The sequence below is a fragment of the Somniosus microcephalus genome, chromosome 19, assembly GCF_052327205.1.
Source record: "Somniosus microcephalus isolate GS21.2 chromosome 19, FLI_Smic_1.0, whole genome shotgun sequence".
Lineage (NCBI taxonomy): Eukaryota > Metazoa > Chordata > Chondrichthyes > Squaliformes > Somniosidae > Somniosus > Somniosus microcephalus.
In genome coordinates, this window is record NC_141005.1 from 77,280,904 (window position 1) to 77,566,077 (window position 285,174).

At 48.8% G+C, this 285,174-nt stretch overlaps 3 protein-coding genes, 1 non-coding gene and 1 pseudogene across 6 annotated transcripts in view; 3 read left to right on the top strand and 2 right to left on the bottom strand.

Moving 5' to 3' along the window:
* Positions 1 to 12,730, top strand: part of LOC147104929 (solute carrier family 9 member D1-like) — a 23,323-nt gene extending 10,593 nt beyond the window's left edge. For both annotated transcript variants that reach the window (XM_085962071.1, XM_085962069.1), the window contains exons 2-5: positions 52 to 202; positions 2,962 to 3,041; positions 11,672 to 11,821; positions 11,949 to 12,730. In XM_085962071.1, coding sequence (XP_085818197.1) covers positions 61 to 202; positions 2,962 to 3,041; positions 11,672 to 11,821; positions 11,949 to 12,062 — 486 coding nt within the window. In that variant the 5' untranslated portion in view covers positions 52 to 60 and the 3' untranslated portion in view covers positions 12,063 to 12,730. The remainder of the gene's footprint in view (positions 1 to 51; positions 203 to 2,961; positions 3,042 to 11,671; positions 11,822 to 11,948) is intronic.
* Positions 12,731 to 15,628: 2,898 nt separating this feature from the next.
* LOC147104930 (guanine nucleotide exchange factor DBS-like) lies at positions 15,629 to 241,883 on the bottom strand. Of its 2 annotated transcripts, XR_015072374.1 has the most exons (16): positions 241,778 to 241,866; positions 214,184 to 214,298; positions 188,521 to 188,611; positions 186,113 to 186,232; positions 174,715 to 174,831; positions 163,648 to 163,797; positions 162,888 to 163,012; positions 158,276 to 158,390; positions 125,745 to 125,864; positions 124,384 to 124,575; positions 122,048 to 122,239; positions 115,969 to 116,134; positions 113,041 to 113,123; positions 109,608 to 109,684; positions 49,934 to 50,702; positions 15,629 to 16,105 (listed from the first exon to the last, which is right to left on the bottom strand). XR_015072374.1 is itself a non-coding variant. In XM_085962067.1 (15 exons), exons 1-15 carry the CDS (start codon positions 241,848 to 241,850, stop codon positions 16,099 to 16,101), a joined length of 1,743 nt encoding a protein of 580 aa, XP_085818193.1. In that variant the 5' UTR covers positions 241,851 to 241,883; the 3' UTR covers positions 15,902 to 16,098. The 2 variants fall into 2 exon arrangements, 1 of the variants encoding a protein (XP_085818193.1); XM_085962067.1 differs by lacking the exon at positions 49,934 to 50,702 and having other exon boundaries at positions 15,902 to 16,105; positions 241,778 to 241,883.
* On the top strand, positions 102,657 to 102,729 carry trnar-ccg (transfer RNA arginine (anticodon CCG)). The gene has a single exon. It is a non-coding gene; the product is annotated as a tRNA-Arg (tRNA).
* Positions 154,158 to 157,051, bottom strand: LOC147104932 (uncharacterized). Its single transcript, XM_085962068.1, has 2 exons — positions 155,624 to 157,051; positions 154,158 to 155,464 (listed from the first exon to the last, which is right to left on the bottom strand). Exons 1-2 carry the CDS (start codon positions 155,778 to 155,780, stop codon positions 154,380 to 154,382), a joined length of 1,242 nt encoding a protein of 413 aa, XP_085818194.1. The 5' UTR covers positions 155,781 to 157,051; the 3' UTR covers positions 154,158 to 154,379.
* Positions 241,884 to 276,560: 34,677 nt separating the features above from the next.
* Positions 276,561 to 276,648, top strand: LOC147104933 (small nucleolar RNA U3; annotated as a pseudogene).
* Positions 276,649 to 285,174: the final 8,526 nt, after the last annotated feature.

The window sequence follows — 285,174 nt, forward strand, 5'->3', positions numbered from 1 at the left end:
GACCTTTTGACAGAAAGTTCACCGTTTTTTAATTTTATTATTTTTCTGCAGGCAACTGAGATGCTAGATGTGTCCATGGAGCTGGGTTGTTTCATGGCCGGAGCATTAATTTCATCACAAGGTCACATTGCTGCAGATGAAGTGATGTTGTGTATGGAACCTATACGGGATTTTCTAGCCATCATTTTCTTCGCGTCTATTGGTAATTAAAAGTTTTACGGTGTTAGGGAGTGGATGGTTCTTATAAGTTTATAAGTTATTCCTCAAGATAATAGGGTTCAAAAATATTTATTGGCAATCATAGAAATTTAAGCCTACAATGATAAATATTAACAATAATTACACATGTACCTAAAAGCACACTTACGGCAATACAGCTTCAAGCTCAAGCTTGTCGGTTGGCCAAGCCTTAACGAATCCCTCCAGTAAGGTTGCCCCCCGCCACAGTACCGAAACAGCTCTCATCAAAGTCACAAATGACGCCCTTTGTGACTGTGACAAAGGTAAACTGTCCCTCCTCATCCTGCAGCCTTTGACGCGGTTGACCACTCCATCCTTCTCCAATGTCTCTCCACCGTCGTCCAGCTGGGTGGGACTGCACTCGCCTGGTTCCATTCTTATCTCTCTAATCGTAACCAGAGAATCACCTGCAACGGCTTCTCTTCCTGCTCCCGCATCGTTACCTCTGGTGTCCCCCAAGAATCTAACCTTGGCCCCTCCTATTTCTCATCCACATGTTGCCCCTTGGTGACATCATCCGAAAACACAGCATCAGTTTTCACATGTACGCTGATGACACCCAGCTCTACCTCACTACCACTTCTCTTGACCCCTCCACGGTCTCCAAATTGTCAGACTGTCCGACATCCAGTTCTGGATGAGCAGAAATTTTCTCCAATTAAATATTGGGAAGACCGAAGCCATTGTTTTCGGTCCCCGCCACAAACTCCGTTCCCGAGCCACCGACTCCATCCCTCTCCCTAGCCTCTGTCTGAAGCTGAACCACACTGTTTGCAACCTTGGTGTCATATTTGACCCTGAAATAAACTTCTGACCACATATCTGTGCCATAAGAAAGACCGCCTACTTCCACCTCCACAACGTTGCCTGTCTCCGCCCTTGATTCATCTCATCTGCTGCTGAAACCCTCATCCATGCCTTTGTTACCTCTAGACTTGACTATTCCAATGCACTCCTGGCTGGCCTCCCACGTTCCACCCTACGTAAACTTGAGGTCATCCAAAACTCGGCTACCCGTGTCCTAACCTGCACCAGGTCCCGTTCACCCATCACTCCTGTGCTCGCTGACCTACTTTGGCTCCCGGTTAAGCAGTGCCTTGATTTCAAAATTCTCATCCTTGTTTTCAAATCCCTCCAAGGCCTCGCCCCTCCCTATCTCTGTAATTTGCTCCAGCCCCTCAACCCCCCACCCCCCCAGATATCTGCGCTTCTCTAATTCTGCCCTCTTGAGCATCCCTAATTATAATCGCTCAACCATTGGTGGCCGTGCCTTCAGCTGCCGAGGCCCTAAGCTCTGGAATTCCCTCCCTAAACCTCTCCGCCTCGCCACCTCTCTTTCCTCCTTTAAGACGCTCCTTAAAACCTACCTCTTTGACCGCTTTAATTTCTCCTTATGTGGCTCGGTGTCAAATTTTGTTTTATAACACTCCTGAGAAGTGCCTTGGGACGTTTTACTACGTTGAAGGCTCTACAAGTTGTTGTTGTAAAGTGCTTTGTCCTTTAATGTCGATCTTTTTGAGTCCTATTGTGCCTGCACCCATCCAGGCAAGGGCTGAGCGTTCCGTCACACTCCTGATACGAGCCTTGCAAATGTTGGAGAGACTTTGCAGCGTACCCAGACTCTGCCTTGTTCTCATCACCATGCTGTTGCTGTGGCTCCAGTGAAGATTCTGGTCACTGACCGCCCCAAAATGTTGCGGGTGGTGACTTAGCAATTGTGCTGCTATTGAAGATTTGTACATTGAGCAGGACATCCTCACTTTTGAACTCCAACTCCCTCGAGATAGAGGTCAACATTCTATTCGTCTTTTTGATTACTTTTTCTACTTGTGCACGAGCTTTTAATGATTTGTGAACAATGATTTATAACGTGAATTATAACACTCGGTGAGGGTCATGAGCAACGTTCCCTTTAAGCTGCACAGTTGAGCAGGGAACCCACGCAGCCGATTAAAGGGGCTGTGCGGCGCCAAAAAAATTAAAGGGAACATTGTTCATGAACTATAATACTCGGTGAGGGCCATGATATATAGCGATCAGTGAGTGTCGTGAGGTATAACTTCCGGAGAAGTATGTCGCTCGGTGCGAGCGGCGAGGTAGGTCGCTTGGTGCGAGCGGCGAGGTAGGTCGCTCGGTGCGAGCGGCGAGGTAGGTCGCTCGGTGCGAGGTAGGGCGCTCGGTGCGAGCGGCGAGGTAGGGCGCTTGGTAAGGTAACAGTAGTGAAGGACATCGCAATTATTTCTCTCATAGCTGTAAACTTAGAGGCAAATGAGCCTCAGTTGATATCAGTAATATGTGAACTATGTTTGATAAAGATAACTGCTAAGTACAGGAAACTTTGTTATATCCGGCACCGACGGGACCGAGCTGTTGCCGATCTATCAAACCTGCCGGACATACCAGCGTTAATGTTGAAGCATACGGAGGTTTTCATCTCCGTATCTGACAACAAACACTGTTGCTTAGCAACAGCTTCTAAACAGTCGGCCCGTACCTTGGAAGCGTCTCTGTAGCTTAGCAACAGCTTCAGAGAGACTTTCCAGAGACTGACTGTTGGAAAAAAAAAGCCACAAGAAGAAAAAAAAACTAACAAAACGGCTCCTGATTTCTGCCGGTAGATCGAGGTTTCCGGACATACAACCTCCGGTTAAACCAAAGTCTCCTGTACCTGCTTATTTTAAGGGATGGCACATACAGTTATTGTTCCTCTGCCCTTCACAGGTCTTCATGTCTTCCCAACATTTGTGCTTTATGAACTGACTGTCCTAATGTGCCTTACACTGGCAGTGGTGGTGTCCAAGGTAATGTATTTAACGTCAGTCTTGAGGGAAGGGTTTTTAGATCTGAAATGTTGACTGAATTACTTCTGTTTCTCCACAGAGGCTGAATGACCTGCTGAGTATTTCCAGCTCCTTATGTTTTAGATTTCAGACTTCCAGCATCTGCAGTATTTATCTTTTTTTCTATTTGTTTTTGGGATGTGGGTGACAAGGCAGGCCACATTTGTTGCTATCTCTCATTGCCCTGAGAGGATGCAGTTGGGCCTTTGCCCACAATGGTGTAAGGGAGGAAACTCCAGGATTCTGACCCAGCAATGATGGAATGTCTGGGTGGTGAGTGATGGAGGGGAACTTGGAGGTGATGGTGTTCCAACACATTGCTGCTCTTGTCCTTCCTTCTCAGTGACGGAGATTGTGGCACAGGGGGGTACTATTGAAGTAACTCTGGGGAGTTGCTGCAGTGCATCCTCTAGATTGTGTATGCTGCAGCCATAGTGGATATTGAGTCCAGTGGCAGGGGCACCAATTAATTCAGATAAAATGTAATCACTTGCCCATATTCTATAACACTGCCAAATATAGCTCATTGGACTAAAAGGCCATGAAGCCATTTGATAAGGCCAGTATCACAGCTATAATACAATAGCAAAATACTGCGGAGGCTGGAAATCTGAAATAACAGCAGAAAATGCTGGAAACACTCTGTGGTAAACCACTGTTATAGTTATCACTGTATATTGTTCTCACTGTTCTCACTGTCACATCACTACACGAGGTCGCCTCTTGTCGCACTGTTATACCTGGGCTGACCACCTCCGACTCCGCCCATTACCTGCCCAGGTATAAAGGTAGCTGACTGGCTAGTATTCCTCCCTGTTGGATCGGATCACCCACGAGGGTGGGCTCTGTTATTTAGCCAATAAAAACCTTCAGTTACGTTCTTAACTCGTCGCCTTTTATTGGACTAATTGATAGGCATATCAATTTTATTGACTAAATTTTAAAGATGTCTGATAATGAACAGCAACAGCAAGGAGCTCACCCAGCAGCACAGCAACAGCAGCCTCCAGACAACGGGCCACACCAGCCGGCTTGGCTGCAAGCCTTGAAACCACCATACCTGGATCTAAACCCACAGGCACCAAACTCAGCCAACGACTTCAAACACTGGCTGGACTGCTTCGAATCGTACCTGGAGGAAGCCGTCGTCCCTCAGAGATCCAAACTAAGAGTCCTGAAAGCCCAAGCGAGCCCGAGAGTATATACACTCATCCAGGACATGACTACGTACGACGACGCCATCAACCTACTGAAACAGCAGTACCGGAGCCCGGTAAACTACATGTACACTAGGCATCTCTTAAGATCTCGCCAGCAACAGCCAGGAGAATCGATAGCTGAATTTTCACGAGCGCTGAGACAACTCGGCATGAACTGTGACTTTAAAGCGGTGACGGCTACTGCGAACATGGAAGACAATGTCCGCGACGCCTTGGTGAGAGGCCTACGTTCCGACTACACACGGCAAAGACTGCTTGAAGCTAAGGACATAGACCTGGACAAGGCCGAAGCCCTCGCCCTCACCCTAGAGGCCACCCAGCAAGACCAGGAAGCGTTTGCCAGGTACTATTCGCGACCCTGGGACTCGGGCCCGACCCCCACCCCACCACCCTTCACAGCGCTGCCCCCGGGACCTACCTCAGCGTCTGCATCACGGATCCGACCGGGCCCGCTAGCCCCGGTACCGGCCCCGACATCAGGCAACCCCGATCGGGCCGCTGGCTGCTTCTTTTGCGGCCAGAAGCATCCGAGGTCGCGCTGCCCAGCCAAAAACTCGACCTGCAAAACCTGCCTCAAGAAAGGCCACTTCTCCAAGGCCTGCAGAAGCAAATCCTCAGAAGCCAGCAGTGCCTCATGCGAACCCTGGGGGCGGCCATCTTTGTGCGGGGCAGCCGAAGCCTGCAGAGCCTCATGGGAAAACCAGGGGCGGCCATCTTTGTGCGGGGCAGCCGAAGCCTGCAGAGCCTCATGGGAAAACCAGGGGCGGCCATCTTTGTGCGGGGCAGCCGAAGCCTGCAGAGCCTCATGGGAACAGCAGGGGCGGCCATCTTTGTGCGGGGCAAACGATTTAAACAGAGCCTCATGTGAACTACGGGGGCCGCCATCTTCGCCGCCATCTTGTCATGACAACGACGCGCTCATCTACACCCTAGCTTCCGTGACCCTGGATCAAGCCCGCCCGCACCACCTGGCCAGCTCAATGATGGACATCAAAGTCAACGGCCACGCCACGACCTGCCTGTTCGACAGCGGAAGCACGGAGAGCTTCATCCACCCAGACACGGTGAGCCACTACTCCCTCCCCGTCCTGCCAACGCGCAGCCGCATCTCGATGGCATCGAGGTCGCACGCCACAGACATCAGCGGCTACTGTGTCGTGACATTGTCGGTTAAAGGGACAGAGTATAAAAATTTTAAACTCCTCGTACTCCCCCAGCTGTGCGCTGCCGTCATACTAGGGCTGGACTTCCAATCCCACCTCCAAAGTGTAACCCTAGCATACGGTGGACCCCTCCCCCCACTCACAGTCGACAACCAGCGAAAGTTAAACCGCCCACCGCGTAACACCTGCAGCCTATCCACCCTCAAGGTACCGCCACCTTCCCTGTTCGCTAACCTCACCCCCGACTGCAAACCTGTCGCTACTAAGAGCAGGCGGTACAGCGCTGGGGACAGAGCCTTCATTAGCTCTGAGGTGCAGCGACTCCTGAAAGAGGGCATTATTGAGGGGAGCAGCAGCCCCTGGCGTGCCCAGGTGGTGGTAGTCAAGACCGGCGACAAAAATCGCCTGGTTATCGACTACAGCCAGACCATAAACAGATACACCCAGCTGGACGCATACCCCCTCCCCCGCATATCGGACATGGTCAATGAGATTGCACAATACCGCGTATTCTCGACCATCGACCTCAAGTCGGCCTACCACCAACTCCCCATCAGCCCGGAGGACAGCCAGTACACCGCCTTCGAGGCGAATGGCCGCCTCTACCAATTCCTTAGGGTCCCCTTTGGTGTCACCAACGGGGTCTCGGTTTTCCAACGGGAGATGGACCGGATGGTTGACCAGAACGGACTACAGGCCACTTTCCCCTATCTCGATAACGTCACCATCTGCGGCCGCAACCGACAGGACCATGACGTGAATCTGGAGAAATTCCTCCGTACGGCCCAACGGCTGAACCTCACCTACAATAAGGAGAAATGCGTGTTTAACACAGCGCGCCTTGCCATCCTTGGCTGTGTAGTAGAGAACGGAGTCATCGGCCCCGACCCCGAAAGAATGCGCCCCCTCATGGAGCTACCCCTCCCCCACTGTCCAAAAGCACTTAGGAGAACCCTGGGGCTTTTCGCCTACTATGCCCAATGGGTACCCAATTATGCGGACAAAGCCAGACCCCTCCTGAAAACCACATCCTTCCCCCTCACGGAAGAGGCGTGCGCGGCCTTCTCCCTCATTAAGGGAGACATAGCCAAGGCCACAATGCACGCAGTGGATGAGTCAATCCCCTTCCAAGTGGAGAGCGATGCATCCGACTTCGCCCTAGCCGCTACCCTTAACCAGGAGGGTAGGCCGGTAGCCTTCTTCTCAAGGACCCTACAGGGCCCCGAGACCCGACACTCGTCGGTCGAGAAGGAAGCCCAGGCAATTGTGGAGGCAGTACGGCGCTGGAGGCACTACTTGGCAGGCAAACGATTTACCCTCCTCACCGACCAACGCTCGGTTGCCTTCATGTTTAATAACAAGCTGAGGGGCAAGATCAAGAACGACAAAATCTTGAGGTGGAGAATCGAGCTTTCCACCTATGATTATGAGATCTTGTACCGGCCCGGTAAACTGAACGACCCCCCTGATGCTCTTTCACGCATTACATGCGCCAGCGCGCAAAGTGATAGACTTCAGACCCTCCACAATGACCTCTGCCACCCCGGAGTCACCAGACTCTACCATTTCATTAAGGCCCGCAACCTGCCATCCTCCATCGAGGAGGTCAGGACCATGACCAGGAACTGCCAGATCTGTGCTGAGTGCAAACCGCACTTCTATAAGCCGGACAGAGCAAGCCTGATCAAGGCCACCCGCCCCTTCGAGCGTCTGAGCATCGACTTCAAGGGGCCCCTACCGTCATCCGACCGTAATGTGTACTTCCTCAACATCGTTGATGAGTACTCCCGTTTCCCCTTTGCCTTCCCCTGCCCAGACATGACCAGTAACACGGTCATTAAATGCCTGAACAAACTCTTCGCCTTGTTCGGGTTCCCGAACTATATACATAGTGACCGGGGCGCCTCCTTCATGAGCGAGGAACTCCGTCAGTTCCTATTGGAGAGGGGTATTGCAGCAAGCAGGACCACCAGCTACAACCCCCGAGGGAACGGCCAGGTGGAAAGAGAGAACGCGACGGTATGGAAGGCCACCCTCTTAGCCTTAAAGTCTAAGGGCCTCCCAACCTCCCGCTGGCAAGAGGTCCTCCCGATTGCGCTGCACTCCATCCGGTCACTACTTTGCACTGCCATTAACACCACCCCCCATGCTCGAATGTTTGTCTTCCCCAGGAAGTCGACTACGGGAACCACCCTACCAACCTGGCTGACCTCTCCGGGACCCGTCTTGCTGCGAAAGCACGTGAGGGCCCATAAAACGGACCCCCTGGTCGAGAAGGTGAACCTCCTGCACGCCAACCCCCAGTACGCCTATGTGGCTTACCCAGACGGACGGGAGGACACTGTCTCCTTACGAGACCTCGCACCCTCACCCCCCCCTCCCAACCCCCCGAGTCCAGCCGAGGTAGACGGCATGCCGGAACCCCACGAGCCTTTGCCGACTACGCAGACACCAGCTTTAACACCGGATAATGTAACACCGCCGCTGCGACGATCGGAGAGGCTAACGAAGCCTCCGGACAGACTGACATACCAGAGCTGGTAATACACTTCACCCCGCCGGACTCTAATCTAAACAAGGGGTGAATGTGGTAAACCACTGTTATAGTTATCACTGTATATTGTTCTCACTGTTCTCACTGTCACATCACTACACGAGGTCGCCTCTTGTCGCACTGTTATACCTGGGCTGACCACCTCCGACTCCGCCCATTACCTGCCCAGGTATAAAGGTAGCTGACTGGCTAGTATTCCTCCCTGTTGGATCGGATCACCCACGAGGGTGGGCTCTGTTATTTAGCCAATAAAAACCTTCAGTTACGTTCTTAACTCGTCGCCTTTTATTGGACTAATTGATAGGCATATCACACTCAGCAGGTCAGGCAGCATCGAGGAGAGAGAAACAGTGTCAACGTTTCAGGTCGATGACCCTTCGCAGTTCTGACGAAGGGTTTGACCCGAAACATTGACTCTGTTTCTCTCTCCTCGATGCTGCCTGACCTGCTGAGTGTTTCCAGCACTTTCTGTTCTTATTACAGGTATAATAACTTGGTTAAAAGGATGGAAGTATTAGCAACACTGAATTTCACAGCATCTTGGTTTCAGTTATTTGATGCGTGTGACCAGCCATGTGATACTAAACCATACAGACCAGCAGGTGCCCTGTCCAGTTTCTGGGCTGTGCTGTGATAGCTCAGCTCGGGGTGAGGAAGGTGATGTCAGTGCTGGTTGAGGATGAGATCAGGTTTGGCTGTGGCTTGCTCCCCAAAAGTCAAAGAGCCCTCTGGCACCTGCTGTCGAAAGTGTTACAGGGTGGCTGGCCACTTGGCAACAGTACTGGAGGGCTAGCATTGCCTGCGAAATCGTGTCGCCACAGCTTCAGGTGAAAATACAAAACTGGAGGGGGTGGGAAAAAAGTCATTGATAACATTAATTTTGTTGACCACTGCAAAACTTGACCCTCTAAGGAACAGTTCTTGCACTGGGAGATGGAACCCAGTCAGGTATAGCACGGACAGGTGTAAAACAAGAGTTCCCCTACGCTGCCCAATGACTGCTTCAATCTCAACCTTAGAAGTGGGCCCTCCTATGTACGAGTGTGGCATTATTTCCGTTTCCCACACTATGCCCGAGTAACATTGTCAGTCACTGCCAGATTAATGGTAATTCTGTTCTGTAGGCCATGCCTCAGAAGAACTGAGAATGCACAAACTCATTTCAAGTGGGCCCCTGACAGCCAACAGTCTGGGCTGGATTTGAACACCACTCTGGAGATGAAAGCTGGAGTCTGGCCCACTGTACCACCCAGTTCCCCACCAGTGTTCTGCTACAACAAAAAATGCAGATACAGTTGAATCCGTGTGTGGGGGCCGCCTCTTGTCGGGATCGCTGTGTACGTGCCTGCAGAAATAAAATCCAATAAGGAGCGTGTAGAATGGGAGGCCGGGGCTGTGAGAGCATTGAAAGAGCCACGGTAACAAAAGCATGGATGAGACTTTCAGCAGCTGATGGACTGATGCAGTTAAGACACTGACACCATTTTCCACCTCGCCTGCCTGATGGAATCATAGAACAGTGCAGCTCAGAAGGAGGCCATTCGGCCCATTGAGTCTGCGCTGGCTCTTCCGAAGAGCAGTCCCGTTAGTCCCATTCCCCCGCTGTTTTCCCACATCCATGCAATTGTTTTATCCTTCAAGTCTTTATCCAATTCCCTTTTGAAGGCTACTATTGAATCTGTATCCACCGCCCTATCAGGCAGTGCATTCCAAATCCTAAACACTCGTTGCGTAAAAAAGTTTTTCCTGATGTTGCCTCTGGTTCTTTTGCCAATCACTGCCTCAGCCCATCATCTGCCGAAATCCTCCAGCTTTGACTCTATCAACCCTTCAGCCATTGGAAACCGTTTCTCCTTATTTACTCTATCTAAACCCTTCATGATTTGAAACATCTCTATAAAATCTCCTCTGCTGTAAAGAGAACAACCTCAGCTTCTTCAGTCTATCCACGTAACTGTAATCCCTCACCCCGGAACCATTCTAGTGAATCTCTTTTGTACCCTCTCTTAAGCATTCACGTCCTTCCTAAAGTGTGGTGCCCAGAATTGGACGCATTTCTCCAGCTGGAGCTGAACTGGTGTTTTATACAGGTTTAGCATCACTTCCTGGCTTTTGTACTCTGCCTCTATTTATAAAGCCCAGGATCCCGTGTGCTTTGTTAACCTGTCCTGCCACCTTCAAAGATTTGTACACAGAGAGCAGGTCTCTCTGTTATTGCCCCTTTAAAATTGTACCATTTAGCTTAGCTTGCTGCGAATTCCTGCTCCCACCCACCAAACAAGTCGCCAGGTGGTCATTGTTAGCATAAGTTTAAAGGGATAGAAACATAGAAGATAGGAGCAGGAGTAGGCCATTTGGCCCCTCGAGCCTGCTCCGCCATTCAATGAGATCATGGCTGATCATCCAAATTCAGTGCCCTGTCCCTGCCTTCTCTCCATATCCCTTGATCCCTTTAGCCTTAAGAATTATATCTAACTCCTTCTTGAATATATTCTGTGGTAGAGAATTCCACAGGTTCACCACTCTCTGGGTGAAGAAATTCCTCCTCATCTCAGTCCTAAATGGCTTACCCCTTATCTTTAGACTGTGACCCCTGGTTCTGGACTCCCCCGCCATCGGGAACATCCTTCCTGCATCTAGTCTGTCTAGTCCTGTTAGAATTTTATAAGTTTCAATGAGATCCCCTCTCATTCTTCTAAAGTCCAACGAATATAATCCTAATCGACCCAATCTCTCCTCATACGTCATTCCTGCCATCCCAGGTATCAGTCTGGTGAATCTTCGCTGCACTCCCTCCATGGCAAGAACATCCTTCCTCATAAGGCGACCAAAACTGCACACAATACTCAAGGTGTGGTCTCACCAAGGCCCTGTACAACTGCAGCAAGACATCCCTGCTCCTGTACTCGAATCCTCTCGCTATGAAGGCCAACATACCATTTGCCGCCTTAACCGCCTGCTGCAGCTGCATGCTTACCTTCAGCGACTGGTGCACAAGGACACCCAGGTCTCGTTGCACTTCCCCTTCTCCCAATCTATTGCCGTTCAGATAATAATCTGCCTTCCTGTTTTTGCCACCAAAGTGGATAACCTCGCATTTATCCACATTATACTGCATCTGCCCAATCACCCAATCCTCAGCACCCACCAGGGAAAGTTGGATGGAAGCTTAACGCACATTTTTGTAGCAGCCACTTGTGGGTTTTGAGTCTTAAAGGATTCCAAATGTTATGTACTTGCTGCCATAAGTTCTACAACATGTTTGCCAGCTGTTTTTGTTTTCGCTCCCGATGCTTCTGCCCTTCCCCTTTAAGCTGCTGCTGCAGGACCTTCCCATTCGACCAACTCACCTGATTTCCCGCCTCCAGATTGGTGAGTTGCCTGTTGGGGGTGCGTTTCACATTATAGTGAGGACACGGGACCAAAATGGAATGGGATCCCAAGCTGACTCCTCAGGCTGCCAACCCATGCGCTCCACTTGCCCGATTTACTTAAAACACCACAATTTCCCCCAGCACTCGCTGATAATGTAGGATTATAGGTTACGGAAATGTCTGCGTGATGCAGTGAAATAACCACAAGAGAGACAATTGTCAAGAAATGTGCAGTGAGTGGTAATGTTAAAACATTTTAATTTATTTTTTGCTCTTCTAGTTCATCTTAGCGGTACTTGTCCTCTCCCTGATTCTCCCAAGGAACAGCAAGTACATCAGATGGATAGTTTCTGCTGGTTTAGCGCAAGTCAGTGAGTTTTCCTTTGTTCTGAGTAGTCGGGCTCGTAAGTCCGGGATCATCTCTCGAGAGGTAAGGTACTTCGTAATTGCTCAGCATCAGTTTAAATATTACAACTTGATGTGTTCAGCATAGTATTTATACTGCGTTGTGCTACAAAATGTAAAATAATGTTGGTTCATTTCTTCTGTCTCTGCAGGTGTACCTTCTCATCCTTAGTGTAACTACCTTAAGCCTCTTACTTGCCCCAGCATTGTGGAGAGCAGCAATTCTGAAATGTGTACCTAAACCGGACAAGCGATTAAACACATGACAAGATGGACAAGATGGTTTTCCAGTCACCTTGTTTAAATTTCGGAGGCCAATGTAGATTAAGAGCCTGTTCCCTACTCTTCTTCAGCTTAAAGGATCACTCTTGCAATAAGCCATACCAACTGGCGTGCACAGTTCCATTTTCCCGACTTCTCCCTAATAGTCTGGCTCCATTTTGTTTTTAACCCATGCCTTCAACTGAGAACTGGATTTGGAAGGGGAATGGTCATTTCTTTAAATCCATTGCTAAAACACTTTATCCGTACTGGTTCATATCTCTGACATTCAAAAGAAGAAATGTGCTTGGAGCAAAATGAGCATCAAATGTGCTGAACTTCTTCAAGCTGGATATTCTCGGGATTAGCAATTAAGGGATGAAATAAGATTTATTTTTGATGAGATTATGATGATTTTTAGGTATCGGTGATGTTTCCATTGGGAGATGGCAGAGCTCTGCATCAAATCAGCTGTACATTCCAGACTGGCGCTCGCACAGACGGGCCACATTGTTGATTTCTGAACCATGGAATGGTCCAGCACATTTAGGGTCGATTTATTTTGAATGCTGCAGAGTTTTCAGTATCCTGGTAGAAAGGGGGTAGGTATTACTATAAATCCCGGCCCAGTTTTATACCTGGTCACATTTTCTGATGCTACTTCCTCCAGTTGCCAAATATATTTAAAAGAGGTAATGACATGGCGACAGCATACATCCCATGGTTCCTCTTTGCTGCCTCATTGATGCTGGATGTTAATTGCATCCGTATAATAAAGGCAAAGATGAATTCAAAGTTGCCACAGTTACTGTAAAATCCCGAGCCCTGAACCCATTTCATAATTTTATTTTTCACTGTTGGGAACTGCGTCACCATCGTGCCTTCTGCTGTGGGGCTCTCATTTTTGTCCCTAAAGAATGCCACTGTATCTGTGCTTTGGAGGAAGAGAAGGAGAATTGGAGAAATGACAGGCTGGCCAGGCATCGCATGCCAAACTCCCCCCGCCCCACCTCAACTCCAGAATATACAGACCAAGGCGCTCCTTAAACATTCACCCCCTCCACCACCGGCGTACCGTGGCTGCAGTGTGTACCATCTACAAGATGCACTGCAGCAATTCACCAAGGCTTCTTCAGCAGCACCTCCCAAACCCGTGACCTCTACCACCTAGAAGGACAAGGGCAGCAGGCGCATGGGAACACCACCACCTCCAGGTTCCCCTCCAAGTCACACACCATCCTGACTTAGAAGTATATCGCCGATCCTTCATCGTCGCTGGGTCAAAATCCTGGAACTCCCTAACAGCACTGTGGGAGCATCTTCACCACACGGACTGCAGCGGTTCAAGAAGGCAGCTCACCACCACCTTCTCAAGGGCAATAAATGCTGGCATTGCCACCGACGCCCACATCCCATAAGCAAATAAAAGAAAAAGCTGTCCCAGGAGCACTGGTTGCTGAGACTGCGCTACTCAAGGGAAGTGATTAATGAGTTATGCTCCATGCTACAACCTGAACTCTGACAGTGTGAAGGTCATCATTGTCGTACACTTTACGGAACAGGGTCATTCCAGGCTGCCACCAGGGATATCAGTAATATTAGTCAATCAGCTGAAAACAGGGACATCAAGCAAGCGACAGAGGCACTGTTTGTTCAAGTAAGCCAGTTCATCACCTTCCGATGTACAACTGGCAACTTCACCAGGCACATGCAATTCCATGCACTAGCCAACTTCACCAAAGTACCAGGGCTCAGAGATTGCACCCTCGTGGTTATATGCGCTCCTTTCATAATCCTATTACTTATATCAACAGTAAAGGATTGCAGTGTCGGGCTTGTTTGTGACCAGCACCATACCATGTAAATAAAAGTTCACATTCCTGGGAGCTGCTGGGATATGTCCATTTTAAGGCAGTCCATTGTGTTTGCACACTTTCACCAGAAAGGCAGGTGTGAGATCAAGGCTACTCACTACAGCAAGAGACATAATGCCAACCTGGTTCCTGCATTTCTGCAGGAGCCTCTTGGGACTGAGGTGCCCCTCATTCCATGGCAGCCAAGACCTGACGTGGACTTGCTGCAGCCTGCATCTGTTCTCTGCCTAGCAGCTTACCAATACCTCCTTTCTGCCCCATGCACAGGAATTTGAGTGAGCTTACGGAGTGACCCACATCTTGAGAGACAGAAGCATCATGTCAGCACATTCCTGACATGGCCCTGCAGCTGGGCATTGATCGTCTGGGTTCCGAAGCCTTCACTTAAGAGCTGTTATCTCCGGACTCTCCAGCCAATAATGTCTGTGTCCTCATCTTCCATCCCTGCTCTTCTGGGCCACGTGCTCTGCTCACCTGTGTGCTTCCTCTCTCTCTGCCCCAGTGCCTCTGGATGGATGTCTGCCTCACCAGCAGCTTCAGTACTTTCACTTGATAGGGACTGAGAGGGAGATCATAATGGGGATGAAGATAGAGGCTTGAAACGAGCAATTACAGACCATTCAGTCCCTCGAGCCTGTTCTGCCATTCCTGTGCTCGCTGACCTACATTGGCTCCCAGTCCAGCAACACATCAATTTTAAAATTCTCAACCTTGTGTTCAAATCCCTCCATGACCTCACCCCTCCATATCTCTGTAACCTCCTCCAGTCCTACATCCCGCCGAGATCTCTGCGCTCCTCTAATTCTGGCCTCCTGCACATCGCCAGTTACCTTCGCCACTGCATTGGTGGCCATGCTTTCAGCTGCCTAGGCCCTAAGCTCTGGAATTCTTCCCTAATCCACTCTGCCTCGCTACCTCTCTCCTTTAGGTCGCTCCTTAAAACCTACCTCTTTGACCTAGCTTTTGGTCACCTGTCCTAATACCTTTGTGTCTGATAAAGCCCTTGTAAAGTGCCTTGGGATGTTTTACTACGTTAAAGGTGCGAGATAAATTCAAGCTGTTAATTAGATGATGGCTGAGCTCTAAACTCCATTCCTTGATTCCATAGAAATGGACACTATCAAGGTCGCTTTGCAACTTTCTGCTCCCATCTACACTACTTATTGTGCGCACCTAACTTGGTGTTGTCAGCAAACTTGGATATATGGCTCTCTATTCCTTCATCTGTCATTTATAAATATTGTGAAAAGCTGAGGCCCCAATATAGATCCCTGGAGGCAGGGGGTGGGGGCAGCCACTAGTCCATCTTGCAAATTGAAGTACACATCAAATTATCCCTGCTCTGTGTCTCCTACCTCCTAACCCATTCCCAACCCAGACCGTGGGAGGCTTTTTGTGGGTCCCATGTGTGAAAGGCTGTGCATGAAGGAGCCCTTCTTGGAAAGTGTGGCTGACTGTTATCTTGGCTGTCCTGGTACGCCTTTTAAATCTTTTAAATTTCTTGTGGCACAATTGTCGTGTGAGGGGTGGGGTTTTGGAGGGGGGCTGGGTGGTGGCGGTTGACCGTTGTGGAGGTGTAACTTCCGATCTGGTCATCCCCATCCATCACACCTGGGCACCTACCTTCGACTAGTTTCTCCTTCCTGTTCCAAACAGCGCCGCACCCCCCCCCCCCAATCCAAATTTGGGCAGCAGCACCACTTAATGATTCCTTAAATGTAGATGGACTGCACCCTGCAGGAAACCTCTCGCCCACTGCAAAGATTCTCAGTGCTGGTGCTTGGTAGATGTATTGCATGTTCAAGTGGTGTTTTAGACGGTGAGGCAGGTTACATGCCCTCGGGCCTTTTGTAGACAAGATAAAGGGTAGTAGAATAGTTCAATGGGGCACCGCATCACAGTCATTTGTAACTACTAAAAGACAGTATTGTAATAGCATTTTAACATTCTTTCTGACTCTGAAGGCCACACTTGCTACCATTTAAAATGCAGCACACAACATAACATTGAAAGGAGAACACTTACTTGATTTCACATCTGCTTCAGTCACTCCATTCAGGTTAAATTATTTCAGTGCCGCCTTCTGTTGTCAGGACGCTGAGACCTTGTGGTTGAAAGCCACTGTTCTTTCATGCTTTGTTCTTTCTCATGTCATGGAAACATCTCCTCACCTCCTACAAATTAACACAGCATCAGTGTCCTACACTTAGTTTTGGGCATGGGGAGGGAAGGGGCCAGAGCCAATTGCACTTTAGCATCTTTGAATTAGGCTTTTTCCTGGTATTTGGTTCAGGGCTATGGCTCACTCAATCAGCACCTCTGGGTTGTGCTTGCTGACCAGCTCATTTCTAGTAGTGCCAAGGCACTAATTTTCTGCTGAAGCTCCATTATTTGGTTCATAAACCACACAGGAGCAGCATCACAGCGCTGCTCGGACCAAACTGCAGCATTCCCATTTCTTGATAAATGCTGAAACACTTCCTCCATTAAAGCACCCAGAAAATCAATCCTAAAATGGCAACAGCCATTTCTGCAAATTGATATCCTTTAGATACATTTTTTTAAAGTTTCAGTTCAGAACTATTAAGAGCTGAGCCATGCCATTTCTCAATTATAACCACCAGTTCTTAATACTGCACTGAATTTGAAGTTATTTGCCAGGAATTTCCTCGGTTCTGCTGATTGGTTGCTGAAACTTTGGCGGAAATCCTTGATGCGCTGCGTAAATGGGGTATCCGTTGAAGCTACAGTGGCCGATTGGGAGAACCCTGAGGAAATTCCCAGCAATGATGGTGTGTATTTTCATTATGACATAACCTGCTGACTATCAATTTAGAGCATTGTGGAACTTTTGTGAATATGGAAATGAGATGCAGTCTGCAACATCAGTTTCATCCTCCACTTGAGACACTTCTGCATCACAGTAATATTTTTCAAACGTTGGCTATCAGTGTGATTTGTACTAAGTTCCTTTAAGAGTTCATGAATTAAACTGAAGGCAAGAAATTACCATTCAGATTTAAGTCAACCATTTACATCCTGACCTCGTCCTCCCCCTGCCTGGGTTCATGACCTCCCCCCAACAAGTTCCTGTCCCACTCCCTCCTCTCTCTCCCCTGTCCCCTATATCTCTGCCTCCTCCCAGTCTCTCTGACCCTCTCCCTCTTCCCCTTTCCCTCCCCCCTCCGATTCCTTCACTCTCAGAAGGCTGCGAAAATGTTCGTGTGGATAATCGCAGCAATATCCTAGGCAACAGCCCTGGAGGCTCCTTTACTATAGTCATTGATTTTCAAAAGATAACCCAAATGCCCTAGTAGCAGACTCGGGCTCGAGCAGCAATGGCAGCAGCTCCAGGCTCGGCAACGTGGTTCGGCCCCACTTCCGGCTTCTTCGTATATCGTACTGTACACGGGCGACCGGATCGAGTGCACCGGTGCAAAGAGTCAAAAAAATGCTGTGCAAATAATCACTAAATAAAATTATCGCTTGGCCATTTAGGAGTGAAATCAATTAAAAGTGACAAAGGAAAAGGGGTATCAAGGGATATGGAGCAACAAAGGTAAATGGATTTGAGGTACAGATCAGTCACAATCTTTTTTTTTATTAGAGATCAACATTTTTTGCTTGGAGTGCACCTTTGTTTATTGAGTTCATCACTTTTTACTCGGAGTGCAATACTTGTCATTGAGATTTCATCCCCTTTTCCTTTGGCTGTATCACTTTTAATTCACATTTCATCTCTCTTAAGAGTGCATCCCTTTGAGAGTTTGTGAGAATTCAACATTTTTTTTAAATGGGAGTGGCCGCCATCTCTTAGCAACGAGTGAGCAGAGAAGGTTCAAAGCTGTCAAATACAGGAAAATTAGGTCACTTCTTTTGTAACAGGGTGATAGAATTGGAGAGCAGATTGCCAGCAGGAGTAGCAGAACAGAAAACCAGGGTTGGCTTTTCTTCAAAAATACTGGATAAATTCCTTTTAGGGAAGTTCCAAGATCACAGTAAGGAAACTGGTGGGAGTTTGGAAGAGTAACCTGGATGGACCAGTGATCGCATCCTGCCCAAAATATTACTGTATTACTGAAATTAAAACTATCTCGCCATGTCATTGTGTTAGTAAATCGTCTGTCTGTCTGTAGGTCACAGCCACCCGAGAGACTGCCTGTGCCGTTGCTGCAACCTTTCTAATACAGATGCCACTTTGATGCCTACATTTGCTTTGCACTGGTGCGAACAATCAAGGGATTTAGACCACGCTCAACTATCGATACAGGAAAAGCAAATCGGAATGTTTTCTTCATAGTGAGGGACTAGGAACTGGAAGAGCAGAGGGATTTGGGTGTCCAGGTACACATCACTAAAAGCTAGTACACAGGTACAAAATGTAATCAAAAAGGCTTCTAGAATGTTGACCTCTATCTTGAGGGGGTTAGAATTCTAAAGTGACAGTGATGCTTCAGTTGTACCTTTGGTCAGACCCCATCTGGAGAACTGCGTTCCGTTTTGGGCACCAAACCGCAGGAAAAATATTTTGGCCTTGGAGGGGGTTCATAGATACATAGATACATAGAAGATAGGAGCAGGAGTAGGCCATTCGGCCCTTCGTGCCTGCTCCGCCATTTAATGAGATCATGGCTGATCCTTTAATTCAGTATCCCGTCCCCGCCTTCTCTCCGTAACCCTTAACCCCTTTTGCCCGTAGAAATATATCTAATTCCCTCTTAAATATATTTAATGAGCTGGCGTACACTGCCCTCTGTGGCAATGAGTTCCACAGGTTCACCACTCTCTGAGTGAAGAAATTCCCCCTCATCTCTGTCCTAAATGGTTTAGCCCTTATCCTTAAATTATGTCCTCTAGTTCTGTTCTCACCCGCCAAGGGAAACATTCCTTCTGCATCCAGTCTGTCTAGACCTGTCAGAATTTTATACACTTCTATGAGGTCCCCTCTCAATCTTCTAAACTCCAGTGTGTACATCCCTAAACTACATAGTCTCTCCTCATAGGTCATTCCCGCCATTCCTGGTATCAGCCTGGTGAATCGCCGCTGCACCCCCTCCATGGCAAGAACATCCTTCCTCAGATGAGGCGACCAAAACTGTACACAGTACTCGAGGTGTGGTCTCACCAGTGCCCTGTATAGCTGCAGCAAGGTATCCCTGTTCCTGTATTCTAACCCTTTTGCTATGAAGGCCAGCATACCGTTTGCCTTCTTGACCGCCTGTTGCACCTGCATGCTCGCCTTCAGTGACTGGTGTACAAGAACACCCAGGTCTCTCTGTACTTCCCCCTCTCCCAATCTATTGCCATTTAAATAATAATTTGCCCTCCCGTTCCTGCACCCAAGGTGGATAACTTCGCACTTGTCCACATTATAGTGCATCTGCCATTTATCCGCCCAATCGCCCAGTCTGTCCAAATCGCTCTGGAGCTTCCTGGTCTCTTCCTCTGAGCCCACCCCACCTCCTAGTTTAGTGTCGTCTGCAAATTTGGAAATGCTGCATCCGACTCCCTGATCCAGGTCATTAATGTAAATTGTGAACAGCTGGGGGCCCAGGACAGATCCCTGTGGTACCCCACTTGTTACTGCCTGCCATTCAGAAAATGAGCCGTTTATTCCAACTCTCTGTTTTCTATCTGACAGCCAGTTCCCTATCCACGCCAACACTTTCCCCTTTATCCCATGAGCCTCAATTTTCCATGCTAATCTTTTATGTGGGACCTTATCGAAGGCCTTTTGGAAGTCCAGGTACACCACATCTACTGGCTCTCCCCCATCTATTCTACCAGTTACTCCCTCAAAAAATTCGGCGCAGCATCACCAGAATAATAGCCGGGTTTACAGGATTAAATTATGAGGGCAGGTTGCATAAACTTGATTTGTATTTCCTTGAGTATAGAAGGTTGAGGGGTGAGCTAATCAAGATGTTTAAAAGGATTCGATAGGGTAGATACAGAGAAACAATTTCCTCTGTAGGAGAATCCAGAACAGAGTGGACTTTTTCTTTTATCTTTCCTCCCCTCTGCTTAAGTTGCTGAGTCCTGGATCCCAGGGAAGCTGGCTGCACTCTGGGGAGCACGATGTCTCCTGCAGTCCTGGGTGGGGAATCCACTGCATTCTTGGGAAGGAGGAAATGTCCACTGCACTCCCGGGATGGGGAAGCCCGCAGCACTACGATATCATTCTTCATCAGTGAGGCTGGACAGCTAGCAACTGTGATAGTGCGATGCATCAGTGCTGAGCTGAAACCAACACCCAGACAGTGCACTGGTCAGTCAGCAGTAGGAGCCTTGGCTGGTTTTCCAGGCTGCAGGTCAATGAAACCCCATGGACCGTCATAGTTGGCAGGATTCAAACCTGGGGACGCTGGCATTCGTGGCTCCCTCCTAACATGGCCCCTCATTACCATCATTTCAGACTCCAGCTGTTGTATAATATGGAGGTGGTTTCCCCTGCTGTCCTCTTAGGACATTTCAAACACAGCAGGAAATTTCCTCTGGTCAGTATCTTTAGTGAAATCTTTCAGAATTATTTTATAATTTTGCTATGTACCATGAACAACCATTCATTCCTCCTTGTGCAAAGGCCTACCTCCAGCTTCTCAAGGACAAGTAGGGGATGCGCAATCCATGCTGGCCTTGTCAGCGATGCCCACATCCCAAGAATAAATTTATAAAGGGGACCTTGCTGTATTTTACTGCTGTGTTTCCAACAACAGTCAGTGTATTTCAAAAATAATTAGTTGGCTGTGAAGTGCTTAGGCATATCCTGAGATTCTGAAAGGCGCTTTGTAAATGCAAATTCTTTCATCGAATGATACAGCACAGAAGGAGGCCATTCGGCCCATCGTGCATGTGCCAGCTCTTTGGTAGAATTTTCCAACTAGTCTCACTCCCCCACTCTGCCCCCACAGCCCCGCAAATATTTTCCCTTCAAGTATTTATCCAATTCCCTTTTTAAAGTTACTATTGAATCTGCTTCCACCACCCTTTCAGGCAGCGCGTTCCAGATCACAACAGCTCGCTGTGTATATAAAGAAGTGTTTCCCCAGGTCGCGTCTGGTTCTTTTGCCAATCGCCTTAAATCTGTGTCCTCTGGTTACCGATCGCTCTGCCACTGGAAACAGGCAGGTTCCTTATTTACACTCAAAATTATTCTGAACACCTCTATCAAATCTCCTCTTAACCTTCTCTGCTCTAAGAGAACAACCCCAGCTTCTCCAGTCCCTCTACATAACTGAAGTCCCTCATCCCTGGTATCATTCTAGTAAATCTCTGCTCCCTCTCCAAGGTTTTGACATCCTTCCTAAAGTGTGGTGCCCAGAATTGAACACAATACTCCAGCTGAGGCCTAACCTGTGTTTTATAAATGTTCAGTATAACTTCCTTGCTTTTATACTCAATTCCTCTATTAATAAAGCCAAGGATCCCAAATGCATTTTTCTCAACTTGTCCGGCCACCTTCAATGTTTTGTGTATGTACACCCCCAGGTCTCTCTCTTCCTGCACCCCCTTTCAAATTGTACCATTTAGTTTATATTGTCTGTTCTCATTCTTCCTACCACTGATCAAAAAGAGCAATGGTCCCAATACCGACCCCTGGGGAAACACCACTGTACACTTCCCTCCAGTCTGAAAAACAACCGTTCACCACTACTCTCTGTTTCCTGCCCCTCAGCCAATTTTATATCCACACTGTCACTTCATTTAATCCTTTAATCTTTAATGTTGCTAACGAGTCTATTATGTGGTACTTTGCCATATGCCTTTTGAAAGTCCATATACACAACATCAACCGCATTGCCCTCATCAACCCTCTCCATTACTTCATCAAAGAACTCAATCAAGTTAGTCAAACATGATTTGCTGACTTTCATTTATTAGCCCGGACTTTTCAAATGTCAATTAATTTTGTCCCGGATTATTATCTCTGAAAGCATTCGCTCCACCGATGCTAAGCTGACGGGCCTGTCGTTGCCAGGTTTATCCCTCTCCCATTTCTGCCTTTATTTGCCAAAGAAGTGTCTTCTCTCCCTTTTAAATTGTTGCGAGTGCCTCTATGGCTGCCTTAAGCAGTGTTTATTCCAAACTCTCCCAACCCATTGAAGACATTTTCCTGAATTCACTTTAAAACAGCTTAGCTCAAAGGCTAAAGCCCTGTCCTGTGTGTTCTGGAATCCACTTACACAGGGAACGGTGATTAACGATTACATAGGATTACATCGGATATACAGCACAGAAACGGCCATTTGGCCCATCCTGTCCACGCTGGTGTTTATGCTCCTCTCAATCCTCCTTTCCTCATCTAACACTATCAACATAACCCTCTATTCCCTTCTCCCTCATATGCTTATTGAGCCTCCCTTTAAATACATCTATACTATTCGCATTGACCACTCCCTGTGGTAGCGAGTTCCACATTCTCACCACTCTCTGGGTAAAGAAGTTTTTTCTCAATTCCCTGTGTGATTTCTTGGTGACTATCTTATATTGATGGCCTCTAATTTTGCTCTTCCCCACAAGTGGAAACACTCTCTCTTGTGTCTACTCTATCAAAACCTTTCATAATTTTAGAGACCTCTATTAGGTCATCCCTCAGCCTTCTCTTTTCAGAAGAAAAGAGACCCAGCCTGTTCACCCTTTCCTGATAGGTATATCCTCGCATTTCAGGTATCATCCTTATAAATCTTTTTCGCACTCTCTCCAGTGTCTCTATATCCATTTTATAATATGGTGACCACAATTGTACGCAGTACTCCAAGTGTGGTTGGATACAAGTTTTGCATAACTTCCCTACTTTTCAATTCTATCCCTCTAGAAATAAACCCTAGTCCTTGGTTTGCTTGTTGTATGGCCTTAACCAGCATCGCTACTTTTAGTGATTTGTGTATTTGTACTCCGAGATCCCTTTGCTCTTCCACCCCATTTAGATTCTTATTTCCCAAGTAATATGTGACCTCCTTATTTTTCTTACCAAAATGTAATACCTCACATTTATCTATCTACCCTGTCAATTCCCGTCTGATACTACGGGATTGCGCCATCACATTACAGTTGGGGGGGGAGAGGGGAGAAGGGCCGACACTGTGGATATCCAGGAAAGAAGCTGGCATTAAGGGCCTTCACATTAAAATGGGGAAGAAGGGAATGGACACCGTGGGACTTGAAAAATTAGAGTGGGGTTGGTGAGAGGTGCTTCTGACACTGCGGCAATCCAGAGGAAATTAGAAGATCACATTAGAGTTTGGGAGGGTAAGGATAGCCGACATTACATTAGAGTTTGGGAGGGTGAGGATAGCCGCCATTACATTAGAGTCGGAATGCGGGAAATGAAAAACACAAGATATTGATGCCAGTCATCATCAAAAACAGCGTTATGTGACTTTCACATCATGAAGGTAAAAGCATTCGATGCCGCAGTGCACAAGATGGGTATCGAGAAGTCTATGTGAATGAAGCTTGATTATTGTTAGTCTACGTACTGTATCTGTCCACTACCTACCCTGGATGAGATGAGCTAACCTCAGCACACAGCAAATATTGAGCCTCGCAACTTCCTAGTCTGTGCAGCTCAGTACCCCAGCACACTGCCCATGTGCCTGCTGAGTGTGTCATTTAGTAGGGCAGGTAGTATTTGAACATAGAATTTTCCAGCTTAGAGGAAGAGTGTGCTATGTATTTGGCCACTGAAGGGGAGTTGAGGATGACGTGAATCGTCCATGTATTGTAATTGGGTGTCTACATTTCAAAGTAGCGCCTGTGCCTGGGGTGTTGGGTAAACTGAAGACAGGAGTTAAAGGGGCAGTGTTTGCCTGGAACGTGCCGGTGCCATTGTTCCCGGAGTGTTGGGATGGCGCACAGCTTGGTAGAAGCAAAGCATTGGTCTGTGCCACTGGGAAACAAGTGACAGAGTGAGAAGGGTCTCGCACATTAGCAATTGGTTCAGTTGATTGAAACATAGAAGATAGGAGCAGGAGTAGGCCATTCGGCCCCTCGAGCCTGCTCCGCCATTTAATGAGATCATGGCTGATCATCCAAACTCAGTACCCTGTCCCCGCCTTCTCCCCATATCCCTTGATCCCTTTAGCCATAAGAAATATATCTAACTCCTTCTTGAATATATTTAATGAATTGGCCTCAACTGCCTTCTGTGGTAGAGAATTCCACAGGTTCACCACTCTCTGGGTGAAGAAATTCCTCCTCATCTCAGTCCTAAATGGCTTACCCCTTATCCTTAGACTGTGACCCCTGGTTCTGGACTCCCCGCCATCGGGAACATCCTTCCTGCATCTAGTCTGTCTAGTCCTGTTAGAATTTTTTATAAGTTTCAATGAGATCCCCTCTCATTCTTCTAAACTCTAGCGAATATAAGCCTAATCGACCCAATCTCTCTTCATATGTCATTCCTGCCGTCCCGGGTATCAGTCTGGTGAATCTTCGCTGCACTCCCTCCATGGCAAGAACATCCTTCCTCAGATAAGGCGACCAAAACTGCACACAATACTCAAGGTGTGGTCTCACCAAGGCCCTGTACAACTGCAGCAAGACATACTTGTTCCTGTACTCGAATCCTCTCGCTATGAAGGCCAACATACCATTTGCCTTCTTAACCGCCTGCTGCACCTGCATGCTTACCTTCAGCAACTGGTGCACAAGGACACCCAGGTCTCGTTGCACTTCCTCTTTTCCCAATCTATTGCTGTTCAGATAGTAATCTGCCTTCCTGTTTTTGCCACCAAAGTGGATAACCTCGCATTTATCCACATTATACTGCATCTGCCCAATCACCTAACCTGTCCAAATCATACTGGAGTTTCTCTGCATCCTCCTCACAGCACGCACGCGCACCCAGCTTTGCAAACTTGGAGATATTACATCTAGTTCCGTCGTCTAGATCATTAATATATATTGTGAATAGCTGGGGTCCTAGCACCGATCCCTGCGGTACCCCACTGGTCACTGCCTGCCACTTGGAAAAAAAGCCGTTTATTCCAACTCTTTGCTTCCTGTCTGCCAAACAGTTCTTTATCCAAGTCAGTACCTTGCCCCCAATCCCTTGTGCTTTAACTTTACACGCTAATCTCTTATGCGGGACCTTATCGAAAACCTTCTGAAAGTCCAAATACACCACATCCACTGGTTCTCCCTCATCTATTCTAGCAGTTACATCCTCAAAAAATTCCAGTACATTATTCAAGCATGATTTACCTTTTGTAAATCCATATTGACTTTGTCCGATCCTGTCACTGTTTTCCAAGTGCTCTGCTATTACATCTTTTATAATGGACTCTAGAATTTTCCCCACTACCGATGTCAGGCTTACCGGTCTATAATTCCCCATTTTCTTTCTACCACCTTTTTAAAATAGTGGGGTTACATTAGCTACGCTCCAATCCATGGGAACTGCCCGAGTCTATAGAATCCAATGTCATCATCCAATGTCATGTCTACCTGTTCTATCTCTCTCTGATAAATACTGAAGCAAAATAATTATTTCCTATTTCTGCCATCTCTCTGTTGTTACCTGTGGTATTATCCTGTCTATCCCTTAATGGCCCTATTCCCATCCCTGTCCTATTACTGGACTCACTCGGGGTCCGTGATTGGCTCGGAGCCCATGCAGTTGCATGGTCCTAAAGCCGCTGCTGCTAACCTTCCTGCACTGAACCCTGAGGGTGCATTTTCCGTTCTGGACGGCCAGTGGCAGTGGAGGGCACGAAACAAACTGGGACCGTGAGATGGCCAGCCTGGCAGGATCTGGCATGCGATGAGTTTCATTTCAATTTCCTGACACACTACCTTTTCCCTCGCCTGTCTCTTCTTCATATCTACTCTAAGTCTCTCTCTTCCTCACTCAAAGCTCATCCCACTGGCCTTGTCCGTGCTCCCCCCTCACCAAGTTCTGAAGACCCCACTCACCCCCTCCCCCACTCTCCACACCCCCTCCCCCACTCTCCACACCCCTCCCCCACTCTCCGCATCCCCTCCCCCACTCTCCGCACCCCCTCCCCCACTCTCCGCAACCCCTCCCCCACTCTCCGCACCCCTTCCCCCACTCTCCGCATCCCCTCCCCCACTCTCCGCATCCCCTCCCCCACTCTCCGCATCCCCTCCCCCACTCTCCGCACCCCTTCCCCCACTCTCCGCACCCCCTCCCCCACTCTCCGCACCCCCTCCCCCACTCTCCGCACCCCCTCCCCCACTCTCCACATCCCCTCCCCCACTCTCCACATCCCCTCCCCCACTCTCCACATCCCCTCCCCCACTCTCCACATCCCCTCCCCCACTCTCCACATCCCCTCCCCCACTCTCCACATCCCCTCCCCCACTCTCCACATCCCCTCCCCCACTCTCCACATCCCCTCCCCCACTCTCCACATCCCCTCCCCCACTCTCCACATCCCCTCCCCCACTCTCCACATCCCCTCCCCCACTCTCCACATCCCCTCCCCCACTCTCCACATCCCCTCCCCCACTCTCCACACCCCCTCCCCCACTCTCCACATCCCCTCCCCCACTCTCCACAACCCCTCCCCCACTCACCCCCTCCCCCACACCCCCACTCTCCACATCCCCTCCCCCACTCTCCACATCCCCTCCCCCACTCTCCACACCCCCTCCCCCACTCTCCGCATCCCCTCCCCCACTCTCCACAACCCCTCCCCCACTCTCCACAACCCCTCCCCCACTCTCCGCATCCCCTCCCCCACTCTCCGCACCCCCTCCCCCACATCCACTCCCCACATCCCCTCCCCCACTCTCCACACCCCCTCCCCCACTCTCCACATCCCCTCCCCCACTCTCCGCAACCCCTCCCCCACTCTCCGCATCCCCTCCCCCACTCTCCGCACCCCCTCCCCCACTCCCCACATCCCCTCCCCCACTCCCCACATCCCCTCCCCCACTCCCCACATCCCCTCCCCCACATCACAACCCCTCCCCCACTCCCCACATCCCCTCCCCCACTCCGCACATCCCCTTCCCCACTCATCACCAAGCTCATTAACCCACTCACCACCACAACCTCTGGCGGCCAATCCGATCACATCAGTTTCCTGCTGGGAGAGTGAGGTTAAAATGACCCTCTTTTCCCGTATGAGATAACCTGCCAGTAAGGAGGTGCATCCCTTTAAATTTGGGCTGCAGCCAACTTCCTGCATTCCACAGTTCACCAGCTACTGTCACAAACCCCAAACAATGTCCGGATTTTATGGTAATTATTGAAATGAGCTGACATGCTGACTGTGGCCAATCAGCTTCATGTCCCCTTTAGCCAGCTTTACACTAACAGCTCACCATTCCCTCCTCCACTTCATCAGTTTCACTAAATGGGCCATTCCAGAGTCCAGGATATGGGGAAATGAATCAACATTTACATAGAATTTACAGCATAGAATCAGGCCATTCAGCCCATCAGTTCTGTGCTGGTGTTTATGCCCCACATGATGACGTTAATGGAGAGTGAGATCGGGCGGGTGTGAAACCAACATTGCACCAAATCCCGTCAGTTTCCCAAAGGGCGGCTTAGATTAAAATTGCCCCAAGTGTATCTTAGGTTTGTGCTGAACCCCAGCCAGCCTCAAACAGCTTGCAGTCCTTGTATGGACACTCAACCTCGGGCCTGCATCACCCTCCACATTGTGACTGAGGAGGTTATGTCACGTGACATCACAGTGAACACCATGGCAACACAGAGGGAAGTGGGTTCCACCAGTAGCTGAAGTGCAGATGCTGAAAAGCTCTCGACAAATAAGGGGCACGTTTGTTTAATCCTTACCAAAGTCTTCAGAATCTGTGCACATCAAAATCGTTTGTTAACATAACTCAGTTTTAAACTCATCAGGAACTGTGGTGCTTAAAATCATTTGTTTCCAGAATATAGTTCATAAATTGATCTGAATCTGTTGTGATCAATAATTGTTTGTTTACTGATTTATTTTCTTAAATTAATCAAATTTTAACCGAAGAGATCATTCTTCCTCACAACATCAGGAAAAAGTCATCGAGGAGACAAAGAGTGACTTCAGACTGTGAGTAAACGAAAGAAGGAATTCTTAGTTGAAAATTACTCCAAGAATTAAAATAGTTTAACAGTGAGATTTCCCTTCAGATTGAACAGGAATAGTCACAGCAATTAAAACAAGGACAGGGAGATGGGCCTGAAGAGCCAGGAATGCCTCCCTACTGCCTCGTTTCCATGGGAACACAAGCAGGCCCAGGTCCGGCCCTTTGGGGAAGGCCCAGATAATCCTGGAGTGATGTAAATGGGTCATTGGCCCAGTGTTCATCGCCTCCCCTCTTACTGCCTATCATTAGCAGCCGGGGAGAATCGGCCCCTTAATCTCCATGTCCCAGAAGGCATCTATAAGACATTGTTGAAAGAAACCAGAGAGGAGGTGTACAGGGCGGCGGGGACAGTAATGGAAGGTTCCTAGAAAATGAGCCCTAATTAACGGAATATCCATTGGAATTCAGGCTAGAAGGGGGAACGAGGGAAGGAATTGGATTAAAAACTCGGAACCAAAGAGCATTTATGAGAGGTGTGGCGGATGGATTTTGGGAGACACCAGGCCCTGGTGAGGCCTCACACATACCAGTGTGACAAAGCTCTGGGGTCGGGCATGCAGGGAGGTTGGGAGGCAGCGTGGGTGGAGGGACAAGTGGGGGTTAGTAAGTGCACGGCTTCCGTGTGTCGATGGGTGGGCAAATAGGTGGGGCAGAAAGCAATTCTGCACAGGCAGGCGAGCATGTTGGCAAGCACTTGGGATGGGTGAGCAACGGGTTAGGAAGCACTTTGTGGAAATCTGGAGCTCTCGTGCACAAAATCTGTTGCTGGGTGTCGATAGAAAATTTCAAAACTGAGATTGATCGATTTTTGTTAGGCAAGGTTAGTAAGGCTTAGGGAACCAAAGAGAGTTGATCAAGTTGAGAAACAGGTCAGCCCTGATCTAATTGAATGGTGGAACAGGCTCAAGGGGCTGAATGGTCTACTCCTGTTCCCATGCTCCTTCCTAATACATAATGTAAAAATAGTTGACTAAATGATCAGGATCAGCCATTCCCGTTTGGTAACTGTCCTGTTACTGGATCCACTCGGGGTCCATGATTGGCTCGGAGCCCCATCCAATTGCATGGTCCTAAAGCCACTGCTGCCTAAATTTCCTGCACAAAACCTGAAGGTCCATTTTCTGTTCTGGACGGCCAGCGGCAGTGGAGGGCTCTCAACCTCGGGCCTGCATCACCCTCCACATTGTGACTGAGGAGGTTATGTCACGTGACATCACAGTGAAAACCATGGCAACACAGGGAAGTGGGTTTCACCAGTAGCTGAAGTGCAGATGCTGAAAAGCTCTCGACAAGTAAGGGGCAAGTTTGTTTAATCCTTACCAAAGTCTTCAGAATCTGTGCAAATCTAAATCGTTAGTTAACGCAACTCAGTTTTTAAACTCATCAGGAACTGTGGTGCTGAAAACCATTTGTTTCCAGAATTCAGTTCGTAAATTGATCCGAATCTGTTGTGATCAAAATTTGTTTGTTTACAGAATTCATTTCTTAAATTAATCACATTCTAACCGAGGAGATAATTCTTCCTCAGAATATCAGGCAAAGGTCATCGAGGAGACAAAGAGTGACTTCAGACTGTGAGTAAACGAAAGAAGGAATCCTTAGTTGAGAATTATCCCAAGAATTGAAATGCCTTAACAGTGAGATTTCCCTTCAGATTGAACAGGAATAGTCACAGCAATTAAAACAATGCTGTGATTCTCTGCACTAATGGCCCAGAACTTGGTGTCGGGGGCTTGCCGCGCGTGCAAGCCCCCGATGTGCGCTCACCCTGCGCGCCGACATCTGAAACCTGGCCCGCAGTGGATTTCCTGTCACAGGCCCGGTTCAGATGTCAGCGCGCTGTGCTAACCTGACCCAGCGGCGTAGTTAGTGCGATGTGCCGGCTGGGATCAGGTGAGCACTGTTCAGCCAATCAGGGGAGGGGAAACTTCATTCATAAGTTTGAGAGTAAGAACTGTCAAACTCATGAAAAGTACTGCACCCCAAAACACTACTTAAACTTTAAATAAAATTTTAAAAAACATCCCAATCAGTAAATTAAGTATAAATAAGTTTAAAAAAATAATTTAAACAATAATTTTTTTTTTGAAAAAAATAATTTTTTAATAAAAAGGGTCTAAAACTAAACTTACCTTATTGTAGATTCTTTAAAATAATAAATCTGTGGAAAAAAAATTTCTAAATTGCACTAAAACACCACTTACCTGTAAAAATAAATACTTACGTATTCTTTTTACAAGCGTAAAGACCGGAGGCCTTTAGACATGCGCAAATCCCCCAAAACAGAGGAAATCCAAGACGCCGCGCTGCCCCCTACATCGGAGGGGAGAGAGAGGAGGGGAGAGGGAATCGGAGGGGGGGAGAGAGGAGGGGAGAGGGAATCGGAGGGGAGAGAGAGGGGGAGAGAGAGGAGGGGAGAGAGGGAATCGGAGGGGAGAGAGAGGAGGGGAGAGGGAATCGGAGGGGGGGAGAGAGGGGGAGAGAGGAGGGGAGAGAGGGAATCGGAGGGGAGAGAGAGGAGGGGAGAGGGAATCGGAAGGGGGGGAGAGAGGGAATCGGAGGGGAGAGAGGAGGGGAGAGGGAATCGGAGGAGGGGAGAGGGAATCGGAGGGGGGAGAGAGGGAATCGGAGGGGGGGGGAGAGGGAATCGGAGGGGAGAGAGAGGAGGGGAGAGGGAATCGGAGGGGGGGAGAGAGAGAGGGGGAAAGGGAATCGGGGGGGGAAAGGGAATCGGAGGGGGGGAGAGAGGGAATCGGAGGGGGGGGGGAGAGAGGGGAATCGGAGGGGGGGAGAGGGGGAATCGGAGGGGGGGGGAGAGGAGGAATCGGAGGGGGGAGAGAGGGGAGGGGGGGAGAGAGGGGAGGGGGAGAGAGGAGAAGGGGGGAGAGAGGAGAAGGGGAGAGAGGGAATCGGAGGGGGGAGGAGAGGAGGGGAGAGAGGGAGGGAATCAGGGGGAGAGAGGAGAGGAGGGGAGAGGGAGGGAATCAGAGGGGGGAGAGAGAATCGGAGAGGGAGAGAGAAGGGGGAAGGGGAGAGAGGAGGGGAGAGAGAAGGGGGAGAGAGGAGGGGAGAGGCAATCGGAGGGGGGGAGAGAGGGGATCGGTGCGAGAATAGAGGAGGAGGAGATCGGTGAGGGGAGAGGTAATTGGAGGGGGAGAGAGGGGTGATTGGGAGGGGAGAGAGAGGTGTTGGAGGTGGAGAGATGGAGGAAGATTGGGTCAGGAACTCGGGGGTGGGTGGGAGAGGAGGTCAGGAACACGGGGGTGGGTGGGAGAGGAGGTCAGGAACACGGGGGGTAAAGAGCATTGGCGAGCACAGTGGGGGTGGGGGAAGAACGTGAATCCAGGTCTAAAGGAGTGGGGGAGTGAGAGCGAGAACGTGATCCAGATGGTAAGACGGATCACGTTCTCCCAACCCCACCCCCTTTACACCCGCACCACATTCTCCCTCTCCTCCCTCTAGACCTGGTTGATGTCTCGGAAAGTTCGGTGCGTGTGTGGAAAGTGTCCGCATTGGACTGGACGAAATCTGGAAGCCATGACAGTGTCACGATTCACTTCATACCCAATAAACCTGTTAACAAACCGTGACCCACACACAATGTCACAGAATCACAGAATCCCCACAGTGCAGATAGAGGCCATTTCGGCCCATCGAGCCTGCACCGACACATATCCCACCCTATCCCCGTAACCCCACGTATTTAATCCCCTAACACTAAGGGTCAATTTATCATAGCCAAATCAACCTAACCCGCACATCTTTGGACTGTGGGAGGAAACCGGAGCACCTGGAGAAAACCCACGCAAACACGGGGAGAATGTGCAAACTCCACACAGACAGTCGCCCGAGGCCAGATTTGAACCCGGGTCCCTGGCACTGTGAGGCAACAGTGCTAACCACTATGCCACCGTGCCCATCTATGGGGGTGGGGGATTGGTGGAACAGGCTCAAGGGGCCTACTCCTGTTCCTATGCTCCTTCATTTATTCACATAATTTAAATATAGTTGACTAAATGATCAGGATCAGCCATTCCCATTTCCTAACTGTCCTATTACTGGATCCACTTGGGGTCCGTGATTGGCTCGGAGCCCCATCCAATTGCATGGTCCTAAAGCTGCTGCTGCCTAAATTTCCTGCACTAAACCTCAGGGTCCATTTTCTGTTCTGGACGGCCAGTGGCAATGGAGGGCACGAGGCAAATCGGAGCCGGGAGAGATGGCCAGTCCGACAGGATTGGGCATGGGATGAGTTTGATTTCAATTTCCTGACAAACGACCTTTTTCCTCGCCTGCCTCTTCTGCGTCTCTGCTCTCAGTCTCTCTCTTCCTTACTCAAAGCTCATCCCACTGGCCTTCATCGAGTTTTCACCGCTCACTCACAACCACAACCACTTATCTACTCAGCACAACCCGTTCCCCACTCACCAGCAACTTCATTCCCCACTCACCATCGATCTCTGCAGGCCAATGGGTGGCGAGTAGGTGGGGCGGAAAGGAACCCTGCTCAGACAGGCGGGCAAGCTGGTGGCGAGCACGAGGGATGGGTGAGCAACGGGGCAGGAAGCCCTGACACGGGTGGGGAGGCCAGGAAGCTCTTGAAGTAAGGGTGTAGAAACACTCAGGATGGCGGGGCTGGTTGGGCAACTCATCGAACGATAGAATCACACAACACAGAAGGAGGCCATTTGGCCCATCGTGCCTGTGCTGGCTCGTTGAAAGAGCTCTCCAATTAATCCCACTCCCCGCTCTTTCCTCAGAGCCCTGCAAAATTTCCCCTTCAAGTGTTTTTCCAATATCCTTTTGAAATTTATTATCGAACCTGCTTCCACCGACCTTTCAGGCAGTGTATTCCACATCACAACTCGCTGTATAAAAAATATTTCCTCATGTGGCCTCTGGTTCTTTTGCCAATGACCTTAAATCTGTGACTCTGGTTCCCGACCCTTTAGTCACTGGAAGCAGTTTCTCCTTATTTACTCTGTCAAAACCCTTCAAGATTGTGAACACCTCGATCAGATCTGCTCTTAACCTTCTCTGCACTAAGGAGAACAACCCCAGTTTCTCTAGTCTCTCCAAGTAACTGAAGTCTTTCATCCCCGGTACCATTCTGGTAAAACTCCTCTGTGGGATTCGGCAGGATATCTGTGGCATTGCACCAGACGGCTAGAAACCTGCCACACAGGAGTGCTGACAGTGGCCTCAGGGCAAAACTCAAGCCCCAGGCTTATGGCAAAACATAGGCCTCATGGCAGAACTTTTCTGGGAAAATTGGAATATATTTAGCAGATGTTTAATGTTTTTACATGTTTGTCGTGTTATAAATTGTGCTGTTTACCTGGGAGCAGCTGATTAGTTTCTGTGTAGAATTGATTATTGTTATTCTGATTGAAAAGCAATGAAGCACTTGAATTGTGATTTGTTTAAACTTTCTGAATATGATATTAGAGTGAGTGAAGTGTGAGCGTGACACAGACAGTGTGATTCCTGACACGTGACACTGGAGGCCCTGGGGAGTGCTTGGAGGCCCTGGGGAGTATCTGAAGGCGCTGGGGAGGGGCTGGAGGCGCTGGGGAGTGTTTGGAGGCCCTGGGGAGGGGCTGGAGGGTCTGGGGTGGGTCTGGAGGCGCTGGGGTGGGTCTGGAGGCGCTGGGGAGACTCTGAAAACTCCCAGGGTTGGAAGCAGGGAGATAAGGTCCTAGCCTCCAGCAGCACTAGCAGGGCTGTCTAATTTCAGGAGAAATGGGGATCCTGGAGCACAGGGAGTGTGTTTTAGCTCAGGATCACAGGGGGATGCAGGAGATCCAAGTTCTTAACTCTTTATACTAGATGATTTTGGTCTTGAATTTGGGATGCATGGCCCATGTTTTTCAGGCACTACATGGCCTCCTAAGTCCCCAAAATTTTGGGCAGGAAGCATGCGCACAATTCTGTCCACTATATTGGCTGTAGGTGTCAGACCAGGCCACCTTACCTCAATTTCCTCTGGGTACATCAATGGAGCACCAGAAAAACTGGTGGGCTGGGGCCTAGATTGCACTCATGTTGGAGAATCTGCAATCACATGCCACTCCCGTATTCTCAGACACACCACATTCCCCATCACTCACTACCTCCAATCTCACACACCACTCCCGTACTCTGAGACACACCACATTCCCTATCACTCACCATCTCCGATCTCACACACCACTCCCGTACTCTGAGACACACCACATTCCCCATCACTCACCATCTCCAATCTCACACACCACTCCCGTACTCTGAGACACACCACATTCCTCATCACTCACCATCTCCAATCTCACACACCACTCCCGTACTCTGAGACACACCACATTCCCCATCACTCACCATCTCCAATCTCACACCCACACAAATTCAATCTCACTTCATTCAGAAACTACTTGCTGTACGACATCAACACCTTCAATCACAGCACCCCACCTCCACCATTACCCCACCTCACCCAACATGTCATCTCATGAGAGGTCCACCACGACACAGAAAGAAACCTTGGGTCTCGCACACGTCCGTCACACACCAGACTCCACACTTTGTAATCGATACAAAACATTGATAGAAAAGAAAGCCAATCATCAGCACAGAGAAGGTGAACCCAGAATATTTCACTGAGTCCTGTCATGCCAAGTGAAGAAAAGGAGACCTCATTAAAATGAATGAAAAGTGCATTTCTAGCTCAAAGGGTGATCAACATTTGGAATGATCCACCAGGTAAGGGGATGAATTCAGGATATTGGAGGAGTTCACCATACAGCTGGTTGCTAGGCTGGGGAAGCTGGTTTTCTGGAGCTAAAGTCAATGCGTCAAATGATATTTTCTTCTATCTTTATACCCCTGCTATAGTGATATTACAAATTGCAGACAAATCCACCGAGACCCCAAGAATGGCGCAAGAACCAGGTAGAAAAATTCACGCTTTCTTGAAGGCTCTGTTAAAGAGACTGGTCGATGATGATGACAACACTCGACGAGAAATATCCCAGACGATATATAGACTGGGCCAGCAGTGGCCAGAATATGTCCTCCTCACTTGCCGTCGCTACCTCTGGCAACGTGTCTGGCTCCCAGATGAACAGAGCACAATCATTCTGAACACCATGGAGATGATCGTCCAAGACAAAGTCAGCTTCATTCAACACCATGTGGCTGACTCTCTCATCGTTATGGCTTCCCTCAGAGCGACCACGCTGATTGAGGCACATAAGCTAAGCCAGGAAGCTGCATGTAACCTCCTGGTTACCATTGGCTTAGGATTTTTACAAAAAGTGCTGGCAGTTACACTGGAAGGTATGAAGACAGGGTATCCATGCCATGTTTACATGGTCAAAACACTGATAAAGCTGTCATCAGCCCATGTCAATGAGATGGTACCTTTAATAAAGCCCGTCCTGGAGATTATGATTCCAGTACTGAAGAAGGTCAGGCTAGACTACCATAAATCAGTGTTTGCCACAGCACTGGGCGCGTTTAGCAAGAACATCTTACTCTACGTGGATGATGTAGAGAAGCGCCCACAGACAACAGTGACTAAAGAATCCTTCGCCAATGAGATGAACATTGCTTATGATTTTCTTTTTAATAAGTGGCTTGAGAAGGAGGAGTCTCCATTAAATATCATAATAGTGGAAGCTCTGGGCTACTCCACCACCTTGATGCCCAAAGACCGCCTAGAGGTAGAACTGCCAAGGTTAATTCCTGGAATCCTGGATCTGTACAAATTTCAATCCCAACACCTTGCTATCACCCGTAGTCTGTGTCAGATTGTAGCTACTGCTGTCAATATGGGAAGCAAAAGTCTGAGAACACAGATGGAGGGTCTGCTGAGCAACTTACAGGAACAGTTTTGTATTCCAGTGGATTGCGATAACCGGCTCGCTGCAGAGAATCGTAATCAGATCCTTGGCTGCTACACTGCTCTGGCCCAAGCTCATGCTGACTCACTGATGGAATTCCTTCTCCCCCAGTTGGAGACCAACAATCCACAAACTAGACTGGGAACACTAAGTGTCCTCAAGCACCTCATCAGGGCTGTCCCTTCACAGCTGGAAAGGAGGAAGGCCCAAATTGTGGCTGGTTTGAAACTAACGCTTCTAGACAACAACAACAATGTCAAGAAGCTGATTGTGGAGACAATTGGTGCCATGGCTCACGAAGGTTACCTAGATCTAGAGGGAGGAAGAATAATGGTGGAGTTTATCCTGAAACAGTATGTTCTCTCCACAGACTCAGGGAACCAAATCCCACTGGATAATGATGGAGATCAGGTTACCCATGAAGATTTGAGTCCAATGTGTGAGGTCATGATGTTGACTCTGACAGCTCTGGAGAGTATGGAGGATGTACTCTGGCCATTCCTACTAAACTTCATGACTTCACCTCAATACACCAAAGGGCTAACAATGGTCTCCCAGTGTTTAACACGACTTGCAAAGAAGAAGCTGCAAGTGGGAGATGAGAAGTATTTCCTCCTTTATAAACAAATTGCAAATCTCCCGAAACCTCAGGCACTGCTGACACGGCTTCTGATTCTAGCTTGTTGTCCCTATGAGGGAGAAGGCCGCGGTGCTGCTGCACTGAGGCTACTACAGGCCGTGAGCCTGAATATTCACACAGCAATAGTGAAGATGTGGGAGGAGGAGATTCCATTGTTAGTTAATAACTTGGTGGAGAGTTCCGAGAAGACCCTGCCCCAGCAAGAATGGGAGGAGAAACTGATCCTGCTTTTGTCCGAAACTCTGAAAACAATTGAGGACGAGCAGTGGACATGCCAGTTGATCGATGAAATAAACCAACAGATCACAATCTCCCACAGCTATCCACAACAGAAGGGGTTTCTATATAAATGTCTTGGGATGGTGCTACATCACTCAGGCAGCACGGACATACAGAAAGAGATTGAACAAATGCTACAGATTGCTCAGCACAGGGAGACCGTTGAGAGAGAGGGTGTAGCTGTTGGAATTGGTTTCTATTCTATCACTAACTTTGAAGCCACCTTCAGCAGCCTCGTGGATTATAATAACTTAAACCTCCTGAAGAAGTCCAGAACTTTCCTCCGTGTCCGTAAGGATGAGTCTGATCTTGAGGCGGATGATGCTAAGAGCACATTGGTTCTTAGTTATGGGTATCTGGCAATCAATGCTCCACCAGACCTTTGTTTATCGCGAATAGAGAACCACATTCTGCCAGTGTTAAGTGACCAACTCAGCCAGCTTGGACAGGGGGTAAAGTCGGGATCCATGGACTTGACTCTGACCTTGAGCCTGATAAAGACCGTGACTCTGATAGCCAGAGCAGTGCAGTCCAGCAGTCGGACATTCCCCTTGAATTTCAGCAGGAAAAGTGAGCTACTGAAGTACATGCAACAACTTATCGAGGCTGAGCCCACAGAGCTGCTGCAGACTCCGATTCGGCAGTTGGCAATGAATGCCTGCCTTCATCTTGTCCAACTGAACCCACGGTTAAATGAAGCTGATAACTGCCAGTTAATTCAAAGCTGCTTGAGGAGTATTTTCAGTTTGGTTCCTGTGGACCCCAACCAGGCCCAGGACGGGACACCTGCTAACCCAGGAGGAGGAGAGACTCTTTACACGGAAAGTATGGCTGCTCTATACAGTCTCCTCAAAGAGGTTTTGCTTCAGAACCTGTCCCCTGAGGGTCTCCAGACCATACACAAATATTTGGAGAAGTGGATGATATCACCGAGGGGTCACGAAAGAGAGCGAGCAGTAGACGTGACCTCGAAGCTGCTGACATTCTACTGGCAGGAGCGTGATGTTGATAATATAATGGCACCGATTGACTTGGGGGCTGTAGTTGGTCAGCTGCTGCCACGATGTGTTGACCCCTTGCTCCCCATACGGCAGAGGGCAATGGACAGTTTGTACATCCTACTGAAGATCCAGGCGTGTTATGAAGGTGTGAATCTCGATGAGCAAATTGAGCAGGAACAGGTTCTGCAAAGAATTGGCCAGCGATTGGCGAGCACAGACACCACAGTCCTCTTTCAAGGATGCTCCGAGCTCGCAGATCTCATTTCCCAGCACTTGCCCCGGGACCAGCTGGCCAACCTGCTCTTTATGCTCTTCAAAGGGCTGGTTGACCACCACCCCAGCTGTTCCAATACAGCTGCTATTATAATGAAAGCTGTTGTTAAGAGACGTGGCCCTGAGCTGGAGGATCAGCTCCCAGAGACCCTCGAGGCGCTGCACCTCCAAATGCTGGCAATCAGACAGAAGGAAGTGACACTGACTGTGATAGAAACCTTCACTCTCCTCACTTCCCAGCACCTGCCAGCTGTTGTGCGTTGTCTCCTCAGGTTCCCCGTGGACGAGCGCACCATCGCCATCTGGCGCTCAGTAGCAAAGAAGACCCAACTGGCTTTTTCATCATTCAAACAACTGATGCAATACATGAACAGATCAGTGCCATTGAATGAAAGGAGCCATTCAGAGACCGAGGATGAGAGCCCTGATGCTCTGGCTGTTTTAAGCGCTCTGTACGAGATGGTCTCAGAGCCAGAGTCTGCCGAGGTTGTTAACGCCTTATATTCTGAGTTATTCGCTGCTCTATTAAATCATCTCAGTTCCTGTATCCACGTGAATTTGCCTTTTGACTTCATTCCTTGCTGTGAATTGGAGCTGTCAGAACATCGATCAGCAACACCAATGTGCAAAAGCCGAGAGCTTTGCCTGTCGTCAGTGAAGACTCTCAGGGCCTTGCTGAATCGAGCGCACAATGAAGTGGTTGTAGATTCCGTCCAGGAGAAGGGAGGCTGGGATTTGATGTTGGACCCACACACCTACCACAAGGGGATCGCTCTGCTCTCTCGAGCGATGAGCTTATTCAATGAGCACCAGCTGGTTGGGATTGTGCTGGATCTTGCCCCTGTCCTGTCAACTACACAGGAGGGTCAGAAAGCCACAGTGGCTGCCTTCTTTGCTGAACTTTTAAAATGTTCATTGACCTCCCACGCGCGGCTCACTAACATCCTGGTGAATAGTTTGCTCACGGGTCTACTTGATTCGACTCTGGCTGTCAGGCTGCTCTGTGTTCGAGGCCTGGGGAATATTCCGATTGGAGTACCTGGAGTGATGGAGAGACACGCTTCAGACCTGTTGGCTGCAATGAGCAACATACTGCAGAGCAAGGAGTACCATGAGGAGGAATTCATGATTGAAGTGACATCAACTCTCTCAAAGCTCTTGGACCAGCTGAGTGTCAATGCTATCAGACCCTTTTGTATTGATATCGCAAAAGGAATTCGATGTTGCTTTGAGTTCAATTCTGCTCAGGTTCGTGCTGCCGCATTTACTGTGTTTGGCACTTTGGCCACATGTGGACATGAACATTCAAGGGCTTCCTTTATGGACGAGATCCACCTGAACCTGGTCAGTTTGTTGCTACACCTGGATGAAGAGAGTGAGGAGGTCCAGAGGGCCTGTCTTTTAACACTGTGCTCAGTCGCCCCATATATCGGCTCACAGAGGGTTTGTGGAATAATTCAGGAGCATTCACGGGAAGGCAGCCTGAAGTATGAGGAATTTTTGAATGTCCTTTCCTTGCAACTCATCAAAGATTTCCCCAGGAGGATCAACTCGTATGAAAAGTGCTGCAGGTCCTTCCTACACATGGGGCCTCGTCTCCGCGGGGATGCGGTCTTCTTATCAGTCGTCCTTTCTCAGATTCCACCGGAGCCGGCCCGGAGGAGGACATGGATCGAGAAACTCTGCTGTTTAAGGATCCAGCGTGGACGATCCAACTCAACTCGACAGACTCACCGATCCTTCTCCACCTGTTTCAGACTGTGCTGAGAGATTCTTGTTGTAAATATGTTTATTCATAATTTGTAAATATGTTTATTCTTAATTTTACCTCTATTATGAAATAAATAACAATCCTGTTCTGACCAATGGAGTTCCCAGTGGATGGATTCGATGCTAGACGTGTGACCGGGCAGGACCTCCTGCATCAGCTACCATTGCATTCATTCTCATTTGTTTATTGTGCTCGGGCCCCCATTAGGAGGTGTTGAAGGAGGGGAAGTAAGAAATTGTAATCTGCTGCTGCATTTAAAGAGCTGCAGCAACATAAAAGGGTCGGCCCCAAAATTGAAAAAGGGTCCTTCTAGATGCAATGGATGGGAATAAGCTTCATCACAGGTAATTAATTACCGGTGAGTTAACCAGTAATGCACAGGAGGGGCTGCCAAACTATTCGCACCCCTTTCCTTCACTTCCAGCATCACCTTCCCTCGTAACCTTCCATGACTGAATACACTGCAAGTCTCCCATGATTTGTACCATTAATCTTAGCCCATTAACAGCTTGCTTGCTGCCAGCTACCTAAGAACAAACATAAGAACATAAGAAATAGGAGCAGGAGTAGGCCAATCGGCCCCTCGAGCCTGCTCCGCCATTCAATAAGATCATGGCTGATCTGATCCTAACTGCCAATCCACTATCACAGAACCATCTCCTGAATCTAACAGAATTAGACACACGAAATAGGAGCAGGATCAGGCTACACGGCCCCTGGGCCCGCTCCGCTACCCACAGGGCCATGACCGATCCGAACCTAGACTCATGTCCAAATTCCTGCCCGCTCCCCGTAACCCTTAATTCCTTTTACTTCTAGGAAACTGTCTATTTCTGTTTTAAATTTATGTAATGATGTAGCTTCTACAGTTTTTTGGGGCAGCATATTCCATGGACCAACCACCCTCTGAGTGAAGTAGTTCCTCCTCATCTCAGTTTTGAAAGAGCAGCCCCTTATTCTAAGACTATGCCCCCTAGTTCTAGTTTCACCCATCATCTGGAACATCTTCCCTGCATCCACCCGATCCAACCCCTTCACAATCTTATATGTTTCAATAAGATCGCCTCTCATTCTTCTGAACTCCAATGAGTAGAGTCCCAATCTACTCAACCTCTCCTCATATGTCCATCCCCTCATCCCCGGGATTAACCGAGTGAACCTTCTTTGTACTGACTCGAGAGCAAGTATGTCCTTTCTTAAGTATGGACACCAAAACTGTACGCAGTATTCCAGGTGCGGTCTCACCAATACCTTGTACAACTGAAGCAATACCTCCCTATTTTTATATTCTATCCCCCTAGCAATGAAAGCCAACATTCCATTGGCCTTCTTAATCACTTGCTGCACCTGCATACTAACCTTTTGAGTTTCGTGCACCAGGACCCCCAGATCCCTTTGTACTTCAGTACTTTCCAGTTTCTTGCCATTAAGATAATAACTTGCTCTATGATTTTTCCTGCCAAAGTGCATAACCTCACACTTTCCAGTATTGTATTCCATCTGCCAAATCTCTGCCCACTTACTTAGCCTGTCGATGTCCCCTCGAAGGTTTTTTATGTCCTCCTCACTCACTACTTTCCCTCCCATCTTAGTATCATCTGCAAACTTTGATATGTTACACTCGGTCCCCTCCTCCAAATCGTTAATATAGATTGTAAAGAGTTGGGGACCCAGCACTGACCCCTGCGGAACACCACTAGTTACTGATTGCCAGTCTGAGAATGAACCATTTATCCCAACTCTCTGCCTTCTGTTAGATAGCCAATCCTCTATCCATGCCAGAATATTACCCCCAATCCCGTGATTTTTTATCTTAAGCAATAATCTTTTGTGTGGCACCTTGTCAAATGCCTTTTGGAAGTCTAAATACACTACGTCCACTGGTTCCCCTTTATCCACCCTATATGTTACTTCCTCAAAGAACTCCAGCAAATTTGTCAAACATGACTTCCCCGTCATAAAACCATGCTGACTTTGTCCTATTAAATTATGATTATCCAAATGTCCTGTTCCTGTCTCCTTAATAATGGACTCCAAAATTTTACCTACCACAGATGTTACCTGTGAGAAAATGTCATGGCAGCCAGCTACATATCAGACTAGTTTACTTTCTTGTACCAGAAAGTCACTTTTAATGAAAGGCAGGGGAATTTCTCTAAGTGCTTCTGAGAAAGAAGCCCTCACAATTCTGGGCAGGCCAATAACAGAGGCAGTGGGAGATGTGCAACTGAGAGAACAGGTTGGTTCACATCCTCCTCCCTCTTATACTCATGCAGCGTACATTAGAGGGTCAGCAGATCCCAGGCTCTCCCCCCCCAGGCAGAATGATGAGCAGTTTAACTGCCATAAAATCCCTGCCTCCATCATTGCCCGCTGTGTGGATACGCACCATATTCCATTGGAAGGTGGATGTGCAGAATTTGAGGTTGCTCCTCCCACAGCCCAGTCCTGGAAGACAACCGAGCCCTGGATACATGAACCTGAGCTCAAACCCAGCTCTGTGCACCAGACGGACTCGTCAAATGCTCGAGTCTGTTCCTAACGGAGAGGTTCTGGCAGATGAATCTGACTCCCCCATAGATGGTCCACCCTCCCTACCCATAATTGCTTCACCTTTAGACTACAAATCCACACCAGCACAGATCAACCCTTAATCTTTTATACTCAAGGGAATACCAACCTAGTCTCATATAATCATAGAAACTTAGAAGGAGGCCATTCTGCCCATCATGTCTGTGCTAGCTGAAAAAGAGCTATTCAGCCTAATCCCACTTTCCAGCTCTTGGTCCATAGCCCTGCAGGTTACGGCACTTCAAGTGCATATCCAAGTACTTTTTAAATGCGTTCAGGGTTTCTGCTTCTACCACCCTTTCAGGCAGTGAGTTCCAGACCCCCGCCACCCTCTGGGTGGAAAAAGTTCTCCTCAACTCCCCTCTAATCCCTCTACCAATTACTTTAAATCTCTGCCCCCTGGTTATTGACCCTTCTGCTAAGGGAAATAGGTCCTTCCTATCCACTCTATCTAGGCCTCTCATAATTTTATACACCTCAATTAAATCTCCTCTCAGCCTCCTCTGTTCCAAAGAAAACAACCACAGCCTCTCCAATCTTTCCTCGTAGCTAAAATTCTCCAGTCCTGGCAACATCCTCGTAAATCTCCTCTGTACCCTCTCTAGTGCAATCACATCTTTCCTGTAATGTGGTGACCAGAACTGCACGCAGTATTCTAGCTGAGGCCTAACTAGTGTTTTATACAGTTCAAGCATAACCTCCCTGCTCTTATATTCTATGCCTCGGCTAATAAAGGCAAGTATCCCGTATGCTTTCTTAACCATCTTATCACCTGTCCCGCTACCTTCAGGGATCTGTGGACATGCACTCCAATGTCCCTCTACACTTCTCACTGTCCTACCATTTATAGTTTATTCCCTTGCCTTGTTAGCCCTCCCCAAATGCATGACCTCACTTCTCCGGATTGAATACCATTTGCCACTTTTCTGCCCACCTGACCAGTTCATTGATATCTTCCTGCAAGTCTACAGCATTCTTCCTCACTACCAACCACACGGCCAATTTTTGTATCATCTGCAAACTTCTTAATCACGCCCCCGACATTGAAGTCTAAATCATTGCTAGATACTGTGGCGGAGCCACCAAAGGACTCAGAGCGGTTGTACATAATTCCTGCCTCAGCACTCGATATTCAGTCTGGGAGGCATGGCCTCTCCCTCGAGGCAGCTAATGGCGGGGCCATTCGTACCTTTGGCAAACGGTGGGTCCAGGTGTGCTTCGGCGGGCAACGGTTTCAATGGGAATTCATCACAGCCAAGGTTGCGTAAGCCATCCTCGGCGCGGATATCTTATGCACCAACAGCCTCTTGGTGGATGTAAGAAATCGTCAATTGGTTAACGAGGCCACCTTCCACTCCACCCCTTGCTTCTGCAGTTCCGCAACATCGCACACTGTCTCCTGCGCGTTGTCCTCGCCGGACGAGTTCACTCGCCTATTAGGTGAATTCCCGGAGCTGACCAAGCCCACTTTCTCCTCCTCGGCCACTAAGCATGGTGTCGAACACCACATTACTATGACTGGCTCTCCAGTTTACGCACAAGCTCGGCGCCTGGAACCCGGCAAGCTCGCGGCTGCGAAGGCAGAGTTTGCCACGATGGAACGGCTGGGGATTATTCGCCAGTCAAATAGTCCCTGGTCCTCGCCTCTCCACATCGTCCTGAAGGCCGGCGGCGGATGGCGGCCATGTGGGGACTACTGACGCCTTAATGACGCCACTACTCCCGATTGGTACCCGATCCCGCATATTCAGGATTTCTCCGCCCATTTGGCGGGAAACTCAGTCTTCTCCAAGGTCGACCTCGTCCGTGGCTACCACCAAGTTCCCGTACACCCGCAGGACGTCCAGAAAACTGCAGTCATCACTCCCTTGGGACTGTTCGAGTTTCTACGGATGCCATTTGGGCTCAAGAACGCTGCACACGCTTTTCAGCGACTAATGGACTCGGTCCTGCGGGATCTTAAGTTTTTATTTGTCTGCCTCGACGACATCCTGATAGCCAGCTCTACCAAAGAGGAACACGTCTCCCATCTACGCACCCTCTTTCAGCGCCTCGGCCAACATGGCCTCATAATCAACCCGGCCAAGTGTCAGTTCGGCCTATAGCAGATTGACTTCTTGGGCGCAATTCTGCTGCAATCAAAGGTCGAAGCAATTACGGCATTCCCAAGGCCGCAGTCCACCAAGGCTCTTCAAGAATTCCTGGGCATGGTGAATTTCTACCACCGCTTTGTACCGAAGGCAGCACGACTCATGCAGCCCCTTTACGAGGCCCTCAAAGGCAAGGCTGGAAAGGATACTATAGCCTGGACGGTCAAAATGGACAACGCTTTCGACAACACAAAAACCGCTCTAGCCAATGCAACTATGTTGGCGCACCCTCTGCCAGGTGCCACCATCGCTCTTACCACTGACGCTTCCGACTATGCCATAAGCGCCGTACAGGAACAGTGGGTCAACGGGACGTGGCAACCACTGGCGTTTTTCAGCCGCCAACTCCGGCGCAATGAACGCAAATACAGCACTTTCGACCGGGAGTTGCTGGCGCTGTTCCTGGCTATCCGCCATTTCTGTTTTTTGTTAGAAGGACGTCCCTTCACTGCGTTTGTAGATCACAAACCACTGACCTTCGCCATGGCCAACACCGCCGAACCGTGGTCGACTCGACAGCAGCGACAGCTAACTTTCATTTCAGAATTCACGACAGACATCCAACACGTAGCTGGCAAGGACAACTTGGTAGCTGATTGCCTTTCTCGTGCGACCGTACGGGCGGTCCAGCTGGGCATCGATTATGCCCTCATGACCACCGATCAGGCATCCGACCCTGAAACACAGGCGTATCGCACCGACACCTCTAGCCTCCAACCGGCCGATGTGCAGTTCCACGCAGCAGGCACCTCGTTACTCTGCGATGTCTCCATGGGAGATCCCTGCCCGATCGTTCCAGTTGCCTGGCGCTGCAAAGTTTTTGACGCCATACATGGGCTTTCCCATCCTGGCGTGAAGGCATCTCAAAAATTAATGTCGGCTATGTTCGTCTGGAGAGGAATGCGTAAGGATATCCGCGACTGGGCTAACACCTGCGTCGTCTGTCAAAAGTCTAAGGTGCAACGTCACGTCAAGGCCCCATTGGCTACGTTCGCAGTACCAGAACGTCGATTCGACCATGTCAACGTGGACCTCGTCGGGCCACTTCCACCGTCACAGGGGTTCACACACATCCTCATCATGGTCGATCGTGCTACTAGATGGCCAGAGGCAGTTCCTTTGGTGTCTACTATGTCCGCTGATGTCGCCAGAGCATTCCTCTCCTCGTGGGTCGCATGTTTTGGCGTTCCGGCGGACATTTCTTCAGACCGCGTTCCACAGTTCTCTTCCGAGCTCTGGAACACTGTGGCCCAGGGTCTCGGCACCAAGCTTCACCGCACCATGGCTTATCACCCGCAAGCAAACGGTTTGTGCGAACGTTTCCACAGATCGTTAAAGGCATCGCTGAGGGCCAGCCTCCAAGGTGCCGGATGGGTGGATAAGCTTCCGTGGGTCATGTTGGGTCTTCGCACGGCATCCAAGGAGGACCTGCAATCGTCCGCCACCCAAGGAGGACCTGCAATCGTCCGCCACGGAGCTTGTGTACGGCCAGCCACTCCGCGTACTGGGAGATTTCCTGCCGCTTCCAACTGAGCCGTGGTCCGCAGCTGACCAACTCAGCAACCACCGGGAAACAGCCAAGGATTTTGCGCCTATCCCAACTTCGCATCACGGCCTTCCATCTTCACACATACCAGCGGAGCTAAAGAATGCTGAATTTGTATTCATTCGTCATGATGCCCATAGGGATCCGCTCAAGGCCCCTTACACAGGCCCTTTCCGCGTACTGGAGACAGGCGACAAGAGTTTCTCCGTAGACATCGGTGGTAAACCTGACCACATATCCATTGACCGTCTCAAACCGGCACACCTGGACATCGACCGGCCAGTAGAGACCGCACAGCCACCACGACGTGGTCGACCTCCCGCTGCATCCACGCCAGACCCAAGGCTTCCAGCCCACCAGCTGTTCAACAACGTCCACTCCAAGAATACAGGAGTCGCTCTGACAGGCTTGTCAGACCTCCTAGTCGATTGACTTTTACTGTTAAAGACAATTCTGGGGGGGCGCATGTGGCAGAGCCACCAGGGGACTCTGATCTAATGTACATAATTATCTTTAACAAATTATTAGCTACAGAATGAATCTGTATCTTTGTTCATATTATTGCATGTACATAGCGTGGTCCCTTTAAGAATGAGACCAAATGCGATGACATCATCACGTTGATCACGTGATCCTCCAGCAGCGGGAAAACGTGATGACGTCAGGCTGGGGAGCCGCCCTAGCCAGTCCTCGTGGAGCCAGCAAAGAGTACAGACCTGTAATTTAGTTCTCCTGTGTTTTCGTGTTAAACTCTGTTGAATAGCATTAAACATCGTTTGTTTGATAGACTGACTCGACCTCAGTCCTTTAGTTAGGAATCTAGCCATTCCTACAACCGCCCTATTCTTCCTACCGAAATATAATACCTCACAGAATATGCCAATTCTGCGAATTTATGAATGTCCCTGTAATTTGTTGCAGTCCTCCTCAGTATTGACTATCCCCCCAATTTGTTATCATCCGCAAATTTAGAAATGGTGTTTTTGATTCCAAAGTCTAAATCGTTAATATAAATTGTGAACAGCAGTGGTCCCAGCACTGATCCTTGTGGAACACCACTACCCACCTGCCACTGTGAATAGCTACCCTTTACCTCTACTGTCTGCCTTCTGTGTTGAAGCCAGCTAGCTATCCATTCTGCTACTTGTCCCCTGACTCCATTATTATTGTCTCCTCTCTCTGCTACCTCTTCAAAGAATTCAATGAGGTTGGTCAAGCAAGACTTTCCCTTTTGACTATTCATTATTATATTTTTGGTTTCTAGATGTTCTTCTATTTTCTCCTTTAGTAGGGATTCCATTATTTCTCCTACCACCAATGTTAAGCTGACTGGTCTATAATTCCCTGGACATGCTCTATTTCCCTTCGTAAATATTGGTACTACATTAGCTATCCGCCAGTCCTCTGGCACTACACCTTTTTCTAACAAATTATTAAATATGTGTAGTAATGCCTCTGCTATCTTTTCCCTAGATTCTTTTAAAATGCGTGGATGCAGTCCATCCGGACCAGGGGTTTTATCCTCTTTGAGTTTGATTAGTTTATTTAATATATCCCCTCTTTTTATTTTAAATGCGCTTATCTCATTACTAATCTCATCATCCAATGTCATGTCCACCTGTTCTATCTCCTTGGTAAATACTGAAGCAAAATAATGATTTAATATTTCTGCCATCTCTCTATCTATCCCCCTAATTATAGCGTCCCCTATCACCACCACATTTCTAGTCTGCTCTTCCCCCTTGGACAGCCTTCTGAGCCACAGTGCCTTGGTCTCCAGTGTGGCTGTCCTCCCTGCAGTCTTTCTCCTTGTCCTCACTGGCAGCGAGTACATCGTACCTGTTGGACAGGACCAGTGTCTGCGGGACCTCCTTCTCAATCTCTCCCATGTCCCCACTACCCGGCTCCCTAACACCCTCCCCTTCCTGAAACTGTGCTTTCCTCTGGGATGTTGACTGTATTCTGGATAAAACTGTTCAGATACTCCTCCTCCTCCCTTATGTGTCAGAGTGTCTCCAACTCGCTCTCCAGCTCAATGACTCTGAGCCGGAGAGATTCGAGACGGAGACATCTCCTGCAGACGTGTTCGCTTGGGACAGTCTCGCTGTCCACAAACTCCCACAGACTGCAGTCCAGACACACAACCTGCTCTGCCATATCTTAGTCTAGCCTTATTTTATTTATTTAATTAGTTAAAGTCTTTATTCAACGACTATTTATAGTTATATTAATTAGTTTAATTAGTTAAGCTATAAATTTAATACAGTACTTTGTAGTTTCCCGCACTGAGTTTAAACCATTGTCCTCGGTTAGAGAGAAGAGAGAAAAATAAACCTTGATACTCCCCAACCAATCACCTACCTGCTGTCCTATGATGTCACTCCTTGTTTTGGAAATCATCGAAGGTTCGGCCGCCGCTGATCCGCCTCCGATTAGGACCGCGCTGCCCGGTCTCACGCTGTTTAAATACCGCCGCTGATACCGCCCCCGATTAGGAGCGCGCTGCCCAGTCTCCCACTGTTTAAATACCGCCGCTGATACCGTCTCCAATTAGGTCCGCGCTGCCCGGTCTCCCGCTGATACCGCCCCCGATTAGGACGGCGCTGCCCGGTCTCCCGCTGTTTAAATACCGCCGCTGATACCGCCCCCGATTAGGAGCGCGCTGCCCAGTCTCCCACTGTTTAAATACCGCCGCTGATGATACCGCCTCCGATTAGGACCGCGCTGCCTGGTCTCCCGCTGTTTAAATACCGCCGCTGATACCGCCTCCAATTAGGTCCGCGCTGCCCGGTCTCCCGCTGATACCGCCCCCGATTAGGACGGCGCTGCCCGGTCTCCCGCTGTTTTAAGTACCACCGCTGATTCCGCCTCAACTCCAGTGCTAACCATGTCACGCTCAGTCTCGCGGATGCACTGTAGTGACAGCAACCATTGCTCGAGCTCCTCCAGCTGACGACACTTCCTGCACCTGCAGTTGTCCAGGACACGAGAAGCATCCTGGACTTCCCACGTGGCGCAGGATGAGCATTCGATGGGACTGAGGGGCCGTGCCATGTCTCTATGCAACCAGTTCTAATAATTTAACCCTTTTAGCTCCATATCATTCTGGTGACTCTGCGCTGCTCCCCCTCCGAGGCCAATACATCGTTCCTGAGATGTGGTGCCAGAACTGGATGCAGTTCTCCAGATGTGGTCTGGCCAGCGCTCTGCACAGCTGGAATGTAACTCCCACCCCTTTGTATTCCAGCCCTTTCAGATAAGGGCCAACATTCCATTAGCCTTTGAAATTATTGTTTAGTATTGGGTTCCTAAGTCTGCCAAAGAGAGTTCACTTGCTTCTGAAATTCCATCAACAGGCATGACATATTTTGTAGGTACTTTGACCCCAAATAGACCCCAGTTATTTCTCCTCTGAGGAGGATATCAATTAGTTGATTGTTCGATGTCTGATGGGCCTGGGATTGACCACAGTGTGAACAAACATTACAGTGCATCTATCGGCGGTCCCACTACTGCACACACTCCCACCGTAAACCTGGATCTTCCACTGCTTCATATCTTTATCCAATTAACCAGCAGTGAGTGCAAAAGACAAGGCTGAAGCATTTGCAACCATCTTTGGCCAGAAGTGCCGAGTGGATGATCCATCTCGGCCTCCTCCTGAGGACCCACCATCATAGAAGTCAGTCTACAGCCAATGTGATTCACTCTACGTGATGTCAAGGAATATCTGAGCACACTGGATACAGCAAAGGCTGTGACCCCCACAACATCCCGGCTACAGTGCTGTAGACTTGTCATCAAAGTGCTATCAAGCAGCACGTACTCACCAATAACCTGCTCACCCACACTCAGTTTGGGTTCCGCCAGGACCACTTGGCTCCGGACCTCATTACAGTCTTGGTCCAAACATGGGTAAAAGAGCTGAATTCCAGAGGTAAGGTGAGTGCCCTTGACAACAGCATTTGATCAAGTGTGGCATCAAGGAGCCCTAGTAAAATTAAATTCAATGGGAGTCAGGGGGAAAACTCTCCACTGGCTGGCGTCATACCCAGCACAAAGGAAGGTGGTTGTGGTTGTTGAAGGTCAATCATCACAGCCCCAGGACATCGCTGCAGGAGTTCCTCAGGGCAGTGTCCTAGGCCCAACCATCTTCAGCTGCTTCATCAATGACCTTCCCTCCATCATAAGGTCAGAAGTGGGGATGTTCGCTGATGATTGCACAGTGTTCTGTTCCATTCTAAGCATCCACTTTAAACAGTCCATCATAATACAAATATAACAACAACAGCCACTTGCAACACCACCGAGACATGTGATGCGATTCTGAACATTGAATACAAAGACTCGGCCCTTCAGGGATCTGGTAAGTCGTTACTATGGTTTCATTCAGTCCACAGTTCATGGGCTCCCTGTCCCCAGTATATATAGTCCCAGTAGTGACTGGTCCAGCTATGTGTTGGTTCCTCTCTGAACTCCATCTCCATCGATCATGACGTTGCATGCTTGAGTCGTTGGCTGTGGACCCGCCCCCAGGTCGGATATCAGTCGGAGCAGTCGATACCGTCCAATCTCCATTTCCAGTTTCAGTTCTGTAAACTAAGCATATTGTGTGTTAGTTATCAGTTTCACTTCTGACTGACTTAAGCTGGTTGATGTGGTCCCATTTAGTTACCTTTACCAAGACACCGGATTAGGTAAACGGCTGGACTGGCTTTATCTACGATAGGAAAAGGTCCTTTTCATTTTGGTTCAAATCGATGTTCTTTCTTACTGTAATTTAGTGCCATCCCAAGTCACCAGCCTCATATTCTGATGGCTTGACATTTTTGTCACAATGCTGCTTAGTCTGCTGTTTAGATTTTCCAATGTGTTTAGCCAGAAATTGATTGGTCTCATTGACAGACTCGACCATCTGAATTAACCATTTAATTCCTACTGCCCCCAACAGCAATGTAGGGGGGCATCCTTTACCTGGTTTACGGTAGCTTACCTGGTCAGGCAGCCTTTTCCACTGCACTGTGACCAATTCCAATCAGCGGTTTCGAATCGCTAAACCCCTCCTTCCAGTTCTGACTAGAGGAACTTATAATTAATGATATATAAAAACGGACAAATGGTCTGGATGCAAGAAAGTCAAATTTTATTAAAACTAAGAAACTACACCACACGATCAAAGTAATCACGGTTAAAAATTGCTTAAATAGGGGAGGAAAAATGGACACAACGAGGGAAATCGACTAAAATACAATTCTAACGAAATCCCCACTTTACTCCCACCCCTAAGCCTATCCTAAGTTGCCTTGTGGAAGGCCAGAAACATATATGCTCACCACTGCAATGCTAGCTCCGTGCCCTGCGATCTTGGATCTTCACTGCCCAGAAGTGAAAAACACCCCAGTGTTTTAAAAGTAAACTGCTGGTGTTTTACTTCTTCAGACAGACTCCACGCTGTAGAGGGCACACGGAGGCAGGCCAGAGAGAGAGAGATGCCTCTGAGAATCCATCTCTTACACCCCAATTTTGGGGCCGAAATGTTCCCGCCCAGATCCAGAAGTTTCTGGGCTAAAACAAAAGGGATCCAACTGTCCCCATTGTCCAGTAATGGGTGATTCAAACCCATTCATTTTTAAAGTGTTCCCTTCCTCAGTCCAAATGTCTCTTCTGTGCTGAGTTCATTGTGTGTGATGGGCTATTGAACCATTTCCGTTCATCCTGATGGGTTTTGAATGGGGCTGTATATCACTATGTAAGCAGCCTGGGAGGCTATAGTAAACAGAAGCCATTGTCCTGTGGTCACTGAAACCGCAGCCTAAGTGGTTTAATCCCTTGTGTACACAAAGTAGCAGTTTCTGTAAACAAACATCGATTGTCTCTGCAGGGAGGGGAAACTCCCCTTTTGATTGACAGAATTTGACTGCCATTGCTTCACAGACACAGAAAGCTGCTTCCAGGTCCTTTGTCCTCGGCCACGCAGTCTGACGGCCATTTTATCCCCGGGCAATTTACCAAACCCGAGTACAATTTTTTAATAAAATGTACTGTCTTAATGTGTGCGTTTTTTTTACAAAGTTCTTTGATTCCGGTGTTGTCCAAGTGCTGCCTAGCTTAATGCAGACTTCTTGCGGTTCTGGGTATGTTTTAAAACATTGTCCAACCCAGAGACAATTTAAATCACGCAAAGTCTTCGTCCACGATGTGGATTAATATTTCCCGATCTTTGGGGCTGAGGGGATTTTGCGAACCCCTACAGCAAGGAGTTGCCGTGGGCACCAACCAGTGTCCTGGTTTGCCCATCAGTCTTCCCGTCATTGCCGGGTATGGTGAGATACCTGTGGTGGCACGTGGGGTGGATCTACTGAACTCCAACAACATCTGGGCATTAAGCACACGTTGCATACTTCACATCACCCACAGCCCTCGGGTGGAGGAGAAAGGAGACATCGAACCCTGAAAACTGGGTTCAAGACATTTTGAGTGCCGATCACCCACTCAATGGGCTAATATGTTGCCTATGTGTCTTATGGCAATCGATTGGGTTGCTTATTTCAGATTTTAGGGCCTTTTTGGTCCATAGAGAGCAGTCAGACGGCTGCAGAGGGGCTCGGAGTGCCGGCCCCTCAGAGGACAACATTTGCAGGATGAATTTAATCAGGGGAGAAAATGTTGGGGGAAGGGAGAAGAAAAGGCCCAAAGATTTGGGCCGGGACCCCAGGAGGCTTGGAAAGGAAAACATGGTGGTGGCTCAGTGTGAGGATAAAGCGATATGAGCTTGGGGTATTATCCAGGCTGTGCATGAAGACTGCGGTGAAGGAAGCTGCTTTGCCTGCCGACCAAAGCTGAACATTGGGTTCGAGGTGACGGTCAGTGGCCGAGAGAAGGTGGAAAGACTTTTACTGAGTTTGAAGGTTCTTGGAGGTATCGCTGCTATATTCTGAAGAGGTGGTGGTCTCATTCTTAAACCTACCGGTTTATATAGGAAGATGTGCTAATAAAAGAATTGGAGTCGTGGGACATTAAGACCTGCTCGGCAACAAAGAGGCGATACTATCCAGGAACGTGGGTAGCAGATGGAACCCGTTATGTGAAGGAGCAGTTCCCTGGGGGAGTGAGGTCGCTGCCGTATAGAATGAAATTCGAGACAATGGAAGGAGTGCAGTACCTCCGGGTACTGCATGGTAACCAGGTGAAGGTTTGTTATTGTCTTGGACACGACCATCTTGTAAGAAGCTGTCCAGACTTGTACTGTTATAACTGCAGCGAGTCTGGACACATCGCTCGGAGTTGCAGGGCGGAGAGCTGTGGGATGTCACAAAGGCCCCATCCACTGAGAGTCTGAGGTAGAAGGAAGCCCCTTGAGTGATGAGGAGATGACAGAAGGAGCAGGAAGTGTGAGTGGAGCGGCCGGAGGAGGGGAGCGGGCAGAGGACACAGCCAGCGAACAGAAGGGAAACGATGGGAGCGGGGAGACAAAGACGCCAGAAGGGAGCAAGAAAGTGGAAGACGCATCATTGTCCCAGAGAGAGAAGAAAAGGGGAGCAAGGGTCAGCGGTGGAGATGAGGCTGAAGGGAGAGGCATTGTTGGAGAAATCGTGATAGCAGGAAGACTCTCTAAGGGAGATTATGTATCTGACGGGGAGGAGGGACGGGAGGTTACAGAAGAGCTCGAGCGTGAGGAGTCAGAGGGGGAAGGAGACATGCAGTGGGGGGTGGGGTGGCATCGTGTGGAAAGGGAAAGGTTAGTGAGGGGCAGAAGGAGGGAGAAGGGGCAGCTCCTCTGCCCAAACCTAATGCAAGGAAGAGGCTGAAACTGCAGGGAAGGTTCAAACAGGAGGTGAAAAAGAGCCGGAGGCTGCAGGAGAAAGCAACAGCTGCCCGAAAAGTTGGGAAGGAGCATGAGAGGAGGGAAGGGCCGGAGATTAAATGATGGGGAGATTATCAGGCACACTTAACTTATTCGGAGCCATGATTACATTGGTCTCGATTAATGTGAACGGACTGAGGAGTGAGAAGAAATTGCAGCAGTTGTTGCAGGGTTTTAAAGGTTCGGACTTGTGTCTGCAAGAAACCTTTTGGGATGAGGATATCCTAGAAAGAGTTTGGAAGGTAGAGGCATTTGCAAGTTGCACAAACAATAACCGTAGAGGGGTGGCTGTTTTGGTGAGTCCGTCCATAAAAGAGAACGTTACCTTGGTGGGCAAGGACACTGAGGGGAGATCTTTATGGCTAAAGGTAAAAATGGAGGAATTTAATTGCGATCTCTTTAATATCTATGCACCGAACGACCATTGCATGTGTCGCGAGTTTTTTCAGTGCTTAATCACTGAAGTGGCAGAGGTGGAAAACCCTTGTATAGTGGAGGATTTTAATGTATTTTTATCTCAGATGGACATTTCAGCCCAGATGACCTTAAAGGGTGATAACTCCAGAGGGATGATTGTAAAAATGATGGCAAATTTAATATTGAGAGACTTATGGAGGGATCGGAACCCCATAAAAAGGGAGTTCCCCAGAACAGGTTGGGTGGGTGATGTTCTAAAACAGAGCCGAATAGATTTTGTGTTAATGCGGGAAGGGTTAAGTTCTGAGGTGACGGGGATTTATTATAAAAAAAAAAGTATTTTTTAGTGATCACTCAGCTTTGGTTCCTAGAATTAGGAACAGCAGAGTTAAGATCGGTCCAGGGGTGTGGATTTTAAATAACCAATACCTGAAAGAAATTGCTTATAAAGAAGGGATTATAAAGATAATAAAGAATGCTCGGAAGGAACCTTTTTTCTTGAAAGAAAGAAGAGTTTGGTGGGACAATTTCAACGATGAGGTAAAAGCTTTCTCGTTATGTTATGAGAAAGAGAGAGCGGCAGCTAACCGGCGTCGAGAAGAGAATATAAACAGAAGGTTTATGGATATCTGTAAAGCAGCTGACGGAGGGGATAAGGGAGCAGAGACCAAGTGGGTGGTTTTAAAGGAAGAGTGGGAACTATTGCAAGCTGAAAATGCAAGGGGGCCATTCTCCATGCAAAGGCTGGAGATGCATTGGAGGGCGAAAGATGCACTAGATATTTTCTAGAGCAAGAGAAGCTGCGACAGAGATTATCATTAATTGGAGAGTTGAAGGTTGGGGAGAAGATCATGAAAGTGGGGAGATTTTGGAGGCGGCTAGCAGCTTTTATCAAGAGTTATATACAAAAGAAGACATTTCCAATTTGGCGATGGAGAAGGTTAACGCTTTTATTGAAGAGGGTTTAAAGGAGGATGAGAGAAGCATGTGTGACAAAGAAGTAGGATTAGCAGAAATAAAAGTAGCAATAAGTGAATGAAGCAGGGGAAAGATCAGGGTAGAATTTTATAAAGAATTTTGAGATTTTAAGTCCATTTCTCTTAGAGGTTTTTAAGGAGATTAAAATTGAGGGAAACCTGGCCCCATCTATGAGGAGAGATATCATAAGCTTAGCTTATATAAAAATAAAGGGGACAGAAGGGATCTAAAGAATTGGAGGCCCATCACATTATTAAATGTGGATTATAAGATCTTGGCGAGGGTTATGGCAAATCATATGAAGGAGGTGATGCCACAGATAGTTTCGCCCTCTCAGTCCTATGGAGTCATAGGCCGGGTCATCGCGGACTCTGTGGTCGCAATCCGAGATGCGATCGAGCTCATGGAAGAGAGTGGGAGGGAGGCTTATGTGTTAAAGATAGATCAAGAGAAAGCCTTTGATAGGGTCTCTCATGAGTTTTTATTGATGGTTTTAGAGAGCATTTGTTTTCAGGAAATATTTTATTGCATGGATAAGGATTTTTTATTCAAACATATTCAGCTATGTTAAATGTAATGTTTTTTTTATCCAAGTATTTTCCGATACAGAGATCAGTAAGACAGGGTTGTTCCCTGTCCCCAATGCTGTACACATTGGTAGCAGAACCATTAGGTTACTTGATGCAGAAAGAACAAGGCGCAGTCAGGATTGCGGTTCCCAATTCTGGGTTGGTGTCAGTGATACATCAATATGCAGATGGGATCTGAAGGTTATGAAAATTAAAAAGATTTTGGGAAGATGGGAAAAAATGTGGTTGAAAGTGCAAGGAAGAGTGACAGTGGTGTCCACTCTCCTGTTATCTAAGCTATGGTACTTATTGATGGCGGAGGATATTCCGGAGTGGGCAGAAAAGTCCATCCAAGAGGCTTGTGTGGGGTTTTTATGGGAAGGGAATCCAGCCTTGGTGGCTTACAATACCATCATTGGATGGAGAAATCAGGGAGGACTCAATTTCCCAGATATTGATTTGAAAAAAAAATCCTTTAGAATCAAATGGATGAAGAGATTTCTTCAGAAGTCAAATACAAGTTTTTAGAAGAGTTGTTTTGAGCATTTTTTAAAAATGAAGTGGGATAGGAGGGCAGGGGATATTGTATATGGAATACAATATGTTTTTGAAATTGATTAAACCTGTCCCTAGGTTTTATAAGGGGGTTGTAGAGACTTGGGCCCAATTTTTAAAAAGTGTGCAATTTATGCCCAAGGGTGCTGAGGAATTTTTAGAACAGCCCTTATTTTTGAACAGGTGGGTCAATATTGAAGGAGAGGTATTATTTAATCAAGCTTTTATAAAAGCTGGTATTATATGTGTGAAAGATGTATTATACGAGGTAATTCCAGTTTGGTTGCCGGAAGAGATAGTGAGGGACATGGTGTGGGAGGAGGATCAGGAGGTAGAAGGAAAAAGCAATTATGATCATGTATGAGAAGATTGTGAGGGCAATGGCACAGGACTGGATGGAAGAAATAAATGTGGAAATCTCCAAAGGAAGTCAAATGCGTTCTGCTTTTCCAAGCTTTCTGCTGGAGAAAGGGGAGGAGTTGGTCCAATTTGACAACTATCATACTCGAGATTTCTGTGGGGTATTTAGAGAATAGAGATTCAAGACACCTGCTGGTCAGGAGTTTTGGCAGAGTATATACCCACAGCTGGACTTCAACAGGATTTGGAAGGGAGTGTGGGCGAATTTTAAATGTCCAAAATGGATTGTACTGGATTTCAAATTAGCTCATAAGTGGATTTTTACCATGATGGCTTTATGTAAGATTGGGCGAGTGGAGGGGGCAACTTGCCCAGTGTGTGGGACACAGGCCGAAACTCTGTCCCATTTACTGGTGATATGTCCGCAGTTAAATGATTTTAAGTACTATGTTCGACAGTTGTGTGAGGTTTTCTCGCTGGGTGGCGACCAAAGAGCAGGAATGGGAATCTCGTGTGACTCGATTTTGAGATGGGGATGGCAGGAGAGTCTGCCCGAGTCTAGCGGAGTGGCAATTAATTTAATGTCCAGTTTGGCTAGATTCGTGATTGTGCAAAGAAGGAATGCTCTGTTTTATAAGGGGAGGAGAATAAACCTAAGTATTTTAAATATAAGCTAAAAGATCATACTCTGTGGAAGTTCTATTCAGAAAGGAATTTAAAGACAGTATTTTATCAATCCTTAAAGTACAATGGATTAGTGTACAGAGTGACTGCTGCCAACGACAGGAAACTGCACAGAATCAACTTAATCAGCTGTCAAGGTGCAATGATTGGCATCGGAAACAACCTATAGCGGCTCAAACGGTCGATCCTGTTATGTTCATTAATAACTAGTCGTTTTCATTATGAACAGCTAGCTTCTAGCTAGTCACTTTATTCATGCCATGTGGACTTGGTACGGTATCCATCTTGACTACTGCCTTGTGGGTAGCCTAGTGCATCGTGGGTAGCCCACTCTTAAATATACAGCTCTACAGCTCCACCTAGTGTACCATTCTAGAATGACATGTTACTGATCATTACATTCCCCTTTCTTTGAGGTTAAACAAAATCAATATCAATCAACTTTCAAGAAAAACGCTAAAGATGATATCAGTAACACTTTTGTTAGTGCTCTATAAACATAAACATTTTCACAACAGTCAACACATTTTCAAAGCTTTACTTTATACTCAAAGATTAAGTCTATCAGGCTCTTTTACTTCACGTGTGGATCTTCTCAGCACAAGTAAGTCTGATGTGTTTTCATGAGAGCCTGTATGTGCGTTTGTGTTAGATTGTTCTGGTGGTGATTGACAAGATTCAGTTTCGGCATTGTCATCGATTTGCTCTTGGATAGTTTCTTGTGTTTTCAGGAGGGAACGACGGTTCCTCCTGAGAATCTGTCCTTCCTCAGTTCTAATGTATGACCTTGGTCCTACTTCCTCAAGAACTCTAGCTTTCCTGTTCCATGCATCTGGATCCTCAATCCTGACAACATCATCCCTTGTCAATGGTTTTAGGGTTTTGGCTGATTTGTCATAGTATGATTTCTGTTTCAGCTTTAACAGTTGAAGTCTCTGTCTCAGTTCCTTACTCTGCTTTTCTCTTGCACAGCAGGGTAGCGTGGTATGCAACTTGTGACCCATTAGGAGTTCAGCAGGTGAAGAACCAGAGTCTAAAGGTGAGGCTCAGTAGCTCAGCAGGGCGAGATAAGGATCAGACTTGCTTTCTTCAGTAGCTGTTTGAGAACTTGAACACCTTTCTCTGCCTTACCATTTGACTGAGCATACAGAGGACTGGATGTGATGTGTTGAAAGTCAAAATGTGCTGCAAACTGTTGCCACTCCTTACAGTTGAAGCACGGACCATTGTCGCTAATGGCAATCCTGGGAATTCCATGTCTGGTGAAGATGGATTTAGCATGCATTATGACACTGCTTGCTGTGGTGCTTGAGTGCAGCGCCATCTCAGGATAGTTAGAATAGTAGTAAATCATTATTAGATAGTCTTTACCATTCAAATGAAAGAGGTCCATACCAACCTTTTGCCATGGTGCTGTTGGTAAGTCAGCTACTATCATTGGTTCCTTTGCTTGTTTGTTTTGTTGTTTCTGACATGTCTCACATTCGCCTATCATGTTCTCAATGTCCTTATTTATGCCAGGCCAATAAACAGTGTCTCTTGCTCTCCTTTTGCATTTTTCAATTCCGAGGTGTCCCTCATGAATCCTTTTGAGCATGTCTCGATGTAGAGCCTATGGAATGACTATTCTGTTCTGTTTTAGTAATAGTCCACTTGCGACACTCAATTCTGACCTTATGTGATAGTACTTTGGACAGGAACCTTTTGGCCAACCATGATGAATGTTCTCTATTACTGTTTGTAACACTGTATCTTTTTCTGTTTCTTCTGCTATTTGCTTTGATTTTGTGTCTGACACGGGCAGCGCAGCAGTGACCATACTCACATGAACATCCACGTCTTCTTCAGTAGAGCTCACATGACTCATTATGGGTGCTTGGGATAGTGCATCTGCTAACACTATGGCCTAGAAATTGAGTGCCCTTAGCGCCGATTTTGCGGCGCTAGAGGGCCTAGCGCTGCATTTGGCGCCGGCACCAAAATTGCCTGGGGCCCTTCCGCCGCGGTAGACCGGTAGCGCTGCGCCGGCACCGATGACGTCATCGGTGTGCGCAGCGTCCCGGTTGCCATGCCGACGGGCCCCAGCGCCGAAATTCAGTTGCGGCCGCCTCGCCCGTGACAGCCGCAACTAAGACTCTGGCAACAGAGTCTTACAAGTCTTTGCGCCGGTGCATTAAAGGCCCCGCGGCGGCCGGCCGCTTTCCCGCCAGCCGCCTGGCCGCAGCTCCCTCCCCGGACTTCCCCCCCCGGAACAGAAGCAAGCCCGGCACTTGTCCGAGGTGCCGGGCTCATTTTTAAAAAGATTTTCGCGGGCCGCGGCCGGGTGCAGGCAGCTCCTCCTTAAGGGAAGGAGGAGGCCTGCACTTCCCGAGCCTGCCGCACCGCATCGGGTGCCGCAGCGCCGGAATTGCGGCGCGAAACGGCAGTTAGCGCCGATTTACCGCCGCAAAGACCCTTCAGTAGCGCCGGCAGCCGTTTGGGCGCGGCCCTGCTGAATTTTTGGCGCGCGCAGGGGGACTTAGCGCCGGCACTAACTTCCGGCGCTAAAGCCCTGGCTAAGCCAAAACTCAATTTCTAGGCCTATGTGTTTGCCTGGTGTGTAGATCAGTTCAAAGTCATATCTTTGCAGCTTCATCATGAGTCGTTGAATCCTTGGAGACATCTCATTCAGATTTTTTTTATGATGGCAACCAGTGGGCAGTGGTCTGCCTCAACTGTGAAGGTGGGAAGTCCATATATGTAGCCATGGAACTTTTCTAGTCCAACTACCAAGCCTAGACATTCCTTTTCAATCTGGGCGTATCGACACTCAGAATCAGTCATAGACCTGGAGGCATAGGCAACAGGCTTCCAATCTTCACCCTCTGCTTGTAGCAAGACCGCCTAGGCCATCTTTTGATGCATCCGTTGACATTTTGATTCTCTTTGTTCGGTCAAAGAAGGTGAGTACAGGTGTGGTTGTCAGCACTGTTTTGAGGTTCATCCACTCTTGTTCATGTCTTTCTGTCCATGCAAACTCATTTGTTTTATGTAGCAGGTCTCGCAGACAGGCTGTCTTGGCTGACAAGTTAGGAATGAACTTTCCAATGAAGTTTATCATCCCCATGATTCGTAGCACTCCTTTTTTGTCAGTGGGTCAGGGCATGTTGAGTATGGCGTTTACTTTTTCCATATCTGGCTCTATTCCTTTACCAGATAGATTATCTCCTAGGAAAGTGACTTCCTGGATGCCAAACTGACACTTGGCTTTGTTGAGCTTCAATCCATTCCGGCGTATGCTCTGTAGCACTTTAGTCAGTCTCTCATTGTGTTCTTTCAGTGTGGAGCCCCAGATGATGATGTCATCAACATAGACCCGAACACCTTCCAGACCTTGGATGTGTTCCATTGCTCTATGAAAGATTTCAGATGCAGATATTATCCCGAAAGACATTGAGGAAACAATACCTGCCAAATGATGTGTTGAAGGTACAGTATTTGGTGCTCTCTTCATCCAGTTTTAGTTGCCAAAATCCTTGTGAGGCATCGAGGTTTGTGAAGTATCTGGCACCTGACATTTCACTGGTGATTTCTTCTCGCTTGGGAATCTGGTAGTGTTCACGTTTTATGTTTGCATTTAAGTCCTTTGGATCCATGCATATTCTTAGATCATTGTTCTTTTTCTTTACACATACCATGGAGTTAACCCAGTCTGTTGGCTCTTCGACTTTCCTGAGGACTCCTAGTGTGGTCATTCTGTCCAGTTCATTCTTGAGCCAGTCACGCAGGGGTGCTTTTGAGCTAGCTCACTGGCTTGGCATATTTTTACAGCATTTTCCAATGTTAGTTCGGTTTCTCTCAGACATTCCCTGACCTTTTTATCATGAATACCAAACACAATCTGGTCACGAATCATGGATGATTTCAGTTCAGAGAAATTACATGTCTGTGCTTTCAGTTTCAGATCGGTCACAAAGCTATCAAAAGTCTCATTTTGCTGCTGTGTCCGTGAACGGAACAGGTACCTCTCATAGGTTTCGTTCTTTTTGGGAGAACAATGTGTATCAAATTTCTTTAGCACATCATCCAATTTGTTCTGTCCTGCTCTTGATTAAATACAAACGTATTAAATACCCCTATCGCCCGTGGGCCTGCAACCGTGAGCAGCAACACTATTTTCCTTGCGTCTGGCTTCGTATCGAATCCGATGGCAGCAATATAGAGTTCGAATTGTTGTTTGAAAGTCCGCCAATTGCAGTCGACATTCCCCATGAGTTTCAAACCCTCCGGTGGCTTCAAAGTCTCCATGTCGCGTTTCACAATATTCAGGTACCAATCCTGGTACCATGTTATGTTCATTAATAACTAGTCGTTTTCATTATGAACAGATAGCTTCTAGCTAGTCACTTTATTCATGCCATGTGGACTTGGTACAGTATCCATCTTGACTACTGCCTTGTGGGTAGCCTAGTGCATTGTGGGTCTTAAATATACAGCTCCACCTAGTGTACCATTCTAGAATGACATGTTGCTGATCATTACAGGTCCTGGAAGCTGCTAGCTAATCAGAGCATAAAGGGTTTTGACCCAAAACGTTGACTCTAATTTCTCTCCACGGATGTTGCCTGGCCTGCTGAGTCTTTCCAGCATTTTCTGTTGTTATATCGGAGGCCTGACTTCGCCACACCACTAGGTTATGTTGACTTGCTCGGTCTCGCATGTTGGCACAACAAACCAAAACACTTTTTTTTATATATGACCAAAAAACATTTTTTTCCCCACCAATAAATCTCTGGCAAGAGGTGAAAGATGTTTACGGAGTGAAACACAAACCATTTTTTTTTAAATGTCAAAAATAAATGAAACCCTTCGGTGCTGCCCTTTCCCAGAATTCTTCTTATTGTAATCAAACAAGAACCAAAAAACCACAGACTGCGCATGTGCAGCAACTTCAACCTCGTTGGCAGCAGTCACTGCCATTAGTATGTGCCATGAGAGACAAATGAAACTTCAGTTTTTGATGTTAATAAGTGATGGAGGAATTACTGTGCAGAGCGGTGGAATGGATTTATATGATACAATGGAATGATCAGAATGTTTTTAATGTTGAATAAATTCAAATTTAAATATGGATAAGGCACTGACCTCCTCGGCCAGGGGTGGAGGGTTCAAGTCCCATCTGTGGTGGAACAAATTTTGGCCTTGAAACAAATTCCAAAGAACCTTCCGTAAACATTGCCGCATTCTGTGACAGGCCGGGAGCTTTCCCTGTAACTTATCAACCAATCTGGGCAGTTCCTTCTCACTCTGTCACTTGTTTCCCAGTGGCATAAACCAATGCTTTGCTTCTACCAAGCTGTGCGCCATCCCAACACTCCGGGAACAATGGCACCGGCACGTTCCAGGCAAACACTGCCCCTTTAACTCCTGTCTTCAGTTTACCCAACACCCCAGGCACAGGCGCTACTTTGAAATGTAGACACCCAATTACAATACATGGACGGTTGACGTGATCAGATTTGTGAGGTTTTTAGACTTGACTCCATTTTATGGTTGCAAATAATCTTTGAGTTTGACCGAGTCCTGACACACTCAAAGTCTTAAGCAATGGTCATACAGAGAAATAAACAATATTACCCACTTTTGCTCTGGGTAGAGAGTGTGACCATTGTGGATTCTTTCGTTCTCGTCTCAGGAAAGCTCAGGATCTTTATCGGGCTTTAGTCCCTCGCACCCATCCTTCTGACCTTGATGATTCATTGTGGGGAGAAGAGTTGTTTTTCAGTTGCCCTAACGGATCTGTTGATCATTGTCTGGTTTGTTTGTGATATAGGTCACCCTCTGATCTGGAAGACCATGGACCCCTTATCCATCATTCCTTGTAACAAAAGACCTCCCCCTGCTGACAAAGGTTTATCTTGCTCAATGTCATCCATACCCTGAAGCAGCCTGGGAATGAACAACTTTGAGCATTTTATTATTTCTAGGCACAGTTCAAGTCTACAAGATATTTATAAGTGAAAAGAAAGCAAAAACCTTAATCATATGAAACTAAACCCAATCCTAATCCTACGTATACATGGATATAAGGAATATTCAAAGAGATGTGCTTCCTTCTTCACTTTCTGAATTAAGAGTTTAATAAACATCATTCTTTACAACCACACGCAAGGCGTTTATCTGGAGGGTGATGCTGACTAGTGGCCCTAACAGGCACCAAGATCTTATCCCCAATTTAGTTATTCTGGTTGGTGTGAGGCAAAATGTTAACCGTCAAACCAGACATATGGGGCTGGATTTTAACTTGGCGACGCACTGGGGGAGGGGAGGGGTCCGGTATCATGTGGGAGACCCAGAGGTAAGTGCAACGCGTCTGTCAGTGGCTTTTTAACCCAGTCACTGCATGACCAGGACATTCCCGGGTTTCCTGACCAATTAGCGGGAGTGTCGTGGTGACGCCAAGCACGAGGCGATTGCAACACCAGTATTTAAAGGGACAGTCCAAACATGCAATTTGATGGAGTTTGGAGTCCAGATGTTCAAAGGCTGCGCCTGGTTTTAGTGAGGCCTCCCTGAATGTAATGCCGGGGCTGTGAGGGCCCACAGGGAGATACTCTTCCCTGGATGTACTGCCAGGGCTGTGAGGGCCCGCAGGGAGATACCCTTCCCTGGATGTACTGCCGGGGCTGTGAGGGCCCGCAGGGAGATACTCTTCCCTACTGACGGGAGGAAGGAGCCTGCAGGTGAAACAAAGGTGGCATGGTTGGAGGTTGCCCATGAGGTCAGCAGCAGCAGCGTGGTGCCCCGCTCGTGGATTCAATGCCGAAAGTGGTTTAATGACTGAAGCAGGGCTGGAAAGGTGAGAGCAGTGGTACGTTCACCTACATCCTGATGAGCGTGTCACCCCAACCCCCTCACTCTGCCTTCTCCAGCACATCACTCCTCACACCAACTCACCTTGCAGGTACACCCATCCCTCTCTGTCTATGCACTCCCTCACAGCCCAATCTGTCCATCCACCAGTGACACTCACTCCCATCCTTATACAATGTCATACCTCTCCCTCAGTCACCCTCAACAAATGCTCTCCATCCACCCGTTGAACACATGCCATTACTCTCACTCAGGTCTCTTCTTTCCCTTGTTGCAGGAGAAGAGAGCACAGAACGTGAGGGAGAGGCAGAGAACCAGAGGTGGCCCTCCAGCCATCTCACAGCAGCAGAGGAGGCGGCACTGGGGATAAGCCGAGTCTCGGCGAGCCTAGTCATCAGAGATGGAGAGATGGGGGCCTCCCAGCTACCCGGTGACAGAATTAAATATCACACAGCCTCCTGGCATAGAGCGCTCGCTCATAACTTGGTCAGCAGCGAGTGAAATATGTGCAGAATGTTAACGTCACACATTCTTGCCGAGACAGATCGAATTCATCTCTAGTCTCCCACAGTGTCCTGCAGGAGGCAGATGATGCTGACTCCTCAGAGAAGGTCTCTCCCTCCGAGGGTGCACCATCACCGGACTCATGCAGCCCGTGCACCAGCTCAGATACTCTCACCATCACCGGACTCATGCAGCCCGTACACCAGCTCAGATACTCTCACCATCACAGGACTCATGCAGCCCGTGCACCAGCTCAGATACTCACACCATCACAGGACTCATTCGGACCGTGCACCAGCTCAGATACTCTCACCATCACAGGACTCATGCAGCCCGTGCACCAGCTCAGATACTCACACTTCGCTGGGACCGGTGAGGCAGGTAGATGGGTTTTCACCCGGTGACTCACACATTACAAGTGAGCACGAGCAGATGGTGGAGACAGGGACAGCAGTGGAGGGTCCGCAACAGAGGGTGCAGGACGCTTCAAACTCTACTCGGCTGGACACAGATGCTGAACCTCGAGGGCCGTCGACGAACAGGATATTTCTGGAGCAGCAGCAGAGAATGGGCGATGTACTGGTGCGCATTCCAACCACACTGTGCTGGGGGGTCACCATTGACCAGAAATTTAACTGGACCAGCCACATAAATACTGTGGCAACAAGAGCAGGTCAGAGGCTGGGTATTCTGTGGCGAGTGTCTCACCTCCCGACTCCCCAAAGCCTTTCCACCATCTGCAAGGCACAAGTAAGGAGTGTGATGGAATATTCTCCACTTGCCTGGATGAGTACAACTCCAACAACACTCAAGAAGCTCAACACCATCCAGGACAAAGCAGCCCACTTGATTGGCACCCCATCAACCACATTAAACATTCACTCCCTCCACCACCGGTGCACCGTGGCTGCAGTGTGTACCATCTACAAGATGCACTGCAGCAACTCGCCAAGGCTTCTTTGGCAGCACCTCCCAAACCCGTGACCTCTTCCACCTAGAAGGACAAGGGCAGCAGGCACATGGGAACATCGCCACCTCCAAGTTCCCCTTCAAGTCACACACTATCCTGACTTGGAAGCATAGCGCCGATGCTTCATCGCTGGGTCAAAATCCTGGAACTCCCTCCCTAACAGCACTGTGGGAGTACCTTCACCACACGGACTGCAGTGGTTCAAGAATGCGGCTCACCACCACCTTCTCAAGGGCAATTAGGGATGGGCAATAAATGTTGGCCCTGTCCGCGATGCCCACATCCCAGGAATGAATTTTTAAAATTTGCAGAGATTGGAGGAGTGCGTCTCAAGCATGAGTGGCATGATGTCACTGTCCATGGAAAGAGTGGCCACCTCCATGGAGCACCAATGTGGCAATCACACGAGTGTATGCAGGCATTCACCAATGGCTGGCACACTATCAATGCCACCTTAAATAGGCTGACTGATACCCTAGCCTTGGTCATTCATCACCCCACTGATGTGCAGCAATGTGTTCTCCAGCTGATTGCTCGCAGGGCAGCACAGTGTGGTAAACCACTTTTATCGTTCACTATCGTTACACTATGGTTATCACTGTTATATCGTTACACTATGGTTATCACTGTTTACACTGTTGTATCACTACACGAGGTCGCCTCTTGTCACGCTGTTATACCTGGGCTGACCACTGCTGACTCCGCCCATGGCTCCACCTACCTGCCCAGGTATAAAGGTGGTCGACTGGCTGGTATTCCTCCTTGTTGGATCCGATCACCCACGAGGGTGGGTCTGTTATTTAGCCAATAAAAACCTATAGTTACTTTCTTAACTCGTCGCTTTTCATTGGATGAATTGATAGGTATATCAATTTTATTGGCTAAATTTTAAAATGTCTAATGACCAGTCAGACGCCCAGCTGCAACAGCCACAGCAGCCGGCCTGGCTGCGAGCCCTCCGACCGCCGTACCTGGATCTAAACCCACAGGCAGCAAACTCAGCCCTCGACTTCAAACACTGGCTGAGCTATTTCGAATCCTACCTGGGAGAATCTGGCGTGCCTCAGAGATCCAAACTAAGAGTTCTGACCGCCCAAGTGAGCCCTAAAGTATTGGCAGTCATCCAGGACCTTACTACATACGAGGCCGCCCTCAACCTGCTGAAAGAGCAGCACCGGAGCCCGGTAAATTCTATGTATGCCAGACATCTCCTAAGATCCCGCCCGCAACAGCCAGGAGAGTCTGTAGATGAATTTTTACGGGCGCTACAAACACTCGGCAGGGACTGTGACTTTAAAGCTGTAACGGCTGCAGAAAATACTGAAGAGAATATCCGCGATGCCTTCGTGAAAGGCCTTCGGTCCGACTACTCACGGCAATCAAAGGACCTCGACCTGAACACAGCTGCAGCCCTCGCTCGCTCTCTGGAAGTGGCCCATCGGGACCTCGAGGTGTATTCCAGGTACTGTACTGCGCGACCCTGGGACTCGGGCCCGACCCCGACCGCAATACCCCTCGCACCGCCACCTCTGGGACCTACCTCAGCGTCGGCGTCCCGGACCCGATCGGGACCGCCACCCCCGGTACCGGCTGCGACATCGGAGCCCCTCGATCGGGCCGCCGGCTGCTTTTTCTGTGGCCAGGCGAAACACCCGAGGGCGCGCTGCCCTGCAAGAAACGCGACCTGCTCCGACTGCCATAAGAAAGGCCACTTCGCGAAGGCCTGCAGGGGGAAAGCCACAGACGCCAGCAGTGCCTCATGCGAGTTGTGGGGGCGGCCATCTTTCATCATGGCCACAGATGCCAGTATCCCCTCGTGTGAGTCGTGGGGGCGGCCATCTTTGATCAAGGCCACCGACACCGGCTGCCTCATGTGAGTTGTGGGGGCGGCCATCTTCTCCGCCATTTTATGCAACGTCGTGGGCACCGCCATTTTGTTCACCACACTCGACCGCCATCTTGTCTCCAGACCCGACCACAGCCTCACCCGCAGACTACAGCAGCTCGCTAAGCCATACACTAGCCTCCGTCACACTGGACCAAGCTCGCCCGCATCACCTGTCCAAGTCCATGATGGACATCAAAGTAAACGGCCACGCCACGACCTGCCTGTTCGACAGTGGAAGCACGGAGAGTTTCATCCATCCAGACACGGTGAGCCACTACTCCCTCACTGTCCGGCCAACGCGCAACCGGATCTCGATGGCGTCGAGGTCCCATTCTACAGACATCAGCGGCTACTGTGTTGTGACCCTGTCGGTTAGGGGCACGGAGTATAAAAATTTTAAACTTCTCGTCCTGCCCCAACTCTGCGCTGCTGTCCTACTAGGGCTGGATTTCCAATCCCACCTTCAAAGTGTCACTTTGGCATATGGTGGACCCCTCCCCCCACTCACAGTCGACAACCAGCAGCCTTTAAACCGCCCACCGCGTACCACCTGCGGCCTATCCACCCTCAGGGTTCCGCCCCCCTCCCTGTTCGCCAACCTCACCCGCGACTGTAAACCCGTCGCTACCAAGAGCAGGCGGTACAGCGCCGGGGACAGAGCTTTTATTAGCTCTGAGGTGAAGCGTCTCCTGAAGGAGGGCATCATCGAGAAGAGCAACAGCCCCTGGCGCGCCCAGGTCGTAGTCGTTAAGACCGGCGATAAAAACTGCCTAGTCATCGACTACAGCCAAACCATAAACCGGTACACCCAGCTGGACGCATACCCCCTTCCCCGCATATCTGATATGGTCAATCAGATTGCACAGTACCGAGTATTCTCTACCATCGACCTTAAGTCGGCCTACCACCAACTCCCTATCCGCCCTGAGGACCGCCAGTATACCGCCTTCGAGGCGAATGGCCGCCTCTACCTCTTCCTTAGGGTTCCCTTCGGCGTCACCAACGGGGTTTCGGTCTTCCAAAGGGAGATGGACCGGATGGTTGACCAGAACGGGCTGCATGCCACGTTCCCCTATCTAGATAACGTCACCATCTGCGGCCGCGACCGGCAAGACCATGATGTTAATCTGGAGAGATTCCTCCGTACGGCCCAACGGCTGAACCTCACCTACAATAAGGAGAAATGTGTGTTTAACACCTCGCGCCTTGCCATCCTCGGCTGCGTAGTAGAGAACGGAGTCATCGGCCCCGATCCCGAAAGAATGCGCCCCCTCATGGAGCTTCCCCTCCCCCACTGTCCAAAGGCGCTGAAGAGAACCCTGGGGCTCTTCGCCTACTATGCCCAATGGGTGCCCAATTATGCGGACAAAGCCAGACCCCTCATGAAGTCCGCCTCCTTCCCCCTGACGGCAGAAGCGTGCGCAGCCTTCTCCCTCATTAAGGGAGACATTGCTAAGGCCACAATGCACGCGGTGGATGAGTCCATCCCTTTCCAAGTGGAGAGCGATGCATCCGACTTCGCCCTAGCCGCAACCCTTAACCAGGAGGGGAGACCGGTGGCCTTCTTCTCAAGGACCCTCCAGGGCCCTGAGATCCGACACTCTTCGGTCGAGAAGGAGGCCCAGGCGATCGTGGAGGCTGTACGACGCTGGAGGCATTACCTGGCAGGCAAATGATTTACCCTCCTCACCGACCAGCGTTCGGTCGCTTTTATGTTTAATAACAAGCTGAGGGGCAAAATCAAGAACGACAAGATCTTGAGGTGGAGAATCGAGCTCTCCACCTATGATTATGATATCTTGTACCGGCCGGGTAAACTGAACGAACCCCCAGATGCTCTATCACGAAGTACATGCGCCAACGCGTCAATTGATAGACTGCAGACCCTCCACAACGACCTCTGCCACCCCGGGGTCACCAGACTTTACCACTTCATTAAGGCCCGCAACCTGCCCTACTCCATCGAGGAGGTCAGGACCATGACCAGGAACTGCCAAACCTGTGCCGAATGCAAACCGCATTTCTTTAGGCCGGACAGAGCAAGCCTGATCAAGGCCACCCGCCCCTTCGAGCGCCTGAGCATCGATTTTAAGGGGCCCCTCCCGTCCTCTGACCGTAATGTGTACTTCCTCAACATTATTGATGAGTACTCCCGTTTCTCCTTTGCCTTCCCCTGCCCAGACATGACCAGTACCACGGTCGTTAAATGCCTGAACGACCTCTTCGCCTTGTTCGGGTTCCCGAACTATATACATAGCGACCGGGGCTCCTCCTTCATGAGCGAGGAACTTCGCCAGTTAGCGAGAGGTATTGCTGCAAGCAGGACCACCAGCTACAACCCCCGAGGGAACGGCCAGGTGGAAAGAGAGAACGCAACTGTCTGGAAGGCCGTCCTCTTAGCCTTAAAGTCTAAGGGCCTCCCAACCTCTCGCTGGCAGGAAGTGCTCCCGGCAGCGCTGCATTCCATCCGGTCACTGCTTTGCACTACCATTAACGCCACCCCCCATGAACGAATGTTTGTTTTCCCCAGGAAGTCGACTACGGGAACCACGCTACCAACTTGGCTGACCTCTCCGGGGCCCGTCTTGCTGCGAAAGCACGTGAGGGCCCATAAAACGGACCCTCTGGTTGAGAGGGTGGACCTCCTGCACGCCAACCCCCAGTACGCCTATGTGGCATACCCAGACGGGCCGGAGGACACAATCTCCTTACGAGACCTCGCACCCTCGGGCATCCCTGAGACACCACCGTTACCCCCCCCCACCACCCCCCCAAATCCAGCCCAGGTAGACGGCACCCCACGAGCCTTCGCCGACCACGCAGACACCAGCATTAACATCGGATACTGCACCACCGCCGCCGCTGCTGCGACGATCAGAAAGGCTTACGAGGCCTCCGGACAGACTGACATACCCGAACTGGTAGTACACTTCACCCTGCCGGACTCAAATCTAAACAAGGGGTGAATGTGGTAAACCACTTTTATCGTTCACTATCGTTACACTATGGTTATCACTGTTATATCGTTACACTATGGTTATCACTGTTTACACTGTTGTATCACTACACGAGGTCGCCTCTTGTCACGCTGTTATACCTGGGCTGACCACTGCTGACTCCGCCCATGGCTCCACCTACCTGCCGGATTACCTATAAAGGTGGTCGACTGGCTGGTATTCCTCCTTGTTGGATCCGATCACCCACGAGGGTGGGCTCTGTTATTTAGCCAATAAAAACCTATAGTTACTTTCTTAACTCGTCGCTTTTCATTGGATGAATTGATAGGTATATCACACGGCTGGGCCACGAGAAGGATGATGGCGAAAGGGGATGTGGAAGTGGGGACTCAGCTCAAAGCACTTCCATTTCTCACCCATTGCCCCCTCAGTCAGTGCCCTGCCTACTGCCTCGTGTCCCGATGCCCGAGTCTGCCCCTTGTACAGGTGGAGCATTCATCGGCGGCTCTCACAGGTTCCAAAAACACAGGGGACGTCGGCCAAGAGCGGCTCCGCTGTCAGAGGAGGGACCCGAGCCGCCTGCCTCTGCCTCTGCTGCCTGTCAGAGGAGGGATCGGAGCCACCTGCCTCTGCCTCCCGTCAGAGCAGAGATCAGAGCTGCCTGCCTCGACCTCTGCCTCTGCTGCCTGTCAGAGCGGGGATCGGAGCCGCCTGCCTCTGCTGCTGGTCAGAAGAGGGATCGGAGCTGCCTGTCTTGGCCTCTGCTGAAGCCACAGAGGTCGCACCTCGTGGAAGTGGTAGGAAAAGTACGAGTAAAGACTTGTAGTCGCACAAGTGTATGCACAGGGGCGAGTTACCCAGTGTTAGAAATGATAAGTTTCTGTTTTACATGTGAGCCACATAAATATTATTTTGCACCACTTTCCCCATCCTGCCCATTCTTGGTTGCTGACTGGCAAATGGCCTTTTCAGTTGTGTGATGATAAATGGGAAGACATGAGTTGATGCTGGGGGCTGTGAAAGGGAGGGTTGGTTGTTAGCAAGACTGCTTGGTGTTGGTGGTATTTGGGGGGGGGGGAGCAAAAGTGGCTTTTGCAAGTTGCTGTTAGACGGGTGCACTGGTGCAACCTCAGTGACCCTCGCAATAATGAGGATGTCCCGGGAAGCACCGAGTGCCGCTAGTGTTGCATTGCCCGCATCAATCTCTGTGCCTTGTTGTTCCGGCAGGTCCAAACCTCACTGCTGCACAATGTGGTGTTGGGTGCAGCACACCAGAACTATCCTGGAGACCCTGGCTTGTGCGTTTGAAGGGCACCTGCAGATCTGTCCAGGCACCTGAAGCACATCTTCAGCATGCCAATGGTTAGTTTGATGACACATCTGGTGGTCATAATGGCATTCATTGTATCGCTCCTGTGCCTCATTCTTTAGGTTCTCGAGTGGTGTCATTAGCCACGTTTTAAGTGGGTATCCCCCCATCGCCGAGCAGCCAGCCGGTAACTCTGCTTCCACCTATGGAGACACGTGGGAGGATGGACAACTGCAAGACGAAAGCATCATGGCAGCTGCACGGGAATCGTCGCACACCTGGATAAAGATCTTTGCGGTGACACACCGGTTGCTCATTGATGCAGTGAAAGCCCTCGCCGTTGACCAGCACTCCGGCGTGTTCTATGGGTGCCTTCATTGCCAATGAATTGCCACATTGATGACACCCTGTACCTGTGCGAAGTCAGCCAGAGCCACAGACCCAAGCGCCCGCTCATTCTGACTGGCTTCATCGGTGACAAAGTTCACATAATTGTCGGTCCTGGCAAAGAAGCAGTCAGTCACCTGTCTTATGCAATGGGTGGGCTGCCGCCCGAGATCCTACAAATGTCTCCAGCAGAGCCCAGGAAGGATCCCGAGGCAAAAAGGTTGCGGACGGCGGTGAATTTGACAGCCACTGGTAAAGCGCGGCCACCAGGTCCAGTTGGCAGTAGGTCTTGTTCCAGCAGACTGCAAATGTCTGCCAGCACCTGACACAACACTCTAAATCAAATCAACTTTTATTGTCATTGTTAGTGCACAAGTGCAGTACAACGAAATGTTGGCTTGCGGCTCCCGAGCGTGTACATTTAGATTAAGACATTTAAACATTCAACATACATTTGGCTTGTAATACATTAACATAAACATAACCATAATAAAGTGCATTGGCAGATGTGCAGGCTTTAGAGTTTATTTGTGGAGTTCAGTAGGATGACAGCCCTGGGAAAGAAGCTGTTCCTAAATCTGGTCGTACGGGTGTGAATGCATCTGTAGCGTCTCCCACATGGCAGGAGGGCGAACAGACTGTGGCTGGGGTGGGTAGGGTCTTTGATGATGGACCGTGACCTCCGTAAACAGCGTTTCTGGTATATGTGCTCTATGGCCGGTAGCCGGGTGCCGGTAATGCGTTGGGCAGTTTTGACTACCCGCTGCAGGGCTTTCCGGTCATAGTAGCTACAGCTGTCATACCATACTGTGATACAGTTCGTCAGGATGCTCTCTATTGTACAGCGGTAAAAGTTAGAGGGGATCAGGGGGTGACAGGTTACATCCCTTCAGCCTCCTTAGGAAATATAGGCGCTGCTGGGCCTTCTTCACCAGAGAGGAGGTATTGAGCGACCACACTCCTCTTCCTGTAGACCCTGTGTGCCGGGTATGGCCTCCTGCGAGCTGTGCCTCTCTCCTGATCCACTCTCTCCTGTGGAGCTGCAGGTCTGTGAGCAGCAGGCTGGTGCTGGAGCTGCTTCTCCTGGAGCTCCTAGTGGTCATCTTGGTCGTCATCTGAGGTCCAAAGTATCGCAGTGGAAGCAGCACCCACGCTGATACGATAGGTCAGAGCTCAGACCTCCAAAGTGTGTCAAGTAACCTCGCCGCACAAGTACTGTGAACAAACCCTTTCACACAAGCAAGTAAGAAAGCAACTGTGAGTACCCAGTGCTTACTGGCATATTTCCCCGTCATGGCTTCAGCCCCTCAATTCCGCTGTGTTCTCACTTCGCTTTCACTGGCGAGATCCAGGACACCCGGGAAACCCGTGGAGCCAAAGTTTAGCTGCAAAACCCACGTTAATATCGCTGTAATTGACCCATTAACACATTGAAATTGACAACCCGCCTCTCCTGGGGGATTTGCTCGCAGGCAGACTAACGCACTGCAGTAAATGTGGAAGTTGGCGGGTTGGAAGAGTGGAGTTTCTCGGGGAGGGGGAAAGAGAAAGGGAACAAAGAGAGAGGAAAAAAAAGAGGAAAAGGTAGCAGATAGAAAGAGAAGAGTCAAACAGAGAGGAGAATGAGGGAAGAGAACATTAAAAATGAAAGAAGAGAATGGATGAAAAAGTAAAAGAGAGGAGAAAAAATGAGGGAAGAGAAAAAGAACAAAGCTAGAAAGAAAGGAGAGAAAAAGCAAGAGAAAGAGGGAAATAGGAGACATGGAGAAAAGAGAAAACAAATTAAATAGGAGTAAAATAGAGAGAGAGGTAAAATAGAGAGAAAGACGCACCCCTCCCACCCCCTATACCATTGGGAGCCCTAACCCAAACAGGACCACCACTCTCCCCCACCCCCCCATACAAAACCAACAACAGAACCGTGCTTTTGTACCTGACCCCAGACCCCCCTCTAGACCACAGACTGTAGACCAAGAACTGAGAAAGATCAGGACGATGTTAAGCACCCTGATGGAAAGCCGGAGAGGAATGCACTAAATTGTTAATATTGTTATTTTATCATTACTATTACTATTATTAGATTGCAGTATGTGCATGCCTCATGAAATTTATACTAAATCGTCATTTAGCATTATAGAAACTAGTGTTTTCACACTCGTCCCACAAAATAGGTCCATTTTATTTCGTTTTTTGAACTATATAAATGCGTTCTTTCCACATAAGCTGCTGGAATATCCAGGGTCTCCGCTCCTCAACTTCTGGGATGAAGAGTACAGACCCTGAATTCCTAAAAGCTATAAAAGACATTGATATAATTGTGTTAACAGAAACATGGTGCCAAAAGGACGTGCCCACCCACTGTCCTCCAATGTACCATGAAATCATTGTGCCCTCAGTAAAGAACACTAAGACGCGCAAGGGCAGAACCTCCGGGGGAATCTTGGTGTGGTATAAAGGAGAACTGGACAAACACATCTCACCGATAAAACAGGGAAAATCACATGTATGGCTAAAATTAGATACAAATATAGGAATAACAAAAAAAGATGTCTACCTATGTGCGATCTACATACCTCCAATAGAATCGCCATATTTTGAAGAGGAGTTATTTGATACTCTCCACATGGAAATCAGCCATTTCCAGGCCAAAGGAAAGGTGCTACTATGTGGGGACCTAAATGCAAGGACCGGATGTGAACCCGACTTCATAGGCCCACAGGGCAACAACCATGTGTTTGGCCAGACCCCTTTATATGTCACACCAGCCATCGCAAATCGGAACAACCTTGACTGTGAAATAAATAAAAGCGGTAGGGAGGTAGTGCAACTCTGCCGAGCCTTAGGCCTGTACATAGTTAACGGTAGGTTCAGAGGGGACTCCTTAGGGAGACTCACATATTCCTCAACTCTTGGGTCTAGTGTGGTGGATTATACAATCACTGACCTGGACCCCTGCGATATCAACGCATTCACTGTCAGGCAGCAATCCCCCCTCTCAGACCATAACCAAATAAATGTGTACCTTAAACTTTCTGCCCAAACTACAGACACAAAAAAGGAACCCAGTAAGCTCCATAAAATAAACCAGACATACAGATGGGCCCCAGACAGTAGAGATAAATTCATCACAGCACTAAACTCACCTGATCTCACAAGTAAAATATCAAAATTTAAAGAAAATCTATATGAGATCACCAGAGATGGTGTAAACATGGCCATAGATGATATAAATATGATCTTCCATGAGGCAGCTGTAAAAGCCGACCTTGTGAAACAGAAGAGGAAACGTTACAAAAGACAAAATAAAAATGAGAAATGGTTTGACCACGAATGCAAAAATGCCAGAAAAGACCTGAGAAAAATATCAAACCAAAAGCATCGCCAACCAAACAATCCAGACCTACGTATTAGATACAATGAGACCCTCAAAAGATATAAACACACCATTAGGAACAAAACACAAGATTATACCCACAAAATACTCGAAGAAATTGAAAACTCCATTAATCCAAATCAATTCTGGGATATGTGGAATAACCTGAGTACAACACAATTGCAAGCATTACCAATCCAAGATGGCGACATCTGGAGAACACATTTTGAAAACCTCTACAAAGACATCCCAATAAACGAAACAAACCCAAGTCAACATCATGTCACAGAAAAACTCCACACATTAGAAGCAACAATTAAAGACAACCAAAACCCTCTAGACTCCCCAATCACATGGAAAGAACTAGCCACAAAAACAAAATCTCTCCACCTAAAGAAAGCCTGTGGTCCAGACAACATCAAAAATGAAATGCTCAAGTTCAGCAATATGGAGATGCAGGGTGCTGTACTCAAGTTATTCAACATCATATTACGTTCAGGCTGTTTTCCCGATATCTGGTGCCAAGGACTCATCTCTCCCATATATAAAAGTGGAAACAAATCAGACCCAAATAACTACCGCGGCATCTGTGTCAACAGTTGTCTAGGGAAGTTATTCTGCAGTATTCTAAATAGTAGATTACTGGATTTTCTTAACAAACATAATATCCTTAGAAAAAACCAAATAGGCTTTCTTCCAAAACACCGCACCACCGACCATATCTATACCCTTCACACTCTCATTGAAAAACATATACACCAAACAAAAAATGGGAAAATATTTGCTTGCTTCATTGACTTCAAGAAAGCCTTTGACTCTATCTGGCACGAAGGGCTCTATTATAAACTTCATCAGTGTGGAATAGGGGGCAAAGTCTATGACCTTATTAAATCGATGTATCTGAAAAATAAATGCGGTGTCAAAATTGGAGACAAATGCACCGGTTTCTTCACCCAGAGAAGAGGCGTCCGGCAGGGCTGCAATTTGAGCCCGACCCTGTTCAACATATACATAAATGAATTAGCAGACATGCTGGAGCAAAGCGAGTCACCGGGTCTCTGTCTTCTGGATGGAGAAGTGAAATCCCTGTTCTATGCGGACGACCTGGTTCTGCTGTCTCCCACAGAACAGGGATTACAGCAACAATTAGACCTACTCGACAAATACTGCCAAAATTGGGCCCTAACAGTAAATCTAAAGAAAACCAACATCATGATTTTTCAAAAAAGGCCCAGGTGTCAGGAAAACAAATACCAGTTTACTCTCAGTGATACCATCATAGGACACACTATGAGCTACACTTACCTTGGTCTAACCATTACAGCATCAGGGAGCTTCAGCATAGCAGTGAATGCACTAAAAGAAAAAGCCCGAAGAGCCCTATATGCAATAAAAAGAAAATTCTACAACATCCAAATCCCAATCAAAATCTGGCTCAAAATATTTGACAGCATAATCCTGCCCATTGCGCTGTACGGTAGTGAAGTATGGGGCCCGCTCAATCACCATAGCTACACTAAATGGGAAAAACACACAATAGAAGCCCTACATGCAGAATTTTGCCGAAGCATTCTTCGCACCCAAAGGAAAACACCAACAAATGCATGCAGAGCCGAACTAGGCAGATACCCACTGATAATAAACATCCAAAAACAAGCACTAAACTTCCTAAATCACCTCAAATCTAGCTCCCCAGACACCCTTCATTTTAAAGCCTTCCAGACCCAAGAGCTAAACCCAGAAAAGAGTCCCCTGAGTCAGCTGCTACTGAAACTAAGTACTCCTACTCAGCCGGACCCTGACCAGTCCCAGACCAACACTGCCATCCAAACACCAATCCGAGTGAACCAAATCATTAAACAATGCAAAGAAACCTACCTGGAGCATTGGAACAAAATAACCAAAAGCCAAAGCAGGTTAGAATGTTACCGGGCCCTAAAAAGAGAATATAAACTGGCAGACTATCTCTCGACCATCAGAGACACAAAACAGAGACAGACCCTCACCAGGTACAGACTAAGCGAACACCAACTGGCAATTGAAAAAGGAAGATACAAGAAATCCTGGCAGCCTAGAGAGAATAGAATATGTGATCAATGTCTGGCCGGCGAGGTTGAGACAGAGATGCATTTCCTCCTAAAATGCGAAAAATTCAACACAACAAGAAACATATTATTTGACAGGCTCAGCCAAACAACCCTAGATTTCAAAGAATTGGATGACCTGTCAAAATTAAGATTAGTCCTGGGAGAAGGAGACAGACCATACCTTGGTGCCAAATATGTAACAACATGTCACAACCTAAGGACTGTTTAAAATTAATACTGAATGTACCCAACGATGTTCAACGACTGTTTAAATTAATATTGTTTAAACTAATATTGTATGTACCCAACGAAGGTCAAAATTGTTTGACACCTACAGAATGTTGGAAAACTGTACTTTTTGTTATGTAAGCTTTGGCAATATGGTTCCCTGTAAACTTTCATGCCAATAAAGCATTTGAATTGAAATTGAATTGGTAAAGGGGAGAGAGAGAGAGGGAAGGGGGGAAATAATGAAAGGAAACAAAAAAAATTAAAGGAGAATGAAAAAAAAGGATGAAAAGAGAGAGAGAGAGAAGGATGAGGAAAGCAGACAGAATGAAAAAGGGAGAGAAAGGGGAAATAGAAAGGAGAGAGAGAAAAATTAAGGATGTGATACTCACCGCCCACATGCTCTGCGATCCCTCTCGGACTCCTCGCCAACATCCTCGGAAACATTTTTCCAACAAAGGCCTGGGTCCTGGGGGGGGGGGGGGGCGGGGGGCGAGCCTGAATTTTGCGGTGGGTAATGGCGGCGAACTGTCAACATCTGATGTTATTACCCCTTTGAAACTGACCGCAACTTCAGGATTTAACGCATGTGCATCTAAATGGGAAATCCTCAATTTGCGGTCAGTCATTCACTGCTCAGACACTGGCTGGGCTTTTCACCCCACCCCGAAATAACTGGCATCAGTGAAATTGATGAAAACTTGGGCCTTTCCACGTTAATATCGCTGATAAATACCCCATTAAATATTAAGCCTTGTTGGAATAGGTGTAACTGGGGTTGTAACAGTGCATTGACTGCTGAACAAACATTCTAGCCCTGAAAGACTAATTTTTGTATTTGTGGATGTTAAATTTCTCCATTATGATATTTTCTTTTTAAACTATTTTCTTTTTAAACTAAGTTCATGATATTTCAGCTTCTACCTTATCCCCATGTGAAAGTCACAATCTTTATTTCGCTGTTTATAACTTTTTTTTTTATAAAGTGTAGATAAAAGCTACTTTTCATTTCCTGGTTGGCTGCCTGTAAGAATTCTTCAAAGTGATTGGCTACTTAGACTTGTTGACGTCACTGCGGCTCTTCGCTGGAGATTCCCATTACACTGCGCTACAGTCAATTGTATATCTTAATATCTTACCTTCACCGCTGACTGCAAATTACAGATATATCAGGCAGGATCCACTCTCACACACACAGCACAACAGTCTAATTAACCTAAAATACACTTCGCACGGGGTGTCCTCCTGACATGTGCGGTGTCCCATCTGCTGTGGTTTTGTCTGCTCCCTACCCTCCCTCACCAAGTACAGACAGACCATGGACCTCGAGGAGCTTCGCTCACCTGCATCATCCTGCCCCCTCACTGTGAGCCAGCTGCTTGTTCTGCTGCTCACCCTGTACATTGTGCAGTGTGTGTCTGTGGGTGTTGTATAGTTGACCCTGTGCTTTGCACAATCAGCTTCCAGCCATGTCTGTCGCACTCACTCTGGGGTTCATGAGGAATCAGTGTCTGGTTTAACCGAGCTCTTTACCTCATTCAACAGCCCAGCATTACAAGAGGCTTTACTCTGAGACTTAGATTAAAGGAGTGCGGCCTCCGAGTGAGCGCAGACGCAAGCATCATCTGCATACTGTGATTCAACGACAGAGGATGGGACGACCTTGGATCTGGACTGGAGGCGACGGAGGTTGAACAGTTTCCCATTTGTTCTGTAAATTAGCTCCACTCCAGTTGGGAGCTTACTGAGGGTGAGATGGAGCATTGCAGCAAGGAAGATCGAGAAGAGCGTTGGTGCGATGACACAGCCTTGCTTGACCCCGGTTCATACGTGAATTGGGTCTGTGGTGGAACCATTGGTCAGGATCACGGCTTGCATGTCGTCGTGAAGCAGGCGGAGGATAGTGACAAACTTTTGAGGGCAGCCGAATTTGAGGAGGACACTCCATAATCCCTCACGGTTGAGAGTGCCGAAGCATACGAGAGCATGGGCCTTACACTAAAAATCCGTAAGACAAAGGTCCTCTACCAACCTGCCCCCGCCACAGAGTGCTGCCCCCCGATTATCAAAATCCACAACAAGGCCTTGGACAATGTGGACCACTTTCCATACCTCGGGAGCCTACCGTCAACAAGGGCAGACGTCGATGACGAAGTCCAACACTGCCTTCAGTGTGCCAGTGCAGCCTTCGGTCGCCTGAGGGAGTGTGTTTGAAGACCAGGACCTCAAACCCGGCACTAAGCTCATGGTCTACAGGGCAGCAGTGATACCTGCCCTGCTGTATGCCTCAGAGACATGGATCATGTACAGTAGGCACCTCAAAGCACTGGAGAGGTACCACCAATGTTGCCTCCGCAAGATCCTGCAAATCCATTGGCAGGATAGGTGCACCAATGTCAGTGTTCTTGCTCAGGCCAACATCGAAGCTCTGACCACGCTCAATCAGCTCCGATGGATGGGTCACATTGTCCGCATGCCCGATACGAGACTCCCAAAACAAGCGCTCTACTCGGAGCTCCGGCAGGGCAAGAGAGCCCCCGGTGAGCAGAGGAAACGCTTCAAGGACACCCTCAAAGCCTCCTTGAAAAAGTGCAACATCCCCCACCGACACCTGGGAATCCCTGGCCCAAGACCGCACAAAGTGGAGGAGAAGCATCCGGGAAGGCGCCGAACACCTCGAGTCTCTTCGCCGGGAGCAAGCGCAGGCAGAGCAAGGAGCGCACGTCAACCCAAGCACCCCACCCACCCCTTCAACAACCGTCTGCCCCACCTGTGACACAGACTGTAGGTCCCACATTGGACTAATCAGTCACCTGCACACTCATTTTTAATGTGGAAGCAAGTCATCCTCAATTCCGAGGAACTGCCGAAGAGGAGATTAAAGGAATCCTGTGTAGGTTCCAATACACACCTTCATAAACCTCTCTACCTCCCTCTGCTGGTGGCACTATCACTATTTGACATTGAGTTTGTTTTTAAGGAAAAAAGAGAAATGTGTTTTTTAATTGAAAATACTCTCCATAGATTGTAATATAAAACCAGAGAGATGATTTTATTTCATTCGCAAACCTGCCATAAATTAAACAGCAAATAAAAGTCTGTAAAGCTTCACTAGTGAATATGGTCCAGAATTGTATTCACTCTAGAAAAAGGTGCTCAGTATTATATGCTTAAGTATTTTTTATTTCTAATGTAATATATCTATAAACTGCTGCTTGTTGTGTTAATGTTCTGTATAGAAAGCCCTGAAACATAGAAGATAGGAGCAGGAGTAGGCCATTTGGCCCTTCGAGCCTGCTCCGCCATTCAATGAGATCATGGCTGATCATCCAAATTCGGTACCCTGTCCCTGCCTTTTCCCCATATCCCTTTAGCCTTAAGAAATATATCTAACTCCTTCTTGAATATATTTAATGAACTGGCCTCCACCGCCCTCTGTGGCAGAGAATTCCACAGGTTCACCACTCTCTGGGTGAAGAAATTCCTCCTCATTTCAGTCCTAAATGGCTTACCCCTTATCCTTAGACTATGACCCCTGGTTCTGGACTCCCCGGCCATCAGAAACATCCTTCCTGCATCTAGTCTGTCCCGACCTGACAGAATTTTATAGGTTTCGATGAGATCCCCTCTCAATCTTCTAAACTCCAGTGAGTATAAGCCCAATCGACACAATCTCTCCTCATACGTCATTCCTGCCATCCCAGGTGTCAGCCTGGTGAATCTTCGCTGCACTCCCTCCATGGCAAGAACGTCCTTCCTCAGGTAAGGCGACCAAAACTGCACACAATACTCAAGGTGCGGTCTCACCAAGACCCTGTACAACTGCAGCAAGACATCCCTGTTCCTGTACTCGAACCCTCTTGCTACGAAGGCCAACATACCATTTGCCTTCTTAACCGCCTGCTGCACCTGCATGCTTACCTTCAGCGACTGGTGCACAAGGACCCCCAGGTCTCTTTGTACTTCCCCTTCTCCCAATCTATTGCCATTCAAATAATAATCTGCCTTCCTGTTTTTGCCACCAAAGTGGATAACCTCACATTTATCCACATTATAGTGCATTTGCCATGTTTCTGCCCAATCACCCAACCTGTCCAAATCGTACTGGAGTTTCCCGACATCCTCCTCGCAGCTTACCCTCCCGCCCAGCTTTGTCTCATCTGCAAATTTGGAGATATTACATCCAATTCCCTCGTCCAGATCATTAATATATATTGTGAACAGCTGGGGTCCTAGGACCGATCCTTGCGGTACCCCACTAGTCACTGCCTGCCACTCGGAAAACGACCCGTTTATTCCAACTCTTTGCTTTCTGTCCGCCAACCAGTTCTCTATCCAAGTCAATACCTTGCCCCCAATCCCATGTGCCTTAATTTTGCACGCTAATCTCTTGTGTGGGACCTTATCGAAAGCCTTCTGAAAGTCCAAATACACCACATCCACTGGTTCTCCCTTATCTATTTCACCAGTTACATCCTCAAAAAATTCCAGCAGATTAGTCAAGCATGATTTACCTTTTGTAAATCCATGTTGACTTTGTCCCTCGGTGGCCCCCAAGGTGGCCCCTCGCTTCTCATACACTCACTAACAGATTGCTTTGTGTCCTGAGGTCTGTCTCACCCTCGCATTTTATACTCTTGCCCATAGCCCCCAGTTACAGATCCTGGAGCCAGCTGCCACTCATGCTGGTTCATTTTGTGGTCACATTATTTGGTCTGAGGAATTAACTGTAGTCATAGTGTAGTAGGTCACTCACTGTCCTTTTCCTGTCTGAGTGGAGCCAATCTTAACAGATTGTAAATCACCAAAATTACCGTGCCTGTCTGTTTTATTTTTAATTCCCTAAAGGTAAACAAGTATCAGCTCATTCACACCAAACCCTCCTTCCAATTTCTTGGGCAGTGAAGGCGATACTTGGTGACAGCACTCACCTCGGAGTCAGATTGTGGGTTCAAGTCCCACTCTAGAGATTGGAGCACAAGCTCTAGGCGGACACTCCGTGCTGAGGGAGTGCTGCACTGTCAGAGGTGCTCTCTTAATAGAGGCCACATCTGGCCTCAGGTGAGCGCAAAAGATCCCTCGGCACTATTTTGAAGTGGAGGGGCGTTCCTCTGGCCAATATTTATCCCACAACCAACATCTAAAAACAGGATGTTGACACCTGCTGCTTGTGGGATCGTGCTGTGCACAAATTGGCCACATTTCCTTCCAGTAAACCGTGGCAACATGACTAAAGCACAAACTGGCTCTTAAACCGCACTGGGACGTGCGGAGGTGAAAGGCGCTGTATAAATGCAGGTTCTCTTTACTTGGACCGGTTCACAACACACTTTAGCTTTATGACATTATGCCTTTAGAGAGGAGGCTAATTTATTGAATGACTATGCATTAAATATCATAAATAAATGCATGTTTCCCTCCCTGCAGTTGTAAACTGAGTGGATTTTTCCCAATGGATGTTTTGACTGGAGGAGGCGATCAAGACCCAATCCTCCCCCTCTCCAGCAGGAGTCCAAGGTGCCATCTCCTGTTGGGAAATCTCCAATGGTCACTGAAGCAGGACATGCAACAAGACCCGGACAGCAGCCAGACTTGGGCGACAAGTGCCAGGAGTGACCATCTCCAATAAGAGTTTAACCACCTCCGCCATTAAATGGCATCACCATTGCCAAATCCCCCATCAACAAGCTGTGGGGAGGGGAGGGGGTGGTGCTCATTAACCAGAAACAAATGGACCAGCCACAACTGCCATGGCTATTAGAGCAGGAGAGAGACTGGGTATTCTGCCGCAAGTGCCTCACCTCCAGACTCCCCCAAACCCCCTCTAATACCTGCAAGGAACAAGGCAGGAGTGTGGTGAATACTCTTCACTTGCCTGGATTTGGTGCAACTGCAACATTCAAGAAGCTCAAAAGCACCCAGCACAAAGCGGCCCGTCCACCACATGGACCATCCACCCTCCGCTGTGGCTGCAGTGTGTACAACACCATGCACTGCAGCAACTCGCCAAGGCTTTGTAGACACTGCTACACGGCTCATCACCAGGGTCATTTTAACAATGTTGAGGGTGCTGTATACACATTGCCTCCAACCCAAAGGCTACCTCAACATGGCCAAGCCCCCGTTATAATGAAGTGAGTTGAGGAAGGCAGCAGAGGTCTGTGTGTCAGAAGGACACATGGCCACCAACTATGTTTATACAAGAGTCATAAACTTCCCCTCGTGAACATCACATAGAAAACATAGAAGATAGGAGCAGGAGTAGGCCATTCGGCCCCTCGAGCCTGCTCGCCATTCAATGCGATCATGGCTGATCATCCAAATTCAGTACCCGGTCCCTGCTTTCTCCCCATATCCCTTTAGCCTTAAGAAATATATCCAACTTCTTCTTGAATATATTTAATGAATTGGCCTCTACTGCCTTCTGTGGTAGAGAATTCCACAGGTTCACCACAGACCAGGCAGCTGTCAGGCCCAATACCTGCTGTGTTTTGAGAAGGAGTTAGATTAGCACATTTTCATGCAAAATACCGAAAGATGCAAGAACTACAGAATAGTGATAATGGGGGACTTCAATTATCCTAAAATATACTGGGATAGTAACAGTGTAAAGGAAAAAGAGGGGGAGGAATTCTTGAAAGGTGTACAAGAGAACTTTCTTGATCAGCTCAATGAGGAAGGAAGCAGCGCTGGATCTGGTTCTGAGGAGTGAGGTGGGGCAATTGGAGCATGTTTCAGTGAGGGAGCATTTAGGGAACAGTGATCATAATATCAGGTTTAGAATAGTTATGTAAAAGAGCATAAGGTCATAAGAACATAAGAAATAGGAGCAGGAATAGGCCATTCGGCCCCTCGAGCCTGCTCCCCCATTCGGTAAGATTTGGCTGATCTTCAACCTCATCTCCACTTTCCGATCCCCATATCCCTTAATTCCCTTAGAGTCCAAAAATCTCAGCCTTGAATATACTCAACGACTGAGAATCCACAGCCCTCTGGGGCAGAGAATTCCAAAGATTCACAGCCCTCTGAGTGAAGAAATTTCTCCTCATCTCAGTCCTAAATGGCCGACCCCTTATCCTGAGACTGTGACCCCTAGTTCTAGACTCTCTAGTCAGGGGAAATAGCCTCTCAGCATCTACCCTTTAAGCCCTCTCAGAATCTTATGGCCTAGAAATTCAGTATAGCCACGTTCGGGGCGCTACAGTCGGGCGGCCGCTAAAGTTCGCGCCACCTTCGCCGATATTCAGTCGCATCGCCCCAAGAGGTTGCTGCTGCGCTAAAACAGGCGATGCACAACTATCATTAGGCGCTAAGCCGGCGGTCCGGGGCGATACCCCCGAGGGCGGGCGCAGTGCAGGTGCAGCGAGTTGCTGATTGACGGCAGACACTCTGGCGCCGGTCAGCTCTTAAAGGGGGAGGGTGGACTTGTCTGGCTGCCATGCCCTGCGCACTGCAGCCCTGAAGCAAGGCCTGACCAATGCTGGTTCATCAGTTCTACGCCCTGGACCATGGTGAAGCCCGCTATTCTTCCAAATCCCATTGTGTGCTCTTGCTGCTTGTCCAGGGTCATGGGGAAGGAGATGTATTGACGTCTCCTTCTGAAAAGGGCATTGTTCACCTGTCAGATGCAGCAATGTACCGCGAACTGGGAGATGTTGGCAATGTCCCCAGTAGCGGATTGGAAGGAGCCGGTGGCATAGAAGTTGAGAGCCACCGTCACCTTCACTGCCACCGACAGAGACGTCCTGCTCCTCAGCTGTGGCTGCAGATCTCTGCGAAGCAGGTGGCAGATCTCAGTGACCACCTCCCTTCTGAATCGCAGCCTCCAAACACACTGCTTCTCAGACATGTTCAGATATGAGAACTGCTGGCGGTATACCCTGGGTGGGTAAGGCCTCCTGTGCCGACACCTGTTGGCCCTTCTCCGTCTGGCCATGGCTGGCACTCTCTCACAGCGTCTCTGATCCCTTTGAATGCAATGCTGAAAGCCAACGTTTCCACCCATTGTAGCCCCCATTACAGTATATGTGGCGACTCAAGGCTATGGCACTGAAAGTGAAATCCAAGTGCAAAGCTCTGGCCTGAAGCCAGAAGTACCTGTGCGAGCGCGGAGTCAAAGCAGAAAGCTCTCTGCCTTTGTCTCTCACACAGAAGGATTGGCACAAAATGGCTGTCACTTATAATGCAGGAGGAGTCCCCTTTAAATAGCCCCCCCCGCACCCCGCAGCGACTGGGAACCGTTCCCCTCTACCAGTCGCTGGGGGCGCCAGGCGCAAAGAAGGGCGGCGCCACTGAAGTTCCGGTTTGGGGCGCACAAAGGGCGTTGCACGATGAAATGACGTCAGGATCTGCGCGCGCAGCTGAGCGCGCGCAAAGACTTTGCGCCGACGCTAAATCTCTAGTGAAGTTGGGGAGAGGCGCAGATCGTGCTGCGCCCAGCCGCTAGCCGCCTTTTGCCCAACATCTCCTCCTCCTAAGGCGCTACCGGCTGGCGCAAGCAACTGAATTTCTAGGCCTATATGTTTCAATGAGATCACCTCTCATTCTTCTGAACTCCAGTGAGTATAGACCCATTCTACTCAATCTCTCCTTGTTGGACAACCCCCTCATCCCAGGAATCAATCTAGTGAACCTTTGTTGCACCCCCTCCAAGGCGAGTATATCCTTCCTTAGGTACGGAGACTAAAACTGTGCGCAGTACTCCAGGTGTGGTCTCACCAAGGCCCTGTACAATTGCAGCAAGACTTCCTTACTCTTATACTCCAACTCCCTTGCAATAAATGTCAACATACCATTTGCCTTCACAATTGCTTGCTGTTCCTGCATGTTAACTTTCTGTGTTTCATGTATAAGGCCACCTAAATCCCTCTGAACACCAACATTTAATAGTTTAGGACATGAGAACCTAAGAAATAGGAGCAACACCCAACACCCCAGGCACAGTTGCTACTTTGAAATGTGAATTGAAAATTTCAAAAATTAGATTGATAGATTTATGTTGGGAAGGGTATTAAGGAATATGGAACCAAGGGGGCATATGGAGTTAAGATACAGATCAGCCATGATCTAATTTGAATTGCAACACAGGCTCGAGGGGCTGAATGGTCTACTCCTGTTCCTAGGTTTATAAAGGGATACAGATCAATATAGATAAGTGTGAGGTGGTACATTTTGGCAGGAAGAATAAGGGGTCCACATATTCCTTGGAAACCATGGGGTCGATTTTCATTGACCCGTGGAGTCGGGATTGGAGGCGTGCGGGGGGGTTAAAGTCTCGAATTCGGGGGTCCTGACACCATCCCGCCCCCAACCTGCCTCCATGTAAGTTTCAAAGGAGGCAGGTACCCGCCCCGCACTGGGACCCACCTACCCGAGATGGGAAGGGATTAGTGCCAATTAACTGCCTGTTAACAGGTAGTTAACAGGCAGTTTTTAGCCTAATCCCTATTTTAAAGCTTGAAGTGTGGGATTCCTGACGGCTCCAAACCACGCCAAGTTAGACAAGTTGGGCCGTCGGTTGAAGGACTTGGAGGGGTCGAGATGTCGGCGCTCAGTGTGATGAAATATGCCATTCATCAGGCACGCTGTATTCCCTGTGTTTGATTGTGCCTGTGACTGTGACAAGCAGGGGAGTGTAGTTTCAGTTTCCATTTCCATACCTGTATTGTATTGTATGTAGGGCTCCGCCCATACCTGGCCCCTACTTAAGCAGGCCCCAGCGTGCCTCACAGGCAGTACAGATCTCTGGATGAGAGACACTTCTCCACTGTGTATTACTTTCTGAGTTAATAAAAGCCTTGCTTTGCTCCGTTAACGTTGAGTCATACGGATAGGGGGGCGACCTTCATGAGTGAAGAGCTACGCCAGTACATGCTGTCCAGGGGGATCGCCACGAGCCGTACCACCAGCTACAACCCCCAGGGTAACGGTCAGGTGGAGCAAGAGAACGGGGCAGTATGGAAAGCAGTCACTCTAGCTCTAAGGACCAAGGGCCTCCCTACCTCCCGCTGGCAGGAAGTCCTCCCAGATGTGCTCCATTCGATACGGTCGCTCTTGTGTACTGCCACTAATGCCACGCCGCATGAACGAATGTTTGTCTTTCCCCGGAAATCCACCTCAGGCATATCCATGCCGTCATGGCTCTCCACCCCAGGTCCGGTATTTGTACGAAGGCATGTGAGGGGCCACAAGACGGACCCTCTCGTGGAGTCAGTGCACCTTCTCCACGCCAACCCCCAATACGCGTATGTCCGGCACGCCGACGGAAGGGAGGACACCGTGTCCATAAAAGACGTTGCCCCAGCCGGTAACGACAACAACAGCAACAACGATCACAGCAACTCTTACCCACCCACTATTCTTTCATCACCCCCGGAAGAACATAGACCAACGGTGCCCCCACCAACTACCCCTTCAACAACCCTGGCGGCGCCCCCGGCAGAGACCCAGGAGGCCACCGGGGACACCCAGCCGACACCCGCGGCACCACAACAGCTACGTCGGTCACAGAGGACTACCAAACCCCCGAACAGACTAAATCTGTAGAAGGGGTGAATGTGATGAAATATGCCATTCATCAGGCACGCTGTATTCCCTGTGTTTGATTGTGCCTGTGACTGTGACAAGCAGGGGAGTGTAGTTTCAGTTTCCATTTCCTTACCTGTATTGTATTGTGCGTAGGGCTCCGCCCATACCTGGCCCCTACTTAAGCAGGCCCCAGCGTGCCTCACAGGCAGTACAGCAGATCTCTGGATGAGAGACACTTCTCCACTGTGTATTACTTTCTGAGTTAATAAAAGCCTTGCTTTGCTCAGTTAACGTTGAGTCTCGGATTCATTGAGGCACATCACTCAGGTGAGTGATGGGTGCATGAGTGCAGAGGTAAGTGTGTTTGGTGTGTCTCAAGTGTGTAAAGAAGTTTAAATTACCTGTACTTACCTTTACAGCCTTCCTTCCTCTAGGTTTCGGGAGTCCATCATCTAACCAGCACAGAAAGCAGAATGGCTGCGATCTGTCAAAAGTGACAGCTTGCAGCTTTCTGTGCCAGTGAGATTTCTAACTGAGTCTGTGTAGAAGGACTCAGGTTAGAAGTAAGACTGTCAGGCCTAGAAATTCACTTGGGCGCGGGCAGCTCGCTCGCGCCCAAAAGTTAGCGCTGGGCGGGGAGGCATTAGCGCACACCGTATATCCGTCTTCTGCGCCCCAATTCGGAAGCGGGCGCTATACCAGGGTGTGCCCGCCTCCGTTTGGGGCGCTGCAACTGAATATCGGCGCGCTAGTTGCCGCAGCGCCACCCGATGCGGTGCGGCAGGCTGCGGTACTGCAGGCCTCCCCCTTCTCTTAAGGGGGAGGTGCCTGCAACGGCCGGAGCCCCGATCGCCAGTGCCGGCAGAAGAGCCCGGCACAACGGAGAAGTGCCGGGCTCCACGGAAACCAGCCGGCAATGCCGCGGAGGGGGGGGGGTGGGTGGTGGAGGAGGCCGGGGAAGGAGGTGCGGGCAGGTGGCCGCCGAAAAAGCGGCCGGCCGCACCTTCAGCTTTAAAGCGCCCCACTATGGCAGCAGGACGGCCCCGTTTTCTGTTCGCTGTTTGCGCCCGCTTCAGAGGAGGCGGGCGCAAATAAATATGGGGATCGGCGCGGTTTCGGGGCGTTACGGGCCACCGCGCACACCGATGACGTCATCGGTCCCGGCGCAGCGCTAACGGCTACCGCCACCAATGCCGCTGCACTCAATTTCCGCGCTACCACCCCGCCGGCACAAAAGACCTCTTTAGGCACTAAGTGGGCGCAAGGCCCACTGAATTTCTAGGCCTCAGTGCTTGACAGCTTCAAACAGCTGTGAAACACTGATATTTCATCTGTCAAAACGTCTTGACAGATGAAATTTCAGTCTGTGATGTCATCTGTTGCCGGGTGGCCCTTAATTGGCCTGCTGAGCCCGCTGGGCGGGCTCAACAAGGTCAATCAAGTTAAAATCGCGTGGATTGGCCGCATCTCGATGGAGGCGGGACAAAACCTCCGAAAGTTGTAGTCCCGCCTCCTACCCGACTTCTGAATGAAAATCACCCCACGTGTCTAAATGGGGTAAAGGAGCAGTGGGATCTAGGGTACAGATACACAAATCACTAAAAGTAGCGACACAGGTTAATAAGGCCATAAAAATGCAAACCAAGCACTGGGTTCATTTCTAGAGGGATAGAATTGAAAAGTGGGGAAGTTACGTTAAACTTGTTAGGCCACACTTGGAGCACTGTGAACAGTTCTGGTCTCCATATTATAAAAAGGATATAGAGGCACTGGAGATGGTTTAAAAATGATTCACTAGAATGATGCCAGGACTGAGAGGTTATAACTATCGGGAAAGATTGAGTAGACAGAGCTCTTTTCTCTAGAAAAGGGAAGTCTGAGGGGTAACCAGATGGAGATATTTAAGGTTATGAAAGGGTTTAATAGGGTTGACTTAGAGAATTAGAGAAGATGCAGGTGAGACCAGAACTAGGGGCCATCAATATAAGATGGTCACTAATGAATCCAATTCAGGAGGAACTTCTTTACCCAGAGAGTGGTGAGAATGTGGAACTTGCTACCTCAGGGAGTATCGAAGAACGTTAACTCTGTTTCTCTCTCCACGGATGCTGCCTGGCCTGCTGAGTATTTCCAGCATTTTCTGTTGTTACCACAGGGAGTGGTTGAGGCGAATAGCGTAGATACATTTAAGGGGAAGCTGGATAATCACATGAGGGAGAAAGGAATAGAGGGATGTGTTGATGGGGTGAGATGAAGAGGGTGGGAGGAGGCTCCTGTGGAGCAGAAACACCGGCATGGACCAGTTGGGCCGAATGGCCTGTTTCTCGACCATAAATACTTTGTAAAAGGGCGGTAAAATAGAGTTGAGGCCATCATGTAATTAAATGGTGGAATGGGCTCGAGGGGCTGAATGGCTGAACCCAGTTGCTGTAAATGTTTACAACTACTAAATGTGATAAAAATGATAACTTCCGGGAAGTTATGTCATCACTTCCTGTGAACTATGAACTATGTACATACCTCACTTCCTGTCATATGTCACTTCCTGTTGGACTGGTATAAATACTGGTCTGTTCAGTATTGTAAGAGGCTTCTACCAGAGGCATGGTAAAGACCTCTCTTGTGTATATAGTGTGTTTATAAGTTACTTAAAGCTTACTTTAAAGTTACTTGATGGTAAGTCTCCTTTTTCTTACATCAATTTAAGTAACTTAATATTTACACTGACAAATACTGGACCTTCGGACAAACTCGGAAGTTAAGGATCCAGGGAACCACCCATCATGGAGAAAATCCTTAGACCTATTCGTCTGGACTTGGACCCGAATACACCAGCAGCTGGCAGGGTATGGAAGCATTGGTATCGTACTTTTGAGAATTTTCTGGATGAATGTAAAGCGGATGCTCCTGCTAAATTGAAGATACTTGTCAATTATGAAGCATTTGGATGTGCACTTGAAATGCCATAGCATACAAGGCTACGGGCCAAATGCTGGAATATGGGATTAGATTAGACAGGGCTTGATGGCCGGCGCGGACACGATGGGCCGAAGGGCCTCTATCCGTGCTGTATTACTCTATGACTCTATGACTCTAAAAGTGTTCGAATATGTTGATGACTGGGATAATTACGAAGAGGTGATTCGGGCACTTAAGAAACTGTATGCGAAGACCCCAAATGAGGTCTATGCTAGACATCTACTGGCCACAGCCCGACAAGGGCCAGGGGAATCAATTGACGAATTCCTGCAAGAACTTCGCAGGCTCAGCGTAGATTGTAACTTTCAGGCAGCCTCAGCTGAGCTGTACCGCCAAGAAATGATTCGTGATGCTTTCATCTGCGGGATTGCCTCTCCATTTATACGCCAGCGTCTACTAGAAAGTAAAACACTTGAGCTACAAAAAGCTTTTGACCTAGCTTGTTCACTGGATTTGGCAAAGAGAAATGCAGACCTCTCTCAGCTGCCCAGATCTCGATCTGCTGCTGTAGCTGCAACCAGACAATTCAAGCGGTCTCAGGTGAACCCTATCATGGGGGAATCTAATTCTGATAATTCTGATGAAGAAGAGGAGGACGACCCCACTTTAGCAGCCTCTTGGCAATCTAGGAAGGAATGCTTCTTTTGTGGAGATGCTTTTCACCCTAGGAAAACCTGCCCTGCTCGCAATGCAATCTGCAGTTATTGCGGGAAAAAAGGACACTGCTAAAGTTTGCCTATCAAGGGCCTCTACGAGGGCCAATCCAGCTAAGGCCTACCGAACTGCCCCAATTAGGGCCTATCAAGATGCTCCAGCTAGGACCTATCAAGCTTCCTCTCGAGCTCTCTCCTGGAGAAGCACACCGAGAGTTTTACCCACTCTCTGTGCAACGACACCAATTACAGCTGCTTGCCCACAGAACCTGTCTCATGCAGCCACAAAAATTTCAATTAAAGGGCATACCTTAGATGCCTTAATTGACTCAGGAAGTACTGATAGTTTCATTAAGGAACAGATTGTTGCGAAATTGAAACTACATGTCTTCCCATCGGACCAGGCAATTGCGATGGCCCAGTCATCACTTAATACCAGAATCTCCGGCTTTTGTGTTGTTGATATGACACTTCATGGTCGTATGTATCCCTCCACCCGACTTTCGGTGCTCAAGGACTTATGTAGTGATCTCCTCTTAGGGCTGGACTTCCAAAAACAGCATAAGAAACTCACCATTGAGTTTGGTGGATCCAAACCCGGACTTACTATTTCTAATATACCGTCTAAATTACCATTTTGTGCATTATCAGCAGCTTCACTTGATGAACCCTCATTATTTGCCAGTATTCTGCCTCAATGCCAACCGATAATAACGAAATCGCGGCGCTTTAATCAGGAAGACCAATCTTTTATTGCGGCTGAAATCTCTCGACTTCTAGCAGAGGATATCATTGAACCATGTTCGTCACCCTGGCGGGCTCAAGTCGTCATTGTCAAGAACCCTCTAAAACCTCACAAACAGCGACTATGCATCGATTATTCGCAAACCATCAATCAATATACCGACTTGGACGCCTACCCATTGCCACGCATTGATGATATGGTTAATAAACTGGCCGAATACAAAGTGTTCTCAACTTACGATTTAAAAAGTGCCTATCATCAGGTACCCTTGAAGGTCTCAGATAAGCAGTACACAGCCTTTGAGGCTAATGGACGGCTGTACCAATTTCGTCGCCTCCCATTCGGGGTTACTAATGGAGTGGCTGTCTTTCAACGGGCAATGGATGGCCTGGTTAAGCAGGAAAACCTAAGGGACACTTTTCCCTATCTTGATAACATTACCATTGCAGGTCACGATCAACAGGAACACGACTCCAACCTCCAAAAATTTCGGGATGCCCTCCATCGCCGTAATTTGACCCTGAATGAATCCAAATCTGTTGAGTCGCAACCGACCATCAACATCCTTGGCTACTGCGTAGGCAATGGTATCATTAAGCCAGACCCAGAAAGACTTCGCCCGCTCCAAGAGCTCCCGTCACCTAAGAATCCGGCTTCTTTACGTCGGGCTCTCGGTCTGTTTGCATACTACGCTAAATGGATTCCTCATTTTTCGGACAAAATCCAACCCTTGCTGCATGCTAGATCATTTCCACTGGGAACAGCGGCTGTTGCAGCCTTTAACCTTCTCAAAAAACAGTTGGAGAAAGCGGCTCTTCACTCCATCGATGAGAATCTCCCTTTCGTGGTTGAATGTGATGCCTCGGAGGTGGCGATCTCGGCTACTCTGAATCAGGAAGGTCGTCCTGTAGCATTTATGTCCAGGACCTTACAAGGTGCCGAGCTACATTATCCTCCGGTTGAGAAAGAAGCCACAGCCATCATAGAGGCAGTACGGAAGTGGAACCATTTTCTAGCTCGCCAGCACTTTACATTGATCACGGACCAACGATCAGTCGCCTTCATGCTCGATAATCGAAAACGAACCAAAATTAAGAATAATAAAATACAACTTTGGAGGATGGAACTGGCCTCTTTTGGTTATACCATTCTCTATCGGCCTGGCAAGGAGAATGTGGCCCCGGACACCCTCACACGGGCATTCTGCTCCATTATGTCATCCTCCACTCTCATGGATGTCCACAATGGTTTGTGTCATCCTGGCGTTACGCGCATGCTACATTTCGTACGATCACGGAATCTCCCTTTTTCCACTGGAGATGTAAAGAAAATATGCTCAGAATGCCGGCTTTGTGCGGAATTAAAACCTCAGTTCTTCCGCCCCTCAGATGGTATACTCATACATGCAACCCAACCGATGCAACGACTTAGCATCGATTTTAAGGGCCCAGTGCCCTCTTCAACTCGGAACACATATTTGCTCACCATGATCGACGAATATTCACGTTTTCCGTTTGCCTTCCCCTGCTCCAATATGCTGGCGTCCACAGTAATCTGCTGCCTTGAGCAGGTATTTTCTCTCTGTGGCATGCCGGCTTATATTCACTCAGATCGGGGTCCATCCTTTATGTCAAGGGAACTCAAGGACTACCTCTCAGAACGGGGAATTGCTACAAGCAAAACAACACCATACCATCCCATCGGAAATGGGCAGGTAGAGAGGTATAACGGTATCATCTGGAATTCCGTACGTCTCGCTTTAAGATCTCGGGGCCTACCAGACCAGCAATGGGAAACAGTGCTTCCGGATGCATTGCACTCTATACGGTCCCTGCTTTCTACAGCCACAAATACTACACCTCATGAGCGGTTCTTTGGATTCCAGCGTCGCTCATCTCATGGGACATCACTCCCATCATGGCTAACTACTCCTGGACCTGTATTACTCCGAAGATACGTTCGGACGTCTAAAAATGACCCTCTTGTAGACGAGGTCGAACCGATGCCAACCCCACCTATGCAAACATACGATATTCCGACGGCCGAGAATCTACCGTATCATTACGGGATCTGGCTCCCTGCCCACCAGGACCTAGTGGGACATCGGGTGATGGCATTTCACCAGGAAACTCTTGGGACCTATCGGGTACCCCTCTCCAGGATCCTGATCGGACACCAACTAGCTTGGTGCCGGTAGAACCCCGTGCTCAAGGTTGCGACCCTCCCAGTACCGCGCATGAAAGTACTGATCCGCCACAGACCAGCTCTGCACCTCCCTCTGAACAGAGGCAGTCCGACTTTGAACCTATTGGGGCTCGTACTCGAAGCCATGATCTCCCCGACCCTTCACAGGGCAATCCAGGCCACACAGACTCTGACCAATGGCCAACCGCATGTAAGCGGACCAGCGACCCTCTACGACGGGAATCCAAACGGGTGCGACTCTTCCTTGTTCGGCGGCTGCGGACCAAAAGGTAGACCACAGCCTCCTAATCCTGCAGGAGGGAAGAATGTGATAAAAATGGTAACTTCCGGGAAGTTATGTCATCACTTCCTGTGAACTATGAACTATGAACTGTGTACATACCTCACTTCCTGTCATATGTCACTTCCTGTTGGACTGGTATAAATACTGGTCTGTTCAGTATTGTAAGAGGCTTCTACCAGAGGCATGGTAAAGACCTCTCTTGTGTATATAGTGTGTTTATAAGTTACTTAAAGCTTACTTTAAAGTTACTTGATGGTAAGTCTCCTTTTTCTTACATCAATTTAAGTAACTTAATATTTACACTGACAAATACTGGACCTTCGGACAAACTCGGAAGTTAAGGATCCAGGGAACCACCCATCATGGAGAAAATCCTTAGACCTATTCGTCTGGACTTGGACCCGAATACACCAGCAGCTGGCAGGGTATGGAAGCATTGGTATCGTACTTTTGAGAATTTTCTGGATGAATGTAAAGCGGATGCTCCTGCTAAATTGAAGATACTTGTCAATTATGAAGCATTTGGATGTGCACTTGAAATGCCATAGCATACAAGGCTACGGGCCAAATGCTGGAATATGGGATTAGATTAGACAGGGCTTGATGGCCGGCGCGGACACGATGGGCCGAAGGGCCTCTATCCGTGCTGTATTACTCTATGACTCTATGACTCTAAAAGTGTTCGAATATGTTGATGACTGGGATAATTACGAAGAGGTGATTCGGGCACTTAAGAAACTGTATGCGAAGACCCCAAATGAGGTCTATGCTAGACATCTACTGGCCACAGCCCGACAAGGGCCAGGGGAATCAATTGACGAATTCCTGCAAGAACTTCGCAGGCTCAGCGTAGATTGTAACTTTCAGGCAGCCTCAGCTGAGCTGTACCGCCAAGAAATGATTCGTGATGCTTTCATCTGCGGGATTGCCTCTCCATTTATACGCCAGCGTCTACTAGAAAGTAAAACACTTGAGCTACAAAAAGCTTTTGACCTAGCTTGTTCACTGGATTTGGCAAAGAGAAATGCAGACCTCTCTCAGCTGCCCAGATCTCGATCTGCTGCTGTAGCTGCAACCAGACAATTCAAGCGGTCTCAGGTGAACCCTATCATGGGGGAATCTAATTCTGATAATTCTGATGAAGAAGAGGAGGACGACCCCACTTTAGCAGCCTCTTGGCAATCTAGGAAGGAATGCTTCTTTTGTGGAGATGCTTTTCACCCTAGGAAAACCTGCCCTGCTCGCAATGCAATCTGCAGTTATTGCGGGAAAAAAGGACACTGCTAAAGTTTGCCTATCAAGGGCCTCTACGAGGGCCAATCCAGCTAAGGCCTACCGAACTGCCCCAATTAGGGCCTATCAAGATGCTCCAGCTAGGACCTATCAAGCTTCCTCTCGAGCTCTCTCCTGGAGAAGCACACCGAGAGTTTTACCCACTCTCTGTGCAACGACACCAATTACAGCTGCTTGCCCACAGAACCTGTCTCATGCAGCCACAAAAATTTCAATTAAAGGGCATACCTTAGATGCCTTAATTGACTCAGGAAGTACTGATAGTTTCATTAAGGAACAGATTGTTGCGAAATTGAAACTACATGTCTTCCCATCGGACCAGGCAATTGCGATGGCCCAGTCATCACTTAATACCAGAATCTCCGGCTTTTGTGTTGTTGATATGACACTTCATGGTCGTATGTATCCCTCCACCCGACTTTCGGTGCTCAAGGACTTATGTAGTGATCTCCTCTTAGGGCTGGACTTCCAAAAACAGCATAAGAAACTCACCATTGAGTTTGGTGGATCCAAACCCGGACTTACTATTTCTAATATACCGTCTAAATTACCATTTTGTGCATTATCAGCAGCTTCACTTGATGAACCCTCATTATTTGCCAGTATTCTGCCTCAATGCCAACCGATAATAACGAAATCGCGGCGCTTTAATCAGGAAGACCAATCTTTTATTGCGGCTGAAATCTCTCGACTTCTAGCAGAGGATATCATTGAACCATGTTCGTCACCCTGGCGGGCTCAAGTCGTCATTGTCAAGAACCCTCTAAAACCTCACAAACAGCGACTATGCATCGATTATTCGCAAACCATCAATCAATATACCGACTTGGACGCCTACCCATTGCCACGCATTGATGATATGGTTAATAAACTGGCCGAATACAAAGTGTTCTCAACTTACGATTTAAAAAGTGCCTATCATCAGGTACCCTTGAAGGTCTCAGATAAGCAGTACACAGCCTTTGAGGCTAATGGACGGCTGTACCAATTTCGTCGCCTCCCATTCGGGGTTACTAATGGAGTGGCTGTCTTTCAACGGGCAATGGATGGCCTGGTTAAGCAGGAAAACCTAAGGGACACTTTTCCCTATCTTGATAACATTACCATTGCAGGTCACGATCAACAGGAACACGACTCCAACCTCCAAAAATTTCGGGATGCCCTCCATCGCCGTAATTTGACCCTGAATGAATCCAAATCTGTTGAGTCGCAACCGACCATCAACATCCTTGGCTACTGCGTAGGCAATGGTATCATTAAGCCAGACCCAGAAAGACTTCGCCCGCTCCAAGAGCTCCCGTCACCTAAGAATCCGGCTTCTTTACGTCGGGCTCTCGGTCTGTTTGCATACTACGCTAAATGGATTCCTCATTTTTCGGACAAAATCCAACCCTTGCTGCATGCTAGATCATTTCCACTGGGAACAGCGGCTGTTGCAGCCTTTAACCTTCTCAAAAAACAGTTGGAGAAAGCGGCTCTTCACTCCATCGATGAGAATCTCCCTTTCGTGGTTGAATGTGATGCCTCGGAGGTGGCGATCTCGGCTACTCTGAATCAGGAAGGTCGTCCTGTAGCATTTATGTCCAGGACCTTACAAGGTGCCGAGCTACATTATCCTCCGGTTGAGAAAGAAGCCACAGCCATCATAGAGGCAGTACGGAAGTGGAACCATTTTCTAGCTCGCCAGCACTTTACATTGATCACGGACCAACGATCAGTCGCCTTCATGCTCGATAATCGAAAACGAACCAAAATTAAGAATAATAAAATACAACTTTGGAGGATGGAACTGGCCTCTTTTGGTTATACCATTCTCTATCGGCCTGGCAAGGAGAATGTGGCCCCGGACACCCTCACACGGGCATTCTGCTCCATTATGTCATCCTCCACTCTCATGGATGTCCACAATGGTTTGTGTCATCCTGGCGTTACGCGCATGCTACATTTCGTACGATCACGGAATCTCCCTTTTTCCACTGGAGATGTAAAGAAAATATGCTCAGAATGCCGGCTTTGTGCGGAATTAAAACCTCAGTTCTTCCGCCCCTCAGATGGTATACTCATACATGCAACCCAACCGATGCAACGACTTAGCATCGATTTTAAGGGCCCAGTGCCCTCTTCAACTCGGAACACATATTTGCTCACCATGATCGACGAATATTCACGTTTTCCGTTTGCCTTCCCCTGCTCCAATATGCTGGCGTCCACAGTAATCTGCTGCCTTGAGCAGGTATTTTCTCTCTGTGGCATGCCGGCTTATATTCACTCAGATCGGGGTCCATCCTTTATGTCAAGGGAACTCAAGGACTACCTCTCAGAACGGGGAATTGCTACAAGCAAAACAACACCATACCATCCCATCGGAAATGGGCAGGTAGAGAGGTATAACGGTATCATCTGGAATTCCGTACGTCTCGCTTTAAGATCTCGGGGCCTACCAGACCAGCAATGGGAAACAGTGCTTCCGGATGCATTGCACTCTATACGGTCCCTGCTTTCTACAGCCACAAATACTACACCTCATGAGCGGTTCTTTGGATTCCAGCGTCGCTCATCTCATGGGACATCACTCCCATCATGGCTAACTACTCCTGGACCTGTATTACTCCGAAGATACGTTCGGACGTCTAAAAATGACCCTCTTGTAGACGAGGTCGAACCGATGCCAACCCCACCTATGCAAACATACGATATTCCGACGGCCGAGAATCTACCGTATCATTACGGGATCTGGCTCCCTGCCCACCAGGACCTAGTGGGACATCGGGTGATGGCATTTCACCAGGAAACTCTTGGGACCTATCGGGTACCCCTCTCCAGGATCCTGATCGGACACCAACTAGCTTGGTGCCGGTAGAACCCCGTGCTCAAGGTTGCGACCCTCCCAGTACCGCGCATGAAAGTACTGATCCGCCACAGACCAGCTCTGCACCTCCCTCTGAACAGAGGCAGTCCGACTTTGAACCTATTGGGGCTCGTACTCGAAGCCATGATCTCCCCGACCCTTCACAGGGCAATCCAGGCCACACAGACTCTGACCAATGGCCAACCGCATGTAAGCGGACCAGCGACCCTCTACGACGGGAATCCAAACGGGTGCGACTCTTCCTTGTTCGGCGGCTGCGGACCAAAAGGTAGACCACAGCCTCCTAATCCTGCAGGAGGGAAGAATGTGATAAAAATGGTAACTTCCGGGAAGTTATGTCATCACTTCCTGTGAACTATGAACTATGAACTGTGTACATACCTCACTTCCTGTCATATGTCACTTCCTGTTGGACTGGTATAAATACTGGTCTGTTCAGTATTGTAAGAGGCTTCTACCAGAGGCATGGTAAAGACCTCTCTTGTGTATATAGTGTGTTTATAAGTTACTTAAAGCTTACTTTAAAGTTACTTGATGGTAAGTCTCCTTTTTCTTACATCACTAAACATCATTGATAAGAGGCAAACAATCCCATCAGTGCCCATCGCCCGCACACCCTGTTCTCCGGGTCACAACCTGTTATTGTATTCTAGCGCATCGAGTCATTGTAACCTCAATGAAGCCCAAGGGTTTGCCAAACACTGTCATCAAAGTCAGGCCCCTTTAACTGGACGGGTCAAACCGTGACATCACAGGGCAAGCCTCACCCTCACACTGCACATCACAGTGAGATTACACATCATTATAGGTTTGTAAACTGGGTCAATTTGAGGCAGGAAGCTGGCCTACCAGTTTAAGTGAAGGAAAGGGAGCTGCACTGACTGTGACTAACTGGCTGATGTATCTCGGAGTGAATGTGGTCGGGTAGAAGATCTGAACAGCACAAACAATGAAACCCAGCAGATTAGACAGCAGGTTGTGGGCATTGAAAGGTTTGTACAAACGTGTTTTGTTGCATCACCACTTACCTTGGCTGCGCACCTTGTGATTCCTTCAGGAACTGGAGCAGCAACTACTGCAGACGTCCTTTGATGCTGAGAGTTTCTTTGGTGGCCAAGTGAAGGATCTGCTGCAGGGCGAGAAGCATCTCCAGCAGAACCTTCAGGCATTCCCGCATTGGCACCCATGGAGACACGGAATCACTTTGTAGTGTAGCCCACCTCATCTACAGGTCTCTTCAGGGACAGCAGCCATTTCAAGGCTTTAGCCGGACTGTAATCCGCAATGTCCTTGTACCATGTCAGCCCATCATTCCTGGTTAGGACCTGGAATGCTGGCAGCTCGCAACAAGAAACCTTCGAGACCCTGTCCAGCTCCACCTGCCCAAGCAGTGATTCCAGTCTTTGGGAGCCCACCGCAGACCTGAGTGGGTGGGTCACATCCAGTACTTCCGTGTGGAAGTGGATCACTCTAAACACTTGGCCCAGGAGACCAGACGTGGTGAGTATCCTCTACATTAGCAGCTTCAGCCTCCATGTTTTCACGATGTGGTTTGGTTTGACCATCAGGGGTCCTAATCTTGAATCTTGCGCAGTGATGTCATCAGGCATGCGTATACGTACCTTCATTTGGCGCGATCTTTAAAGCCTTAAAACCTTCGTGTTGGAGACTCCACCAAGAAAGTCCAGACAAGAGAAAACATCTTTAGACCAGGAAGGCAGCTTTAAATGTGAATACTTGAGCATCACCTACTGTTTATTGTACTTATTTTCAGAATTTGGCCACCCCACAAGTGAGAACATTTTCTCTACGTCTAACCGATCAAACCCTTCCATTATCTTAAAGACCTTTATCAGGCCAGCCCTCAGCCTTCTCTCTTCTAGAAATACAGCCCCAGCCTGTTCAGCCTTTCCTGATATGTGTATCCTCTCAGTTCTGGTATCATCCTTGTGAATCTTTTTGCACCTTCTCCAGTACCTCAATATCCTTTCTATATTATGGAGACCAAAGTGTGAACACAGAGTAGAGGGGGTGAAATGGCAGATGTGCGGATTCCAGCTCTGGATACCGGTGTGTGGAGACTGATGCATCTGATAAAACAATCCCCTTGGTATTTATTGGAGCCCTTAAACATTTCACAATAACCGGCTCGCTGACTCCTGTAAAACCACAAGAAGGAATTTGAGAAGAACAATCTTCCCGGTCGAATTGCCTCCCACAGGGTGATTTGAACATGAGAACATAAGATTTGAAAGTTAAGGAATAATGTTCACATTATTCAAATAATCATTAATGTCGCACAAGACAATTTCTGGGCTACTGGTCTTTAATATTATAGAGTTTGCTCCACTTTATCCCTAATTCAGATGTAGGGATATTCACCTTTTCCACATTATTCAGGGACACTTTGCCCAGTGTGAAGGAATTACAATAAATTCTGGTCCAATGGAGGTGGCGATGGTGGCCCTGCCTTCCCACAATGCAGCGCGGAGGAGAAAGGGCCAATCAAAGGACAGCTCGAGCCGCACTGCGCTCTGGGAGACGGAGTCACCGGACCCTGGACAGGTGGTGAAGGTAGATGGGCCAGCATCAAGGACCAGTCAGGTGGCTCCAGTGGCCTCATGGATAAGGCACTGGCTTCTGAGAGCTAGGGATTGTGGGGTCAAGTCCCTTGCTGGAGTGAGATTGGATTTAAATAATATTCATTCTGTGAAAACCAACTCTTTGTTGTCATTGGTGAAATACGTAGAGATTAAACAGTGTTAGTCAGGGAGCTGTCTTGTAAATCACTGAAACTTAGAGCCAAGGAAATCTCTGCAAATCTGTTTGCTGGTAAGTGAAAAGCTATCAACTGTACCAATCACTGAGACACAAAATCAAGTCAGATTCTGTCAGGTCATTGCTGGGATCTTTGGAATTGATACAATGAAGTTGTGTATGAAAAGAAAAGGCAAGGCATCAATTTTGGCCACGTTTACATAGACAGAGGGGCAAGCTGCAAACTCTCCCTGTGTACAGCCCCAGTGGCCTAATGGATAAGGCACTGGTTTCCGGAACCAGGGATTGTGGGTTCAAGTCCCATCTGGGGTGAAGTAAATTTTGGCCCAGAAACAAATTCCGTAAACCATTCCGTGACAGGCCAGGAGCTTTCCCTGTAACTTATCAACCAATCTGGGCAGTTCCTGTTCGGCACCTTCTCACTCTGTCACTTGTTTCCCAGTGGCACAAGCCAATGCTTTGCTTCTACCAAGCTGTGCGCCATCCCAACACTCCGGGAACAATGGCACCGGCACGTTCCAGGCAAACGCTGCCCCTTTAACTCCTGTCTTCAGTTTACCCAACACCCCAGGCACAGGTGCTATTTTGAAATGTCAATTGAAAATGTCAAAAATTATATTGATAGATTTACGTTAGGAAGGGTGTTAAAGATTATGGAACCAAGTGTGGTACATGGAGTTAAGTTACAGATTAGCCAGGATCTACTCTGAATTGTAGCACAGACTCGAGGGGCTGAATGGCTGACTCCTATTCCTATGTCTCGAAGTTCGTCAAGGGATATGGATCAAAGGCGAGTAAATAGAGTTGCGGTACAGATAAGACATCATGTAATTAAATGGTGGAACGGGCTCGAGGGGCTGAATGGCCGAACCCAGTTGCTGTAAATGTTTACAACTACTAAACATCATTGATAAGAGGCAAACAATCCCATCAGTGCCCATCGCCCGCACACCCTGTTCTCCGGGTCACAACCTGTTATTGTATTCTAGCGCATCGAGTCATTGTAACCTCAATGAAGCCCAAGGGTTGGCCAAACACTGTCATCAAAGTGAGGCCCCTTTAACTGGACGGCTCAAACCGTGACATTACAGGGCAAGCCTCACCCTCACACTGCACATCACAGTGAGATTACACATCATTATAGTTTTGTAAACTGGGTCAATTTGAGGCAGGAAGCTGGCCAACCAGTTTAAGTGAAGGAAAGGGAGCTGCACTGACTGTGACTAACTGGCTGATGTATCTCGGAGTGAATGTGGTCGGGTAGAAGATCTGAACAGCACAAACAATGAAACCCAGCAGATTAGACAGCAGGTTGTGGGCATTGAAAGGTTTGTACAAACGTGTTTTGTTGCATCACCGCTTATCTTGGCTGCGCACCTTGTGATTCCTTCAGGAACTGGAGCAGCAACTACTGCAGATGTCCTTTGATGCTGAGAGTTTCTTTGGTGGCCAAGTGAAGGATCTGCTGCAGGGCTACAAGCATCTCCAGCAGAACCTTCAGGCATTCCCGCATTGGCACCCATGGAGACACGGAATCACTTTGTAGTTTAGCCCACCCCATCTACAGGTCCCTTCAGGGACAGCAGCCATTTCATGGCTTTAGCCGGACTGTAATCCACAATGTCCTTGTACCATGTCAGCCCATTGTTTCTGATTAGGACCTGGAATGCTGGCAGCTCACAACAAGAAACCTTCGAGACCCTGTCCAGCTCCACCTGCCCAGCAGTGATTCCAGTCTTTGGGAGCCCATCACAGACCTGAGTGGGTGGGTCACATCCAGTACTTCCGTGTGGAAGTGGATCACTCTAAACACTTGGCCCAGGAGACCAGACGTGGTGAGTATCCTCTGCATTAGCAGCTTGAGCCTCCATGTTTTCACAATATGGTTTGGTTTGACCATCAGAGGAACCATCAACTAGTGGGCATACTGGCTGGTGACATCAGCGTCTTCTACCATCTAAATGATAATGACAGTCAGCTTCGTCATCCAGAAGGCTCACCTGTTGGTGATATTTCTCCAATTGAGCCTTGTTCTGCCAGTAATGTTTCCACAGATCTCCTGTGTCACAGCATCTGAACTGGAGCTGGTGGTCCTGGGAGCACAGTGTTCTCCAGGGGTTGGTGCTACAGCCATCAGGCTCTTCAGCTAATCCTTCGACATATGGCTGTGGGGTCACATTCAGGGTGAATGGGCTTCTGGGCCAGTGGACATGGACGAGTTCACTTGGCATTTCAACAGGCTCGAGATGTGAACGGTGCAATCGGACATTATCTCCTTTCAAACTCAGTGTGGGGAAGTCAGTGTGTCTCCAGACAGACAATATGACAGTAATTCGGTCTGTCTACAAACAGGGTGGGACCCACTCCCGGGTCCCACTGTCAAGGTGACACGTTGCTTCCCATTGGTGCTTGACCCACAGGGCGACACTCTTGGTGCTACATTAGCTTGGGGTGGACAGCACAACACTCAGCCTCTCGGTAGTCCTCCCGGTCCAGCGGATGACCCACACTGAGGTAGTCCAGAATATCTTCAGGACTTTGGGGGGGGGGGGGGGGGGGGGGTGGTTACCCATCAACTTGCTCACATCACCGGACCATCACCAATCTTCTCAAGGACCTCAGGCAGCTCCCTTGTGAGCTGCCTCCTTGTAAGTTCCTCTTCATTCTTCCAGTAACATGGCATTTTCCACCCACCTGGTTGTCTTTTGGAGCTCCTGAGAGTTTGATATGTCCTTTTCCTTGCTCTGGATTGTTTTGGTGTCAACAAACTGAGTTCTGGGGTGTGCTAAAAGTCAACACTGCACGGGAGCCAGGGAGGTTTGTGTCTCAGTGTCATATCACCCCCAAACTGACCCATCACCCCCAAACTGACCCCTCACCCCAAACTGACCCCTCACCCTCAAACTGACCCCTCACCCCCAAACTGACCCATCACACCCAAACTGACCCATCACACCCAAACTGACCCATCACACCCAAACTGACCCATCACACCCAAACTGACCCATCACCCCCAAACTGACCCATCACCCCCAAACTGACCCATCACACCCAAACTGACCCATCACACCCAAACTGACCCATCACACCCAAACTGACCCATCACACCCAAACTGACCCATCACCCCCAAACTGACCCATCACCCCCAAACTGACCATCAAACTCTTTGAAACGTCTCTCCAAATTGTCCCACTCCCCTGCTCTTTCCCCAAATTTTCCCTTTTCATTTATCCAATGTCCTTTGAAAGTTCCTATTGAACGGTCTCCTCCTGTGCTGTCTGATTCTATGAACCTCCATTGTTTCTTTAATTACCTGGAGGGATAGCACAGTACATCCCACTGTGAGAATGTACAGGGTGTGTGTTATGTCTTCTAGCGCTCGTAGTGCTTTGTAAAGATGCCTCTGGACTCGGTAGTTTGTAATTATAAACTACTGTTTTATTTGAGTTGTAATGGCTACCTGCCGCATGGTGCGGGGTGATATTTCCAAGTGCCCTGTGCGGCACCTGCGCACTACTTCCCAGCATCGTAGTGCTGCTACACTTGATTTGAGTGTTAGTACACTTGCAAGGTGACAATGCCTGGGAATTAAACATACCAGGTTATTTAATGATCAGGAAGGACAGGCAGGAAGGAAGGGGAGGTGGGGTGGCTATGTTAATAAAGGAAGGAATCACTGTAATACAGAGAAATGATATTGGGTCAAAAGATCAGGATAATGAAACAGTTTGGGTGGAGATAAGGAATAATAAGGGAAAAAAACACTAGTGGGCGTAGTCTATAGGCCTCCGAACAGTTGCAACTCGGTTGGACGAAGTATCAATCAGGAAATAGTTGAGGCTTGTAATAAGGGAACATCTATAATTATGGGGGATTTTAACTATCATATTAATTGGACAAATCAAATTGGGCAGGGCTGCCTTGAGGATGAGTTCATTGAGTGTATTAGGGATGGGTTTCTTGAGCAGTATGTAACTGAACTGACCAGGGGGCAACCTTAGATCTGGTCCTGTGTAACGAGACAGGATTAATTAAAAATGTCCCAGTAAAGGATCCCCTTGGAATGAGTGACCATAACATGGTTGAATTCCATATTCAATTAGAGGGTGAGAAGGTTGGATCTCAAACAAGCGTGCTAAGCTTGAATAAAGGAGACTATGAAGGTATGAGAGCAGAATTGAGTAGAGTGGATTGGGAAAATAGATTAAAGGGTAAGACGATACATGATCAGTGGTGTACAGTTAAGGAGTTATTTTACAACTTCCAAAAATATATTCCACTGAGAAGAAAAGGGTGTAAAAGAAAAGACAGCCATCCGTGGCTAAGTAAAGAAATTAAGGATAGTATTCGACTAAAAACAAGGGCATATAAGGTAGCCAAATCTAGTGGGAGGATAGAGGATTGGGAAAACTTTAAAAGACAGCAAAAAATAACAAAAAGATCGATTAAGAAAGGGAAGATAGATTATGAAAGTAAATTAGCAAAAAATATAAAAACAGATAGTAAGAGTTTTTATAGTTATATAAAAAGAAAAAGGGTGGCTAAAGTAAATGTTGGTCCCTTAGAGGATGAGACCGAGAAATTAATGGTGGGAAATATGGAGATGGCAAGAACACTGAATGAGTATTTTGTATCAGTCTTTACAGTAGAGGACACTAAGAATATCCCAACACTGGACAAACAGGGGGCTATAGGGGGGGGGAGGAGCTAAACATGATCAAAATCACTAAGGAAGTGGTACTCGGTAAAATAATGGGACTCAAGGCGGATAAATCACCTGGACCTGATGGCTTACATCCTAGGGTCTTGAGGGAAGTGGCGGTAGGGATTGTGGATGCATTGGTAATAATTTTCCAAAACTCCCTGGACTCAGCAAAGGTCCCGGCAGACTGGAAAACTGCTAATGTAACACCCTTATTTAAAAAGAGCAGTAGACAGAAGGCTGGAAACTATAGACCGGTTAGCCTAACATCTGTGGTAGTTAAAATGTTGGAGTCCATTATTAAGGAGACAGTAACAGGACATTTGGATAATCATAATTTAATAGGACAAAGTCAGCATGGTTTTATGAAGGGGAGGTCATGTTTGACAAATTTGCTGGAGTTCTTTGAGGAAGTAACATATAGGGTGGATAAAGGGGAACCAATGGACGTAGTGTATTTAGACTTCCAAAAGGCATTTGACAAGGTGCCACACAAGATTATTGCTTAAGATAAAAAATCACTGGATTGGGGGTAATATTCTGGCATGGATAGAGGATTGGCTATCTAACAGAAGGCAGAGAGTTGGGATAAATAGTTCATTCTCAGACTGGCAATCAGTAGCTAGTGGTGTTCCGCAGGGGTCAGTGCTGGGTCCCCAACTCTTTACAATCTATATTAACGATTTGGAGGAGGGGACCGAGTGTAACATATCAAAGTTTGCAGATGATACTAAGATGGGAGGGAAAGTAGTGAGTGAGGAGGACATAAAAAACCTGCAAGGGGACATAGACAGGCTAAGTAAATGGGCAGAGATTTGGCAGATGGAATACAATACAGGTAGACTACCCTTTATCCGAACTTCCGAAAACCGAAACCCTCTAAAAACCTTCGGTTTTTTCGTTCAGCGTAAGTCGTGCGCACGACCCCCCGCGGACCCCCGCCGACCCCGACCCCCATCGACCCCCCCGCGGACCCCCCCGCGGACCCCGCCGGCCCCGACCCCCGCCGGCCCCGACCCCTGCTGACCCCCCCGCCGGGCCCCCCGCAGACCCCGCCGGCCCCGACCCCCGCCGACCCCCCCCCGCGGACCCCGCCCCCACCGACCTCGCCGCCGACCCCCCCGCGGACCCCCGCCGACTTACGCTGAGCGTCAGCGTAAGTCGTGCGCACGACCCCCCGCCGACCCCCGCCGTCCCCCCCGCGGACCCACCTTCCGAAATCCGAAATTCTCCGAAAACCGAAACACGGCTGGTCCCGAGGTTTTCGGATAAAGGATAGTCTACCTGTACTGGAAAGTGTGAGGTTATGCACTTTGGCAGGAAAAATCGTAGAGCAAGTTATTATCTTAATGGCAAGAAACTGGAAAGTACTGAAGTACAAAGGGATCTGGGGGTCCTGGTGCACGAAACTCAAAAGGTTAGTATGCAGGTGCAGCAAGTGATTAAGAAGGCCAATGGAATGTTGGCTTTCATTGCTAGGGGGATAGAATATAAAAATAGGGGGGTATTGCTTCAGTTGTACAAGGTATTGGTGAGACCGCACCTGGAATACTGCGTACAGTTTTGGTGTCCATACTTAAGAAAAGACATTCTTGCTCTCGAGTCAGTACAAAGAAGGTTCACTCGGTTAATCCCGGGGATGAGGGGATGGACATATGAGGAGAGGTTGAGTAGATTGGGACTCTACTCATTGGAGTTCAGAAGAATGAGAGGCGATCTTATTGAAACATATAAGATTGTGAAGGGGTTGGATCGGGTGGATGCGGGGAGGATGTTCCCGATGATGGGTGAAACTAGAACTAGGGGGCATAGTCTTAGAATAAGGGGCTGCTCTTTCAAAACTGAGATGAGGAGGAACTACTTCACTCAGAGGGTGGTAGGTCCATGGAATATACTGACCCAAAAAGCTGTAGAAGCTACATCATTACATAAATTTAAAACAGAAATAGACAGTTTCCTAGAAGTAAAGGGAATTAAGGGTTACGGGGAACGGGCAGGAATTTGGACATGAGTCTAGGTTCGGATCGGTCATGGCCCTGTGGGTAGCGGAGCGGGCCCAGGGGCCATGTAGCCTGATCCTGCTCCTATTTCGTGTGTCTAATTCTGTTAGATTCAGGAGATAGTCCTGTGATAGTAGATTGGCGGTTAGGATCAGATCAGCCATGATCTTATTGAATGGCGGAGCAGGCTCGAGGGGCCGATTGGCCTGCTCCTGCTGCTATTTCTTATGTTCTTATGTACAATGTAGTCCCAACATAACTATGTAACAGTGTGCATGCATGGGATGCAATCATTAGGTGTTACATCAGTACAAAATCATACAGGAGTCACATTCATTCGGTGTAAATTCAATGCGTGTCATTCACTCGGTACAAGAGCAGCACATTTCTGATGTCTCAGATTGAGATGCACCAACAGCTGATGAGAGGATTTAAACATCCTCCCCTGTGATTCTCACCCAATTCTCACCAAAACTGCTGCTCTCACCTCCTTAACACTGCAAGGTTCTCCTCATCGTCAGAAGAGGAACATTTCCTTCCCTCACCAAGTTCATTCATCTCAAGCTGCAAAGAGAAGGAAAATCTTAAAATAGTCAGAATTCAGCAAGTGTAGGAGACATGGGCAATAGTGTCACATCAAAATCACCCAATGCCTCAAAGAGCACTGTGTAGTCTAATGAAGTTTAGAATATGAGCTTCCAGCTCAGATACCAATCAGGACCTACAGTATATGTAAAGATTTCATTCAGTAAGATTAATGCGGTGCCAACTGATTAGTCTTTAGGGAAAATTGCTTTCTCTCAGTAAAGTGGAGTTACATTCCCTTCCCCTTGTAAGCACTAATCTGCCATTCGTGGTACGCAGCATATTTAATATTGGATATGACTTTACTTTCATGCACTGAATTTCTATCATTTTCTGCAACCAACAAGGTATTTCCATTGCATTATGCCCATAAAGTTCAGGCTTGTTAAATAAACTTGATATGAAACTTACTCAGCAAACCTCAGCTATATATTACTGTAAGCAGTCTTATTCAAAGCAGCATATAGGATTCCTCAAACTTTCAAAAGTGAATATATGAAGGAGGTACTTTTCATGGGGAATGTAGATTGGGCGGGAGGAAGACGGGTGTGCTTTGCCCACTGAAGGAATTGGCATGGGGCCTGTGTCATTTTCGTGGTTCAGCCTAATTTAAATTAATATGGCGAGCTGCCAGTGCAGAATGTGCTCTCCTTCAGCAGCTCGGCGATTAAGATGGTGGGAAATCTGGCAGGGCAGTCACTACACTAGAGCAGTACCTTAAAGGAGAGGTGTTTTGTATCATGGGGACACGGCCAGCAGGATTGTGCTGCAGCTGGAAAATGATTTTGAACGTACCCAGAGGTTCCGAGGCAGCGGGGGAGGTGGTGATTACATAAGTGGCCAGCAGGAAGGAGGTCCTCTTCCCAACAGATGGGCAATGGATTCCAAGGTAAATCCGTTAATATAGAGAGGTGGCGGAAAATGTCAATGACACCAACATTTCCTCCAGATCCTGATCTGATCAAGATGAGACTTGTCTTCACATACTCAGTACAGCCCTGCAGGAACCTACTTTATCAGCACAGTTAATCCTCTTCCTCGCTTCCCATGGTCTCCTCCAGTCAGCAGGCAACACTTCACTGCTCCCCCTTTCTGCTTGCACTCATACCCTCAATACCTGCTACTGAGCTCACAATCCTCCCCCTCATGCTACTTCCTCTCACCAAGCACACTATGCAAAGCTGCCTTATACATCTTGAAAACCCTTAAACTGGGTACAGATTAACCTACTGCTACTCTTCTTTCAGGAGAAGCTGGCACACAACAGGAAGGAGACTACCAGCACAAGAGGAGGTCCTGACACTCAATGGACACTGCAGCTGGGCCCTCCCTGTAGGAGTCTGTAGCACTGGTAATAGCATCTCTCAGAGATGCTCATACAGGAGCCATACAGGCTTTGGGCTCAACCATTCCCTCTCCCTTGGACAGACTGGGAGACAAATGAATAGGGGCTTTATTTGGATCACAGATGTCTTACAGTCTGCCTTCCCCCAGATCAGTGGGAGTGCTGAGCCTCAGCCAGTTAGCAGGGGAATGGGAGTGGATCGTGTAACAGGAATGGAAGTCAATGCCATCTCTCATGATTACACATCTGATTCCTCGCAGCCCCCTCAATCAATGCTTGCCCTGGTGCCAGAAAGCGAGCGGGGCCTGAATGCCCCAGGAGAGGCCGAGTTGTGCCGTCTGTGCCTGGGTCTCCTCAGGCCTGAATTCCTAGAGGTCACTGACCATGGGCATCTCGTAAGGCCTTGACTGAGCCATAGCAGCTTTTCACCTCATGCTACAACCAATGGGGGAGCAACTCATAGAAACACTACAGTAGGTAACAGAGCACTTAAGACAGACACTGGTGGCTCACGCAAGGGTGGTCAGTGTGGAGACATTTCTATCAGACAGGGAATTCATAATCCTTTTTGAAATTGTTGTCTACAGAGTCGGTCTGTAGTAGCTGGTGACCGTGTGATGTTAATTGACATGATTATCAATATTGGTCTTTGGGCAGATGTAGTTTATTTGAGGGTGGACGGACTGGGACAGATGTTGGACATGACTGTTAATGCAGAGGCGCAAGAATTGTTCAACTGAAGTGCTCTTCAATGAGTTCTGGCTGCAGGTGACTGTTTGAATTCCTCCCACTTCCTCACTACGCTATGTGTCATCAGTGTCCTCTCCTTCATTATGCTGAAGGTCCTCATCCAATGGTGGCTCCTAATTGCAGATCCTGTTGCAGGTGATGACCCAAGTCTATCAGTGCCTTCCTAGCAAAGTGCAGCCTCCTTATGCACTGCTTCTCAAAGAACTTCAGATATGCTCAGGATTCCTGTGTGCACACCTCCTCCTATTTGCTCCTTCCTCCTGCTACTGCCCCTTCTCCGTCTCCCCCTCCTCTTTCCCCGAGTGGAAGCCACAGAAGGAACCTTTTAAGAAGCAAGTGTGATGCTCTTTAAGAGTTCAGAATGTTCTACAGCAACTACAAGCACTTTGAAATTGTCTAAGCAGCATAAAACAATCACTATTCAATACAAGCAAAATGTCTCCCCAGACTGTTTTACCCAAGAGTAGCTGAGGATCCCTTTACATATCTCTGGAAACGATTGCCTCCTAACTTGTACCAGCCATGGCCTGTGGGACGGAGCAGAAACTAGCAATACAGGCGGAGACAAAAATGGTGTTTGGGGTGGTAACTACGTCATTTGCCCACAATGAGCATCTATTAAAGAGGCTCCTGCCCGTTTCTGCTGAGGGGTCTGGCTGCCTAGATCAAGCTCCACACAACAATTGGAACGGGCGGGAAATTGGCAGTAAGTCAACGCAACTGTTTGGTGCGGTATTTTGGCCTCGCTACCGCCCTGTGTTTCAGTTCAAAAATGTGACAGTAGGGATACAAAAATCACCCACTATATAATAAAAAAGTAAGGTTCCAACTTTATTCTGCCCCCCTCCCTTCACCTCGTGTCAAAGTAAATCATTTGTCATTATCCTCATCTACAGACTGAGGACGAGACTTGCCAATAGGTTTTGCATGGCTATCATCCATTCCCTATATCGCTGGGCAGGAGGTGGTGAGATTCAAGAAGGATAATGCACCTCCCTAGTTTTTCCCTTCCATGTAAATGTTTCAACCCATGGATTTACACAAAATGCGCATTTGGGAGCAACCAAGTGAGGCGATGGGCCAGGAAACCATTGGTACCTGACCATAGTCAACGACTGTATGATGAGCAAACGCCACCACATGCCGAACATTGCTAACTAAATTACACTGCAGCTCTGGCCCACTATCACAGCTAACAATGCTCATTGCTTATGATATTTAGCTGCAAAAAAGGTTGTACCTTTGAAAGACTTTTGTGTTTTTTAAACAGATTAATCTGAGTCACGTTTGCTTTGGAGTTGAGGTCATGACCTTTCCTGTGATCTGAAAGATAATAGTAAAAGTCAAATTAAATTTAGGGCTGTTCCTACAAAAAGCACATTTCAAATGACTACCAATATGTTGCTCACAGCAATGGTACAGACAACCTGGGAAACTATCCATTGGTACAGCCAACCCGAGCAACTATCCATCGGTACAGCCAACCCGGGTAACTATCCATCGGTACAACCTACACGGGTAACTATCCATCGGTACAGCCAACCCGGGTAACTATCCATCGGTTCAGCCAACCCGGGCAACTATCCATCGGTACAGCCAACCCGGGTAACTATCCATCGGTACAGCCAACCCGGGTAACTATCCATCGGTTCAGCCAACCCGGGCAACTATCCATCGGTACAGCCAACCCGGGTAACTATCCATCGGTTCAGCCAACCCGGGCAACTATCCATCGGTACAACCAACCTGGGCAACTATCCATCGGTACAGCCAACCCGGGCAACTATCCATCGGTTCAGCCAACCCGGGTAACTATCCATCGGTACAGCCAACCCGGGCAACTATCCATCGGTACAGCCAACCCGGGCAACTATCCATCGGTACAGCCAACCCGGGCAACTATCCATCGGTTCAGCCAACCCGGGCAACTATCCATCGGTACAGCCAACCCGGGCAACTATCCATCGGTTCAGCCAACCCGGGTAACTATCCATCGGTACAGCCAACCCGGGTAACTATCCATCGGTACAGCCAACCCGGGTAACTATCCATCGGTACAGCCAACCCGGGTAACTATCCATCGGTACAGCCAACCCGGGTAACTATCCATCGGTACAGCCAACCCGGGTAACTATCCATTGGTACAGCCAACCCGGGTAACTATCCATCGGTACAGCCAACCTGGGCAACTATCCATCGGTTCAGCCAACCCGGGCAACTATCCATCGGTTCAGCCAACCCGGGTAACTATCCATCGGTACAGCCAACCTGGGCAACTATCCATCGGTACAGCCAACCCGGGCAACTATCCATCGGTACAGCCAACCCGGGCAACTATCCATCGGTACAGCCAACCCGGGCAACTATCCATCGGTACAGCCAACCCGGGCAACTATCCATCGGTACAGCCAACCTGGGACATTTCAGCCATTTTCTAACTGGTTTTCTTACATTATTTGTGTTATTGATCACCTAATTGATCAACAGACAGCAAACCTGATTGGCGCATATGCAAAGCTGCCAGCAAGCATATCTCCACAGGCTCGGGTACACCTAGCTGGCAATGAGTGTGGGGATTGTCTTCCTAGGACTCTGGCCATCAGAGAGGCAGAAGCAGAGCTGCATCATCTGCTGCAAGGACACCTGCAGCTACTCTCTGGAGCTTAGGGCTGGCACAGCCAGAGACAGCAATGGTCAGCTGGGGCCTAAAACTGGGCTGGACCTCCTTGCAGACACGCTGATGGTACTGTGCAGTGGCATGGAGAGCAACCCTCTGCACCCCCACCACTTCAAACAGGGGGTCAGATGCTGGGCTGCCCTTTCACTTGTCTGCAGACTCATGCCTGCACTTTGGGTTTGCTGTCCCATCATTTTGGTATTTTGCTACTTAGTCACATGCCTTTTCAGCTGTGGCAATGGCAACTACTGGGTTGCCATGCCTTTTGAGGCTCTCCAAAGAGCTTAGTGTGACACCCCTTTAATTACCCCCATCTATTTAATTTCAATTTATACCCAGTTTTCCACTCCCCCACTCGTGCGCTGTTTACCAATCCAAATTTTCATCTTAAAGCTATGATAGTGAGGTACCAGGAGGAAATTGGGTGCAAACAGTCCACTTCGGTCTGGGTCTGTTTAAAACCAACTAAAAACTTTCCGTTCTAAACTGCACCAACTGGGTTCAACTTTACAGGGTTAACAGCTGGGCAGAAAAATCACATGGCATAACTGGGACGGGGCAGATGTTTCCGGAGTCAGACTGCAATGGCTGCTTGGAAAAGAGAAAAGCGGGCAGATGTACAAATGGCAACTGCTGACACCCGAGGCAATTTGATGATTTGTGAAAGGTGATTGGCTGACCTCTGGGAGATGGTTTTCCGAAGGAAGGCAAAACCTTGGGCATGTACCCACCTGTGACACAAATAAAATCCACCGCAGCTCTCCCCAGTGCTAAAAAATAACTTGGGACTCATTTCTATTTTTACAGGTTACAAAGTACAGGAAACTTTGGTTTATCCGGAGGTTGTATGTCCGGAATACTCGATCTAACGGCAAAAATCAGGAGCCGCTTTCTGTAAGTTTTTTTAGATCTCGTTTTTTTTTCCCCAGTCAGCCACTGCAAGGTCTGTAGCTATAGCAACAGCTTCAGCTAGAGACGCTTGCAGCTGCAGCCGACTCTTTAGAAGCTGTTGCTAAGCAACAGTGTTTGTTGTCAGATACGGAGATGAAAACCTCCGTATGCTTCAACATTAACTTTGTATGTCCGGCAGTTTTGATAGATCGGCAACACGCCGGTCCCGTCGGTGCCGGATATCACAAAGTTTCCTGTATGTTGCAAATTTCCATTAGTAGCAATTCAAGAACAGTTAATAAAGGGGCCTAGACACTTGCGACAAGGCGCATGAAGCTGGCTGTATAATTAAATGCAGAGGATTAATTGCTCACATGCATTTGCTGGGCCTTTCTAGTTTTCGGTCTAACTAAATGCAAGGTTGTTTAGCACTCCCTGAGCTGCAGACACAATTGATGCAGTGACAATGTAAACCTGCAGTTCCCAGAGGTAAGCTCAAGTTAAACTACAGTACCTTCAAGTGCTACCAAATATTTAATTGACTCAAAGTCTCATGCCAAAAGATAGAAAGGGTTTTATAGTGAAAAAGCCAAATGGTACCTGTCCTGGTTGGGGAGATGGGGGATCTTGGAACTCCTTCAGGTCGAGGAGCCACTGGTTGCACTGGACGGGTTTGCTTTGCAGCTAGCTTCTTGAGGCTTACTCGCCGCTTTTCAAACATCTCCTCCATTGCCTCTTGTTTCTGGAAGATTTTTAGAACATGTGCCTGCAAAATGAATGAACAGACATTACATTTACAATGGAACGCAAGCCCATTGCCTCAAAAACTTGCCTCAAATTTTCTATTTCATCCCTCCCTTGTTCCCTGTCACACCAATTTGCCATTCTCCTGCTTCACTTGGAATGGCCCAGTGCGCCAGGATTTCTGTCACACTCCTTTATCTGCAATGTTCCAGTGTACACTAATCCCTCCTGTATACTATTCACTATGTCAGAGTGATAAGGAGGTAGTTGAGATACTGGATGGGTTAAAAATTGATAGAAAGGCTGGCTGTACTTAAAGTAGGTAAGTCACCAGGACCGGATGGGATGCATCCTAAGATGTTTAAGTTAAGGTGGAAATTGCGAGTTACTGGCCATAATCTTCCAATCCTCCTTAGATACGGGGGTGGTGCCAAAGGACTGGAGAACTGCAAATGTTACATCCTTGTTGAAAAAAGGGTGTAAGGATAAAATCAGCAACTACAGGCCAGTCCATTTAACCTCGGCAGTGGGGGAGCTAATCCGGGACAAAATTCTCACTTGGACTAGTGTGGATTAATTAAGGAAAGCCAGCACGGATTTGTTAAAGGCAAATCGTGTTTAACTAACTTGATTGAGTTTTTTGATGAGGTAACAGAGAGGGTTGATGAGGGCAATGCGGTTGATGTGGTGTACATGGATTTCCAAAAGGCGTTTGATAAAGCACCACACAATAGTCTTACCAGCAAAGTTGAAGCCCATGGAATAAAAGGGACTGTGGCAGCATGGATATTAAATAGGCTAAGTGAAAGGAAACAGAAAGTAGTGGTGAACGGTTGTTTTTTGGGCTGGAGGAAGGTATAAAGTGGTGTTCCCCAGGGGTCAGTACTCGGACAACTACTTTTCTTGATATATATTAATGACTTGGACTTGGGTGTACAGGGCACAATTTCAAAATCTGCAGATGACACAAAACTTGGAAGTATAGTGAACAGTGAGGAGGATAGTGACGGACTTCAAGAGGACATAGACAGGCTGATGGAATGGGCGGACACGTGGCAGATGAAATTTAAAGCAGAAAAGTGCAAAGTGATACATTTTAGTAGAAAGAACGAGGAGGCAATACAAACTAAAGGGTCCAATTCTAAAGGGGGTGCACAAACAGAGACACCTGGGGGTATGTGTGCACATATCGTTGAAGGTGGCAGGGCAGGTTGAGAAAGCGGTTAAAAAAAGCATACGCAATCATAGAGTCATAACGGCACAGAAGGGGGCCATTCGGCCCATCAAGTCCGTGCCGGCTCTCTGTGGAACAATCCAGTCAGTCCCATTCCCCCGCAAATTTATTTCCCTCAAGTGTCTATCCAGTCTCCTCTTGAAAACATTGAGTGTCGCCGTTTCCACCAGTTCCGTTGGCAGCGAGTTCCAGGTCCTCATCACTCGCTACGTACAAAAGTTTCTCCTCACATCCCCCCTGTATCTCTTGCCCAAAACCTTAAATCTGTGTCCCCTAGTCCTTGTACCATCAACTAGTGGGAACAGCCTTTCCCCGTCTAGCCTATCCAAACCCGCCATAATCTTGTACACCTCTATCAAATCACCCCTCAACCTCCTTTGCTCTAATGAAAACAAATCCAGCTTCTCCAACCTGTCCTTGTAGCTAAGAATCTCCTATCCCCAGAACCATTCTGGTAAATCTCCTCTGCACCCTCTCAAGGGCCTTCACATCCTTCCTAAAGTGTGGTGACCAGAACTGGACGCAACACTCCAGTTGTGGCCCAACCAGTGCTTTATAAAGGTTCAGCATAACTTCTCTACTTTTGTACTCAATGGGCTGGATTTTCATTGAGGAGGCGGGTAGGAGGTGGGACTACAACTTTCGGGGTTGTAGTCCCGCCTCCATCGCGTTCTAGCCAACCCACGCGATTTTGACTTGATTCACCTTGTTGAGCCCGCCCAGCGGGCTCAGCAGGCCAATTATGGGCCACCCGGCAACAGGTGACATCACAGATTGGTATTTCATCTGTCAAGACCTTTTGACAGATGAAATATCAGTGTTTGACAGCTGTTTGAAGCTGTCAAACAATGACAATCTGTACTCCAGGTTAATTCCTTCCTCTCAGGATGATTTAGAGATCTCCCCGGAACAGAAAGCTGAATGCTGGAATTTTTCACAGTTCGCGGCCATTCTGCTTTCTGTGCCGGTGAGATGAGGGACTCCCAAGACCTGAAGGAAGGAAGGCTGTAAAGGTAAGTAAAGGTTAGTAGAAATTCTTTAAACACTTTACACAGACCAAACACACTTACCTCTGCACTCAAACACCCATCACTCACCTGAACACCGGACATCTCGACCCCTCCAAGCCCTTCATCCTGACGGCCCACCTCGCTAACTTGGCGTGGTTTGGAGCCGTCGGGAATCCCACATTTCAACAATGAAAATAGGGATTAGGCTAAAAACTGCCTGTTAACCACCTGTTACCAGGCAGTTAATTGGCACTAATCCCCTTCCCGCCTCGGGGAGGCGGGTCCCAGTGCGGGTCGGGTACCTGCCTCCTTTGAAACTGGCATGGAGGCGGGATGGGTTCGTGCCCCCCGATTTCGGGATTTTAACCCCCCCACACGCCTCCATGGCCCAATGAAAATCCTGCCCAATACCTCTATTTATGAAGCCCAAGATCCCATATGCTTTGCTAACCATTCTCTCAACATGTCCTGTCATCTTCAGGGACCTATGCACATTAACTCCCAGGTCCCTGTCCCTGCACACTCTTTAAAACTGTGCCATTAAGTGTATATTGCCTCTCCCTGTTCCTTCTGATAAAATGAATCACCTCACACTTCTCTGTATTAAATTCCATCTGGCACTTGTCTGCCCATTCTGCTAACCTTTCTATGTGCTGCTGCAGTCGATTGGTGTCATCCTCACTGTTTGCCACACCCCCAAGTTTGGTGTCATCTGCAAATTTAGAAATTCTACTCTGTATTCCAGTATCCAGGTCAAATTTATATATATCAAAAAAAGCAGTGGCCCCAGCACTGACCCTTGGGGAACACCACTGTCTACCATCCTCCAGTCTGAAAAACAGCCATTTACCACAACTCGCTGTTTTCTGACCTTAAGCCAATTCCTTATCCAAGCTGCCACTGACCCACCTATTCCATGAACCTCAATTTTGGTAACCAGTCTTCTATGTGGTACTTTGTCAAATGTCTTCCTACAGTCCATGTAGACAACATCCATTGCATTCCCTTCATCAATCCTCCCTGTTACTTCATCAAAAAATTCAATTAGATTAGTCAAACATGATCTGCTTTTACAAATCTGTGTTGGCTCTCTTTAATTAGCTTAAACTTCTCCAAGTGCCCATTAATTTTTTCCTTGATTATTGTTTCTAATACTTTACCCACCACTGATGTTAAACTGACCGGCCTGTAGTTACTGGGATTGTCCTTACACCCTTTCTTGAACAATGGTGTCACATTTGCCACTTTCCAATCCTCGGGCACCTCTCCCGCATCGAGGGAAGATTGGAAAATTATGGCAAGCGCTTCTGCTATCTCCTCCCCCAATTCCCTTAGCAACCTGGGATGCAAGCCATCTGGACCAGGCGACTTATCCACTCTAAGCATACACAGCCTTTCTAGTACATCCAGTCTATCAATTTTCACCCCTTCCATTGCTTCTACCGATATTTTGTCAGCATCCACCTCCTTAGTAAACACCGATACAAAGTACTCATCGAGTATTCTAGCCTTGCCTTGCGCCTCTAAGCATATATCACCTTCTTTGTCTCTAATAGGCCCCACCCTGCCTCCTAATACCCGCTTACTGTTTACATGTCAGAAGACGACTTTTGGGTTCCCTTTTATGTTAACCACCATTCTACTCTCATATTCTCTCTTTGTCAATCTTATTTTCATCTTCACTTTCCCTCTCAACTTACTGTATTTGGTCTGGTTCTCCCTTGAAGAATTCACCTGACATTCATCATACACCCTCTTTTTTGTTTCATCATTTTCTCTATGTCCCTCATCATCCAACCCTTGTTTTGGTTCCCATGCTTTAGTTCCCTTACCCTTCCCTCTTATTGGAATGTACATAGCCTGTACTTGGAACATCTCCTCCTTAAAGATCACCCATTGTTCCGTTACAGTTTTTCCTGTCAGTCTTTGGTTCCATTTTATCCTGGTCAGATCCTCTTGCATCCCATTGAAGTTAGCCCTATTCCAGTTTAGAAGTTCCACTCTAGATTGTTCCTTGATCTTTTCCATTGCTAATCTAAATCTTATGATACGATGATCACTCGTACCCAAGTGTTCCTGGGCTTTATAAATAGAGGCACAGAGCACAAAAGCAAGGAAGTGATGATGAACCTTTATAAAACACTGGTTCGGCCTCAACTGGAGCATTGTGTCCAATTCTGGGCACCGCACTTTAGGAAGGATGTGAAGGCCTTAGCGAGGGTGCAGAAAAGATTTACGAGAATGGTTCCAGGGATGAGGGACTTCAGTTACGTGGATAGACTGGAGAAGCTGGGGTTGTTCTCCCTAGTGCAGAGAAGGTTGAGAGGAGATTTGATAGAGGTGTTCAAAATCACGAGGGGTCTAGACAGAATAGAGAGAAACTGTTACCATTGGTGGAAGGGTCGAGAACCGGAGGACACAGATTTAAGTTGATTGGCAGAAGAACCAAAGGCAACAGGAGGAAAAAACTTTTTATGCAGAGAGTGGTTATGATCTGGAATGTACTGCCTAAAAGGGTGGTGGAGGCACAAAAGTATCATGGCTTTCAAAAGGGAATTGGATAATTACCTGAAGGAAAAAAATTGCAGGGCTATGGGGAAAGGGCAGGGAGCGGGACTAGCTGAAGTGCTCTTGCAGAGAGCCGGCACGGGCTCGATGGGCCTAATGGCCTCCTTCTGTGCTGTAACCATTCTACATTTCTACATTTACAATGGAACACAAGCCAGAGCTCTTGACTCAAATTTAATATTTCATCCCTCCTTTGTTCCCAGTCACATCCATTTGCCATTCTCCTGCCTCACTTAGAATGGCCCAGTGCGCCAGGATTTCTGTCACACTCCCTCACCTGCAATGTTCCGGTGTACACTATGCCCTCCTGTACCCTATTCCTTATTGTACCCTATTCCATGCTGATGTAAATTATCAGGCAAAAATGAAAGCTATTCGGTCACAAGGTATAGCTCCTCAGGGTTAACAGTTCAGGTCAGGGATATTAATCTACGGTCTGTGATTTGTTAATCTTTTAAAAAGTTGCAACTGTTTCAGGAGATTTGAATTCTTTCAGCTACCTCTTGGAATAGTCGGAGGCAGGGGGTGGATTCCTCGGTGGGGTTCTGCCGGTTTCCAGCTGTAATCCTGTTGGGAGACTGGCAGAGCTCCGTGGAACACCAGGGCAGATAAGGAAGTAAGCTTGGTGGGCTGGAAAGAGGCACTCCTGCTCCTCTTGGCCCACAAGCAGTGTTGGAAGGACATTTACCTTTTCCACGAAGCAGTCCTCGCCTCCCTTTAGCTGCCGGGTTTTCTGAGGCCCGGGAAACCCGGCCGGCAAGGGTTTAAACCTGCAAGATAGGTTAAATCTGAGGCACGCAGCCACGTTATAATAATTGAATGGCCAACCTGCTGCCTGGGAGCAGGTTGGTAGCCCGCCCCTCATCCCGCCTCTGTTAAAACTGGAAGTGGGAGGGTTGGGGTTGGGTTTTAGATTTTTTCAATTTTAACATTTAAAATGTTAACATCCCACCCAAACCCACCCATTTTTTGTAGTTAAAATTCCCACCATAGTTACCAAAATTCTTCTTTGGTTAACCACAACCAACATAATTTACAGGTGTAAAAAATGATCCAGTTTCACCAGGTCTCCCCTGTAACATGCCCTAATGCTCATTTGCTTCCAACACCCTCAGATAATTACCATGAGTTCATCTCCAAGAATTGCTCCATACTCATTGCTGATCTTACTTAGATCCGCCAGCTTCTGGCCTGTGGCCGTGTCCAAGTATCTCTCGATCTCCAGCAGGGCCGCCTCTGCCCCATCCTGGGACTGACATTTATCAACTGGTTGTGAGGCTAGCAGGTAAATCCCAGAATCACACCAGTGCATGGCCTGTGGGAGAGAGGAGAGGAGTCCAATCAGTACAGGCACAGCAAGACATCAAAGTCAACTGGTTCGGCAGAGATTTCTCTCACATTCATTTACACAGGAACATCTATCTAGCAGGGGACATTTCAAAGATCAAGCCATAAAAAATAAATTTTACAAGATCATAGCATAACATTTAGTTAAATAGCACAAGGTAAATCTAAAGTCATAAGAATTACTTGCTGCCTAAATAAAACAATTGCCATATTGTGACGAGTCTTCAATCTCCCAAGGACGTTTCCAACAACTTTATGCAAACCAATTCTGAAATAAGTCTCAACTCCTTGCTGGTGAAAGTCACAGTGCACGGCAAGAGCATGCTGCCCAGAAGTACAGGGAATCAGCTTTATTTAACTTTACCAATCCAAAGTGACCTGTCTGTTGTCACAATAGAAGAGAATGGCCCTGACTCTGAGCGGGCTGGGGGGGGGGGGGGGGGGGGGGGGAAAGAAGAGACCCAGAAGTCCGGGTTTCCCAGCAGGTTCCCCACCCGGAGGCCAGCCTGATTGACAGGCTTGGCTCCCCGTTGGGTGGGAACACTCTGGAGCAAGCTGCAGCCCAGGAGGAGGTAGGGAGCCTGCAGCTGCGTTAGTGTGGGGGGTGTAAAGATTATTGGGGGGGGGGGGCACGGGGGGATGGTTCCTGATCCCTTTCGGGGGGGGGGGGGGCTAGGGAGTCAGATCCCAGGGCGGAGCCAATCCCCGAGGGGGGTTCAGATCCCCGATCTCAGGGGAGGGGTCCAATCTTTGGATGGAGGGGGGTGCTCTGATGGCGGACAGGGAAGAAGGTAAGCTTGGGGAGCCGAGAGGATGCACGCCTGTTCCTCTTGGCCCACAAGCAGTGCTGTAAAGACATTTACCTTTTCCATGAAGCAGTCCACCCCTTCCCTCACCTGCTTGGGTTTCTCACTCTCAGCACTTTTAATGAATACACATATATGACATGAGTAAAGTAATTAAAACAGTGTATACTTAGAACTAAAACACTTAAAAGTAGTGTAGACATATGTATTTGAAGGACAAGCCTGGAACAGGTAGTTTATTGAAGGTACACTCGCCCTGCTGAGGTCAGCAGAATGAATTCACATGTAGTACTTATGAGTGGTGAGGCTGCACCAACCTCTCGATTATCCACTTGCTCCCAACTTACATCCTGTTTCTCTGATCACCAACTGGAGTACTGCTTGTTAACTCTATTTGTTCCTCTGTTATTTCCTTTCTATCAGGAGTTCAACTATCTTGAGATAATGGCTCCTTCGCTATTGCAACCTGGCCCTCTGAAGAAAGGCGAGATTGAGCCCCTCTCCTGCACTGAGTTATCACGGTGGGCCCCAACATTCCACACATGGGCAGTGCTGCTCACAACGACAAAGACCACCACAACTGTCTGTGTGTAATGATGTCACCGTGTAAGGCTATGGCATCACCACCACAATGTGCTGCCTCAGCATCAGCAATTCCCAGCACCAGTAAAGGCAGGAAGATGCAATGAAAAACAGGTCTTCAATGCCACAAGTCTAAGAAAATCTTTAGTAATAACTACATGCATGACTGCGAATAATTTAGCTGTGACCAAACTTAACCTGGTTCTTGTGAATTCAAAAGTCACTGACTTTTTATGAAAAAGATTAGAAGGACATCACTGGATCCCAGCTGAAGTCCCAGTGCCATCATTGGCAATGTTGACTGTATCCCATGTCAACAGGGATGGAGAATATAGTTCAATGACTTCAAATGGCTGAAAAACGAAAGCGGGCACAGAACCCACAAGGACAGAAGTTAAACTGTGCCCATCTGCATAGCTCCCTTCAACCTCTGAGAAAGTCTCAGTCTACTCATCTGGTTGGATTAGATTAGGAATCTATCTGTGCTTAGATTATCTCTTCAAAGTATGTGCGCCTTGTCATCAGGTGTGCCAGGAATGTGCAGTTTGATTTGGGTCCTTTTATTTGTAACCTGTATGATGAGCATAAACTGTTTATTAAGGATATTTGCCATATGTGCTCCCAGTGGGTGAGGCTCTAGGCCTGAAGCACGCAATTGGAGAGCATACACTTAAAACCATGCTTGGATTGTATACCATTCCTCATTTTCTATGTAGTTCATCACCTGTTCTAGCCTCTTGTGCAACTCCATTGATTGATTAAGCAATTCCTTCTTGGTTTTTATTCCATTCACTAGGTTGTCACAGACACCTCTCAGCTCATTGCATTTGGGGAGTATTGAATCCACGGCGTAGTGATTGTCCTGTATCAGCTGATCTCCCTGGACCATCAAGGCTTCAGCTCTCTCCAATGCTTCCTGTTACAACACAAATTTTCCAAAAGACAATAATTTTGGTGTTTTCCTTTAAATACTTGCTCTTTTAAATGCATCTACAATTCAGAAAACATGAGTGAGCTTTGCTTAATTAAAGCCAGACAGAAATTGACATGATGTAATTTGTACACATCAATTGGGATATTTGAAAAAGCATTTAAGCATTAATATATTTCACCCATTTGATGTTAACTCCTGCCCCATCTTCATTTTCACAAAGTAATCCTATTACTGAGGGCTCGGGAGAGTTATCCCTTCAGGCAATCCTTAAATACTTTGCATCTTTGTGCATTACAGTCTTTCGAGATGGGCTAAAAGGGTTAAATTATGAGGATAGTTGTATAGACAAGACTTGTCTTATTCCCTTGGGTAGAGAAGATTAAGGAGTGATCTAATTGAGGCATTTCAAATGATTAAAGGATTTGATAGTGTAGATAGAGAGAAACTATTTCTCTGGTCGGAGAGTTCAGAACAAACTTCAAACCCCTTTTCATGAAGAAGAAAAATAATAAATAATATCCTGCCCCTGGCTAGCAGGCTGCCTACTACTTGCTTTGGTCAGTCCAGCATTGAAGCAGACTGGGATGGCACTAGCCTCACAATAATCTGCCCAGTCCTTTCTTTCCTTTCTCTCTCTCTCCAGGAGACTATCCTGATTGACCTGTGCCCCTTTTTGACAAGAAGTGAGGTGGGGAGGCCATTCCTCTACCCTTTCTCCTGACTAGAGGTTGGGAAGCAGGTCTTTCAATTAACCGGCTCCCTCCCCACAACCCCACCCGCCCCCGATTGGATTCTCAGCAGACAACCCTGTCCTGGGCTTTGATATGTTCTACCTTTCCCAATATTTGGTATGAATGCCCGATGGGAAACTGAGATGAGATCTTGAGTTAGTTATTGTACCTGGTGGTTGTGCAACATACCTTCAATGCCTCTTTCATTCATTTATCAAATACTGTACCTCTATATCTCAGTGGCTGCAGTGCATGGCTGTAGGGAGAATGTTAACTGAGCAAACACACTTTAGTAAAGCACATCACTTAAATGTAACTCATTGCCAAATCCTTTCTGTGCAAAAATTGTCAAAAGATCCTGAAACACAATAATTCCTCGATTACATTTTAACAGGATTCAGACTGTATTATAAGAATTACCCGAGATTTTTCTTCAAGGCTGCAAAGGTCCCTGACAATGTGGCTCACATGGGACGAGCTGTTTCCGATATCTGTGAAGGTATTGTGCCGTTCTGTTACAATATCCAAAGCTGTCTTGACCTAAAACAGCAAGGAAATAAGAGATACATTAAATGTTACAGGTCCTTCGAATCTGACATAGGTTCGGATGGTCGTGTATTTTGATATTGCACATCTCCAATCACTACACTTTGATTCCAGCTTGCATATGTTGAAAATTTTAATGTTACTTTTGATATTTTGCCAATGTTTGCTGAAAGCGTTGGCAGATGCATCTTCATTCCTCAAAAGGGGGATGTCCAAGGTGTGACCTGCTGGCTAAATCTGGTCAGCGAGCTCCTTTTACCAGCTCATTAAGTCTCCGCAGTTCCTTTTTGGACTGCATGCTAGGGGACATTTCCCTGGGTTTGCTCCCGGGTGAACTGGATCACTGGAGCAATGAATATTGGCAAATCAGGCGAGTGCTCAGAGTCCTCACTGTAGAATGTAGCACACAATAACTACTACTTGTGTTTATATAATTCCTTAACTTTAACATAGAAACTTGTTTCAAGGTGCTTCACAGAAGAGTAACTAATGGGAGGAGGAGGCTCCATGAACATCCCCATCCTCAATGATGGTGGAGCCCAACACGAGTGCAAAAGACAAGGCTGAAGCGTTTTCAACCATCTTCAGCCAGAAGTGCCGAGTGGATGATCCATCTCGGCCTACTCCCGAGGTCCCCACCATCACAGAAGCCAGTTTTCAGCAGTTTCTGTTTTTATTTCAGCCAATTCGATTCACGCCACGTGATATCAAGAAACGGCTGAGCGCACTGGATACAGCAAAGGCTATGGGCCCCGACAACATCCCGGCTATCGTGAAGACTTGTGCTCCAGAATTAGCCGCACCTCTAGCCAAGCTGTTCCAGTACAGCTACAACACTGGCATCTATCCGACAACGTGGAAAACTGCCCAGGTATGTCCTGTCCACAAAAAGCAGCTCAAATCCAACCCGACCAATTACCGCTCCATCAATCTACTCTCAATCATCAGCAAAGTGATGGAAGGTGACATCAACAGTGCTATCAAGCGGCACTTACTCACCAAAAACCTGCTCACTGATGCCCAGTTTGGATTCCGCCAAGATCACTTGGCTCCTGACCTCATTACAGCATTGGTCCAAACATGGACAAAGGAGCTGAATTCCAGAGGTGAGGCGAGAGTGACTGCCCTTCACATCAAGGCAGCATTTGACCGAGTGTGGCATCAAGGAGCCCTAGTAAAACTGAAGTCAATGGGAATCAGGGGGAAAAACTCTCCATTGGCTGGAGTCATACCTAACACAAAGGAAGATGGTTGTGGTGGTTGAAGGTCAATCATCACAGCCCCAGGACATCGCTGCAGGAGTTCCTCAGGGCAGTGTCCTAGGCCCAACCATCTTCAGCTGCTTCATCAATGACCTTCCCTCCAACATAAGGTCAGAAATGGGGATGTTCGCTGATGACTGCAGATTTCAGCACCATTCACAACTCCTCTGTTAATGAAGCAGTCCATGCCTGCATGCAACAAGACCTGAACGACGCTCAGGCTTGGGCTAAGTGGCAGGTAACATTCGCGCCACACAAGTGCCAGGCAATGACTATCTCCAACAAGCGAAAGTCTAACCACCTCCCCATGACATTCAATGGCATTACCATCGCCGAATCCCCCACCAACATCCTGGGGCTCGTCAGTGACCAGAAATTTAACTGGACCAGCCACATAAATACTGTGGTAACAAGAGCAGGTCAGAGGCTAGGTATTCTGTGACGAGTGTCTCACCTCCTGACTCCCCAAAGCCTTTCCACTATCTACAAGGCACAAGTAAGGAGTGTGATGGAATACTCTCCACTTGCCTGGATGAGTGCAGCTCCAACAACACTCAAGAAGCTCGACATCATCCAGGACAAAGCAGCCCGCTTGATTGGCACCCCATCCACCACCTTAAACATTCAACCCCTCCACCACCGGCGCACCGTGGCTGCAGTGTGCACCATCTACAAGATGCACTGCAGCAACTCGCCAAGGCTTCTTCAGCAGCACCTCCCAAACCCGCGACCTCTTCCACCTAGAAGGACAAGGGCAGCAGGCGCATGGAAACACCACCACCTCCAAGTTCCCCTCCAAGTCACACACCATCCTGACGTAGAAGTATATCGTCAACCCTTCATCGTCGCTGGGTCAAAATCCTGGAACTCCCTCCCTAGCAGCTTTGTGGGAGTACCTTCACCACACGGACTGCAGCGGTTCAAGGCGGCGGCTCACCACCACCTTCTCGAGGGCAATTAGGAAATGGGCAATAAATGCTGGCTTTGCCAGCGACACCCACATCCCATGAACAAATTTTTAAAAAACCACTAGTTATAGCCTGCCAACCCGAAAATGACCCATTTATTCCTACTCTCTGTTTTCTGTCAGTTAACCAATCTTCAATCCATGCTAGTATATCACCCCCAATCCCATGAGCCCTAATTTTGTTTAATAATCTCTTGTGTGGCACCTTATTGAATGCCTTCTGAAAATCCAAATACACCACATCCACTGGTTTCCCCCTTATCTATTCTGCTAGTTACAACCTCAAAAAATTCTAACAGATTCGTCAAACACGATTTCCCTTTCATAAATCTGTGTTGACTCTGCCCAATCCTATTATTATTTCTAAGTGCCCAGTTACCACATCCTTAGTAATAGATTCTAGCATTTTCTCTACTACTGATGTCAGGCTAACTGGTCTGTAATTCCCCGTTTTCTCTCTCCCTCCTTTCTTAAATAGTGGGGTTACATTTGCCACCTTCCAATCTGCGGGAACCATTCCAGAATCTATGGAATTTTGGAAAATGACAACCAATGTATCCACTATCTCTAGCCACCTATTGCAAAACCTAGGATGCAGGCCATCAGGTCCAGGAGATTGAGCAGCTTTCAGTCCCATTAATTTCTCCAGTACTATTTTTTTTTACTAATACTAATATTGTTCAGTTCCTCATTCTCGCTAGAGCCTTGGTTCTCCACTATTTCCGGGAAGTTTTTTGCGTCTTCTTTCGTGAAGGCAGACACAAAGGCCACGAATTTAATAATGCTCGGGGGGCGGGTTTGGAGGCGGGTCTGTTGTAAAAATCAGAAAAACTGGGTGCGGGCTGCGAACCTGCCTCCATGCAACTTTGGCACGTGTCGGGTCAGATGCTCCCGAACTGACCCCAACACCAAATGGTGGGAGAGGCAGTTAAGAGCTTGTTAACTGCCTGGATAATCCTAGTTTAAAGGCCTGATTTGATTTGGGAGGTTTTTCACCATGCTGCCCGCCTTCCTAACAACATGCCAGTTGAATCGAGCCGGGTTGAGCAAGGACCGGAATTGTTGCCAGCTGCTCGAGCAGCTTAAAAGCGGTCCTGCAATATCTCTCATTCTTTCACACGCCACAACTTAGTGCTTTGAGATTTGGGAGACATTTTGCAGCTCAACTAATCTTGAGAGTGTTGAGGCTGAAATCCATCTGCTGTGTGACCTCCTTGGAATACCCTCTGGCCCCTTTGTCTTAGCGCACACAACCTCCATTCCTCAACTGAGATATATACCAGCGGGATGGGAAAAATTTATATCCTCTCATCCTGGTCGTCAGATTCGGAGGAACAGCAGCTGTGGCAGCAGCGCAACCAGGCACACCAGCAGCAGGAGCGCCAACCTTCTCCTCAGCCACCTGATGATGCACAGGGCAGAAGGCGTCAGCGCAGGCCTGCACCTTGCTGCAGGAGATACCCCCAACACCAGCTTTACAGGCAGAGGATGAGCTTCCTCAACATGACTGAGCAGCAGTGCCAAAGGAGGCTGAGCCCTCCGCGAGACGTAGTTGCTGATATCTGCCCAATGTTGCACCAACACCTGGAGCCCAGAGGAGCGTGTGGACACTCTTTACCAGGGCCTGTCAAAGTCACCACTGCACTCAACTTCTTTGTTTGGGCTCCTTCCAGGGATCATCTGCAGACATCAGCGGCATCTCCCAGTCGGCCGCACACACCTGCATTACGCAGGCTACTGATGCCCTCTTTGCAAAGGCGCACAATTACATCCACTTCTCCACGGATGAAGCAAGTGTAACCTCGCGTGCGGTTGGTTTTGCAAATCTGGCAGGCTTCCCAAGGGTGCAGGGCGTCGTAGACTGCACATGTGGCCATTAGGGCACCCCATCACAACCCAGCTGTATTTGTTAACCGCAAGGGCTTCCACTCCCTTCATGTCCAGTTAGTGTGTAAACACAGGAACATCATCATGCATGTTTGCGTCAAGTACACTGGCAGTTGCCATGACTCTTTCATCCAGCAGCAGTCTACTGTGCCTCAGCTCTTCAATCTGCCAACCCAACTTTCCGGATGGCTACTTGGCGACGAGGGCTATCCCCTGAAAAAGTGGCTCATGACGAGGCCATCAAACAAGGCTGAGGAGCGGTACAACGTGAGCCACCTTTCCACCAGAAGCATCATAGAGCAAACCATCAGCTTTCTCAAAATGCGATTCTGATGCCTCAACAAACGCCATACATCCTCCCTCCAATAAATGGTGCTTTCCTATCACTTTCACCATTGTTACAAATGCAAGTCGCCCTGAGCCCTCAATGTGCAACTTCCATTTCCCAGAACAAATTGGCCAGAACTTCAACTGTTTCCATCACTTTCATTTAATACAATCACAAAAGGATGACAATGGCAAATATACAACAGAACAAAACACCCAAGTGACTATTTGTGTGTTAGCTTCCCCTTACGCATGCTTCTACGTGGTACTTCCCCTGTGGCTTCATCAGATGTAGAGGCACCTTGCTCACTTTGATGCTGCGCCTGCTTAGATGCCTTTGGCGGGCGTCCTCTGGATTTGGGAGCCTGGGAGGGCTCCGCAACAGTCTGCTCTTCCTGCAGCTGTGCAGGGGCTGAGACGGCCATCTCAGTTGGGTGAGGACTCTGACCGAGGGCTCTGCAGTGGCATGATCATGTGAGCGCTTGGAGAGGAGCCCACACTTCCTTGTTGTCTGCCACCAACATCCCTCTCATGGGTCACCCGCACTTCAGTGCTAGCAAGTGGCTGGTGAGCACCTTGCTGCACATCAGTGGGGCCATGAGGACCCGTCTCAGTACTGACAATCCTCATACCGGGAATGTCCATGTACACCTCTGGTGTCTCTCCTCAATAGATGCCCATCTATCCTCCATAGCAGACCATCTATTGAGAAGAGTCACCATGTTCTCGTGTGTATGTCCTCCAAGGAGGTTGCCATCCTCTCCATAGCGGCACGTTCCTGCGCCATTGTCTCTGCAAAGGCAGTGCTCATGTTGGAGATGGACTCCTCCATTCTCTCCACACTCGCAGTTACCCTGGAGGCAAAGCCTGTCAGAGACTCCTGCACTTGTTCCTGGAGTTCCAGCACCGCTCTCCTTCTGGATGGCCCCAGAGGCACAGCGTCTACATGCAGCTGAGCAGAGCTGGGAGCGACCTGCGACGAGGACTCTCCACTGCTGTCCCTGTCTCCACCATCTGATGATGCTCACTTGTGAGCTGTGATACACTGGGTGACAAGACAATGTTGCGAAGGCCCCGCCGAGGTGTGTCTATCTGCGCTGGTGCTGGGTGCGCTGAGTCCTGGTGACGCTGCTCCCTCAGAGGCTGCAGGTTCCTCTGAGGAGTCGTCCGACTCTCTCTCCTGGACAGTGGGGAGGGGGGCTCTCGATGGTCCTGTGGGAGTAATGGCATGAGTTAAGCATCTGATTTTTAGGTAGCAGACACATCCTTTTGTGCAGATGATACAAAGTGAATCCCTATAATCATCATATGCCATTGCAGGGAATCATGAACTCTAAGTGAGAGGGATGAAACTCTATTCTGTCACCAGCTTCGTCTAGTGCGCCCGTCTCTCCGTCCCCCACTTCCAGCTCCTCGCCACCTCCAACGATCTCGTGCGTAGCCTCCTCAGCACTCATCAATATTGCCAAGGATAGAACCCCTCCTCCTGTCTTTGCTCTCTCCCTCTTATTGTGGGTTATCTTTTCCTGCAAGGAGAGACACAAGTGGAGTTTCAGCGAGAGTGATGGAGTGACTGTGAAGAATCCATAACACAGAAGCTTAGAGGGAGACCAAAATGGAGTGAGGTGCCAAAAGGAAGCTGGCTCCCAGTGCGTTGTTAGTTGTTGTCATTGCATAACAGTGAGAGCGGGTGTGAGGGGTGGATAGTAGGATGGTGAAGTGATTCAGTACAGAGAGATGGATAGGTAAGGGTGCAAGGGAAGTAAGGGTAAGGTGGGATGTGGAGAAGCAGGCTTACAAAGCAGAGTGCTGGTGATGAGAAAAGGGTAACAGATTGAAGGTAAGTATGATGTGATACTCACTTTTGCTGATCGCAGAAGATCACTAAACCATTTCCAGCACTGGATCCAGGTGCATGAACAAATGGACCTTGCGCTGACCTCCTCAGCAATGTGCAGCCAAGCTGCCTTTGTTTGCTGAGGAGACTTCTTCCGGCCATCGGGAGGGAACAGCATCTCCCTGCGCCCTCTCACTCCCTCCACAAGAGCTTGGAGGGAGTCCTCATTGAAACATGGTGCAGCCTTCTTTGCACCACTCGTTGTCTCTCGCTAGTTTACTCACATATTCTATTTTCCCTTTCTTTAATTTCTTGGTCCTCCTTTGCTGAATTCTAAAATCCTCCCAATCCTCAGGCTTACTACGCTTTTTGGCAACATTATAAGCCTCTTCCTTTAATCTAATATACTATCTTTAACTTCTCTTGTTAGCCACGGTTGGGCCATTTTTTCCTGTGACATCTCAGACACTGGTCCTGGCTCAGGCCGAGTAAAAGAATTGCTCTCAGAAGACCCATGGTGGGTAAGGTCTCCTGCCGAAAGCCCTTCTCCCCCTCCTCACTCTGCGAGCAGCTTGTCCTCTTCTTTGCTGCCTCTGCTCCATCTCCCTGTCATGCTGCAGGCCAAGGGCGATGACAACTAGAGCAACCATGACTGGAAACAAGTGGTCTGACCCGAAACCTTGATGTCTACACTTGCAGCACCACTCCCTGTCACCTCACCAACTTTAAACAACTCTAGAAAGCTGAAAAAACTTCCACAAACTTAGAGCTAGTAGAAATTAATCATCTTTAAATATCACCGGTAGGGGGTCCTTGCAGCTGCTGAATGCATGTTCAGCTGTGCGAGGTTAACCCAGGGCGTTACTTCCAGTAATGAGGACGAAAATGGCAACACCGACGTCAAATCAGCGTTCTGCCTACGCTACATACTTCTGGCGCACGCTCCTAGCGTGGCCCTCACCAGAAATGTGCGCGCATGGCTTAGACGCTATTTTTGACCCAAACGGCACCCCGCTACGCAATCAAATTTTTAGCCCATAGTTTATATTAGCAAAGCTGCTGCATTGGGAAGAAATAGAAGAAAATAAACTCTACTACAAAAGCATAGCTTAGCATTTAGATTGCAACTGTTTATTGACTATTGAGGAGCTGGGTGAAAGGATTTCTACTGTTAATATACAGATGTGTATTATATTAGTTTTTCACTTGTTCATCGTCTGTTAAATAAACTTGCTTTATAGCTTAACCTAAAATGAGGTCTTATACACTGATGCTCTGCTGCTTATTGAAGATGGGAGGCAGTTCCTATAGGGGCAGAGGATAATTCCAGTAACTAAAATAATAAATGAAATGGGTTTTCAGTTTGTTATCCTGGGCACGTTATCGGAAGCTATCTCGCTATCAAGAGCGGTGAAGATACTCCCATAGCGACAGACGTAGGGTCCAGAATTCTGCCCTGCAGAGTTCTTTGAACAAATAACCATTTGAACTAAAGGAGAGATAACCTGGTGGTATTGCTGAGTCAACAGTGACTGAACATATTCGTGTTTGGGCTTTGCTGCTAAAAGATAATCACATCAGGAAATAAAAGCAGAACAAAGGTCACAACAGTTGGAACTTTATCAACATCTGCAGAATTGGCAAAGAAAAAACAACTCCAGAGGAGGGAGACAAAGACTATCTCCTTATAAGGTATTGATCATGCCTGCTTCCAATTATATAAAAAGGGAAAATGAGGTCATGCCAATAGGAGAGCGTAAAGGCACGCAGTGGAGTAGCTAACCGAGTGTTGAGATTTACACACAAGACACGGAAGAATCATTTTGGTAGACACTCCGCCTCTCCCAGAATGATAGCTCAATCACCCCACGTTCTATACCGTATTCCGCAGTTGTAAGTATTATCTTGAAGCTGCATATTGTCATTCGGCAATTGAATAAGGTGCTTAGTAACCGAGATATCAGGTTCTGAGGTTGTTGTCTCTGCTCAGGGTCAGAATGAGTACTAAAGTTACAAATGATACAAGTAGAATTCAAATCTTACACAAGGCGTTGGGACTCATCTGTGAGAGTGGTTGAAGATGCAGGAGCAAACCAGTCTAGAGTAACACATGTAGAACAGCAACATTAATGTAACAGTCTTGTCAAATTAACAGGAATGAACATTACAGAGAATATAATTACCATCTATGGTACATTAGCAACACTAAGTTACTGTGAAAGGTCACTTCCAGGAGTGCACCACGCCCATCTTGTGGTAAGTTTTGTTTGATGAATGCTGTGGTTCACATTCTCAGCATTGCCAAGTTTCACAGGCCCCTCATCCTCGCTTTCTAATTGCTCTATGGCTTTGCCCTCTCCTTCACAATGTCCTCCGGCCGTATGTCTCTACACGAATTCTCCACTCCTCTAACTCTGGCCTACTTCTTAATCCTTGCTCCCTCCGCAGCTCCTCCATTAGCTAGAATGCTTTCACCTTCTGAAACTCCTTCCTGGAGCATCTTTCCCTCTTGAATTCTCTTCCACACCTTAAAAACTCTGCCAAAGACCCTTCTCTTCATGTGTTTTCAACTTCATCAACTGCTCTCTTCCCTTTCTCCCTCATGCTAGTTGTTCACTTATGCGTCACTTTGTAAAGTCACTTACAATGGCCCTTTCAATTTCCCAACTGCCTAGCCTTTGGCCCTCCATTCAACACATTTCTGAACCATTGATCTGCTCAATCACACCCTCACCTCCACATTTGATGTCCTTATCCTATTAAAACCATTACTCTCTCTTCCCCCTGGTACGGACCTCATCTCTGCTCCCTTAAGTCCGAGGGACATAAACTTGAACATTTACAGCAGATAACTGGTTTAGCCATTCATTGCCAGATCTAGCTGGACCGCATAAGCACCATCAGGTCCTGCTCTCCTCGGCCAAAATTTCTCATTATTCTAGGATCATCCTGCGTGGCAAAGATAGCCCCGGCTTCTCTTCACTAAAACCTGTCTTCGCAAACCCCTCTCCCTTGCCCCCTCCACTTTCACTTGCAACAAGTGTGAGGAGCTCATGGACTTCTTTGTCACTAAGATCGAGACCATCCGTTAAGCTACCTCTGCCGCTTCCCCCAACCCACCAAGTCAAACTTCCCCCAAGGGTCCCCCTGCACTTGCATCTTTCCCTAGTTTTGTCTATCTCCCCTCATGCGCTCTCCGAGCTCATGTTGTCCATGAGACCCACCTCCTGTGCCTTCGACCCTATACCCATCAAACTGCTGACCACCCAGCTTCCCTTCCTGGTCCCCATGTTAGCTGATATTGATCTCAAGAACTGTCCCCCTCCACTTCAAATCTGCCGTCATCACCCCCCCCTTTCAAGTAACTCACCCTTGACCCCTCTGTACTTGCAAACTGCTGCCCCATCTTCAACCTCCCTTTCATCTCCAAAGTCTTTGAATGTGTTCAAGTCAAAGGAGGAAGCTTATAAAGTTGCCAGAAAAAGTGGTCAGCCTGAGGATTGGGATCTTTTTAGAAATCAGCAAAGGGGGACCAAGAAATTGATAAAGAAAGGGAAAATGGAATATGAGCACAAACTAGCGAAAAATATAAAAACGGATTGTAAAAGCTTCTATAGGTATGTGAAAAGGAAAAGACTGGCGAAGGTAAATGTAGGTCCTTCACAGTCAGAGATGGGAGAATTTATAATGGGGAATGAGGAAATGGCTGAGAAATTAAATAAATACTTTGTTCCTGTCTTCACGGAGGAAGATACAAAAAATCTCCCAGAAATACAAGAAAACCAAGGGTGTGACGAGAATGAGGAACTTAAAGAAATTATTAGTAAAAAAAACAGTACTAGCAAAATTAATTGGGACTAAATGCCAATAAATCCCAAGGACCGGATGACCTACATCCTAGGGTTTTGAAAGAGGTGGCCATTGGGATAGTGGACGCATTGGCTGTCATCTTCCAAAATTCTATAGATTCTGGAACGGTTCCTGCAGATTGGAGGATAGCAAATGTAACCCCGCTATTTAAGAAAGGAGGGAGCGAGAAAACGGGGAACTACAGACCTGTTAGCCTCACATCAGTACAGTAGTTGGGAAAATGCTGGAATCTATTATAAAGGATGCAATAACTGGGCACTTAGAAACTAATAGTAAGATTGGGCAGAGTCAATATGGATTTATGAAAGGGAAATCCTGTTTGGAGTTCTTTGAGGATGTAACTAGTGGAGTAGACAAAGGGGAACCGGTAAATGTGGTGTATCTGGATTTTCAGAAGGCATTCAATAAGGTCCCACACAAGAGGTTGGTGAACAAAATTAGGGCACATGGAATTGACGGTAATATACTAGCATGGATTGAGAATTGGTTAACAGACAGAAAACAAAGACTAAGGATAAACAAGTCTTTTTCAGGATGGCAGGCTGTGACTAGTGGGGTAACGCAAGGATCGGTGCTTGGGCCCCAGCTATTCAGTCTATATCAATGATTTGGATGAGGGGACTAAATGTAACATTTCCAAAATGATACAAAGCTAGGAGGCAGTGTCAGTTGCAAAGAGGATGTGAAGAGGCTTGAAGGGGATTGCGACAGGCTCAGTGAGTGGGCGAGAACATGGCAAATGGAATATAATGTGGATAAATGTGAAATTATCCACTTTGGTAGACAAAACAGGAAGGCAGAGTATTTCCTAAATGGTGAAAGATTGGGGAATGCAGATGCTCAAAGGGATCTGGGTGTCCTTGTGCATGAGTCACTGAAAGTGAATGTGCAGGTGCAGCAAGCCATTAGGAAGGCAAATGGTATGCTGGCCTCCATTACAAGAGGATTTGAGTACAGGAGTAAAGAAGTCTTACTCCAATTGTATAGGGCCTTGGTGAGACCACACCTGGAGTACTGTGTACAATTTTGGTCTCCTTACCTAAGGAAGGATATACTTGCCATAGAGAGAGTACAATGAAGGTTCACGAGATTGATTCCTGGGATGGCGGGTCTGTCGTATGAGAAGAGATTGAGTAAACTAGGCCTGTATTCTCTTGAATTCAGAAGAATGAGTGGGGATCTCATTGAAGCATACAAAATTATTACAGGGCTTGATAGGATGGATGCTGGGAGAATGTTTCCCTTGGCTGGGGAGTCTAGAACCAGGGGCCACAGCCTCAGGATAAAGGGTAGGCCATTCAGGACTGAGATGAGAAGAAATTCCTTCACAGAGGGTGGTGAATCTTTGGAATTCTCTACCCCAGAGGGCTGTGGAGGCTCAGTCATTGGGTATATTCAAAACAGAAGTCAATAGATTTCTGACTAGTAAGGGCATCAAGGGATATGGCGATAGGGCCGGTGAATGGAGTTGAGGCAGAAGATCAGCCATGATCTCATTGAATGGTGGAGCAGGCTCGAAGGGCCGAATGGCCTCCTCCTGCTCCTATTTATGTTTTTATGTTCTCACCTTCCAAATCCGTGCCCATTTTCCCTGCAACTCCATGTCTGATTCTCTCAAATCAGGTTTCCGCCCCTGCCCTGAAATGGCCCTTATCAAAGTCACAAATGACATCCTATCCCTCCTCATCCTTCTCGACCTCTCTGCAGCCTCTGACACAGTTGACGACACCATCCTCCTCCAATGCCTCTCCTCAGCCATCTAGCTGGGTGGGACGGCCCTCGCCTGGTTCCATTTCTATCTATCCAGTCGTAGCCAGAGAATCACCTGCAACGGCTTCTCTTTCCGCTCCTGTACCGTTACCTCTGGAGTCCCCCAAGGATCTATCCTTGGCCCCCTCCTATTTCTCATCTGCATGCTGCCCCTCGGCAACAACATCCAAAAACACATCAAGTTCTATTTGTATGTTGACGACACCCAGCTCCACCTCACCACCACCTCTCTTGACTCCTCCATTGTCTCTAAATTAACACGCTGCTTGTCCGACATCCAATATTGGATGAGCAGAAATTTCCTCAATTAAATATTGGGAAGACCGAAGCCATGGGCCCCAATTTTCGGGCAGCTGTCGGGCGGATTTTCATGCGGCCGTGGTCCGAAAATCGCGGAAAAAGCGGGTCGGGACCCCCCCCCCCCGCCTGATTCCCCGCCCCGTCCGACTTTCGGACCGCCGTTTCCACACGCCCCGCTTCAGTCCTGCCCACCACTGGCGGGACTGCTCGTCGGAGCACTAATCACCTTGCAGGCTGCAGGACCTTGTTGATCAAGGCTTGGGGGAACTATTTGAAGCCTTAGGAGCAGCTGCAGAAAGTTGGAGCCTCACACACTTCTTCAGTGTGAGCTCCTGGGAAGCCCCTCTCTGTTGTGTATGTAACCGTTTACCTTTAAGGGAACTATAGAATGTAACCGTTCGCCTTTAAGAGCACTACTTTAGGGTGGCACTATCTATTGGCTCATGTATACTGTAATACCGATAGTGACCACACCAGTATATAAGGGTTGTGATACGTTAACTAGGGCAGAAATCGCCCAGACCTCTGAATAGTAAAGACCTGTTTTGTTTGTACTTCTAAAGTCTCTGAAGTTATTTACTGCACAACCTACAGACTTTACAGTGGCGACAAGTCCGATCGTACCCTGCGGCAAGACTAACCAGTAGCAGAGAGCTTCAAAAAGAAAACACGAGGCTCCGTCTACTAAAAGTATAGTACTTACTGGAAGCTGGAAGATTAACAGCAAAGCTGCGGCAGCAACAGGCACAGATTACCCTGCTACCACATCTTGAGCGAGCCAATCAGCCTAAAACAAGGCGGCCGAAGAGACTGTGAGTAGTTAAAACAAATAAATTTTAAAAAAAACGGGGTAGAAGTATTTGGAGGAGAAGGGCAAAGCATTCGGGTCCAACGGCGTCGGGTGACAGCCGGACCGCGGGCAATGTGAGAAGCCGTGCAGCAACCGCTGCCACGAAGCGCTGAGCCTGCGAGTAAGCGCGGGAGTGTCAGAGCCGAGAGCCGCGCGAGCGGGGGAGCCAGAGCCGAGCGGGAGGCGTTGCAAGCCAGCGATCGCATCTCCAGATAAGGGCCGAGAGCCGCGAGAGCGATCGGATCTACAGATAAGGGCCGGCAGCCGCTTCGCGATCCAGCGATCGCATTATAGATAAGGGCCGCACTCGGGCTGACAGACGGCGTCGGGGGACCGGGTGAAGACCGCCAAGCGCGGGAAAACCGCCATTGAAGTGGGCGGGGAGAGCGAGAAGCGCGGGAAAGCCGCCATTTTTCGGGGAAAACCGCTGAAGAAGGAAGAAGCGGGAAACTGCCATCTTGGAAATTATTAAGAATTTCAGAAAAGTAATAAGATTTTTCAGAAAGGCTGGTGTGTTCTCAAGAAGAGAGAAGAAAATTAATAATAAGTAAAGTAATACTTGTACTGTTCTCAAAAAGAGAAGATGCCTAAGCGAGGAAATATTAATGACTTTAATGCAGAAATAGAAGACTGGGCCACGTATGTGGAACGCATAGAAATATATTGCGTAGCCAACGAAATTGAGGATGACAACAAGGCAATAACTTTGTTAAATTCGATGGGAGCAAAAACATACGGGCTTTTGAAACATCTAATAGCACCAGTTAAACCAGTGGACCAGACCTTCGAAGAGATCGTAACAGTGTTGAAGGATCACTTGAACCCCACACCGTTGATGCTGGCTGAACGATTTAAATTTTACGCCAGAACCCAGAGGCAAGATGAAAGCAATGCGGAATACTTAGTCGAACTGCGTAAGCTAGCGAAATACTGCCAGTTTGGAGGGAATTTGACAGAGGCGCTGCGGGACAAGTTCGTATGCGGCTTGGCCAAAGAAGGAACGCAGAAGCGACTTCTGGAAGAAAACGACCTCACACTGGACAGGGCTGTCCTCATAGCTTCATCGCACGAAGCCGCAGTGAAAGGAACGGCGGAAATGCAGCTAAAGGCGGCGGCACTCGGGGTGGACCAAATGACTGCAAGCATTTCCAAATGCTACCGTTGTGGAAAGACAACGCACGACCAGAATCAGTGCTGGTTTAAGAATCAAGAGTGCAGGAAATGTGGCAAACTGGGTCACATCGCGAAGGTATGCAGGTCCAGAAAGAAGACCAACAAACAAAGGAAGCCACCACCACAAGAAAAGTACAACAAGGTGCATCAGGTGGCTGAAAAGAGTTCAGACGAACAAAATTCAGACTCAGACCCAAACAGCCAGGAGTTGGATAGTCTGAGAATCCACAATGTGGGTAAAGTAACTGATCTACAGACGATCTGGGTCACACTAAAAATAGCTGGAGTCCAAGTACGAATGGAGCTGGACACGGGATCAGCTGTATCAGTCATCAACCAAAAGGACTACCACCGACTATTCTCTCACATACCCTTAAGAAATACCAAGTTCGTATTACAGACATACACGGGGCATCGCGTATACCCCATGGGGAAAATAAGAGTCAAGGTGAGAGATAGGGGTAAAGTACACCCAAGAATGAATTTGTACGTACTACCTGAGGGAGGACCACCACTTCTAGGACGGGAGTGGATCAAGAAAATAGACATGGAATGGCACTACCGACAAGCAATGACGAGTGAGGACTCGGTGCAGACAAGCAGCTCAGACTCTGAGCCGGAAGACGATAAGTCCAGCTTATGTATGAAAAACAAGGTTAACATTAACTCACAGACTAAGGTTGGAAAATCGATGGCGTGCATAAAGACAGAGAATTCTGAGTCTGTTCAAGCTACAGACATATGCATTACGGAGGAACACCGGGCTCGAACTCAACGCTATTTCAAAGTACAACAACAATTAGAACAATTAAGTTACCGCCTCGTACAAGAGATGAAAACAATGAAAAAGTTCTATGACACCGAATGGGAGAGTCTGGAAAGACAACAGAACCTACTGGCTCAAGCAGAGAGCGACCATAGAGCCATCGTGACCAATTACCGATCACATCTCCCTGATGATGTTCAGGGGTTAGAATATTTGCATGATCTAGAGATACAGCAGAAGGGCAAATCACGCTGCACTGAGGATTTTGTTCTGCAATTAGAGACGGAGCTAGTGCAGGCAAAGTTAAGAGAAGTTGAATCACAGGGTGCTCTTAAGGAGATGCAGAAACAAATCTTGGACATGGAAAAGAGAAACGCTTCTTTACCTGATGAGAATAATGTGGCCATGTTGCAAGAGGAGCTTATAGGGGCGAAACTGAAAGAAGCTAAGCAAAGGATGTTGGAACTTGAAACGCAGAACCAAATCAGCGGTAATCAGCTATGTCAAGCAGAGAAGGAGTGCAAGGGTCTACATGAGAAGGTGCAATATCTCTCAGCCCAAAATAAGGGACTACTCACTCAGTTAAATGAAAGTAAACGGGAAATGGCTGAGATGGACTGCAAGAATAAAGAGTTGATGGCAGTGAGACTTCGAGAGGCAGATAGCATAGCAGCCTTGGCTGAACTCCAACAGGAAATTGCGAAAGAAACAAATGAAGAGGAATCTTCAGGAAGCCAGGATTTTATTCCAGTTCTTCTCTACGACTCCTTACAAGCAGAGTGCGAGAAGTTGAAAAAACAGTATGAACAGGCCCAGACTACAATTCTGGAGGGGGTTAACTCAGCAACCTCCGAAAAGCTAGTTTCGTTGGAAGTATATGAGCAACTAAAGGTTGAACATGAGCAAGAAGTCCAAAGGCTGCAGGAAATTCTTGAGGAGCTCAGGGCCAAGACAGACTCATCGGTAGAAGTTCCATACATAGATGAGGATGTAGAGGTGAAAGACATGGCAGAACTCATAAAAATATGGAAGGAAGCCCAAGACAAATATGAGGCGGCAATTACCGAGGTTGACCGACTTGAAGAACAGTTTCAACTGGGAATGGGCCCTGAACATGAGCTAGAGAGCATCGAGGCGCAACTTCTCCAAGCACTGGAAGCCAAAGTACAAGAGGAAGAGAAGATGAAAGCATTGGAGAAAATGATGGATGAAATGGAGGAGTACGCTGAATTACGTCCAGGGGAACAGGAGAATGGGGAAACAGCTACTTCAGTAGAAGGATTAAATAGCCTGATAACGAAATCCCTGAAGGAAGGGAAAGGATTGAACGCACAAATGAGGCCAGGAGGGAAGGAAGGGCAGACATCCGAGGAAGAGCAGGATGAATATGATTGCTTGAAGAAGGGTTTTGACCTGTTGAGTGACACCGAATGTTATGAGGATGTGGTCTGCCCAAATTGTGATGGGAACTCCCAAAGTGCTGAAATCCTGAGGAAGCACTTACGGTCTAAGGAACATAGAGAGTTGGTGGCGCTACAGATGGCAGCCGGGAAAAGAGCTCGGAGAGTTTCAAAAAGGCAGAAAAGAAAAAGAAGCAGAAAATAATAACTGTTTAAAATATTATTACTTCTACTACCTCAGTCCGAACACTACGAAAGGTGCTAAATTTGTAAAAAAAATCCAGGGACATTATCAAGACAGCCAGTGGGTTGTATAAGTCCGCACTGCTGGTTCAACAGGACGAAAGTACAAGCTGTTAAAAAAAAAAAAAAAGGCTATGGAGGATGCTGTCTGGAACGAATTAATACCAGAGACTGAATTTATGAACTGTTCCCACAGAGACTGAACCTGTAAACTGATTCCACTGAGAGTATGTTTGTAAACTGTTATATGACGTTGACTCCATTGAGAGTATATCTGTAAATTGTTATATGACGTTGACTCCATCGAGAGTATATCTGCAAACTGTTTATATAAAGTTGAAGATTGTATGTTTAATGGGATTCTGTAAGTAATAAGCTAGGAAGGGAGGAGTGTTGTGTATGTAACCGTTTACCTTTAAGGGAACTATAGAATGTAACCGTTCGCCTTTAAGAGCACTACTTTAGGGTGGCACTATCTATTGGCTCATGTATACTGTAATACCGATAGTGACCACACCAGTATATAAGGGTTGTGATACGTTAACTAGGGCAGAAATCGCCCAGACCTCTGAATAGTAAAGACCTGTTTTGTTTGTACTTCTAAAGTCTCTGAAGTTATTTACTGCACAACCTACAGACTTTACACTCTCACCACCCTAACTCAGGACCTCCTCAACCGAGGCATCTGCTAGAAGCATGGGAGGCCTATGGCACCTTCCCTTCCTGGCATTAGAGGATCTCCAACAGCAGAGGCGGCAGCAGCAGAACCAGGAACAGCAGGATGAGCACCAGGAGCACCAGGCTGCTGCTCACTCACCTGAAGCTGCACAAGCCAGAAGGGGCCAGCGCTTGGAAGTGGCTTGAGAGCACCTTGCTGCGCTTTAGGGGGCCAGTGGGACCCGTTTCTGCACTGGCAGTCCTACTCCGAAGGACTTCCATGAAGATCTGGTTTCTCTGTTCAACAGATGGCCAACGCTCCTCAAGAGATGTCATTCTCTTATGAGCACTCACCATGTTTTCCGTATGCTGGCGAGTTATCTCCTCCATGGAGGTTGCCAACCTTTCCATGGTGCTGCGTTCATGCACCAATGACTCCACAAAGGCTCTGCTCATGGTCGCTATGGACTCCTCCATTTGCTCCACACTCGCAGCGACCCTGGAGACAAAACCTGCCAGAGACTCCTGCATCTGTGCATGGAGATCCATCACCTCTTCTCTTGCGGATGGACCCAGAGGCAGAGGGTCGAGATGCAGCGCAGCTAAACTGAGCTGGCAGAGCCCTGCGCCCTCCAACGAGGACTCTCCACTGCTGTCCCTGTCTCCAGTATCTGCTGAGGCTCACTTGTCAGCTGTGAAACACCAGGTGACAACACTACTCTATGTCCCGAAGGTCCCCCCGAGGTGTGAGTGTCTGCGCTGGTGCTGGGTGCGCTTACTTCTGCTGACGCTGCACCCTCAGAGGTTGGAGCTTCCTCTGAGGAGTCTGGCTGCACAGCCTCTTCCTCCTCCACAGTGAGGACGGGGGCTCTGGATGGTACTGTGGGGGAGTAAAGGAAGGAGTTACAGTTGTAATGCCAAGGTTCCTCTGGTGACTCCCAGCGAGTTGGCATCTGCTGACACCTGCATCCATGCAGCATTGGTCTCAGTGGGAGGCCTCTTCCTCCCTGACCTAGGGAAGAGGACCTCCTTGTGGGCCCTAACCCCATCCAATAATGCCTGCAGTGAAGCCTCGTCGAATTTGAAGGCAGCTCGGGGTCTGGCACTGGCCACAGCTGCTGCAGGCTCCTCTGCCATCCTGTATGGTTCATTTGGAAGCCTTCAGAGGATGCAGTGCTTGCCATGGACCTTGAAAGCACCACGAATGATGACATCATACTGTGGGGATTTCTGACTCGATTTAGACAATTAGCAAGGCTTCCCACATGCTGGGAATTAATTGGCCAATTGAGGGAAAATTGCGTGGGGCTGGCTGACACTTTTTTTTATGTGTGCCAGAAACCCCACATTCGGGGAAATCCGACCATTCCCCACACAAGCCGAAAATCGGGGCCATTGTCTTTGGTCCCCGCCACAAACTTTGTTCCCTTGCTCCCTGATGCGCTATCAATTACTCAAAAGACTGAGGTTAAGCGAGTAACTAACAGGCTTTTATTAACAAGAGAATGAAGGTGTGCCTCGAGTGGTCGACCAGTCTAGAATACAGAGGGACTGTGGAGCAGTCACCTTTATACCTGGACTCGTGGGAGGAGTCAGCCGAGGCATGTACAGATATGTACACAGTGGAATACAAACACCCACACAGGCAGGTATAACAGTGGTTTACCACATTCACCCCTTGTTTAAAAATGAGTCCGGCGGGGTGAAGTGTATTAAAAGTTTATGTATTGGAGTCTCTCCGGAGGTCTTGTCTGCCGCTGTGATCGACGTGGTGACGGCAGGGGTAGTGAAGCTTCCGGCGTCGAGTCCCGCGTAGGCTGGGGCACTGGTGTGTAGTCCTCGTGGGTGTCGAGCGGGTCGCGGGGCCCAGGCGTGCCGTCTGCTGGGGTTGGATATTGGATCGTGCGGCGGGTGGTAGTGGGTAGTGGGTTACTGGGGCCCCCGAGGGTGCGAGGTCTCGTATGGAGACTGTCCTCCCGCCCGTCCGGGTATGCAATGTAAGCATACTGGGGGTTGGCGTGGAGGAGGTCGACCCTCTCGACCAGGGGGTCCGTTTTATGGGTCCTCACGTGTCTTCTCAGTAGGACCGGCCCTGGGGACGTCAGCCATGGCGGTAGCGATGTCCCCGATGTGGACTTCCTTGGGAAGACAAACATTTTCTCATGAGGGGTGGCGTTAGTGGCAGTGCAGAGCAGTGACCGAATAGAGTGGAGCGCATCGGGGAGAACATCCTGCCAGCGGGAGGTCGGAAGGCCCCTAGACTTTAAGGCTAGCAGGGCGGCCTTCCAAACTGTCGCATTCTCTCTTTCCACCTGTCCGTTCCCCCGGGGGTTGTAACTGGTGGTCCTGCTTGTGGCAATACCCCTAGCGAGCAGGTACTGGCGGAGTTCGTCGCTCATAAACGATGAGCCCCGGTCGCTATGGATATAGCTGGGGAAACCGAACAGGGTGAAGAGGTCGTTCAGACATTTAATGACCGTGGCACTGGTCATGTCCGGGCAGGGGATGGCGAACGGGAAACGGGAGTACTCCTCAATAATGTTGAGGAAGTACACATTGCGGTCGGAGGAGGGGAGAGGCCCTTTAAAATCAACGCTCAGGCGCTCGAAGGGGCGAGTGGCTTTTATCAGGTGAGCCCTGTCTGGTCTATAAAAGTGCGGTTTGCACTCAGCGCAGACTTGGCATTTCCTGGTCATGGTCCTGACCTCAATAGAATAAGGCAGGTTGCGGGCCTTGATGAAGTGGAAGAACCTGGTGACCCCCGGGTGGCAGAGGTCATTGTGGAGGGCCCGCAGTCTATCGATCTGCGCGCTGGCGCAGGTGCCACGCGATAGAGCATCCGGGGGTTCATTGAGTTTCCCGGGCCGGTACAAGATCTCGTAATTGTAGGTGGAAAGTTCGATTCTCCACCTCAAGATCTTGTCGTTTTTGATTTTGCCCCTCTGCTTGTAGTTAAACATAAAAGCAACTGAACGCTGGTCAGTGAGCAGGGTAAATCGTTTTCCGGCCAGGTAGTGCCTCCAATGACGCACAGCCTCCACAATAGCCTGGGCCTCCTTCTCAACAGTGGAGTGTCTGGTCTCCGGGCCCTGGAGGGTTCGTGAAAAGAAGGCCACGGGTCTCCCCGCCTGATTAAGGGTAGCGGCCAGGGCAAAGTCGGACACGTCGCTTTCCACCTGGAAGGGGATGGATTCGTCCACTGCGTGCATGGTGGCTTTGGCAATGTCTTCCTTGATACGGTGGAAGGCTAAGCGGGCCTCTGCCGTCAAGGGAAAAGAGGTGGACTTGATCAGCGGACGGGCCTTGTCCGCATAGTAGGGGACCCACTGGGCGTAATAGGAGAAAAACCCTAGGCACCTCTTCAGGGCCTTGAGGCAGTGGGAGTTCCATAAGGGGACGCATCCGGTCGGGACCGATGACTCCGTGTTCCACAACACAGCCAAGGATGGCGAGGCGGGTTGTGCGAAATATGCACTTCTCCTTGTTATACGTCAGGTTCAGGAGTTGGGCGGTGCAGAGGAATTTTTCGAGGTTTGCGTCATGGTCCTGCAAGTCATGGCCGCAGATGGTCACATTGTCCAGATATGGGAAAGTGGCCTGCAACGCATTTTGATCGACCATCCGGTCCATCTCCCTTTCGAAGACGGAGACCCCGTTGGTGACGCCAAAGGGAACCCTAAGGAAGTGATAGAGGCGGCCGTTTGCCTCAAAGGCAGTGTACTGGCGGTCCTCAGGGCGGATAGGGAGCTGGTGGTACGCTGATTTCAGGTCAATGGTCGAGAAGACGCGGTGCTGCGCGATCTGGTTGACCATATCAGCTATGCGGGGGAGTGGGTAAGCGTCCAGCAGGGTGTAGCGATTTATTGTCTGGCTGTAGTCGATGACCAGGCGCTGCTTCTCGCCGGTCTTAACGACCACAACCTGGGCTCGCCAGGGGCTGGTGCTGCCCTCAATAATCCCCTCCTTCAGGAGCCGCTCCACTTCGGTTTTAATGAAAACCCTGTCCCCGGCACTGTATCGCTTGCTCTTTGTGGCGATGGGCTTACAGTCGGGGGTGAGGTTAGCAAACAGTAGGGGGGGGGGGGTGACTCTGAGTGTGGAGAGGTTGCACCTGGTGCGCGGCGGGCAGTTTGGAAGCTGCTGGCTGCGGACTGTGAGTGGGGGGAGGGGTCCACCGTACGCCATCGCAACACTTTTAAGGCGGCACTGAAAATCTAATCCCAGTAGAACGGCAGCGCAGAGGTGGGGCAGGACCAGAAGTTTAAAATTATCGTACACAGTCCCGTCTACTAAGAGTGTCACCACGCAGTAGCCGCCAATGTCCGCCGACTGGGACTCGGAGGCCATAGAAATCCGCTGGTGCGCAGGCAGGACTGGGAGAGAGCAACGCCGCACCGTGTCGGGGTGGATGAAGCTCTCCGTGCTCCCACAGTCAAAAAGGCAGGTTGTTTCGTGACCATTTACCTTAATATCCATTGTGGACCGGGCCAGTTGGTGCGGTCTCGCTTGGTCCAGCGTAACGGAGGCCAGCGTAGGGGTTGGTGTGTCGCTGCGGGTATCAGATGAGGCGGTGTTGGGGGCCTGCTGCGTCCCGGCTGGCGTCCAAGATGGCGGCGTCCATGATCCCCATGTGGCTGGAGGCGTCCAAAATGGCTGCTGTTCCGGTGGTTCGCACATGGCTGGGGAGGCCCAAGATGGCGGCCCGCACGGCCCACACGCGGCACTGCTGGGGTTCGGGGTGGCTTTGGCCCTGCAGACGCTGGCGTAGTGTCCCTTCTTCCCGCAGCCCGAGCAGATCGCATTTTTCGCCGGGCAGCGCGCTCTGGGGTGTTTGGCCTGGCCACAGAAGTAGCATTTCTGGCCTTGGGACACTGCTGCGGTAGTTGGGCCGTTGCTGGGGTGGCACGGCGCTATGAGACGGTCCTACTGTGTCCCAGGCTGTTGTTCCCCGCGGCGTCCACGGTGCAGAGGAGTAGGCATCCATGCCCCGGTAGGCTGCGTCCAATGATAGTGCGAGTTCAGAGGCCTTGTTGAGGTCGAGGTCGAGGTCACTCTGCTCCAACAGTTGCTGTCGGGTGTAATTGGACCTGTGGCCCGCTACAAAAGCGTCCCGGATAAGTTCCTCTGTGTACACGGCGGCCTTTACATCCTTACAACCACAGGCCCGGCCAAGCACAGACAGTACCTGAAGGTATTCCTCGGTCGATTCCCCAGGTTGTTGTTTACGACTCCCCAGGAGGTGCCTGGCGTACACCTCGTTCACTGGGCGCGTGTACTGGTCCTTGAGGAGCTTGAGAGCAGCCGTGTACGAGGTCGCATCCTGGATGACCGAGTACGCTCGGTGGTTCACTTTGGAGGTCAGGACATCCAGTTTGTCCTCATCCGATTTGACCGTTGCAGCGGAGGCGATCAGGAATCTTTCAAAGCACCTAAGCCAGTGAGCAAACTTGGTGGATGCGTCCGCCTCCCGATGGTCTAAGTCCAGGCATGCTGGTGTGAGGATCTTCTCCATTATAAAAAAATCTTGTTAATAAAATTGATGCGCTATCAATTACTCAAAAGACTGAGGTTAAGCGAGTAACTAACAGGCTTTTATTAATAAGAGAATGAAGGTGTGCCTCGAGTGGTCGACCAGTCCAGAATACAGAGGGACTGTGGAGCAGTCACCTTTATACCTGGACGCGTGGGAGGAGTCAGCCGGGGCATGTACAGACATGTACACAGTGGAATACAAACACCCACAGGCAGGTATAACAGTGGTTTACCACACTCCCGACTCCATCCCTCTCATTGGCCACTGTCTGAGGCTGAACCAGACTGTTCGCAAACTTGGTGTCCTTGAGATGATCTTCCGACCACATATCCTCTCCATCACCAAGACTGCCTACACCAGGGGTCTCGAGCGGGAGTCTGTGAGAAGGATTCAAGGGATCCAGCAAAACGGACTTGGAACTCCGGAGCAAAACGTGTCCGACTGCAGTGCCCCAGAAGTGCCGCCTGGTGAACTGAAAATCAATCACCGAGGCAAGGTGACTGATGCACCCGCAAATGGCAGCCTTGATCCCCCGCGGTTTTAAGAGGTCCACCTCAATAGGTTTCAGGGACCGCCACCCAGCTTCTCGGTGGCCGACCGGGTTAGTTCTGGTATCATTGGGTCCCCCTGCACCCTGGCTAGTCCAAATGATGCACCCAAGGCGGTCGGCCGCGGGTCTGCAGATTTATCAGTTGCAAAGCGATCTTCCGCTTTACTGCTGTCGCTGTCCAGGAAAGGCACAGAGACAGAGACGAGGCACTGCCCTCCCCAGCTCAGCAAGCCCTTTCACCTGCCATTGACCCGGAGGAGACCCGAAGTTATTAACGGAACACCGGGTCAGCACCCCCGGCCCGGCAGTGGCGTCGCCGTTTCACCTTCTTTCCTTACTCAATCGGGGCCAGTGCAGCGAAATAGCACGCGGCATCCCCAGCGCTTTCCAACGAGCCACTCCCAGAGTAAATCGGACTCGGAACTCCGGAGCAAAATGTATCCGACTGTGACCATAAGAATCGGGAGATATGGACAATGGGAAATCATTAACCAAGGTAATTCCAGGCCCCCACCCATAGAGGGCAGCACTCTTTCAGTTAGTTAACCATTTCCCACTTCAGACTTGGTCTCTACATGCATTTTTTGACTTTTTGGTCAATCATTTCCCACATTTTACTCATTTTTGTCGAAGGTACCTCCATGTCTTGACAGAACTGTTGCTCAGCACCAGCAACAAGTTTCACATTAAGTAAAACAAAAATAATAATAAATATAAACATTTAATTGTATAATTAATTTCTATACAGAAAAAATACTTGTGTTGTTACAGGGGGTCCGTGGAATTTTTATAACACGGGAGTGGGTCGTCAGAAGCAAAACGTTTGAGAACCCCCTGGCCTACTCAACGCCTACAAGACCTCCGTAACATCACTTGTCTCCACCCGTCTCAGCTCATCCGCTGCTGAAACTCTCAGCATGCCTTTGTTACCTGTAGACTTGACTATTCCAACACTCTCCTGGTCGGCCTCCCACCTTGCACCTTCCAGAAACTTGAGCTCAACGAAAACTCTACTGCCCGTATCCTAACTCGCACCAAGCCCCGTTCACCCATCGCCCTGTGCTCGCTGACCTACACTGGCTCCCGACCCGGCAACGCCTCGATTTTAAAATTCTCATCCTTGTTTTCAAATCACTCCATGGCTTCACCCCTCCCATCTCTGTAGTCTCTTCCAGCCCTACAACTCAGAGAGCTCTGTGCTCCTCTAATTCTAGCCTCCTGCACATCCCCAATTTTCATTGCTCCACCATTGGCGGTTGTGCCTTCAACTGCCCAAGCCCTAAGCTCTGGAATTCCATCCTTAAACCACTCCGCCTCTCTCCTCCTTTACAATGCTCCTTAAAACCTACTTCTTTGACCAATCTTTTGGTCACCTGTGCTAATGTGGCTCGGTGTCAAATTCTGTTTGATAACGCTCCTGTGAAGTGCCTTGGGATGTTTGACTACGTTAAAAGCGCTATATAAATGTAAGTTATCTCTATGTGAGGAGCATCACAGAATTGTAAGTCGCTTAATGGCTTTTTAAACCATCAATGGTTTAAAATCGAAGAATTTGAATCGTGAAGTGTGCATGAATGTTCCTACATTCACAATATGCAAACATTCTCACTGTACAGCTTGGTTTATTCCAACTGGCAAAATTAATCTGAGATAGAATTGGTAAAATACATCAGGGAACAGGCCTGACAGGTTAACCCTGGGATCCTTCAGCAGCAGTCTCAAATCCAGACAACAGACATTATACCCAATAGAGTGCTGATGCACTTAAAACACTTAGGGGCTTATTTTGGTGAAAGGGTGAAAACAGACGCTCAGTGGGTGCTGTGCTAATAAGTCCCGTCTGTTTGAAAGTCTGGTTTTAGCCCGCAATTTTGAGGCTAATTGCTGATTAACATGATTTGAACTTGCCTGGAGGCGCTAAAACAGGCACCTGCAGGTTTAGCACTCAAGCGCTGATTAGAAGCAATTTTTGTGGAGCGGTATATGTAGCCTCCACGCACCCACTTCCACTGAAGGTGTGGAGTGCGCTGGCTGACACACAACGGGTCGTTTCAGGATGGATCAGGGACCGAGGGAGAGGGCGCACCGATTCTCGGATATAGCACCGGAGGTCCTGGTGGAGGAAGCCCAGAGGAGGGGGGTGTCCTGTACCTGCGGGGGGTGGGGAGGAGCCCACCTCGCTCTCCTCTCCCTCTCTCCTGCAGCAGTTGGTGTTGCTCTGCCTGGCCTTATGTCTTCCTCTCATTCAGCCTACAGACCAAGGAGGACCCCGAGCAAGATGCCCATGACCAAGCACTCTGTCTCCTGGTGACTCCTAGAAGGTGTCCAATAAGGTAGAGTAGCTCAGCACAGCACTCACTCTCTTTAGATGAAGTCCTCAGAGAATTTCCGGTAAAAATGTTGATAGAGTGTTGGTGAAATCTTGATAAAGTGTCCCAGAAAGTCTTCCGATGTGTCTCAAAAGTCCTCTTCAAACCTCCAACAGCGAGTGAACAGTGAAAGCTGAGCATAGCTTTAAGTAGCCCTTGAAATCCTCAGCAACAATTTGTTTACTCCCAAACAGCTGGTCGCTGTTAGAAGAGGTTGTTAATTGAAGCATTAGCAACCAAAATACCTCTTCAATGAGCGCTAGCAGGCAATTTAATTCTCTATCAAACCCTAAACAATCCTCCGGGCAGCCATTCCTACTAAGATGGTGTCTTCCACTAAAGGTGGGCTAAACAGGTGTTGCAGATCAAGACCCCATCTTGGCCACCTCGGAGGCTCTTTGGCGCCTAAAGTATTCGGGGAAAATCGCCCCCTTAAGATTGAAACATGTGAAACAGAGGAAAATACGGGGCTGCAGGAAGAGCACAAGGCAGTGGGATTAAGTTTTGAATTGGTCTCTGCAGCACAAATCTGATTAGTGGTGTGATGAAATATTCACCACAATTTTGTTGGTGATAGCAATTTGAGTTGTAAAAGTTAAAGAGAGAACATTAAGGGTTGATCTGAAAAGTGCAGAACTGCAAGCTCTCACTCTGGGCATGGTGAACAGCTTGTATGCAATGAGCTGTTTCATTGTTGGAGACATGGGGTCTAAATTCGGTTGATTTGCGCCTCTCGTTAGCGCCCCATGAGGCAAATCAGCACAAATCAACTAGGCCTAGAAATTCAGTTGCATTCGCCAGCCGCTAACGCCATAAGAGGGGTAGATTTCCAGCGCTAGGCACTTAGCGCCCGGGCGCAGAACAATCTGCGCCTACGCCCAACTTCAGTTGACATTTAGCGCCGGCGCAAAGTGTTTGCGCCCGCTCAGCTGCGCGCGCAGCTTATGACGTCATTTCGTCGTGCAACGCTGTTTGTGCGCCCCAAACCGGAAATTCAGTGGCACCCGCCCAATGTGGGCGTGGCGCTGTTAAGAACTGTGAAGTGGAACGCAACAGAGGCCCTGTGGGCCTCGGGGAGCGCTAATTAAAGGGCACTTACACTGACCTATAAAGCCCAGCCATTTTGCTGCAATGACTTTAGTGCTTTGGATTTCTGGACAGAGACCAAGGAACAGAGCTTACTGATTTGGGACAACATAGGAGGTATTTTTGGCTTCTGGCCAGAGCTTGGAAATTTGAATCATTGTGATTTCACTGTTTGCACGTTTATTATGGGGGCTGTATGGGGTTCCAACCCTCAGTTCCAGCATTATGTGCGAAGGGCTCGCAGACGCTGTGCGAGAGGGCCAGCCATGCCTAGACGCAGAGGGGCCATCAGGCGTCGGCAACGTAGGCCTTGCCCACTCAGGGAATACCGGCAGCAGGTGTCCTATCTCACCATGACTGCCGCGCATTGTTAAGAGGCTGCGCTTCAGAAGGGAGGTGGTTGCAGAGATCTGCCAGCTGCTTCACAGAGATCTGCGTCCACAGCTGATGTGCAGGACGTCTCTCTCGGTGGAAGTGAAGGTCACGGTGGCTCTGAACTTTTATGCAAGCGGCTCCTTCCAAGCCGCTGCTGGGGACATAGCGAACATCTCCCAGTTCGCCGCGCATCGCTGCATCCGGCAGGTCACCGATGCCCTTTTCGCGAGGAGACACCAATTCATCTCCTTCCCCATGACCCTAGAGAGGCAGGAGCAGCGTGCAGTCGGATTTGGCAGGATCGCGGACCTCCCCATGGTGCAGGGCGCCATTGACTGCACGCATGTGGCTATGCGGGCACCTATCGACAATGCCGAGAATTACCGCAACCGGAAGGGCTACCATTCCCTCAATGTACAGCTGGTGTGTGACCACAGGCAGCGCATACTAGCTGTCAATGCCCGCTTTCCAGGAAGCAGCCACGATGCATTTATCCTTCGCCAGACTACTGTGGCTGACATGTTCGAGGCACAGCCTCCACCAAGGGGATGGCTTATTGGGGACAAGGGCTACCCTTTGTGTACATGGCTCATGACCCCGCTCCGCGCGCCCAGGACCCCTGCGGAGGAGGCATACAACGAAAGCCATCAAGCCACAAGGAACATCATAGAGCAAACGATTGGCGTCCTCAAGCAACGGTTCCGCTGCCTGGATCGCTCCGGCGGACCTCTACAGTATTCGCCGGATAGAGTCTCCCAGTTCGTCGTCGTTTGCTGCATGCTGCACAACCTGGCTATCCGCAGGACTCAGGCACTGCCACCTGACGTAGCACCACCACCTCAGGAGGACGCGCAGGAGGACCATGAGGAGGAGGAGGAGGAGTACCAGCCCAGGAGGGAGCCACAAGGTCCAAGGGCCGTCCGCCGGCGGCTTATTGAACGATACTTCTAGACCCCCTGTCAGGGAATGGATTGTGGCAATGAACGCACCTGAATGCAGCCGCTCCGCAAGCCCTCAGCCGCTTAACGCAACAACCACTGGAAACATGACACCTGGACAAGCTGAATAAATAAAAAGCTTTATTTAACAAACTCAGGGCCCTTCCCACATGAAACAGAAAAACAGACAAGACCCCCAAAAAACAGTCACAAAAATATCTCACTCCCACAACCTGGGGAGGAATAACAAAACTTGCCCATCCAATTGGCCTTCATCCTCGGCCTTACCAAAATAAGCCCCCCCACAACACAAACACCCCCATATAAAAAAAAACGTTGGCAACACACTCTACTGGGTGTGCCGAGAGGGCGAGTCCTTGTGCAGCCTTGTGCGGCCCCTGCCCGACCTGTTGCTCCGCCTCAACCTGGGCCCTGTGGGTGTTGCAAGGCTGGGGGAAGGCTCCTGAGGGGCAGAATGCGTGACGGCAGATGCCCTTGGGGGTCGGCCTAGACGAGGTCCGGCCCTGGAGGGGCCGGCTGCTGACTGCTGCAGCTGTGGCTGGGCAGCATCAGTCTCTGCAGCAGCTCGTCGCACCTTGGCTGGGGGAGTTGCAGTGGCGGCTGCAGCAATGGGGGCAAGCTGGCTGATGCCAGGCGCTCGCTGGTCGCCAGAGACACTGGCACTCGGCCGGGCTGGCAGTGCAGCAAGCGCAGCAATCTGGTGGAGGCCAGACCGCTGTGCTGCAGCAGGGCGGCGGGTGCCCTGGCGATGCTTCCGCGACACAGCGAGTGTGGCAGAAGTGAGTGCCCGAACTGCCCTGGTCTGTGCCCGCATCAGATCAGTGAGTGTCTGCACGGCACCACTCATGAACTCGCGACTCGCGTCCTGCGCTGCCGCGAGTTGCTGGACACCCCTGTCCTGTGCTGCCGCGAGTTGGTCGACATCCCTGGCCTGTGCTGCCGCGAGTTGGTCGACACCCCTGGCCTGTGCTGCCGCGAGTTGGTCGACACCCCTGGCCTGTGAGTCCCCGAAAGCGGCCACACTATGAGCCAGGGACTCAATGGCCTGAGGCAACTGTCCCACAACCCCCATGAACTCCTTGTGGCGGCGCTCAGAATCCGCGGACATTTCATCTAGGAGACGCACCTCCTGGGCGAGGACCGTCTCCGGACTGGAGGCCGGACTCTCCCTCTGGGGAGAAGGCCGCCGTTCTGCCCGGCCCTTCCCACGTGCCTGGACGCCACTGGGCCCAGGAGCTACACCCCCCTGCAGCACTTCCCCCTGGCTCTCCTCCAGGCAAGACGTCTCCCCTCCATTGCCATCCCCTGGCGCGGATGAGGCTTCCCCCGATGTGCCGCCTTCCTGTTGGTCCTCGTCGTCCTCCTCTTCCGAGGGACTGGCACTCTCAGCTTCAAGGACCTCCTCCTCACCAGCTGAAAGCAGGAAGGCACAAGAGTAGCTTTAGAGTGAGGACAGGGCGTCAGCGAGGGAGGCATGAGTGGTGGCATTCAGCGCATTGGTCGGACAGTGGCAAAGGATGTAGATCTGATGCGCTAGGGGAACGAGAGAGGTCCAAACGGTCATGTCCTTACCATTGGGTCGCAGCACAGGGTCGGCATCTCCAATGACAACAGGGCCAACCACCCGGCCACGCATGAGTCGAGCCACGCTCTCCTCCAGCTCACTGAGCTCCTGGAACTGGGCACGGCCTCCCCCGGTGACATTCTGGCTCTTCAAATTCCGGGCCATCTTGGCCTACAAGAGAAAGGACGGCCTCTAAGTACAGTGTGGTGGCCTGTTGTTGTGTGCACTGCCTCCCATGGTGGAATAGCTTGGCCAGTGTGGTGCCCTGTTGTTGTGTGCACTGCCTCCCATGGTGGAATAGCTTGGCCAGTGTGGTGCCCTGTTGTTGTGTGCACTGCCTCCCATGGTCGAATAGCTTGGCCAGTGTGGTGCCCTGTTGTTGTGTGCACTGCCTCCCATGGTCGAATAGCTTGGCCAGTGTGTTAAGTGCAGAAAGTGCTATTGAGGATCATGCCAGTGCCATAGCTGCGGGAGGAGGGCTGGCCATTAGGCCTTTGAGGTCCCTTTGCCCATAATGTGAGGTGCACATGCAAGGATGAGGAGGACACTGGAAAGGGTACTCACCCTGACCATCCGAGTGAGGTCGTTGTACTTCTTGCGGCATTGGTCACCAGTCCTGGGGACATCGCTGTTGACTGACACCCTGTGGGCGATTTTCCTCCAGGCTCTCCTGTACTGCCTCCTGGGAGCCTTCTTGCCACTGTCCGGGCACAAGATCTCTTTGTACCTTTCCAACCCCCTAACCAGCACCCTCAAAGCATGCTGGGAGAAGCGCTGCGCTCGTTCACGGGCCTTCTCCATGGCTTCAGGCGCTATTTGGGTCCACCAGCAGTGTTCAGGCCTAGCTGCAGGGCTCCACTATCCAGGGCGTGGCTGCAGACCAAGTCGACCCTTCCCCCTTTAAGAGCTGGCCGGCGTCAGGGTGTCTGCTGTCAATCAAAACATGACCGCACCTGCGCTGCGCCCGGCCTCGGCATTATCAGTCCGCACTGCCGGCTTAGCGCCTAAAGATAGGAGTGCAACGCCAGTTTCAGCGCTCGCCCAAACTCTTGGCCAAATCTACTGAATTTCGGCGAAGTGACCTGCACTTTCCAGCGGGCGCTAACTTTAGCGAACGCCCAACTTTACCGCCCCAAAAGTGGCTATACTGAATTTCTAGGCCCTAGTGTTTTGGTGCAGCGCCGCTAACGCCTCCCGCAAAATTCAGCTGGAAATAACCGTTTGCACTGCCGGCGATGACATCACTGCCGTGCGCAGCGCCCCGGCTGTAATATTGGGTGGCGCCCCACGACTTACCAGGGGGGCCGACCTGCGGCTGGGGCGGCGCTAGTTCAAGGGGAGGTGCCGGGCGGCCATTTTTGTTGCTGGCCGCCTGCCAGCATCTGCCCCCGTTGCTGTCCCCGGCCCCCGTGAAGCCCTCCCCCCGCGGGGTGCCGGCTGCTCTCGTTTGCCGGCACTCCCGATCCCTGGTGGCCCAGCTGGGCGCCGGGACATGCTTCGTCAGGCCCCTCCCCTTTAATAAGGTGAGGAAGGCCTACAGTACCACGGCGCAAAGTGCCGCAGTGCCGCAATATTGGCTTGCAGCGCCCCAAGAGGGACATGGGACGCTTCCAGTAGCACCCCTCCTCCCTCTCGTGGCACTACCTGGGAAAATCGGCCGCGGGGGTGCTAAAATTAGCGCCCTAACGAAAGTAGCGCTCCAAAGGGGGCGCAACCCAATTTTTACCCCTTGCTGTCAGACGCATGGAATTATCACTCTACTGCACACACAATGTCACGTGGGGGGCTCAGCACTCCCCTCCCTCACGTGGGGGGGGGCTCAGCACTCCCCTCCCTCACGTGGGGGTGCTCAGCACTCCCCTCCCTCACGTGGGGGGGGGGCTCAGCACTCACCTCCCTCACGTGGGGGGGGGGCTCAGCACTCCCCTCCCTCACGTGGGGGGGGTGCTCAGCACTCCCCTCCCTCACGTGGGGGGGGGGCTCAGCACTCACCTCCCTCACGTGGGGGGGGCTCAGCACTCCCCTCCCTCACGTGGGGGGGCTCAGCACTCCCCTCCCTCACGTGGGGGGGGGGCTCAGCACTCCCCTCCCTCACGTGGGGGGGGGGCTCAGCACTCCCCTCCCTCACGTGGGGGGGCTCAGCACTCCCCTCCCTCACGTGGGGGGGGCTCAGCACTCCCCTCCCTCACGTGGGGGGGGGCTCAGCACTCCCCTCCCTCACGTGGGGGGGGCTCAGCACTCCCCTCCCTCACGTGGGGGGGGCTCAGCACTCCCCTCCCTCACGTGGGGGGGGGGCTCAGCACTCCCCTCCCTCACGTGGGGGGGGGGCTCAGCACTCCCCTCCCTCACGTGGGGGGGGGGCTCAGCACTCCCCTCCCTCACGTGGGGGGGCTCAGCACTCCCCTCCCTCACGTGGGGGGGGCTCAGCACTCACCTCCCTCACGTGGGGGGGGCTCAGCACTCCCCTCCCTCACGTGGGGGGGGCTCAGCACTCCCCTCCCTCACGTGGGGGGGGGCTCATCACTCCCCTCCCTCACGTGGGGGGGGCTCATCACTCCCCTCCCTCATGTGGGGGGGGGCTCATCACTCCCCCTCCCTCACGTGGGGGGGGGGGCTCAGCACTCCCCTCCCTCACGTGGGGGGGGGGGCTCAGCACTCACCTCTCGAAAATCTTGCTCAAAGAGTCGGAGCTGCAGGCACTGCTCGAGCTTCAGCTGGTGCTTATTCCAAAACTCATCAAAGGCCATTTCAGTCTCGTCCAATTGAGCGAGCAACCTGCAACCAGAAGGAAAAGATAAGACCCAGACCTTGTACCGTCTACTGAATACTAATGGGAAATAACCACTATAATACCAGCTTGTGAATCTTTTCATACAATGAGGCAGGTTGCATTGTGTTATGAAATGTAATTAAATAAACACCGTCACATCCCCACTTTCATTTGCTATCCAAATCATAAAATAACTCAAGGGAACACTCACAGCTGAAAATCTGTGCTTCCTGACTGAGATACCCATCGCTATTTCTCATTATCATGGAGTGGCTTTCCAGACAAAAAGCCAGAAGCTGAAGAATTATTACACGGTGATCATCACTGCCGAAACCCAAGGGCCCATCACAATGTGTGAATGGTCCGTCCCAGAAATGTTATCGATCACCACTGCACTGATATTAAAAGCACTGCTTCCTTTCAACCGGAATGGGATCCTCTCAATCACAATCTCAATGTCAACGCAAAACAGGACCACTGCAGTCCTGTCAGAGGTACAGTGGGAGTGCACTGAAAGGCCCGCACCTTTTCAACGCCATAAGGTTTCAACTTTAACAGGATACGATTATATGAAGAAGGGTGGGAGGAGGCTCGGATGGACCATAAACACCAGCATAGACCAGATGGGCCGAATGGCCTGTTTCTATGCTGTGGATTCTGTGTAACATCACACAAATAAAAAGCTGCAAATACCAGAAATCCAAAACAAAAGAAAACACTGGAAGCACACAGTATCGGTGGAGAGAACAGGCAGGTACAGGTTTGGGTCGGGGTTCGGATCAAACCCAGTTCTGATGGCAGACGCTGCCCCAAACATTTACCTGTCTTTTTCTCTCTATAGATGCTGACTGATCCGCTGTGTGCTTCCAGCAGTTTCTGTTTCAGGATCACAAAATGATCTGCTGTGATCTTTTAACGCTTATCAGACCAGTTCTATGCAGGTTGTGGGCAATATACCGCCGCATGAAACATTCGCGCCACACAAGTGCCAGGCAATGACTATCTCCAACAAGCGAGAGTCTAACCACCGCCCCTTGACATTCAATGGCATTACCATCACCGAATCCCCCATCATCAATATCCTCAGGGGTCACCATTGACCAGAAACTTAACTGGACCAGCCACATAAATACTGTGGTTACAAGAGCAGGTCAGAGACTGGGCATTCTGCGGCGAGTGTCTCACCTCCTGACTCCCCAAAGCCTTTCTACCATCTACAAGGCACAAGTCAGGAGTGTGATAGAAACATAGAAGATAGGAGCAGGAGTCGGCCATTCGGCCCCTCGAGCCTGCTCCGCCATTCAATGCGATCATGGCTGATCATCCAAATTCAGTACCCTGTCCCTGCTTTCTCCCCATATCCCTTGATCCCTTTAGCCTTGAGAAATATATCCAACTCCTTCTTGAATATATTTAAATAAATTGGCCTCTACTGCCTTCTGTGGCAGAGAATTCCACAGGTTCACCACTCTCTGGGTGAAGAAATTCCTCCTCATTTCTGTCCTAAATGGCTTACCCCTTATCCTTAGACTGTGATCCCTGGTTCTGGACTCCCCGACCATCGGGAACATCCTTCCTGCATCTAGTCTGTCCAGTCCTGTCAGAATTTTATAAGTTTCAATGAGATCCCCTCTCATTCTTCTAAACTCCAGCGAGTATAAGCCCATTCGACCCAATCTCTCCTCATACGTCATTCCTGCCATCCCAGGTATCAGCCTGGTGAATCTTCGCTGAACTCCCTCCATGGCAAGAACATCCTTCCTCAGATAAGGTGACCAAAACTGCACACAATACTCAAGGTGTGGTCTCACCAAGGCCCTGTACAACTGCAGCAAGACATCCTTGTTCCTGTACTCAAACTCTCTCGCTACGAAGGCCAACATACCATTTGCCTTCTTAATCGCCTGCTGCACCTGCATGTTTACCTTCAGCGACTGGTGCACAAGGACACCCAGGTCTCGTTGCACTTCCCCTTCTCCCAATCTATTGCCATTCAGATAATAATCTGCCTTCCTGTTTTTGACACCAAAGTGGATAACCTCGCATTTATCCACGTTATATTGCATCTGCCATGCTTCTGCCCAATCACCCAACCTGTCCAAATCATCCTGGAGTTTCTCGGCATCCTCCTCACAGCACACACGCCCACCCAGCTTTGTGTTGTCTGCAAACTTGGAGATATTACATCTAGTTCCCTTGTCTAGATCATTAATATATATCGTGAATAGCTGGGGTCCAAGGACCGATCCCTGCGGTACCCCACTAGTCACTGCCTGCCACTCGGAAAAAGACCTGTTTATTCCAACTCTTTGCTTTCTGTCTGCCAACCAGTTCTCTATCCAAGTCAATACCTTGCCCCCAATCCCATGTGCCTTAACTTTACACGCTAATCTCTTATGCGGGACCTTATCGAAAGTCTTTTGAAAGTCCAAATACACCACATCCACTGGTTCTCCCTTATCTATTTTACCAGTTACATCCTCAAAAAATTCCAGTAGATTAGTCAAGCACGATTTACCTTTTGTAAATCCATGTTGACATTGTCCGATCCTGTCACTGTTTTCCAAGTGCTCTGCTATTACATCTTTTATAATGGACTCTAGCATTTTCCCCACTACCGATGTCAGGCTTACCAGTCTGTAATTCCCCGTTTTCTTTCTACCACCTTTTTTGAATAATGGGGTAACATTAGCTACCCTCCAATCCATGGGTACTGTTCCAGATTCCATCGAATGTTGGAAGATGATCAGCAATGCATCTACTATTTCTAGGGCCACTTCCTTAAGTACCCTAGGATGTAGGTTATCAGGCCCTGGGGGTTTATCGGCCTTCAATCCCGTCAATTTCCCTAACACCATTTCCCTACAAATACTGATTTCTTTCAGTTCCTCCCTTTCATTAGAGCCTATGTTCCCTGACATCTCTGGGAGGTTATTTGTGTCCTCCTTTGTGAAGACAGAACCAAAATATGTATTTAGTTGGTCTGCCATTTCTTTGTTCCCCATTATAAATTCCCCTGATTCTGACTGCAAGGGACCTATGCTTGACTTCACCAATCTTTTTCTCTTCACATATCTATAAAAGCTTTTAGTCAGTTTTTATGTTCCCTGCAAGCTTACTCTCATATTCTATTTTCCCCTTCTTAATTAATCCCTTTGTCCTCCTTTGTTGAATCCTAAACTGCTCCCAATCCTCAGGTTTACTGCTTTTTCTGGCCAATTTATATGTTCTCTCCTTGGATCTTATGCTATCCCTAATTTCCCTAGTTAGCCACGGTTGAGTCACCTTTTTTGTTTTATTTTTATGCCAAACTGGGATGAACAAATTCTGTAGTTCATCCATGCGGTCTTTGAATGTTTGCCATTGCCTATCCACCGTCAACCCTTTGAGTGACATTCCCCAATCAATCTTACCCAACTCGCGCCTCATACCATCGTAGTTTCCTTTATTTAAATTCAGGACCCTAGTCTCTGAGTCAACTACTTCACTCTCCATCTTAATGAAGAATTCTATCATATTATGATTGCTCCGACCCAAGGGGCCTCGCACAACAAGATTGCTAATTAATCCTTTCTGATTATATAATATCCAGTCTAAGATGGCCTGATCTCTAGTTGGTTCCTCGACATATTGGTCCAGGAAACCATCCCGTATACACTCCAGGAATTCCTCCTCCACAGCATTGTTACTAATTTGGTTAGCCCAATCGATATGTAGATTAAAGTCACTAAAGAATACTCTCCACTTGCCTGGATGAGTGCAGCTCCAACAACACTCAAGAAGCTCGACACTATCCAGGACAAAGCAGCGCACTTGATCAGCACCCCATCCACCACCTTAAACATTCACTCCCTCCACCACCGGCACACGGTGGCTGCAGTGTGTACCATCTACAAGATGCACTGCAGCAACTCGCCAAGGCTTCTTCAGCAGCTCCTCCAAAACCCGCGACCTCCACCACCTAGAAGGACAAGGGCAGCAGAAGCTTGGGAGCACCACCACCTCCAAATCACACACCATCCTGACTTGGAAGTACATCGCCGTTCATTCATCTTCACCAGGTCAAAATCCTGAAATTCCCGCCCTAACAGCACTGTGGGAGCATCTTCACCACACGGACTGCAGCGGTTCAAAGCGGCGGCTCACCACCAGCTCCTCAAGGGCAACTAGGGATGGGCAATAAATGCTGGCTTTGCCAGCGACGCCCACATCCCATGAACGAATAAAAAAAAACAGGCAGTGTTAAAGTTGGAACACCACATGCGGCCCTATCAGATCACACCCACTGTACCTCTGATGGCATTGCAGTAGAAGACCCCCGAAATAGGTCAGGTTCCAGACACACTGGTTCTGGCTGCTGCGGTTAGCTGCTATTTGGGATGGAACCTCCATCCTCCTCAGATATGGGCTCCCACGTCAGAAGGAGCAGGGGCAACCTATGTTCTAGAAAGTAATGCCAATGAACTGGCGTTGACATGCACTGTCTGTACCCCACAGCTCACCTCTCCACAGTGCTCTTATTAGCTAGTGCGTCTGTGTTCAATTTATGATCCGGATTCGTGTTGACTGGTTCTTGAATACTGGAGAGGAGGGAACATCCTTGCCTTCGTGCTTGATTTATATCGTCCTTTGGGAGGGGAGAGAGAGGGAAAATGCAATTAAAAACATCCTTTAAAATCAGAATTCCAGCTTATGTTATAGGATTCTAATATTTCCTCACTGAGGAAAAGTAATGTTCCTGATTTCACTCCTCATCTGATGTTGAAGTCAGTGTGAAGATTTGTTCCTGATTTCACTCCTCACTCCGAAGTTGAAGTCAGTGTGAAGGTTTTCAGCTGACATTGGGTTACCTGAAACTGGCTCACCTTCGGTACCAAGACACATCACCCTCATGTGAGAACTTCTGGAAATGCTCACAACATTCATGTTACAGTGACAGCACTGCTTCCAACTCAACGAAGTTTGAGAGAAACACAAAGGCAGGAATAGGCTCCAGGTAGAGTGGAGGAAGAGAGTCTCAACCATTTGCTTCTCTACTTTCAATAAAAACCAGGTTCCGTGTGTTCCATGTCCGCATTCGCCAGCCCGCCAATTCAACCCATCGAAGCGAACAGGTGGAAAATCACAGCCATGACATTCAAAAGTGACTTATTGTTGTACTGTTCCTTCCCGGTACGTCACAGTCCCTTCATGGTACACTATTCAGTTATACAGTCCCTTCACCGTACATATGCATGACCCTCATTGTATGTTGTACATTACCTTCATTTTGTCTCGCTTTTGTGTGTGTATTGTTAAGAGACCCAAAGTTGTTGTCACATCATTTGGCAGTTCAGTTTCAGCCAATTCTGTTCCAAAGGCCTGAAGCTTCTGTGCAGTTTCCTTCACTGTGACAGCAAAACTCTCAATAGCCTAATGTACAGGACATAGTACACATATATTAGAATGAACCAGACAAATTATGGTAAGATAGGATTGTATACATATATAAAATGGTATTAACTTGAATGGAGACCCAGAGTGGGTAATCCATAATGAAAATGTGACTCAGACTAAATGAATACCTTTACCCAAAGGCACTGATATTAAAATGCATAAAACATTACAATCCTCTCACAAGTTTGAGGTGCTAACTGATTGTGTTTTGGATTTGTGGTCAGTAGAGCTGAAGACATGCCCCTGTAAGTACATGTTGTTGAGGTCAAGTCACTCCAATGCTTTATTAAGGCAATGTAGAGTTAGAGTGGAGGATCATGTGCATTACAAGTTGTCCTTTCGAGAAGCTTCTGTCAATGCTCCTTGCAATGGATCAGTTGTTAAGGACAGTGTTTCGACTCCATCTGGCATGACGGTTTATTCCTGAAACTTATCGAAAGCGGGGTAGGAGGGAAAACATATGATGTAATTAAATCAATGTATACAAACAACAAATGTGCTGTTAAAATTGGAGACAAACAAACAAAATACTTCCCACAGGGGCGGGGGGTGACGCAGGGCTCGCCAATCTCACCGACACTCTTTAATATTTACATAAATGGATTGGCAAAACTACTTGAACAATCTACAGCACCCGGCCTCACCCTATATGAATCCAAGGTTAAATTCCTCCTCTATGCAGACGACCTGGTTCTGCTGTCACCAACTAAAGAGGGTCTACAGCAGAACCTGGACCTGCTGGAGTCATACTGCCAGGCTTGGGCCCTGACAATAAATCCCCAAAAAACCAAAGTCCTTGTGTTCCAGCAAAGATCCAAACATCAGGGACCCAAAATAAATTTCACAGTAGGAACAACCAAAATTGAACAAACCACTAACTACACATACTTGGGCTTAAAAATCAGTTCTATGGGAAACTTCAAACTGGCTGTGAATGAACTGAAAGAGAAAGCAAGAAGGGCTTTCTATGCCATCAAAAAATCAATCCAAATAGAAATCCCAATTAGCATTTGGCTCAAAATTTTCAAATCAGTAATTGAACCAATTGCACTCTATGGCAGTGAGGTATGGGGACCGCTAACTCAACAAGAATTCGCAAAATGGGACAAACACCCAATTGAGATCCTACATGCAGAATTCTGTAAAAGTATCCTCCGGACTCAAAGGAAAACAGTAAACAATGCATGCAGGGCGGAACTAGGCCAATATCCATTAATAATCACTATCCAAAAAAGAGCCACCAAATTTTGGAATCACCTACAAATGAGCAACCCCCAATGCTATCACTACAACGCCCTGAAATGCCAAGAGCTGACCATAAAGAAGAATACCCTCAGTCAACTAGTCCTGGGACTCAGTGAAGTAACTACTAACAATACTAACAATAACCAGCCCCAGGACAGTGACAGGGTAACACAAAGAATTCGACCCAACACAATCGTCGCTAAGCAAAAGGAAAAATATCTGACATATTGGGCAGAAACAACAAAAACCCAAAGCAAACTCAATTGCTACTTGGCCCTAAACAGACAATACAACATAGCTGATTACCTGACCATGGTAAAGGATAACAAACTGAGAAGAACCTTGACAAGGTACAGACTTAGCGAACATAGCCTAGCGATCGAAAAAGGCAGACACAGGCAGACCAGGCTGCCAAGAGAAGACAGGATATGCTCTCACTGCAGTCAGGGAGTAGTGGAGACAGAGATGCACTTCCTCACAGCCTGTGGAAAATATCAGGACATCAGGGAGAATTTCTACCAAAAATTCTCACAAATATGCCCTGAATTCAGAAATCTGAATGACAACCAAAAACTCCCATTCCTACTGGGAGAGGAGAGAAGCTGTGTAACACTGGCGGCACACTATGTTACAGCTTGCCATGAACAGAGGGACAACCAGTAAACTAAGAAAAGAATATATATAAACAATGCGAATGTATATTTATACACTCAGGGATATACCTGTTTATACACTGTATGAATAGAACTGCGTTTATGTGCTCAACCATAAATGTATTTTGATGCTTTGGCAACATAAGATGTAACTTATCATGCCAATAAAGCGATTTGAATTGTGAATTGTGTCAGAGGCCAGAGGGCCTAAGTTCAAATCATGATCTCTGTTGAGTTAGCTGATCTGATCTGGAGTGACAGCAAAGGCAGTAGAATTGAGCTCAGTGACCATAGGATATAGAGAGGGGGGCAGGAGAGATCATCCAGGGTTACCAGTGTTGCTCACATGGTCAAATAGCCTGCCAATAGGTACTAGACTCACATATGATGAATAGGTACTTGGACACGGTATTGGAGAGTAACAGTGCTTGTGGAACTGCCATGTCAAATTGCCAGGCCGAATGGCCGCCTTCTGTACTATAAATTCTACAATAAGTGAGCATTTCAGGAGGAGAGAAGATAGGAATCGCCATTGTACTGAACCTCCAGAACTCAGTCATTCCCAATTTAAAGTCACCCAGTTGTTCTTTTTTTCATATAACTAGCCTGTTCAATCACTGAAGGTGTACTTTGGTTTTGGTACCTGTTGTGCAAACTTCAGAAAACCACAATACAATCGGTCAGTCTTAACAATTTGAGGATTTTCTTGGGTTTTGTTTAAAAAAGACCTGGTTAAACATGTTTTTTGTGGGGAATTTCCGAGGGCTTTGGATTTGGGCCATTCCAGGAAACAGTTTTGATATAACAACAGAAAATGCTGGAAAAACTCAGCAGGTCAGGCAACATCCGCGGAGAGAAATTTGAGTTGACGTTTCGGGTCGAACCCTTCTTTGATGACCTGTGCTTCATTCGCAGTCTGTTTCGGAGTTTAGCTCTTCTGCACTTCAATGCTAAGACATTGGGCCAAATCTTGCTGGAGCACGGCATCTCACGGCATGCCCCGTTGTTAGAGTTTATCCCCGACCCTTCAGCTCGAAAATCATTTGCACCGTAGCTTGCTGAAAGTGCGAGCTGATAACGGCGCGGCGAGGACAACGGGGCATCTGGGACCTCAGTGAACGTTGGGACCAACAGTCTAGCAGCTTAACCAATGAGATTTAAGGATTGCAAAATCAACAGAGGAATGATGGATAAGGAAATAAGGTGAATTAGAGTCAAATCAGGGACAGAAAGAGGAATAAAGAGAGGGAAAGAGAGATTGGATTGAGAGAGAAAAAAAGAGACAGAAAGGAAAATTAAGAATTACATTTTAAATTTTAAAAATCTCTAAGAAGAATTTACTACCTGCAGGAATGAGACCACAATTTAAATCATTCCCTTTCTGGGCCGGAGAGTTTGACTGGCATTGCAGCAACAATTATCATGTTGTTAAAAGGGTACTTACACTGTTAAGTAGGAGCCCGAACATTCTGCCGCAAGTTTAATGGGCAATTAATATGCAAATCCAGCAAGTTCTTAAAAACAACGGTGGGATTAGGGCGAGATGCTGTTTGCGTGAAGTAAATGGCAGAGCACCATAAATCGACCAGCAAGTTGTGGAGATTCACACCTCACAGCGTGTCTCTTAATCCCCTGAATTTACTGGCCAATTTGCGCAAGATATAACCCAATGTACGAACCAGCTATGGTAATTTAGTCACTGGATAGGGCCTAAAGCAACATGGTGAGGTTTGGAAGCTCAGTATCAGTTTCAAATAAAGGACACCAGGACTGAGCGTCACTGTCTTGAAAATGTGGTTCAAAACCAGAAAACTACTAAATAACTGTGCAGGTGCTGAAAGCTATTCAAACACCTTTTTGGGAACATAAAAAAAAAGATAAATAAAAACAAAAATTACCAGGGAAGCAAGAAGGAGCCAAAAAATCTTACAACTATGTTAATAGTGGAAGGAAGATGAAAGAACGTTTGGAACCATTAAAGGATATATTTGGGCAAAACTGCTGCAGCTGAGCTTGAGGCAGATTGTTGAATGGATTTTTCACATCACTTTTCACGAAGGACGACTACAGACAAGGTCCAGTCAAAGTAAATGGCACGAAGCGGCCCACAGAGCAAATAAAAGTACATTAGTGAAGAGTACAGAGTACATTAGGTGGAAACTGGAAGCTTTAAAAATCCACAAGGCTCTTGGGCCCACGAAGTTCATCCTAGAAACCTCAAGGAACTAAAAGAAAGACTTGCATTTCTACAGCGCCTTTCACGACCTCAGGACGTCCCAAAGCACTTTACAACCAATTAAATACTTTTGAAGTGTAGTCACTGTTGTAATGTAGGAAACACGGCACCCAATTTGCGCACAGCAAGCTCCCACAAACAGCAATGTGATAATGACCAGATAATCTGTTTGTGATGTTGGTTGAGGGATAAGTATTGGCCAGGACACCGGGGAGAACTCCCCTGCTCTTCCTTGAAATAGTGCCATGGGATCTTTTACGTGCACCTGAGAGAACAGATGGGGCCTCGATTTAACGTCTCATCCAAAAGACAGCACCTCAGACAGTGCAGCACTCCCTCAGCACTGCACTAGACTATCAGCCTAGATTGTTTTGCTCAAGTCTCTTGAACGAGACTTGAACACACAACCTACTGACTCAGAGGCAAGAGTGCTACCCACTGAGCCACGACTGACAAGAAGAGGAAATGATTGATCCTTTGGTAGATATTTTTTCAAAACTCCAAAAGTATTAGAGAGGTAACGAGAGAATCAACATTCCCCAGGTGCAGGGCAAAGGATAAGGTCAGGCCTCTGCCCCCACTGTGTCCCTCCGAGATTTCCTGGGGCTTCCCCATGGGCCATAACTGAGCCAGTACCTGTTACTGGAGTAGGCCCAGAGTAATTCATCTAATGAGGGAGGGAGCATTTCTGGCCTCCCACTTCATTTTTCTGTGGTTACCTCACTGGGGACTCCAGTGCATGAGCGTCCAATGAAACCTGGCTCTCTGGCCGGCCCCAAACCCCCATCAACCAAGGCTTCCACAAGGCTCCCAGGGACAGGTTTTGGAAAGGCAGAAAAGTTCTGTTTTTCAATTTTAAGACCACCTTCCAGAGGAAATCTGGCCTTCAGGCTGCTAATCTCCATTAGAGCTCAAATGTGCACCCATTTTCAAGTGCTAATGCACTCTCTTCCTCTCAGGCAGAGCAATCCTCAAATGCATTGCACCTGTTAGGTGCCAAAGGAAGAAGTTCCACCCTTTATTTATTGTTAAATAAAGCCAGAAGTCACTAAAACCTGACTCTTTTAATTCAGCAGGATTCTTTAAAACTGAAATAGTGAAAGGAATACTTGGGATGATCCTCCAGCAAATGTAAACGACTAAATGGCAGCTGGACGATCAATAACTACTGAACCACAGAAGGAGGCCATTCGGCCCAGTGTGTCTGTGCTGGCTCTTTGCTAGACCAATCCAAAACTGAACCCACTGTCCCACACTCTCCCCGTAGCTCCGTATATTTCTTTGTTTCAAATATTTATCGAATTTTCCTTTAGAAGAAATAACAGAGGTCTCTGCCTCAACCACTCCCTGTGGTAAAGTATTCCTCACTCCAACAACCCTCTGCAAAAATATCTTTTTCTTAAACCCCTCTGCTCACTCTCTAAGTGATAATTTTAGATTGATGACCCCTTTTTCCCCTCAGTAATTAAAATTACTATTGTCCAAGTTAAGAGCTTAATTAAAACAAAAACAAAAATGTACTTTTACTTATTTCCTAATAACATGATTACATTTATCCACTGAATTGTCTTTATTGATTCTTAATGCTTTTGTTAAAATTTTCACTTGAAGGCCTCAGCTCCTCCCAAAAGCCTGGGCTTCCTGTTGATATTTTTGCCCAGCACGGTGACTCTGATTGAATTTGGATTGTGAAGTCATAGCATGTGCAGGGTACCTCATTTCCCAGGATGCACCAGTACCAGAAATTAAGGTAAAAATTTATATTGAGTATTTTTTTTTTTTTAAATAGAGGTTGAGTCTGTGTGGGAAAATCAGAAAAAAAAACCCGAGTGGACTAATTACAGAGGTTATGGTAGCTTTTGTTTTGTTTTGTGTTCTAGCAACTTCAGAAAATGAATCTCTGGATTATTGCCCGAGCCACATGTAAATTGGCATAGAAGCAGATAGATCAGGAGAATTAACACGTGGCAAAAGGGCTGGTGTGGGAAAGTGGGGTTCGTTTTCATGGGACACTGGCACCAGTTCTGGGACAGGAAGGAGCTGTACCGATGGGACGGGCTCCACCTGAACCAGGATGGGACCCGTGTCCTAGCGGAAAGGGTAAATACGGAGGTGGCAAAGGCTTTAAACTAGTAAGATGGGGGGAGGGATCTACAAGAAACAGAACCAGCCTAAATATAAAAACAGGAAAGAGAGCAGAGGAAAGAATAAAGTAAGGGAGGACGTTGATGGCATGGGAATAAATAGAATTATAGAACAGGAGTCTAAAAAGATGGTTAAACATAAAGTGAGAGGGAATCCTATTAAAAATGGGTTAAACTGTCTGTACAGCAATGCACAGTGTCCGTAATAAAACAGGGGAGCTGCAGTCAATCATGCGTTGTGAGGAACCAGACATCGTAGGGATTACTGAGACATGGCTACAGAAAAATCAAGACTGGGAATTAAACATTGGAGGGTATAACATATTTAGACAAGATAGCGAGGGAAAAAGGGGAGGTGGAGTAGCTGTACTTATTAAGGATGTAGAAAAAAGTGACGCAGATATCAGCAAGACAAAAATAGAACCCATATGGATAGAGATAAAAGACAATAAAGGATCAATCACACTAAGAGGCGTAGTCTACAGACCACCTAATAGTGGAAGGGAGGTGGAGAAAGAAATATGCAGACAAATTAGGGAAATTAGTAAAAAAACATAGAATAATCATCATGGGGGATTTCAACTACCCAGATATTAATTGGACAGAAGAGGTAGGTAAAGGGGATAAGGGAATGGAGTTCCTACAATGTCTACAGGACTCCCTTCTAACCCAATATGTAAAAAGCCCAACAAGGGGGGATTCGCTATTGGATCTAGTAATGAGGAATGAACCAGAGCAGACAAGAGAAGTAAAGGTAGAGGAACATCTAGACAATAGTGACCATAATATAATGCGCTTTAAGATGATAATTGAGAAGGACATAATGAATGATGAAAACCAGGTTAATAGATTGGAGAAAAGCTGATTTTGAGGTGCTGAGAACAGAATGTGGGAAAATAATATTGGAAAACAACAATGTAGAACAGCAATGGGAAACATTTAAAATGGTGTTTAACAGAGTGCAGGAAAAATATATTCCGCTAACAAGAAACTAAACTAAACACTAATGAGACTCCATGGATGAATAAAGTCATAAGGGAACAATTGAGGGTAAGGAAAGAGGCATACATTAAGTGCATGGACAGCAGGAGAGTGCATAATAAGGGAGAATACAAACAGATTAGGAGAGAAGTCAAAAAAACAACTAGGAAGGCAAAGAGGAACTATGAAATTAAATTATCAAGGAACATAAAAATAGTAAAATATTTTACAGGCACATCAATAAAAAAAGGTTGGGATGGGAATAGGGCCATTAAGGAATAGACAGGATAATACCACAGGTAACGATAGAGAGGTGGCAGAAATATTAAATAATTATTTTGCTTCGGTATTTACCAGAGAGATAGAACAGGTGGACATGACATTGGATGATGAGATTAGTAACAAGATAAGTTCATTCAAAATAAAAAGAGGGGATGTAATTAAATAAACTAATCAAACTCAAACAGGATAAAACCCCTGGTCCGAATGGATTGCATCCACACATTTTAAAAGAATCTAGGGAAGAGATAGCAGAGGCATTACTACACATACAGTATTTAATAATTTGTTAGAAAAAGGTATAGACCCAGAGGACTGGCGGATAGCTAATGTAATACCGATATTCAAGAAGGGGGATAGAACATGTCCAGGTAATTATAGACCAGTCAGCTTAACATCGGTGGTAGGAAAAATAATGGAATCCCTACTAAAGGAGAAAATAGAAGAACATCTAGAAACCAAAAGTATAATAATGAATAGTCAGCATGGATTTCAAAAGGGAAAGTCTTGCTTGACCAACCTCATTGAATTTTTGAAGAGGTAACAGAGAGAGCAGACAAGGGTAATGCAGTAGATGTAATTTATCTAGATTTTCAAAAGGCCTTCGATAAGGTACCCCATAATAGACTGATGAACAAGATTAGAGAATACGGAGTCGGGGGACAAGTGGCAGAACGGATAACTAGCTGGCTTCAAGACAGAAAGCAGAGAGTAGAGGTAAAAGGTAGCTATTCACAGTGGCAGAAGGTGGGTCGTGGTGTTCCACAAGGATCAGTGCTGAGACCACTGCTGTTCACAATTTACATTAACCATTTAGATTTTGGAATCAAAAACACAATTCCTAAATTTGCAGATGACACCAAATTGGGGGGATAGTGAATACTGAGGAGGACTGCAACAAATTACAGTAGGACATTAATAAACTTGCATAATGGGCATATAATTGGTAAATGAAGTTTAACACAGGTAAATGTGAGGTATTACATTTTGGTAGGAAGAATAGGGAGGTCACTTATTACTTGGAGGGTGCGAGTCTAGGTGGGGTAGAGGAACAAAGGGATCTCGGAGTACAAATACCCAAATCACTAAAAGTTGCGACACAGGTTAGCAAGGCCATAAAAAACCAAACCATGCACTAGGGTTGATTTCTAGAGGGATAGAATTGAAAAGTAGGGAAGTTATGCTAAACCTGTATCGAACCTTGGTTAGACCACACTTGAAGTACTGCGTACAGTTCTGGTCGCCATATTATAAAAAGGATATAGAGGCACTGGAGAGGGTGCAGAGAAGATTTACAAGGATGATACCAGAAATGGGAGGGCATACATATCAGGAAAGGATGAACAGGCTGGGTCTCTTTTCTCTTGAAAAAAGGCTGAGGGGTGACCCAATAGAGGTCTTGAAAATTATGAAAGGATTTGATAGTGTGGACACAGAGAGAATGTTTCCACTTGTGGGAAGAGCATAACTAGAGGCCATCAATATAAGATAGTCACCAAGAAATCCAATAGGGAATTCAGAAGAAACTTCTTTACCCAGAGAGTGGTGAGAGTGTGGAACTCGTTACCACAGGGAGTGGTTGAAGCGAATAGTATCGATGCATTTAAGGGGAGGCTGGACAAGCATATGAGGGAGAAGGGAATCGAGGGTTATGTTGATAGATTTAGATGAGGAAAGACTGGAGGAGGCTCGAGTGGAGCATAAACACCGGCATGGCCTGGTTGGCCTGTTTCTGTGCCGTATATCCGATGTAATCCTATGAATTAGACAGAGGGGAAAGGGATGATCTTTACTCTATTTTCAAAATATCAACTGATCTTGAAGCCAACTAATTATCTGTTTTTGTTGAGTTAGAAAGGGTTAATGCCAATAGGCTACACCTCTGTGAGAGAGAGAGGCAGACAGTTTTGTTCATTATCCTAATTTTTTGTTAAGTTTAAGTTTGAAAGCAAACAAAGCCTGTTTGAAAGGAATAGGAAGGGAGGAGGGTGAGGGTGAAGGGTCCGTTGACTTCTCACCATCCGCCCTTGGGTTCATGAAGGGTGAGGTAAGAGATGAGAGCGAGGATTGGGAAGATATAGGGATTGAGGATGCAATGATGTCTCAAGTGTCACACTTAATTCCTGTCACAATCTCTTGATCATACTTTGTTGATAACACCCCTATTGTCACAAAACATTGGGATAGATTTTGCTGAAAAGATAACTGCATCTGAATGACGCACAATCTGAAAATTGTCCAGCAACTTGTAGTGATGAAGAGATACCCTGTGAATTGCAAATCGGCACAAGTTGCTAGACGATTTGCACCACTCCTGATAACTTCACAAAAACGGCATCTTAACGCTGCTTAAGTTCCGTGATTTTCATGAAGTTGCTGCATTTGCACATTAATTGCTCATTAAACTCGTCACAGAAAGGTAAGCCTAGTAATTAACAGCATAAGTACCCTTTTAATGACGTGATAATTGTTAATGACTGCCAATCAACCTCTCTTGCCCAGAAAGTGAACAATTATAAAAGTGTGGAGTCTCATTCCTTGAGGTTGTGAATTGTTTTAGGAGATTTTTTAAATGTCAAATTGTAAACTTTATGTAAAAAAAATTCTTACTTTTTCCTTTGTCTCTTTTTTTCTCTCTCTCTTAATCCAATCTTTCTTTCCCTTTCTTCATTTCTCTTTCTGTAACTGATTTGACATTGAATTCACCCTTTCTAATTCACCCTCCTTCTCAGTGCGTCCTCTGTCTCTTCCTCAATCTTTAGATCTTATTGGTTAAGATACACTGTTTGTCCCGTCGTTCACCGAGGTCCCAGATGCCCTGTTGCCCTCACCACGCTTCCAGCAACTTTGTGGGCAAAACATTTTTAAACCTAAACATGCACAAACAAATCTAACTAACGGGGCACACCGCTCCACAAAATCTGGCCCATTGCATCCTCCAACTTGCCATAAGCAATATGACGGGAGGTCTACTAGTACAGGAAACTTTGGTTTATCTGGAGGTTGTATGTCCGGAAACCTCGATCTAACGGCAGAAATCAGCAGCCGTTTTGGTTAGGTTTTTTTTCTTCTCCTAGAATATTTTTTTTTTTTTTTTATAAAAACAGTCAGGCTCTGGAAAGCGTCTCTGTAGCTTAGCAACAGCTTCAGAGACACTTCCAAGGTACGGGCCGAGTGTTTACAAGCTGTTGCTAAGCAACAGTGTTTGTTGTCAGATATGGAGATGAAAACCTCCGTATCCTTCAACATTAGCGTTGGTCTATCCGGAAGTTTTGATAGATCGGCAGCAGCTCGGTCCCGTTGGTGCCGGATATCGCGAAGTTTCCTGTATATAAAAAAGTTGATCACTACTCACAGTCCGATGGCAGAACCACTGACTGTGGCAGTACTCCAGGGTACCTCCAAGTTCCTGGGTCAGCTGCGTTTTGTCGATGTAACTGTGTAATTCTGTTACTGAATTCAGCATTATGATCTGCAAGAGAAGATCCTTATAAATACAGTGAGCCTATAACACACTACAAAATCAAAGGTTTCTTAACTGGCATAAATCAATTAAACTTCTGCTAAACAAACACTCAGCATTTTTCAGAAAATAGCAAATGGTTTATGAAACTAAATGAAGTAAACCGGCTGTTTTAAGACAAAAGCAAAATACTGCGGATGCTGGAAATCTGAAATAAAAACAGAAAATGCTGGAAATACTTAGCAGGTCAGGCAGCATCTGTGGAGAGAGAAACAGAGTTAACGTTTCAAGTCGATGACCCTTCGTCAGAACTGGGAAAGGTTAGAGATGCAACAGGTTTTAAGCAAGTACAGAGGCAGGGAAAGGGGGGAGAGGAGGAAAGAACAAAAGTGAAGGTCTGTGATAGGCTGGAAGGCAGGAGAAATTAAGAGACAAAAGGGATGATGGAGCAAGGCAAAAGAAGATGGCAATAGGAAAAGTAAAGGGACAAAAGATGAGTTTAGTGGAGGTGTAAATGGGAATAGCAGAATCATCAGCAACAGCTGCCATCCAAAAAAATGGGGGCAGAGGTTATGATCTGGAATTGTTGAACTCAATGTTGAGTCCAGAAGGCCTAATAGAAAGATGAGGTGCTGTTCCTTGAGCTTCATTGGAACAATGTAGGAGGCCGAGGACAGAGAGGTCAGAGTGGGAGTGGGGCGGAGAATTAAATTGACAGGCAACCGGAAGCTCAAGATCACACTTGCGGACTGAACGGAGGTGTTCCGCAAAGTGGTCACCCAATCTGTGTTTGGTCTCCCCAATGTAGAGGAGACCGCATTGCGAACAGCAAATACAATATACTAAATTACCCCCCCCCCCACCCCACAACCCCCAAGGGCGAGGCTCCCCCACCTGGAGTGTGAACATAAAATAACCCAGAAGTACAAGTATTACCTCTAAGCTTTCAGGTTATGCGTTCATTTATACAAATATGTCAGAAGGTGCCTAGACTTTCTTGCCTTGGTTGAGTTACTATCAGAATGACAATGCGCAGGTAGAGCCTCCTATGATTGCCCAGTCGCTTCTTTTAAGTTACATGTGAGAGTCCATCATCCTAGAGGCTGCACTCACTGAAGATGACTAGTCTGATGATCAGCCGAACAGCTCTGCAGCAAAAACCCCAGCTCCAGGCTGAGCAACTCCATTGTGGCATCATGCTTATTCAAGCATCTAGATATAGCCGCATGAGGTATATAAATAGCGAGAGAGAGAAGGTATGTCACAGAGTGATGCATCAAGCACCAGTGAGCAGAGGGGCAAGAGAGAGCAAGAGCCAGTCACACCTCACTGGAGGGCAGGGTTCAGAAGAGATAAATGATCAAGGAACATTAATATCGTGTGCAGGCAGTGAAAATGGTTTCCATGCATGTGGTGGAGATGCTGGATGGAGGAGTCCACTACCTGTTTCTGCCACACTGCATGGAAAATATGGCTGCCCAGGAGATATCTGCAGCAACAAGGCATCAGGAGGTGGTTCCGGGGAGACTTGTGGCTTCTGGAATGGCAACTACAACAGTTTCTATAGATTCCTTGCAAGACACCCTTAAAAACGCCATAGCTCTGGGTTTTCAATGATTAATTCAGATTATTGGGTCTGCTCTCATGCCGATTATTCGCCCAAATGTGCCCGTGTCCAGTACCAGTGGGCTGGCAGGAGTGGTAAAAGATGCCGCTGTCTCCCAGGATAGCGACCCTGATGCACCTTCCTTTTGTCCCCTCCTACGCCAATGTATGAAGGAGCTTTATGCCGGGGCCTGGCAACCTTTTTAATTGCAAGAGATGTGTCGCTGGAAGCAGGTCCTTCAAGGGGAGCAGCATCACTGAGATGAGTGTCACCTGTCCTCAAAAGCGCCAGTGGAAATGTTCCAACCACGTGCCTCCCAACCTCCTGGCACTCAATGAGCACCAAGCAGAAGTAAGAGCTTAGGAACATGCGTTAGTTTAAAGGCTGGAACACAGTGTAGACACAGGGGTAAATAGTCAAAGTAGTCTTGTGTATCTTACTGTAATTATGAAACATGAAATTTGTCAGTGTGATTGTATGATTCTACTGGAATATACTGCTCCTTATGGTAATATTGTGATTGAATGACTTCTCCCTGAATCGACCAAAGATTTATTGCATTGGGGAACAGTGCTCAGACTGGGGCAATCAATCAATGGGCATTGCTCAATGTTTCAGGTCAAATATGAAAGCCATGATTAAGCTTTATTGGAAACAATTGCTGATTATCTCCTGCAGTTTATCTTGAGTGACTGGTAATGGGTTTCTCCAAGGCACCTCCTCTCTATCCTGCCTCCCTGTGATCAGGTGAATGAGGGTCTTTTCCTTTACCCTCCTTTCATCACCTGCAAGAACTAACCCTTTATGAGTTTCATAATTGTGCAGTAGGCAACAATTATTATAAATATCCTTGCCGGGATGTGCTGCAGAGATCCTCTAAACCTACTGAGGCACCTGAAGCAGGATGTTAACTTACTGATTCTTCACTCTGCAATAATTCAGATGAACCCTCGGGCCTCGTTATACATGCTCTTCGCTGGAAAGGAATTTGCAAAGATAGGGAGGGCCGAGGTCAGAGAGGGATTTAAATACAAGGATAAGAATTTTAAATTGGAGACATTGAGGGACTGGGAGCCAATGTAGGTCAGCGAGGACAGGGTGATGGTGGAGTGGGACTTGGCGGGGGAGCGAGGACAGGGTGATGGTGGAGTGGGACTTGGCGGGGGGGGCGAGGACAGGGTGATGGTGGAGTGGGACTTGACGAGGGAGCGAGGACAGGGTGATGGTCCAGTGGGACTTGGCGGGGGGGCGAGGACAGGGTGATGGTGGAGTGGGACTTGGCGGGGGGGGGCGAGGACAGGGTGATGGTGGAGTGGGACTTGGCGGGGGGCGAGGACAGGGTGATGGTGGAGTGGGACTTGACGAGGGAGCGAGGACAGGGTGATGGTCCAGTGGGACTTGGCGGGGGGGCGAGGACAGGGTGATGGTGGAGTGGGACTTGGCGGGGGGGGCGAGGACAAGGTGATGGTGGAGTGGGACTTGACGAGGGAGCGAGGACAGGGTGATGGTCCAGTGGGACTTGGCGGGGGGGCGAGGACAGGGTGATGGTCCAGTGGGACTTGGCAGGGGGGCGAGGACAGGGTGATGGTCCAGTGGGACTTGGCGGGGGGGCGAGGACAGGGTGATGGTGGAGTGGGACTTGGCGGGGGGGGGCGAGGACAGGGTGATGGTGGAGTGGGACTTGGCGGGGGGGCGAGGACAGGGTGATGGCGGAGTGGGACTTGGCGGGGGAGCGAGGACAGGGTGATGGTGCAGTGGGACTTGGCGGGGGAGCGAGGACAGGGTGATGGTGGAGTGGAACTTGGCGGGGGGGACAGAATACAGGAAGCAGAGACTTAGATGCATTGAAGTTTACAGAGTGTGGTGGCCAGGAGTGTACTGGAATAGCTGCGTCTGGAGGTGACAAAGGTGTAATGAGGATTTCAGTGGAAGAAAGCTGAGCCAGGGACACCATGGTCACAGTGTCCTTCATAACTTTGAATAGGGCCCTTTCGGTGCTGTGGGAGGGGTGAACCTGATTGGAGGGATTCAAATAGGGAGTTGTGCAAGAGATGGGCACAGATCTGGGGGCGGGGACTGGGACAAAATGTTCAAGGACTTGAGAGGAAAGAGGGGTAGGAGATGGGGTGGCAGTTTACTAAGAGTCAAGGGTGGGTTTTTTAAGGAGGGGCGATGACAAGGATTGTGAAAGGAAGGGGTGTAGGAACGGAAGTTCCTATCCAAATAACGAATTCCAACGCAGATAAACGAAGTAATCAACTTTTAATAAACTCAATACTTTAACTTTTAAACTACAGGAGCAGAGGTCAGCAGGTCTGTTAAGGTCTCCAGCCTTTCTCAGATTGCCCTTAAATACTGGAACCTGACGTCATGACGTAATCACGTTTTCCGCGCCAACTGGGGGTCACGTGATCGGCGTCATGACGTCATCACGTGAAAATACAAAAAGCTGCATACAGCTTAAAGGTGCAGTCCACAACTGCACTACAGAGTGTTTAAAGGAATTATTACAGGTTGTTCAGTGTCTCTTGGTGGCTCTGCCACAGGCGCCCCCCCAGAATTCTCTTTAACAGACAGCATCAAACGTGCAGGAGGTTTAATTATTCTGCCCGAACGACTGCGAACTTCAGACGCTGGATCGTTAGAAGATGGGCCAACATTCGGCTGTGTCTGAAGAGGTACATCTGGGGTGAAGGAAACCGTAGCAGAAGGTGTAGATGAGGATGAAGCCGAAGCAGGCAATTTAATAGTAGGCCGCTTCAGGATTGGTCTAGTAGCCAATGGCGGTCGTCCACGGCGAGGCGGCTGAGCAACAACCACCGGTTCACTCCGATCCAGATGGGCTGGTTTAAGTCTGTCGATGGAGATGGTATCCGATTTACCTCCTATTTCGATCGTAAAATATTTCTCTCCCGTTGCAATAACCCGAAACGGTCCATCATAAGGTGGTCTGAGTGTATCTCCATGAGCATCCCGCCGAATGAAAACATAATCGGAACTCATAAGTTCTGCCGGTACATGAGGCTGCTGTAGATCGTGATGTGAAGTTGGAATAGGCAGAAAATTCTTTGCCGCCTCTTGATGCAGAAGAAGCTGCTGAGCAGACGACCATGATTCTGTATGTGGAGGGAGGAAATCCCCAGGTACTCGAAGCACCTGACCGTATACTAATTCAGCCGATGAAGCCTGGAGGTCTTCTTTAGGGGCTGTACGGAGGCCTAGCATCACCCAAGGGAGTCTATCCACCCAGTTGGAACAACGCAAACTGGCATGGAGGGACGCCTTTAAAGAACGATGAAATCTTTCACATAAGCCATTTGCTTGCGGATGGTAAGCGGTGGTACGATGCAGCTTGGTACCCAAGCCCTGTGCAACTGCATTCCATAATTCTGACGTAAATTGAGGACCACGGTCAGAGGAGATATCAGATGGCACACCAAACCGGGCCACCCACGCTGAAATAAATGCCCTGGATACGTCTGCTGTGGTAGTAGCAACTAAGGGAATCGCCTCTGGCCACCTGGTATTACGGTCTACTATTGTCAGGAGATGCATAAACCCCCGCGAAATGGGGAGGGGGCCCACCAAGTCCACATGTACATGGTCGAAACGGCATTCAGGCACTGGAAAGATGGCCCTTGGAGCCTTCACATGACGATGAACCTTTGACTTTTGACAGTCCACGCAATTGTTTGTCCAGTCACGAACATCTAAATGTATCCCCTTCCAAACAAACTTACGGGACATAAGTCGTTGTGAAGCTCGCATCCCTGGGTGTGATAAGCCATGTATAATATTAAATATCTTCTTACGCCATTCGCCTGGCACAATTGGTCGGGGCACTCCCATGGATATGTCACACAACAGCGTGGTTCCTGCTGATTGGAACATAACATCGGCTACCCGCAAGCTAGAAGGCATGGTCCGATACGCCTGAACGTCAGGATCCACCTGCTGTTCTTTCGCCAACCCGACGTAATCGATTCCCAGGTGAATTGTCTGGACTGGGGCACGTGACAGGCAATCAGCCACCAGATTATCTTTGCCAGACACATGTCGCAAATCCGTTGTAAATTTAGATATGAATGTGAGATGACGCTGTTGTCGGGCTGACCACGGCTCCGCCGTTTTGGCCATTGCAAAAGTAAGTGGTTTATGGTCCACAAATGCTGTAAAAGGACGTCCTTCTAACAGAAAACGAAAATGCCGGATGGCCAAAAACAAGGCCAGCAACTCTATCAAAAGTACTATATTTTCATTCATTTTTACGTAATTGGCGGCTAAAAAAGGCCAATGGCTGCCACGTACCATCCACCCATTGTTCCTGCACTGCCCCGATGGCGTAATCGGAGGCGTCAGTAGTGAGGGCGATGGTTGCGCCCGGAAGTGGGTGTGCAAGCATAGTTGCATCTGCCAATGCCGCCTTGGTGTCCAAGAATGCTTGGTCCATCTGTGGTGTCCAAATGATAACAGCTTTACCCGACATCCCTTTAAGTGCTTCGTACAGCGGCTGCATTAATTGAGCTGCCTTGGGGACAAAACGGTGATAAAAATTCACCATTCCCAGGAACTCCTGAAGAGATTTAATCGTTTGAGGCTGCGGGAATGCCATAACTGCTTCTACCTTAGTGGCCAGTGGGACAGCGCCTTCTGAGGTGATCCTGTGCCCTAGAAAGTCAATGCTGGTTAACCCAAACTGGCATTTGGCTAGATTTATAATGAGGCCATGTTGGCTGAGACGGGCAAAGAGTGTACGTAAATGAGCCATATGCTCTTCCTTATCTTTACTAGCAATGAGTATATCATCCAAGTAAATGAAAATGAAAGAAAGGTCCCGTAACACAGAGTCCATAAGCCGCTGAAAAGCCTGAGCTGCATTTTTTAATCCAAACGGCATACGAAGGAACTCAATAAGGCCAAACGGTGTGATGACCGCCGTCTTGGCGATGTCTTGAGGGTGTACAGGAACTTGATGGTATCCACGAACGAGATCCACTTTAGAAAATATCAATTTGCCAGCCAAATGAGCAGAAAAATCCTGTATATGTGGTATTGGATACCTATCTGGCCTAGTGGCTTCGTTAAGGCGTCTGTAATCTCCACAAGGCCTCCATCCGCCACCTGGTTTGGGTACAATGTGTAATGGGGAAGACCAAGGACTGTTGGAGCGTCGGACAATCCCAAGGCGCTCCATAATACGAAACTCTGCCTTTGCAGCTATAAGCTTTCCGGGTTCCAATCTTCGTGCACGAGCGTACACGGGCGATCCCGTTGTGGTAATATAATGCACCACCCCGTGCTTCGCAACTGCTGCCGAGAATGTAGGCCTGGTGAGCTCTGGGAACTCGCCAAGTAGGCGCTTAAACCCGTCTTGCGATGGAACCGCACAGGCAACCGACCAGGAGACAGCAGTATCACAGAATCACAGAATCACAGAAACCCCACAGTGCAGATAGAGGCCATTTCGGCCCATCGAGCCTGCACCGACACATATCCCACCCGATCCCCGTAACCCCTACACCAACACATATCCCACCCTATCCCCGTAACCCCACGTATTTAATCCCCCTAACACTAAGGGTCAATTTATCATAGCCAATCAACCTAACTCGCACATCTTTGGACTGTGGGAGGAAACCGGAGCACCCGGAGAAAACCCACGCAAACATGGGGAGAATGTGCAAACTCCACACAGACAGTCGCCCGAGGCCAGATTCGAACCCGGGTCCCTGGCGCTGTGAGGCACCGTACTGCGGTGACAAGGCACTGCATGGAAGGTAGACGCATTAATAAGTCGACAATGTTGGACGTCGACCAGCAAACCATAGGCACAAAAAAAATCAGCCCCCAGGATGGCCTGTGATACTTTAGCCGTTATAAATTCCCATACAAAACGTTGACCTCCAAGAGTTAAATTAACTGTCCGTTTACCGAATGTGCGAATAGCCGCACCATTGGCTGCCTCAAGGGAAGGGCCGTGACTGCCGGATTGTAGGTCCAGCTTTGAAACTGGCAAAATACTGCACTGAGAACCAGTATCACATAAAAATCGTCGCCCTGTTCCAGAATCAGTAACATAGAGGAGTTTTCCTGCTGAACCGACTGCCATGGTGAACTGAATATGTTTGTCAGTTTCTGTCTTCTTCGAAGCTTGTGAGTCTGCTGGAGACTTTTTCTCTACCCAACTACAGGGTGGACGGCAGCGTCTAGCCCTGACGCCAAAACGGGCGTGGTACATACACAAGCCTGACGAAGGAGGGCTGGATTTTGCTCGTGTAGGAGAAAGAGGCCTCGTAGCTGCGCAACTCTGCTGTAAGACCATAAAAGACTTATCTGCCTCCGCAGCCAGCTCGGCACAGTCCATAATCGTAGAACTGGCCAAGACTGCCTGAACTGGCTCGGGTAGCTGGCAGAGGAAGAGCTCTCGAAATAAAAAACATTGGGGCTCTGAACCCAAAAGCGTGAGCATTTGGCTCATCAATTATGATGGTTTTGAGTCCCCAAGACCCGGCATTGCAATAAGCTTGCGTGCACGTTCCGATTTAGTTAAAGCATACACTTGTAGTAAACGTTCTTTTAAAGCGGAGTACTTGCCCTCTGCCGGTGGATTCCCCAGGATGCTGCCGACGCGTGAAGCCGTGGCGCTGTCCAGAGCTGAAACCACGTAATAATAACGGGTTGAATCTGCTGTAATGTCCCGGATAGCAAACTGAGCTTCTGCTTGGAAAAACCATGCTTCTGGCTGCTGTTCCCAGAACTGCGGCAATTTAAGGGCAACGGCGTTCGTATTCATCATGAATATCTCGAAGAAAGTTGTCCAACGAGCTCGAGGTCACCAATGTAGGAACGGGAGTTCCTATCCAAATAACGAATTCCAACGCAGATAAACGAAGTAATCAATTTTTAATAAACTCAATACTTTAACTTTTAAACTACAGGAGCAGAGGTCAGCAGGTCTGTTAAGGTCTCCAGCCTTTCTCAGACTGCCCTTAAATACTGGAACCTGACGTCATGACGTCATCACGTTTTCCGTGCCAACTGGGGGTCACGTGATCGGCGTCATGACGTCATCACGTGAAAATACAAAAAGCTGCATACAGCTTAAAGGTGCAGTCCACAACTGCACTACAGAGTGTTTAAAGGAATTATTACAGGTTGTTCAGTGTCTCTTGGTGGCTCTGCCACAGGGGGACAATACCTGAGGAGATGGCACCATTTACAATGTCAGCTAGCATGAGAGCCAGGAAGGGAATTTGGGTGGTCAGCAGTTTAGTGGGAATGGAGTCAAGGGAGCAGGAGGTGGGTATCGCGACCGAGCTGAGCTTGAAGAGAGAATGGACGGAGATGGGAGAGAAAATAGGGAGAGATGCAGGTTCAGTGCTAGAGTGCGAATCTGGGAGGAGGTTTGGCTTTGTTGGTAAGAGGAAGGAGGGGGAAGCAGCAAAGGCAGCTGAATGAATGGTCTCTATCCTGGCTGGCCAGACAGTATTATACATTAAGAAGTCTGACCAAACAGTCACATTTTATATTAATAAGGCTGGTCAAACAATCACATTATGAATGCGTACAGCTTGCCAAACAGGTCACATGTATCTATAGCATATAATATATTATTTACAAGTTTACATAGGCAGTTTCCATTATAAATGTGGGCATGGGAATTTATAATGGGAAATGAGGACAGAGCGCGTGCCTTTCAAATGGAGACTGAACGATGTCTGCGCACCCTGGTCCAATTCTTCTCCTGCACTCCAACCCCACTTCTGAAGACTACATTTGGGGCTAGATTTTCGGGGAGCCGTCAGGCGGGGTTTCAGGCGTGTTGGAGGGGGGGGGGGGGGGGAAATCCTGAATTTGGAGGTCCCGATACCATCCAGCCCCACGTAAGTTTCAGGGGCGGCGGGTACCCGCCCCGCACTGGGACCCGCCGAAACCAGGCGGGAAGGGGTTAGTGCCAATTAACTGCCTGTTAACAGGTAGTTAACAGGCAGTTTTTAGCCTAATCCCTATTTTGAGGGGTTTCGTGTGGGTTTCCTGACGGCTCCAAACCACGCCAGGTTAGAGCAGGCGGGCCGTCGGGTTGAAGGAGTTGGAGGGGTCGCGATGTTGGTGCTCAGGTGAGTGATGGGTGCATGAGTGTAAAGGTAAGTGTGTTTGGGTGCGTCTAAAGTGTGTAAAGAACTTTTACTTACCTGTACTTACCTTCACAGCCTTTCTTCCTGTAGCCGTCGGGAGTGCATCACTCACCCGGAACTTAAAGCTGAACGGCTGCGATCTGTCAAAAGTGACAGCCTTCAGCTTTGAGTGCCGGTAAGAGTTCTAACTGAGTCTGTGCAGAATGACTCAGCTTAGAACTCAGACTATCAGTGTTTCACAGCTTCAAACAGCTGTGAAACACTGATATTTCATCTGTCAAGAAATCTTGACAGATGAAATTTCAGTCTGTGACGTCACCTGTTGCCGGGTGGCCCTTAATTGGCCTGCTGAGCCCGTTGGGCGGGCTTAACAAGGTCAATCAAGGGAAAATCGCGCGGATTGACCGGACGTCGAAGTAGGCGGGTCAAAAACCCGAAAGGGGAAGTCCCGCCTTCTTCCCGACAGGTTCGACAAAATTGACCCCTTGCTCTTCACTCCTTGTGCGCCATGGGAGATCGACTAATGATATATTAAAAATCTAATATCTGCAATACTTCCTGCCAACTTTTTCCATTACAAATTCCTATGGCCACATTTATAATGGGAATTATCTATGTAAACTTGTCACACTGTAATTTCACCATCCCCACAATGGAGATGCAGCAACACCACCTCTGGCAGGAGGGTGTAATTACAGTGTACTAACAGAAATGTAAGGATGTATGGTCTCCATTTTAACCCCTCCCGTTTACATTTTTACAAACCCAAATCAGGCCATTGACGAGGCTCCCACAAAAGGCAGGAGGAGGAGGAGGCCTAATTAACATTCAAAAGTCGTGGCCCGATAAATCTAACTGTAGCTCAGGGGGAGTCCCGCGCTGTCGGCTGGCCGACAGCAGATCTGGGGCGCGAGGCACCAACTGCCAAAGGTAAGTTCTGAAGATCAGCTCCTTTTAGCACGCCTTGTGGGTCAAGAGGTGCAGGAGTGCTGCCCCCAGGCCTCACAAGGAAGCCTTCACCCCTCCCCAACCCCGGTCTTCTGCGTCTCCTGATCGCAGCCCAGCTCGCAGCCTGAAGACACCCCACCTACTGACTTCTGGGGACCGTCCCCATGAGTCCCTGGCTTCGGCCTCCTGCCACTACTTATTGCTCCCGCCTGCTGGCCAGGCAGTCAATCAGCACAAAATTATTCCAATGAGGTCCTGCCATTAAGATCAGCAGGACGTCCACGTCGGGTTCTACGCCCACTACCAGGCTCCCCCACACCATTCCTGCCCTCCCCGTTAACATCAGGGTCATTGACTTTCAATTGGGCACTGGATTATGTCTGCGTACTGATCCAATTATCCCGCCCTCCAACCCTGCTTCACCTGAAGAATACACTTGGTCATAACTCCTCTTGTACAAAACCATGGAGGATCATCGACTAGCACTTAATAAGGCTGACCAAAGCACAATCCTTTGGTAATATTTTGGATCAGTATTTTTTTGGCTAAAAAACACTCATCTTTCCAAAGATCACATCAAGTTATTTGAAATCTCACTTACCGGTACCTTCAACTTAAAATCATCTCGAGTAAATCTCAGGCTAAAGTCAGAGATTGCTCTCTGAAAGGTTCCTGAAGGTCGAAGGACGAGGGCCAATTCAAGGTTTCCTGGGAATGATCCCTAGAATGAGAGAGAAAATAGAAGTACCGATTTAAATCCGAAAAAGCCCAATCAGAAAATGGAGACTTGCAGAAAGCAACAGTTGTTCATTCATAGGTATAATGCCTAATGCTGACACTTTGCCTCAGTCTATTAGTTGCTAACAGGTTCGAGTATGAAACTAATGCAATAGTTGAAGAGTATAGCAGTACTGAGTGTTTCTCAGAGTGCACAGAACAGAGAAAGAAAAGTAACACATAGCACCTTTCATGTACTTAGTATGTCCCACAGCCAAATAAGTACTTTGGAAGTGTAGGCACTTGAAATGTAGGGAAATGGACAGCCAATTTGCACACGGTAAGGTCCCACAAAAAGCAATGAGATAATTGACCAGTCATGTTTTGGTGGTGTTGGATGAGGGATCAATGCTGGCCATGGCACTGGATAACTCCCCCCTCTTTTCCAAATAATGCTGTAGGATCATTTACAGCCACCCCAACAGAAAAAGAGAAAATGCTGGAAATACACAGCAGGTCAGTCAACACTTGGAAAGAGAAAAGGCAGGTTAATGTTACTACATTAGTCGCTACATGTGTCAATCCGGAGCAGGAACACTGGCTGAGGTTCCCTCCAGTGCTGCATTCATTCCAGCCTCCAGCGTTAGATTGATGGTGTAATACGACAGAACATCAGCAGCTGGTAAACAACCTCTCAGCCCAGCATCTGCGAGGTACCCTGTTAAAGTTGTTCAACACGTTTGTTGCATTAACAGTGCAGTTTAAATAAAAAATTCCCATCCAAATTCTCCCTGCCAAAATCTCATTCCCCGAAAATTTAGAATCCTTTACCTGGGTACTGACTACAGGCAGTCTATCGCTGCCCCCACCCCCCACCCCCACCACCCTCGTGAGCCTTGATGGTGAGTGCTGACTGGTACGTGACTGTGGGGACATTGCAGCCAAGCCTGGTCCTATTCTTCACCAAAATCCACGCGTGAACATTTCCGATGTGCCAGGGTGTAGGAACTGCTGACTTAGGGAGCCCCTGCCCCGGTCCTGACCCCTTATGCTAGGCTACTCAGGAGCGAGGTTAGGCAGCACTATTTCACACAAAAGGTAGTGGAAATCTGGAACTCTCCACCAAAAGGCTGTGGATGCTGAAGGTCAAAATTTCCAGCTGGAGACTGATAGATTTTTGTTAGGTAAGGGTATTAAGGGATATGGAGGTAAGGCAGGTAAATGGAGCTGAGGTACAGATCAGTGATTATCCAACTGATGGCGATACAGGCATAAGGGGCTGAATGGCCTGCTCCTGTTCCCATGTCGATGGTCTTCGAGGGGTGGGCAGAGACTGGAAATGATGGCACCATGTTGGGACCGGGTCCTGGGGGAGTTTGAAGTCAGTTGAGTGGGGATCCTGCCGAAGTTAACATTGGACGTCCACCGGAACAGCCAAGAAATTTTAAACTGCGTGGCTTTTATATTTTGGGCGAAGGGAATGGAAATCAATTGTGTGTTTTGCTGATATTTATAAATTACACACTAACACTCAGAAGCAATGAATGAAAGCCCTGAGATCTCCCATGGTGGAAATCCTGTGTGTTCAGTACTTTGCTCCCCCAAAATGTGAAACTAAATGTAAAGGAAGTGTATTTTTAGATTTCTAATATCACAAAAATATTCTACAAATTCCTGGGTACATTGCAGCTGTAAAACACAGAAATAATGGTTTGGCCGCTCAGCCCAGGTATTTAATATTTCAATCATCATGAGGTCTATGATTTAGAGAGTGATGGTAACACATAGCAATGAGTAAAATGAGTGAGAGAGGACCAAGCAAAAGTAGGATATAAATCCACTTTGTGTTACTGTTAATGGCTGCATATGATTTAAATAAAATCAGGAAATCTTTTATCGAAAGATTATTTTTTAACATGCACGAGCACTAAAAGGAATTAGAACATAGTCGATGTTTTACAAATATAGGGCAAAATCAGTGGTCCTGCCCTCCCAGTAGGGAGAATGTGTGTCAGTGTGCCCAATCGCTCAGCCTTCCTTTCAGAGTGGGAGCAGTGAATTTACCCTGTACTGTTCTAGTGTCACTGGAAATCTGACTCTTGAAATCAGCTCAATGTGTACCATGGGCTGCCTTAGCAAAAGGTTTCCCCTGCCTATGGGCTACAAAGCACAGTGTTCCATCCCACGTATGACTGCTTCAATTTACATGTTTGTTATTCAGCAACTGCTTTAAAGGTACGACAGTGCTCATGAGGAGGCGGCAGCTGAAATCTGAGCTGCAACGAGACTCACCGCGATTCGCAGCAGCGATGCTTTCACAGAGGACCATTTGTCCTGTCTCCTGTCCACGAGCAGAATAAATCCAATGCCACCATCTTGAAGGCTGAACATGAAAAGAAGTTCAGGAATTAAATTGAAAATAAAAAACAGCAGCTTCTCTCAGATAATTGCACCAAACACAAGCCTCTCGGTGTGCGGACTCTTCCACTGAACAGTCCGCCTGGCTGCACATTTCTTTCACAGACGTTAATTCTCCTGATAGTGAGCGCTGGATTCAAAGCCACCACTCCATTCATTAGTGAGGAACAATCCACTGCCAAATTCAACCATCACTAAAGTCATGAGACAAGATCAGAGCACACTCTTCTTGACACTGTCATCAGTCACACATCACAACAGGTCACAGTTGCTGATGAAGCCACATGGTTCAACAAGTTTATAAGATACTGTAAATTATGGTCGTTCGAGAGATCCAGGAAATCTCTCACGTGTTAAATCCTTCAGAAAATGAAATTTCAGCATTTCCGAAGAGGAGCAGCAGGGATGCATTCAGTGTCAACATCAGATCGACTGTATACAGAGGTAGGACAAGCTGTGGGGCAGTGATCTGTCAGAAGCAGTTTCACTTTTCTGTTTCATTCAACTATACGTGTCACACACAGTGCCGAACGAAGGAGTCAGCAAACCCCAGTCTCTGTAAATCGGAGCCAATTGTACAATGCCAGCAGCTGGCTTCAAGCCAATCACAATTGGGATGTAAAGAAGATGGACAAGCACATAACCAGCGAGCAAATATTTCTATTGCTAATGCAATCACACTGAAGCGAACTACAGACCTCAGATATGACCTCTCCTTTGGATTATTCTGTTGCAAAATTCTGCTTTTATATTCAGTGGGTGCAGAACAAATGGGCAGCAGCTGTGAGCCTGAGCCCACCCACTGCAGAATTTGTTCAACAATAAAATCCTCTTCTCTTGAGATTTGCTGTATTATGTAGGTGTTGCTTCAGTAGCTGAGAAGAGCTTTCCTCCCTCTTTACATTTCCGAATTAAAATCCAAAAGCAGTTTTAATTACAGTGCAGGAAAGTCATAGTCATAGAATGATACAGCACACAAGGAGGCCATTCGATCCATCATGTCTGTGCCAGCTCTTTGAAAGAGCTATCCAATTAGTCCCACTCAACGTTCTCTATAAGGTGTGCAGCCACACCTCTCTGCCAGCCCAGTGCAGCCCGGGACCAGTTTTTTCAATGTAAAGTTTCGCAATGGCCCACACGCCCAAAAACAAAATAAGAGGGAACATTGGTCCCACTCCCCTGCTCTTTCCCCATAGCCCTGCAAATTATTTCCACTTCTAGTATTTCTCCAATTCCTTTTTGAATGTTACTGATGAATCTGCTTCCACCGCCCTTTCAGGCAGTGCATTCCAGAGCATAACAACTCACTGCGCGATGAAGATACAAATATCCAGTTCAGTTCACCAGTGGACATGACTGTTATTACCCTGTGTTACACGATAGCGTTGTTACATATTCGGTAGTAGGGACACACCCCTAAACGCAAGGCACTCAGACTAGTTACAGGAGCAACTTTTACTGCTGTACCCACAAGAATATCTACGGAAAGACTATAAACTTGTAACATCCTCCTCTTAGGGTTGGTGATGGCCCTGCTTCTCCCGTTGTAGGGGTGGGGATTAGTGGTAATGGGCCCGTCATTTCCTCTGGAGGTAGTGATGGACCTGTCCATCCATCTGGGAGATGACATGGGTCCTGTCCCTTCCTGATGTAGCATGTTCATTAATTTGTATTTGTAGTGTCAGCTGTGGCTCAGTGGGTGGCACGCGTCGCCTCTGAGTCAGAAGGTTGTGGGTTCAAGTCCCACTCCAGACTTGAGCACGAAAATCCAGGCCGACACTCCAGAGCAGTGCTGAGGGAGTGCTGCACAGTCGATGGTGTCGTCTTTTGGATGAGACGTTAAACTGAGGCCCCGTCTGCTCTCTCAGGTGGACGTAAAAGATCCTGTGGCACTATTTTGAAGTAGAGCAGGGAGTTATCCCCGGTGTCCCTCAATCAACTACACTTCAAAAAAGAAATACTTGATTGGCTGTAAAGCGTTTCGGGACGTCCAGTGGTCATGAAAGGTGCTATATAAATGCAAGTCTTTCTTTTTCCTCTGTGTGACAGTATCAAGCCCATGTCTCCTTTTGGGGAGTGGTGAAGGTCCTGTTCCCCCCTCCTGTGGGGGTGGTGGGAAGGAAGGGCGTGTTAATGGTCCTGTCCCTTCCTTGAGTGATGATGATCCTATTCAACCCTGGGCGGGGGAAGGTGCGTAATAATAGCCCTGACCCTCCCGCTACAGGGTGGTGAAGGTGGAGGGGTGGTGAGGGCTCTGTCTCTCCAGTGGGGGAGGGGAGGTGATGGGTCTGTATCTCCAGTGAGAGAGGGGTGATGAGGGTTCTGTATCTTTAATGGGAGAGGGGTGGTGAGGGTTCTGGATCTTTAATGGGAGAGGGGTGGTGAGGGTTCTGGATCTCCAGTGGGGATGGGGAGAGGAGGGTTCTGTATATTTTTTTATTCGTTCATGGGATGTGGGCATCGCTGGCAAGGCCAGCATTTATTGCCCATCCCTAGTTGCCCCCGAGGTGGTGAGCCGCATTCTTGAACCGCTGTCTTCTTGTAGTGGCTTGGTACAACTGAGTGGCTTGCTAGTCCATTTCAGAGGGCAGTAAAGAGTCAACCATGATGCTGTGGTTCTAGAACCACATGGAGGCCAGACCAGGTAAGGACAGTAGATTTCCTTCTCTGAAGGACATTAGTGAACTAGAACTGTTTTTACAACAATCCGATAGTTTCATGGTCATGTCACCATTACTAGCTTTTTATTTCAGTTTTATTTAATAGCAGAATTTAAATTCAGCAGCTGTCACGGTGGGATTTGAACTCATGTCTACGGATCATTACTCCAAGCCTTTGGATTATTAGTCCAATATCAACGCCGTGCTACTGTTCCTCCAGTGGGGGAGGGATGCAGAGGGTTCAGGGAGCTCTGCAGTAGAGACTGGGGGGCTCTACAGTGTGCTGGGAATGGGGAGTGACCAGGGAGCTCTACAGTGCGTTGGGAATGGGGAGTGACCGGGGAGCTCTACAGTGCGCTGGGAATGGGGAGTGACCAGGGAGCTCTACAGTGCGCTGGGAATGGGGAGTGACCGGGGAGCTCGACAGTGCGCTGGGAATGGGGAGTGACCGGGGAGCTCGACAGTGCGCTGGGAATGGGGAGTGACCAGGGAGCTCGACAGTGTGCTGGGAATGGGGAGTGACCGGGGAGCTCTGCAGTGCGCTGGGAATGGGGAGTGACCAGGGAGCTCTACAGTGTGCTGGGAATGGGGAGTGACCGGGGAGCTCGACAGTGCGCTGGGAATGGGGAGTGACCGGGGAGCTCGACAGTGCGCTGGGAATGGGGAGTGACCGGGGAGCTCGACAGTGTGCTGGGAATGGGGAGTGACCGGGGAGCTCTACAGTGCGCTGGGAATGGGGAGTGACCAGGGAGCTCTACAGTGTGCTGGGAATGGGGAGTGACCAGGGAACTCAGCAGTCAGCTGGGAATGGAGAATGACCAGGGAACTCTACAGTGAGCTGGGAATGGAGAATGACCAGGGAACTCTACAGTGAGCTGGGAATGGGGGTGAACGGGGAGCTCAGCAGTGAGCTGGGAATGGAGAATGACCGGGGAGCTCTACAGTGAGCTGGGAATGGGGGTGAACGGGGAGCTCAGCAGTGAGCTGGGAATGGGGGTGAACGGGGAGCTCAGCAGTGAGCTGGGAATGGGGGTGAACGGGGAGCTCAGCAGTGAGCTGGGAATGGGGGTGAACGGGGAGCTCAACAGTGAGCTGGGAATGGAGAATGACCGGGGAGCTCTACAGTGAGCTGGGAATGGGGGTGAACGGGGAGCTCAGCAGTGAGCTGGGAATGGGGGTGAACGGGGAGCTCAGCAGTGAGCTGGGAATGGAGAATGACCAGGGAGCTCTACAGTGAGCTGGGAATGGAGAATGACCAGGGAGCTCAGCAGTGAGCTGGGATGGGGGTGAACGGGGAGTGACCCGGGAACTCTACAGTGCGCTGGGAATGGAGAATGACCGGGGAGCTCTACAGTGCGCTGGGAATGGGGGTGAACGGGGAGCTCAGCAGTGAGCTGGGAATGGAGAATGACCGGGGAGCTCTACAGTGAGCTGGGAATGGGGGTGAACAGGGAGCTCTGCAGTGAGCTGGGAATGGGGAGTGACCAGGGAGCTCAGCAGTGCGCTGGGAATGGGGGTGAACGGGGAGCTCAGCAGTGAGCTGGGAATGGGGGTGAACGGGGAGCTCAGCAGTGAGCTGGGAATGGGGGTGAACGGGGAGCTCTACAGTGCGCTGGGAATGGGGAATGACCAGGGAACTCTACAGTGCATTGGTCGGATCAATCAGACGCTATGGTACAAGACTGTTTTGATTCCACTGACTGGGATATGTTCCGGAATGCCTCAGACAATGACATCAACACATATACAGATTCAGTCATTAGTTTCATAAACAAGTGCATAGATGACGTTGTTCCGAGGATTGTTGTACGAATATTTCCCAACCAGAAACCATGGGTAAATGGCGATATCCGTGCTATGCTAAAAGCACGGTCCATCGCATTCAACTCTGGGGACATAGATGAGTACAAGAAATCAAAGTACGAGCTAAGAAAAACCATCAAAAATGCAAAAAAACAATACACGGATAAAGTGGAGTCACACTATCATAGCTCAGATTCGCGAAGGATGTGGAGTGGACTACAATCTATTACAGACTACAAAGGGAAACCCAGCTGTGTCATGCCCAGCAATGCCCCTCTCCCGGACGAGCTTAACACTTTTTACGCCCGGTTTGAGGCCAACAACAACTGGCCTGTTACAAGGGCGCCCGCGGCTCAGGACGACCGGGTCTTCTCAATCTCCGTGGCTGACGTGAGCAAGACTTTTAAGAGAATGAACACCCACAAAGCACCCGGTCCAGATGGAATCCCTGGGCGTGTCCTTAGAGCATGCGCTGACCAGCTGGCAGCCGTGTTTACGGATATATTCAACCGTTCATTGTACCAGTCTATAGTCCTCACCTGCTTCAAGATGATATCGGTTATTCCAGTCCCCAAAAAAACAAAAGTAACCTGTTTAAACGACTACCGCCCCATAGCACTCACTTCTGTCCTCATGAAGTGCTTTGAGACGCTGGTCAAAACTCACCAACTCCTTACTAACTGACACACTGGACCCACTCCAATTTGCTTACCGCCCAAAAAGATCTAGGGATGATGCCATCGCCACTGTACTGCACACTGCCTTATCACACCTGGATAAGAGGAACACCTATGTGAGAATGTTGTTCATTGATTATAGTTCAGCATTCAATACCATTATCCCATCCAAGCTTGTCAACAAGCTCAGTGAGCTAGGGCTTAACACCTCCCTATGCAACTGGATCCTGGACTTCCTGACGGGCAGACCCCAGGTGGTGGAAATAGGCAGTAACACCTCCTCAACACTGATCCTGAACATGGGAGCTCCCCAGGGTTGTGTGCTCAGCCCCCTTCTGTACTCCCTGTTTACTCACGATTGCGTGGCCACACACAACTCCAACATCAAGTTTGCTGATGACACTACCGTTGTAGGCCTGATCACAGATGGCGACGAGACAGGCTACAGGGAGGAGGTAAGAGCTCTAGCAGAATGGTGCAAGTACAACAACCTCTCCCTCAACATCAGCAAAACAAAGGAGATGATCGTGGACTACAGGAAGCGACAGGGGGAGGGACACACCCCAATCTACATCGAAGGGGCTGAGGTGGAGAGGATCAGCAGCTTCAAATTCCTGGGTGTATTCATTACGGAGGACTTAACGTGGTCCCATCACATCGACGTTGTAACCAAGAAGGCATGCCAATGCCTGTTCTTCCTCAGGAGACTGAAGAAATTTGGAATGGCCCCCCAGATTCTCACCAACTTCTACCGGTGCACCATCGAGAGTATCCTGTCCGGCTGCATCACTACCTGGCATGGCAACTGCACCGCCACAGACCGCAAGGCTCTACAGATGGTGGTGAAAGCTGCACAACATACTATAGGAATTAAACTACCTGCTGTCCAGGATATCTACCCCAAGTGGTGCCAGGGGAAGGCCCTGAGAATGATTAAAGACGCAAGCCACCCCAGCCACAACCTCTTCGCCCTGCTCCCGTCCGGTAAGAGATACCGAAGCATACGGTCTCGTACCAGCAGGTTTCGAAACAGCTTCTACCCCCACGCCATAAGACTCATGAACGTATAATTTATTATTTATTACTGTTGTTTTATTTATTATTACTGTATTGCTATTAGTATTTTTATCATTGTTATGCCATATTTATTATTCCAATGTTGGGAGGACTCGTAAAAAATCAACATTACATTGTGCAGTACACACGTCTGCTGCATATATGACAAATAAAATTGAATTGAATTGAATTGAATTGAATGGGGAGTGACCGGGGAGCTCTACAGTGCGCTGGGAATGGGGAGTGACTGAGGAGCTCAGCACTGCACTGGTAATGGGGAGGGTATCCAGGTCTAAAAGCAAAAATCTCAAGGAACGCAGCATTAAAAATAATCACTAGTTCCAAATGAGGAAATAGTGAAACCTTTTCTGTTAACAGGTCTCCCACAGGAACTCATCAGACACTTTGATGACAATTCGTCAAGTCCCAGCTCTCGCTGTGCCTCATCCATCAGTAACAAAGGATCGCTGCTAGGCGGCGGCACGTCAATAGATTTGGAAAAATAACAAGTGAAAGCCATGGGTCAGTCAGCGTCAGTAACCACAGTCTGCTGTGTGGAGCCTACCTCAGAGCTGGCAACTGGAAAATAAGTGACCCCGAACCAAGTGGACAGGTGGGGAACAACAGGTAAAAGGCAAGAATCAGGAATGCTGACTCGTGTCAGTGGTTTGAAGCCCCAGAGATTTTCTGGAAAAATTGAAACTGGTGGATGATGCACAGGGATGAAAAGTCTTCCTGCCACCAGTTAACTGACAAACGTCACCTCTCCTAGAACACCTTCAGATCAGGCACTGCCTCCAGAACCCAGCATTGCTTTGCACACTTCAGTGTCGGTCTACTCCTTCCCTTCAGAACTCCTCCTCCACTCCCCCACCACGTCCAGCCTGTGCACAGTGCTCACCTGCATGAACTGATCGGGCAGCAAACCTGATGTAAGCCTGGGATCCAGGCCTTAACCATGTGTTAAAGAAGCGGGTGCTGGGGAGAGGGTTAGAGACAGACACAAACAAAATGCACATACACCGCACGCACTGCATCCTACACAAGATCCGCAACAACAATAACTTGCATTTATTTAACGCCTTTAACATAGTAAATCGTCCCAAGGCGCTTCACAGGAGCCTTATCAAAAAAAGTGACACCAAGCCATGTACAGTAAGAAGATAACAGGACAGGTGACCAAAAGCTTGGTTAAAGAGGTAGGTTTTAAGGAGTGATAAGGCGGTGCGAGGTAGAGAGGCGGAGAGGTTTAGGAAGGGAATTCCCGACGTTAGGTCCTCGGCAGCAAAAGGTACGGCCGCCAATTGAGGAGCGATGGAAATCAGGGAAATGCACAAGAGGCCAAAATTGGAGGAGTGCAGTGATCTCGGAGGGTTATAGAAACATTAGAACAGGAGGAGGCCATTTAGCCCCTTGAGCCTGTTCCGCCATTCAATGAGCTCATGGCTGATCTGTGACCTAACTCCATATACCTGCCTTTGGCCCATATTCTTTAATAACCTTTGCTTATCAGAAATCGATCAATCTCAGATTTAAAATTAACTGATCGAGCATCAACTGCTGTTTGTGGAAGAGTTTTCCAAACTTCTCCCACCCTTTGCATGTAGAGATTTTCCGAACTTCACTCCTGAAAGGTCTGGCTCTAATTTTTAGACTAGGGGTCCTAGTCCTAGACGCCCCAACCAGCGGAAATAGTTTCTCAATCTACCCCATCAGTTCTCCTTAATATCTTGAAAACTTCGATCAAATCACCCCTTCACCGTCTAAATTCCAGGGAATACAACCCTCGTTTGTGTAATTAACTATGGATTCATTAGGTTGTGGGGCTGGAAGAGGTTACAGAGATAGGGAGGGGCGAGGCCATGGAGGGATTTGAACACAAGGATGAGAATTTTAAAATCAAGGCGTTGCTGGACTGGGAGCCAATGTAGGTCAGTGAGCCCAGGAGTGATGGGTGAACGGGACTTGGTGCGAGTTAGGTCACGGGCAGCGGAGTTTTATGAGCTAAAGTTTACGGAGGGTGGAGAATAGGAGGCCAGGCAGGAGATTATTGAAATGGTCGAGTCTCGAGGTAACATTAGCCTGGATGAGGGTTTCAGCAGCAGATGAGCTGAGGCGGGGACGGGCGATATTACGGAGGTGGATGTAAGAATTCGCAATAATTTACAGTTCTGAAGATTCATGTTTTTGATTAAAGGATCCCTGAGCGATGTGCTTTTAAATTTCCAGGGATAAAATGGCTGTCACCACATGGCCGAAGACAAGGACAATGCTTTGTTTACAAAGCAATTGAATGCTATTAGCATTTGTTTGTATGTCGAGTGGATCCAAAGGACATCTAAACTGCAGAAGAGACTTTTTGTATCTTAAATGGGAAGTGTTAACATTTGAAAGGATTTTAAATCACCCAGTACTGGACTATAGAGCAGATGTATCTCCCTTTTGTTTCAGCACAGGGAGCTCTGAAAATCACATTCACTCAATCTAACCACTTTGAGTTAGCCTATCACAGCTTTGGGGTTAATTTTGCACACAGCCCTTGCAAGGCAGGATGTGAGGGGCTCACCAGGTATAAAAAAAGGGCTGAGCAGCCAGCTCGCTCTCTTGACTCTTGCCTCTCTCTTGACTTCCTGGGACCATAAGGTGAGCTCTCTCTCTCTTCGCTGGACCACATGTCGGCAGAGTTTCTGACTCCACACAAGGCGACCTAGCAGGAGTTAAGGGGGGATGGTGATTTAAGGGAATTGCTAAGATTGTTTAAATACATTGTATCCCTCGTTTTTGCCGTGTGTACCCCCTTGATATATAGTTTTACAATTTTACTGTGTTCGTGTGGGATAGTTTGATATTGTGATTGTAGTTTCTTTTAGTTAATAAAGATTGATATTTTTCTCTCATCCAAACCACGTGTTCCGTTTTAATATCATTAATTATAAGTTCCTCCACTCAGAACAAAAGGAGGGGTGGTGATTCAAAACCGCTGTTTTAAAATTGGTTTTATTGGAAATGGTCTGATGTGCAGGCAAAGGCTGCAAGACCAGGAAAATTACTTTAAACCAGTTTAAAAGAAACCCCCGAAATCCTTACAATGGCGAGCCAGGTAGGAGTGGAGGCAGTTTTTGATTTAATAAGTGGTCTGGATCTGGTGAAAGCATCAGCTCTTGTTTCTCTCGTTTTCAGTATGTGGGTAGCCCTGCGAATGTTAGCAGCAGCGTGTAGGCTCACCTATCGGGGTATAGGTGGCTGGGTTAGGAAGGGTGTGATGGGAGAGCAGGAGGAGTTTAAAGAGGCCAGAGCTAGTGGTATGAGGGTGCGGGAAGAGAATGCACGCCTCACACTAGAGGTCACGAAATGCCAGGCATTTATAGAGCGCCTTGTGCAGGAAGTCACAGAGGCGAGGGACAGTGAGATGAGACTGCGGGAAGAGAATGCCAGGTTTGGTGAAGCAGATCATGGCCCCTGTAGGGCAGAGATAGAAAGTCTTAACGTGGCTTTAAAGGCAGCAAGGGGAATGATTTGCATGATCAGCCCGAAGGCAGGTCAGCTGGATTTTACTAGCAGCCCAAATCAAACCGCCCCACAGGCAACACCCAGGGAAAGGCTGGCTAGGGAATTAGAGATCCCAAGTCAGCAGCCCACAGCTCCAGGTTTTGAGGAGCTCTGGCAGCAAGGAGGGGTGGACAATGGGGTGGTAGGAGAACACCAGCAGGTCCCGCTAGGCAGGCGGGGACCAGGACCAGTGTACCCCCTCCGACAACAGAGGTACGGTCAGCCCGTGAATAATAATGACCCAGGGGCTGTTCAGAATACCTATCTGGTCCCTTATGATACCCCACAGCTCAGGGGTATGGTGAAACATATTCCCATGCTCTCTGAAAAGGGAGACCCCTCACTGCACTTCCAACAAGTAGACCAGGCAGCCAGTGTTAACGGCTGTGATGATGAAGAGAAAGCCAGAATGTTGCTTTTCTCTGTGGATAGTAAGCTCTATCAGACCCTTTCGGCTGAGGCCAAGAGAGGAGAGAAGGGTTTTGAGGACCTGAAGGAGGAAATACTGGAAGCCATGGGTGCGAACGACAGCAATCCATTCGATCGCGTAGGGAGAACCCTGCAGCAGGAAGGGGAGACGCCACAGGCATTTGCAGACAGGCTGTGGCCAGTCTACAACCGTGCATGTACAGGGGGACAAGATAGGGCACAGCTGAACCAGCAGCAGCAGACCCAATGGCTTCGTTGCCTGGTGTACAATTGCCTGCCCCAGATAAGAGCAAAGGCCAATGCATGGTTTGACCCCCGAGACCCCCTAGTAACCGAAGAGACTGTAATCCGGCAGCTCATGGTGACATTTAGGAATGGGAGGAATGGTGAAAGCCCCCAGCAGAAGGGTAAAGTCCACGAGGTTGAACCTGGGGCTCAGTATAAGAAAGAGTGGCACCAGGAGGGGAACAGTCCCTCCCAGGCTCGGTTAAATTGCTATGGGTGTGGGAAAGACAGTCACTGGAGAAAAGACTAAGAATTCCTGGAAGAATAGCAAGGGAAAGAATCCCCCAGCCCCAGCCCAAAGAGTAGAGACAGGAATCTCCCCCGCCTCAGTCGAGTCGCTACTGGAAGCAATGCGGTCTCTCCTGACCAACCAGGGAAAGGTAGCAGCCATCAATGGTGCTGCAACCCCCTCGCCCACCTCTGCCTCCCCACAATGACTGGCCGGTATGCTGGTCAAAGAGAGTGCACGTGCAGGCACTTTCTGGGACCCATATGGGTCCGGGCCAGTGGCAGGGATTACAGGCAGGGATGGGGCACAGAGAAATTCAGACAAATTGTACAAGGCAAGTTCAAGTTCACCACCTGTGAAGACAGGCACTGTGGCCTATTTAAAGGAGCCAGCTTCCCAGCCCGCTTCTAGAGGGGCCCCCCCCATGATGTGGGACCCTGCGGGGGCAGGGATAGCAATCCCTCTTGCAGGAGACATAGGGAGGGAGCTGACACCAGGTTTTAAACATGGGGAGGAAAATTTCCAGCCACCAGCAGCGGGTGGTGAGAGTATACCTGCCCCCAGCACAGGAGTGGGCAGGGAAGAGCAGACAAGCCCAGAGAGAGATTTGCACCGGCAGGCTGCCAGGTACATTATACAGTGCGGGCTATTTGGACATGGGGGAGAAGGTTCCCAGCCAGCTGGGGCTGTGACCCAAGCTCAGGGTCCGCCAGCCAAAATTTCCCCCATAGAGACACCCCTCAGAAGGTCTCAGCGGGTGCCCCAGCCTAAGAAAGCATGGTCACCCACTTTACAGTGGAGTAGGGCGGAATCCTTACAATGGCGAGCCAGGTAGGAGCCAGAGAACAGAGGCCCCCACTCAACAGCCATAAGCTGCGAGGGACCAGAGACAGGAGGCAGTCCAGCTTCGCTGCAGCCAGCAGCAATCTGCGACAGTGCCAGAGATTAGACTGGCCGTCCGGAGACGGGCGGCATTTGTATGATAGCTATGTGTGTGTATATAGCTTGCTTTAAGGTGTATTTTAAGTTTTGCGATTTAACTAGTTTTAAGTAAGTTTAACATGTGTGCCGAATGTTTGTATTTTGGTCCGAGGTCAAGGGACCCGACCATGTCTCCACCTAAGGCAGCAGGTCAGTGAGACCTGGCTGCATGTCCTTTTAAGTTTTTGCAGGAGATTGGAAAATTAAGCAGCCATGTTCGCCCAGCCCGAGCTGGACATCGAATGAAGATACGGAATGTTGGGGATCACCTCGCCACTGGACGAATCCAGGAGACCCCACAGCGATCTTCGGGAAAAACCGGACAGAGTCTGGAGGAACTTGCCTACTCCTCCTACGGGGAGGAGATGGCCCCAGCTGGGTGGGGCATGGCCCCCAACCCAGCACTATCCTGACCGAAGTTCACTTGCGGGAGACCTCGCTGTAGAGGAGTCACGATGGGGAAGCGCGGGCGCCTGGTCATAGGGACGCATTCCCCGGGGGTGGGTGGTGATGGCCCGGGAATTATTTTATAGAGTAGGGGGAGACCCAAGAGTCGCGTGGGTGCGGTCGGGGGAGGGAGGAACTCACCCGGGGGCCCACGGGCAAAGAAGATAAGTTGTGGCTGGGAAGGATGAGTGGGTGGCCGGATCGGTGTGGGGCCAGGGAGTGCCGCCACACAGGCACCCATCATTTTCTGCAGCCAGTCGAGGGAAGACGGGAGGGGGAGGGACTGGGAGTCAATGGATCCCATACTCCCCGGTCTCGGTCTGTGGAAGGTAATTTTAAACGTGAGGGGTACCCCGCCTCCACAAAAGGACAAGGGAACGGCTCGGGGCTGGCGGAGCAGGCTGGTCGCTAAATCCATTCTGCCGGTTTTAAAGTTTAAGCTGATCAAAGGGGGGTGGAAAGTACTTTTACTGCCCGAGTGGGAGGAGCAATACCCACTCGAATTTCGCGACCCATCATCGGCACGTGATGATCGGGGTTCATTTAAGCATGTTGTTTAATGATTTTTTGTATTTTGTGTTGCAGCCCCAAGTTGAGCAGAGGCGTAGGACCCTCTCCGTGCTTGGGACCAGTTTGTGACAACTCCAAGTTGAGCAGAGGCGTAGGACCCTCTCCGTGCTTGCGATAATTTTTGAGTACATTGTGTAATTAAGATTGCAACATTTTGTAATAACTTATGATGTAAAAAAGAAAGATGATTGTAAATTTGGTTTACACTGTATAATTTTACAAGCGTGTAGGGGTATGAGACCCCTTATTGAAAACTGAAGTATCTGTAAGATGTCTACCGTACCATGGTTTTTTTTCTTGAATTTAAGGGGAATAGACGGGACGGGGATCAGTGGCAGATAGCTATTAGGTAAATACAGGGGATGGTTGTTTGTGGGGGGTCAGAAATCATTGCTCATTTCTTCAAGAGGATACTACAAGCAAGCTGGAAGTATCCAAGGGCGGACTGTAAGAATTCACAATAATTTACAGTTCTGAAGATTCATGTTTTTGATTAAAGGATCCCTGAGCGATGTGCTTTTAAATTTCCAGGGATAAAATGGCTGTCACCACATGGCCGAAGACAAGGACAATGCTTTGTTTACAAAGCAATTGAATGCTATTAGCATTTGTTTGTATGTCGAGTGGATCCAAAGGACATCTAAACTGCAGAAGAGACTTTTTGTATCTTAAATGGGAAGCGTTAACATTTGAAAGGATTTTAAATCACCCAGTACTGGACAATAGAGCAGATGTATCTCCCTTTTGTTTCAGCACAGGGAGCTCTGAAAATCACATTCACTCAATCTAACCACTTTGAGTTAGCCTATCACAGCTTTGGGGTTAATTTTGCACACAGCCCTTGCAAGGCAGGATGTGAGGGGCTCACCAGGTATAAAAAAAAGGGCTGAGCAGCCAGCTCGCTCTCTTGCCTCTCTCTTGACTTCCTGGGACCATAAGGTGAGCTCTCTCTCTCTCTCTCTCTCTCTCTTCGCTGGACCACATGTCGGCAGAGTTTCTGACTCCACACAAGGCGACCTAGCAGGAGTTAAGGGGGGGATGGTGATTTAAGGGAATTGCTAAGATTGTTTAAATACATTGTAGCCATTGTATCCCTCGTTTTTGCCGTGTGTACCCCCCTTGATATATAGTTTTACAATTTTACTGTGTTCGTGTGGGATAGTTTGATATTGTGATTGTAGTTTCTTTTAGTTAATAAAGATTGATATTTTTCTCTCATCCAAACCACGTGTTCCGTTTTAATATCATTAATTATAAGTTCCTCCACTCAGAACAAAAGGAGGGGTGGCGATTCAAAACCGCTGTTTTAAAATTGGTTTTTATTGGAAATGGTCTGATGTGCAGGCAAAGGCTGCAAGACCAGGAAAATTACTTTAAACCAGTTTAAAAGAAACCCCCGAAATCCTTACATGGAAGTAGGCGGTCTTCGTGATGAACAGGATATGGAGTCGGATGGTCAGCTTAGAGTCAAATAGGACTCCGAGGTTGCGAACAGCCTGGTTCAGCCTCAGGCAGTGGCCAGGGAGGAGTATGGAGTCAGTGGCTAGTGAACGGAGTTTGTGGCGGAGGAAACGTCTGCTCATCCAGTACTGGAAGTCGTACATCCACGTGGCTAATCTTGTTATTCTAGGTTGGGTTTCCAAATACCCGTAAGGACACATGGCCAAGTCTGGCCCCATTGAATGCAGACAGTGAGCTAGGTGAGGCCATGGACCAGACAATCATTAGTTTGATGTTTAGTGGTACACCCTGGGAAAAAGATCATGGGTCGGTGATCCCACCACATCCCCACTCGGCACCCCAAACTGGTATCCCAACACCGTCAGGTGGAAAATCAGCATCGGACCTGGAACAGTGAGCCAACTTACCACCAGTCAGCTGAGATTGAATGTATTAATGTAGCATTGTGCAATGCGAGTCAAGTCCAAGGGTACTGTTCAGGAGGGGAAGAGGGGCAGAGGGGGAGGGAAGGGTTTAGAAATGGAGAGGAAAAGGGGATGTGTATAGAAGATTAAGGGGTGAGCTAATTGAGGTGTTTAAGATGATTAAAGGAGTTGATAAGAGTAGATAGTGAGAAACTATTTCCTCTGGTGGGGCATCCAGAACAAGGGGGGCATTCCCTTAAAATTAGAGCCAGGCCATTCAGGGGTGATGTCAGGAAGCACTTCCTCACACAAAGGGCAGTGGAAATCTGGAACACACTCCCCCAAAAAGCTGTTGAGGCCGGGGGTCAACTGAAAATTTCAAAACTGAGATTGATCGATTTTTGTTACGCAAGGGTATGAAGGGATGAAGGGTTACACAACCAAGGTGAGTAGATACAGATCAGCGTTGATTTAATTGAATGGCAGAACAGGCTCGAGGGGCTGAATGGCCTCCTCCTGTTCCTATGAAACTAGTGCTGAAGGAGAGGGAGTTGGAAGAAATGGAGGGAGTTGGATGGATGACAGTGTCCATGTGAACTGGCAGTGTCTCTGTGAAGTGGGGCGGTGAGGAGTTGGATGTGAGACACTGACTGTTGAGGTAACATTTGGGGAAGTGATGGTCTGTGTTTAAAATCCAAATGTCACTTTGTTTTGCCTCTTAAGATTAATATTAGTTGTGAAGTTTAAAAGTTTTCAACCAGAATGCCTTTATTTTAATCTAAATGTGGGTGATGCTGGAGGTTACATTTATTATCCATCCCTAATTCCCCATAGAATGTTTGCACAACAGCGTGGCTCGCTGGGCTGCATCAAAGAGCAGCAAGAGACAATTGCACATGTCGAGGTGGCAGGTTCCCTTCCCTGAAGGCCATTAGAGAATCAGCTGGGTTTTTACAACAATCCGGCAGCTTTCAATGTCATTTCCTGGAGCCAGTCCACAAATGACCAGATTTATTGAATTTAATTTTGTAACTTGTCATGGTGGGATTTGACCTGGGCCATTGCTAATACACTACGGTACCAGTTGGATTACAGCAACAACAACAACAAGTATTTATAAAGCGCCTTTAACGTAATAAAACGTCCCAAGGCGCTTCACAGAGTATTGTAAGACAAAAAATGTGTCACCGAGCCACATAAGGAGAAATTGGGGCAGGTGACCAAAAGCTTGGTCAAAGAGGTAGGTTTTAAGGAGCGTCTTAAAGGAGGAAAGAGAGGTTGCGAGGCGGAGAGGTTTAGGCAGGGAATTCCAGAGCTTGGGTCCTAGGCAACAGAAGGCACGGCCACCAAAGGTTTCGCGATTATAATCAGGGATGCTCAAGAGGGCAGAATTAGAGGAGCGCAGATATCTCAGGGGGGGGGGGTTGTGGGGCTGGAGGAGATTACAGAGATAGGAAGGGGCGAGGCCATGGAGGGATTTGAAAACAAGGATGAGAATTTTGAATTCGAGGCATTGCTTAACCGGGAGCCAATGTAGGTCAGCGAGCACAGGGGTGATGGGCGAACGAGACTTGGTGCAGGTTAGGACACGGGCAGCCGAGTCTTGGCTCACCTCAAGTTTATGCAGGGTAGAATGTGGGAGGCCAGCCAGGAGTGCGTTGGAATAGTCAAGTCTGGAGGTAACAAAGGCATGGATGAGGGTTTCAGCAGCAGCTGAGACAGGGGCGGAGACGGCGATGTTACAGAGGTGGAAATAGGTGGTCTTGGTTATGCTGCGGATATGTGGTCAGAAGCTCATTTCAGGGTCAAATATGACACCAAGGTTGCAAACAGTGTGGTTCAGCCTCAGACAGATGTTAGGGAGAGGGATGGAGTCAGTGGCTAGGGAACAGAGTTTGTGGCAGGGACCGAAAACAATGGCTTCGGTCTTGCCAATATTTAATTGGAGAAAATTTCTGCTCATCCAGAACTGGATGTTGGACAAGCAGCCTGACAATTTAGAAACCGTGGAGAGGTCGAGAGAAGTGGTAGTGAGGTAGAGCTGGGTGTCATCAGCGTACATGTGGAAATTGATGGTGTGTTTTCGGATGATGTCGCCAAGGGGCAACATGTAGATGAGAAATAGGAGGGGCCAAGGATAGATCCTTGGGGGACACCAGAGGTAACGATGCGGGAGCGAGAAGAGAAGCCGTTGCAGGTGATTCTCAGGCTATGATTAGATAGATAAGAATGGAACCAGGCGAGTGCAGTCCCACCCAGCTGGACGACAGTGGAGAGGCGTTGGAGAAGGATGGCGTGGTCAACCGTGTCAAAGGCTGCAGACAAGTCGCGAAGGACGAGGAGGGATAGCTTACCTTTGTCACAGTCACAAAGGATGTCATTTGTGACTTTGATGAGAGCCAGTTGATGAAGAGCAACACAAAGAAATTCTAGTTCAGTTCTAGCCTCTTCAAATTATTACAAAATAATCTACATTTTTAAAAATGTAAAAAGGTGACATTTAAAGAATATTTTCAAAAACACAGATCAAAAGTGCACAGCACTGATTTGGTTTTTAATGTGGACACCGACAGGGATTAGTTGGGCCGAATGGCTTGTTTCCATGTTGTAACCTCTAAGGGCCGGATCTTGCTGGGGAAATAACGGTGTGTTAACGACGCATGCCGTTATTAATGCGTAAAAAGGCCAGCAAATTCAGGGGATTAAGTGATACGTGTAGTGTCCGTGTGTTGATAAAGACACTGAAGACAGGAGTTGGTTCATAGGTATTTACTAAGCAAAGTCTGGGGGGGAGGTTCTAAAGGATATACACAATACACAGGCTTATATAGCCCAAGTGGCAATTACCGGCATTACTCACACCTGGGGCTCTTAAAGGCACATACACCACAATTCCTCCCCTTTTAGTTAACCAGTACATCATATTTTTAAGTAATTATTAATTACATGTTATATGCAAAATAATATACATTGCTGTATTAATTAATTATAAGTTAGTCTCTCAGGAGGCTTCCTGACTCGGTCCGGATAACGCCTCGGGGGTGTAGTAGTTTCTGGTGGTGTAGTAGGTTCTTCTGGCAAGGCTGATTCGGCTCGAATGCCAGTGTCGGGTTCATCGGGTTCCAGTATCACCGGATCGGAGGTAGGTATGGGTATCTCTACTTCATCGTTAGATGTATAGAGTGGTGGTGTAGGTTGTCCCTTTTCGGATGACTTGATGATTTGGTCAGCATGGCGCCTTATTATGCTTTCTCCGATGTCCACGGTATACATCAGTGGTCCTAGTCGTGTGCAGATAGTTCCAGGCTGCCATTTCTCGGTACGGTAGTCCCGGGCCAAAACCGGTTGGCCTATCTGGAAGGCCCTAGTTGGCCTTTCATTCATGCCCTGAAACTGCCGGTTCTCCACGTCTCTTCGGATGTTGGGCTTGACCAAATCCAGCCGGCATCTTAGGTTCCTATTGTAGAACATCATGGCGGGAGTTTGGTTGGTAACCATGTGTTGCATTCCTATATGCAAATAAGAAGTTATCCACCTTGTGCTGAAGTTTTATGTCTTCATTACCCATGGCCTTTATGGCCTTCTTAAAGGTCTGGACAAACCTTTCAGCCAATCCATTGGTGGCGGGATGGTATGGGGCGGACGTGTAGTGCTTTACCCCATTGTTCTTTAAGAACTTTCTGAATTCTTCGGACACAAATTGCGGTCCATTATCAGAACATATCTGTTCCGGCAGCCCATTCCTGGCAAATATGGTCCTTAATACTGTGATGGTTTTTTCTGTGGTGGTGGAGGACATCTTTATTACCTCCGGCCACTTGGAGTGTGCATCAACTGCGATTAAGAACATTGAGTCCATAAATGGACCAGCAAAGTCGATGTGCACCCTTTGCCAGGGAGATGAGGGCCACTCCCATGGATGTAGAGGGGCCTGTGGCGGAGCATTTTGGACCTTCTGGCATCCTAGGCAGCTCTTGGTCATGTCTTCGATGTCTCCATCGATACCTGGCCACCATACAAACGCTCTAGCTAGGTTCTTCATTTTCACTCCACCCAGATGCCCCTCGTGAAGCTCCTTTAGTACTTTATCCTGGAGTTTGGGTGGAATCACCACTCTGGATCCACACATTAAGGTTCCTCGGCACACTGACAGTTGTTCTCTTCTTTGCGAGAATGCTGGCAACAGTGGTTCGCCATGTGCTGGCCATCCCTTCACTGTTAAATCGTAGACCCGTGAGAGAGTAGGGTCATTTCTTGTCTCCCTTTCAATGGCAGAATTTGTCACCGGTAGACATTCCACTATGGTAGAGTGGAATATCTCCACTGGGTCTACTGTAGGTGCCTCTTCTATCGTTGGCAACGGTAGGCGCGATAAACCGTCAGCATTTCCATGCTGTTTTGACCCTTTGTATTCAATGTTGTATTGGTGTGCCCCTAGAAAAAGGGACCACCTCTGTAATCTTTGTGCTGTCATAATGGGAACACCTTTTTTAGGGTTGAATATGGAGATGAGGGGTTGATGGTCAGTCAGCAAGGTAAATTTTTGTCCGTGTAGGTAATGGTTGAATTTCTTCACTCCCCATACCAGGCTGAGTGCTTCCCTGTCTATTTGGGCATAGTTACGCTCAGCTGAGTTTAATGAGCGTGACGCAAAAGCTATCGGCCGTTCTGAGCCATCAGGGAATTTATGGGATAATACTGCTCCTATGCCATAAGGGGATGCATCGCACGCCAGTCTGATTGGTAGTGATGGGTTGTAATGAGCCAAAATTTTCTCGGATGTGATTAAGTCTTTACATTTATGGAAGGCACGTTTACAGTCTTCGTTCCATTTCCAAATCACTCCTGTCTGTAGAAGATCATTAAGGGGGTGTAGAATAGTTGATAAGTTCGGTAAAAATTTATGATAGTAATTTATTAATCCCAGGAATGACCTTAATTGTGAAACATTTTCAGGTGCTGGGGCTTTTATAACTGCTTCAATTTTTTCAGGTGACTTATGCAACCCTTCCTTATTAATTATGTGGCCACAATATGATATCTGATTTTGGAAAAATTCGCACTTGGGGCGATTTGCTCGTAGGCCCCGTTCTTTCAGCCTAGTGAGCACCTGCTCCAAATTGGCAAGGTGCTCGTTGTCGTTTTCTCCTGTTATAAGGATGTCGTCTAGGTAGCATTGAGTCCCCGGAATCCCTTGCAGGACTTGCTCCATAGCTCTTTGCCAGATAGCTGGAGCTGATGCTACTCCAAAAACCAGTCGATTGTACTGGTACAGGCCTTTGTGTGTGTTTATTGTGAGATACTTTTTAGAGGTCTCCTCAACCTCCATCTGTAGATAGGCCTGTGCCAAGTCAATTTTTGTGAAACGTTTCCCTCCGGATAGTGAGGCGAAAATATCTTCTATCCTCGGAAGAGGATACTGTACCGTGTGAAGGACCGGGTTTACAGTCACCTTAAAGTCCCCACAGATGCGAATTTTTCTCTGTTCCTCAGAGTTATTTTTCAATGCTTTTTTCATGACTGGAACGATGGGTGTTGCCCATTCGCTCCAATCTATTTTGGATAATACGCCTGCCTTTTCCAAATTCTCCAGCTCTGCCTCGACCGCCGGACGTATTGCGTATGGCACCGGTCTTGCCTTAAAAAATTTGGGAATTGCTGCATCGTCCACTTTTATTGAGGCGGTGATGCCTTTCAAGGTTCCTAGTTTCTCTTGAAACACTTCTTTGGCGTTGGCCAAGATGTCTTTTAATCGTTCAGGTATGATGTCATCATTGTTTTTTTCTTTACTGGTCACCGTCAGTGCCTGAATGGAGTGCCAGTCTAAACGTATCTTCCTTATCCATTCCCGTCCCAACAACGGTGGATCACCATCTTGTAGAGTGTATAAATACAACTTTTGTATTTCTTTGCCGTTGTATACCACAGGCACCCTTATTTTTCCTTTGGGGTATACTTTCTGCCCCGTATATGTTTTTAAGATAATGGATGTGTCTTTTAGAGGTATATGCGAAAATAGCCTCTCGTAATCTCGTCGATTTATTACGGTTAGAGCTGATCCTGTATCTAGCTCCATTTTAACTGGGGACCCTGCTATTGTGAGGGTAACCCAAATGGTTTGGTAATCCTCTTTGGCAAGTACATTATGTAATTTGAGACAGCTTAGTCTCTTGTTTCCGGAGTCGCTATCGCTATTCGGGTCTTCGGAGCTATTGTCCGTCATCATTTGTACCTTCCTGTATTTTTCTTTATTGATTTTTTGTTTTCTGTCCGTGGATTTATTTTGTCCAGATTGGCATACCCGTGCAATGTGTCCAATCTTACCGCATTGCCTGCATGCTTTGCTCTTGAACCAGCAGTCCCTCTGGTTATGGGTGGACCTGCCGCAGCGATAACATCTTCTGAACTCCTGTGTCATTTCATGGGTGCCGAAGTCCTGTGTCTTTTGTTGTATCTCTGCAGCTCCTTTTGCTGCTGCTTCGTATGATACAGCCATACTGAAAGCTTTGTCCAATGTTAAATCTTTTTCAGAAAGCAGTCTTTTTTGTGTTCCTTCACTTAAGAGACCGCAAACGAATTTGTCTTGAAGATAATCCGATAGTCCTGCTCCGAATTGGCAGTACTTTGATAGCTTTCTTAATTCGGTTAGGTAATCAGCGTTACTTTCATTCTTGTGTTGATTTCTCTTGAAGAACTTGAATCGTTCCGCTATCAGCAGCGGTGTTGGGTTTAAATGCTCCTGCAGGGTATCTACAATTTCTTTAAAATTCTTGTCCTTTGGTTTGGCTGGAGTGATTAAGTTTCGTAACAGCCCGTATGTCTTCGCGCCCATTAAGTTCAGAAGTACTGAAGCTTTTTTTTCATCTGCTATTCCATTTGCAGTGCAATAAACCTCTACTCTTTCCACGTATGTGGTCCAATCTTCTATTTCGCCATCAAAAGCATCAATTTTACCAGATTTAGGCATTTCAGAAAAGATATGGCGCTTCCCGCGCTTTTTTTTTTTCTGTAGCAACGATATGGCGCTTCCCGCGCTTTCCCGCCACTGCTACCGATAACAACGCTGTTTTACTGTGGTTTCCGTTTATTCACCGTTGGAGACTCGTTCCCGACGGAGGTCTAAACGCTGACCTGCTTGCCGCACCGGCCGTCTCCCGAGTACACCCTCCCAGTCCGTTATTGCTTGCCTCCGATTTCGCTGCCTGTCTCAGCTGTAGAGCCCGCCGCTGGAGCCCCCAGCCTGACGCCCAGGAAGGATTAGCGCAGTACCTGCCACCAGCTTGGCCAGCTGGTGAAACCACAGTTTCTCTTACTTCCTTGAGTCTTCTGGACGCTGGGGGAATCGATGTCCTTGAGGTGCTGCCGAATTGCAGGTAAGTCCGTTTCCACTTCATCGCCACTGTAGTGTCCGTGTGTTGATAAAGACACTGAAGACAGGAGTTGGTTCATAGGTATTTACTAAGCAAAGTCTGGGGGGGGGGTTCTAAAGGATATACACAATACACAGGCTTATATAGCCCAAGTGGCAATTACCGGCATTACTCACACCTGGGGCTCTTAAGGGCACATACACCACAATACGGGCGAGAGGTACAAATCTCCAGAACTTACTGGTCGAATTACGCCGCTCCGCCGTTAGTCTTGTACAAATGGCATCTCGCCCTTAGCCCTCTGTTATTTTTAAGAACTTGCTGGATTTGCATATGAATTGCACATTAAACTCACCACAGAAAGTTAGGGCTCATAATTAATAACGCAAGTACCCTTTAAACAATGTGATAATTGTTAATGCAATGCCAATCAACCTCTGGCACACAAAGGAAACAATTTAAACTGTTGAGTCTCATTCCTGCAGGTAGTAAATTACATAAGAACATGAGACGTAGGAGCAGGAGTCGGTCATTCGGCCCCTCGAGCCTGCTCCGCCATTCAATAAGATCATGGCTGATCTGATCTTGGCCTCAACTCCACTTCCCTGCCCGCTCCCCATAACCCTCGACTCCCTTACATTTCAAAAATCTGTCTATCTCCACCTTAATTATATTCAATGACCCAGCCGCCACAGCTCTCTGCGGAAGAGAATTCCAAAGATTCACGACCCTCAGAGAAGAAATTCCTCCTCATTTCCGATTTAAAAGGGTGCCCCCTTATTCTGAAATTATGCCCCTAGTTCTAGATTCCCCCATGGGGGGAAACATCCTTTCTGCACCTACCCTGTCAAGCCCCTTCAGAATCTTATATGTTTCAATAAGATCCCCTCTCATTCTTCTAAACTCCAGTGAGTATAGGCCGAACCTGCTCAACCTTTCTTCATAAGACAACCCCTTCATCCCAGGAATCAACCTCGTGAATCTTCTCTGAACTGCCTCCAATGCAAGTATATCCTTCCTTAAATAAGGAGACCAAAATTGTACGCAGTACTCCAGGTGTGGTTTCACCAACTCCCTGTACAGTTGTAACAGGACTTCCCTACTTTTATACTCCATTCCCTTTGCAATAAAAGCCAACATTCCATTTGCTTTCCTAATTACTTGCTGTACCTGCATGCTAACCTTTTGTCATTCATGTACAAGGACCCCCAGATCCCTCTGTACCTCAGCATTTTGTAATCTCTCCCCATTTAAATAATAATTTGCTTTTTTATTTTTCCCACCAAAGTGGATAACCTCGCATTTTCCCACATTAAACTCCATCTGCCAGGTTTTTGCCCACTCACTTAGCCTATCTATATCCCTTTGAAGATCCTTTGTATCCACCACACAATTTGCTTTCCCACTTATCTTTGTATCGTCAGCAAATTTGGTGACTTTACACTCTGTCCCTTCATCCAAGTCATTAGTATGGATTGTAAATAGTTGAGGCCCCAGCACCGATCCCCGCGGCACCCCACTAGTTACAGTTTGCCAACATGAAAATGACCCATTTATCCCGACTCTCTGTTTTCTGTTAGTTAGCCAATCCTCTATCCATGCTAATATATTACCCCCAACCCCGTGAGCTCTTATCTTGTGTAGTTACCATTTATGTGGCACCTTATCAAATGCCTTCTGGAAATCCAAATAAATGACATCTACTGGTTCCCCTTTATCCACCCTCCTCATTACATCCTCAAAGAATTCCAGCAAATTTGACAAACATGATTTTCCTTTCATAAAACCATGCTGACTCTGCTTGACTATATTATGATTTTCTAAATGTCCTGCTACCACTTCCTTAATGATGGAGTCCAGCATTTTCCCAATGACAGATGTTAGGCTAACTGGTCGATAGTTGCCTGCTTTCTGTCTCCCTCCTTTCTTAAATAGGGGTGTTACATTTGCGGTTTTCCAGTCCGCTGGGACCTCTCCAGAGTCCAGGGAATTTTGGTAGATTACAACCAATGCATCCACCTCTTTTAAGACTCTAGGATGCAGGCCATCGGGTCCAGGGGACTTGTCAACCTTTAGTCCCATTAGTTTGCCTAGTGATAGGGATTGTTTTAAGTCCCCCCCACCCCAATAGCCCCCTGATTATCCATTATTGGGATGCTTTTAGTGTCTTCTACCGTGAAGACAGATACAAAATATTTGTTCAAAGTCTCTGCCATTTCCCTGTTTCCCATTATTAATTCCCCAGACTCATCCTCTAGGGGACCAATGTTTACTTTAGCTACTCTCTTCCTTTTTATATACCTGTAGAAGCTCTTACTGTCTGTTTTTATATTTCTTGCTAGTTTACTCTCATAAGCTATCTTCTCGCTCTATCATTTTTTTAGTCGTCCTTTGCTGGTTTTTTAAAAATTTCCCAATCCTCTGGCCTTTCACTATTCTTCGCAACAATGTATGCTTTTGTTTTCAATTTGATACCATCCTTTACTTCCTTAGTTAGCCACGGATGGTTCATCCTTCTCTTAGAGTCTTTCTTTCTCACTGGAATATATCTTTGCTGAGAGTTATGAAATTTCTCCTTAAATGTTTGCCACTGCTTTTCTACAGTCTCACCCTGGAATATATTTTCCCAGTCCACTTTAGCCAAGTCTGCCTTCATACCTTTGTAATTACCTTTGTTTAAGCTCAGGACACTAGTTTGAGACCTAGCTTTCTCACCCTCAAACTGAATTTGAAATTCTACCATGCTATGATCACTCTTCCCAAGAGGATCCTTCACTTCGAGATCATTAATTAATCCAGCTTCGTTACACATTACCAGATCTAAAATAGCCTTCTCCCTGGTTGGTTCCACAACAATTGTTCCAAGACACCATCCCGCATACACTCGAAGAACTCTTCCTCAAGTCTACCTTTGCTAATTTGCTTTGTCCAATCAATATGAAGATTAAAATCTCCCATGATTATAGCCGTACCTTTCTTACAAGCCTCTATTATTACTTGATTTATACTGTCCTACAGTGTGGCTACTGTTTGGGGGGCCTGTAGACCACGCCCACCAGTGACTTCTTACCCTTATCTGATCTCCACCCAAACTGATTCTACATCTTGATCTTCTCGGCCAATATCATTTCTTATTACTGCACTGATCTCATCCCTTATTAACAGAGCTCCACCATTTCCTTTTCCTTAGTTGATGGAGATTTGAAAAAACGTCAAATTTTCAATTTTTACATTTTTTTCTTACTTTTCCTTTGTTTCTTTTTTTCCCTCTTAATCCAATTTTTCTTTCCCTCTCTTTATTTCTCTTTCTGTACCTGATTTGACTCGGATTCACCCGATTTCCTTCCCAGTCGTTCCTCTGTTTCTTTCTCAATCCTTCAATCTCATTGGTTCAGACGATACACTGTTGGTCCCACCGTTGACCGAGGTCCCAGGTGCCCCTCACCGCGCTATTATCAGCTCGCACTTGCAGCAAGTTACGGTGCAAAAATATTTCGAGCTGAGTGGTGCAGGAAAAGTCTAACTAAGGACGTACACGGCGAGATGCCCCACTCCAGCAAGATCCGGCCCATTGTTACTTCTACGTTAAGCTCTAGGGACACTAGTTGAGTCTCACCTGGGAATACTGGCCAGGTAGCTTACAACATTCTGTAACTCCTCTTCAGGGATGTCAGTAAAATTAGGATATTCGGGAAAGGTAATAATTGGACAGCCATCTTCTCCTCGACCACCTGAAACGAAAAAGGAAAACATTATAAATCACTGTCGCTACACAGCCTCAAGGCAATTAAATGAAATGCTCCAAAAAATGTAAAATGACTTTTTTTTGCCAAAATTGATCTTTGAAATCTAAAATATTTTGAAATGTAAAATATCCCATGGCACTATTATGGAGGGGGACAGGAGAGTTCTCCCTGGTGTCCTGGCCAATAGTAACCCCTCAAACAACAGCACTAAAATGGAATAGCTGGTCATTGTCTCATTCTTGTTGTGGAATCTTGCTGTGCACAAATTCTACATAACAACAGTGCTTCAATGACTGTAAAGTGTTTTGGGATGTCCTGAGGTCGAGAAATGGCACTATATCACTGCAAGCCTTTCTTTCTTTTAACTAGTAGAACTTCTTTAGGTTCTCCTGGAAGGGTGAGATATTTTAAAGATGAAAATAAAATGCAGTTGTATAGGCATCTATCCAACTTTATAGGCTGTAGCTCCCTCTATTGGAACTCTAATCATGGCTACATCAAGTCAGCTTTATGAACCGAGATGTTCGACAACACTCAGCGACATTAAAGCCAACAAGCGCGCATTCTACATCAACAATGCTGAGTCACTCTTTCATCTGCCCCTGCACGAGCTGGCTGGGGTGAGGGACAGTTATGTGGATTGCAAGCCTAATGTTCTGATGCGGGGTCTCTCATTTACATGCTGCTTAGCTTATTGTGCGACTGAAATCGATAAAGCAGCCATGCATTTCTTTGACCCTGTCCAATAGGTTTCTTTTCTGAACTGGGAACAGTGCAGTCAACAAACCCTGGGAAATGTGAAAGGGCAGTCTTGCGGGGAGGGGAGGGGAGGGGGGGGGGGGGAAAAAGAGGGGAGGGAATGGCTACAGGGCACAGAATATTGTGCGCTCAGGTGGACCTGACTCACTGCCTCACTCTGGGTTTGCAAGCTAGAACACTCATTGCAATTCACAGCGGGTAGTAATGGCTCTGTTACAGATGCTGTGGGTACTCTCACTGATACTGCACGGTTACAAACAGGCCCTCAGAGCCAGAGAATAAATAAACTGCAGATAGCTTCAAAAATACAGAGCACAACAATGGAGTTATACACAGGAACTGAACCAGGCACGGTAGTTACACAAGGGATCTGAACCCGGCACCGTCGTTACACACTGGAACTGAACCAGGCACGGTAGTTACACACGGGAACTGAACCCGGCACCATCGTTACACACTGGAACTGAACCAGGCACGGTAGTTACACACGGGATCTGAACCCGGCACCGTCGTTACACACTGGAACTGAACCAGGCTCTATAGTTACACACTGGAACTGAACCAGGCACCATCGTTACACACTGGAACTGAACCCGGCACTGTGGTTACACATGGGAACTGAACCCGGCACTGTGGTGACACACAGGAACTGAACCAGGCACTGTAGTTACACACGGGAACTGAACCCGGCACTGTGGTGACACACGGGAACTGAACCAGGCACAGTTACACACGGGAACTGAACCCGGCACTGTAGTTACACACTGGAACTGAACCCGGCACTGTAGTTACACACTGGAACAGAACCAGGCACTGTAGTTACACACGGGAACTGAACCAGGCACCGTCGTTACACAGGGAACTGAACCCGGCACTGTAGTTACACAGGGAACTGAACCCGGCACAGTAGTTATACACAGGAACTGAACCCGGCACTGTAGTGACACACGGGAACTGAACCAGGCACCATCGTTACACACGGGAACTGAACCAGGCACTGTGGTGACACACTGGAACCGAACCAGGCACTGTAGTTACACACGGGAACTGAACTCGGCACTGTAGTTACACACAGGAACTGAACCCGGCACTGTAGTGACACACGGGAACTGAACCCGACACTGTAGTTACACAGGGAACTGAACCAGACACTGTAGTGACACACGGCAACTGAACCAGGCACCATCGTTACACACGGGAACTGAACCAGGCACTGTAGTTACACACTGGAACTGAACCAGGCACTGTAGTTACACACTGGAACTGAACCCGGCACTGTAGTTACACAGGGAACTGAACCCGGCACTGTAGTGACACACGGCAACTGAACCAGGCACCATCGTTACACACGGGAACTGAACCAGGCACTGTAGTTACACAGGGAACTGAACCCGGCGCTGTAGTTACACACGGGAACTGAACCCGGCGCTGTAGTTACACACGGGAACTGAACCAGGCACCATCGTTACACACTGGAACTGAACCCGGCACTGTGGTTACACATGGGAACTGAACCCGGCACTGTGGTGACACACAGGAACTGAACCAGGCACTGTAGTTACACATGGGAACTGAACCCGGCACTGTGGTGACACACAGGAACTGAACCAGGCACTGTGGTGACACACGGGAACTGAACCAGGCACAGTTACACACGGGAACTGAACCCGGCACTGTAGTTACACACTGGAACTGAACCCGGCACTGTAGTTACACACTGGAACAGAACCAGGCACTGTAGTTACACACGGGAACTGAACCAGGCACCGTCGTTACACAGGGAACTGAACCCGGCACTGTAGTTACACAGGGAACTGAACCCGGCACAGTAGTTATACACAGGAACTGAACCCGGCACTGTAGTGACACACGGGAACTGAACCAGGCACCATCGTTACACACGGGAACTGAACCAGGCACTGTGGTGACACACTGGAACCGAACCAGGCACTGTAGTTACACACGGGAACTGAACTCGGCACTGTAGTTACACACGGGAACTGAACCCGGCACTGTAGTGACACACGGGAACTGAACCCGACACTGTAGTTACACAGGGAACTGAACCAGACACTGTAGTGACACACGGCAACTGAACCAGGCACCATCGTTACACACGGGAACTGAACCAGGCACTGTAGTTACACACTGGAACTGAACCAGGCACTGTAGTTACACACTGGAACTGAACCCGGCACTGTAGTGACACACGGGAACTGAACCAGGCACCATCGTTACACACGGGAACTGAACCAGGCACTGTAGTTACGCAGGGAACTGAACCCGGCACAGTAGTTATACACAGGAACTGAACCCGGCACTGTAGTGACACACGGGAACTGAACCAGGCACTGCAGTTACACATGGGAACTGAACCCGGCACTGTGGTGACACACTGGAACCGAACCAGGCACTGTAGTTACACACGGGAACTGAACTCGGCACTGTAGTTACACACAGGAACTGAACCCGGCACTGTAGTGACACACGGGAACTGAACCAGGCACTGTAGTTACACACTGGAACTGAACCAGGCGCTGTAGTTACACACTGGAACTGAACCCGGCACTGTAGTTACACACGGGAACTGAACCCGACACTGTAGTTACACAGGGAACTGAACCCGGCACAGTAGTTATACACAGGAACTGAACCCGGCACTGTAGTGACACACTGGAACTGAACTCGGCACTGTAGTTAGAGAGTGAACTGAACCCGGCACTGTAGTTACACACGGGAACTGAACCCGGCACTGTTGTTACACACTGGAACTGAACCAGGCGCTGTAGTTACACACTGGAACTGAACCCGGCATTGTAGTTACACATAGGCAGGCAAAAAGATACCCATCAGAGATTGCAGAGTACAATGTGATGGAACCCAAAATATGATAAAGAATATTACAGAAAAAAGTAAAACTGATCATATTACCAACATCAGTCCTGATTTTATTTCCAAACCCTGACAAGTTTAACAAAAGGTACGTGCAAATGAAGGCTATTCATGTACTCACACCAAGCAGTGTCTGGAAAAACAGCTGCAACCCGTCTCAGTGAATTAAAACCTAACTAATAGTTGTCATGATACGTGCATATATTGGGGTCATTGTTCATGGTTAATATGTTTGTTAAAATAGTAGACACCGAAATTGTAGAGAAACACAGGCATCTTCATTACTAATATAACACAGCTTGCTTTCAGCCCTCATATGCTCTGAACAGTGATGTATGGGGGTTTGAGCAGGATCAGTTTCTTTCTATGATTAGAAAAGCAGTGATTTAGCTTAGGGTTGCTGTATCTCGTGACAGTAACTGTAAACAGAGGCTCCATCCTCCAGCAATGTGCAATGTTCACCTAAGGGGATGATGCTGACAACTGGCACAGAAGGCAACCCACTGCATAACCATTGCACACAAGATCCTCACAACCACCGCACAAGCATTGCACAAGATCCTCACAACCACCATACAACCATCGCACAAGTTCCTCACAACCACCGTACAACCATCGCACAAGTTCCTCACAACCACCGTACAACCACTGCACACAAGATCCTCACAACCACCGCACAACCATTGCACAAGTTCCTCACAACCACTGTACAACCATTGCACAAGATCCTCACAACCATCGCACAAGTTCCTCACAACCACTGTACAACCATTGCACAAGTTCCTCACAACCATCGCACAAGTTCCTCACAACCACTGCACAACCATTGCACAAGTTCCTCACAACCATCGCACAAGTTCCTCACAGCCCTCCTCATGCAGCACCCCCTCCATGTCAACAGTAGCTGCTCCCTCACTTCTGCAGATGTGCACCTCCATCTAGGGTTCCCTTTCCTTTCCTTTTTGCCCGTCACTTCTAAATCCTGTCCTCCTTCAGGCTGCTAATGGTTCCAATGCTTTTTGAGGCTCTTTATTGCCTCAAAATTTTTTAATAAAAAAAAGCAAAAACTGCAATAAAAAGCGAACATAAGTCCCGTCAGACCTACAGTAATACTAATCTATAGATAAAAAGTCCCAGCAATTTCAGTGATTGCATTACAACCCCCAGCCGTTACAAACGTCATGATTTGGAAAGTCTCTGCTTAGATCATAACCCCATCACAATGGCAAAACCGTACCCACGCAGTTTGGTGTAGCTATTCACCCTGGCCACCTTGCTCATTTTATTTTCAGTCTTGGTGGACACATGACAGGCCCTCGTATTCCTGGTTGTGGGAGTCTCATTCTTGGTAGTATTCCCATTGGTGCCCTTCAGCTAGGAAGAAGTCCTCCTCCCCCCACTGATAGTGGGCCTCCAAGACCTGGCGTGTAGAGGAGGCTCTTCAAAGGATTGCTACTCACTGATTGTGGTATTCATATTTAATTGCCCCCATCTCTTCAAATTTGACTAAAAGACTATTTGCTCTCCCTCCACTGGTGTGCTCCCTATTCCAATCAGAATCTGTACCTGGTGCAGTCAATAACTATGCAAATGAGCTTACCAGCATATTGTGTGCTATTAGCAAAATGAGCTTTCAAGCAGCATTTATATACAAAACACGAGAAAAAAATGATCAGAAAAAGACCAGTGGTCCATTGACTCTGCCCCATTCACGTGTGTTACCATGAGGCATCACAATGTCTACCCACCAGCAGCTTTGTAATCTCCTGAGAGAGGCCAAAAAAAACTGACTGACCTGAAGACAAAGATTTTTCCCAATATGTCACGATCCCAAGATGGAGATCGCGGCCTCCATCTTAGTCACACTTACAGAAGCAAAACACATCACAAATTATAAATGGTAAAATGCTTTCAGTGTAACTGGTTAAACCAAATGGATGAAATACACAATTAAGCTAACGGATTCAAAAGCTATCCTCAAACAGCCAGCGACACGGTTTAGTTGCTACGTGGTTTAGAACTGCTCCTGGGGACCGCATCTGCATACAGATAAATATAGACTGTAACCAAGGCAGCCCTTAGTTACCATGCAGATGTGACACCAGGTCCACTGACCCAATATGCACGGTTTCCACTGTATAAAGTTAAAAATGCAATCCCATCCACATTCTAGCAATGAATGTGGCATTGATTTAAGGTTCAGATATCAATTATTGTGCTAAACCTTTTCTGGAGGGGGCAATTTTCCTCTGCTTTGTACCTGGGCGGAGTTTATTTGTCAGGCACAAAGCAGAGAAAAAAGTTACAGGGACTCATGACAAAGGTCTCTGCCCTCTTCGCACGGCACACTTACTTTCACAGTTTCCCAGGGAACCCTCGCGGCTGGAGCAGGCGTGAGAATTTAAATAGCGTGGAAATAAGGCGTGGGTGGCATCTCCACACCTCCCTCCTCCTTTTCCTGTGTCTTGCCTAGGTGCCTACAGTAAGTGGGACAAGTACCCTTTGTTTCAGGAGCAGCACTGAGATTTTTGGGGCGAGGGGCTTTGTGGCTGCTGTTTTTAAACAGAAGCCATGAGACCAACAGCACTGTAGGCCTCTGAGGCCAGGAGCAGCAGTAGATCGTCCTCTCCCATTTCTAGGTGCAGGCTCCAGCCAAGGGGCGGGCGGGGTGAGAGGGACCTGTGCCAGGGGAACATCACACTTATGCAGATGACCTGGACTCAAGCTGTATGGGCCGGCTCTCGGCAGGTCAGGCCGGAAAGCAGGGAAATCAGCCCCTTTTAAAGCAGGCTGACCATACGTCCCTGTTTTCCAGGGACAGTCCCCAGATGAGGTACTGTGTCCCCGGGCAAACAATGTCCCCAGAAGAGTCCCGGGTTCAGGAAACTTGCCCCCGAATAGACCCATATTCTTTGTTGCGCTGAAACATCAATCTTTGTTCCGGTTCAGATCTTCTGGACCAATCAGAGCGCTGCATTCATTTGTCAGGGCGATGTCCTCCTGGGATTGGTTGCTGCTGGCGGTGTAGGTGGGACATGTAGATTAGGTTTCATCCTATAAGGAGGCAGCTGTTTCAGCCAATCGTGACTGGCGGGAGTGACACAGGGTGTTTCATACCTTATATGGAAAATCTCAGTCTGTTTGGAACAGATTTAAAACTGAGAAATTAAAAGTTAGGGTATTCAGGGGTAATCAATGAGGAGCAAGTAACCAGCAGAAAGATAAGCAATCAAATCCCTCAGTTGTTCTTCAAAGCCATCAACAACAACTACTTGCATTTCTATACTGCCCTTAATGTAGAAAAATGTCCCAATCCTGGCTTCTATACTGCAATTGGCCGCCCGAGGCCCCAAGCTACACTGGATCCCAGCGGGTTTTTTACACTGATTTTGGGGTGGAAATTCAAGCCTCACAAATTTAGGAACAGCGCAAAGCCGAGACCATTAAATGTGTGAAACAGTGAGGAGTGCTGCAGTGCGACTCTGGCGAGGGAATGACATTGGATTAGGGCACTAGGTGTCGGTAAATTGTTGTAGCTCTTTATAGACCATCAGCTCTTGTACTCGGGGTCACTTAAATCCTTTCCAATGTCTCAATCTGCAACTGAGCAAAAATGTTGTGTACCAGAGCTGATCGTTATTAGAGGCGAGGGGAAACTGGCGTTTAGTAACAATGTACAGTGATCAAGCCATTGCTGCGAATTAATTTACGTTACATCCCCCTGTGGAATGAGCTCTAGGTATTGTTGTAGCCTTGCAGACAAGGTATCCTGAAGAAATGTACATTCCTCCATCAAAAGAGTTTGAGATTTGACCATTTATTAGGCTAAGGCAGACTGACCATTAACCTTTCTGGATGGATGAGCTATGATGAGCCAAATGGCCTAACTCATTCCTAACCCTGTGACCCTGCCCGGGCCCCATCACATTGCCCTGGCAGCCTCCCAGTGCTAACTGTACTCTCCAGTGGGAGCCTGTGCGGTGCTCCAGCAGATCACTCACTGCAGCAGTTGAAATTTGCAGGGAAAAATTTAAAGAGAGCCTCCAAAACCTGCAGTGGGCAGCTGGGCATCCAAATTTATTTTACATAGGACTATTACAGCTAACGCACAGAAGAGACACTGAGCCCAGGCTGATCCACGTTTGAACCCCAAGGCAAAAGGGCTTGCTTCTGGCCCATCGCCTCACCCAGTCACTTAGCATATTGTGACTGCAGCACAGGGTCTGGTCGTTCAAACCCATTTTCACATTTGTTTTCATTTATCTGCAGGAACAGGAAATGTTCCATGGTTCAAGATACCCAGTACAGTGACAAAACAACTATTCAGACAAGGCAGGCTAGGAAACTCGGAGGCTACGATGGATGTAATTGCACACAAGTTTATTTCAGTGTCATTTTGGCAGCGGTGCAGAAATAAATCGGAGATGCTGGGTATCATTCATTTTCATGTTGGGAACCCCCACGGATTTTCTGCATCAAGCCAGAGGATAAATACAGCCGTATCTACAAGCTTGGCGTCCTAGGGATGGGAGGCTGAAGGGGGTGGGTAGCTATGGGTTGCTGACTGTGCCCTGATCAGTCCTGCTGTGGCCATATTTCAGAGCCTGGAACATATTTTCATTCAAGTTTCTATAGTGTTTTGATCAGGAGGAAGGCCAGGACCCTCCCCTGCAGAAATCTTTACAAAGGTTCGAGTTACAATCCAAAGTGCAGCCTGTAAAAAGAAAAGACTTGTATTTATATGGCACCTTTCACAACCTCAGGAAGTCCCAAAACACTTTAAAGTCAATGAAGAACTTTTGAAGTGTAGGAAACCTGCCAGCTAATTTGTACACAGCAAGCTCCCACAAACGACAATATGATAATGACCAGAAAATGTGTTTTAGTGGTGTTGGTTGAGGGATAAATATTGGCCAGGACACCGGGAGAACTCCCTTGCTCTTCTTCGAATAATGCCATTGTATCTTTTACAGCCACCTGAGGGGGCAGACGGGGCCTCGGTTTAATGTCTCATCTGAAAGACGGCACCTCTGATAATGCAGCACTCCCTCAGCACTGCACTGGGAGTGTCAGCCTAGATTATGTGCTCAAGTCATTGGAGTGGGACTTCAACCTACGATTAGATTCCAAAATCAATATTTGGTCACATTTTAAAAGAATGGCCCTGATATTAATCTGAAGGTGGTTTCCGAGCTGTTTGGTTGGGGGGGGGGGGGGGGGGGGGGGGTTGCGTGGGGGAAACCCAGAAGTCAACTGAGCAAGTTGGAATCTGCGATCTCAACTCAACTGTACCAATTAATTTTGATTTACGGGTTTCGCGGCTCGAAGCTGCGCAGCGGGCATGATGCACACCAATATGACACAATCTCAGCTGTATTTAAAAGGGACAGTCCACAAATGGAAATTGGAGGTGTTCAGGATGGATGGTGGATATAGGGCAAGGGCGGCACCCAGATTTAATGATGCTTTGCTGGAATTACTGCTGGGTTCAGTCAGGAGGAGGAGGGACATATATTTCCCCAGAAATGGGAGGAAGAAGCCTGCTGCTCTCACTAGGAGCATTGTGCCCAGGTATTTGGATGCAATGTATGAAGTGGTTTAATGACCTAACCAGGTCAGGAAAAGTAGGTACATTTGCTGATTTAACTACATCCTGTGCTTTAAACCTGCCCCCCTTTCACTCTGTCTTGCTAAGTGTTCTCCATCACATCACTCCTCTCCCCCACTCAACTTTCAGCAAAGCCCAGCCTTCATTTTCCGTGCACTTCCTCACCGCCCTGTTTATCCATCCACCGTTGCCACTCACTCCAATCCTTATGCAATGTAATGCATCTGTCTCATAGTCTCCCTCACCGAATGCACTGCATCCATTGGGTGAATACCTCACCTTCACTTACAGGTCTGCTCTTTCGACTCTTGTCGAAGAGAGCGCAAAACACTAGGGAGAGGGAGAGGAGTGGAAGTGGTCCGCTCACTGATGCAGAGGAAGCCCTGGAGATATGTGGCACATCTGCGTCCCTCTCAGTCAGAGATGGAGAGACACAGAGCTTGCAGATAGCTGGTGACAGAATTACAAATATCTCTGACATGCATATGCCGACTTCATTTCACCAATGACTGATCTATGAGAAGACTGAGTGTGGTGATTGTCAAGATTGCGACTTTGCCACGACTAAATCATATCCCTTTCTTTTGTCTTCCAGGGCCTTCATGCATACAGCAAGTCTCGCAGGACATCCATGAGGACAATTCCTCAGAGGACCTCATTCCTTCCGAGGGTGCATTGTCACAAGACATACAGTCTTGCACCAGCACAGATACTCTCACTGCGGTGGGTCCACTTCAACAGTTAGTTGGGTTTTCATCTAGTGACCCACACCTCATAAGTGAGCACGAGCAGTCACTGGTGGCAGGGACAGTTGTGGAGTCCGCATTCAAGAGCGCAATCCTTTCCAAGCTCTGCTCAGCTGGACACAGATGCTGAACTCCAGGGGTTATTGTTGAGGAGGAAAATGCTAGAGGTGCATCAGCAACATAGCCAGGTACTGAAAGACGTGCCACGCACGCTCACCACAATAGTGTATTGCTAGTGGATTAGTGGCACAGGGAATTGCAAGAATGTCTGCCGTGGAGAGAGTGGCCGCCTTCGTGGATCTTCAAGCATGGCTCTCAAATGAGTCCGTGCAGGCCATGACCACGGCTGTGCAGACTTTGGGTACCAACTTGTCTGCCGCCTTAAACAGGATGACAGATACCTTATCTGTGGCCTCACAACACATCACTGATCTTCACCAAGTTAGTGTGCAGCAGAGCGGTAGGAGTGATGTGGCACTGGTCCAGGAGAAGGAAGATGGCGAAAGGGGACCTGGAAGTAGGGACTCCACTCAAAGCGCTCCCACTTCTCACCCGTTGTCCCCTCCACCCAGTACCCGACTCCACATCTTGCCCATTATTACATCCCAAGTGCCAAATTGCCCCTTTCACTTGTTTCATGATGAATGGGACCCATTGGGTGGATGTGCAATGGGTGGATGAGGGGTTGAAGGACTGCTTAGTGCAAAGGGAAGGGTGGGGAGGGGTGGTCCTGGTGGTGGAAGTGGGCCGCAAGATTTCATTTGTTATGTTTCACACGAGGCGAACCTTCACAATATTAGGGCATCCCTGGCAGCAATGTAAGCAGCTGGTCTGGCGATGGGTGCCCCATCTTCATCCTCCTCTATGTTCTCCTCATCCAGAGAGGAGTGATGAGCCCCATCAATCTCCAACACCTGCACAATGTTATGCAGGACGCAGCACATCACTATCATTCTGGACACACTCGCTAGTGAGTACCGATGGGCACCTCTGGACCTATCCAGGCACCTGAAGTGCATCTTCAATGGCTTGCTCGATGACACATCTTGTGGCTCTCGTTGATGGGGTTCCTCACAGGTGTCATGAGCAAGTTTGAACCGGGTATCCCTTTTGTACTACGAGCCAGCCCTCATTGTTCTTCCTAGAATGAAAGGGTCTGGGATGTTGAACTACCTCCGTATGAAGGCATCATAACAGCTCCCAGGGAATCAGGCGCAGACTTGCATGAACCTCTTCTTGTGGTTGCACACTAGCAGCGCGTTGATGGAGCAATATCCCCTGCGGTTTATAAAAACTCCTGGTTGCTGTGGCGGTGCTCGGATTACCACGCGTTGTAGTCAATGGCACACTGTACTGGGGGAATCCAGCCAGAGAGGCGAAACCGAAAGCCTGCTCATTTTGGCTATTGTGATCACAAGGGAAATTTACACAATTGTCGGTCCTGGTAAACAAGCCATCAGTCGATTGGGAGATCTTGGATATGTCGCCGGTAGTGCCTTGAAAGGATTCAGAGGCAAAAAGGTTGAGGCCGGTGGTCACTTTCACAGCCACTGCTAATGTGTGGCCAGCAGATCCAACAGGGAGTAGTTCTTAGTGTAGGAAAGTGCAGGTGTCTGCCATCACCTGACACAACCTCAGCCTGATGAAGTACTGCTCTTCCGAGAAGTCAAGGAAGCTGATCCTGTCTTTACACTCTGTGACGTGGGTAGTGCCTCCTGTGACCTTGGCCCCTCTCCTGTGCACCTCCCCCGTGCACAACTCTCCTGTGCATGTGCTGATCCCACGACAGCACGTTGCCGCTGCCATGGATTGTAATGGTCTTCCTCTTCTGATGTGCTGTCAAACACATCCAAGGTGCCTCCCATCCTGATCTTGTCAATCTGAAATCATCAAAAGGTTGAAAAAAAAAGCACTCTCTGCCAAATATTTTCCAGAGGGAACAGAGAAAGCAGCTGCAATAAGTGAGCGTTTATTCAAATGGGACAATGACAAGTTTAAATAGCCACTTGAACTGCTGCTCAAACTCGCCTCCGTTTCCCTAGTCCCGGGAAACTCATGTTGCTCAAGCTAAATTTGGAGTCAAGTTATAAACTATTCCGAAGTACCTCATTAACATCTCTTAAGGACGTTAATTCCGCCAGTAAGTACCCGCCTGCAAAAAAATTTCACCTGAAGGGTGAGGGGAAAAGTCTAACCAACGGGACATGCCTAACAATGCTATGCGCCAGCATATTCTGGGCCAAGATTTGTTATCTTGCTCTTGTTTTCCTAATATTAAGAAAGCGATCAGATATAACCTATAGAAAACAAAGCAATCCTGTTGTTTACAAGGGGTAATTTTACGAGTCTATGCTGCCATCCAAATGGTTGAACATCGTGGGCGGCACAAGTCCAAATCTCTGCAGTACCTTGCAAGCAGTGCAGGCTGGTAAAATGACCGCTTCAGTCTCGGGGTACAGGAGGAGGGGTGTCTGCGCACCCTACTTTTCCAATTCAGTTTCAGTTATAATCAATAAACTATCTAAGGTTTGGATTTGGGTCTGCTCTCCATTCCCAGTTGCTCTCATTGAGTTAAGTGAAGCAGAAATACCCTCAGGATAGAGACTGGAAAGGCAGCTTTCTTGGGATGAGTCCTGGAGCAACTGCAGGTACAACTTCAAGCCACCCCACAGTCACCCGAGCCCAGGAAACTACGCTACAGCTTGGGAATGAAACCAGCTAACTCACACCAGCCCAGTAGCTGAACATGGGACTTTCCTTTTTGGAGCTCAGTGCCACACTAGTCAGTACATTTACCAATTGAAACAGCAGCTAAGCTCTTTATCTGGGCATCTTTTCAAAATCACCATATGGCACACAAGGATAACTATCTCCATTGGACATTACAGAAAGGTATCGGATCATCTCTGCCCCCAAGGATCTATCCTTGGCCCCCTCCTATTACTCATCTACATGCTGCCCCTCAGCGACATCATCTGAAAACACGTCAGATTCCACATGTATGCTGATGACACCCAGCTCCACCTCTCTCAACCACATCATTGCCTCTGATTTGTCACGCTGCTTGTCCGACATCCAGTATTCAATGAACAGAAATTTAGTCCTATTCCCTGGTCACCAAGTCCATCCCTCTCCCTGCCCACTGTCTGAGGCTGAACCAGGCTGTTTACAATCTCGGCATCCTATCTGACCCTGAACGGAGCTTCCGACCCCATATCCTCTCCATCACTAATACCGCCTACTTCCACCCCGGTAATATCGCCAGTCTCTGCCCCTGCCTCAGCCCATCTGCTGCTGAAACCCTCATCCAGGCCTTTGTTCCCTCCAGACTCGACTATTCCAACGCTCTCTTGGCCGGCCCCCCACCTTCCATAAACGGATGTAGGCAGCAGTTTTAAATGATCGTAACTCGCACCAGGTCCCGTTCACCCATCAACCCCGTGCTCGTTAACTTACATTGGCTCTCGGTTTACGCTCCTGTGAAGTGCCGCGAGTACGTTAAAGGCACTATATAAATACAAGTTGTGGGTTCAAGTCCCACTCCAGAGGCTTGAGCACAAAAATCTAGGCTGACACTCTCAGTGCCGTGCTGAGGGAGCGCTGCACTGTCGGAGGTGTTGTCTTTCGGATGGAACGTTAAACTGTTGCCCTGCCTGTTCTCTCAGGTGGACGTAAAAGATCCCATTGTAATATTTCGAAGAAGGGCAGGGGGGTTCTCCCTGGTGTCCTGGCCAATAAATATTTATCCCTCAACCAACATCACTAAAACAGATTACCTGGTCATTATCACATTGCTGTTTGTGGGAGCTTGCTGTGCGCAAATTGGCTGCCGTGTTTCCTACATTACAACAGTGACTACAATTCAAATGTACTGCATTGGCTGTAAAGAGCTTTGGGACCTCCTGTGGTCATGAAAGGCGCTATAGAAATGCAAGTCTTTCTTTTTCAGGTTGTTGTTGAAGCCCTTTTACACTGTCCATTTCCACAGCGTTACCGCTTGCCTTATCTCAAAGCCCTTTGGGTGGGAAGGGTCCACCTCAGCTTCTTACTACTAATTTCCTCATTTTTAACTTCTGTCCCCAGGTATTTGAACCCTTCAGTGAACAACTGCAAGGACAGGTTTTATTAATTCCCTTCATAATCATGAAAACTGTAGATCACCTTAAGGTTTCCCTTTTTCTAAAGAAAAGCAGGCCGGCTTCCTTAATCTTTCCTTAGATCTTAAATTGCCTGTTGCCTGAATCATCGTTGTTACTTGCTTCTTCACTTCAAGAGCCAGAATGCCCCCACTGTGGCCGCAACTGGTCATAGGACTCTCGATGGGGTCTGACCAACAGGAAAGCATTGCCTAGCTACAGGATTTTTCACAAGGAGAGGCAAGAAATGATGGTAGAGCCTAGAAGACCAGTGTTGGATGAGCGCAGCTTACTCCTGAATAATCCCACATGGCTTGGCCAGGATTTACAGCAGGCAGCTGGGTAGGATTGCTCACTCTGGGATGTATTCCTGGAGATTATCACATGCCCTCCTGCCTCCAATTGCCCCGCCCCATCAAACGGCCTTTTTTCACCCAACTCCAATATTTTTGAAACTAATGAACAAAAGTCCTCAAAGAAAATGGGGAAAAAGCACAATTTTTCTCCTGGGTTGCTCGAGGCAGTGTCCAGAAGATCAGTCTGAATTTGTGGAGACTCGAGGACAAGCCTGGCAACCCTACAACTCGGGAAGGGTGTCTCAGGAACTACTGCAGCATTTCTTGTGCCGTTCCCTTTTGAAAGGATCATTAGATTGGTGGGAACAGTTTAAGTGGCAGGAATAGCAGCGGCCAAATGACATGCAAATTACATTAAGTTGTTTAAACAATATTTTACTGTTGAGAATTCTGTATAAATATTTTGATTGGTGCCCAGTCGGAATGGAAGGTAGAAATGGCAGTGGCCCGTGAATATCAAGGCTCCTGAATTCAAGACTACTGTTAGCAACATGGTTTGTTAATCAATCAACTGCTCAAGAGCATAACAACTATAACTTGTATGTATATCGTGCCTTTAATGTAGGAAAATACTCCAAGGTGCTTCACAAGGTGTAATCAGATAAGAATGGATGCCGAGCCAAAGGAGATATTAGGAGGAGTGACCAAAGGCTGCTTCAAATAGGTGGGCTTTAAAGAGGGTCTTCAAGGAGAATAGGGTGGTGGAGAGGGAGAGGTTTAGGGAGGGAATTCTAGAGCATGCAACCTAGGCAGCTGAAGCCACAGCTGCCAATAGTGGGGCGGAGGGATGCACAAGGCCAGAGTTCGTAGAACATAGTGGGTTGTAGGCATGGAAGAGGTTAGAGAGATAGGGAGAGGTAAGGCCATATAGAGATTTAAACATGAGGAGCAGCATTTTAAATTTGAGGCATTGGGGGACCAGGAGCCAATGTAGGTCAGCGCAGACAGGGATGATGGGTCAGCAGGACTTGGTGTGGGATAGGACATGGGAAGCAGGGCTTGGTGTGGGATAGGATATGGGAAGCAGGGCTTGGTGTGGGATAGGATATGGGAAGCAGAGCTTGGTGTGGGATAGGATGTGGGAAGCAGGACTTGGTGTGGGATAGGATATGGGAAGCAGGACTTGGTGTGGGATAGGATATGGGAAGCAGAGCTTGGTGTGGGATAGGATATGGGAAGCAGGACTTGGTGTGGGATAGGACATGGGAAGCAGGGCTTGGTGTGGGATAGGACATGGGAAGCAGGGCTTGGTGTGGGATAGGATATGGGAAGCAGGACTTGGTGTGGGATAGGATATGGGAAGCAGGGCTTGGTGTGGGATAGGATATGGGAAGCAGGACTTGGTGTGGGATAGGATATGGGAAGCAGGGCTTGGTGTGGGATAGGACATGGGAAGCAGGGCTTGGTGTGGGATAGGATATGGGAAGCAGAGCCTGGTGTGGGATAGGACATGGGAAGCAGAGCCTGGTGTGGGATAGGATATGGGAAGCAGGGCTTGGTGTGGGTTAGGATATGGGAAGCAGAGCCTGGTGTGGGATAGGACATGGGAAGCAGGGCTTGGTGTGGGTTAGGATATGGGAAGCAGGACTTGGTGTGGGATAGGATATGGGAAGCAGAGCCTGGTGTGGGATAGGACATGGGAAGCAGGGCTTGGTGTGGGATAGGATATGGGAAGCAGGGCTTGGTGTGGGATAGGACATGGGAAGCAGGGCTTGGTGTGGGATAGGACATGGGAAGCAGAGCCTGGTGTGGGATAGGACATGGGAAGCAGGGCTTGGTGTGGGATAGGATATGGGAAGCAGGGCTTGGTGTGGGATAGGATATGGGAAGCAGGGCTTGGTGTGGGATAGGACATGGGAAGCAGGGCTTGGTGTGGGATAGGATATGGGAAGCAGAGCCTGGTGTGGGATAGGACATGGGAAGCAGGACTTGGTGTGGGATAGGATATGGGAAGCAGGGCTTGGTGTGGGATAGGATATGGGAAGCAGGGCTTGGTGTGGGATAGGATATGGGAAGCAGGGCTTGGTGTGGGATAGGACATGGGAAGCAGGGCTTGGTGTGGGATAGGATATGGGAAGCAGGGCTTGGTGTGGGATAGGACATGGGAAGCAGGGCTTGGTGTGGGATAGGACATGGGAAGCAGAGCCTGGTGTGGGATAGGACATGGGAAGCAGGGCTTGGTGTGGGATAGGATATGGGAAGCAGGGCTTGGTGTGGGATAGGATATGGGAAGCAGGGCTTGGTGTGGGATAGGACATGGGAAGCAGGGCTTGGTGTGGGATAGGATATGGGAAGCAGAGCCTGGTGTGGGATAGGACATGGGAAGCAGAGCCTGGTGTGGGATAGGATATGGGAAGCAGGACTTGGTGTGGGATAGGATATGGGAAGCAGGACTTGGTGTGGGATAGGATATGGGAAGCAGGGCTTGGTGTGGGATAGGATATGGGAAGCAGGACTTGGTGTGGGATAGGATATGGGAAGCAGGACTTGGTGTGGGATAGGATATGGGAAGCAGGACTTGGTGTGGGATAGGATATGGGAAGCAGGACTTGGTGTGGGATAGGATATGGGAAGCAGGGCTTGGTGTGGGATAGGACATGGGAAGCAGAGCTTGGTGTGGGATAGGATATGGGAAGCAGGACTTGGTGTGGGATAGGATATGGGAAGCAGGGCTTGGTGTGGGATAGGATATGGGAAGCAGGACTTGGTGTGGGATAGGATATGGGAAGCAGGGCTTGGTGTGGGATAGGATATGGGAAGCAGAGCCTGGTGTGGGATAGGATATGGGAAGCAGGACTTGGTGTGGGATAGGATATGGGAAGCAGAGCCTGGTGTGGGATAGGACATGGGAAGCAGAGCTTGGTGTGGGATAGGATATGGGAAGCAGGACTTGGTGTGGGATAGGATATGGGAAGCAGAGCCTGGTGTGGGATAGGATATGGGAAGCAGGACTTGGTGTGGGATAGGATATGGGAAGCAGGGCTTGGTGTGGGATAGGATATGGGAAGCAGGACTTGGTGTGGGATAGGATATGGGAAGCAGAGCTTGGTGTGGGATAGGATATGGGAAGCAGAGCTTGGTGTGGGATAGGATATGGGAAGCAGGGCTTGGTGTGGGATAGGATATGGGAAGCAGAGCCTGGTGTGGGATAGGACATGGGAAGCAGGGCTTGGTGTGGGATAGGACATGGGAAGCAGAGCTTGGTGTGGGATAGGACATGGGAAGCAGGGCTTGGTGTGGGATAGGATATGGGAAGCAGGGCTTGGTGTGGGATAGGACATGGGAAGCAGGGCTTGGTGTGGGATAGGATATGGGAAGCAGGACTTGGTGTGGGATAGGATATGGGAAGCAGGGCTTGGTGTGGGATAGGACATGGGAAGCAGGACTTGGTGTGGGATAGGATATGGGAAGCAGGACTTGGTGTGGGATAGGATATGGGAAGCAGGACTTGGTGTGGGATAGGATATGGGAAGCAGAGCTTGGTGTGGGATAGGATATGGGAAGCAGGACTTGGTGTGGGATAGGATATGGGAAGCAGGGCTTGGTGTGGGATAGGACATGGGAAGCAGAGCTTGGTGTGGGATAGGACATGGGAAGCAGAGCTTGGTGTGGGATAGGACATGGGAAGCAGAGCTTGGTGTGGGATATGGGAAGCAGAGTTTTGGATAAGCTAAAGTTTACAAAGGGTGCAGTGTGAGGCGCCACTGGAATAGTCAAGTTTAGAGTTGAGAAAGGTACGGAGAGGGCTTTAGCAGCAGAAAGGGAAAGGGCGGATGAGCAATATTATGGAGGTAGAAGTAGGCGGTCTTTGTCCTGGAGTGGGTGAGAAATCGGAAGCTCAGCTTGTGGAGGAATAGGATGCTGAGGTTGGGAACAGTCTGGTTTCGCCTGAGACAGTAGCTGGGAAGAGGGATGGCATCAGTGACAAGGGCTTGGAGTTTGTAGCAGAGGCAAAGACAATGGTTTTGGTCTTCTCGATAATTAATTGGAGGAAATTACGACTCATCCAAGCCTGGGTGTCGTCTGACACTACAGAAGCAGTGCAGAGGTGGGAAGAGGTGGTGGAGAGGTAGAGCTGGGTCTCATCGGAGTATATGTGGAAGCTGACCGCAAGTTTGCGGATGATGTTGCCGAGGGGCAGCATGTAGATAAGAGGTGGGGCCAAGGCTAGATCCTTGGGGATTCTAGAGGTAACGGTGCAAGACGAGAAGAGAGGCCATTGCCAAAGAAGCTCTGGCTACGATTGGATAGGTAAGAGTGAAACCAAGTGAGGGACAGTTCCACTGAGCTGGACTGCCAAGGAGAGGCTTTGGAAGAAAGTTGTGTGGTCGACTGTGTCAAAGACTGAAGAGAGGTCAAGGAAGACGAGGATAATGCACATTGGCACAGCCACAGGCAATGTCATTTGTGAATTTGGTTCGGGTTGTTCTGATGCTGTGGCAAGGCGGAAACCTGATTGGAGAGATTCAAACTGTGGGAAAGATGGGCAAGGCTCTGGAAGGCAACAACATGCTCAAGGACTTGAAAGTAAAGGGAGACTGGAGATGGGGTGGTAGTTTGCAAAGGCGGGGGGTCGAGGGCAATGTTCCCTGTAATTATTTTTGGCACTGCACGGCCCTTTTAAGCGGCGTGCACGGGCCATTCAAAATACCGTGCATGTGCAGTTTTTGTATTGAAAATCCGTCTGTGTGGGTTCCCTGATGCACTGCGAGGGTGTTTATTTTTGAGGAGGGAGCTGATGATGGCAGTTTTGAAAGGGCAGGGGACAGTACCTGGCCAAGGCTGCTTTAAATATCCCTGCTGGAAGTGAGCCATTGATGACGTTATCAGACCCGCACCATTTAATAGGGCCGGCAAACACGCAGGCCTGCTTTAATAGGCGCTATTAACGGAAAGTCGCTTTGAGGAGTGGGATAAGGACAACGTGGTTCCGACCCTACACACGGCCCGCACACACCCGATCTGCCTAGGTAAGGAGGGAACAACAAAACAACTTATATTTATATAGTGCCTTTAACGTAGTTAAACATCCCAAGGCGCTGCACAGGAGTATTTTAAGACAAAAAATTTCATTTAAAAGTCAGCTAGTATGGGTGTCAAGAAGGGAAATTGATTGGTCAGCACTTGAGTGGGAATGGGGTCAAGAGAGCAGAAGATAAGTTCAGAGAGGACATGAAGATAGATGGGGAGAATGTAGGGGGAGATCTCTCGGGCGGAGTTTGGCTTGATGGGGGTAATAGCAGAGACAAATGAACAGTTGGGCCGGAATTTTCCTTACCTAGGCAGATCGGGTGCGTGTGGGCCACGTGTAGGGTCGGAACCACGTTGTCCTTATCCCACTCCTCAGAGTGGCTTTCCGTTAATAGCGCATATTAAGGCAGGCCTGCGTGTTTGCCGGCCCTATTAAATGGTGCGGGTCTGATAACGTCATCAATGACTCACTTCCAGCGGGGATATTTAAAGCAGCCTTGGCCACGTCACATTTAAAGGTTCATCTAGGAGTGAGCAGGGAGGATATATCACCATCTGGTTATTGCTCAGACTTGCAAAGGTGGCTTCACAAAGACAGAGGGCTGCACCCAGGTTTTCAGATGACTCCCTACACATTCTTGTGGAGGGAGTCAAAGCATGCTGGGAGGTCCTCTCCCCTGCTGATGGGCAGAAAACATCTCCCCAGGAGGCAAAGACCCTGGCTCCAAATTGCAGAGGAGGTGAACAGCAGGGATGTGGTGAGGAGAATCTGGGTACAGTACCAGAAGCGCTTCAATGATCTCATGAGAACAGGCAAGGTGACTGCAAAGCCACACTCACCTTCATCCTGCTGTGCCTGTCATCACATCCCCATCACTCTGCCTTCCCAAGCCTACTCCTGCACATCAAGTGTCAGCTGCGGCTCAGTGGATAACACACTTGCCTCTGAGTCAGAAGGTTGTGGGTTCAAGTCCCACTCCAGGGATTTATGCACATAAAGCTAGGCGGACACTCCAGTGCAGTGCTGAGGGAGTGCTGCACTTTCGGATGAGACGTTAAACTGAGGCCCTGTCTGCTCTCTCAGGTGGATGTAAAAGATCACAAGGTACTATTTCAAAGAGCAGGGGAGTTAACCCCGGTGTCCTGGCCAATATTTATCCCTCAATCCACTAACAAAAACAGATTATCTGGTCATTATCACATTGCTGTTTGTGGGAGCTTGCTGTGTGCAAATTAGCTGCCACGTTTCCCACATTACAACAGTGACTACACTCCAAAAGTACTTCATTGGCTGTAAAGCGCTTTGAGATGTCCGGTGGTCATGAAAGGCGCTATATAAATGCAAGTCTTTCTTTCTTTCATCATTACTCACCACCACACCTTGCATGTCCACCCATCCCTCTATGTACATACTAACCACCCCTCACACTCACCCTAATGCAATCATACCAACTAACACCACACAAGGAGGCCATTTGGCATTGGCACCACACTCCCACAGTCACCCTCTACAGATGTAACCCACTCATTCCATCACTCTCACTCAAACTTCTCTTCTTTTCCTCCTTGCAGGAGAAACGAGCACATAAGAGGGAGAGAACCAGAGATGATGGCCCTCCATCCTTCGCCACTTTGACAGCAGCGGAGGAGGTTGCCCTGGAGGTGTCAGGAGTTGCGGAGCAGCTGGAGGGGGGAGACGGAGAGAGGGGAACCTCTCAGCAACCTGGTGACAGAATTACATCTCCATACAGCAGTCACTCATATGGGGATTGATGTCAGTAGCTAGTGAATGTTCATCATGTGCATAATGGTATTGTTACACATTCTTAATATAATATTTCTAAATCATCTCTTTACTCTCCCACAGGTCCATCAAGAGCAGCCCCTGCTCTCCCCACCCCTCCAGGCAGAAGAGGAAGCCTCTGAGGGAGCACCGTCACCACACCTAAGTTGACCCAGCACCAGCGCAGATACGCACACCTCGGTGGGTCCTATGCGAGATAGAGTAGTGTTGTCACCTGGTATCTCAAGTCACAAGTGAGTAAGAGGAGATGGTGGAGACAGGGACAGCAGTGGAGATTCCTCGCTGGAGGGCGCAGAATGCTCCCAGCTCTGCTCACCTGTATGCAGATGCTGAGCCTCAGGGGTCATCGAGAAAGAAGGTGATCCTGGAGGTGCAGGAAGAAGTGCAGGAGGCTCTGACAGATTTTGTGGCCGCAATGTCGGCAAGTGTGTAGAGAATAGAGGAGTCCATCTCCAACATGAGCACCACCGTGTTGCAGGCAATTGGGACTGTATGTTCTTCCATGGAAAGGATGGCCACCTGCATGGAGCAGCTAATGCGCCACTCACGAGTATATGCTAGCTCTGGACAACAGATGGCAGAGGCTCATAGCCTCCTCTCTAGGAGGGATCTAAACATAAACTTGGGTCCACGTGGCCCCACTGCTGTGCAGTAAGGTGCTCTCCAGCTGCTTGCTAACAGGGAAGTGCGGGTGGCCTATGAGAGGGATGATGGTGAGAGGGTAAATTGAAGTGCGGGCGGGGGGGGTGGCGGGCGGTGAAACCTGGCACAGCATGTGGCACCCATATGGGTTAAGTAAATCTGGCCATGATGAGGCCATCCTTGGCCTTCCGGACAGCAATGTGCTCCGGTGCTGCTGCTGCCTCAGGTTTCTCCTCCTCCTAAAAGGCTGTGCACTCTGCGCCTTGCTCCTCATGCAGCGCTAATCCTCGTTGCTGCACTATGTTGTGCAGCGCGCAGCAGACGGCAATGATTCTGGAGACCCTGGCTGGTGTGTACTGAAGGACTCCTCCAGATCTGTCAAGGCATCTGAAGCGCATTTTCAGCATGCCTATTGTTTGCTCTATGACACATCTGGTGGACATGTGGCTTTCATTATACTGCTCCTGGGCCTCAGTACTTGGCCTCCTCAAGGTCAAGAGCCACGTCTTCAGTGGATAGCCCTCGTCTCCAAGCAGCCAGCTGGTAAGTGTGTTTGGCAGTGTGAAGAGCTGAGGGAAGGTGGACTGGTGCTGGACAAAAGAGTCATGACAGCTGCCAGGGAATTTGGCACACACATGTATGATGATCTTCCTATGGTTGCAGACTAACTGCGCATCGAGTTGTGGAAGCCCTTGCAGTTCACAAACACTCCTGGGTCATAATGGGGTGCCCTGATGGCCACATGTGTGCAGTCGATGATGCCCTGCAGCTGTGGGAAGCCGGAGTGTGACACCGAGGCAAATAAGGAGATGTTAGGGCACATGACCAATAGTTTGGTCAAAGAGGTAGATTTTAAGGAGCGTCTTAAAGGAGAAAAGTGAGGTAGAGAGGTTTAGAGAGGGAATTCCAAAGCTTAGGGCCTCGGCAGCTAAAGACACTGCCGCCAATGGTGGAGTGATTAAAATCAAGGATGCGCAAGAGGCCAGGATTGGAGGAGTGCAGATATCTCGGAGGGTTGTATCTCCGAGAAACCACAGGCCCATTAGTCTAATTTCCATTCCATGTAAAACAATGGAACTGGCCCACTTGACGTTCAACTGTACAACAATAACCTAGTTAACAGCATAGAGTTGATTCAGAAGATGATGATCCTGCCTGACTAACCTCCTCGACCTCGTTGAGGAAGTGACAACCATAACTGTGGGAAGCTATGATGTGGTGTACCTCGACTTCCAAAAGGTACACTGGTAGATGCACACAAACTATTTCTTCTGGTGGGGGAATCCACAACAAGGGGCGGTGGGGGGGGGGGGCACAATCTTAACATTAGAGCTAGGTCATTTAGGAGTGAAATCAGGAAGCACTTCTTCACACAAAAGGAAATAGAAGTCTGGAACTCCCTCCCCCAAGTCTAAGGATGCTGAGGCAACTGGAGCTTTCAAAATCGATATCAATAGATTTGTTTTAGGTAAATGTATCAAGGGATATGGAACAAAGGCTGGTAAATGGAGCTGAGGTACAGATCAGCCATGATCTAACAGACTCAAGGGGCTGAATGACATACTCCTGTTCCTATGTTCCACTGGCAATCAGGACAGTGGGGAAAATAGAGGCGAAAATGTAAATATGGAATTAAGATACGTCTATCTCAATCATTGCCCGAGATGCAAAATGTTTCCCTAATTTAGACAAATTAATTTGTTTAACAAATATCCCAGCAATGGTTATTTCAGTGGTTGCTGTCACCAATTATACTCAGCAGCACCTTCCAGCGAAACATCTTCAGCCCAGGCAGGAGTTCATGGCAATCAATGCAATGATTGATCATAGCAAGGGTCCTTTATATATACACATCATAAAACACAGGACTTCAATTTCAAACCTTCAATATTCTACATCACAGTTCACTGCGGTTCATTACTAACAGGTACATTCCGGATACCTCTAAATATATACAGGTTTCATTAACAGATAGAATTGGTTAATACTGTCCATGTAACGGCCAAAGCAACAAATCCTAACTATCAAATGTGAAGGAGACAAAAGTGTGGAATAGGGTTTCAGCAACAACGGGGCTGAAGTAGGGATGGAGATGGGCAATGATACAGGGAAGAAAACTAGTTAATGGATAAAATACGGGTTTAGCTCAAGCTCCAACAGGACACAAAGGTTTCACAGAGTCTGGTTCAGCTTAAGTGAGTAGCTGGGGAGGAGGAAGAAGTCAGTGGCAAGGGAATGAAGTTTGTCACAGGGGCCTGTTTCAAAGTAATAAAATGTCTCAAAACTTCAAAGATTCTCCAAATCAGCAACACAAATTTGTGAAGAGAAGTTTAATAGTGGAACTTGTCTATTCATGGACTCTTTTGGAGTAGGCAGTTTCTGGCCATACAGCTATCAAAAATAGATGAAGGTATCATTTCTCTCCCTCTCAGACCTGATGAGCCTTTTCAGTTAATTGACAAATTTATATTGGAGACAGAATTGCTTAACATTGCAGACATGTGCATGCCTGCCGTTGACAAATATGATGAAAAATCACAACTGATTAAATCCATCAACTGCAGGCATGCAACTAATGTTAAGCAATTCTGTCACCAATGTAAGCTTGTCAATTAACATATTAAGTTATGTATTTAGACAGAGGTGATTCATCTATATTTGAAGTGCTATTTTGTGTACCTGGCTGTGACATGTATTCTCTATAGCACATGAATATTAAGCCAGCAGAAAGACACAGACAGCAAAAAGACCTCTCCCCGTGTACAGGGATTAAAGGGCCCACAGTACTGGTCCGGCTCTGAATTCTCTCCCCGTGTGCAGGGATTAAAGGGCCCACAGTACTGGTCCAGCTCTGAATTCTCTCCCCGTGTACAGGGATTAAAGGGCCCACGGTACTGGTCCAGCTCTGAATTCTCTCCCCGTGCGCAGTGATTAAAGGGCCCACAGTACTGGTCCGGCTCTGAATTCTCTCCCCATGTGCAGTAATTAAAGGGCCCACGGTACTGGTCCAGCTCTGAATTCTCTCCCCGTGCGCAGTGATTAAAGGGCCCACGGTACTGGTCCGGCTCTGAATTCTCTCCCCATGTGCAGTAATTAAAGGGCCCACAGTACTGGTCCGGCTCTGAATTCTCTCCCCATGTGCAGTAATTAAAGGGCCCACGGTACTGGTCCAGCTCTGAATTCTCTCCCCGTGTGCAGTGATTAAAGGGCCCACAGTACTGGTCCAGCTCTGAATTCTCTCCCCGTGCGCAGTGATTAAAGGGCCCACGGTACTGGTCCGGCTCTGAATTCTCTCCCAGTGTGCAGTAATTAAAGGGCCCACAGTACTGGTCCGGCTCTGAATTCTCTCCCCATGTGCAGTAATTAAAGGGCCCACGGTACTGGTCCGGCTCTGAATTCTCTCCCCGTGTGCAGTGATTAAAGGGCCCACGGTACTGGTCCAGCTCTGAATTCTCTCCCCGTGCGCAGTGATTAAAGGGCCCACGGTACTGGTCCGGCTCTGAATTCTCTCCCCCTGTGCAGTGATTAAAGGGATTTAAGATTTTATGAATGCTCACACCAGCATGGATTCACCTGCTGGGCATGCACATCAGGAAACCGTGGCATCCTCCCCACAATGTTCCATCTTTGGGCATAACTGAGCGCCCGAACATAAAATCAGAACATGACAGCTTCCCGATTCTTGACGTCCCTATTTTTCCTGTTGCTTCAGACACTGGAAAATATCACACTATTAGACCAGTTTATAGAGTCTAAACTGCGGATTTATTTAAATATAAAATACAGATGTAACAAAGGCACATCATAATTATAAACAGGGCAATAATTATATGAAAAGCTGGAATCAGTCCTTGCAAGTCTTTAATCTACCTTTTATAAAGCTGCCTTTTGCAGCTGTTTACAACGTAGCAGTTCCTTTGGATCAATGAACCGAGCCCATTTTTTCTTGACTCATTGTCCCTAGTCTTAACCTGTATCATACACACTTTATGCAAGTATCCAGTTCCCAGATAGTCTGTTGTTTCCCCATCAGAACGGTTTCCCACTGACAAATTCACCTCTTATACCAATTGTTTCCCTTGAGTGCAGTCAATCAATCATGATTATCAGAAATAATGCATTGCAAATGTTCACATAAATTGCTAATGAGCAGTTAAACATACAGGGCCTGCAGTTTCCACTCGTGTTACTCCAGCTCCCTGGCAGAACATGAGCAGAAAATTCTTCAGAAGCCTCTCCATAGGCTTCTCATTCTCCCCCACCACTTCTAGGATTGCCTGCTGCGAGTGACCGGGACATATAATATATCCACCCCATATACAGGTGGCCGTGTTGTAATTGCATCGAATAGGACATCATCCAATGTATTTTCCACCTATTGTGACGCTATAAACCTGGGTGTAAGGAACAGCTGTTCACCCCTGGCGCAGTGTTACTGTGCAACAGAGTCGCCCTCTACATGGAAAGGTGGAAAAGCCCAGAGTCATCGATTGTGCACATTTTAGGTGCATTTTCTTAAATCTTGTTTTTTTTCCCCCCAAAACTTTAACAGGGAGCACAGAGCAAGACCTACTACAGCCAATCTGTGGTCCCCCTTCATAAAACACTCCCTCGCAAATTGACCCCAATCGATGATGCATATCGCTTCCACAATTGCAGAAAATCTGGGCTGTATTTCGAGTACCCATCACCAGCCTTGTTGTATACAATTCAATTCACCTCTACAGGCGGAGTGGGCCTTTGGCGTAGCGGCAGCATCCCCGCCGCTGGGCCAGAAGGCGTAGGGTTTCGAACCCCGCTCCAGACAGTCCCGGCAAGTGGAGTCGGAGCTCCGGCTCTAAATTCTGGGTTGACATCCAGCGGGATACTTGCGTCCGTGGGTGTGGGTGCCCCCCCCCCACCTCGTACGGGTTGTGGGAGCCCGTAAAACCCTCCCGCCATAGGACTAACCACCCTAATGGCTGGTACGAAGATGGTTACGGTCACAGAAGGAGCGTTAATCGCGGCCAGAAATCCTTCCACCACTTCATACAGTTCCCCAAAGGAAACAGTGTGAAGACACGTACGACGACCTCTACAAGAACCTTTATCTTAACTGCTTCCTAATCAAAACCGAGATTTCTTCTTTCTTGTAGTTCGAATATATTCAGTTTTCCATTTTGTACCTGTCAAAGGAGCAGCTTCCATTTTAAATCCCAGCTTTTCAAAACTATACAAACTGAAAACAGAAATTCCAATTTTAGTCACAATAACAAATTGGGACCCTGCAAAGTTTCCAAAATAATCACTGGCTTTTAAAAGTCAACTTGTTGTTGCTATGTTGTAATATTTACATAGAAACATAGAGATAGGAACAGGAGTAGGCCATTCGGCCCTTCGAGCCTGCTCCGCCATTCAATGAGATCATGGCTGATCTTTATGGTCTATACAAGTGGTGCCTCCCCACCCTGGAACACAGAAAGGACCTGTAATCGGAGTTTCGCACCACACATCTCGATGGGACAAAGGCTCCATGAGGAAGTGATGCGTGGAGTACACAGGAACCCTTACCTGACCGAATGGCAAATTGTTTGGCCAGCTGCTCAGTGATGTCCGCAGCGTGTACAGGACTGTCTTGCTGCATGGTTTCATCTGTAAAACAAAACAAAGAGCATCCTTAGCTCCAGGTGAAATTTAGAAAAATCTGGCGTTCCTTGCACCCAGAATAATTAATTATACAATTCAAATATCCCATCACGGGGTATGGGGAAGAGAGCGGGAATATGGTATTGAGATCGAGGATCAGCCATGATCAGATTGAATGGCGGAGCAGGCTCGAAGGGCCGAAGGGCCGACTCCTGCTCCTGTTTTTCTATGTTTCTATTATACTGTAGCCTTTGATCACTACAGAAGTATAATGCAAGATTTGTATTGTATAATTAATTACATAGAATATATAGCCCAGAAACAGGCCATTCGGCCCAACCAGTCCATGCGGTGTTTATGCTCCACTCGAGCCTCCTCCCATCCCTCCTCATCCAGCTCTATCAGCGTAACCCTCGATTCCCTTCTCCCTCATAGGCTTAGCTAGCTTCCCCTTAAATGCATCTATACTATTCACCTCAACCACTCCCTGTGGTAGCGATTTCCACATTCTCACCACTCTCTGGGTAAAGAAGTTTCTGCTGAATTCCCTATTAGATTTCTTGGTGACTATCATATTGATGGCCTCTAGTTATGCACTTCCTCACTAGTGGAACATTCTCTCTGTATCCACTCTATCAAAACCTTTCATAATTTTAAAGACCTTTATTAGGTCACCCCTCAGCCTTCTCTTCCCAGCCTGTTCATCCTTTCCCGATAGCCATAGCCTCGCAGTTCTGGCATCATCCTTGTAACTTTTTTTGCACCCTCTCCAGTGCCTCTATATCCTTTTTATAATATGGCGGCCAGAAATACACACAGTACTCCCGTGTGGTCTAACCAAGGTTCAATACAAGTTTAGCATAACTTCTCTGCTTTTCAATTTTATCCTTCTAGAAGTAAACCCTAGTGCTTGGTTTGCTTTTGTTATGGTCTTATTTGTAATGTATATACCTTTAAGGGGGGAACTATCCTTTACAGCTCATGTATACTGTAGTGCCGGCAGTGACCACCCCTGTATATAGCACTGAGTACTAATCTGTACAGTTCAGTTCCAGAGTGAGCCACGTTGAGTAAACACCTGTTGTACCGTTCTCCTGCAGTCTGTGTCTTACTACTGACGGACACAACATTGGAGACGAGGCAAATTCGATCCTACCTGCAACTCTGCATCACCTCCCAGGGATTCGTTCCTGGAGACCAGTAGATTGGAGGTCAAGGCCAGAGACACGGGCGTCGACCACGGGCAACCGCCCAGTCATCCAGCAGAGACTCGAGAATTGCGGGGGAGGCTGTTGAGAGCCAGGCTTGGCTTTCCAGTCGCGGTGGTCCAGCGAAACGGGCTGGCAACAGGTAGTGCACAGACCCTTCCCGGACAGCGGCGGGCTAGAGCCCGACCGAGCGGCACAGCAAAGGGCCGAGCAGCGTCGACGGGGGAGAAGAGGGCAGAGCGCACAGGGCGCAGCCGGTGTTCAGGGGCCGAGCAGCGTCGAGGAGAGGGAGAGAGACGCGCAGAAACCCGCGAGGTGCCGCCATTGCCACGAGGACCGCCGAGAGTGGCGTTGGCAGCAGCGCAGGAGAAGTGCGCGAAACCTACAGGGCGCCGCCATTGCCACGAGGACCGCTGAGAGCGGCGTTGGCAGCAGCGGGGGAGGAAGGAAAGCGTAGGAGACGCCATGCTGACCAGATCCTAGAGTCACAGGAACAAGTCAACCCCATGCCTCGCCCATACGTACCTGGTGAGGAACCCGACGTACAGGTCGCATCTACCTCAGAAACAGTAGCATCGAAAGCTGATGACCCAACCGATGACAGGGTGCCAGAATCGCCTCCGCACCAAGAGCGAGACACTCGGGAAAGGCGTTATCCAGAAAGGATCAGGAAGCCTCCCCAAAGACTGAATATATAAATGGACTATTTTCAGCTAATGTTGTATGTTAAAAGTGTTAATTGTAATTAGTTTGGTATTTAATTGTTATGAGTGTTATGGTACTGTTAATCTAAAAGGGGAGGAATTGTAATGTATATACCTTTAAGGGGGGGAACTACTTTTTACAGCTCATGTATACTGTAGTATCGGCAGTGACCACACCTGTATCTAGCACGGAGTAGTAATCTGTACAGTTCAGTTCCAGAGTGAGCCACGTTGAGTAAACACCTGTTGTACCGTTCTCCTGCAGTCTGTGCCTTACTACTGACGGACACAACATTATTGACCTACATCACAACTTTGTGATTTGTGTATTTGTACTCCCAGGTCCCTTTACTCCTCTACCCCATTTAGATTCTTATTTTCCCCAAGTATTATGTGACCTCCTTTTTCTTACCAGAATGCAATATCTTACACTTATCTATGTTGAAATTCATTTGCCAATTATTTGCCCATTCTGCAAGTTTGTTAATGTCTTCTTGCAATTTGTTGCAGTCCTCCTCAGTGTTGACCATCCCTCCCAATTTGGTGTCAGCCGCAAATTTAGAAATTGTGTTTTTGATTCCAAAATCTAAATTGTTAATATAAAATATGAACAATAGTGGTCCCAGCACTGATCCTTGTGGAACGCCACTTCCTACCTTCTGCACTCTGAAGAGTTACCCTTGACCCCACTCTCGGCTTCCTGTCTTGCAGCCAGAGAGCTTTCCATCCTGCTCATTGTCTCCCGACTCCACATGCTCTTTAACTCAGTGACATAGCAAAATAAAAGTACAGTCTCTCTCCTTCCCCTTCGAAGTATAAACAGCTAGTGGGGCTTGAATATTAGAAGAAGCCATCGATTTCCACCCGGAATTTGACTACCTGATTAAAACTAACATGACACTTTGGATTACTGATGTGGGTGAAGCTGGGAATGAGAGGAGAGCAGAGTGGCGCAGAGGGAGGGGAGCGGTATGAAGATGGACAAGAAAATAGAGATGTTACGCGAGAGGAGGATGCGAAGTGGAGAGGTGTGAAGAGACACAAGGAGGGAAAGGTACAAAGTGAAGAGGGTGGGAAGTGTGAAGAGGGCAATAATTGGGGAGGTGTGAAAAGGCGCAAGGAGGGGCGAGGTGCAAAATGAAGAGTTTGAGAAAAGGAGAGTTGTGAAGGTGATAAGGGAAAGGTGTGAAGAGCCGCAAAGAGGAGAGAGGTGCAAAGTGAAGAGGGTGAGGAGGAGTGGTTTGAAGAGAGTGAGAATAAAGGGGTGTGAAGAGGGTGAGAATGGAGAAGTGTAGTGAAAAGTGGAGAGGTATAAAGAGGCGTGAGGAGGGGGAGAGGCGCAAGGAGGGTGAGGAGAGAGAGGTGCGAGGAGGGAGAGGAAAGAGAGGTGCGAGGAGGGAGAGGAGAGAGGTGTGAGGAGGGAGAGGAGAGAGGTGTGAGGCGGGAGAGGAGAGAGGTGGGAGGAGGGAGAGGAGGAAGGTGTGAGGAGGGAGAGGAGGGAGGTGTGAGGAGGGAGAGGAGGGGGTGTGAGGAGGGAGAGGAGGGAGGTGTGAGGCGGGAGAGGAGGAAGGTGTGAGGAGGGAGAGGAGGAGAGAGGTGTGAAGAGGGAGAGGAGGGAGGTGTGAGGAGGGAGAGGAGAGAGGTGTGAGGAGGGAGGTGTGAGGAGGGAGAGGAGAGAGGTGTGAGAGGAGGGAGAGGAGGGAGGTGTGAGGAGGGAGAGGAGGGAGAGGAGGGAGAGGAGGGAGAGGAGGGAGAGGAGGGAGAGGAGGGAGAGGAGGGAGAGGTGAGGAGGGAGAGGAGGGAGAGGAGGGAGGTGTGAGGAGGGAGAGGAGGGAGGTGTGAGGAGGGAGAGGAGGGAGGTGTGAGGAGGGAGAGGAGGGAGGTGTGAGGAGGGAGAGGAGGGAGGTGTGAGGAGGGAGGTGTGAGGAGGGAGGTGTGAGGAGGGAGGTGTGAGGAGGGAGGTGTGAGGAGGGAGGTGTGAGGAGGGAGGTGTGAGGAGGGAGGTGTGAGGAGGGAGGTGTGAGGAGGGAGGTGTGAGGAGGGAGGTGTGAGGAGGGAGAGGAGGGAGGTGTGAGGAGGGAGGTGTGAGGAGGGAGAGGAGGGAGGTGTGAGGAGGGAGAGGAGGGAGGTGTGAGGAGGGAGAGGAGGGAGGTGTGAGGAGGGAGGTGTGAGGAGGGGGAGGTGTGAGGAGGGAGGTGTGAGGAGGGGGAGGTGTGAGGAGGGAGGTGTGAGGAGGGAGGTGTGAGGAGGGAGAGGAGGGAGGTGTGAGGAGGGAGAGGAGGGAGGTGTGAGGAGGGAGAGGAGGGAGGTGTGAGGAGGGAGAGGAGGGAGGTGTGAGGAGGGAGAGGAGGGAGGTGTGAGGAGGGAGAGGAGGGAGGTGTGAGGAGGGAGAGGAGGGAGGTGTGAGGAGGGAGAGGAGGGAGGTGTGAGGAGGGAGAGGAGGAAGGTGTGAGGAGGGAGAGGAGGGAGGTGTGAGGAGGGAGAGGAGGGAGGTGTGAGGAGGGAGAGGAGGGAGGTGTGAGGAGGGAGAGGAGGGAGGTGTGAGGAGGGAGGTGTGAGGAGGGAGGTGTGAGGAGGGAGAGGAGGGAGGTGTGAGGAGGGAGGTGTGAGGAGGGAGGTGTGAGGAGGGAGGTGTGAGGAGGGAGGTGTGAGGAGGGAGGTGTGAGGAGGGAGGTGTGAGGAGGGAGGTGTGAGGAGGGAGGTGTGAGGAGGGAGGTGTGAGGAGGGAGGTGTGAGGAGGGAGGTGTGAGGAGGGAGAGGAGGGAGGTGTGAGGAGGGAGGTGTGAGGAGGGAGAGGAGGGAGGTGTGAGGAGGGAGAGGAGGGAGGTGTGAGGAGGGAGAGGAGGGAGGTGTGAGGAGGGAGAGGAGGGAGGTGTGAGGAGGGGGAGGTGTGAGGAGGGAGGTGTGAGGAGGGGGAGGTGTGAGGAGGGAGGTGTGAGGAGGGAGGTGTGAGGAGGGAGAGGAGGGAGGTGTGAGGAGGGAGAGGAGGGAGGTGTGAGGAGGGAGAGGAGGGAGGTGTGAGGAGGGAGAGGAGGGAGGTGTGAGGAGGGAGAGGAGGGAGGTGTGAGGAGGGAGAGGAGGGAGGTGTGAGGAGGGAGAGGAGGGAGGTGTGAGGAGGGAGAGGAGGGAGGTGTGAGGAGGGAGAGGAGGGAGGTGTGAGGAGGGAGAGGAGGAAGGTGTGAGGAGGGAGAGGAGGGAGGTGTGAGGAGGAGAGGAGGGAGGTGTGAGGAGGGAGAGGAGGGAGGTGTGAGGAGGGAGAGGAGGGAGGTGTGAGGAGGGAGGTGTGAGGAGGGAGAGGAGGGAGGTGTGAGGAGGGAGGTGTGAGGAGGGAGGTGTGAGGAGGGAGGTGTGAGGAGGGAGGTGTGAGGAGGGAGGTGTGAGGAGGGAGGTGTGAGGAGGGAGGTGTGAGGAGGGAGGTGTGAGGAGGGAGGTGTGAGGAGGGAGAGGAGGGAGGTGTGAGGAGGGAGAGGAGGGAGGTGTGAGGAGGGAGGTGTGAGGAGGGAGAGGAGGGAGGTGTGAGGAGGGAGAGGAGGGAGGTGTGAGGAGGGAGAGGAGGGAGAGGAGGGAGGTGTGAGGAGGGAGAGGAGGGAGGTGTGAGGAGGGAGAGGAGGGAGGTGTGAGGAGGGAGAGGAGGGAGGTGTGAGGAGGGGGAGGTGTGAGGAGGGAGGTGTGAGGAGGGGGAGGTGTGAGGAGGGAGGTGTGAGGAGGGAGGTGTGAGGAGGGAGGTGTGAGGAGGGAGGTGTGAGGAGGGAGGTGTGAGGAGGGAGGTGTGAGGAGGGAGGTGTGAGGAGGGAGAGGAGGGAGGTGTGAGGAGGGAGAGGAGGGAGGTGTGAGGAGGGAGAGGAGGGAGGTGTGAGGAGGGAGAGGAGGGAGAGGAGGGAGGTGTGAGGAGGGAGAGGAGGGAGGTGTGAGGAGGGAGAGGAGGGAGGTGTGAGGAGGGAGAGGAGGGAGGTGTGAGGAGGGAGAGGAGGGAGGTGTGAGGAGGGAGAGGAGGGAGAGGAGGGAGGTGTGAGGAGGGAGAGGAGGGAGGTGTGAGGAGGGAGAGGAGGAAGGTGTGAGGAGGGAGAGGAGGAAGGTGTGAGGAGGGAGAGGAGGGAGGTGTGAGGAGGGAGAGGAGGGAGGTGTGAGGAGGGAGAGGAGGGAGGTGTGAGGAGGGAGAGGAGGGAGGTGTGAGGAGGGAGGTGTGAGGAGGGAGGTGTGAGGAGGGAGGTGTGAGGAGGGAGGTGTGAGGAGGGAGGTGTGAGGAGGGAGGTGTGAGGAGGGAGGTGTGAGGAGGGAGGTGTGAGGAGGGAGGTGTGAGGAGGGAGGTGTGAGGAGGGAGGTGTGAGGAGGGAGAGGAGGGAGGTGTGAGGAGGGAGAGGAGGGAGGTGTGAGGAGGGAGAGGAGGGAGGTGTGAGGAGGGAGAGGAGGGAGGTGTGAGGAGGGAGAGGAGGGAGGTGTGAGGAGGGAGAGGAGGGAGGTGTGAGGAGGGAGAGGAGGGAGGTGTGAGGAGGGAGAGGAGGGAGAGGAGGAAGGTGTGAGGAGGGTGAGGAGGGAGGTGTGAGGAGGGAGAGGAGGGAGGTGTGAGGAGGGAGAGGAGGGAGGTGTGAGGAGGGAGGTGTGAGGAGGGAGGTGTGAGGAGGGAGGTGTGAGGAGGGAGAGGAGGGAGGTGTGAGGAGGGAGAGGAGGGAGAGGAGGAAGGTGTGAGGAGGGAGAGGAGGGAGGTGTGAGGAGGGAGAGGAGGGAGGTGTGAGGAGGGAGAGGAGGGAGGTGTGAGGAGGGAGAGGAGGGAGGTGTGAGGAGGGGGAGGTGTGAGGAGGGAGGTGTGAGGAGGGAGGTGTGAGGAGGGAGGTGTGAGGAGGGAGAGGAGGGAGGTGTGAGGAGGGAGAGGAGGGAGGTGTGAGGAGGGAGAGGAGGGAGGTGTGAGGAGGGAGAGGAGGGAGGTGTGAGGAGGGAGAGGAGGGAGGTGTGAGGAGGGAGAGGAGGGAGGTGTGAGGAGGGAGAGGAGGGAGGTGTGAGGAGGGAGAGGAGGGAGGTGTGAGGAGGGAGGTGTGAGGAGGGAGAGGAGGGAGGTGTGAGGAGGGAGGTGTGAGGAGGGAGAGGAGGGAGGTGTGAGGAGGGAGAGGAGGGAGGTGTGAGGAGGGAGAGGAGGGAGTTGTGAGGAGGGGAGGTGTGAGGAGGGGGAGGTGTGAGGAGGGGAGGTGTGAGGAGGGAGGTGTGAGGAGGGAGGTGTGAGGAGGGAGGTGTGAGGAGGGAGGTGTGAGGAGGGAGGTGTGAGGAGGGAGGTGTGAGGAGGGAGGTGTGAGGAGGGAGGTGTGAGGAGGGAGGTGTGAGGAGGGAGAGGAGGGAGGTGTGAGGAGGGAGAGGAGGGAGGTGTGAGGAGGGGGAGGTGTGAGGAGGGAGGTGTGAGGAGGGGGAGGTGTGAGGAGGGAGGTGTGAGGAGGGAGGTGTGAGGAGGGAGGTGTGAGGAGGGAGGTGTGAGGAGGGAGAGAGGAGGTGTGAGGAGGGAGAGGAGGGAGGTGTGAGGAGGGAGAGGAGGGAGGTGTGAGGAGGGAGAGGAGGGAGGTGTGAGGAGGAGAGGAGGGAGGTGTGAGGAGGAGAGGAGGAGGTGTGAGGAGGGAGAGGAGGGAGGTGTGAGGAGGGAGAGGAGGGAGAGGAGGAAGGTGTGAGGAGGGAGAGGAGGGAGGTGTGAGGAGGGAGAGGAGGGAGGTGTGAGGAGGGAGAGGAGGGAGGTGTGAGGAGGGGGAGGTGTGAGGAGGGAGGTGTGAGGAGGAGGGAGGTGTGAGGAGGGAGGTGTGAGGAGGGAGGTGTGAGGAGGGAGGTGGGGAGGTGTGAGGAGGGAGGTGTGAGGAGGGAGGTGTGAGGAGGGAGGTGTGAGGAGGGAGGTGTGAGGGGAGGGGAGGAGGAGGAGGAGGTGCGAGGAGGGAGAGGAGGGAGGTGCGAGGAGGGAGAGGAGGGAGGTGCGAGGAGGGAGAGGAGGGAGGTGCGAGGAGGGAGAGGAGGGAGTGTGCGAGGAGGGAGAGGAGGGAGGTGCGAGGAGGGAGAGGAGGGAGGTGCGAGGAGGGAGAGGAGGGAGGTGCGAGGAGGGAGGTGCGAGGAGGGAGGGAGGAGAGGAGGTGCGAGGAGGTGAGAGGAGGGAGGTGCGAGGAGGGAGAGGAGGGAGGTGCGAGGAGGAGAGGAGGGAGGTGCGAGGAGGGAGAGGAGGGAGGTGCGAGGAGGGAGAGGAGGGAGGTGCGAGGAGGGAGAGGAGGGAGGTGCGAGGAGGGAGAGGAGGGAGGTGCGAGGAGGGAGAGGAGGGAGGTGCGAGGAGGGAGAGGAGGGAGGTGCGAGGAGGGAGAGGAGGGAGGTGCGAGGAGGGAGAGGAGGGAGAGGAGGAAGGTGTGAGGAGGGAGAGGAGGGAGGTGTGAGGAGGGAGAGGAGGGAGGTGTGAGGAGGGAGAGGAGGGAGGTGTGAGGAGGGAGAGGAGGGAGGTGTGAGGAGGGAGAGGAGGGAGGTGTGAGGAGGGAGAGGAGGGAGGTGTGAGGAGGGAGAGGAGGGAGGTGTGAGGAGGGAGAGGAGGGAGGTGTGAGGAGGGAGAGGAGGGAGTGTGAGGAGGGAGAGGAGGGAGTTGTGAGGAGGGGGAGGTGTGAGGAGGGAGGTGTGAGGAGGAGGGAGGTGTGAGGGAGGTGTGAGGAGGGAGGTGTGAGGAGGGAGGTGTGAGGAGGGAGGTGTGAGGAGGGAGGTGTGAGGAGGGAGGTGTGAGGAGGGAGGTGTGAGGAGGGAGAGGAGGGAGGTGCGAGGAGGGAGAGGAGGGAGGTGCGAGGAGGGAGAGGAGGGAGGTGCGAGGAGGGAGAGGAGGGAGGTGCGAGGAGGGAGAGGAGGGAGGTGCGAGGAGGGAGGTGCGTGGAGGGAGAGGAGGGAGGTGCGAGGAGGGAGAGGAGGGAGGTGCGAGGAGGGAGAGGAGGGAGGTGCGAGGAGGAGAGGAGGGAGGTGCGAGGAGGGAGAGGGAGGGAGGTGCGAGGAGGGAGAGGAGGGAGGTGCGAGGAGGGAGAGGAGGGAGGTGCGAGGAGGGAGAGGAGGGAGTTGCGAGGAGGGAGAGGAGGGAGGTGCGAGGAGGGAGAGGAGGGAGGTGCGAGGAGGGAGAGGAGGGAGAGGAGGGAGGTGCGAGGAGGGAGAGGAGGGAGGTGCGAGGAGGGAGAGGAGGGAGGTGCGAGGAGGGAGAGGAGGGAGGTGCGAGGAGGGAGAGGAGGGAGGTGCGAGGAGGGAGAGGAGGGAGGTGCGAGGAGGGAGAGGAGGGAGGTGCGAGGAGGCGAGAGGAGGGAGGTGCGAGGAGGGAGAGGAGGGAGGTGCGAGGAGGGAGAGGAGGGAGGTGCGAGGAGGGAGAGGAGGGAGGTGCGAGGAGGGAGAGGAGGGAGGTGCGAGGAGGGAGAGGAGGGAGGTGCGAGGAGGGAGAGGAGGGAGGTGCGAGGAGGGAGAGGAGGGAGGTGCGAGGAGGGGAGAGGAGGGAGGTGCGAGGAGGGAGAGGAGGGAGGTGCGAGGAGGGAGAGGAGGGAGGTGCGAGGAGGGAGAGGAGGGAGGTGCGAGGAGGGAGAGGAGGGAGGTGCGAGGAGGGAGAGGAGGGAGGTGCGAGGAGGGAGAGGAGGGAGGTGCGAGGAGGGAGAGGAGGGAGGTGCGAGGAGGGAGAGGAGGGAGGTGCGAGGAGGGAGAGGAGGGAGGTGCGAGGAGGGAGAGGAGGGAGGTGCGAGGAGGGAGAGGAGGGAGGTGCGAGGAGGGAGAGGAGGGAGGTGCGAGGAGGGAGAGGAGGGAGGTGCGAGGAGGGAGAGGAGGGAGGTGCGAGGAGGGAGAGGAGGGAGGTGCGAGGAGGGAGAGGAGGGAGGTGCGAGGAGGGAGAGGAGGGAGGTGCGAGGAGGGAGAGGAGGGAGGTGCGAGGAGGGAGAGGAGGAGGTGCGAGGAGGGAGAGGAGGGAGGTGCGAGGAGGGAGAGGAGGGAGGTGCGAGGAGGGAGAGGAGGGAGGTGCGAGGAGGGAGAGGAGGGAGGTGCGAGGAGGGAGGTGCGAGGAGGGAGAGGAGGGAGGTGCGAGGAGGGAGAGGAGGGAGGTGCGAGGAGGGAGAGGAGGGAGGTGCGAGGAGGGAGAGGAGGGAGGTGCGAGGAGGGAGAGGAGGGAGGGGAGAGGAGGGAGAGGAGGGAGGGGAGAGGAGGGAGAGGAGGGAGGTGTGAGGAGGGAGAGGAGGGAGGTGTGAGGAGGGAGAGGAGGGAGGTGCGAGGAGGGAGAGGAGGGAGGTGCGAGGAGGGAGAGGAGGGAGGTGCGAGGAGGGAGAGGAGGGAGGTGCGAGGAGGGAGAGGAGGGAGGTGCGAGGAGGGAGAGGAGGGAGGTGCGAGGAGGGAGAGGAGGGAGGTGCGAGGAGGAGAGGAGGGAGGTGCGAGGAGGGAGAGGAGGGAGGTGCGAGGAGGGAGAGGAGGGAGGTGCGAGGAGGGAGAGGAGGGAGGTGCGAGGAGGGAGAGGAGGGAGGTGCGAGGAGGGAGAGGAGGGAGAGGAGGGAGGTGCGAGGAGGGAGAGGAGGGAGGTGCGAGGAGGGAGGTGCGAGGAGGGAGAGGAGGGAGGTGCGAGGAGGGAGAGGAGGGAGGTGCGAGGAGGGAGAGGAGGGAGGTGCGAGGAGGGAGAGGAGGGAGGTGCGAGGAGGGAGAGGAGGGAGGGGAGAGGAGGGGAGAGGAGGGAGGGGAGAGGAGGGAGAGGAGGGAGGTGTGAGGAGGGAGAGGAGGGAGGTGCGAGGAGGGAGAGGAGGGAGGTGCGAGGAGGGAGAGGAGGGAGGTGCGAGGAGGGAGAGGAGGGAGGTGCGAGGAGGGAGAGGAGGGAGGTGCGAGGAGGGAGAGGAGGGAGGTGCGAGGGAGAGGAGGGAGGTGCGAGGAGGGAGAGGAGGGAGGTGTGAGGAGGGAGAGGAGGGAGGTGTGAGGAGGGAGAGGAGGGAGGTGTGAGGAGGGAGAGGAGGGAGGTGTGAGGAGGGAGAGGAGAGAGGTGTGAGGAGGGAGAGGAGAGAGGTGTGAGGAGGGAGGAGAGAGGTGTGAGGAGATGAAGTGAAGTGAACAGGGTGAAGAGAGTAGAGGTTCACAAAGGACAAACACCAGATGACATATGTGGACAGTAAGTAGTTGCAGGAGGATAGATTGTTTCAAAGAGAGTGTACGGGAGGTGTAAGTTATAGAAGGTGCTCATAAAAAGAATTATGCATTTATTTATACAGCTGCTCATCTTGTTGAAATGTCTCAAAGCTTCACATGATGAATTCTTTTTGAAATGCAGTGACTATTCCTAGGCAAATGCACCCGTTACCATGCGCCAGCAACATCTCCCAAACAACACTTAGATAAATGACGAGTTAATCTGTTTTTAGCAGGGTTGGTTAAGGGACGACTATTGGCCGGGACACTGGGGGTACTCCTTGCTCTTCTTCAAATAGTGTCATAGTGTCCACCTACACAGGCAGCTGAGCCTTTGGTCTAAGATCTCATCTGCAAGAATTATCTGCATCTCGATTATGTACTCAGAACCTGGTGTGGGACAATTGTGTCAATAAAGATGATCAGCCGCTATTAGTGCCCCCGCAGCCGAAATTGAGTGGTAGTGCCCCAAGAGGGAAGCGAGTGCTACTGGAAGCACCCCGCTTCCCTCTTGGGGCGCTGCGAGGGAATATCGTGGCGCCACAGTATTGCAGGCCTTCCTCTCCTTCTTAAAGGGGAGGGGCCTTGCGCAGCACGACCCGAGGTCCAGCTGGACCACCGTGATCGAAGTGCCAGCAAAAGAGCCCGGCACTCGAGAAGTGCCGGGCTCATGGAGCGCAGCCGGCTCTCCGTGGCGGCGGGGGGGGGGGGGGGGGGTGCTCAGGAGGCTGGAGACTGCAGCGGAGGCAGGTGCCAGCAACAAAAATGGCTGCCCGGCACCTCGCCATTAAATAGCGCCGCCCCGGCCGCAGGTAGGCCCCCCTGACCACGTCTGACATAGCGTCCAGTGGTAAGTCAGGGGGCGCTACTGAAGATTGCGGCCAGGGCGCTGTGCACGGCGACGACGTCAGCAGGCAGCGCAGCACCACGGGTCGCTACGGTTACCGCCACCACTAACCTCCCGCTAAATTTCATGGGAGGCGTTGGAGGTGTCGCACCCGGGCGCAAGTTGCTTTGCACCCCGTTAGCGCCCTTTTAGGGCACTAACGGGAGGCGCAAAGCAACCGAATTTTTCTTGCAGTGTACTGGAGTAAGTGCTGCTCATTGGCCATTATTAGGACTGTGCTTGGAAGAACCTATCACAGAAATCACAGAAACCTCACAGTGCAGATAGAGGCCATTTCGGCCCATCGAGCCTGCACCGACACATATCCCACCCGATCCCCGTAACCCCTACACCAACACATATCCCACCCTATCCCCGTAACCCCACGTATTTAATCCCCCTAACACTAAGGGTCAATTTATCATAGCCAATCAACCTAACCTGCACATCTTTGGACTGTGGGAGGAAACCGGAGCACCCGGAGTAAACCCACGTTGACAAGTTTAAAATAACCCTGGCTCCCCGTGCTCACCACTGCACTCCGATGTCCAGGTCCCAAAGTTTTCAACAGTCACTCATAAATTTTACAGGGCAATGCAAGTTAAAACTACAAACAACCTAGTAGAATTTTGTTATTTACCCAACTCTTCAGTGGTGCTGCAAGTTGCCAGGCAACTCATTCCTTCTTACCATACAACAAGGGTAATTAATGATTTCCCAATGTCTACAGAATCAATCTCAAGCATTCTCGTAAAGCTGAAACTGCCATTCATTCTGTTTAAAAATAAAGAACCTCAACTACAAGAGCAGTGAATACAGCGCTGCCTGAAGGAAGGCTCTTTGTGCACAGGCTTCCTTCCTGTCTTATAATAATCAATCTAAATTTAAACACAGACCTTATGCTGAGGAACTTAGAGAAGATGACAATTCTGCATCGCGGGATTCTTCACGACCAGCAGCCTGTGACAATGGCTGCAACCTACACATAGGCAGTGCAGCTTCTACATATCAAGCAGTCTGCCATGCCAAACAAAGTAGTCCGTGCTTCCCTATTTGAATGTGGATCCAGCACAGGCGCTATATTACCCACTCTCAGAGGACTATTTCATTGCTTTCTGCAGTCACGCCAGCTCTCTGCACAGGATTAAGAAAGAACTTGCATTTCTCTAGCGCCTTTCATACCTCAGGATGCCCCAAAATGCTTTACAGCCAATGAAGTACTTTTGAAGTGTAGTCACTGTTGTAATGTAGGAAACACCACAGCCAATTTGTGCACAGCAAGGTCCCACAAACAGCAATGCGATCATGACCAGATAATCTGTTTTAGTGATGTTGGTTTGAGGGATAAATGTTGGCCCAGAACACCAGGGAGAACTCCCCTACTGTTCGAATAGTGCCATGGGATCTTTTACACCCACTTGAGGACAGATGGAGCCTCAGTTTAACATCTCATCTGAAATAGACATTTAATATTTTTACAGCTATCAGTTGATTTGCTGAGCATGCCTCTTCCAAAAGATGGGATTTAATTCATCCAGAGCCTAGCATTAGAAGTCTGTAATAGATGATAAGGCTGAGAAAGATCCTGAGCTTAAAAATGGCAATTAATTATTTTGAATTAATGTGCTTGTCACACAGGGGATGCTAGCAATGGGAATGGGACATTTCCACATTTCAGGCATCCAGTGCTATTAACTTAGGGACTGAGCAGCCGGTTGCAAAGTAAAGCTTCAGCTATGGGCCTGCTATGTGCCTCAACTCCCCCTCCTGGAGCATGTCCTACTGTACCACTTCATACACCGGTCATCAGGCTGGCAGAATGATGGGTTTTTTGTTGTGGTCATATGCCCATTAGAAGCTGGGTGGAGACTGCCCAAACTCAATTTGCACAGGACTCTAATCGATATTTGAGATAATGGGAATTGGTATGAAGCACAAACATGTAAAAGTTACGGTGGACTTCACAGAATATCAACTCAATCCGTGCAGAGTGACTCAATGAATATTTGCTGCTGTTGCATGATTGAATACAAAGCTGATAAGGAATGTGACTAAGATATAATGTTGAGCAATAGATCAACAATGTACATTTCTACAGCACTCATGTACAGTTACACATCTATGAGCACCTTATAGGATGATGGGTAGCGAGAGGACAGTGAGCAATAGGGAGAAAGGGGCAAGCACAGAGGGGCAAAAGCACTGTAACAATGAAAGATCTTAAGAAGGCTTGAAGGAAGTGACAAGGGGGATCTGCTGAGGGAGGAGGGCCTTCCTGATGGCAGTGCACAGTGGCTGAGGAGGTGGCCTTTAATGGTGGAATAAGCCAGTCTCAGAGAAGCAGAGGGTACCTGCAGGCGCATACAGTTCGAGGAGATTTCAAAGAAAGGGAGGGGCAAGGCTATAGATGAATTTGAAGATAAGGACGAGGATCTTGAAGTTAATTTTTAAGGGCCAGTAAGGAGGACCTGTTTCCCAGCAACGGGAAATGAAATCTGCAACCACTACAAAGAAGGCATGGCTGGAGATGGCCCAAGAAGTAAGCAGCAGGAGTGTCATAATGAGGACATTAAAACGCTTCCTGAACTGTATCAATGACTGATACGCTTATCAATTACTTCATAAAAGGTGATGAGTCGAAGAAGAGATGATGAGTCGAAAGAAGAGATGAATAAGGCTTTTATTAGCTAAGAAGAGACCATGCTTCTTCGTGAGTGACTGAACAAGTCTGAACGAAACCCACACAGTGGTGGGTGGAGTCAGCTGAGGCATGCCTCCATACACAGCGCCACCCAGAGGTGGCAATATACAATACAGTGGTTTACCACATTCACCCCTTGTTTAATGTGAAGTCCGGCGGGGTGAAGGGTACTACAAGTTAAGTCTATCAGGAGGCCTTGTCTGACGTCCTGATCGTCGTGGTGGCGGCGGTGGTGTTGCAGCATCCGACGTCGGGTCTGGTGTCTGGGTGGTTGGCGAAGATTCCTGGGGCTTTGGCATGCCGTCTGCAGGGGTTGGGTTGGGAGGGGTGGTGGGGGATAACAGTGGTAAGGGGGATAACGGTGGTAAGGGGGATAACGGTGGTAATTCAGGGGTACCCGAGGGTGCGAGATCTCGTATGGAGACCGTGTCCTCCCGCCCGTCTGGGTATGTCACCCAGGCATACTGGGGGTTGGCGTGTAGGAGGTGCACCCGCTCGACCAGGGGGTCCGTTTTATGCGTCCTCACGTGCCTCCGCAGTAGGACGGGCCCAGGAGAAGTCAACCATGCCGGTAGCGAGGTTCCCGATGTAGACTTCCGGGGGAAAACGAACATTTTCTCATGAGGGGTCGCATTAGTGGCAGTACAAAGCAGTGACCGAATGGAGTGAAGCGCTGCAGGGAGGACCTCCTGCCAGCGGGAGGTCGGAAGGCCCTTAGATTTTAGTGCTAAGAGGACTGCCTTCCAAACCGTCGCGTTCTCCCTTTCCACCTGGCCGTTCCCCCGGGGGTTGTAACTGGTGGTCCTGCTCGTGGCGATACCTCTTGTTAGCAGGTACTGCCGAAGTTCGTCGCTCATGAACGATGAGCCCCTGTCGCTATGTATATAGCTGGGGAACCCGAACAGAGCGAAGATGTCATTCAGACACTTGATGACCGTGGTACTGGTCATGTCTGGGCAAGGGATGGCAAAGGGGAAACGGGAGTACTCATCAACTATGTTGAGGAAGTACACATTGCGGTCAGCGGAGGGGAGGGGCCCTTTAAAATCGACGCTCAGGCGTTCGAAGGGGCGGGTGGCCTTGATCAGGCTTGCTCTGTCCGGCCTATAGAAGTGCGGTTTGCACTCGGCGCAGATTTGGCAGCTCTTGGTTATGGTCCTGACCTCCTCGATGGAGTAGGGCAGGTTACGGGATTTGATAAAATGGAAAAACCTGGTGACCCCCGGGTGGCAGAGGTCATTGTGGAGGGACTGCAGCCTATCACTCTGCGCGTTGGCACATGTACCACGTGATAGGGCATCTGGGGGCTCATTGAGTTTCCCTGGCCGATACAAGATATCATAATTGTAGGTGGAGAGTTCGATTCTCCACCTCAAGATCTTGTCGTTCTTGATTTTACCCCTCTGCTTATTATTAAACATAAAAGCTACTGAACGCTGGTCAGTGAGCAGGGTAAATCGTTTCCCGGCCAGGTAATGCCTCCAGTGACGCACCGCTTCTACAATAGCCTGGGCCTCCTTTTCGACGGAGGAGTGTCTCGTCTCGGGGCCCTGGAGGGTCCTTGAGAAAAAGGCCACGGGTCTGCCCGCCTGGTTAAGGGTCGCGGCTAGGGCGAAGTCGGAGGCATCGCTCTCCACTTGGAAGGGGATGGACTCATCCACCGCGTGCATTGCGGCCTTCGCGATATCGTTCTTGATAAGAGTGAAGGCTGCACACGCCTCTGGTGTCAGGGGGAAGGAGGTGGCTTTGATGAGGGGCCTGGCTTTGTCTGCATAGAGGGGCACCCACTGGGCGTAGGAGAAAAACCCCAGGCATCTCTTCAGTGCTTTTTGGCAGTGGGGAAGGGGTAGCTCCATTAGGGGGCGCATTCTGTCGGGGTCGGGCCCGATGACTCCGTTCTCCACCACGCAGCCGAGGATGGCCAGGCGCTTGGTGTGAAACATACATTTTTCCTTATTGTACGTTAGGTTCAGCCGTTGGGCCGTACGGAGGAAATTTGCTAGATTAACGTCGTGGTCCTGCTGGTCGTGGCCGCAGATGGTGACGTTATCCAAATAGGGGAAGGTTGCCCGCAGCGCGTTCTGGTCAACCATTCGGTCCATCTCCCTTTGGAAGACCGAAACCCCGTTGGTGACGCCGAAGGGGACCCTAAGGAAGTGGTAGAGGCGGCCGTTTGCCTCGAAGGCAGTATACTGGCGGTCCTCATGGCGGATGGGCAGCTGGTGGTACGCTGACTTAAGGTCGATGGTGGAGAATACTTTGTATTGCGCAATCTGATTGACCATATCAGATATGCGAGGGAGGGGGTACGCGTCCAGCTGGGTGTACCGGTTTATGGTTTGGCTGTAGTCGATTACCATGCGGCGTTTTGCAGTGGTTTTAACGACTACAACCTGGGCTCGCCAGGGGCTAGTGCTACCTTCGATAATGCCCTCCTTCAAGAGCCGCTCCACCTCAGAGCTGATAAAAGCTCTGTCCCCGGCACTGTACCGCCTGCTTTTGGTAGCGATGGGTTTACAGTCGCGGGTGAGGTTAGCGAACAGGGGAGGGGGGGGGACTTTTAATGTGGAAAGGCTGCAGGTGGTTTGCAGCGGGCGATTTAAAAGTTGTTGGTTGCAGACTGTGAGTGGGGGGAGGGGTCCACCGTATGCTAGTGTGACACTCTTAAGGTGGCACTGAAAATCCAACCCTAGCAGGACGGCAGCACAGAGACGGGGCAGGACTAGCAGTTTAAATTTTTGATATTCAGTGCCCCCTACTGACAGGGTCACCACACAGTAGCCGCTGATGTCCATTGACTGGGACTTGGACGCCATAGAAATGCGATGGTGCGTTGGCAGAATCGTGAGGGAGTGGCTACGTACCGTGTCGGGGTGGACGAAACTCTCTGTGCTCCCGCTGTCGATCAGGCAACTGGTGGCGCGGCCGTTTACCGCGATATCCATCATGGAGCTGGATAGATGGTGAGGGTGGCCTTGATCCAGCGTCACGGAGGCCAGTATGTGGCTTAGTGAGTCACTATAGTCATCCGCCGAGACGGTGGTCGGTTCCGGTGACGAAATGGCGGTTGAGTGCGTTGGATACGATGGCGGCGGATGCCATGCGGCCGGGGGTACACAAAATGGCGGATAAGATGGCTGCTCCCACGGCCCGCACGCTGCGCTGCTGGCTGGCTTCCCCTTGCAGGCGTTAGCGTAATGGCCTTTCTTCCCGCAGCCCGAGCAGGTAGCTGTCTTAGCTGGGCAGTGCGCTCTGGGATGTTTTAACTGGCCACAGAAATAGCATTTTTGGGCCTGGTTACTGGGCATCGAAGCAGTTCTTACCGGAGGCTGCTGTCTCGGTTGGGTCGCTGCAGCGGTTGGTGCCGGGGGCGGCGGTCCCGTGTCCCACGGTTTCGATTGCCATGTCTCGGCGCCGTTACGGGGGTATGCCTCGAGGTTTCGGTGGGCCTCCTCTAACGAGAGCGCAAGGGCAATGGCCGTCTTCAGGTCGGGTTCCTTGCTTTCTAGCAGTCTCTGCCGGGTGTGGTCTGACTGGAGGCCCCTGACGAAGGCATCACAGGCGAGTCCCTGCGCGTGCTCCACAGCCGTTACCGCTTTACAATCGCAGTCTCTGCAGAGTGCCAGTAGCGCCCGTGCAAATGCCCCTACCGATTCTCCCGGTTGCTGCCTGCGGGATCCCAAGAGGTGTCGGGCGTAAATTGTGTTCACTGGGCGCGTATATTGCCCTTTTAGTAGCTCGAGGGCCGCCACGTACGTATTAGAGTCCCGGATTAGCATATATACTTGATGGCTCACCTGGGCGGTCAAAATTTTCAGTTTGTGATCCTCCTCTGTAACCTGTGAGATTGCGAGGAAGGATTCAAAGCAGCTCAGCCAGTGTTCAAACTTGGCTGATGCACCCACATCTTGAGGGTCGAGGTCCAGGCGTGGTGGTCTGAGGGCTCTCAGCAATGTCTGCTGTATCCGTTGCTGTTGTTGTTCCTCAGGTGTCGCCATTTAACTTTTAGCTAATAAAATTGATACGCTTATCAATTACTTCATAAAAGGTGATGAGTCGAAGAAGAGATGATGAGTCGAAAGAAGAGATGAATAAGGCTTTTATTAGCTAAGAAGAGACCATGCTTCTTCGTGAGTGACTGAACAAGTCTGAACGAAACCCACACAGTGGTGGGTGGAGTCAGCTGAGGCATGCCTCCATACACAGCGCCACCCAGAGGTGGCAATATACAATACAGTGGTTTACCACAATGACCTAACCAGGTCAGGAAAGGGGAGCAAAGTTGCAGATTCACCTACATCCTGTAGTGCAACCCCCGCCCACCCCCACGCCAATTCTCAAGCGTACTCCATTCACATCACTCCTCACACCCACTTAAGTTTCAGCAGCACCCATTGTTCCATTTCAATGCACATCTTGACCTCCACCATCCACCACTGCCACACACCCCAACCCTCATGTAATCTGATACCACCTCAGTCAGCGCCCCTGATTTTTAGCATAAGTTTTAGGATTATAAAGGATATACGGCACATAAACAGGCCATTCAGCCCAACCAGTCCATGCCGGTGTTTAAAAAAAAAAAAATTATTCATTTTTGTGGGATGTGGGCATCGCTGGCAAGGCCAGCATTTATTGCCCATCCCCAATTGCCCTCAAGAAGGTGGTGGTGAGCCACCTACTTGAACCGCTGCAGTCCGTGTGGTGAAGGTGCTCCCACAGTGCTGTCAGGGAGGGAGTTCCAGGATTTTGACCCAGCGACGATGAGCGATCGGCGATATACTTCTAAGTCAGGATGGTGTGTGACTTAAGAGGGGAAATTGGAGGTGGTGGTGTTCCCAGGCGCCTGCTGCCCTTGTCCTTCTAGGTGGAAGAGGTCGCGGGTTTGGGAGGTGCTGCCGAAGAAGCCTTGGCGAGTTGCTGCAGTGCATCTTGTAGATGGTACACACTGCAGCCACGGTACGCCGGTGGTGGAGGGAGTGAGTGTTTAAGGTGGTAGAGGGAGTGTCAATCAAGCGGGCTGCTTTGTCCTGGATGGTGTCGAGCTTCTTGAGTGTTGTTGGAGTTCCACTCATCCAGGCAAGTGGAGAGTATTCCATCACACTCCTTACTTGTGCCTTGTAGATGGTAGAAAGGCTTTGGGGAGTCAGGAGGTGAGACACTCGCCGCAGAATACCCAGCCTCTGCCCTGCTCTTGTTGCCACAGTATTTATGTAGCTGGTCCAGTTAAGTTTCTGGTCAATGGTGACCCCCAGGATGTTGATGGTGGGGGATTTGGCGATGGTAATGCCATTGAATATCATGGGGCGGTGCTCGGACTCTCGCTTGTTGGAGATAGTCATTGCCTGGCACTTCTGTGGCGCAAATATTACCTGCCACTTATCAGTCCAAGCCTGAACGTTGTCAAGGTCTTGTTGCATGCGGGCATGGACTGCTTCATTATCTGAGGAGTTGTGAATGGCACTGAACACTGTGCAGTCAGCAGTGAACATCCCCATTTCTGACCTTCTGTTGGCGGGAAGGTCATTGATGAAGCAGTTGAAGATGGTTGGGCCTAGGACACTGCCCTGAGGAATTTCTGCAGCGATGTCCTGGGGCTGTGACGATTGACCTTCAATCACATCAACCATCTTAATTTCTGCTAGGTATGACTCCAGCCAGTGGAGCATTTTCCCCCTGATTCCCATTGACTTCAGTTTTACTTGGGCTCCTTGATGTCACACTTGGTCAAATGCTGCCTTGATGTCAAGGGCAGTCACTCTCACCTCACCTCTGGAATTCAGCTCCTTTGTCCATGTTTGGACCAAGGCTGTAATGAGGTCGGGAGCCGAGTGGTCTTGGCGGAACCCAGTATCAGTGAGCAGGTTATTGGTGAGTAAGTGCCGCTTGATAGCACTGTCGATGACACCTTCCATCACTTTGCTGATGATTGAGAGTAGACTGCTGGGGAAGTAATTGGCTGGGTTAGATTTGTCCTGCTTTTTGTGGACAGGATATACCTGGGCAGTTTTCCACATCGTCAGGTAGATGCCAGTGTTGTAGCTGTACTGGAACAGCTTGGCTAGAGCCACGGCTAGTTCTGGAGCGCAAGTCTTCAGCACAATAGCCGGGATGCTGTCAGGACCCAAAGCCTTTGCTGTATCCAGTGCGCTCAGCCATTTCTTGTAATCAGGCGGAGTGAATCGAATATTCTCCACTCGAGTCTCCTCCCGTCTTTCCTCATCTAAATCTATCAGCGTAACTCTGTATTCCTTTCTCCCTCATGTGCTTGTCTAGCCTCCCCTTAAATGCATCTATACTATTCGCTTCAACCTCTCCCTGTGGTAGCGAGTTCCACATTCTCACCACTCTTTGGGTAAAGAAGTTTCTTCTGAATTCCCTATTGGATTTCTTGGTGACTATCTTATATTGATGGCCTCTAGTTTTGTTCTTCCCCACAAGTGGAAACATTCTCTCTGTATCCACTCTATCAAAACCTTTCATAATTTTAAAGACCTCTATTAGGTCACCCCTCAGCCTTCTTTTTTCAAGAGAAAAGAGACCCAGCCTGTTCATCCTTTCCTGATATGTCTACCCTCACATTTCTGGTATCATCCTTGTAAATCTTCTCTGCACCCTCTCCAGTGCCTCTATATCCTTTTTATATGGCGACCAGAACTGTACACAGTACTCCAAGTGTGGTCTAACCAAGGTTCGATACAGGTTTAGCATAACTTCCCTACTTTTCAATTCTATCCCTCTAGAAATAAACCCTAGTGCATGGTTTGCTTTTTTATGGCCTTGCTAACCTGTGTCGCAACTTTCAGTGATCTGCGTATTTGTACTCCGAGATCCCTTTGTTCCCGCCTAGACTCGCACCCTCCAAGTGATAAGTGACCTCCCTATTCTTCCTACCAAAATGTAATACCTCACATTTATTTGTGTTGAATTTCATTTGCCAATTATTTGCCCATTCTACAAGTTTATTAATGTCCTCCTGTAATTTGTTGCAGTCCTCCTCAGTATTGACTATACCCCACAATTTGGTATCATCCACAAATTTAGGAATTGTGTTTTTGATTCCAAAGTCTAAATCATTAATGTAAATTGTGAACAGCAGTGGTCCCAGCACCGATCCTTGTGGAACACCACTACCCACCTTCTGCCACTGTGAATAGCTACCCTTTACTCCCACTCACTGCTTTCTGTCTTGAAGCCAGCTAGCTATCCATTCTGCTACTTGTCCCGACTCCGCTTTCTCTAATCTTGTTCATCGGTCTATTATGGGGTACCTTATCGAAGGCCTTTTGCAAATCTAGATAAATTACATCTACCGCATTACCATTGTCGACTTTTTCTGTTACCTCTTCAAAAATTCAATAAGGTTGGTTAAGCAAGACTTTCCCTTTTGAAATTCATGCTGACTATTCATTATTATACTTTTTGTTTCTAGATGTTCCTCTATTTTCTCCTTTAGTAGGGATTCCATTATTTTTCCTACCACCGACGTTAAGCTGACTGGTCTATAATTCCCTGGACATGTTCTGTCCCCCTTCTTAAATATCGGTATGTTAGTTGTCCACCAGTCCTCTGGCACTACACCTTTTTCCAACGAATTATTAAATGTGTAGTAATGCCTCTGCTATCTCTTCCCTAGATTCTTTTAAAATGTGTGGGTGCAATCCATTCGGACCAAGGGTTTTATCCTCTGAGTTTGATTAGTTTATTTAATATATCCCCTTTTTAATTTTAAAAGCACTTATCTCATTACTAATCTCATCATCCAATGTCATGTCCACCTGTTCTATCTCCCTGGTAAATACTGAAGCAAAATAATTATTTAATATTTTTGCCATCTCTCTATCGTTACCTGTAGTATTATCCTGTCTATCCCTTAATGGCCCTATTCCCATCTCAACCTTCCTTTTTTTATTGATGTGCCTGTAAATTATTTTACTATTTTATGTTCCTTGATAATTTAATTTCATAGTTCCTCTTTGCCTTCCTAATTGTTTTTTTTTTTACTTCTCTCCTAATCCCTTCGTATTCTCTCTTATCATGCACTCCTCTGCAGTCTATCTACTTAATGTATGTCTCTTTCCTTACCCTCAATTGTTCCCTTATGTCTTTATTCATCCATGGAGTCTCATTAGTGTTTAGTTTCTTCTTTCCTTTTAGCGGCATATATTTTTCCTACACTCTGTTGAACACCATTTTAAATGTTTCCCATTGTCGTTCTACATCGTTGTTTGCAAATATTGTTGCCCATTTTATCTTCCCAAGTTCTATTCTCAGCCCCTCAAAATCAGCTTTTCTCCAATCTATTAATCTAGTTTTTGTCATACTTCTGTCCTTCTCTATTATAATATTAAAGCGTATTATATTATGGTCACTATTGCCTATATGTTCCCCTACTTTTACTTCTCTTATCTGCTCTGGCTCATTCCCCATTACTCATTACTAGATCCAATAGCGAATCCTCCCTTGTTGGGCTTTTTACATATTGGGTTAGAAAGGAGTCCTGTAGACATTGTAGGAACTCCATTCCCTTATCCCCTTTACCTACCTCTTCTGTCCAATTACTATCAGGTAGTTGAAATCCCCCATGATTATTATTCTGTTTTTAACTCATTTCCCTAATTTGTCTGCATATTTCTTCCTCCACCTCCCTTCCACTATTAGGTGGTCTGTAGACTACGCCTCTTAGTGTGATTGATCCTTTATTATCTTTTATCGCTATCCGTATGGATTCTATTTTTGTCTTGCTGATAATGGCAGTAGAAATAAGTGACGCAGTTATGTTATCCCTAATAAGTACAGCTACTCCACCTCCCCCTTTTCCCTCTCTATCTGTTCAATGGCACTGTCAAAACGCTCCTCAAATGCATGCCAGTGCCACTCGTTCATGATGCATCTGCCTAATTGTCACCCTTACTGAATACACTGCATCCATCGGATGCACACATGCCTTACAGCCGCTCATTAGTCTGTCGTGCCATCCTTGCAGGACAGGAGCCCACAGAATACAAAGCAGAGGGCAAGGTCCAGAGGCACACTCCTACCAATCAGAGCTGAACAGAATGGAAGAGGAGGCATTGGAGATAAGCAACATCTCTGCCTCCTTCAGCATCAGAGATGGCAAGATTGGTAGTATATTGCTACAGAGTGATAGAATGAATCTCTCAGACCCACATCTCTTACAAGACTAAGTCATCTTGAGTTGACTTCAGCATTTAATCAAATATAATCAACATTTTTACATTCTCAAGTCTTCTCTCTTCCAAGGGCCATCACACAAAGAGCAGCAGCCCCTGCCATTTGCTGACGAGGATTCCTCAGAGAAGCTCATTCCTGCTGAGGGTCCACCATCACAGGACACATGGTTACCAAGCACCAGTGAAGATACGAGCACTTTGGTGTGTCCTCTTAGACAGTTGGTGGGATGTCACCAGGTGAATCACACTTCACAAATGAGCATGAGCAGAGAGTGGTGGTAGGGACAGCTGTTGCGAGTCAGCGTTGGAGGGCACAGTCCTCTCCAAGCTCTGCTCAGCTGGACACACATGCGGAACCCGGGGGCCATCAATGAAAAGGAAAATGATAAGAGGGTCAGCAGCAAATGTGCTAGGTACTGATTGTTGACGGAGTGCCTTGCAGGACAATGTCCCAGAGGATGGGGGAGTAAAGCTCAAACATTTCTGGAGTGATGGCACAGTTCCTTGTAAGATACAATCTTCCATTGAGAGAGTGGCCTCCTCTGTGGAACTTGAATCGCGGTGCATTATTGAATTCCTGCAGGTCCTGATGGCGGCCTTGCAAACTCAATGTCAACGTGTCTACTGCCTTACACAGGCTCACAGATTAGACGTGGGCTTCCAAGATGTCACTGATCTCCTCCAAGCTGCTCTCCCGCAGAGAGGCAGGAGTGATGTGCCACTGACCCAGGAGAGAATGGTGATAAAGGAGATGAAAGTGCGAACTCCTCAAAACGTTTGCACGTCTCACCCGTCAAACAGTACCCGACATGCTGCCTCCTCTCCCATTGGCCCAGTCTGCTCCTGTGCCCTAAAACAAATGCCTCAAAAAGCCAGGGAAAGGACACCCAGGGTCTCACACGCAGCACTCCAGCTTTGTGTATGGAGTCAAAAGTGGAAGAGAGTTCCTCTACCCACAGGGGACCAGGAGGCCCTCCAGAAAGAATGCGGGACCAGATCGCCGAGGCGCTCACCGCCAGCAGTGTCGCCCCCCCAGGACCTAGCTCCAGTGCCCAAAGAAATTTTATGACCTCAGACCAGCAGTCAAGTAAATGCATCTTCAAAAGCCGTCTCCTACCAACTGCACCACTAGCCCCACACACAGCTCCATGCACGAGCCCCCCTTCCCCACTCCATCACTCACCTACCAACAATCTCTACCAGACACGAGGCACACCTCACATTCCTAGCCTCACCTCAACCTCTTGGAGGAGACGGAGCTGGCCATTCTTGACAGTGGCATGGCTGATCCTTTGGCCAGCAGTGGGGCTGAAAGAATACAAGATGTTGGTATCTTCATAAGTTATCCTCCTTCTGACATCCCACAATCTCTTCTGATGTACAAGCTGCACATGGTGAAAGCATGCAGCTCTTGCTTTCCTGCCCTCCCCTCACCACAACCCTACCCTTGTGCCTTCCTCGTGTCAGAAACCCAAGAAATACAGCCTGCCCAGCCAGTGGTTGACCAAGAAGATGGAGAGGAGAATGAAGAAGAAACACAATCACTCGATTTGACACTCCCAGCTACCAGCTCTCAAGGTCATCTGCAGTGTCCCCCACTGAAAGTCAGCAGCCTTCCACCAGCCATGCTGCAGCCACTGGGGTAGCACTGCGTGACATCACTAGGATAGGCAAAGGCAGTCACTAAGGGAATGCACAAGGGTGACTGGTTCATTTGTTGATGTCATATTGGAGGCATATATGGATAAAGTTGGATTGGAAAGTTTGCTTTGTGGTGGCTTTTAGTTCAGCATTGTGGCCAAGAGGACGCTGTGATGGTCAGTAACAGAGGGAAGGTAAGATGTGGGACAAATGTTGAAAGGGGAATTGGGGTTGTGGTCACTGGTACCACAGGCAGATGATTCGATCCCAGACAGAAAGTGGCTGTCTGAGTTGGTTTCTTCCTCTTCTCTCTGCGAGCAGCTTGTCTCCTTTGCTGCCTCTGCTTCATCTCCATGTGCCCCACAGGACTGTGCGCAAGTGGTCTTCTGAGAGGTAAAATATTACAGATGCTGGAAATCTGAAATAAAAGCAGAAAATGCTGCAAATACTCAGGTCAGGCAGCATCTCTATCTGAAACGTTAACTGTTTCTCTCTCCACAGATGCTGCCTGATCTGTTGAGTACTTCCATAATTTTCTGTCTTCTCAGAGGCCTTCCTTTTCCATCCAAAGCCTTGCAAGTGTCCAACACTTCCTGCACACTAACAACTTTTTAAATGTATTGCACCAAGCCACTACTTCAATAAAATACTAAAAAAGTGTCCAAAAGCTGAAATCCAAACTTACTTGAAAAATGTGTGTCCCTTTAAGAAGCACTGACCGCGTCTCTGCAGTGCTGCTACATGCACGTTCTTTCATGCATGGTTTGGAGGGAGTTATGGCATGCGGTGACGTCGTAAATAGCAGTCGTGCGTCAAATCAGGCATTGCGCGCTGATTGACGTCACGATCTGCTCATTTGAATTTGAGGGGCTAATGCTAGCAGCAGCAGCGCAATTGACGTCACCAAAATGGCAGTCGCCCTGTCCCGTGTCGGAAGCAAGGCAGCTGCCATTTATTTCAGAAATATGGCGCTAGGTCAGCGGTAAGGTAGGAAATTTCTAGGTCATACAGGAAACTCTCTTAACTGGCAAAATTCAGGAGTAGGTTCAGGTGAGTTTTACTATATATTAGTGGCCGTGTAACCGGGGTTCCTGGATCTGTGGCCGTGTAACCGGGGTTCCTGCACCTCTGGCCGTGCAACAGGGACTCCTGGATCTGTGGTCGTGTAACTGGGGTTCCTGCACCTGTGGTCGTGTCCGGGGCTCTCGTACCTTGGTAAGTATACCTCTCTGTAATCTGGACTTTTTGATCAACCAGCAGCACGCCGGTCTCGTCGGTGCCGGATAAAAAAGAGTTTGCTGTAGTGTCTGTATATGGGAGAGATACTAAACTGGAAAGAATTATCCCATCTAAATTCTGTAAATTTCAATTATGCCTGACCGTATCAAATACTACATTCAATTAGAACAGACTGTCTCAGTGACTACTTTTAACTACAACTAATTGTCTCGTGTAGTACTGCTGGTTATATCTGACTGTACCAGTTGCCACTTCCAATTTTAGCAAACTTTCCCAGATACTCTTATCAATTATAACTGAATGCCCTCGGTATTATTTTTGATTATAATTAACTCTCCAAGGTACTACTTTGTTAAAAAAAGACTTTCACAGGAGCTGCTTTTAATCGTGATTGACTGTCCCAGCTAGTAATTGAATGATATCTGCCTGTTCCTCGTACTACTGTCCTAGCTCACTGTACCAGCAACTATGTTCAATTATAGGTGATTATTCCGATGCTACATTTAATCACAGTTGTCTGTAATACAGTAATAACTGGAACCAACTACCCTAGGTAGTACTTTCAATTCTATCTGACTGTCACAGTTAGCTCACTCTCCCAGCCAATACTTTCAATTACATCTGTCCCAGGTACAACCTTCAATTAAAGAACAAACAAACTTGCATTTATATGATGCCTTTCACTTCCTCCAGAAGTCCCAAAGCACTTCACAGCCAACTAAATACTTTTAAAGTGCAGTCACTATTGTTTTATAAGCAATGTTCCACGAACAGCAATGGGAGGAATAACAAGTTCATCTGTTTTTGGCGGCATTGGTTAAGAGTTATACGTTAGCCAGGAGAACTCCCCTCCTCCTCTTCAAACAGAGCAATAGGATCTTTTATGTCTCTCAGAGGCCAGACAAGGCCTCGGTTTAACGTCTCAACAAAGACAGCACCTCCAACTTTCCGCCTGTCCCAGGTATTAACCTGGTATTACAATATAAATATAGTAAATAATGAGAAACTGGTGTCAACCTGTATTTCGTGCTCGTGTCTCTGGAATGGGGCTTGACCCCACAACCTTCTGACTCCGAGGCAAGGCTGACTGTCCCAGCTACTGCTTGCAATTATACTTTACTATCCCAAGTTCTTTTAAAATATCTGACTGTCCCAGGTACTCCTGCCATTTGTAGCTGACTGTCCCAGGTAGCATTATTATTTCCATCTGACTATCCCAGGTACTCCATTCAATTATATCTGATTGTCCCAAGTATAACGTTGCATTACATCAGGCTATCCTAGGGACGACTTCAACTTGGGTATTGTTTCAACTACGCCCAATTCACTGGTAATCCACTTCCACATGTACTATACAACTGCCAGTTATATCAGACACCCAGATTCAATTTTCAATTATATCCCAGGTATTACTTGCAACAATGACAAAGCAATGGATAACTACAATCAATTATTCATGATAATATTAGGTATTACTTAGTTATATCCAAGTGTCCCAGGTACCACTTAATTAGAACTTTCTTATACAACTTTCAGTTATACCCAACTGTCCCAGGTAATACTTTCCGTTATACTCGACTGTCCCAGGTATTCACAGAATCACAGAATCACAGAAACCCCACTGTGCAGATAGAGGCCATTTCGGCCCATCGAGCCTGCACCGACACATATCCCACCCGATCCCTGTAACCCCGACACCAACACCAACACATATCCCACCCTATCCCCGTAACCCCATGCACTTAATCCCCCTAACACTAAGGGTCAATTTATCATAGCCAATCAACCTAACCCGCACATCTTTGGACTGTGGGAGGAAACCGGAGCACCCGGAGAAAACCCACGCAAACACGGGGAGAATGTGCAAACTCCACACAGACTTAACCTGGTATTACATAGAAATACAGTAAATAATGAGAAACGGTTTCCAATGGCTGAAGGCTCAATAATGAGGGGGCACAGATTTAAGATGACTGGCAAAAGAACAAGAGGCGACATGAGGAAAAATCTTTTTATGCAACGAGTGACTAGGATTTGGAATGGACTGCCTGGTGGAAACAGATTCGTTAGTAGCTTTCAAAAGGGAATTGAAGGAGAAAAATTGCAGGATTATGGGGAAAGAGTGGGAATAACTGGATTGCTCTTCGAAAGAGCCGGTGCAGACTTGATGGGCTAAATGGCTTCCTTCTGTGCTAAACGATTCTATGATTACTTTCGTTATACCCGACTGTCCCAGGTACTACTTTGTTATACCCGACTGTCCCAGGTACTACTTTGTTATACCCGACTGTCCCAGGTACTACTTTGTTTTACCCGACTGTCCCAGGTACTACTTTGTTTTACCCGACTGTCCCAGGTACTACTTTGTTTTACCCGACTGTCCCAGGTACTACTTTGTTTTACCCGACTGTCCCAGGTACTACTTTGTTTTACCCGACTGTCCCAGGTACTACTTTGTTTTACCCGACTGTCCCAGGTACTACTTTGTTATACCCGACTGTCCCAGGTACTACTTTGTTATACCCGACTGTCCCAGGTACTACTTTGTTTTACCCGACTGTCCCAGGTACTACTTTGTTTTACCCGACTGTCCCAGGTACTACTTTGTTTTACCCGACTGTCCCAGGTACTACTTTGTTTTACCCGACTGTCCCAGGTACTACTTTGTTTTACCCGACTGTCCCAGGTACTACTTTGTTTTACCCGACTGTCCCAGGTACTACTTTGTTATACCCGACTGTCCCAGGTACTACTTTGTTTTACCCGACTGTCCCAGGTACTACTTTGTTATACCCGACTGTCCCAGGTACTACTTTGTTTTACCCGACTGTCCCAGGTACTACTTTGTTTTACCCGACTGTCCCAGGTACTTTCAATTATATCAGAGTCTTAGTTACCACTTCCATCTGTGTACAAGGCCTTGTTCAGGCCACATCTAGAGTGCGGTGTCCAGTTTTAGTCCCCTCACATGGTAGGTGATAGAGGATCTGAAAAAGTTTCAGAGGAGGGCCACTAGACTGAATGCTAATTTAAGAGCGAGTCTTCAGTTACTAGGATAGGCTAAGTGCACAGGCTTTTTACTTTAGAAAAGTAGACACTGAGGAAATTTGACTGAGGTCTATAATGAAAGGATTAGACTCAATTTATGTCAATTGGTTACTCAAGCAAGATAGGTAAGAGAGTAAAACAGCATAGAACTAGATTAGATGTCGAGAGGTGCTTCTTTTGCAAGGTATCTGTGCAATTGTGGAGTGGTGAGGTCATCCACTGTGGACCTAAGAAAGATCGATCAGAGTATTTTCTAAATGACAAGAACCTAAGAACTGTGGAGGAGCAGAGAGATTTAGGGGTCCATGTACAGAAATCACTAAAAGCTAGTGGACAGATACAAAAAATAAGTTAAAAGGCTATTGAAATGTTAGCCTTCATCTCAAGGGAGCTGGAATACAAAGGGTTGGAAGTTGTGCTACAGGTATAAAAAGTTTGCGACAGACCACATCTGGAGTTCTGCATACAGTTGTGGGCACTGTACCTCCAGAAGGAGAATATTGGCCTTGGGGGGCAATGCAGATTTACCAGACTGATACCAGGGCTAAAAGGGTTCAATTATGAGGACAGGTTACATAGACAAGACTTGGATTCCCTTGAGTATAGAAGATTAAGGGATGATACAATTGAGGTGTTTGAGATAATTAAAGGATTTGATAGGGGAGATAGAGTAGTCGGAGAGGAATTTCCCAGAATTTTTTCTGGCATTAACTTTGGGTTTTTCCCTCTGTGTTTTTGCCTCTCCCGGGAGATTGCATGGCTGTGTGTAGGAGCGGGGAATGGGGATGATAGAATTACATAGAATTTACGTTACTGAAACAGGCCATTCAGCCCAAATGGTTTATGCTCTACACAAGCCTCTTCCCAACTTACTTCATCGAACCCGATCAACATATCCTTATCCATTTCTCCCTCATGTACTTATCCAACTTGCTTTTAAATGTCTCTGCTATTCACCTCAACCACTCCATGCAGTAGTCAGTTCCACATTCTCATCACTCTGAGTAAAGAATTTTCTCCTGAATTCCTTATTGGATATATTGGTGCCTAACCTGTATTATGGCCCCTAGTTTTGGACTCCCTCACTATATAAGAGTCTGCAAAGGGATATAGATAGACTAAGTGAGTGTGCAGTAATGGTCTCCTTATTTTAGAAAGGATGTAAATGCGTTGGAAGCAGTTCAGAGAAGGTTTACTAGACTAATACCTGGAGTGGGCGGGTGTCTTATGAGGAAAGGTTGGACAGGCTAGGCTTGTATCCACTGGAATTTAGAAGAGTAAGCGGTGACTTGATTGAAACATATAAGACCCTGAGGGGTCTGGACAAGGTGGATGTGGAGAGGATGTTTCCTCTTGTGGGAGAATCTAGAACTAGGGGTCACTGTTTAAAAATAAGGGGTTGCCCATTTAAGACAGAGATGAGGAGAAATTTTTTCCTGAGAGGGTCGTGAGTCTTTGGAACTCTCTTCCTCAGAGGGCGGTGGAAGCAAAGTCTTTGAATATTTTTAAAGCAGAGGTAGATAGATTCTTGGTAAGCAAGGGGGTGAAAAGCTATCAGGGGTAGGCGGGAATGTGGAGTAATCGGATCAGCCATGATCTTATTGAATGGCGGAGCAGGCTCAAAGGGCCGAGTGGCCTACTCCTGCTCCTAATTCGTATGTTTGTATGTATCCTTTCAAAATGCACCACCTCACACTTATCTGCACAGAAATTAATTTGCCATTTACACGCCCATTCTGCAAGTTTGATTGGGTGTAGACATTACACCATGTCAGGCTCACTGGATCAGCTGGTCTTTACCTGTCTCATAAGAACATAAAAAATAGGAGCAGGAGTCAGCCATTTGGCCCCTCGAGCCTGCTCCCCCATTCAATAAGATCATGGATGATCTGATCTTGGCCTCAACTCCATTCCCTGACCGCTCCCCATAACCCTCGACTCCCTTATCGTTCAAAAATCTGTCTATCTCCACCTTAAATATATTCAATGACCCAGCCTCCACAGCTCTCTTGGGTAGAGAATTCCACAAATTCACGACCCTCAGAAGAAGTTCCTCCTCATCTCCGTTTTAAATGGGTGACCTTATTCTGAAACCTCGCCCCTAGTTCTAGATTCTCCCAAAATGGGAAACATCATCTCTGCATCTACCTTGTAAAGCCCCCTCAGCATCTTATATGTTTCAATAAAATCACCTCATTCTTCTAAACTCCAATGAGTATAGGCCCAACCTGCTCAACCTTTCTTCATAAGACAACCCCTTCATCTCCGGAATCAACCTAGTGAACCTTCTCTGAACTGCCTCCAATGCAAGTATATCCCTCCTTAAATAAGGAGGCCAAAACTGTACGCAGTACTCCAGGTGTGGTCTCACCAATACCCTGTACAGTTGTAGCAGGACTTCCCTACTTTTATACTCCATACCCCTTGCTAACTACATGCTAACTTTTTGTGCTTCATGTACAAGGACCCCCAGATCCCTCGGTACTGCAGCATTTTGCACTCCCTCTCCATTTAAATAATAATTTACTTTTTATTTTTCCTACCAAAGTGGATAACCTCACATTTTCCCACATTATACTCCATCTGTCAAATTTTTGCCCATTCACTTAGCCTATCTATATTCCTTTGTCGATTCTTTGTGTCCTCTTCACAACTTGCTTACCCACCTCTTTTTGTATCATCAGCAAATTTGGCTACATTACACTCACTCCCTTCATCCAAGTCAAAATATAGATTGTAAATAGTTGAGGCCCCAGCACTGATCCTTGTGGCACCCCACTAGTTACAGTTTGCCAACCGGAAAATGACCCATTTATCCCGACTCTCTGTTTTCTGTCAGTTAGCCAATCCTCTATCTATCTATGCTAATATATTATCCCCAACCCTGTGAGCTTTTATCTTGTGCAGTAACCTTTTATGTGGCACCTTATCGAATGCCTTCTGGAAATCCAAATACACGACATCTACTGGTTCCCCTTTATCCACCCTGTTCGTTACATCCTCAAAGAACTCCAGGAAATTTGTCAAACATGATTTCCCTTTCATAATTTATAAATCCCTTTATAAAACATTATAACACTTTACAAATCTTTATAACACTTTATAAATCATTGACCATTAATAAAACATAACCCTTTTATAAATCATTATGACCAATAATAAAACATTATAAATCATTATCACCATTAATAAATCATTTCTATTCATTCTTGGGATGTGGGCGTCGCTGGCAAGGCCAGCATTTATTGCCCATCCCTAATTGCCCTCAAGAAGGTGGTGGTGAGCCGCCTTCTTGAACCGCTGCAGTCTGTGTGGTGAAGGTACTCCCACAGTGCTGTTAGGGAGGGAGTTCCAGGATTTCGACCCAGCGATGATGAAGGAACGGCCGATATATTTCCTAGTCAGGATGGTGTGAGATTCGGAGGAGAACTTGGAGGTGATGGAGTTCCCATGCACCTGCTGCCCTTGTCCTGCTAGGTGGTAAGGTCGCGGGTTTGGGAGGTGCTGGCGAAGAAGCCTTGGCGAGTTGCTGCAGTGCATCTTGTAGATGGTACACACTGCAGCCACGGTGCACCGGTGGTGGAGGGAGTGAATGTTTAAGATGTTCGATGGGGTGCCAATCAAGCGGGCTGCTTTGTCCTGGATGGTGTCGAGCTTCTTGTGTTGTTGGAGCGGCATTCATCCAGGCAAGTGGGTGAGGATATGGGGTAGGACATTTAGGACTGAGATTTGGAGACATTTCTTCACTCAGAGGGTGGTGAACCTGTGGAATTCACTACCACAGAAGGCTGTGGAGGCCAAGTAACTGAATATATTTAAGAAGGAGACAGATAGATTTCAAGACACAAAAGACATCAATGGGTATGGGGAGAGAGCGGGAATATGGTATTGAGATCAGCCATGATCATATTGAATGGCGGAGCAGACTCGAAGGGCCTACTCCTGCTCCTATTTTTCTATGTTTCTATAAAACCATGCTGACTCTGCTTGACTGTATTATGATTTTCTAAATGTCCTGCTACTACTTCCTTAATAATGGACTCCAGCATTTTCCCAATGACAGATGTTAGGCTAACTGGTCTATAGTTTCCCACTTTCTGTCTCCCTCCTTTCTTAAATAGGGGTGTTACATTTGCGGTTGTCCAATCCGCTGGGACCTCTCCAGAGTCCAGGGAAGTTTGGTAGATTGCAACCAATGCATCCACTATCTCTGCAGCCACTTATTTTAAGACCCTAAGATGCAGGCCATTAGGTCCAGGGGACTTGTCCCCCTTTAGTCCCATTATTTTACCGAGTACTACTTCTCCAGTAATTGAGATTGTTTTAAGTTCCCCCTTCCCTATAGCCCCTTGATTATCTATTATTGGGATGCTTTTAGTGTCTTCTACCATGAAGACCGATACAAAATATTTGTTCAAAGTCTCTGCCATTTCCCGGTTTCCCTTTATTAATTCCCCAGTCTCATCCTCTAAGGGACCAACGTTTACTTTGGCCACTCTCTTCCTTTTTATATACTTGTAGAAGCTTTTACTGTCTGTTTTTATATTTCTTGCTAGTTTACTCTCATAATCTATCTTCTCTCTCTATTTTTTGAGTGTCTCTTTTTCATGTGCATGTTTGTACATTCATAATTAGACCCGACTCTTCCTGGTAGTATTTTCAAAATGGAATCTGTTTTCTTCACAAAAGGATTTGGGAATGAGTTATGTTTAAGTGCTATGTTTAGGAACAAACAGGTATTTAAAAAAACACAGGCTGCAGGCATTGAAAATGTGGACTAAAGCCAGACAAGGCAGTTTGTGAAATGTTATAAGCTGATACAATGAGGGCAGATTGTCTTATCCCAGGCCCATTAAGCCAGGATGGCCCCAATTCATTTTGAGAAGCAAGTGTTTTATTTAAGTGCGCTTTCCGAGGCAGGTGGTGGGAGAAGAGGTAGCAAGTTTTACTGACAGGCCTACTAGTGAATCATTAAGACTATATTTTTAGGAATCATTTCTATACTTTGTAACTTGAGAAATGTGTTTGAAAGTGTCTGAATGTAGAAGAAGTCAGAGGGACAACCCTCTCACTAGCTGGGAATCCAGAAAAAAGGACAAAGAGACAGTCACCCAGCTGGGTCTGGGAAGCAAGCCTGGCCGAGCAAGGGGAAACATGCCAATCTCAAGCCCAGGGCTAGTCAGGATCAGAAGCCAACCAGGAAAAAGTTAAGCTCGCCTGCTAATAGTGACAGAGTAGCATATTTTTATTATTAATCTTGTTGTTAAGGGTTCTGTAGTTAGCTGAATCAAGGCAAGATAAAATGATATCTGTTACCCTGTACATTCACTTGCCGTCTCTAAAACAAAGCAACTTAACTATTCATATCTGGCTTTCTTAATAAAGTATTTCAGACCACCTTCAGAAAAACTGGAAAGCACACATCAGAGCAAGTGCGAAAGATATGAACGACATCCAGTACAGATCCCAAGGGGATCCTATTTTTACACCCTCCCCCGGACTATGCATCATATCATTAGATATTGGGCATTACAGGCATGCTCCTGAACATAAGTCACTTGAACCATTTATGGGAGTGATTGGCACTGCTGTACCTGAGATTATATCTAAGCCAGACCCAAAACTTGTAACACAGGAAATACTTTCAATTATAGCGCACTGCCCCAGATGCTACTTTCATGTTACAAGAGAGTCCCCTCCCAGATCTGATGTAATTGTCCGTAGTCAGACTCTAACGGGTCATGCCATCCGTCAACCATGGCTACAAAAAGTCAGGTAGTCCAAAGTCGGTATTAATTTCCTTATTATACAGGAAAACAGCTGGAATATGGTGGTGTAAGCCTTTAATATATACACCAACCCCAGAGCACATCACATCCTGAGCTCACCATGTGATACTTATATTATCCTCATTAAACTCGATATAAAAGTTAGAACTTTAGAAAAATTAATGCAATTTGTATATTTCATTAAGATAAATGCAATAGCTTTGATCTTTAGTTTGTATTCAGAAATGATTTTCTACTTTAAAAAAAATACAGATGGAAGTGATTAGTCGCACTATTAGTGCTCTTTGGAATTGGCAGAAGTGATGAGCAGAGGAACAGATGCTGCGCCGGCGGGGGGCACACACGGGCCCTGCCCACGCCGGCGGGGGCACACACGGGCCCTGCCCACGCCGGCGGGGGGCACACACGGGCCCTGCCCACGCCGGCGGGGGGCACACACGGGCCCTGCCCACGCCGGCGGGGGGCACACACGGGCCCTGCCCACGCCGGCGGGGGGCACACACGGGCCCTGCCCCCGCCGGCGGGGGGCACACACGGGCCCTGCCCCCGCCGGCGGGGGGCACACACGGGCCCTGCCCCCGCCGGCGGGGGGCACACACGGGCCCTGCCCCCGCTGGCGGGGGCACACACGGGCCCTGCCCACACCGGCGGGGGCACACACGGGCCCTGCCCACACCGGCGGGGGCACACACGGGCCCTGCCCACACCGGCGGGGGCACACACGGGCCCTGCCCCCCCCCCCCCCCCCCGGTGGGGGCACACACTGGCCCTGTCCCCGCCGGCCGGGGCAGGATTGATAAAGTTATTACTTACTTTAAGTGGTTTTTGACTCCAGTTTTAGTGAGTGAACAGAACCGTCCCTCCACCAGACACAGTTAAACCTGTGATTACTGGCCTTTAAAGCACCATCAGTTCTTGCGATACTTAACACCAACAGTTATTCGATCTCTGTGTAACAAAGAGAGAAGCTGCCACTCCAAAACACACCTGTCATTTTCTTCAGTTGCAGCCACGTTTCAGTAATATTCTTACACAACAAGGAAATTGGGTTACTGTTCACTGTGGCAAAATCACAAGGTAAACAGCCTGTCCAGGATTGTGGCTGCCCATCCCATCATTGAGCCTGTACACGGGCAGCAACAAGACCGATGTCTCACCCTCTACAACCCTCAGGAGGATATTGTACCAAGCACGGAGCAGCGTCCGGGTAGGTTCTCCCAGGGTCTGCCTGAATGTGGTGGGATCTCACACACAGCTGTGCGAGTCTGCTGGGATCTGTTAAAAGCCCGACCCTAACAATTAAACAAACTAAATATGCTCACAATTTCAAGACTTTAAGAATAATCTTAAGAAATAAAATAAACAGATAAAAGAAAGTGTGTGCCTTTTTGTCGATAGTTTAAAACCTCCCTAAGGGCCCCTTTTAGGGAGATTTAATGGAGCCTGTCAGGTGATACTGTTCTGCCCAAAGGGAATAAAAGCCGACGTGTCTTCCAATTGTGAATTCGAGTGCCTTCACCTTTTAGCAAGGTACGACCTGAAATCCAGTGCTAATACCTCAAAAGAAACTAAGCAGGCCAGTGGAATTCAAAAAAAATCAGAAATATTCAACACTCCTATCCATTTCCCTATGATCAGCCTGTACTTCTTAAATTCTTTTTAGATTGGGGTTAGAATAATCTTCAGACAGCATTTCTCACACCATCAAAAAACTATTTTAGTGTAAAATGAGAATTTTGCAAAATAACACATATAACCTAATCATGCATCATACTGCAAACAACATGATAAAGGTATGGAACTGAACTTTATTCATTACCACAGCCTACATTTTCCTACAGTGCATCAGTTACCACACTTGAAAAGTATTACATTGGCTGTAACACACTTTGGGACCTCCTGAGGTTGTGAAAGGCACTGTATAAATGCAAGTTCATTTTCCTCCTTCTTTCTTTCATTATTCTTGTGTTCATGCTGTAAACTGAACGACAGTGAGATTCATGGTGGATTTCAGTTCAGGAATGGCTTCTTGCAGCAGTGCAGTGATACAGCTGCTGCTCCCAGTAATACAGAGACTGCTCGAATCATACCATGGGGCAAGTATGAATTACATTGTTGGTGCTGGCATTTCTCCAATCTCTTGGAAAGGCCGAAACTGCTTGGGTGGTCTGCAGGGGGCAGGAAAGAGCACCAGAGTATTGAGTCTGCAGAGCTTAAATAAAACAAGGTCACCTCTGATAATAAGCCACTTTGCATTTGAGTGTCTGCCTTTGGAGGCAGTGTTTCTGGAGACATGGGCCAAAAGCAGCACTTTCCACTGAAGATCCTGCCACTGACAGCACAACCTGTGTCAGGTGGCCGCTGACTTCAGAGTTGTTGCTGAGAGCAAACCAGCGATGGGCCCCGCAGTGCCAGCACTTACACCAAGATTGCACTCACCTGAGGTCTCCTGCCTTGACCTAGTGTGCAGGGTCAGTGGGAGGGCACATTATTTAAATATGCATGGCATGTGCCTATGCCACTAGGGGCGCAACTGAGACGCCCGTCACCCCTGCAGACTGGAAAGCCCTGTGCCTGCTGTTATCTGGGGGTGAGGATTAAGATTGCACCTCGCCCCGCACCCTTGGAAAGACAAATCAATGTGGTTGAAAGGGGGCCAAAAAAAGCAATTGGAAAAACAAATAGCTTTATTTGGGGGGGGGGGGGGGGGGGGGGCGCGCAGGCCACAACCCAGTCCCGGAGCCCCAAGGTTGGTCACACTCCCACAGATCCTGAACTCGTATGTCTCTTCCATCTCGCCATACCAGCCTCTGAGAACACCCAGCGTAGGGAGTCCCTGCCCCCTCCACATCATTGGTTTTGGTTTGGGCGGGCGGAGGCCGAGGAAACCTCAGGATGCAGTCCAAGACCCAGCGGCTCCTGGTGGAGTTTGCAACTATTTCAGCAAACAACCGGCACAGTTTCAGTTGGAGTCACTGCTAGAACTGAAAAATTTCAGCACAGGGAAGTCCCTTGTTGGGGTGAGGTTAGGCATCTCCCCACTTCCACGTCATCAGATGGCTATTTTGGTGCACAAAACGCAAAGTAATAACCTGGGATTAAGAGAAGTTTAAAAAACACCACAGGCACTTACTGAACACAGGACAAGTTATCCGATTAACTACCATACTATTTTCTGATTTCTGTACCCAGCAGGAGACAAAGTAGGGATAATGGGCAGGTACTCCAATTGGCAGGATGTGACTACTGGCGTCCCACAGGGCTCTGTACTGGGGCTTCAACCAGTGTTCCCCGTAAGGTGCGCGGCCTGATCCAGGGAACCCACGTAGCCGGCGTTTCAATGTAAAAACCACGCATGTGCGGTATTTTGAATGGCCACCCAGTGCTAAATAAAAATACAGGGAACACAGGCTTCAACTATTCACCTTATTTATTAACAACTTAGATGATGGGATAGCGAGCCACATAGCCAAGTTTGTCGATGACACAAAGATAGGCGGCAATGGAAGCAGTGCAAGAAAGAAAGACTTTCATTTATGTAGCGCCTTTCACAACCTCAGGATATCCCAAAGCGTTTTAGTCAATGAAGTACTTTTTGAAGTGTAGTCATTGTTGTAATGCAGAGGGTAGCATAAATTTACTAAGAGATATTGGCCCGGAACTTGCAGTCAGCAGCGAAGCAAAGGCCTTCGCCGCTGGCCCCGAAGTAAGCTTTGCACAAGGATCTCCCCATCCCTGTGTCGATAACTTTTCCAACCTTCAATTCAAATCAACGAACTGCAGTGGATCTCCCCTTGTGCGAACATCAACAGGCTGTCGATGCAGCCAATAAAAAGGCAGAATTTTCAGACAGCGAACAAGGAAGCGAGTAAGCTCTTAAAATTTTAACTTTTTCAAATAGTTAGAGAGAGCAAAAGAAAGATTGGGGCTCTCATGGGGAAAAAGCATATCTGAAATAAAGATGGACAAACTTTTTAAAAAATTAATTTTTTTTTGAAAAGTTTCTTAAAAATGTTAATTTTTTATTAAAATGGACAAATGTCACACTGCACAAAATTAAATTAGTTTTCCTGGACCTTAACATTTATTTAACAGTTATAACGCTATCAGAAACCCCAGTTACACGTAATCCCTTTGGGTCAAACTTTTAGTGGGGAATTTAACAGTAATTACTGCGGAAGAGCCGAAGTTTGTGTCGGTTTCAATGATTTAGCTGATTATGCAGATTGTATTGATTTCTGGGGGGGGGAGGGGGGTAGGGACAGCGCAGCCTGTTTCGGAGCGGTCAATGACTGACCGTAACTTTAGGATTTCCGCATGTGCCTGCACGTGCGCCAAATCCCAAAGTTGCGGGTCAGTTTCAAAGGCGGAATGACGTCGACGCTGCTAGTTCGCGCCATCCAGATTGCAAATTCCAGCCAGTAAGAGATTAAGTGAATGAAATTCATTTGCCACAGTTTTGCTCAATGTAGGCAAGTGTGAGGTTATCCACTTCGGACCTAAAAAGGATAGATCAGCGTACTTTCTAAATGATGAAAAGCTAACTGGACTTCTGCGGTACAGGACACAATTTCAAAATTTGCAAGAGACATGAAACTTGGAAGCGTAGAAACACCCCCGACACACAGACCCAGAGCGCCCCCCGGCCAACAGGCCCAGAGCCCCCCCTCCCCCACAACAGACCCAGAGCCCCACCCCCACAACAGACCCAGAGCCACCCGCCACAACAGACCCAGAGCTCCCCCCCCCGACAACAGACCCAGAGCCCCCCCCACCCCCACAACAGACCCAGAGCCACCCGCCACAACAGACCCAGAGCTCCCCCCCCGACAACAGACCCAGAGCCCCCCCCCACCCCACAACAGACCCAGAGCACCCCCCCACAACAGACCCAGAGCCCCCCCACCCCAACAGACCCAGAGCCCCCCCAACCCCACACAGACCCAGAGCACCCCCCCACCCCCACAACAGACCCAGAGCCCCCCCCCACAACACACCGAGCCCCCAACAGACCCAGAGCACCCCCACCCCCACAACAGACCCAGAGCCCCCCCACAACACACCGAGCCCCCAACAGACCCAGAGCACCCCCACCCCCACAACAGACCAGAGCCCCCCCCACCCCCACAACAGACCAGAGCCCCCCCACAACAGACCCAGAGCCCCCCCCCACCCCCACAACAGACCCAGAGCCCCCCCACCCCCACAACAGACCCAGAGCACCCCCACCCAACAGACCCAGAGCCCCCCCCACAACAGACCCAGAGCTCCCCCCACCCCCACAACAGACCCAGAGCCCCCCGCCACAACAGACCCAGAGCCCCCCCACCCCAACAGACCCACAGCCCACCCCACCCCCACAGCCCCCGCCACAACAGACCCAGAGCCCCCCCCCACAACAGACCCAGAGCACCCCCCCACCCAAACAGACCCAGAGCACACCCCCCACCCCAACAGACCCACAGTCCACCCGACCCCCACAGCCCCCCGCCACAACAGACCCAGAGCCCCCCCCCCAACAGACCCAGAGCCCCCCCCGCCACAACAGACCCAGAGCCCCCCCCAACAGACCCAGAGCCCCCCCGACACACAGACCCAGAGCACCCCCACCCAAACAGACCACAGCCCACCCCACCCCCACAGCCCCCGCCACAACAGACCCAGAGCCCCCCCACAACAGACCCAGAGCACCCCCCACCCAAACAGACCCACAGCCCACCCCACCCCCACAGCCCCCCGCCACAACAGACCCAGAGCCCCCCCCCACAACAGACCCAGAGCACCCCCCACCCAAACAGACCCAGAGCACACCCCCCACCCCCACAGTCCCCCGCCACAACAGACCCAGAGCCCCCCCGACACACCGACCCAGAGCCCCCCCCAACAGACCCAGAGCCCCCCACAACAGACCCAGAGCCCCCCCACCCCCACAACATACCCAGAGCCCCCCCACCCCCCCAACAGACCCAGAGCCCCCCCACCCCCACAACAGACCCAGAGCCCCCCCACCCCCACAACAGACCCAGAGCCCCCCCACCCCCACAACAGACCCAGAGCCCCCCCACCCCACAACAGACCCAGAGCCCCCCCACCCCCCAAACAGACCCAGAGTCCCCCCACAACACACCCAGGAGCCCCCCCCCCCACAACAGACCCAGAGCCCCACCCCCGACCCCCACAACAGACCCAGAGCCCCCCCACCCCAACAGACCAGAGTCCCCCACCCCCACAACAGACCCAGAGCCCCCCCCCGGCCCCACAACAGACCCAGAGCCCCCCAACCCCACAACAGACCCAGAGCCCCCACTCCAACAGACCCAGAGCCCCCCCCACCCCACAACAGACCCAGAGCACCCCCCCCACCCCAACAGACCCAGAGCCCCCCCCCACAACAGACCCAGAGCCCCCCCCCCACCCCCACAACAGACCCAGAGACCCCGGACCCCCACAACAGACCCAGAGCCCCCCCACCCCACAACAGACCCAGAGCCCACCCCAACAGACCCAGAGCGCAGCCCCCCACCCCAACAGACCCAGAGCCCCACAACAGTACCAGAGCCCCCCCGACACACAGACCCAGAGCCCCCCCCACAACAGACCCAGAGGCCCCCCCCAACAGACACAGAGCCCCCCCACCCCCGCAACAGATCCAGAGCCCCCCCCCACCCCCACAACAGACCCAGAGCCCCCCCCCACCCCCACAACAGACCCAGAGCGCCCCCACCCCCCACAACAGACCCAGAGCCCCCCACCCCCGCAACAGATCCCAGAGCCCCCCCCCACCCCCACAACAGACCCAGAGCCCCCCCCACCCCCACAACAGACCCAGAGCCCCCCCACCCCCGCAACAGACCCAGAGCCCCCCCACCCCCGCAACAGACCCAGAGCCCCCCCACCCCCGCAACAGACCCAGAGCCCCCCCACCCCCCGCAACAGACCCAGAGCCCCCCCACCCCCGCAACAGACCCAGAGCCCCCCCACCCCCGCAACAGACCCAGAGCCCCCCCACCCCCGCAACAGACCCAGAGCCCCCCCACCCCCGCAACAGACCCAGAGCCCCCCCACCCCCGCAACAGACCCAGAGCCCCCCCACCCCCCGCAACAGACCCAGAGCCCCCCCACCCCCCGCAACAGACCCAGAGCCCCCCCACCCCCGCAACAGACCCAGAGCCCCCCCCCCACCCCCCCGCAACAGACCCAGAGCCCCCCCACCCCCGCAACAGACCCAGAGCCCCCCACCCCCGCAACAGACCCAGAGCCCCCCCACCCCGCAACAGACCAGAGCCCCCCCACCCCGCAACAGACCCAGAGCCCCCCCACCCCCGCAACAGACCCAGAGCCCCCCCACCCCCGCAACAGACCCAGAGCCCCCCCACCCCCGCAACAGACCAGAGCCCCCCCACCCCCGCAACAGACCCAGAGCCCCCCCACCCCCGCAACAGACCCAGAGCCCCCCCACCCCCGCAACAGACCCAGAGCCCCCCCACCCCCGCAACAGACCCAGAGCCCCCCCACCCCCGCAACAGACCCAGAGCCCCCCCCACCCCCGCAACAGACCCAGAGCCCCCCCCACCCCCGCAACAGACCCAGAGCCCCCCACCCCCGCGCAACAGACCCAGAGCCCCCCCCCACCCCCGCAACAGACCCAGAGCCCCCCCACCCCCGCAAACAGACCCAGAGCCCCCCCCCCCCCGCAACAGACCCAGAGCCCCCCCCCCCCGCAACAGACCCAGAGCCCCCCCCCCCACCCCCCGCAACAGACCCAGAGCCCCCCCACCCCCCGCAACAGACCCAGAGC

What these genes read in the sequence shown, in the direction of transcription:
- LOC147104932 (XM_085962068.1), bottom strand. Translation starts at nt 155,780, where the DNA reads ATGGCCCGGAATTTGAAGAGCCAGAATGTCACCGGGGGAGGCCGTGCC. An exon ending in CCCTGTGCTGCGACCCAATG is followed by an intron (nt 155,465 to 155,623) that starts GTAAGGACATGA and finishes TCCTGCTTTCAG; the next exon opens with CTGGTGAGGAGGAGGTCCTT.
- LOC147104930 (XM_085962067.1), bottom strand. Translation starts at nt 241,850, where the DNA reads ATGCAGCAAGACAGTCCTGTACACGCTGCGGACATCACTGAGCAGCTG. An exon ending in AATAAGAGCACTGTGGAGAG is followed by an intron (nt 158,391 to 162,887) that starts GTGAGCTGTGGG and finishes TTCTGGTTGCAG; the next exon opens with GTTGCTCGCTCAATTGGACG. An exon ending in TGCACAAGAGGCTAGAACAG is followed by an intron (nt 122,240 to 124,383) that starts GTGATGAACTAC and finishes TCTCTCCCACAG; the next exon opens with GCCATGCACTGGTGTGATTC.